Here is a 288,358-nt window from a genome sequence, read left to right on the forward strand (position 1 = left end):
CAAAGAAGTTGAGTGCATGTGCTCACCGTCATATCCAGAGGTTGTCTTTGGGAAACAGACGTATGAGTGCTGCCAGCAATACTGCAGAGCTTGAAGGGGTGGGGGGACAGCCTGTCAGTGCTCAGACCATAAGCCGCACACTGCATCAAATTGGTCTGCATGGCTGTCGTCCCAGAATGATGGCTCTTCTAAAGATGATGCACAAGAAAGACCGCAAAGAGTTTTCTGAAGACAAGCAGACTAAGGACATGGATTACTGGAACCATGTCCTGTTGTCCGATGAGACCAAGATAAACTTATTTGGTTCAGATGGTGTCGAGCGTGTGTGGCGGCAACCAGGTGAGGAGAACAAAGATAAGTGTGTCTTTCCTACAGTCAAGCATGGTGGTGGGAGTGTCATGGTCTGGGCCTGCATGAGTGCTGCCGGCACTGGGGAGCTACAGTTCATTGAGGGAACCATGAATGCCAAGGTGATGGACTGGCCAAGCATGTCTCCAGACCTAAACCCTATTGAGCATCTGTGGGGCATCCTCAAACGGAAGGCGGGGGAGCGCAAGGTCTCTAACATCTACCAGCTCCGTGATGTCGTCATGGAGGAGTGGAAGAGGAATCCAGTGGCAACCGGTAAAGCTCTGCTGAACTCCATGCCCATCAGGGTTAAAGCAGTGCTGGAAAATAATAACACAAAATCTTGACAGTTTGGGCCCAATTTGGACATTTGCACTTAGCGGTGTACTGACTTTTGTTGCCAACGGTTTAGACGTTAATGGCTGTGTGTTGAGTTATTTTGAGGGGACAGCAAATTTACACTGTTATACTGGCTGTACACTTACTACTTTACATTGTAGCAGAGTGTCATTTCTTCAGTGTTGTCACATGAAAAGATACAATAAAATATTTACAAAAATGGGGGGGGGGGTGTACTTTTGTGAGATATTGTGTGTGTATGTATATAAAACACAAGGGTGATCAAATTATCCTGTGTTCTATAGGTCAGTGGTAACAAACGTTAACTCTACACTTGTTATGTGTATAGAACTCCATCTTAGGATGATTGCTGAGCATCATGGGATTTCACATACAGTTGGATAGCTACTTACCTTAGCTGTACAGACTGTATACGATTGATAGGACACTATGCACCATAAGCACTGCAGATTATGGTAGCAGTTATGGTACTAGGGGGTCCAGCAAATCATTTTCAAGTGAACTGACATAAAGTGGAACTCTCCCTAGCCCCCTGGGTCAGCCCCTCTGCAGCTGCTTTGATATTACGGAGAGAGGTATCCATAGGGTTAGGTTGCATGTAGGCTTAAAGTTATGGGGGTTAGGGGGTAACTACATCAGTGTGATGGGAGTTACAATCCACAGTATCCTCAATGCTCACAAAAATGAATTGTACACCATTTTATCACCACACCTTAAAGGGTTACTCCAAGTACCACGAACACCCCAGTGATTTGAACTGGTCATGGTACCTGGAGTCTGCACGTGCAAAGTTTAACCCCTGGATTTCTGAATGTGTAACTCAACGTCTGGCAGCGTCATTGGGGTGTCATTAGCGTTAAAGGCTGACTAATATCAGTTCTGTGCATCCAGGATGTCTCACAGTGGCGTCAGGTCCCCCCCCCACTCCGTGCTACTTTGTACTCTCCTCAGCAAGTCTTTACCCTCTATAGGAAAGGTTACTCTAGGGAACCTTCAGCACTCCACATGTTTTGGACTACATTTCCCATGAAACTTTACCAGCATTATGTCTGGTTACCTACCCCTGCTCTAACCACACCCAGTTTTTTCTTAAAACACAGTTTTTTGGTTACAGTAAGGCGTGCCTGCAACACAGGGTACAATTTGGCACATAAACTATACAAAGACAAAAATAACCCAAAGTGAAACAAATATTTCTTACCCTGGAGAGTGCGGTTATGGATTTGCCTTCCAGTTGGTGCATCAGGTACACCTGAACCCAGGCAGCAGATGTAGTACAAAACAAAAACAAATTATATTTGATGAAAAAATATCCTGTCAATATACTATAATCCAATCCTATCCTATCTCCCACTATAGAGGGGCAAAACGCGTTGATAGTGCCTGATAAGATATCTCAGACTTTGAACCAACACACAAGGTATTGCCTTCCAGCAGCAAGGGGAGTTGGCGTTTTTTCAGGCCAGGAGTGCTGCAATTCGGGCAGACGGTATCTCTTTGCTGACGGACCAGTAACCCCCTGACTGTTTTGCTGGCTAAAGTGCACCCTGTGTTTTATTAGTGGGAACTTGGAAACGCGCACCACTTTTTGTAAGAGTTCCTACAAGGGGAATTTGGGATGGTTTCAATACATTTACTGTGTTACACTAGGTTGCTATTTTTTGTGATTTTTAAGGTGGATACAAAGTAACCTTGAAGTGATACAGAAGTGGATGCAGTTAATGTGTAATTGGATTTCTTACACAGTGTGGTCTATGCTGATACCCCTCAATCTATATCCTACATTGGAACTTTCATTTTTTTAATTTTGTGGTACCCTAGAAAATATTTTCCTAGAGGTATATATTAGTGGGGTAATAGCTGCTTAATCCGAGGAGACATCTGACTGCTATTTTGGGATCAAGAAGGAATTTTTTTCCTAGTTTGTTGCAAAATTGGAAGCGCTTCAGACTAGGTTTTTTGCCTTCTTTTGGATCAACAGCAAAAACATATGAGGATGGCTGAACGTGATGGACGCAAGTCTCTTTTCAGCTATGTAACTATGTAACATCTACTAAGCGCTGACACTTTAGTTTAAAAACGTAGTTTACACTTCCGTGTCGGTGAACAGTAAACCCTTAGTTTACGCAGACTGGTATATCGATGCACAGTTAACCCTTAGTTTACAGAGTCGCCTGTCAATGCACAGTGCAGTCTTGCCTTACAGAAATTACAGCGGTTGTGACAGTTGCACCGAGGACCACCCTAATGTATAGCTCAATTGATAACAGTGTCGCCCATGCTAGTTCCTATTTGCACTTACGGTAAGTTCTAAAGAGTTCAATAAGATTATCAATTGCATTTGTAAATAATCACAAAAAAAAAAAAAAGTACAAGTGTGATGGTGGAAAGTTAAAACTAGTCTCTCTCCATTTTAGTTTGTTGATGACTTAGTGAATAGAAATGACCATTTTGAAGGTTGAGCTTGCACTAAATATTATATTGAAAATAAAAAAAAAAACATGCGTGCCCCCAAATTATATGCACTCTGTCCGCACACCTTAATGTACACATTCAGTACAGCGATGTGCTCAATATACAGATCCTGGTACACCATCGCTCAGCTGTGGCTGCAAATGTTTGAGATTCCCTGTGCCCATACAGTACAATTTAGCCTAATCTTCTTCCGTCTATACCAGCGATTCGGCCATAAATAGCCTTCCTGAGAGCAGCCATGTTTGCTTGTCTTACCAGTGCTGACACAATGTTACTGTATTTATCCTCTCGCCCTGACTCCCACCCCAGCTGTCCCCTCTCTCTTTCTCGCTATACGGAATGCTGTTACCCCCAGAGGGCATTTTGGGATTAATTCCTATGGCTGCTACTGTAGTCAATTCCATCACAAACCAGCCTTTCACAATTAACTCCTGAAATGCCAAACCAGGGAAACTGCATTTCTAGAAGAAACTCGCATGCTAATCACCATCACTGTCATTTTGCAAACAGTCGTTAAATTTTATATTCTTTTCAGACACTGCAGACAAAAAAAAAAAAAAGAAAACGACAAAGTTTCAGGTTTTCAATGAATTTGGGGTTTACTCACTAAGTACTAGAAAGATAAAAATGAAATGGCAAAATTTAAGCCCAAAAAATGTAGTTGCAAAATAAATGATGTGGGACACCAGGGAACTAAATCAGGACGGTGGGATATGAGCCAGAAAGTGAGACAATTGGGAGCCCAGTAACTATGTCATATATAGATATCGAAAATTTCATTAAACCTGGTAGGAACTGGAAGATAAAGAAGATGTACATGGGAGGATAACACCCTTAACCCCTTAAGGACACATGACATGTGTGACATGTCATGATTCCCTTTTATTCCAGAAGTTTGGTCCTTAAGGGGTTAAATGGATTGGGGGGGGGGGGACTAAGGTACACTGGGGAGAGTATAAGTGATGTACCAGAGAAAAGAGCACGGAGACACTAAAATGAGGAAAGGTCTAATGGGTTTAGGAAATCAGTGGTTTTGGAATATACTTCCTATACTACTATTATTGCAGAACAAAGGAGAATCAGTACATGTTCTGAAAATGCCCTGACTACAAAATAAAATCCGAGGTGGGGATCATACCACCAAAGCTGATACCATCGAGCAGTCAGCCTGCTCTACGTTATGTGAGTATATTTTATATATATCATTTTACACTTGTTTTTTACCTTATTGAGAGCACTATTGTTGCCCCCCTACGTTTGTTGTCGCTTGAGCTCCATTTAATCCAAAAGACTGAAGATACCTACAATATATCCCGAAGTGGGGATTGTACCAATACAATCGCTAGATGCTAGAGCTGGCTATAGCTCTGCCAAATGTGAGTGCATTATTATTACCTCACCATAACCACTTTATATGATACATATTGCACTATTAGGTCATTTTTGTCTCCCTCTCTCCGTTTCATATGACTGTATATCGGAGAGACTGATTATGGAACCATTCCCAAGCTTTAAAAACCCACATTTCTTGTTGAAATTATCATAAATACACCATCTGGTGTTAACCTAAAGGTTTTCTTTTATACCACTGGACTTTCTGTTATTGACTATATTCCATTACTCCCTGTGGCGCAGCCCCTATCTATCTTTGTACATTCCTATACTACCACCCTGCACCCCCAAATAAAGAAAAACAAATTAAAACGTACCTTTGTTTCAGCACCCATGCCTAGCTCTCCCTGCAGAATGGTCCTCTTCCGCAGATATCACTCATCTCTCACTAGAGGAGGACTGATGGGAAAACATGAGTTGGACGGAGGTGTCAGACACCAAATTTGCACAGAATTGACATCACCCAGTCTGGAACTCTTGTTCCGTGCTGGCTAATGACACAGACGGAGATAAGAGTTACACCTCTGGTCACAGAAGGGTTAAACACTCTATGTGCGTTTCAATTCAAAATGCTGCGCATACAGACACCATGACCACTTCAAATCACTAAAGTGTAACTCTAATAGAAATGGCTCTGTAACAATTTCTGGGAAAGCTTTGGCGTTTGGAACCTTCTCCCTCACAGATACAACCCAACGAGCTGCAATTAAGACGGTTAATTAAACACAATGGTTGTTAACCTCTGGGTCAGCAGCCAAATTTGGGTCCCAATATTATTTCAGTTGGTCCATAGTGGCTGGAATAGGAAGCTCATATTATTCAGATCCCAAGCAATTGCCCACAATACATTGCTATCTCCAGTGAAATGAAGATTCTTTGATATAGATATGAAGGAGGGCATAATTATAAATGTACAAAAGTTATTGTAAAATTAAATACATCATACTTAAAGAACGGGTCACTGAGCTAATTTTTCAGTTAAAATAAATTGGTGTCTATGCTCATGTAATTTGCATTACTTGGATCCCTAGCAGAAAAAATGGGTTAAGAACCATTGATTTACTGAATGTAAAATGGTTTAGGTTAAAGTGTTTGCAATGCCATATTCAGCTCAAATAATTGCAAATACTGCTCCCTGCTGGCCATGAAGGGGTCAGCATTGGCATTTTAGAGGTGAGGAATGGAGGGACAAATTAAAATGGGATCTAGAAAACCTGTAATACTCGGTACAAGTAGAAATATGTTCGTGATATTAAATAAGTGATAAATAAGGGATGCAGTTTGTTTAGATTAAAACTCTTACCAAGCCTAGCAAGCAGTGAGCTGTATCTGTACGCCACAAAAAAACGTAGTACATGCAAACACCACACTGACTGTTCATAGGGAGATAAACTATAGAAGATTGGAGGAGGGAAACAGGGGGATAATGCCGGCTGAGATTCTGAGAGTGGTAGGCCAATGAAGCTTCAGTGAAAGATTTTGGCCATTCTTGCAGAGACATTTAATAACAGGGGAATAAACTGGCTGAGATGATGGGAGTTCTGTTCCAATGCAGATACTGGACCAGCTGTGGCCTTTTCCAACAGTGACAAACTATGGCAGTAAAGTAGAAGGATATACAATTGTAATCAAAATTATTCAACCCCCACTGAAGAAGGTTTATTGTCAAACTTTACAGGCTGTCAGCTGTTTGCAATGAACAAATTTAACAAACTCAAGTGAAATAGCTCAACACAACAAATGCTTCAAGTGGTTTCCCCAAATTCAGTTGAAAAAAAATGCAGCTTATAATGACTTCTCTAGTCTAGAAAATTATTCAACCCCCTGAATAGAATCCCTCACAACAGCACAAATATGAAAGACAGGTGTTACATAGTTATATAGGCTGGAAAGAGACATGTGTCCATCACGTTCAGAATTACTCATATCTGTTTTTTGTTGTTGATCCAAAAGAAGGCAAAAAAAAAAATAATAATCAAAAAACATAAGTTTGAAGCACTTCCAATTTTATAACAAACAAGGAAAAAAAAGTCCTTCTTGATCCCAGAATGGCATTCAGATTTATCCTTGGATCAAGAATTTATTGCCCTACAGTTTAAAAATTATATCATTGAATATTATGGGTTTGCAAGTATGCATCTAGTTGCTGTTTAATCATCTGTACGAACTCTGACAAAACCACTTCTTCAGGGGGAATTCCATATCCATATTGTTCTTACTGTAAAAAAACAAAACAAAACAAAAACAAACAACACCTTTCCTTTGCCTTAGACGAAATCTTCTTTCTTCCAATCTAAACGCGTGACCTTGTGTCCTATGTAAAGTCCGGTTTGTGAAGAGATTTCCACACAATGGTTTGTGTTGGCCATGGATATATTTGTATAATGTTATATCCCATCTGAGGTGCTGTTTTTCTAAACTAAAGAGGTTTAAATTTGTTAACCTTTCTTCATAGCTGATATGTTCCATTCCTTTTATTAATTTTGTAGCCCGCCTCTGCACTTTTTCTTGTGCCATAATAACATCCTTCTTTAGAACAGGTGCCCAAAATTGCACAGTATATTCAAGATGTGGTCTTACCAGTGATTCATAAAGAGGCAAAATTACCTTTTTTATACATGACAATACATTACTGGCCACAGCCACTGCTGATTGACATTGCACATGTTGCCTTCTTTGTGGTCTATAACAATTCCCAAATCCTGCTCGTATGTTATCCCTAATTCACTGCCATTTAGGGTGTAATTATCTTGTGCATGGTTTATCCCAAAGTGCATAACTTTGCATTTTCAACATTAAATTGCATCTGCCATTTAAGTACTATTTTAAGCCAATGTTCTACCCAAGATCAATCATTTTCATCCAGACCAATTTCTTTGAGTTTAAAACACTCACCTATTGTGTGGATCACATCCACTGCAACACCCTGATCTATACTTCTACTTACTTCTTCGTAGGAGGCAATTAAGTTAGTTTGACATGACCTATGCTTCATAAAACCATGCTGACTTTTTGCTGATAATCATATTCTTCTCAATGAATTCTTGAATGTTATCCCTTAATAACCCTTCAAATAATTTCCCAAGTTAAGCTTACAGGTCTATAATTTCCAGGAAAGGATTTTGAACCCTTTTAAATATAGGAACCACATCTGCCTTCCTTTAATCCTCTGGTACAATTCCTATAAGATTAAAAACAGAGGTTCACTTATTTCCACACTTAGTTCCTTAAGTACTCGTGGATGAATACCGTCAGGGCCTGGAGCTTTGATTATATTAACTTTCTTTAGATGCTGCAGTACCTGGTCTTCAGTCATCCAATTACACTTTTTCGGCAGTTCTACAATTACAAAGCTTTTTGCAGTAATCATTTGCATATCTATAGCCAAATATATACGGAGGAGAAATAGTTATTTAAAATGTCTGCCTTTTCCTGGTGTTTATTAACCAACACCCCTGTCCCAGTTTTTAGTGTACCTACACTTCATTTTGCAGTTTAGAAAATCTAATCGCCTTTTTGCACACATTATTGGCTTCTTAAATCTTTTATAGGATGCCTCTGGTTTGTCCGATTTAAAAGCTTTAAATGCCCTTTTCTTATTTTTAATTTCTTGATTCACTTTCCCACTACACATTGGTTTCAAATTTTTTTTAATATATATTTATTACTCAATGGTACATACTGAGAAATGTACCCTTCTAATATTTGCTTGAAGATATTCCATTTATCTTCAGTGTTATTTTCACTAAAGAGTTGCCACATGTTCATCCTCACCTGGTAGTGTCTCTGGGGATAACTACCTTCCGGGCATTGGTAGAGATGCGGGTCGGCAGCCCTGTGTCTGACTCCTGCGGCATATTGAAAGATGCCGGCCACTGCAAACCCATACCAATTTATAACCCCATGTCTAACCACGGTATTGACAACGTCAACGTGTGTGTGACGTCACGCAAAGGATGCACACGCACGTTCTGGGGTCAGAGGCCAGGTACAGCCAATCGGATTTAAAAGGAGACTTATTTAAATTATTTTCTTGCCTTTCCTTATTACCCCGTCATGGTTTCTCTTAGGGGTTGTCCGAGAGTGTATTCTGGAGCGTTTATTTCTGGTTATTGACTTTGGCTTCGTTTGACTTCCCTGTTTTCTGGTATCTTTGACTTTTGGCTTTCCCTCATCGTTGTGTCTCATTCTGTGTCCCCGACCTCAGAAACTAATCCGACTATTCTCTGGTACGTTAAGTCCGGCCATTCTAAGGCCCGGTAAGACGTTACCTTTGGTACTAGGTGTGATACAGTTCTGCGTGCTGGATCAACTAGTACAAGAGTTAATGCAAGTTATTATGTTGTAAAGCTGCCCTTAACTTATTGAAATTGGCCTTTTTAAAATTATATATTCTAGTATACTCCATGTGCTTTTTTTTTTCTCTTCAAAAGCACACTATATTGTGATCACTATTTCCCAAATGCTTCCCTACTTGAATGTTGGTCAAAAGATCAGCATTGTTTCAACCCAATCCACACAAGCGTCCTTTCTAGTTGGTGCTTGTACCAGTTGTAATATGAATTTAACAAGTTCAAAAACCTAATTCCCTTTGCTAAACTACTTGTCCCTCTATCCCAATTTATGTCTGGGTAATTAAAAGCTCCAATAATTTACGTGTTACCCAGATTTGCAGCTTTCCCAATTTGCTCAAACAGCTGTAGTTCCTCATCAATATTAACATTAGGTGGTTTATAACATATCCCAACCAATAACGGATTTCCCTTCTTTCCCCAAGCAGATATTTACCCTTAAGCTTCCACATTTTTCTCATCACATTCCACTTGCTTTAGATTTGACTTTAAAAGGGATTCCATAGAGCCAGGAAAACAGCACTGTAGAATCCTGCAGTGCCCCCTCCCTCACAACGCTAAAGGGGTTAAACCCCTTCAGTCACTTACCTGAATCCAGCACCGATGTCCCTCAGCTTTGGGTCAGGCTCTGCCCCCGACATCAGCCAAAGGTGGAGACCTAATGCGTCCCTCTCCTCAACGCTTTAAAAACTCCTCCAACCTTCTAGCCATCTTGTCCCCCAGCACTGCAGATCCTCTTCCATTTAGGTGCAATCCATCACGGCTATAAAGGTTGTACACAAGCGTAAAATCGGCCCGGTGGGGTCTCAAGCAGACATAATCAAGGGCTTCATTAGTTGCACGATGTGTGCTTGAGCTGGATCACTTGAAATACCTGGACTAATTTTGAGTCTGGAGAAGTCATAAGTCGCATTTTCAGTTGAATTTGGGGGGGGGGGGAAGAGGGGGGTTGGTAGAAACGAGAGGAGAGAAAAGAGACATGACAACACACACTTCATGAAGTTAAAGAAATTATAACAATGTTGTACATTTCAGTCTTTTCACTGATATTGTAGCATCTATTTTGCTTTTTTTAATATTTGCACAAACCGCAAAAGATAAGATTTTAAAAACTAAATCATTACACCTACAGGGTTAAAACAAACACACCCATGTATCCCAATAAAACAACAGACACAAGATTTCTAGAAAAACAAGGTACAAACGTTTTTATTTTGTTTCTTTACAAAGGCTTATGCCTTGCAGGATTTTTTTAGGTCACTTTCTTAACAAAATATAAAATAGCTTTTTTTTTCCTCAATAAACACAAGAGCTAAAATAAAAAAACAAAAAACAAAAAAAAGAATTGTTTTTTAACCCAGACTCCACAAAGTTTGACATTAAGGGGAGGAGTGCTGAGGAAGGGCTCAAGTCTGAGGATTCTTGACACTGTTCAAAAAAAATGCTGAAAATAGAGCAATATGCAGAGTTTATACTTTCTACATTTCTGTTTAGTGCGGTCTGAATTCAAGGGAGGGTGCCGATTCCATCATACTACAGATATTACATACTTTATGCGCATTACTTGTTATTGCAGCAGTCCATTGCACAACCAGTTAGCGCTGTGACAAATTAAAAAAAAAAAAATTGTAAAAAAAACTAACAAAAATACAGTTTCAAATATATAATTTTTAAAGAACATTTTTTTTTTTTAATTCGGTCACCTCATTGACATTTTAGGAAAAACAAATTGAAGAAAAGGACTGCAAGAATCAAATTCAGATTGAGAAAAATGTCATGTCCAAGTAATGGCCCTCAGAATGCATTACATTTTAATTAACCAGCAAGGAAATGATGAAACAATAAAGACTGAGCAATTGATCAGACGTCAGGCCACTTTACACATCTCTAAACCACGTTTGTGGAGGGGTATTCAATAAAGTGAAAAGTCTAAGAGAATTTCACATTTAAGATCAAAACAGTTGAACTATAAAAATTCTCTAAGCTAGTTTTAGTTTGGCTACTCTGGCCTTAAATTCACTCTGGAGTTTCACTTTAGTAAATAAACTTGTTATTGTGTGTGATGGAGGGAAAGGGGGGAGCAGCAGGTGTAATTTATATAATTTGAGTATTAAAAAAAAAGGTTCTGCATTTTGCAACAATGTATTTTTATTTTATTTTATTTTTTATTTTATTTTTTGCAGTTTTTGTTTTGTGTAGAGAGGGGAGGGGGTAAACATTTAAAAAAAAAAAAATTTTTTTTAAAAAATTCAACCACACAAAACAAAAACCAGTCAATCAGCTGATTCCAAACAGGACTTGCAGCCGCATATGAAAACATAAGCCTTACTACTGGCAAAACAATTCCAAACAGACGGACACTAGAATAATTGACAATTTTAAGTGCTTCAGATTTGAGAGAGAAAAAAAATATATAACAAAAATAGTGGACAATGGTGCACTAACCTACTGGGGCCACACCAGCCCGCAGTTTCTTATATTCTCAACAGCATTTGAAGGCTTTGACATATTTTGCCTATTGTAGCAGTAAACATAAATGCTGTGTAGAGACTATTAAATGTAAGGAGGTTGGAGTCATTGTCTAAGCAGCAAAGATTATTTTTTTCCCAATTTTTCAGTAAATCAGGAATTGTGGAGAATGAACAAGGGCCAAACTGGAAAAAAATATTTTTAGACCCAGCATTAAAAGTAGCTTAAAGTTCTAAATTCACCATAATTCCCATTTTAGTGAATAAACCTTATATAGATCCCTCCCTTTGGTCAGCTGGAACTTACTGGGTAAGTGACATCTTTTTTATTTATTTTGTATTTTTTTTTAAGTTTCATGACAATTTAAAAAAAAATTATTTTAATTTTAATTTTTTTAAGACAACTGGTTTTAACCTATGAAAAGACATTCACTGTCATTAAGTGTGACTAACCTTGTTGACTACCAAGATGGGCTTGCATATGATCACATAGAAACCAGCATTTGCGTAGTGAAGTGTCAGTTCCACAATAAACCTGCCAAAAACTTATACAGGCTTTGAAAGCAGCAGTCCCCCTTACATGGTAAGAAGTCTTAGGAATATCTTTCCAGCTGGAGAGAATGATGGCAATGTAGTCCAGCTGTTTGGACACCCTTCTTGCAAAGCGTTTATTTCTGGGAGAGACCTAAAAAAGCAGTGTTTTCCATTTAAAATATTTTTTTTGTTGAGTTTCTGTTTTAAAAGCATCTATAAAAACCACATCTTCCAATTCCTGCAGTGATTTCATGGTCCTTTTAAAAGGCATACTCCATGCACCAAAACCACTGCAGTCTACTGTAGTGTTTATGGTGCTAGATGTGCCCTGGCGCCATCCCGCGGTAAGATGTCAAACAGTCAAGCCAACCTGCTCTATTGAACAAAGCACGACCATACAGGATCACGGTCACTAAGTGTTAGCTGTGCATTCTCAGCCAATGAGAACTGTCCTGCATCAGCCGTGCTTTGCTCAACAAACCAATCCAAAAACAGATGCAGCAAGGGTGCCCAGCTGTACCCAGGTAAAATGTCAAACCGTGATGGAATGGGGCACTGCAGGCACTATAACCACTATAGCTGGCTGTATAGGTTATAGTGTTTTAAGTGTTCCTTTATAAGGACACTATAGGCACCCAGTCCACTACATCTCATTGAAGTGGTCTGGGTGCAGTTTTTGAGAAACTCCAACGTTTACAATGCAGGACTAAGACTGCCTCTAGTGGCTGTCTACCAGAGAGTCACTAGAGGCGCTTCCTGGAGTTTCACAGAGTTTGACTCTTGTAAAACGACGCTGGATACCCCAACGCTTTGCATGAGGATATTCACCGTGAGCAAAAACTCCATAGGGAACATTAAGGGACATCGACGCTTGAATCGGGTAAGTGAATAAAGGGTTCTTTAACCCATTATGTGCCACAGGTGTGTGTGCGCACTTTAGTTTTCCTTAAATTAACATAGGTCAGGCGCAGTATTTACCAAATTGAAAAAGAATTCTGCTTTACCCTGCAATGAAATCAATTTTTTAGATAGCGCCAACATATGCCGCAGTGATGTACAAGAGCTAAAGCCAGACAAACAAATTCTAATAAGGCATGTGATATACGGGGGACAGTAGGTGAGGAGGGCCCTGCCCAAACAAGCTTACATGTGCACCTATTGCTTAGTTTTGTACAACAAATGGCCAAAAAAAAAAAGGAATGGACTCTGGATTGTTAAGCACTGCTCCCGACCTAGGAAAACGTAACATAACAGAGCTGAGGAAAGGAACAGAGATGTTACAGTAATCTTAAAAGTGAAGGAGAATGACAAACGTCCAAACAAAATCCTTTAAAGCACTCTTTTCTAACGCGTGCTCTACATAGTGTTTATTGAGCCTCGCTGCGACAGTACTGAACCTGTATACTTTGGATTTTGATGCCACCAGCATTTCAGCTACCACCCTTGTTAGATTCAGGCTCATGTGTTGGGAAAGCACAGGGAGACTTACATTTCTATTTGCTAAATAAGCCCATCTATAAACCACGGATTACTTCTAGGAGAAGAACCCCCCCCCCCACACACACAAACTAAACAAGAGATCTATTTATTGGGATCACAGTTCCACTCACCACCATCCATTGCAGAGTGAAAATACACCCCTGGTCCCTCCAGGCTAGCAGTGCCGAGTAAGTTAAGGACTGGCTAGTAGCTTTGGAAATAAAATTTTAAGCTCTGGTTGGGACTAAGCAGCAACAGAAATCCTCTCGCTAAATGTATACCAGTGGTTTACAGTCCAATCCTTGAAGCGACACGGTCACCCCCTCCCCCTCTCCAAAATGAGTATTTTATAAAGATAGCATCTTCCTGAAATACTCCTATTTCACCGAAATGTCAACCCAGTCAAAGGATAGGGACTACTTTGTCCTCTTGTTCAGTGTAGGAAAAATAAGACAGCTACATTTTGTCAAATCTTCTGCCTATGGAGGATCCCGCAGGGATAGACCTCGGTGTTGTAGTCTTGTGAATTCGCAAGGGTCCAATGCTGATGTGGGTTCCTGGCAGCTGAAGAAGACTGGAAGGAAGAGTATGGTGGTGGCAGCAAGGCAAGTACAACTCACCTTCCCCTGCACCACAAGGCAACCAGACACCCAATGGCAAGTCCCTGTCAGGGGTCTTAGCAAATCATGCACAGACCCTAGAAGGTGACCGAGCCGCTTTATAGTTTACTAAGAGACAGAATTCTGTTATCCTCTAGTTGGGAACCACAAGTCTATACTTCGTCTAAAGACCCAAACCAGAAGAGTTGGAGAATGAAGCAAGATTACCAAAAAGCGGTCATCTTATTACAAGTCACAGAACAGGACAATGCAGTCTGATTTCTACACAGTAGTTTCCTAAATGAGAGTACCAAACAATATAAATTTATACACTCATGAACTTCTAAAACGGTATTTAAGGAGCAGCTTAAAATTATGGCCAATCTTTCGCAAAAAACACAGCTGATTTTGATAATGGTGGGCCATTGACAATATTGGCCAATGCAAAGACAAAAAACAAAAAACAAAAAAAAAAAAAAAAACAGAATTCTTCTGCTAAAAGGAGGGTTCATGCTTTTGTTTTAAAAAGGGGAAAAATACTATTCCCTTCAATGCCCTAATCCAAATGCATTACGATACATTGCAAGTCGAATTCTGTTGCCAATAATAAAAAAAAATATATATATAAGATACCAATTTATGATTTATCTTTGGTTTAAAGTTTTGTTTTTTAAGCCTTGACCAGCTGTCTTTGGGCCAATATCAGACAAGAATAAGCCAAATAAAAGGGTCACCACAACCACTACAGAGTGCAGTAGTGGTTATGGTGCATAGACAGACTATGATGTGGCCAGAACACATTTTATATGAAATTCTCACACACACGCGCACACTTGATCTATAAAAATATAGAAATATAAAGTGTGTATAAATTGTGTGGTTTCTTTATAATCTCTACTAGAGCGAACATTTTGAATACTCAATATACCAAAACATTTCTCCAACAAAAAAACGTTTAAGACAAGTGCAGACTGTAACTTTCAAACTCTACCTTATGAAAAAAGGGTCTCTTTACTTTATCCCCACAAACAAAAAAAGGAGGGACTGCTGCTTTAACCCTTTAGAGATCTATTTATGAGCACCTCCTCCACAGTCACTCCTCCCAGAATCCCTTGCGTTTTTGACTTAGACCAGGTCAATCCCTTAGTGCTTTAACCCATTCTTCCGCAATGTATTACAGTATCTTAGAGGTCAGAATTGGAACTGCCCCAATCAACACACTACTGATTTGGGAAGAAGGCTGGAAGACGGGAAGCAAGCCCATGATAATCACCTCACGTAACCTCGCTGCCTCTTCCCCTACAATCCCCACAGTCTCTTGGTTGCGCTCCCTTTTTGGGGTAAGGCAGTGGATGTCAGTGGTCGCCCATCATGTCATCCTTGCTTTGTTCCCCATCGCTTTCATCGCATTCTGTATCGGACGCGGTGTCAGAATCACCACAAGGACGTGGAGCGTTTACAATAACCGCCCTCCGCTGCTCCTCTTCCTGCAGCTGTTTCTCTCGTGTGCCTTCAATATGCTGTATGGCCTGTGGCAGAGGGGACAGAAAAATATATATTAAAAAATAAAATAAAAAAATTTATGCCATCACCATTCCTAGCCAGATTTTGAAATGTAGTTTTCACATCATCACAACTCAAGATTTGGTGAACAAAACCACAAGTGCACAGATTAGAACTCCGGTGAGCTGCTACAATGCCTGGCTGGAGCTCGCTGGGCATTGTGGGAGCTGACAAAAGCACACGCAGCAACCGGCATACACGTAGATTATATCTATACAGATGGTATCAGCGGCATGCAATACAAACGTTCAGAGGAAAGTAAATGGTCATCTACCAGTTTGGCTAGCAGGATCGATATGTTCTGGAAGAGTATGACCGTTATTTTGGCACTACAGACGCGGAGCGCTCCCCATGAAGATTCATTCATTCATTCATTCATTCAATGCATCTCTACTAATAGATGCTGATTGGAGCAGCATGGCATTTTGACGTGCATGCACAATAGCCTCCCAATGTCTTCCTATGGGAAAGTATTGGCCTAATAGAGATTATCAAGATTGGTGATCCCAGCCATGGAGACCGGGCCAGCCACCTTTTATTCCCACTGAGAGGGGGACCGGCCACCTAAACATTCATTCCTGATACTATAGTGTTCCTTTAAATCAGAAACTGCTAGAACTCAGTGTCTGACCATCAATGTTCTGTAAGACGGCTAAATGGTTTGTCTGTGCTCTCTATCAAGACACAGTGGGGGTGCAGAGAGGGAGGGGGTGGGAATTGCAGGAAGTCCCAATATCTTGCAGAAATTCAACCCCCACAATGCTATGCAAAGCTTCGTTATGAAGCAGCAAGAGATGCTCCTCTTTGGCCATCTCTGATACATATAATCAGAGTGGGACAAATGGTCTAGGAGCTATTGCCATGGGAAAATGCAGAAAGCCCCAGCGGGCTATGGTCTTTAACAATTCTACAACACAATTGTAATTCTTGCATAGCCCTCTATACAAAATATATATATATATATTTTTATTTTTTAAAATGCAGTTATCCTTTGGTGTATTTTTTTTCCCCCAGTCCTTCCTCGACCATACAAACTAAATTGAATTAAATATTAGCACGGCGATTATATTCCCCTCACTCTGTGCTACTGACCTGCACAATGGTGTCCAGATTCTGCCGGGACGTGGACACTGAGCTGATTACGGATGAATGCCCCAAAGTCACAACGTTGACGTGATGAGAGGGGGGAGGTGGTGCGGGTACGATGACAGTGGGATGGTGAGTGGGCGCCAGGGGCAGATGTGGTTGCAGGAGCTGCAAGGGCAGGAGAAAAAAAATATATAAATAAAAATAAACAAATAAATTATAAAAAAGGAACAAAACAAAAAAAAATATGTTAATGCATGACTGCAAAACAAAATGAATGTAAACCAAATAGATTACAAAAAAATAAAAATAAAATATATTTAAAATAAACAGGCAGGAAGAAGTTCTCAAAATGGAAATCCTAAATAAAACCAATATATTGAATATAAAAATGGCTACTGATCACAAGGTGCAAAAGCAGATCTAACAGAAGGGAGATGGCATGCAGATCTGATGTAGGGAGTGAAGGATGGGCAAAGAGGACAATGATTATGAGAAGCAGCAGGTTGGTATCTAGTGGTAAGTGCACACTAGGAGGCACGAGGGGAGGAGCAGCCAGTCTGATGAGGGTAGCGTTTCGGCACTCACCTGGGAGTGGAAGTGCTGCTCGCTCCTCTCCAGTGCCTTGTGCTGCTCCCCCTGTGTCTGCCCCCCCTCTTCCTCTTGTTGGATTTGCTGAGCAATCGCCTTTAGCTTCTCAGGGTACATGTGCGCCTCCAGGGCCCGCACCTGTCAGCCAATCAGCAGCATGAAGTCAGATCAACCAATAGGAAGCGGCTACGCATGAGCTAAACCTATGGCACACACTTCCCCAACCTTCCGGCTCAGCTCTATGCGCAGCACATAGGGTGGCTGTCAAGGTGGGATACTGGACCTCTCAATAGGAATTATACAGATTCTCGGGATGCAGATCAGCAGAGGGTTATAAAAATGTAGGCAAGGAGGGAATAGCCTTAGATTTTAATTGCACCGGCCACACACACACAAACTATTAATTCTCCAGGTCTACAGCCTTATTTTCCACTATTATTACTTTCATTTTTTTGTCACTGTACGTGAATTTTTTGTACAATTTTTTACCAAGGTTTGCTGTATAATTGTGAGTTTACGCACCTGTTCCTCCAGCATCATCCTCACAGACCGTTCTTTGTCGAGCTGCTGCCTGAGCTCAATCATTTCCCTCCGCAGATCGTCTGCCTTTTCCTCCTCCCAGATATCCGGCGAGCCGATACCCTCATCTTTATCCTCCGCTCTCCGCCGTTTGGGGGATGAGCCGTTGAATTCCTACCAGAGAGACAGATAGCATACCATAAACACCTGCAGGACCGGCCAGAACGTTAATTCATCCTCAGCTGTAACATTAACCCCTTGACTGCCAGCCAGCCACAGGCCAAACCTCCGGCAGCACTTACCTGGATGAACCTCTTAAGCTGAGTGTTCTGCTGCAGTAACCGAGTCTTCTCCTGCTCCAAAGAGAATATATACTCCGCGGTTTGCTGTAAGATCGCTGCCTATGAGAGGACAAAGGCAAAATTAATAAGGCCGCCAACAAAGGCCACTACAATAAAAATAAATCAATCCATCCTTTATTGTAGTAATAGTCATTTAGCAGAGGCTATTATAGTTTTGATTGGTGGAGGGGAGGAGAAATTAGATGATTGGTCTGCTTTTAAAGTCAAATCAACAATACATTTTATTTAATTTTCTTTCACTAAACCATGAAGAGCTGAGAAGAGAGCAGGGAAGTTAATATTTTAGGCCAAAATGGCCATGATGGATATATTTATTTATTTATTTTTTAGTTGAACTATCATGGTCTAAAAAAAAAAAAACAAAAAAAAACAGGAATCCTCTGGTTATTATTCAATAGTTCTCAGTATAAAGAATATTGGAGAACATTCGTAGCGAAGTCAAAACTGCAAAAAGAAGATTTTAAAGAGATTCTCAGACCTTGACCAAGCCTGTCCCAGCAGCCAAGATGCCGAAAATAAATAAATAAACCCTCGACATTCATCGCACGATCCTCTAAAATACTGGAGGAAAAGTTAAAAATAACAAGGTCCTCCATAAAATAAACAGAATAAGATATTTTTATATCATGTGCCGATGGGAAACATTACGGGGCCAAACAATAAAACTACAGTCACATCAAAAGGGAATTAAAGCAGTGGTACAAACGACAACGCCAAGAGGAAATAAAATAAATAATAAAAAAAACAAAAAAACATTTTCTTCTTTTTGAGACAGGGACATTCAAGGTTGTACATTCCACCACTAGTAATTAATTACTCGTTAAGAATAACTATACATCAAAGTTTTAGATGCTGGAACAATTTACAGGAACGATCGATCCATGGGTTTCTATAGGGATGTTTCAACATTTAGAACTTTGTCAAAGAATCCGTTTTATAGACAGATTCCTAGATGTGCGTTAATGGCTAAATAGTGAGTGCGTGCAAATAGAGTCCAGCTAGTTTGATGTGCGCGAGACTGGCAGAAAGAATACGACTGAGTGCAGTTATAGTTAGAGACTATAGCTAATTAAGGCCTCGATTACATTTTTTTTGGGGGGGGGGGGGTAAGCTTTTCAAATGATTCTATATTTTTGGATAAACTTTAAAAAATATATATATATAAATTATGAAAGATATTTAAAGTTTTCAATATGTTTGACATATATTTATAAATTTATAAAGATATTAAAAAAGAGAAAAAAATAAAATCTAATAATATTAAAACCGTTTATCCAACAATATTAAATTGAGGCTATTAAAGTGTGTGTTCTCTATTCTGACTGGCTTCTAACATTTGGCACAGTCACCGTAAAGTCCTCCTGTTATTCAATAAAACACATATTACAATTACTAGTAGAACATTATAGTGATCTAATTATTACTTTAACATGGTGTTTTAAAACCAGGCAGAAGATTTCAAAAGATTTTTTTGTATTTTACATTCCATCCGCTTGCCAAGGAACCTGTTCTGCTCAGGGCATTTATTATTTACAACTAAATTATTGCTCCCTACTCAAAGCAGCATTTATTAAAACAAAATACAAATTAGCAGCCAATCAGGAAGAAGCTCAGATACACACTGGAAAATATGAGTAACTGTATAATTAGATCTTTTAAACTAGGCCATGTGCTTTATTTTGTATTTTTTTTTTTTTTTTTTTTTAAATCACAAAAAAAATAAAAAATAAACCCTTTATAATGTGATTTCCGCTCACCTTGCTTAATTTTTCCCCATCAGTATGAGGTATAAGGGTTTTCAGAGACTGGAAGCCGGCATTAATACTCTGCATTCGGCGTCGTTCATTGCTGTTGGCGATTTCGCGCCGGATCCTTCGCTCCTGGTCTCGCTGCGTCTCCGGCGTGAGTGGGATGTTGGCCAAGCTGGGGGACATAAATCGCACATTTAGACACGGAATGGACTTGTACAAACATGGGCTAAAGAAATATTCAAACCCCCTAGACACACAAACTTAAAGGGGCACTCTAGGCACTATAAACACTACAGCTCCCTGGAGATGGGGAATTGAGCTTAATAAATCAGCCAACTGATAGTTCCCAGTCCCATGATCATTAGCCAACTGAACACCTTGAGGATCAAACTGTGCCAATTAAGTGCTTCGACAGCACCCCAGATAGTGAGAGATTAACAATATCAAATAATACATGGTCATTAAATAAAGGGAATGTTACGTTAAATAAAAAAATAAAAAATAAGTAATTCAAAGAAATTCTGTATCGTTTGACTCAAACATAAATGAAAAAAGGACATCTCTGATATAAAAGGAGTCACTTCTGCAGCGGTTAACTCATAGTCCTTTATTATTTCAATTTCGTATTTATCTAGCGCCAACATATTCCGCAGCGCGGTACAATTACAAACTCCTTTAGGCTGAATTTTGACGCAGATCATGCACAACCTTGGCATTAACTTGCTGGTAACAAGTCTGTAAATCACAATGGAGAGTGTTGCTTTACGGTGCAGTTATGCGTCATCAGTTAGTCTTTTGTTTTCTGGCTGAAAAAGTCTAAATCACAGACAGGGCAGCATCAATGAACAGGGGATTATGTTGGTTTTAGAATGGATAAAAGCCACTTCCTATTTAGGGAAAAAGACACCATAAAACACAGGTACTCAGACACAGTAAGTGTCACGGCTAGTATCCAGTATATAATTCTCTTTTAAACCTTTGTTCTCCAGGACGAGCAACTCCTCTCGCCCCGTTCACCCTCCCACTTACGAAAATGGGATTTTCTTTCAACAGATTGCCTGTAAGGAGGGGTAGCCAATAGGTTGTCATCCAGTTGTTGCAGAACTACAAACCCCATGATACTCTGCAAGCTTAAAAGGAAGCTTCACAAAAGCCAAGAGCTACCTGTTGGCTATCCCCTATCCCACCATCTTAAAAAAGGTCTTTAAAAACAGCATATTTCGACCAATTTAAAGAGCATCATTAACCCATAAAAATGGAAGATTTTGGAAGTCTAGAAAGAACTGAATGTCTGTTTTTTGGACTATACATGGCAGGAGGGGTTACAAAGGGCGTAGCTCACTTTTTGGCCAGCACACAGAGTGACCCATTCACGCACCTCCGTGTGTGGCCTCTTTTCGGAAGGGTTGGAAGCCGGATCTTAAACCCTCCCCCCCCCCCCCTTGCCTTGCCTTGAGGGCCCAGTAATCACTTCCAGATGACAATACAGGGGGAGAAGGAAGGCAGCTGACCCCCACAGGGGTCTGAGGGGGAACTCCTGCTTCCTGCCCCCACCAGATATTTTCCCCTCATGATAGTTCGGATTAGTCACAGGACGTGATTAACTAGAGGACAGAGCAGGGCAATGGGACACCTGAATGTTCAAAATATGTAGCATTCCAGAATTAACCCTACGAGTGTAAAGTCAAAATATAGAATACAGGGATCTGTTACTTGTAATATTCTTGTTTCAATGAAGTGGCAGTGAAGAGGTTAATGTACCTCTTTCAAAGTAACAATCTGGTCATCTTTTAAAACCCACACCAGGAATTGACTCACGCACAAGTTAGTTCATGCGTTCGGTACTGTGAACACTTGCTATTCACCAAACCCAGATTATAAGCAGAGGGTCAGGAGATGATTGTCACAATCTGTATATTTGCTTAAGTGAACCAGGCAGTAAGTCTCAGGGACCTCGGAAAATAAACTCAGCAGGATGGTTTACTGATAAGTCAACAAAGAACTGCCAATTCAAATTGAGAAGACAACCTCCAGGACCCCGCAAAAAATAAAAGACGCCTAATATCTGCATGTGCCAACACTTATTGGGGTAGGGCTGAAATCTACAGAGAGGACTTAAAGGGACCTGGCAAATTTTTAAATTGTATCAAATAGATTTAAATCACTTGCAACGTTTCACGGATTGAACTTCCTTCCTACCATCATTACTAGGCCATGAATATTGAACCCATTCAGTACAGATAAGAAGGATGTGTATGAATTAGAGAATGAAGTGTGAGCTCTTCTGACTAGTTTAACCTGATAAATTATTGTGTGTCCCCCTAAAAAAAAAAAAAAAATTTAAAAAAAATGTACTAATCATTCTACTATGTTGTGGTAGAGTGGGAGTGCAGGTGGGAGGGATTGACTTTTTTTTTTTTATGTATTCCGCACTTATTGGGCCAAGAACAAAACTTTGTGTAATCCAAATATGATTACCGGTATGTTTATAACACTATCTGCAAGTGTCACTGTAATCCAGCTTTACTTGTATCTTGTAAAAGGGGATACGATCTCGCCAATAATTTGGGGTCTTTAGGCACCCAGTATCATCTAAGATTTAATATAAGCGCTGCAGAATAAGTTGGCAAAAATATAATCAGAATATAAATATAGGAATCAAAGCAGAACACACGTGTAGCTCCAACCCTGTGTAAAAGAAGTGTTGCAGTTATTAGCATAGCGTAACTTCTGATCTCTCACATAGAGAGAGATAGTTGCACTGAAACCAATACGCCGTGTCGGTGGAGAGAAGTTGATGCCAAATCTTGTCTGCTCCTGCCCCCAGGGGCAAATCATTATCCCACACATTTTATTTTAGCTCCAGGACATACTGCACTGCTTACCGGGGAATTAACTTTTGGTTTGATATACGTTCCAGCGAACATACCGATGAGTGTTTCGGATTGGGATTTTCAGAAACCCTGTGTTTCCCACTAAAAACGCTCAGTTTCCACTTTCCTGTACAGTAACTCTTAACTGGCTCATTTAAGGGGCGGCACAACAAGAGAACAGACACCTTACGGAGGATTCTCTGAAGACTCAATTAAAGCGTTATTCTTGCTAAAAACCACTGTTTTGGTTAGTGTAACCCTTCCTGTGTTGCCACCTCAAAAAAAATAAATAAATAAATAAACTCGAAATAGCACTGTTAACTTTTTCCTGCAGCCCAATCCTCCATAACTTATTTCACCAGAGCAAGGATGGCAGAGGTGGGGGACATAGGCAGCACAGAAGGGGGCACGCATTCCAGGCCAATTAATGGCGCAGCCAGAGGTGTAGACACACCTACAGCAGAAGGGATAAGCTTTGTATGTGGGGCGTTACATAGTGAACACTTCATATACTCCAGGCACCATGACTTCTTGAAAATCAGTAAAGTGGTCATGGTTCTTAGTAACACATTAAGCCAGAAGTATCAGAGGTTTTGGAATGCCTAGTCTTCCAAATTGCAATACAGAAATTAGACTTTCTTACACTCTGGTGGCATTTTGAGGAAGCCACATTCTTGTTCTTAAAGGGACACGCCAAGAACCATAACCACTGAGGCACATGTAGTGGTTAGTGCCAGGACTGCCCTGGCGCCCCCCCCAAAGCGTAAGGTTACCTGGTTTCTCACAAGTACCATTCCCCACCTCCACTACTGCTCAGCGAAAACTCCTTTCAAGTGTGTTGGCAGCAGGGCTTAGACAACAGACAGACGCTCCTGAGAACAAGCCTCTGTCTCTCATTAAGCAGCAGTGGAGGTGGGCGAGTAACCCCCTTACAGAGACAATGGTGGGGCAGGGGAGTATGTGGCGGGGCACTCCTGACACCATAACTACTACAGAGCTGTAGTGGTTATGGTGCTTAGAGAGTTCCTTTAAATAAAACAAATAACTTTGATTTACAAGTCTCTGCCATTGCAGACAAAAACGGTCTGAACAAACATGATCGGTGTATTTAAAAAAACTGTTACTGCCTAGGAAAGAGTTATGGTTTTTAACAAATCAATAAACGTTCAGAGTTCTTCCTGCTTGCACACTGTGGGTGATGGGCACAAAATAGCAACAAAGAAACCAAACCAGCCAATGATCTATAAATCTGTCCTAACATACTTTATTATAGAAAAAAAAACTAATTATCCATATAGAATTTACACTCCTCTAAGCATCATAAAAATCAAAAGTCCCGGGATTTCCTTTCGAACACCTGGTCACCTGCTTGCGGCTCACCTCTAACAGAGTAATCAGAGAACACACTGTCAATAGATGGAATGCATGCAGGTATTAGACAAATATTGTGGTGGAGGGTCCATTAAAAAAAACTCAGATTGTCCCCTCAACAGAGACCCAGCCTAGGCAAGTGAGGATTTTAAAAAATTACAGTAACTTTTTTTTTTTTTTTTCGGGTTCTTTCAGAAACTTTAACAAACCACGATATTGCTTACCTTTGTTTTTGTTTTTTAACCCCTTAAGGACCCATGACGGAAATATTCCGTCATGATTCCCTTTTATTCCAGAAGTTGTGTCCTTAAGGGGCTATAATACAGTAAAAAGGGGGGTTTAATCACTAAACAGAGATTGTGGACCCAATCCTGGTAGGATTAAGTTTATTTAGACCATATTGTTTGTATTTTCCTTAGTTTATTATTATTTTTAAGCATCTGCAATATACATCCAAACGTATAAAATAAATGATCCACCCACACTATAACAGTGCCCTGTTAGTCTCCAATAAAAAAATATATATATTTTTCAAAATCATAGGATAAAAATAAAGAAGTAAAACTAAAACCAATTTTGTGGTGGCCAAAAAAAAATAAATCTCTGCTTTCCAGCTGCTGATGTCCCTTCCCCTACACACATTACCACACGGTCAAGATTATTGAAACAGGAATCTCCATAAACTTTTGCAAGTTTACAGTATTCATTTCGGACACTGATTGGTTACGGCCAGATGTGCACTTGCCAGCCAACCTTTGACAAGAGACAGATGGCTGACAGAAACAAAAGTCATAAACTTGAGCAATATGCGATAGAAGCCTGTGGCTCCTTAAGGAGCGTCACAAGGACAAACCCTTTATACATAAAGCACTACAGCTAGCTAAAGTGATTTAAGGGACTGGAGTGTCCCTTTAAGGTATTTCCCTTTCTCCTCCCCCCCATGCCTCCTTGTATTGTCTTTGCGCACAAAAAACAACAACACAAAGGCCCCAAAAGGAAAACTATAATCACCAGAACAATTCAGCTTTATGTAGTTGTTATGGTGCCTAAAGTCTTTACAATGTAAACGCGGCTTTTTCAGGGATAAAATAGTGTTTACATTGTTCCCTGTTAACACCTCTAGGCGCTGTGACTCAGACGGTCACTTCAAGCCCTTCCGTATTTCAGTCCTGTGGTCTTTCCAGGACCTACATTCAGTGTGGACTCTGAACTAAACTTATATAGATGCAGAGATTCAAAACTAGCTCTATAAATCTTGTTGCGCAATTCTTTAAAACCACATATCCCTCTAGACCAGGCTTCCCCAAACTTCGCCCCCCCAGATGTTGCTGAACTACAACTCCCATGATTCTCAGCCTATTTCATTCATAAAATCATGGGAGTTGCAGTTCAGCAACATCTGGAGGGCCGGAGTTTGGGGACGCCTGCTCTAAACTGTAAGCTTGTTTGAGCAGGGTCCTCTTCATCCTATCGTTCCTGTAAGTTTTTGTAATTGTCTCATTTACTGTTAAATAATAATATTGTAAAGTGCTACGGAATATGCTGGTGCTATATAAATACTAATAATATCCAGTGTGTGATCTGTCATCAACTCCCACTGAATTCCACATTTTTGGCCAAAACGAAAACAACTCACAGGGGATGTTTTCTTAAAATATGGCCCAAAATGTGAACTTTACAACTTGAATGTACAATTTTACTCTTTCAAGATCAGAGACAGACAAAAAAAATACTACTTGCATTTGTTGCTATAATAAACTGCCCTGTCCAGCTACATTTAAAATGATTTATTTGTAGCAAGAGAGTTCCCCTAAAGGGGTTTTATAAAAAAAAAAAAAAAAAAAAAAAATCAGAGCGGTCACATCTGAACCGTTTGTATAATTGAATTTGTAATGCCCCGAGGGATATGCATAAAAAGGACTGAGGGGGTAAGGATAGACATCAGAGAAAGGTTACCTATAAGGTGATCATTTGCAGCTACCAAGGGCCCAATTAACCATCCATGTAAAGAATAAAGGAGAGCCCCAAACTGGTAACTTGGGTAGGACCCCAATCCTTCTACACTCGTATGGAGTAACTCTGTGGATTCCCAACCACCACGAATGCACTCACAGCATCACTTACAAATTTCTGCTGCTCTACATAACTTTGTTATCACTTTAGTAAGAATTGAACGAACAAGTAATTGTCACCTTCAGAAAAGTGACAGTGCTCTTTAAAGAAAGGTCTTTCGAGCACTTCCCAATGTTCTAATCATTGCTTCTACAGGGGGCTAGATATGTCAACACAACCAGTCATAGAAAGATCAGAACCTTGTGATACCATAACCCAGAGCATTATATATATTTACTTAATGACAAAACCACACTACGTTAATTGATCCTTGCTTAACAAGGCAAAAAGCCTCAAACAAAGAGTACGTCAGGTATCTTATTCGTAATTTAGTGAGCAATGTGTATAGACAGAGTTGGGTTAAACATGCATACCTCTGCTACATTTGCGCACACGTTATTGGGAGGGAAGGGGTCAATTATTAGTAAATTGGTCCTACTTTTCGCAGACTAGGAGTCTCCTGCATAGTCTCATAGTAAATTTGTGGTCCACCTCAAAACATTCACGTGTGAAAGATCTTTTTGATATTTGTAACAGTTTGTGGGTTTTGCATTCTCTACTATACCCGATGCTGTGATGAAGTAAAATGATTTTACTTTTTGATATATGGTAGCCGATTCAGTTTTTTCCTTCTTCAGTCGAGATCCCAATTGCCTGTCGTAGAATGTTATTTTTTTTTTATTCTTTCCAACATTGTTGATTATTTCACAGTTCATTGCTTAGGCTTAAATAGAGGGCAACTTTTCCTGCAGATTTTATTTTTTGCCATTAATTAGAAGAAATACTTACTAAGCGCAGAATTTTGAAAAATGTAATCTAGAAAAGCACAACTAGAGAATTTTCCCAAACCGTTATTTTACACGTTGAAGTTTTGTATTCAGATTTACTAACTAGCGCTAATATGGGGTTAATTTATATTTTAGTATATCTAATTAAGGTGTTCAATTAAAAAATAAAAAAAGTTTAAGGGGTCAGGATCTGCCTTGCTGAGAGGTCACACATTGCTTGAGCTCCAGGAGGCATGCACAGCTTCAAAAGGGGACTCCTGGATTGACTGCTTTTGTGCTGCCTTCTGGGAGAAATTGCAGCTTTGCAGAAGTGTCAATGTTCGGGCGCCACCCCAATCAAGTCTAGTACAGGGCTCCGATATGGGAGGGAACTGGGAGGAAGGCTCCGATACTCACCATCTAAGATACCTTAGGCACTTTTAACGTATGGGCCTGGGATGGAGCTGTGACCTCTTCTTACCTCTCGGCAATGGGCTACCAAGGGAAGCAACGCCACACACAGCCATCATTCCCACATCCACCAAGGTAGATGGAGACATCGTTCACACAAAGCGATACAACATGGCTCTACTCCTGCCTTGCTCTTAGGCTCCTAGAGGAACGGCTCCGGTTAGCTGGTGTTACAGGACTAATCTGCATAGTGTTCATGTATGTTTTACTGCCTGGGGATTGGCTGCTGGCTTACCCCGAATACACAGCATGGGCCCACAGTTGTGTTTCCCTTTTTAATATTAATATTATATATCTACATCAAGTTAAGGCCTCTTGGAGAGGAATTGGCTAAGTGCCTACTCGGGAGGTCCATCTACTTAGCTTGCTCTATTCTCTCAGTCTATACCAAGTAGCAGATTTTTTTTGATTTTTTGTTTTAATACCCAGTGGAAGTTTCTCTTATGTTTTACGCAAATGACCACTATAGATCTTATTTTGTGTTTATGATTTCAAATATGCAATTCTCCTCCTCCCACAAAACAGCCAGCTAATTGTATATTCACTGGGCCCAATTATCTCTGGGTTGTTTTTTTTCTTCTTTCTTTTCTAATATGGCCCAGTTTCATGCCTCGAGATGTTCAGGCTACATTTTGAGATTTTGTAATACTCCTTTACCACCAAGTGGTTTCTCAACATTATATAATCTGAAAAATTATTCAGATATCTAGACATCCCACATTTCAAGGACAGTCTTCGTATGTAAAAAAAAAAAAAAAAAAAAGTAACTGGTGTCGCAAAAAGTAATATCCTCTCATCCACTACAGACAGTGTGCCAGATCAAACATAATGCAGGGCTGCATTGAGGCAATACACAGAAAAACAGATCAATGCATCCTAAACCATATGATTGCAGGAGTGCCAAAAGCAATTGAAGTATATTATGTGTAAAATCATGCCAATATTACATATTTACAATACATGCCCCTAGTACAGTCTATGAATGTAACCACCACTGCCTTCTCTAAATTAGACTTTCCTATATTAATAAAACATAACTAGCCCCAAAATAAAGAGGCCATGTCTACCCCAAGGCACACACTATAAGCTTTCTATGGACCCAAGAAGCTGCATGCTCAGGTCACATGACCTGCTGCTATGCCATGCTTTGTGTTAGGGGAAAGCATGGCCAGGAGCTGACTACATCTCCCGGCGTCCCCTGCGCCGCCGCACTACATCTCCCGACACGCCTTGGGCTCCGACACTCCTACTCCAGGCGGGCTGCAGAGTCACGGCCAGGCCTGTCTGCGCTGCTGTGCCTCTCACACCCCCCGCTACCGAGAGACAGGCTGCAAGGTCACCGGGGGGCTTCAGGGAGCCCGGCTACGGCTCTCAGCCACCAGCCTCCCCTCTAGACACCTGCTGGCCCACCGGGGTATTGCCCCCTTCTGGGGGATAACAACAAACACAGGCAGGGGGGTGGGGGGAGTGTTACAGCTACACAGTCTGCAACGTGGGAGCAGGGGGTCCCCCATGTTACACACACCCCAACACTAACAATAAACCACTGTCCCTTGACCTTGTACTCCAGGTATTGTTGGGGTCCCTGGCATGCCCTCCCATATTATATCCCAGGGGCACTGCACAATAATAATAATAACCTTGCATGCAGTTGGAAGGGGTGCAGGAACCCCCAGTAATGCAATGGGTGCCCCCATGCAGCCCCTGCAAGGTACAATGCAGGGGAACCCTAGGCATGCACCCCCACGTGATGCCAGGGGTACTGCATCCTAATCATGACCTTGCATGCATGTGGAAGGTGTATGGGACCCCCAGTAATGCAATGCATGTTTCTAATGAACCTTGATTAATAAGCCATGCTGCCCCCTGCAATGGGCAATGCAGGTATCCCCAGCCTGGAATAGAAGCCAAATTATAAAAAAAAAAAAAAAAAAAAAGCACAACATGACCTTGTAAATACAACACCTCCTTCCTTCTAATGCACCAAACACTAATTAGCTAGCAGGAGGGGGTAATTAGCAGGTCTCATCAGGTGCTAGCTGCCTGCTGAAATCCCCATTGCAATTTAAATGGTGTGAAATCAGCTGATCGCATGGGAGGTGTGTTAGGGGGGCTACCAGTGGAGGCAGACTAAAAGCAGCCCCTGTTGATTTTACCCCCTCCTCTTCCCCCTGGGGGGTAGCTGATGAGGTAGTAAGGGTTAATAGTACTGTATTTAACCCCCGGGTAGGCAGATTTCCCTCTCCCCTCCCTCCCCAGTGTTATGCATGCTCCATGATCACAGCTCTGCAGCATGGCCGGAGCACCACGTGGGTCTGTTTGTAACTGACAAACCATCCCCTGCGCCCTTTAAATCAGCCCCCTGCTCACTTCCAACAGCACCCACCTACTGCCCAGACTCTCTACTACCCCTCAACATGCATGTGAAAACAGGGGTACCCACTCCCCCTCGCCAAACACTCACAGCTGATCTCATCCTCCTCCCTCCCTCTACCTTGAGCCTGCAAGGTGATCTAAGGAGAACTGCAGCATGCAAAAAAAAAATAGAGGGGCGAGAAATCTTGCACCCCAAGATGGGTACCTACCTGCACAGCCCCCCAATGACTTCTTTCTCCGTCTTCCTGAAGTGTTGCAAGGAGGGTACTTTCTGCGCGGGCATCATGAAATACTCCATAGCAATCAGCAGGAGGATCTACCTCCACCCCCCAAAATAACGTGCACCCCTCCCACCCCCCTGAATACTACCCCCCTTCTTGCAGCAATCCCTTGCGCAATAAAGAGGGAACCCCGATCAGTCCTATTGATTTAGGGGATAGAGTGTTGCAAGGGGGATCAATGGTGTAGTGTGTAGGATGTCCCAGATGATCAGGGGGGAGGTGTCTGTCTGTCTCCTTGTGCTCAGCCTCTCTATGTGAGTGTGTGTGTTTGCAGCTGATGTCTGTTTCAAGGCGGGAAACAGCTGGTGAGAGATCAGAAACAGCACCCCTCCCCCTCTTGCAACCCCCCCTCTTCTCCACCCCTAGCCAAATCCCAGCCCTTCTTCCGCAGAGTAAGGGATTGCATGTAAACAAAGGACTATTTGCTAAGCTTTGCATGGTCTGCTGCAGTGGTTAAAAGGCAGGCTGGGACACATCTGATCAAGGCACTGGGGATCAGGCACCCTATAGGTATTTTGGGGAGGGTGCCTGTGTGTAAGGGGTGCTGACATATGGGGGGGGCGGCGGAGGGGGGGGACAGAAGCTGTGAATGGAGAGGGAGAGGGCTGATTCGGCTGCATGCTCCACGCTTGGGTGATCAGTCCCATCAGCTGACAGCTTGGCAGAGAGAGGACAGCAGGAAGGAGGGAGAGCTCCTAGCGGAAAGAAGAGAGACCTCAGTCAGCACATGGTCATTTTGTCTGCATCATTCCTAACCCTTCCACTGCTAGACTGGAGATTGCAGAACATCTGCGCTGTCTGTGGAGCATATTTACTAAGATACCGCTGGATCTTATTTCTTTATCTTAGAATTATAACGCAGTAACAATTCTGTAGATTTGTACAGATATAATCTTTAATGATTCCCCAAATGATTATACATAGAAAATCTGCACACAAACACATCAAATCATTGAATAACCGTCAATCCATTAAACATTCTAAAATGGATACATTGAGCGTTCCATCAACGTTCCATCACTGTTAGAGTCTAGGACTCTAGGAGCTGAATGTCAACCTGGGGGGGGGGGGACAGTCCACTCAGCTGCAGTATTAAGGTAGACAGACCATCAGCTCTCAGATATCCTCTGGAATAAATTTGCTTTCCTTCATTAGGATCAAAGACTGAAACCGGCATTTTTATGATGTCTGGGCAGTAGCAGTATTGTCCTGGTTCGTGTGGCCACTGTCAGAATATCTTTTAAATTTATTTTAAACTATAACCACTATACTGTAATGGATCCTCTGAATGACAGCACTGGTACTTGTAGTTTTGTCCGCTTACATAGAGGAAAAAGAGATGTACTACATAGACTCCAGAGATATGACAATCGTTGAAAAGAAAGAACTAAAATGCAATATAGAATCAGACTGTCCCTTATTTGTGAATTTTAGTTGAATTTAGAAAATTCTCCATCCTGCTGTTTTGGCATAATGTTTGTAATTCATTGGTCTAGCAGTCCCAACAATCCACAGTTTAGTGAGCAACCCTAAAAACAATAAATTGTGGTGATTTGAAAAAACTAGTCGCAAACTGAGATTAACCATAATTAAACCGGGGGGTCGGAGCAACGCGGAGGTCGCCATCTACAAACGCTCCAATACACTAGCGCAAAAACAAGCGAAAATAATCGCGCAAACAGACCATCAGCAAAAAAAGTCACAGGAACTAATTCCCGACACCCGGCGGTACCCGCAGATGCCTTTCTTTCAGACATCGGGCACGAAACGCCGCACCAAAGGATCTGGGGCCTACCGCACACGCGACCGGTACCAGACCAGTGAGCTGTCGTTGTGGCTTTGGGCAAGCTCCCAATACTCCGAGGAAGATTTCTACATTTCAGAAGAAATGGGACGGAGATCCCTCAAACAGACCTCGAGCGCCCCCAAACCGCACCGGGACATAGGCAGAATGCTTCAATCCCCCCCTCCTGCACGGACCCGAGCCGCTGAGGTGGTCTCGCCTGAGAGGTCAGAAACAGGGGACTCCACACATAGCATGGCCGCGGCAGGCACTGACGCCGCATACACACAAACCACTACTGAATCACAACCGGCAACTAAGCAGGACATAGAAAAAAGGAAGAAAAAAACCAAAAAGGGATGTCTTATATAAAGACCGCCCAGAGGGTAAATACCCAGTCCAATCTCAACAGTAGTGTAGCTGCCAAAAAATAAAAAAGCCTTTATTGAAATCTATTAAAAACCTGGGTTATCAGTGATGGACAGAATAATATAGGGAGAAATATGTATGGTAGGAACAGGGCTAGTCAAGAGCCTAATAGCCAAAAGGAACCCTCACAAAAAACGGAGAGGGGATAGAAGGAAATATGTACCCCCATACATAACTCAGGTAACAAAGCAGTAGGAGAGAACAGGGAAAGGGAGAAACACACACTCCCAACCAAACAGTAGTGCTATGCTAATACCCTATCTCCTATAAAACACCTTCGTGGGTGTTCTAATCTAAATGCTATCATAACATCTGAAGCCCCAGGTTACACACACATGCTAGAAAAACATAAATGAAAAAGGTGCTCAGAGCAAAGTGCTCAAAGAGTATTAAAAACACAGAAGAACCCAAGCAGGACATACACAACATGCTGGCCGGACTCCAACAGAACCTACAACTGATGTGGCAAGCAGCGGATGTACAAGCGGTGTCGGCCCGCACCCAAGCCGCAGAAAAGGAAGTGAGAGAACTACGCCAAGACCTCACCTCCCTTAAAAACACGGTCACTCAGATGCAAACGGCGCAAGCTACCACCAGCAGACAAATTTCCATACTAGACGACAGGGGCAGGAGAAAAAACATTAAGATCAGGGGAATAGCAGAAGCAGTGCCACTGGACGAACTGCCTCACTTTATAAGGCGCTTAGTGGCCTCACTCCTCCCCAACAAGCAGGCGAAATACTTCACTTTTTTTTTTTTTTTTTTAAATAAATGTTTATTAAGAGTTTTGTTGTTTTTTTACACATAAACATATACAAATATTCATTATGAGTATCATAACAGTGTAAATATTATACAAATTTCAGTATCAATAAATAATACAACGAAGTTATGATATAGCAGATAACAATAATATTAAAAATTGTACAAAACAAACGAAATACTTCACATTTGACGGTGTATACCGCATCGCCAAACCCCAGCAAGCACCAAAGACAGCCCCACGCAACATCATCTTGAGATGCCAATCCTTGACGGATAAAACCGCCCTAATGACAGCCGTCAAAGGGAAATCACCATATGACTTTGAAAGCACCAACTTACCTTTTTCCAGGACTTGAGCAGAGACACTCTCTTGTGGCGCAACAGCTTGCAACCCATCACTGCCACCCTGCAAACAGCAGGCATCACGTACAAATGGGCAACCCCCAGAACACTGTGGGTGACCAAGAATGACCAACACTACAAGATCTCCACTCTGAAAGAAGGCCCAGACTTACTGACCACGCTGGGAATACCCACCGATGCCACAGTACCAACCACTGCCCACCCGGGGACCACGCCCTGACACCCATACGAACTATACTACTAGCTTAACAGTAATGTCATTACCATTGTTTATTTTGTTTGGCTTCATTTGTTTACTGCCATGCTAAGTTACTCACGACCCCAAGGAACCTAGTCCCAACCATTCCGGTGGGCATTAGTTACACAGTCACATAGTAATAGGAAAGTTACTTATAGACCAAAATACGAGCCTCCCCCTCCCTTAATGCCTGAGGTTAAAAGGCCCTGGTATACCAAGGAGCACCTTCACAAAATAGCCGTTGAGCCCGGCAACCGAAATAGACTAAACCTTATAAAGGCACAGACGCATAAGCTCCGTATCATATTATACTTTCACATAGACGAAACACAGACGCCTAGTCCTTCACTCGCTACTAAACCCAACATAACTCAAGCCAAGCACAGGGCCAGGCATTTTATGAGTCCACACCCTGTACCAGGGTCCCAACACTGCTTAAGTGTCCCATTGGGATAACACTAGGCATACCCGCCTCACTCACCACAGGTACAGCAAGACACCTCACTAGAACTACACAGCCCGTGTTCTTAAAAATAAAAAATAAAATTTGTGCAAAATTGAACATGGCCCAACAAATACAACAACTAAACTGTGATTGCACCAGATGCATACGCTGTTGTGGCGTCTTTGACCATGTATGTATTACTGCAAAAGCACCAAAAATAAAGATTTAAAAAAAAAAAACATAATTATACCATGACTACAGTTGAGGAATCCGAAGTTAAGTCACCAACACAAGGTGCACATTTGGAACCCAATACACATGTCGAACAACAGAGATGGTCCAGGCACTGCAAAGATGACGAATGTGGCAGTTTTAATAAAGATCAATGCATATTACAAGCAGCAACGTTTCAACCTCAAAATGAGACCTTTATCAAGCTAACACTACAGTGCATAAATACATTATATAATCACGCTTTTATTTGTGATTTGGAGAAATTCTTTAACGTAATTCATTTTCTATGTTTTGGTTGTTGGCCTAACGTTTGATATACACTGATCAATTCCTAGTTTAGTGAATAACCTTATATTGTTTTATCATAGAGCAAATTAGAGGGGGCATGTTATACTGTAAAAGTGGTCTTTAGTAGGCAGAGTGTAGCGGGCCAAGTACCAATGCTGATACCTAGATCAGTGGTTCTTTATAAATATCTACTTTTTTTAAGTCCACTTTTTATCTCCTTATTTATAGGGATACTACAGGCATCAAAACAACTTTAGATCATGCCACTGCAGTCTATTCGCTAGACACTATTCAATTATCTGCCATTTAGGCGTTAAATCTCTTTTGTTTCTGTATATGTAGCCCTAGCCACACTTCCCCTGGCTGTGACTCACACAGCCTGCATGAAAAAATGGTTTCATTTTCAATTAAATCTTAACTTACGTTGTAAATTGAACTTTAATGATACACGGAAGGCTCCCCCAGGAGATACACATTTCTAAATGGAACATACTGTGACATAAAGGAAGTTTAAACATTAGATGTCTCTTTACAGGAAGTGTTTAGGAAGGCTTTGTAAGTCACATGCAGGGAGGTGTGGCTAGGGCTGCATAAACACAGTGAATTAACTTTTAAATAATAGAGTAATAGGCAGTGAGACTGCAGGGGTATGAGCTATACACCAAAACATTTTAATTAAGCTAAAGTTGTTTTGTTGTTTATAATATCCATTTAAGTTGCTGTGTTAGTTTAGATTAAAGGGGCTCCTTTTATATGGGGGGGGGGGGGGGGGGGAGTTTTTGAAAAGCCATAAAACTTTATTACTGCACTTAAGGAAATCACATTACTGTAGCCCGATCCTCCTACTACGATGATCAATCTAGTCATTTTTGTCCAAAAACGTTGTATCCTGATGCTGGATAATTTAATCTATTGCTGCTAGAAGCCCCGAGTCACTGTCTGTCACCCACTAGAAGGCATTGGCATTACAAAATGTAAACATTACAGCACTGTCTGTGCTTATTCCTTGCTGTTATCTAAATACCACAAAATGATTTCATTATGATGAATAGGGTCATTTACTGACATCCTTACAAATTCAATCCAAATGAAAAATGGGGGGAAATGGCTGAACTAGAATCATTTTCAAACTCATTCATCGAAATCCATCTATTTTTGCCTGCGTTTTTTTTTTTCTCAGTTGGATGTAATTCACATAAATTTGAAGTATAGTGAATAGCCCTGGAAGTGATATTGGTGCTTAGACCGTCCCTTTAACCTTTTTTTGATAGCATTAGCATGATCACCCATTTTTCAAATGTAAAATGAATTCTAGCATTTTTATTTTTTATTTTTGTTTGTGCATGAGATAACATTCCGGTCCTCTACGCCACAACAGCTGCAGCAGATCAATCAACATTAGAAAATAATATGGCATAACAATTACTGTGCACAATTTTTTAGGTAATAGACAAGTGTGAGCAATATGAGTCAGTGTGTGGAATTGCAGAAGGCTAAGTTATTATATGCTTTTGTAGCCTGACTTCGAGTTAGTAAATATAGTGAAGTAAATAGCTTGAAAAGTTGTAACAAGTTAAGGCTAGCTGTGTCATAGTAGAGAGGTATTCAAGAGTTAATAAGACTTTTCTAAAGACCTGACACTGAGTAATAATACAACAAGTCATAGCAACCAGCAGAGGCAATAAACATAATAATAATAATGAAATTGAATGCAATCAACGTATTCAGCCATGTAAAGCGTTGTCGCCCGGTACCAGTCTCTGCGTCCCCCTCCTGCTCTTTCCGTGTGCGGTGTATAGGCATAATGGGATGTGATCTCCGTGTGCTGTTGGACTTACGCACCCTGCGGCTTAAGGGGACTGTCTCTGGTTTGTGCCGTACTCGCTGGGGAAGTCTGGAGCTCTGCGGTCGAGGTGGGTAGAGATGTCCGCGCAGGTGGTCTGGTCGGTAATGCGTTGCCCGCCGCTGTGGCTTCTTGTGCCTTCTCCTGTTGGTAGTTGTGCGGGGGAGGGGGGGTGTTTTTTCTTACCGCTTCTTTTTACAGGATGACCCCCAGAAGCTGCTGGGCTTCCCGCCGGCTTATAGGGTGGCTTTCTGGATCGTTCTGCCTCAGGAGATCGGTGTGGTATCTCTGCAAGACGAGCTTCCAACTTGGCCCAGAAGCTTGCAAAGATCGCGTCCAAGCGCTCCAGCACATGTTCGGCGGCCCCTCCTCGTGCCTCCATGGGCTGATGCAGGCATGTTTGTTGGGGCTTATGCATGGCCGCCATTTTAGGTGATACGGCCTCGTGCAGGCTTTGTGGGGCGGTAATCGCTTAGGGTTGGTATAGGCGCCAGCCAGTGGATACCGGGATGACCCCCGCCGGTCCAGAGGGGGGGGGGAGGGATAGTTTTATTCCAGGGTCCGCTCGATTTGTCCAAGGTGCCTGGGGAGCGTCCGTCTCCCCAAGCTCAGGCTTGTGCAGGCCGCAAGTCACTAGCAGGACGTTCCGGGGTCGGACAGGCACCCAATGGGTATCCACTGGTGCACCGACGGCCCCTCAGTAAGGTGAGTGCGGTCTGGTTGTTGGGCAACCCGGGTATAAATCTCGCTTTGTTTGGGCCTGCTGCAAGAGCTCTTGCAGAGCACGTCTGGCTGTCTTAGCCGTCAGGCTCTGCCCACCTCTAGCATATTTTTTACATGTAATGTTAAAATAAATTTAGCAAAACACCTTAAATATACTCTTCCTGGTGTCAGAGGGGATCATTACTTTATGGCGTGCCTTTTCCAATCACTGAGCATCATGGGATTTGTAGTCTGCAAGCATGTGCAGTGTGAAGATCAGCCACCTGGCCCAGTGCTAGTACCCAGAGCTCTGGTGACAATATCTCACACCTTGACCTTACAAGGCAAGGAAGGCCCCTGGTATCCCGTCACGTAACGTACAGTCATGTTAGATATATATTTTCTGCCATATTTCATCACTGGTGGCTAATTTGTACGTGAATGATGTACTGTTATAGTCTGATAATAAAAATAGTAATAAATGGCCAAACTACCAAATCGCAAAGTATAGTCTGACATTTTCAGTTTGGTAGTTGATCTTCTGCTTTAAATAAATTAACACCACTGTCTAGTTTTTTATTATTATTAAGTTTGCACTCTCTCTTTTCTATTAAAGATGGAAATTTAGCTTAAAAACATTTTGAATGTTTCGATGAACTGTCATTGTAAATTTATTTACAAAGATACAGGTGGAGGACCCAACGGTGAGAAGCAAAAGGAGTTAAGGGGGTAAGGGTAGACATAAAAGGAGGTAAGGGGTAAGGGTAGACATAAAATGATTTGAAGAGAGGGACGTGTCCGATCGAGGAACTGAATGTCAGCACACTGATCCAGCTCCCTCAGACTCGGAAAGCAATCCAGTGCAATCGGAGAAAACAGCACAACATGGGACACCCCAAAAGACAGAACTCTTCCCAGAAGACCCCAGCGGGACACAGGGAACCGTGATGGAGACAGCGGGGATGGCAATATGGCAGAGGCCATGAGGCATACTGAGCCGGACCCTTCTAGCCTGTCACCATCCGAGGGCTCATACACATCCCAAGAGCCCGATATAAGGGACCTACTGAAACTACTACCCTCTAAAGTAGACCTAGCGACTTTGCTAGGCAAACTAGAAACCACGTTCCAAACCAAATTGGATACCCATGGTGCCGACATCCGCCACATGGGACGCAGGGTCACCGAGCTGGAGGAAGAGAGGGACGTGAGCAATTCACAAATGCTACAATTAAACAACTCGCTGGAAAAACAAGCGGAACTGCTCACTGCCCTCCAACGATCAGTAGACGACATTGATAACAGGGGGACGCCGCAACAATCAGCGGGTACGCAGCCTTCCAGAATCTCCAGATGAAGACCTAAATTCTCTACTGGCTGAAGTGTTCAACCTGCTCCTGGGGGACCCCAGTGATACACCAATTGTATTTGTTAGAGTACACAGGTCACTCAGGCCAAAGGGCTCGGCGACACACGCATTTAGAGACATTATATGTCGTTTACACTATTTCACAGTGAAAGACCGAATCATAAAATCACTCAGGGACACTACTCCACCATTACTCTTTCATGGAAATGCAGTCCAAGTTTACCCAGACCTGTCCTGGCTCACACTTCAAGCCAGGAGAACGCTTAAACCGGTGACAGAACTCCTCAGGACCAGACAGATGAAATATAGATGGGGATTCCCATTTGCGTTAATTGTCTCCCACAAAGGCAACACAAAATCCATAACTATGCACCAACATGTGGCACCCTTCCTGAGAGCCTTGGACTTGCCTGACACACAAGTGGTGGATTGGTACACACCACAACCGGCACCGGACATGTCAAGGCTCCCCCCCCGCCCTTCTAGACATAAAAGGAGGTAAGGGTAGACATAAAATGATTTGAGGGGTAAGGATATAGACATAAAAGGGGGTGACAAGTTGTATAGAGGCAAGGGTCAGATAAACCTTTTTTAAAAATTATTTCTAGTAGGCTACCCCTGGCGCTAATTATGCCTCTGGGTACGCTTTTGTTCACTAAACCCTGAATTATGACAAACTGAAATCCAAATATCAAAATTCAGGCTAAAATTGTTGGAGAATTTTTACATTGAATTTCAAATGTTAGGCCCAAAGTAGCCAAATGTGAAAATATTATCCTAGTCAGCAATGATTTCAGTTTGGATCCTGCACACAGTTCATGAATTTTTGAATAACCCTGCCCAGTGTAAGCGTTAAAAAAAATAATTAAAAATAAAGTCTAATTTAAAATTTAGTCTGCACACCCTGCCTAATGTAGAAGACATATTTGTGTTTAAAGATGAACGCTTTGCACTTTTCCCGCTGTGATAAAAGCCACTGTGTCATTGTATTCTTATCAAAATGATAGAAGCCTGTTGGCATAAATCAAAGTGGTCATATCTAAAGTCAATTTGCATAAGTGATCATATCGGCTTGAGCAAGGCAAAGTATGTAAGAAACAAGAACACACTTCATCCGCAAGAACACACTTCATCCATTATACAGAATCCACTTGTTTAAGGGACATGTGATTTAAAGGGCACCTGTCATGAACAGCTGAGACAAACCAGATCTGGAGGCTGCACAACAAATTAGCCAATCAAGCCACACATACACAGATAATCCAGAATTGGTAAATCCATATCATGGCTTCTGGTGTCACGGTGAGGCCCGACGTCAAGGTGGCATTAATGATTATTTGGCTAAGTTTCCAGATGGTGACATTGCCGCTTTCTGTGCGATGGCCTAAGGTTGAAGCGGAATGTTGGTTTTATGGACCCAAAGCTGTCCCTTGCATTGCCCGCCGTCTCCATTGAGGGGGTCCTCATCAGTGCTGTACGGAACCATAAACAATATATCTCCTGGGGAGTGGAGCCATCTCCTGCTTCTGTGTCAAGCTGTTATCTAGTGACTTGACACAAAACAAAGGACCATTAGATGGTATATTGCTATTTCAGAAGTTACACTTGCTCATTAGATGGCATTTTTTGGCTGTACGTGCCCCTTTAACCTTGCCACCTATCTGCTTTCAAGAGTTTAATGTGATCTTTTAAAGAAGCAAATTCGTCAACACTGAATTTTACAAACAGAAAAAAAAAAAATAATGTCGAAAAAGAAAATACCAGTTAAAAATCTTTTGCATGACAATATTAAAAATGTAAGAAGTTATAGCTAAGCTGTAACACAGACACACGTGGAACCTTTGTTGTAATAAAATTATTGTCCACTAATTTCCCTTCTGAATAAATGTGACCGTCAGTAATGCAGTTTTTGATGTTAAAATTTTTTTTTATACAGTGTTAGTAAAAAAAGATAGTTATCGGTTATATTCACAAAGATTTTGGCTTAGGTAGTTATATGTTATATTCACAAGGATTTTGGCTTAGTTATCTGTTATATTCACAAGGATTTTGGCTTCGTTATCTGTTATCTTCATAAAGATTTTAGTGGGTTAGGTCTCATGTAAGCCACCATTTGAGCAAGGTACCATAAATATTTTGCCAGCTGCAAACCTTAGCTCCTAGACAAGGATCATTTGCACAGAATTGCAACATATAACTTGTATCAAACCGTGGTGTGGTTTAAGGACAGGAAGGAGGGCCATACTTGAATCATTTTTTGTCCTATAAGAAAAACGATCATATAATGGAATGTGACTTTGGTGCTGCCAGTTTGGCTCGGACGTTAGGCACTGCTATTTTAGCATGAAGTGATTTCAGCACAATTTGTTTTGTTTTTTTTGCACAATTTGTTTTTGACACACACAATATTTTTTTGACTGTGCCCAATACTAATGGGTGTTATAGGTTAGGTAATCTTCAGCAGTCCGTGCTGAACTGTCTGCGCAGAAGTTCCACGTTACGTTGTTTAATGGGTTTATAATTGTCACATTGTTTCCATTCTTGTGATATTAATAATTTGCTCTAAAATGTGACCTGAAAGTGATGTTACTCTATATATTTCTATCTTTGCCCAGAGCCACAAGAAAAAAGTGCTTTGTTTGGCTTCCCATAAATTGCAGGAGACGTGATGGCTTATTAATGGAAATATTTAATGGTAAACATAGTACCATAGAATGTAAGGTGTCCTTTCAGTAGGCCCTTGTGCAAAATAATAAACTGACACTCAAAAAATGTCCAAAATGAATTCATGGTTAGTAAGTTCTTGTTACGTAGTTATGTCAGAATGATGAAGGTACAGACAATTGTTGCTGCTCAGTTCCAAAAAGGTGGTGTTCAGTCTCAGAGGATAATTGTGTTTCAGGGAGACATCATTGCATCTCATGATTGGGTTCAGTTGCAGAGGAAGTTTCGGTTTTGGGAGACTAATGGATGCAGGATCAAAAGACAATCTCCAACGTTTTGACCATACTGTTATCCTCAAAAGAATGCTCCTGACAAGCTTTTGCCAGTCTGGACCAAGGACACAGCAGATGCCAAGCACAGACACATGGACACCGAACTATGGACAAAGTTATTGAGACTTGGCCTGCTTCATCTGTTTACTATCAATGTAGATCTGATTGCAGCAGGAGGGGAATAGTGGTACCCAATATTTTGATAGCAATATGCAATTTGTGTACCCTCTGTACTATTTTTTGTACATAACACAGGTACGTAAAATGTTGGTTTTACTCAATGATCAGACGTTATAGTTTTCTAACCTTTATGGCGTTTTTCAGTTCAATAGCAATCACATTTGACCATGGGAAGAGTCTAATGAACAATGGACAAGGAGGGACGACACTTTAATTTTAGCTGTGTGAGTGGGGCGTTCTGAGGATTTATAGACTTACTCATAACAAAGTAATTTAGAAGAACAATGTATCGCAGACTGATTTCTAAACACGTTTATTGTAGTTTAAAGCGGCACTGTCGCTGTCTTGGTATTTTGCAAAACAGTGACATCGCCTCTGGGAGTCCGGTGGCTGCATGAAGCAGGCAAATGTGAGTTTAGCTTACCTGAATGTTTCCCTCACGGACACCGCCATCTTCTTCTGCTCCTGGCGCTTCAATTGCAGGAGCTGACGTCACTGATGTACACTCGAGCATGCGAGGTCTATGTAGCATCCCACACGACCATCCATAGATAGAACAAATTTCCTGCAGCCGTCACTGGTTGTGGCTATGGGATTGACCGTCCAGTGTCTAGAGGGGTCTGGCATTCGAAAAATAACCTACTTAGACCCTACTTTGTCTCAATATATATTTTGACTGGGTTGTTATTTCAGTGCTTCTATCTTTATGAAATACTCCATTTGCGGGCGGGGGGGGGGAGGGGGGGTGGATGAGGGCAGTGCCGCTATAAAGGCACATTACTATGAGTAATATTGCTGTGGAGCTCTGTTATACACTTAAACAAACAAACAAACAAACAAACAGTCTCAAGCTCCTAGAAAAGAGGAACATTAGGATAGAAAAGAAGGACAAAGGGCTATGGACCCAAAATAGGGACTGTCCCTCCTAAATAGGGACAGTTGGGAGGTATGCGATTTTTAAAATGGATTTGAAAAAGTTAATTACTCTAAGCTCTGAATCTGCACTTGCATATCATGTAGAATGCATTTAAAAAGGAATGTGATAGACCTGCATTCGGACACAGAGTACTAACTAAATAATGATTGTATATTTCATATGCTCCTGAAATGTCTCCCCCTCCTCCCCCAGGAAATAAACCCCCATCCCTGAAGAGAGAAATAAAATGTAACATTTTGTAAATGTTCTAACCCCATCTTTTAGGCAAAGCACCACCTGGTCTGTTCATGATAGACTGAGAGAGAAGGCTGTAGCAAACATACTGTTATACCGGTAGGTAACCTTTGGAACAGCAGCTGCAACAAACTACAAGTCCCATGATGCTCCTTCAGCATATTGTGTCAAAGGTGGCCCATCCCTAAATCCAGAATACATCCAGAGCACACACTAGTTCCATTAATGGAGAGGAAGCTATAGTTTATTTACACCCACATTGGAACACATATAACTAACTTATTAACAGAAAAGGCCTGGGTGAAGCGCCCTTCTTCCTTGTTTGGCCATAAATGGATTTCCTGAAGATAAATTGACACTTCAGGCAGACACAAGTTTTATGCATTTTATAGCTTTTGGCCTGCATAATGTGCTGTATTATCTGCATGCCACATTCTGAATAGTTTATGACGAAAACTCTGCCTCCTCTATCCCACCATTCTAAAATACTTGCTTCATGCTGTTTCGTACCTGGATGGTCTTTTTTGACGCTCCATCCTAATTTACTGCATCACAGTGTGCATGTCAACAGCGAGTGCAGCAAAGCTTTCTGCTAATTGTAGTTCAGCAACAAAGTAGTATAAGCAGAGAGCTGATAAACAAACTATAAGTCCCGGAAACCCCTACCCTCGGAAGAAATGTAGTTGCTCACTGCACTTTAACCTGTCCAGGGCTGTGTTAAAGGGACACAATAGTCACCAAAACAACTTTAGCTTAATGAAGCAGTTTTGGTGTATAGAACATGCCCCTGCAGCCTCATTGCTCAATCCTCTGCCATTTAGGAGTTAAATCACTTTTTTTATGAACCCTAGTCACACCTCCCTGCATGTGACTTGCACCGCCTTCCTAAACACTTCCTGTAAAGAGGCATCTAAACTTTATCCTTCCTTTATTGCAAGTTCTGTTTAATTTAGATTTTCTTATCCCCCTGCTATGTTAATAGCGTGCTAGACCCTGCAAGAGCCTCTTGTAGGTGATTAAAGTTCAATTTACAGAGCAAGAGAAAAAAATGTTTAAGGGAAATTACATCTGCATTTTTTCATGCAGGCTCTGCCAATCATAGCCAGTGGAGGTGTGGCTAGGGCTGCGTAAAAAGAAACAAAGTGATTTAACTCCTAAATGAGCAGTAAAACCTGAGAAGCATTATCTATACACTAAAACTGCTTCATTAAACTAAAGTTGTTTAGATGACTATAGTGTTCCTTTAAACATGTTCAACGGTTCAGACAAAATAAACCAGTAACATCTTCTGGGAGTGGGAATGGTCAAGGCTGATGATGTATTGTGTTGGGATTTGCACAAAAAACGAAGAATTTATAAGCCAGCAACTTTTTTTTTTTTTTTACTTCTTTATTTTTCTTGTGCATACGTTCACAAACAGGCCTGTAGCGCCACGACAGCGAGTACAAGCTTTACTTTGGCATACATTATCATGGCAGAGTTGTCAGCACATTTAACTTTGTAAAATGTCACGCTTGGAGTTCTAGAGTAGCATTTATATAGATTATTAAGTAACATAAGTAGGTTGTCGTTACGTCGTTAGTGGTTTTACTGACTGCTTAAAGGAACACTATAGTCACCTAAATTACTTTAGCTAAATAAAGCAGTTTTAGTGTATAGATCATTCCCCTGCAATTTCACTGCTCAATTCACTGTCATTTAGGAGTTAAATCACTTGGTTTCTGTTTATGCAGCCCTAGCCACACCTCCCCTGGCTATGATTGACAGAGCCTGCATGAAAAAAAAAACTGGTTTCACTTTCAAACAGATGCAATTTACCTTAAATAATTGTATCTCAATCTCTAAATTGAACTTTAATCACATACAGGAGGCTCTTGCAGGGTCTAGCAAGCTATTAACATAGCAGGGGATAAGAAAATCTTAATTAAACAGAACTTGCAATGAAGAAAGCCTAAATAGGGCTCTCTTTACAGGAAGTGTTTATGGAAGGCTGTGCACGTCACATGCAGGGAGGTGTGACTAGGGTTCATAAACAATGGGATTTAACTCCTAAATGGCAGAGGATTGAGCAGTGAGGCTGCAGGGGCATGTTCTATACACCAAAACTGCTTCATTAAGCTAAAGTTGTTCAGGTGACTATAGTGTCCCTTTAAGCTAACATTCTCTACATACTAGTGACTGCAGTAAATAAGTATGCTTATTTTATCCCGCTAAATACAATATTACCATTCAAGTAGTTGATAACTGCTAGGGATAACGTTTTGCATGCTAGTTATTGAGCTTTTCTTCGGCTGATTACAATATTGAGATAATGAGTAGACATCTTTCTTAGCTGCCTGAGCTTTCTGAGAGTGGTTGCAGGTTATGCTGGGCTAGAGCATGAGTGGCTATATTAAACTCAAAAGCAGCCTTAACACTTATGATTAGACTGAAAAAGAAAATGTCCACCCCAGGTGGGTTCCACGTCGGCCAGGCGAAGGTCTGTGTTTGCCTGTCAGGAGACCGGTCTTTATTCAGTGAGGATGGTTTCTTCGGTGCGATAAGCCGAGATGTCTGCTGCACTAGTATTCCTCTGTTAGCTGATCTGTCAGGTGTTTGTCTTGGGCTGGTGAGAGGTCCCAGGCATCATGTCTGCTGTGAGTGATCAGTCTGTGCGTTTCGGCTCCCTCTCGATGTGCTGCTTGGTATGGTAGGGTAAGCCAGTATACAGTGCCAGTTCCTTTTTTGCTCTGCTCATAGGGTCTTAGCACCCACTCCGCCGGTTCCCACTCTGATTGGTTCGGCGGTCTGTGAGTGTGACCGCAGGAGAGGTGAGTGCGCCCGGCTGTGATCAGGGTCGCTTGCCATGTGGTCTCCGCCATCTTGGAAGCGGCCTGTGCGCCGTGCCTTCTCTGCCTCTGCTCCAAGCATTGTGGTGTTCCGATGGGTCTCAGGGTGGGGACCGGGATCACCGCCACCGGCCCAGAGGGGGGGGAACGGAGCCGGACCCGCCTAACCCCGGGTTGTTGCCTTACCGCTGGTGGGCAGGATAGCCAGGCAGCGGCCGTCCACCTCACTCACCGCCCGAGCGGTCCGCGTCGTGTGACTTAGATCGCCCCTCCGAGGGACTAAAACTGTTCAGCAAGCCTCTCCTCGGGACCAGGGTGGCCTCTTGTACCGGTGCACGGCAGCCAGTTGTCAGGTATGCGTTTAGCCAGGTTTTTTGGGGCTAAAAGTAGAGGGTTTTACAGGAGCTACTCCATTTTGCGTCCATTAAGCCTGGCGGTCCGGCCCCGCCCCCCGCCAGCAACTTTTTGATTATTTTCATTTGTCATGATTGCATATTTTAAATGTGTTATCCATCATTTCTATAAAAAAAAAAATTATTTATTAGAAATTTGTTTTATCCGGTTAATCTGAATTACATTTCTTTTAAGCCATACTCCAACCAATCGATACTTAAGGCTTCCGTGGGACACAGCCCACCTCACTGGTGAAATACCTATTGGAGGAGAGGCATCCTGTATGCCAGGATGAGAGGCTGCCAACAAAGAGACCAAATATGGCGGCCCACGCATCGAACGCCAATGACGCACTCTGGAATTGTTACAAGTAGCTGGAGTGCACTGTTCTCTGGTGTTGCAGGAAGGCTGTTCAGGGGCTCGATATCTGGACACTCACAATATTTGGGACTTATTCAATTATGCATTCCATTGGTATCCATGGTGATTGCTAGAATTTTAGCCCTTTGCCCCAATATCACTCTTTGTATAAAACCCTCCATTGTGCCTAATTATTTTTTGAGAGGAGAATCAACAGGTAATCAAGACTACTGTGCTCTCATGAATAACTAGGAAGATAGCATAGTTAATGTACCTGCTATTGATATTTGCGTTTTCCCTGAAGGCGATGCACTCAACTTTCATCCTTACGAAATTAACAAAATCAGTGTCAAATCTCACCGTCATTCACTGGCTCAGTCCACCTGCTTTACATAACCTTCAAAGTGCTGCCTGTGAGTGATTAAAAGGGACCATATCTCCAGGACCCTCCTGCTAATAGGGGGTCTGCGGAAACGCATATGTTTTAATTTTTTTTTTTAAAGCGACACTATAGTCATCAGAACAACTACACAACTACAGCTTGTTGAATTTGTTCTGGTGAGTATAATCATTCCCTTCAGGGTTTTTGCAGTAAACACTGTCTTTTCAGAGAAAATGCAGTGTTTACATTACAGCCTAGTGATAACTTCACTGGCCACTCCTCAGATGGCTACTAGAGGTGCTTCCTGGGGCAGTGCTGCACAGTGTGACTGACATTTAGTGCCTACACCTTCAGCATGCAGACACTGAACTTTCCTCATAGAGATTCATTGATTCAGTGTATCTCTATGAGGAGATGCTGATTGGCCAGGGCTGTGTTTGACTTGTGCTGGCTCTGCCCCTAATCTGCCTCCTGGTCAGTCTCAGCCAATCCAATGTTTTCCTATAGGAAAGCATTGTGATTGGCTTTGATCAACACTTCTGATTATGTCAGCCAAGCAGACAGATCAGGGGCAAAGCCAGCAGCAGACTGGAATAAAGGTAAGATTTTACTATATTCAGACGGGGCTGGGAGGCTAGATGGTGTTTTTAACACTATAGGGTCAGGAATACATGTTTGTGTTCCTGACCCTATAGTGATCCTTTAACTATTTGCTTGCTAGCTGTTTGACTTGTTAGTGGGATAATATTGTGGGTGGGATTTCTGTACTTTATTTGGTATATGGATATGGATGGATTGCAGGTGAATTTAACTGGTATATGGATTGGAATGAACTGGTACATTTTAGGTGATTGATAATTAACAAATCTTTACGTTGTAAGGAATTAGCAGCAGCTGCTGTTTTTAAAACCAGGCACCAAACTGTACCAACCAAGTGGGATGTGCAAATTCAGTGACACCCGTCGGCTTTCCTGTGATTTGATTACGTATACAAATAGTGGAGAAATCTGGTGATTTTTCACAGAATTTTGCCAATACTGTAGGTGGATATGAGAATCTCAGCATCACTTTGTGGGTGCAGTACCTCTCACAGCCTCACTATAGTGGCGGAGCTAATGTCACCGTGTGAATGTCTCCATAGACATCAACAATACAACAGCTTTCTGATACCTTCAATGGCGTATTCTCTAGAGAATCAGTATTTAATACCATGTCTTGGAAAGGACACTGCCAGTTCATTTGTGATGGCACCACAGAAGTCAATGTGTAGTCTATAAACACACACACACACACACACACACACGGCCTGATGTGCACACACACACTGCCAGACATACAGCTGTGGGACACATACACCGAGGGCCAGTGTAAGGATTTTTTCCGCCCTAGGCAAACAAAAAATTGTCGTCGTCCCCACAGGCAGTGCCCACCATGTGACATCACAATACCCCACCTATATGACCTGCCATATGGGCCAACGCCAGTGCTGCACACAGTGTCTTTTCTCTAAAAAGGTAGTGTTTACATTAAAAAGCCTCAGGGACAGGCTATAGACACCAGAAGCACTACATTAAGCTGTAGTGGTTCTGGTGACTATAGTGTCCCTTTAATGTGAGGTAAATTAGAGATTAGTGCCACTAATAATATACTGGATTGCCTACTTACCACCAGATGAGGACAAGAGGATTATGATGGGCCCAGGCTGCAGTCTGGCTCCACTGGTCTGGTGTTAAAACAGGCTCTCTGGAGGTAGTGCTCACAAATATCAACGAACAGGAAGCAGCTCCATTTGTTGGGGCCCCTTACACAGATCATGGTCTGGGCCCCCAGGGCCTGACTGTGAGTATGCCTACAAGGCCCGCCTGATAAAATATTTTTATAAATAAATAAATAAGCCTTATGCCTAGAAGGCCCTCCCACGAGTTCGCTCACAGGGAGTGGAGTGTATGTGTGTAGGGGATGTGTTATTGTAGAGGATGTAATGTGTGTGCGTTCTTATGGAATGTAGTGTATAGGGATACCAGTTTGTGTAAGGGATGTAGTGTGTGTGTGTATAGGGGATGCAGTGTGTGTGTCTTACACTTCCCCCGTCCCTTAATGATCTTTACCACTTCCCACGTTCCTTACTGGTCTCATCTCCAGTTCTTCCCCTGTCCCTTAGAGGCCTCCCCTCCCCACCTGTCCCTTAGTGATCTCCCCTGCCCTCCTGTCCCTTAGTGATCTCCTCTGCCCTCTTGTCCCTTAGTGATCTCCTCTTCCCTCCTATCCCTTAGTGATCTCCTCTCCCCTCCTGTCCCTTTGTGCTCTCTCCTGCCCCACTATCCCTTAATGCTCTCCCTGACCCTTAGTGCTCTTTCCTGCCCTCCCCGTTCCCATAGTGCTCTCCCTCCCCCCGTCCCTTAGAGTTTCCTCCCTCCCCCATCTTTCCCTTAATGGTCTCTCTCTCTTAATGGTCTTTCCCTTAGTGGTCTCTCCCCCCCATCTTTCCCTTAGTGGTCTCCCCCCCCCATTTTTCCCTTAGTGGTCTCTCCCCCCCCATCTTTCCCTTAGTGGTCTCTCCTCCCCCCCCCATCTTTCCCTTAGTGGTCTCTTGGTCTCTCCTCCCCCATCTTTCCCTCCTACTGGGTCACTCAAATCTGGCCCCCTCGGGCTGTTGTGCCCTAGGCGACTGCCTAAGTCGCCTAAAGGATGCATCGGTCCTGCATACACACTGTCATATATGCCCAAACACATACACACACACACACACTGCCAGCCATACAGCTGTGAGACACATACACAAACTGACAGATACACACGCATGCTGCCAGACAAGCCCACTTGTAGACGTTGATGTTGTTTTAGCTACCTTACTCTTTGAGTATACTTTACATTTTTGTTATTATTATCATCCGATTCTAACTTGTAGTTGCTAGACATATTGTGTACTCATTAAAAAAAAAATCTGCCAATATATTTAGGATATTATTTGTGACATGCATTCCCACGGCCTAGTAATTGTGCCCTGTGTATCTGTGCAGTCTGCGTGGTTGCTGACGTTAGACGAATATTATTCTAGTGAAGACACTATATTCCAAGCAATTAACTATGTTCCCTCATTAGTGGCTTTCTTCTTCTTTTTTTTCGTTCAAATTGGTTTTATTAACAGGTTTTTATAGAACAATACAATATTGGAATAAAATAGAAACGTATTTTCTATTTATAGAAACAGTTATAAAATGGGGTAACAAGAAGGGAAGGGAAAAAAATTAATTAATTAAAAGGGTGAAAAAAGAGGTGGATTCCTGCGGAGAAGGCGTTCGACAGAATCCAATGGCACTATATGTTTGCCCTGTTGAGAAAACTACAGATACCAGACCTATATATAACAGCAGTTAGAGCACTATACCACGACCCAAGGGTGCAGACGGTAATACCAGGAGCACCACCATGCCCTTTCAACCTCACAAATGGCACGCGGCAAGGGTGCCCGCTATTGTTTATAATTGCCCTGGAACCGCTACTGCAATCGATACGATCCCACCCACATATCACGGGGTTGAAGATAGCGATGGAGGAATTTAAGGTCTCTGCCTATGCAGATGACGTACTGCTCACTATTACCAACCCCAGGGAGCTCAATTCCAAAGCTCTTGACCTTACTAGAAACATATAACCAGGTGCCGGGATATAAAATCAATCTAGAAAAATCAGTGGGTATGCCCATAGCAATGACGGAGGCTGACGTTGTAGCGATACAACACACAACCCGCCTGACCATCACCCGACGACCCATAAAGTACCTTGGGGTCAAACTGACAGCCTGCCCCGAGGACCTATACAGAGAAAACCACCTCCGCATTATCACAGCCCTGTTAAAAGACCTGGACACATAGCACGAAAAGCCAATCTCATGGATAGGAAGATTACATAATATCAAAATTAATCTGCTCCCGCGCCTGCTCTTCCTGTTCCAAGCACTCCCAATAAAAGTGACCAAAAACGACCTAAAAACACTACAAACTGCCATTGACGACTTCATTTGGGCCCGGAAAAGACACAGAATCAAAAGACAGACACTCTACATGCCTAAGAGCAGAGGGGGGCTGGGACTTCCCAACCTCTACCTCTATTACCTCTCGGCACAACTCGCCCAGGTGATCGAATGGCACGCCCCTCCAGACACACATAGATGGGCGGATGTGGACACCTTGCTCATGTGCACGGACCTACCACAGTTCTGGATCTGGCTGCCTCGAGCGGACAGACCAGATCTCCGCACTACCAGCCATTCGGAACTCCATCAGAATCTGGGACTTAGCGGCACACAAATACGCCCTTACACACCCAGTATCACCACTGGCCCCCTACCTGCGTAATAAAGCCTTCCCCCCAGGAATGACAGCCAGGGACTTTAGAGACATTGAGGATACAGGTATACAGAGATACTTCCAGCTCTTCTGTACGGGCAGGCTCCTTACATTCGACGAACTAAAGACCCTTGCCCCCTTGACAACGAAGGACTATTTCAGGTACATGCAGCTTAGAGACTTTGCAACAAAACCGCAAATCCGGGCAGCGGCAATGGGAAAACCTACCTTCTTTGAACGACTATGTGTCGCGGAGGGTCCACGTACCGGCCTTATCACCACACTCTATAATCAGTTGAGCGCGCCATCGGGCGACTCCCACACACCCACATACATAGCACAATGAGAAGCAGACCTCTAACAACCGTTAGAGCGCGGGGAATGGCAGGACATTTGGGAGGCGGCAGCGAAGGCCTCCATTTGCGTCCTCCACCAAGAGCACTGCTATAAAACACTGATGCGATGGTACACCACACCGGTCTTTGAGGAGGGGCAAGAGTAACGGGATTAGACAACCCCACAGGCTGAAAACAACACAACATTGTGAACTATACATAACCAAACTGCTTGCGAGGTTCCTACCAACGTTGAAAGGACTCTATCTCGAAACACGCAGAACCTATACAGGGAGTGCAGAATTATTAGGCAAATGAGTATTTTGACCACATCATCCTCTTTATGCATGTTGTCTTACTCCAAGCTGTATAGGCTCGAAAGCCTACTACCAATTAAGCATATTAGGTGATGTGCATCTCTGTAATGAGAAGGGGTGTGGTCTAATTACATCAACACCCTATATCAGGTGTACATAATTATTAGGCAACTTCCTTTCCTTTGGCAAAATGGGTCAAAAGATGGACTTGACAGGCTCAGAAAAGTCAAAAATAGTGAGATATCTTGCAGAGGGATGCAGCACTCTTAAAATAGCAAAGCTTCTGAAGCGTGATCATCGAACAATCAAGCGTTTCATTCAAAATAGTCAACAGGGTCGCAAGAAGCGTGTGGAAAAACCAAGGCGCAAAATAACTGCCCATGAACTGAGAAAAGTCAAGCGTGCAGCTGCCAAGATGCCAGTTGCCACCAGTTTGGCCATATTTCAGAGCTGCAACATCACTGGAGTGCCCAAAAGCACAAGGTGTGCAATACTTAGAGACATGGCCAAGGTAAGAAAGGCTGAAAGACGACCACCACTGAACAAGACACACAAGCTGAAACGTCAAGACTGGGCCAAGAAATATCTCAAGACTGATTTTTCTAAGGTTTTATGGACTGATGAAATGAGAGTGAGTCTTGATGGGCCAGATGGATGGGCCCGTGGCTGGATTGGTAAAGGGCAGAGAGCTCCAGTCCGACTCAGACGCCAGCAAGGTGGAGGTGGAGTACTGGTTTGGGCTGGTATCATCAAAGATGAGCTTGTGGGGCCTTTTCGGGTTGAGGATGGAGTCAAACTCAACTCCCAGTCCTACTGCCAGTTTCTGGAAGAAACCTTCTTCAAGCAGTGGTACAGGAAGAAGTCTGCATCCTTCAAGAAAAACATGATTTTCATGCAGGACAATGCTCCATCACACGCGTCCAAGTACTCCACAGCGTGGCTGGCAAGAAAGGGTATAAAAGAAGAAAATCTAATGACATGGCCTCCTTGTTCACCTGATCTGAACCCCATTGAGAACCTGTGGTCCATCATCAAATGTGAGATTTACAAGGAGGGAAAACAGTACACCTCTCTGAACAGTGTCTGGGAGGCTGTGGTTGCTTCTGCACGCAATGTTGATGGTGAACAGATCAAAACACTGACAGAATCCATGGATGGCAGGCTTTTGAGTGTCCTTGCAAAGAAAGGTGGCTATATTGGTCACTGATTTGTTTTGTTTTTGAATGTCAGAAATGTATATTTGTGAATGTTGAGATGTTATATTGGTTTCACTGGTAAAAATAAATAATTGAAATGGGTATATATTTGTTTTTTGTTAAGTTGCCTAATAATTATGCACAGTAATAGTCACCTGCACACACAGATATCCCCCTAAAATAGCTCAAACTAAAAACAAACTAAAAACTACTTCCAAAAATATTCAGCTTTGATATTAATGAGTTTTTTGGGTTCATTGAGAACATGGTTGTTGTTCAATAATAAAATTAATCCTCAAAAATACAACTTGCCTAATAATTCTGCACTCCCTGTAGAGTGCACCTATCCTAACTGCCAGACACGACCCGGTGAACAGTATCATCAACAGCCTATAACACACTTCGTACTCAACCGACCGGACACATGAAGAAAAAGACCCCAGCAAAGCTTCTATCCAACACCCTCATCGGTATTCTCAAACTATGACCCACTGCACCAATAATTGTAATTGTATGCTTATGTTGCCCCTCACATATTCTTCTTCTGTACAAACACCATGCATGATTGATAAATAAAGAATTAAAAAAAATAAAAAAAGAGATGGATTCCATCCGTATCTATCAAAATTTGAAATGACAGCTGTTTAAAGTCACGATGTATAATACAGAGTACATTGAAGTACATAAAAAGAAAATTCAATAGTTACCATATAAATGGTATTGCGGGGGTGTAAGATTAATTATATCCAATATTTTTTCTTTATATTATCCTCCCAAGTGTCCCAGTGAAACCGTAATATAGCATTTTTAGGGGATGGTTGCCTCATTGCCAATTCATATCTTTTATTTTCCAATACCCAAAGAAGCACTTCCTTTATGGGTGGACGTTTATTCAGTAGTGGCTTTTTCAGAGGCCAACTTGCAGCTTTTCTCTGTGATCAGTAAGGATATATGACTATTGTTTTGGTTTTAAAGGATCACTATAGTGTTCGGAAAACAATCTTGTTTTCCTGACACTATAGCATCCTTAGGACCCCCCGCCCCCCCCCCCCCACCCTCAGGGCCCTCCTCCCTTGGCCCCTTCAGCTACTTACCTTAAACCAGCGCCGGGCTCCCTCGGCGCTGGTGACCTCTCCTCCCCCTCCGACGTCAGCTCCCGAGTGCTTTCCTATGGACGTTCTGTCGCAGAAGTGCCTCTAGTGGCTGTCAGGAAGACAGCCACTAGAGGTTGGATTAACCCACAGTGTAAACATAGCAGTTTCTCTGAAACTGCTTTGTTTACATCTGAAGGGTTTAAAACCTGGGGGACCTGGCACCCAGACCACTTCATTGAGCTGAAGTGGTCTGGGTGACTATAGTGTCCCTTTAAGTGTATTAAAAAACAAATCTTTTTTCATATCACCCATTTAAATTGGCTCTGTCACCTCCCCCGCCGCAAAGGTATGTCTTTGGCCCTGCTGTTTTTTTTTGGTTTTTTTTTAAACAAAACTTATTTTTAACGTTATACATAAGGAACAGTAGGGACTACTTTTACTTTTGTATAAACTCAAGGTGACAACACTAGACATTGGGTAGAGCCTTAGTCAAGGATAATTTGTCATTTGCTGTACTTACCTCCTTCCAGCGTTGTGCCAATTCCAGGAGGTCATTTGGAAACCAAAGAAGAGCAGAATATGGAATTCCCGTCCGTCACCATTTTACAAAGACAAAATGGTGGCCCTGTGAAAGAAATTCCGGCAGGATCAGCACAACTTTTGAAAAGGTAAGTGGGACTGGTCACTGAAATGGTTGTTGGGAGTGAGGGTCGGGTGGGCTACAGTAAGGCATCCCTAGGCTGGAGGCTGGGCACCAAATTACAGTGCCATCTTAAAAACAAAACTGAGCTTTCCTTTACAGAATAATAAATAGATAGAATGGGTACATAATGGGTACATGCATTCTATCTAAAACTAAGAAAAAAACATAGAGACAAAAATACTTAATGTCTACAAAGATTATATAGACAATAGCAGTACATTTCAGACTAGTTTTAGAGATTTAGTTTTTGGGATCTCAATATGTTAAAATTCTTGTATTAATTTGCATCCACTAATCATTTCTTGGGAATTCAAAATGAATTTTGCACTTACGGCCACAATTGAAGCTGACTGAATTTTCCCATATCTGCTATTTTGGCGTAAAATAAAATTCACTTTGAATTCCTGACAATTCATACTTTTGTAAACACCTCTTTTAGTCAGTAATGCTATTGTCTGTACCATGCTCCCTCTCATTAGAGGTCCAAACTATGGGGAAATAAATAATAATATATTTGTGGGAGGGCTAGAAGGCGTAACTGGTTACTAGGTCCTGCAATGTTTCCGTATTGGCACCTCTGGGCCCTGCATTTATGTACTTAGGTCTATCTTCTGTCCGTACTCCCACCTCTGATGATCGCCTTCAAGACTTCTCCAGGGCTGCACCGTTCCTGTGGAACTCGCTTCCCACCTCCGTTAGATGCCCACCCAGTCTCCACTCCTTCACAAAATCATTAAAAACCCACTTCTTCATAAAAGCGTATCAATTAAACTGTTAATAACTCCTGACTGATTCCTCTCTTGCAACAGTCACTAGTCTAATACTATACTTACCTTTTGTGTCACTTTACCCCACTCCGTCTCCCTCATTGAGCAGGGCCCTCAACTCTCTGTTCCTGTGTGTCCAACTTGTCTGGTTACAATATGTCTGTTCGTCCACCCACTGTAAAGCGCTGCGAAATTTGTTTGTCGCTATATAAATAATAACATAATAATAATAATAATGTAGATAAACCAGTCAATTTTTCCTTTGTTGCAACCACCTAAAGGTGTAATAATCTGTCTCCCGCTATCCTAGTCTTACACATATATTTATTGTATATTATAGGCCAGTGGTGGGCAAACTACATCTCCCCTGATGCTTTGCCAGCATTATGACTGTAAGAGCATTGCCAAAGGTTGCCTACCCCTGTTATAGGCCTTTTAAAGTTCTTTGTTTTTTTAAGAAAGCACACATACACACTTTCACCACCAGATGGCAGCATGACATATTCACCCTCATACTTGATACGGCCTTACAGAAGGATGGTGGACACAGCGTATACCAGCAATGTGCTAGCATCACATCTGTGTGTGAAAGCTGAAACTGGGTACATAGATTTAGTACATGTGCACAAATGTGGATTTTTTAAAAAAAAGTTTTTTTTTTTTTTTTAGAAACTGCCAGGGTTATTCTCTGAGGTGTGATTATTACAAAATAGCAAAAGGGGCGAATATTCTCAATGTCAGCTATGCTTTAAATTTGGCTATTTTGGTCCTAAATTGCGCGCTATGTTGTACCGTTGTCACCCAGCTCTGCTACACGAATTTCTTCTCTCTAATTCATGTTTCCATCACGGCTCCATATAATACATATTATTCCAGTAGTTTCTATCAGGGTTGGGTTTATCTTCTGAAAGAGTACCTTTTTTTTGTTGCGAACTCTATAAAAGTTGTTGGAATTCTAAAGTGAGTTTAAAATTACTGAAGTAGAAATACAGCTGACATATTGTGTCCAAATTTTCGCTCAAAATTCTGACAATTCATACTTTAATTAATAACCCTAATAATATGTCAAATCTATTTCATATACTGTATGTGTAAAGAATACAAGCTGTGTAGTGTGTATAATATAGTATATATATATATATACGGTATATAATATAGTGTGTATAATATAGTATATATATATATACGGTATATAATATAGTGTGTATAATATAGTATATATATATATACGGTATATAATATAGTGTGTATAATATAGTGTGTATAATATAGTGTGTATAATGTAGTGTGTATAATATAGTGTGTATAATATAGTGTGTATAATGTAGCGTGTATAATATAGCGTGTATAATATAGTGTGTATAATATAGTATATATATACGGTATATAATATAGTGTGTATAATATAGTATATATATATATATATATATGGTATATAATATAGTGTGTATAATATAGTGTGTATAATATAGTGTGTATAATGTAGCGTGTATAATGTAGCGTGTATAATATAGTGTGTATAATATAGCGTGTATAATATAGTGTGTATAGTATAGTGTGTATAATATAGTGTGTATAAAATAGTATATATATATATATATAATATAGTGTGTATAATATAGCGTGTATAATATAGTGTGTATAATATAGTGTGCATAATATAGTGTGTATAAAATAGTATATATATATATAATATAGTGTGTATAGTGTGTATAATATAGTGTGTATAATGTAGCGTGTATAATGTAGCGTGTATAATATAGTGCGTATAATATGGTGTATATATTATAGTGTGTATAATACAGTGTGTATAATACAATGTTTATTATATAGTGTGTATAATATAGATGTATATTATAGCGTGTATAATATAGCGTATGTAATATAGTATGTATAAAATAGTGTGTATAATTTTGTATATATAATATAGTGTGTATAATATAGATACATAATGATAGATTATTGGTGAAGATACAGTGTTAGATATTTAATGATAGATTATTGGTGAAGATAGAGATAGATGATAAATAATAGATTATTGGTGAAGGTACAGAGATAAATAATAATTAATGATTGATTATTGGTGAAGATACAGAGATAGATAATTCATGATTGATTATTGGTGAAGGTACAGAGATAGATAATGATTGATTATTGGTGAAGATACAGAGATAGATAATTAATGATTGTTTTTTGGTGAAGGTACAGAGATAAATAATAATGATTGATTATTGGTGAAGGTACAGATATAAATAATAATGATTGATTATTGGTAAAGATACAGAGATAGATAATGATTGATTATTGGAGAAGGTACATAGATAGATAATTAATGATAGATTATTGGTGAAGGTACATAGATAGATAATTAATGATAGATTATTGGTGAAGGTACAGAGATAGATAATTAATGATAGATTATTGGTGAAGGTACAGAGATAGATAATTAATGATAGATTATTGGTGAAGGTACAGAGATAGATAATTAATGATAGATTATTGGTGAAGGTACAGAGATAGATAATTAACGATAGATTATTGGTGAAGGTACAGAGGTGCAGTTTAAGTGCAGGTTGCGGTGTTGTGTTATTTTGTAGCATGCTGGGGTTAATGTGTGTGCATGCAGTTTGTGTGTGTGTGTGTTTAATGATAGATGTGTAATGTGTGTGGTATGTGTGTAGGGGTGGAGCTGTGTGGTATGTGTGTAGGGGTGACTGAGAGAGTCTGGCTGTGCTAGATCTTATATTGTTGAAGGCCACTCCTTTCCCCTGTGTACTGGAGGAGAAGGGGAGAGAGGGCTCTGCTGCAGGAGAAGAAGGTCCCCCTCCTGTGGGTTGAATCTGGGAGGGGGTATGGCTATCCACCTCCTCTCCCCTGCAGCCCCTGTCTGGCTGGCCCTGAGCATGCGCAGAAGCTGCAGCCCTGGAGTGGGACTGATGTTGGAGGGTCATTCTCAGACAGTTCTGCAGGGCTGCAATAAATCACCCCTGCACATTTCCACCCCTCCCTCCCTCTGTCTGTCTCCCTCCCTCCCTCTCTCTCTCTCCCCTTCCTTCCTTCCTCCCATCAGCTTGCCACCTCTCACTTTGCAGCCTCTTCTCTCCCTGCTTCCCCAACCCAGACCCCCCCTCTTTTCCCTTATTCTCACCCTAAAACAAAAATTGGGCAGGGGCACCCTCTCACCCTGATAGTAAGGACCTCTTTTATATCTGCAGATTAAGGAGGCTGTGCACCCTTCCCTGTATCCTGTCACCCCCTGCTAATCCCCTAATTCTGCGTTAATGACTAAAGGATCTGTCTAAAAACAGGGCGACCATCCTACAAGCATCTGAAAGGAAGAGGAGACCCCAATATACAGAGCAAAGTCCAGCAGACAGCCATCCTGGTTTATAGATTTTTTTTTATTCTATTTTTCCTGTGTTGAGAGGACATCTACATTTAGCTGTCCAGAAATTAAAGAAAAACAAAAGAAGATTTTCTTTTAGTAGGGTGGTGGAGGGAAGCAAACATTATTATTGGAACATTATTGTTATTAGAAGAAAGGACCCTATAGAATATCAACCTGCAGAAGGTGAGAATGGGGAGGGGGTTATGGGAAATCATTGTTGTATTTAACATATATAACCTAAACCACATGTATTCTTTATTAACTTAATGACATTCTGAATGTCAATAATCTATCTGTCTGTCTGTCTGCCTATCTATCTATTTGTCTGTCTGTCTATCTATCATCTATCTATTTGTCTGTCTGTCTGTCGGTCTGTCTATTTGTCTGTCTGTCTGTCTATCTATCGTATTTATGTTTATGTAACCATGTCTTATCATTAACCTCATCACTGCCAGAGCTCTGCACACCCTCTGTCTCTCTGTATTTAACCCTCAGGTATCCAAATGGTTAAATTGTTCCAGTGTTCTGAGTACAAGGGAGTCTGTCATATCAATGCACTAGGCAGGGGGATGGGAGAAAAGGGGTCTTTCTCTGTAAGCATTGTACCCCTTTAATGTTACATTGTGACATCAATTCTCCTAGGATTCTAAACCTTTTATTTTTATTTTTTTTGACAGGGACCCACATTATGTAAAAGGCATTAGGTTGACAAACCATTCATCCTCTGGAGAATTAGCTCAGTGTCACATTCTTCACGTATTGTATAATTAACAACAAAATACATTTTGTCAAATACCTTAATTAGACTCTTCCTGGTATCAGAAGGCTCTCAGGGCACTAGGGAAGGCAGTGGCCCTATGGGGCCAGTTATTATTGGCAGTTGCCTGGGGCCTGATGAATAAGATGTGACTGCTCTTACCACTGGGGACCCCCCAAAATGACATGGGGAGCTTTTTTGAATACTGAACCCAGGGGTTATGAATAAGACTATAAGGCAAGGGGAACACAATCTGTCATTTTTTTTAGAAAAAGGTTTTGAATGTTCTAATAGGGAGAAATCATTTTTTTTCTTCATTTACCTTTCAAATAATCCTGCCTGTCTGTCTGTCAGTGTTATAAAGCATGCAGAATGCTTAGATATGGATCAATGCCTTTATTATTGTGATTGTGGAGAGTTAACTCTATACTTACTGTCTGGGGTGTGAGCTGTGTGCGTTGTGATAACTTTGCTGTAGCATGACAAATCTGAAATCTGGGTCTGGTGTATTGGGGAGATAAGGTGACACAGTCTGTGTTTTTGTCTTCAGTGTTTGAGTGGGAGGTGACAGATATATGTGTTTCTCATAGGGACATATGTGTTTCTCACGAGGGACAGGTCCAAATATCTGTGTATTAGGAGGAGGTGAGAGGGATGTGTCCCGGTGTCTGTGTATTAGGAGGAGGTGAGAGGGATGTGTCCCGGTGTCTGTGTATTAGGAGGAGGTGAGAGGGATGTGTCCCGGTGTCTGTGTATTAGGAGGAGGTGAGAGGGATGTGTCCTGGTGTCGGTGTGGAGGAGGTAAGAGGGATGTGTCTCGGTGTCTGTGTATTAGGAGGAGGTGAGAGGGATGTGTCCCAGTGTCTGTGTATTAGGAGGAGGTGAGAGGGATGTGTCCCGGTGTCTGTGTATTAGGAGGAGGGTAGAGGGATGTGTCCCGGTGCCTGTGTATTAGGAGGAGGTGTGAGGGATGTGTCCCGGTGTCTGTGTATTAGGAGGAGGTGAGAGGGATGTGTCCCGGTGTCTGTGTATTAGGAGGAGGTGAGAGGGATGTGTCCCGGTGTCTGTGTATTAGGAGGAGGGTAGAGGGATGTGTCCCGGTGCCTGTGTAATAGGAGGAGGTGAGAGGGATGTGTCCCGGTGTCTGTGTATTAGGAGGAGGGTAGAGGGATGTGTGCCGGTGTCTGTGTATTAGGAGAAGGTGAGAGGGATGTGTCTCGGTGTCTGTGTATTAGGAGGAGGTGAGAGGGATGTGTCCCAGTGTCTGTGTATTAGGAGGTGAGAGGGATGTGTCCCGGTGTCTATGTATTAGGAGGATGTGAGAGGGATGTGTCCCGGTGTCTGTGTATTAGGAGGAGGTGAGAGGGATGTGTCCCAGTGTCTGTGTATTAGGAGGTGAGAGGGATGTGTCCCGGTGTCTATGTATTAGGAGGATGTGAGAGGGATGTGTCCCGGTGTCTGTGTATTAGGAGGAAGTGAGAGGAATGTGTCCCAGTGTCTGTGTATTAGGAGGAGGTGAGAGGGATGTGTTCCGGTGTCTGTGTATTAGGAGGTGAGAGGGATGTGTCTCGATGTCTGTGTATTAGGAGGTGAGAGGGATGTGTCTCGGTGTCTGTGTATTAGGTGGAGGTGAGAGGGATGTGTCCCGGTGTCTGTATATTCGGAGGAGGTGAGAGGGATGTGTCTCGGTGTCTGTATATTCGGAGGAGGTGAGAGGGATGTGTCCCGGTGTCTGTGTATTAGGAGGTGAGAGGGATGTGTCTCGGTGTCTGTGTATTAGCTGGAGGTGAGAGGGATGTGTCCCGGTGTCTGTGTATGAGGAGGTGAGAGGAATGTGTCCCAGTGTCTGTGTATTCGGAGGAGGTGAGAGGGATGTGTCCCGGTGTCTGTGTATTCGGAGGAGGTGAGAGGGATGTGTTCCGGTGTCTGTGTAATAGGAGGTGAGAGGGATGTGTCCCTGTGTCTGTGTATTAGGAGGTGAGAGGGATGTGTTCCGGTGTCTGTGTATTAGGAGGAGGTGAGTCCAATGTTTTGCGGTGGCCCAGTGACATACTTCAGATTTTTCCAGGTTGTCAGCTGACTACTTGTAGCTTAAGCTGTGGGACCCTGAGGGTGGGGGGACCTTCAGGGCACTATAGTGTCAGGAAAACCACTTTGTTTTCCTGACACTATAGTGATCCTTTAACTCTAGTTCCAGGCTGGCTGATGACACCCCAATGATGCATACAGAGTTGAAACCCTCAGCAGCCGGAGCAACAGGTGCTTCAGTTCCTCCAGGAGTTTCATTCATGTTTCAAATAAATGTAGCGACTTGTAATCTGGTTCATACATCACTGCACCACTTTCATTATAGCGCGGTTTGTACTGCATATTCAAAGAGATTATAAAGATATCACACTCCCTGTAAGCAATGGTTAGATTAGGATCAGATGGAGGAATTTAGCCACTTCTCGGCCTCTGTGGATAAGGAGAAATTATGTTATGAATTTATTACTGATTCCATGAAACAAAGTTATCTTTGCGTTAACTGTAGGTACTGCTGGAGTGGTTAAAGTGATGATGGTAGTTGAGATCAGTATAACACACACTTACCTCCACAGCACCACTGGGTTCAGCACAACACATATTCCTGCAAAGCATCATATCCTTCCATAGACATAACACTATATGCGTGAGTGCATGCATGTTTGGTTACTCATCCCATAATAACGTGGGTGCACATGCATGTTCAGGTACCCGTGGCACCATCTCATGGCACACCTCTCAAGTGTCCCTCTTTCCTAGAAGCTCCATATTGCTGGTGTGTCTGAGTGTGTAATGAGCTCTACATAATACTCCCAGTAATGTGTCTTTTAACCCATTAATTCTGTTAGGTTATTTTATGCCGTAAGGTTGGTATAGCACCCCGTAATGATTCAGCCGTCCCTGGGGCCCGAACCCCCTCCTTTGCTGGAGATCTCGCAGGGGTACCGTCCCCCTGCAGACAGCAACCTGTCATCGCGATCACTGTTACAGTGTCTCATCCAATCATTTGTAACATTGTCTTTGCCCGTCTCTTTTATTTAATTTGAACTGAGGGTAGAGAGGCAGAGAGAGATCATTTTTAAACTGTTCTAAAAAGTGTTAGAAAATGTGAAAATAAAAAAATAAAATAAAAATGTTTTGTTTTACTTTTGCCAGTGCTGACCACAGCATTAACTATGTGAACAGTCTGATTAGGGTAATTAGTACTGTAGTACTATTAATATTTTTTGGGGGGTAAAAAATTTTTTTTTGACGCTTTTTGTCAGCTGCGGCCGATTTACTTTTTTTTTAACCCCTTCCCTGATCACTGTACTGTACAGTATTAACGCTCTATGGTACTATATCAGTAATTTGATTTTTGGACTGGGTGTTGGTTTTTCTGTTGGTTGAAGTGGGAATTGGTGAATGGATGTTGGTAGTGTGGATTAGGCATGTGGGTGAATTAATTAATGGGTACCCTCAAACTTGACTTCCTTTGTAATTCCCCAATTTACGGCTACACCTGGCTTCACAACAAGGGTAATTGTTTGTGGGCCTGTGAACTATTTTAGCCAATTTATGTTGGACGACATATTTGAGCTGATGGTTGAGCAAACCAACTTGTTTGCCAACCAGAATCTTTCTACGAATCTGGGGTCACATTACAGTAGAAAATACATGTGGGACCCCACTGATGCTGCAGATATTAAAAATCTTGGGGCTCTAACTCTAGTAATGGGTATTGTAAAAAAGCCAAGAATCAGGTCCTAATTGCACCCTATTCCTGGCCACCCCTCCTTTCCCAGAAGTTATGAAGAGGGATCTCTACAAGCAAATGCTGTGATTCCTCCAACGATAATGACCCATTTTTTGACAGGCTCTATGAAATTGGGCCCCTTATCCGACTCCTATTTGACAAATTTTCCCCAAATTATATCCCAGACCAAAACATTTGTATTGGAATCCCAATACATTGGAGTCCTTGTGAAATCTTCAGGTAAACTGCTTTTCAAACAATATAACCCATCGAAGCGATCACGATATGGCATCAAATCCTATAAATTATGTGAAACACTACTGGCTATACATGGGCATTTCGGATTTATCACGGGTAGGATAGCAATCTTGACCAATCAAGATGCCGTGATTCTGAGGGCAAAAATGACGAGATTGTGAAGGATCTGTACCTTTCCTTGTTAAATAAGGGTTATCATCTATAGGCTGATAATTATTATACCAGTATTGATTTAATTAAAAAATTATTTTGTTTGGAAACCCTAGCACGTGGCACAGTGCTTAAAACATGCAGAGGTTTCCCCCAAATCCTGCCAAGCGGCAGAAGCAGAAGATGCTCCTTGTCACCTCTATGCCACCATGCTGGCCCTTGATTTCACAGTTAGGAAAGATGTGTAAATGCTGTCTACAATGCACAATGAAAGTACAGTGCCAGTGTCTGTCAAAGGAGAAACAGAGCAGGCGGAAAAAGTGAAGTGCATTGTATACTATGCAAGTAAATGGGGGGAGTAGACTTGGCTGATTAATGCATACAGTTTTATCAGGTCAGCCGAAAAAGTAGGATCTGGTACAAAAAAATTACGCCAGGTTGCAATTTTCAATTCCTATGTGCTGTCACACTGGATTCTGGAATCAGAAGATGTCCAAAGACTTTGTGGCAAGCACTTTCCTTCCCGAATACCCCACACACCCTGTAAAAAGTCACCCCAGAGAAAGTGTTGTTAAGACAATGAATAGCTAAAGGGACTCTATAGTCACCCAAACAACTTTAGCTTAATGAAGCAGTTTTGGTGTATATAAAATACCCATGCAGTCTCACTGCTCAATTCTCTGCCATTTAGGAGTTAAATCAATTTGTTTATGCAGCCCTAGTCACACCTCTTTGCATGTGACTTACACAGCCTTCCTAAACACTTCCTGTAAATAGTCATCTAATATTTACACTTCCTTTATTGCAAACTCTGTTTAATGTAGACTTTCTAATTTCTTGCTCTGTTAATAGCTTTCTGGACCTTGCATGAGCCTCCTGTATGTAATAAAATATCAATTTACAGAGCAGGAGATAAAATCCTTTAATGTAAGCTACATCTGATTGAGTGAAACCATTTCGTTTTCATGCAGGCTGTGTCAGTCACAGCCAGGGAGGTGTGGCTAGGGCTTGATAAAAAGAACAAAAAGTGATTTAACTCATAAATGACAGATAACTGAGCAGTGAAATTTCAGAGACAAGATCCATACACAAAAACTGCTTAATTAAACTAAAGTTATTTTGGTGACTATAGTGTCCCTTTAAATAACTCTGTATGGGACTTGTTCATTTATTTGATTATTCTGGATTTCTGGCCTCAGCTTGTCCTGATTTCTCTGTTTAGCTGCCTTATTGGCTCCGACTTAAGCCCAGCCATTTTAAAGTAGCTATAACAAACAACTCACAATACTACAATTAGAATACTTGTTAAAATGATATGCCATCATGGGGGCAATTTTCTTTCTCTCAAAGGCGACATAGGCCCAGAAAATCACTTTGTACATTTTTCGATTTGAAAACGGCTAAATATATTTTGTTGTGCAACTTACAGAAAATAACCCTGAAAACTAGTAGATGGAGAGCACTTTTATATTTGTGAGACAATATTAAATAAAAATATTATATGAATAATATGAAAAATGAAATTTATAGTTGTACAGACATATAGCTCATATACTAGGTCAGAGATATAGGCAACCTTCGGCACTCCAGATGTTGTGGACTACATCCCCCATAATGCTCTTACACACACAATGCTGGTAAAGCATCATGGGAGGTGTAGTCCAAAACCTCTGGAGCGCCGAAAGCTGCCCATGCCTGAACTAGGTTTTGTTTTGGTCACAGACTGATTTCTAAACTGCAATAAATGTGTTTAGAAATCAGTCTGTGAATAATATGCATTGTTCTTGTAATAAATTAGATTTAGTTCTGTAAATTGTGGCCATTGACCACACCCCCCACTAACACCCCTAAAATTAAATTGTCCCCTTTTCCATTTGAAATGTTGGGAGTTATGGTTATTGCATTGCCCTGATACACTACATGTAAGATGGATATGTTATGGTATAAATCCTAATTTAGCATAAAAATAGTACATCCCAAAGATAAGCTATTGGTTTATGAAATAATCTTATCAGTGATAATTTCAGGGTTAATTACTAAGCTTACTGAACTGTGCGTTCTTTAGGAATTCGCCAGGAAATTTACCAGTTCTGGCTAAAATATCCAAGCTGGCAAACTTCAACAAGCCAACCGTAGGGAATGAACGTGATGATCTCTTTAAAATCACTTCTTTTAGAGAAAGATTGCCTGTATTTTAATGACTAGAGCAACAATTTTCGTAGCTTTCTGTACCTTTCTAAATATAAACTACATTAGACCCTGGGGTAATCCCTCCCCGCAGATCAGTGAAGAGTTTTCAAAAATATTGTGTTAAATGAAATATAATCCCTTTTCAGTGTGACATGAAGAGATTAGTTAATCCCAGTATTTACTTCGTGGAAAGCTAGTAGGATGTGCAATTTAGTTCTGTAAATCCCCAATGACCAATGACATTACGTGCCTTCTTCCCTGTTTGGCCCCTAAAGATGGCTTCCAGCGTGGATTTTGTGTTTAGCCAACCACTAGTTAATGATTGTGCAATTTTCTTGGATACAGTTATACGTTTGTATAAGAGGTATATGATTCATTGTGTATGTAGTTGCATACACAGATTTTTTTTTTTTTAAACTTCTCAACAATTTCCATTTTAGAGAATAAACCTGTGTGGCTAATTCTTTCCAATTTGGATGTCTGGACCCAAATTATAGTGTTTTGGTTTTCTGGTTCTTACCGTTTAATAGATAGGCCCCAATGTTTGTAGTTTATCCCACCTCGCGCAGGCCATTAGTAGGTCTTCCATTAAACTGGGAGTTTTAGGAGGGGCATGTTTTTCCCTGCTTGTAGAAGCTCGCAAAGCATCATGGGACCTGTAGTTTTACATCAGCTGAGGATTTATCTTTTTGACGCCTAAAGATCGGTCTTGGGCTAGCTTAACCCCTTAAGGACACATGACATGTGTGACATGTCATGATTCCCTTTTATTCCAGAAGTTTGGTCCTTAAGGGGTTAAGGGGTTAAAGGGATACTGTAGTGCCAGGAATCCGAAGTTGTATTCCTGGCACTGCCGATCCCTCTGCCTCCCCCCTCCCTCGCGCCCTCACCTACCCGTTATATAAGGGGTTAGAAACCCTTTATTTACTTACCTTATCCCAGTACCGATGTCCCTCTGAAAACATAAAGCAGTGATTCTTAACCTTTTTATCACAGGATCTGAGAGCATGGGAATTTATATACCAGCTTTGAGAGTATAAGTTCTGGATATTATTGAATTATTGTGTGAGGTACGTGTGCTGTCTATAGGGGTATATGAGGCGTTACATTGGATGAAGCCCTGGACGTTAGGGAATTAATGTAGAGCCATATTCTGTACAGTAAGCAGGAAAGCTCACACTAAGGCGTTTGTGTTTTTTACAACTTTATCACTCGCAAGGCTTTGTTCTTTGCTGCCCTTTGTTTGAGACCATGCGCGCTGTTTACACTGCGAGTTTAATTGGTCTCCACCCAGCCTGACAATAGTGTCTGAATCTTTATCCACCCTGAATCAGGTGAAAGGTATGAATGGACGGTGTATACTGTCTCACTGCTGGAGTGCTATGAAGAGAGGTGGCTTATCTCCTTTTTGACACATGTTGTGTCAGGTATGATGCGATAAAATGGGATTTGCCTAACCCCATGTTATGAGGGGGTTAAGGTTTTAAAGAAAAAGAGTATTTTTTCATTGCATCAAAATCTTGTTGTTCCCTCATTGTCTCCTCAAAACTAGGGACTCTTTATTTGCAGTTGTTAAATTATCCATTAGGATAAGCCTACAGGGCTCCCTCCAAACTGTGCATGTAATGGAATAAATTACAATATTCCTTAGACTATATCACCTTCTACCGTAATACAGCAAGCATCAGGTTAGTGTACACTTAGATTGTACATTGTTGGAGTGTGTGATACATCAGCGAATATGCTACAGTTTGTATCCCTAATCCCAAACCCAACCCATATGTTATCTGTTAAATTAACCCCAGTTCTAAACTCTATCCCGTAACTTCAGCTGTAAGGCCTAAACCCTGTCCAAATCTCTAACTCCTTATCTCATCTGTTACCCCAATCTTATTTCTAAACTCTAACCCTAATCCATTTCCTTAACTATTTATCCCAAATCTAAAATATAACCCTAATCATAACTGTAACCCCCTAGTCTCCATTCTAAATTCTGCCCCTAACCACCTTCTCTAACTGTAATCCCTACTTTAAATTTTAAAATCTTAATTCAAATAGTAAAATCTTACCTTTATTCCAGTCTCAGCACCAGCAGAGTGGAATAAAGATTTTACTATATTTATGAGGGTAAAGGGTACTAGATAGTGTTTTTTTTTTTTTTTTTAATTCTTTATTTATTCCAAGGTAAAACAGTACAGTGAAAACACAATACATCGAAACATTGGAAGATATTGTAACAGTTTGTATGCCATGTCTCCAGTGCATCTTTAAAAACAAAAGAGTGACACTCCTTACACTCCTTACATACTTTTCCTACACCAACATATCTTGGAGTGAGTAGAACAAACAATATAGTGTGGACACACTGTCCTCCCTGGTATATTTTAATTTATAACATAAAGGGAAAATCAGATAAGACGTGAATAAGCTATAAATCACCACATAGACATTTCTTTAGTCGATAGGACATGCCCTATTCTTTCTCAGGTTTTCACATGATTCCAAAAATCCGCCTCTGAATCACCTAAAAATTGCAATCCGTCTGTTTCTGTGCGTACAGGTCCATGTCCCATCGTAATGCATATTAGTTACGTATTGAGTGGTTATATTTCAACATTTGCGGTGAATTCTCACGGTAAAAAAGAAGATAGAAGAAAAAGATAAGAGGGGTAAGTAGGAAGACAGAAAAAGGGAGCACGAGGGGAGGGTGCAGGGAAAAACCGGCCAGCTCATATCCAATTTATCTAATCCCAACCTTGGTAGTATCGTTAGCGTGTACCTCAGGCATTCGCTGCGCTGGCTTCCCAAGGGCCCCAAATTTTTTCGAACTTTTTTGTCGAGCCTCTAACCCTGGCTGTTAGGTCATCCATCAGATAATGATCTCTAATCTTCCGAATTACCATATCAATTTCCGGAGCCTCGCTCCGCAGCCACACCTGTGCCAATGCTCTCCTAGCGGCTAGGTTCACCTTATGCAACAGGGTCTGTTCAGCTTTTGTCCAGTTCTCCATAGATCTAGCCAGCAAGAACACCCACGGGTCCAGCTTAACCTCTCTCTCAAATATGTCTTGTAGGAACTGCGCAATCTGCCGCCAAAAGACCTGCGCTATTGGGCATTCCCACCACATGTGAACGTAAGTGCCCTTGAGGCCACACCCCCGCCAGCATAGGTCCTTAGTAGTTTGGTTCATACGGCTCAACTTAACTGGGGTAACATACCATCGAAACAGCGTCTTGTATGCTGACTGCGCGGCCGCCTCCCACATTTCCTGCCACTCCACTCCTTCCAGTGTCTCCCCCAAGTCCGCCTCCCATTGATCTATATATGTAAGTCCTCCCCATTCTAAAGTGTTATTGCACAACTGTGAGTATAGAAGCGATATCAGTTTGCTCGGGAATTGTTCTTTCGCGCACATTCTTTCAAAGAATGTCATCTGTGCCTCTGCGGCTTTTTTAACCTGAGTGTCTTGGGCGTAAGCTCTAATCTAAAAAAATCAAAGGTTCGCAAAGGTGTTTTGTTGCTCAAATCTTCAAATGTCACCAACGACCCTCCCTCATACAACTGATGTAATCTCTGCGCCCGTTCTATGCCTCTAAAATCCCGGGCCGTCATTCCTGGTAGGAATGCCATGTTAGATAGTGTTTTTTAACACTATAGGGTCAGGTATACATGTTTGAATTTCTGACCCCATACTGTTACTTTAAGGTCAAAATAGCTGAAATGTAGATATTCTCTAAGTCAGCTATATTTTCAGTTTGGTTACTCTGGCCTTAAATTTTTAATTCACTTTGAATTCTTATTCGCTCAACTTCTGAGCAGCATCTACAACCGTTATTAAGGAGGGGCTGGGGAGAAATTTTCACAATTTTTTTTTTCACTTATATTCGTTCATCCTGTATAATAGAATATTTGAGAAATGACTTGCTTTAGACATTATACAATGTCCTTCATCATGCAATTTCACACAGGGTCTGAAATGTTAGGATAAAAACAATAATGCATTTTTTCTGACATACAGTAGATGTGACAGAAAAGGTAAATACAAATGGTTAAATACCTTCCTTATAAGTATTTGCAAGGGCCCTGGGGGCATTACTAGCAGTGCAGCTTACTAAAAATGTCAACAGCATGTAAAAACAATGTCTGCTTGTGAGCATAAGGCCGACATACAGAAAACACAGTTAAAGGGAAACTATAGTGTTAGGAATACAAACATATATCCTAACACTATAGTGCTGGACCACATTTTAGATGTCTGGACCCTTTCAGAATAGAGATAAACGTCTTTTACTTACTTTTTCTCCAGCGTTGTGCTGGTCTTGCTGTGGCTGGCCCCACCTTCATGGCTGAGGTAATCAATCTCAGACATGGAGAAAGGATTGGGAGACTATTGTGTAGCAAAATGCTGCACCGCACCAGTCAGCATCTCCTCATAGACATACATTGAATTAATGCATCTCTATGGCGAGTGTTCAGCTCCTTCATGCAGAGTGTGGAGACACTGAACACAGGTCCTGCATAAAGTGAAAAACATAACCAGGAAGTCACTCAAGTAGCTGTCTGAGTGACAACTAGTAGAGGTGCTACTAGGCAATAATGTAAACACTGTCTTTTCACTGATAAGGCAGTGTTTACATTACTGATCCTGCAGGGACAGGCTGTAGACACCAGAACAACTACTTTAAGCTGTAGTTGTTCTGATGACTATAATACTATAATATCCCTTTAAATAACATATTCCTAAAATAAAGATACTCAAAAATGCTACAACATTCTTTATTCATCTCTGAAAGGCTAATGTAATGCTAATGGGGTAAAATGGCAGAGTCCATTCATTCCCCCATTTCCCTGAGTTTAGGAATGGTATGACTCATTAAAACTCCCTGCACTGCTTGAAAATAGGATTGCGTTTATAATTTCAGCATTATGTTAGTGACTAGTGGCTTCTGGCAGAGAAATACATTTCTCTACAGGCTGGTAATCACAACTAGAGTATAAATGAGGATAAGAAAGTACTTGATACAGTCCCCCCATAAAAGAAAAACATCAAACCAAAAAGAGAAGGATTGCGAAAAACAATAATTTTATCCCTTTAGGTATTCATAGCTCAATTCATAATTTTTTTTTCAAAGTTTTGCTATTATTATTATTTTTCCATAGACTGTCAGGAGGCTATGGATGGGCTACATTTAAGAGACATTACATAAAGTTCTCCATACAATACTTGCAGCTACATACTGAAGGATGGTGGTGGGGTGGTAGTTCCAGAATCTAAGGGGTTGCATTGGAGAGAATGTCGGATTGTGATGGATGATAGATACATGGTGATCATGGACATCTGACGTGGGGGGTGGAAAAAAGATTTTATATGTTTAGGAATCTTTATCAACATCAATTACTGTCAGTAACAGTAACATCAATTACTGTCTGTGTATAATATCATTGGACAGTCAGTGCTCTCTGTATAATACATGGCTGTGTGTATAATATCCCAGGACAGTCAGTGCTCCCTGTATAGTGCTGCTCTCTGTATAATACAGGTCTGTTTGTGTATAATATCCCAAGACAGAGAGCAGCACTATACAGGAACACTGACTATCCCGGGATATTATACACACACAGATCTGTATTATACAGATAACAGCACTATAGTATTATACAGATAGCTGAGCATATACCCCATGTCCCAATCTCTAGACTACTAGTACCTGTCAACAGCAGCTCCTAGACGCGTGTAACAGGGCTAAAGTGTGCGGCAGCTCACACGGATGATTCAGCGGTAAAGCGCACTCACTGGCAGAGCCAAACTGAGAATCCAAAGCAGCCCTGGGAAAAAACATATGTCATTTCTACAAGTCAATATGTATATATTGTACAGTAAGCACACAAGCTCACTGACATGCGCAAATAGGCTTACTGACAGACCAAACTCTCTGACTCACACACAAGCTTACTACAGACAAACTCACTTGTAAAAACACAAGGCTCACTACAAAGAAGTTCAGGGACACGCACAAGCTCACTAAAGACAAGCTCACTGACACACACATGCTCACTAAATAGAAGCTCACTGACACACACAATCAATACCATCTTAACAGCGTTAAGGCCCCCTGGGCAAAGCAGTGCACTGGGGCCCTTCCTACACAACAACTCACAGGAATAAAATTTTTCATTATTGATAGACTGCTGAGTTCATACACACAGTACACTGAATACATACACACACACACACACACACACACACAGATTTCTGAATGCACATAGACTTCTGAATGCACACAGGCGTTGCTGAATGCACACAGGCTGATTTATACACATACACACAGGCTGCTGAGTCCATACACACACACACACACAGACATACAGACAGCTGAGTCCATACACACACAGACACACACATACTGCTGAGTCCATACACACACACAGACACACACACACAGACTGCTGAGTCCATACACACACACAGACTGCTGAATCCACACACACACACAGACATACATACTGCTGAGTCCATATACACACACAGACTTCTGAGTCCATATACACACACACACACACACACACACAGACTGCTGAGTCCATACACACACACACACAGACTGCTGCTGAGTCCATACACACACACACAGACTGCTGCTGAGTCCATACACACACATAGACTGCTGAGTCCATACACACACACACACAGACTGCTGAGTCCATACACACACACACACACAGACTGCTGAGTCCATACACACACACACACACACACACACACACACAGACTGCTGAGTTCATACACACACACACACACACACACACACAGACTGCTGAGTCCATACACACACACACAGACTGCTGAGTCCATACACACAGACTGCTGAGTTCATACACACACAGACTGCTGAGTTCATACACACACAGACTGCTGAGTTCATACACACACAGACTGCTGAGTTCATACACACACAGACTGCTGAGTCCATACACACACAGACTGCTGAGTCCATACACACACAGACTGCTGAGTCCATACACACTCACACACACACACACACACACAGACTGCTGAGTCCATACACACACACACACACACAGACTGCTGAGTCCATACACACACACACACACGCTTCCTCACTAGCAGACAAACACACACACACACGCTTCCTCTCTAGCAGACACACACACACACACACACCTGAGCACATCAAGCCTACCTGTTGCGGGGGCGGGGCTTATGTGTGGGAGGCGGGGCTTCGTTTGGGGGCGGGGCCTATGCCGGGGAGCCTGTCAGTGCTTCCTCCGGCCACAGACAGCCCCCAGCCTCCAGCTGAGCTGCACTGTCCTGCATTCCCTCGGGCTGTCACAGACTGTTACAGCCCGAGGGAATAGAATCTAAACACATGGCCAGCAGGTTGCTGGCATTTGGGGGGGGGGGGGGCCAAAGAGGGGGCTTAGCATGAGGGGGCTTAGCCTGCCCCCCCCCCACCCTAGTGACACCACTGCCTGATCTCAACCACCCTTTAAAGACGTATGATGAACTTTATTTTTTTTGTTTCTAGAAAGCTGTCGCCTGCAACATGATTGAAAAAATGTTAAAAATTAAAACGAAACTATGAAAGTACCCTATCTTGCCTCCCTTTCGTGTTGATAAAGTCTCCTTATCAGCACCTGAGCTCTGATCAGTGTCTGAGTGCTCCCTGGGAGGTCTCCTCTCTGTGCCAGATTGTCATCTAGTAGTTCACTTACCCAGGGGTGCACTTCCCTGCTCCACACTCATGTTTAATGAAGTTATCGCAAGGCATGCCCTATTGTTCTTGAAAACCAGTCTGTCTGCTTTTCATAGGAGAGGGTTATGCACAGCCCCCATTGTTAAAAGGGACACTCCAAACTGGAGTTGACTATTTTGTTTTTAATGTGTTATGATGGTGCAAAAATAGTCAAAATAAACAAATCAATAAACATACGCTGAATGTCCCTTGTTTGCTGCAAATCCACAGGAGTTGCTAATTCTTCAACTTCTGCCCAGAGCTGGAAGTGGCTTAGAGCTGTTAGCCAATCTTGGATTCCTTCTCCACAGTAAAGGAATTTTGTACAGTACACACCATAACGGTTCTTTAGACGAACACCGTATGCTGCAGTTTTGTCGCATCTTATCTGAAATATAACGTTTCCCCTTTAAGGGCTTTTGATGTGTCTTGTTCAGAGTTACGACTCCTTGTGGTTCCCCTATTGTTTCACATCCCTACTGAGTTTATTTGCATAGGGCCTTGTGGATCACTGATTATAGGGTATTCTACACGGTAGGTACAGCAGGACCATCTGCATTATGAATGTGTGTCCTTCGAATCCCTGTGGGTAGGACTTGGCATTTCATTTAGCCAATTCCCATAATGAAAAGTTTATTGACACAGATTCTATATCCCGAGTACCTCCTACCATGGGCTTGTTTGTGGCTACCTGTTCACAGTGTCAGATTGACTAATCACTGCAAGAACATAGCAAGATTAACAATAAGGTGACCCTAGGCAGCCATCTATTGCCAGCGGGCTAGATAGGGACCCCGGAACCATGAATTAAAGAGAAGTAGTCTGGATGCCTATAGTGCCTTTATCTATGGCTATGTAAAGAGTGTATCGCTATAGTGTCCCTTTAACTATGCCTATGTAAAAACACCTACAGTGTCTGTTTAACCATGCCTATGTAAAGAGTATCCCTATAGTCTCCCTTTAACTATGCCTATGTAAAGAGTATAGTGTCCTATAGTGTCCCTTTAACTATGCCTATGTAAAAAGTGTCCCTATAGTGTCCCTTTAATGCCTATGTAAAGAGTGTCCCTATTGTGTCCCTTTTACCATTCCTATGTAAAGAGTGAAGAGGGGTCCCAAACTGATAACCTGCCTACGGCCCCATGGGATCAATCCTTTTCTGGTCTCATGGAATGAGATCTCTGAGAGGGGTGCATGCGAATGCAGTGTGTTTGGTAGTACTGATCAGGACGTGAATATATTGCATGTGCCTGCATGGGGTTTGTATATATAAGATGTAAGTACATAGGGTTTTAGTGTGTTGGATGTGGCTCAATGGATCTGGTGTATATAGAGCGTGCGTATGGGTTTTGTTGCATTGGATGTAGGTACATGGGGCATGGTATATATTTAGGATTTAGTGTAGATCAGATTTGGGTGGTGATACAGGACCGAGTCAAGGGGCGCAGTGATGTTGACTGGAAGGAGTAGGAAAGCCGGGAACATGTCTGAACTTGCTGGGATTTGCGTTCTAACCCCTAGTAATATTGGTTCGCGGTGGGGATGCCTTGCTTACTTATTCACGGCCCAGAACATCTGCATCGACTTTTTGGCTCTCTGCACTGATCTCCCCGTGCTCATTTTAACCCTTTAACTTCTACATCGGACAAGGGTTAGTAATCTTGGTTTTGTAGCAGACTACAACTGAGTTAGCATTCGGGATAATATCTAGCATTAGAAATAAACTGTATTCTTTTTGTTATATGATAGTTTTTAAAACGTGATCTGAGCCTCCGTGAATGCAATAAATGCTTTTAGCAATCAACCACAGCAATGGAAAAGGAATCTCTACAACAACCACAACCTTAATTTTGCGTAACGTTCACTAATGTTGGATCCATTGGTACAGCCATCTAGAACTTGGGGACAGTGAGTTTTTTTCTGTGTGATCCAGGGGATTGGCTTGCAAGGATATATCCCTCTTTGGATAAAATAAAACCTGGTGCAGTGTCCTGTTGTATTTAATATGGCCTGGTTGTGACATTTTACTCCCCTCCCCCCCCCCCCCCCCCCTTCGGTCAGTTAGGGACCTGTGGTCAGCCTAGTATGTAGTGGAATGATTACATTTCTGTCCCCACCTATACGAAGGCCGCAAGTCAGTGGCTTGCTGAGTCTTGGCTTAAAAACAGTACTTAAACAGATAATAACCTTCAGGGATAGATTATTTTTCGATTTTTACGTTGTCTCTGGATTAACGCAGTTTACGGCTCAAACACCGTTTTTCTAGCTACGTGGATCCTTTAATTATAGAAGAGGCACCTCTAGACCGTAACCTCGTTTGAGCAGAGCCCTCATCTACCTATTGTTCCTGTGTCACTGTGTAATTGTCTCATTTATTGTAAATTTGTAAATTTACCCCCCCCCCCCCCCCCCCCGTTTCATAATATTGTAAAGCGCTGCGGAATTAGTTGGCGCTCTATAAATACTAATAATAATGATATGTTTCAAGAATGGGTTTTATTCAACATTTGCAACATTTTAGGCAAAAACTGTTTCTTCAACTCTGATATATTTTTTTTTCATTTTTCAAGTTCCTACAATTCGTTGTTTGTTGAATTAACATCAGTGAGTTATAACGGAATAGAGATCTGCTCTATAATCAACGCTGCTATGTAAAAATGATTTGCATAACGGATACAGAAGTCTATATAATAATTCAGTGCACACACAGGATATTAATGCACAGAATCTCGGCCCGCTTAATTTAGGGCCTACTGGAGCTGAAGCACCTAGCCCACACAATTGCTGACGTGCAGAAACTATCTTTGCACCCAAGGAGGAGAGAATGTTTTGGGTGTTTACTGACTGCTTCGGAATGCATTCACACTTTGCTCCGAAAATCTCTTTTGGCCCTATCTCTCCCCATGTCCATTGCTGACCTCTGTGCCACCATCGGCAATTCCTTCCATGCTGGAGATAGCCAACCTGCTATGGACTATATTTCCCACAATGCTTAGCAAGATAGAGCCTCTGGTATTCTAATTTTCACAGTGGCTGAGTACCATGGGAGTTGTAGTCCATCCATGTAAGCCAGAATAAGCCAGAATGCAGATGGCTGCCAATGCCAGTTCCATTCTTGGTAGGGATTCTTCCTTTAATTCAATTTGTCCTTATCCCTTGTTCTGTGGCTTGATGTCTATTAACTCCTCAGCAGGGCCCCATCCCTCCCTCCACTGGGTCACCGCTGGATAGACATTGTCACCCTGTGCTAGTGACCCTGCAGTAGCCTCTGGAATCAGAGGGGGAGGGGAGCGCCACTTTGTTGTGCGTCTGTTTACGTGTCACAATATTTAATTTTCTGGGTGTTATTTTGTGTTCGTCTGTTTATGTGTTACTGAACAGAGTTAATCCTGCGTTTGGCCTGTTAATGGCAAACCTCCTGTTCACAGTTCCCCAGACGGGATTAACCCCTTCACTGCTGCAGATTCCTGTTGTATATGTGTCTGAGGTTTAAAACAAAAAGCTTGCATTATACGGTCTTTCTGACGATATGAGGATGAGAAATATATAAATGTATATAGCACAGACAGCGATCCATTTTGCCACATGTTTTGTGACATGGATTTAAACAAGTGTTGGAAGATTTGGGAACATATTCCTGCTTCACACCTTCTGTACCATGCCATGCCAGAGACACCATATTGGATTGCGTAGGCCATTGGTGTGAACAGAAATCCCTGTTATGTCTGTGGATCCAACCTGAGATGTTGCATATTTTGTACCATGAAACTTAACCTATTGGAGGTGGTGGTTTTTAAAACGCTAGAACATTAACTACTTTAGACTATGACTTTGGCTGTAGTTATTATGTTGTCTCTCTTGGCACCGTCTTCTCTTTTAAGGTCCGACCATTCCGGGACTGTTTGATATAAACTGGCCTCCTACCATCGCCAACGGACCACCCCAATCTTGGCTATATTCATTGGAATGAACACTTCCACATTATCCAAACAGGATGCCAGTCACTGGCTAAAGAGTGATGGGGTTGGGTTAGCCCAACACTCTCAGCCAATCAATGTCAACCAGGTTGAGCCTAACTGGAGAAGTTAATTGCGCATTATCAGAAGAGGATTTCCATTGGTGTTGGGAAGAGCCCCTCTTTAGTTCAAACACTTCCCAGAAGATTTAAAATTAAAATTGCAGGAACGATGACCAGGGTACTCTCTATGGTGTTTAAAGTGTCCCTCTAAAGTGTGACACGTGGTTTAGGTATTGTAGGTGTTACATCACATCGCTGGGTGTTCTTTTTTTGTGTATTACACCATTCTATGCTAGATCCATCTTCTAAAACTCCCACACAGCTATTTTTAAAATGCTGGGATTAACAAATATCACATCACAAAGAACACAAGTTGTATACATTTTGTGTTGTTCGGTTTCTGATTGGCCGAATCATTACTAAACCTCTTGACCACGTCTGCATGCTTTATATATTGAATTGCAGCCATGTAACTTGCTGTTTGCAGTATAGTATGCGCAGTTATAAAGTATGTGTGCATATGTAGATATATATTATATGTGTGTGTATGCATATATAAATGTATATGTGTGGGTCTGTGTAAGTATATAGTATATATGTGTATGTCGGCATGTAGTATGTATATGTGTGTAGGTATACATTATATGTGTACACTTGTGTGTAGGTATATAATGTGTGTGTAGGTAGATGTGTGTGTGTGTGTGTGTGAATGTAGGTATATAATATGTGTGTAAATATATAATGTGTCCGTGTGTAGGTATATAGTGTGTGAGTGTTGGTATATAGTGTGTGTGTGTGGCTATAATAATGTGTGTGGGTCTGTGTGTGTAGGTATATAATGTGTTTCTGTGTGTAGGTATGTAATGTGTGTGGGCCTGTTTGTGTAGGTGTTTAATGTGTGTGTGTGTGTTTAGGTGCATAATATGTGTGTAGGTATATAATGTGTGTCTGCATGTGTGTGTAGGTATATAATGTGTGTGTGTGTGTGTGTAGGTATATAATGTGTGTTTGGGTTGGTATAGAATGTGTGTGTGTCTGTGTAGGTATATAATGAGTCTGTAGGTATACAATGTGTGTGTTTTAGTGTAGGTATATAATGTGTGTTTGTCTTTGTGTACGTAGGTATATGATGTGGGTGTTTGTGTGTGTGTGTGTGTAGGTATACAATGTGTGTCTTTGTGTAGGTAGGTATATGATGTGTGTGTGTGTGTGTGTGTGTGTGTGTAGGTATACAATGTGTGTGTTTGTGTTGGTAGCAGGGCCCTCACCCCCTCTGTTCCTGTGCGTCCATTTGTCTGGTTACAATTACGTGTCTGTTAGTCCACCCATTGTACAGCGCTATGGAATTTGCTGGCGCTATATAAATAATAAAATAATAATATATAATGTGTGTGTGTAGGTGTATAATGTGTGTGTGCAGGACTATAATATGCATGTTCAGATATATATGTGTGTGTGTGTGTGTGTGTGTGTTTCTGTATCCAATCTCCTCGCCTGTTTCCAGTTTTTACATTCCGGGAACACCCTGTCTTCCTATTTTCTGTTTCTCTTGCTGTTCTTTTCCACTGAATCTTTTATTATTTCCTCCTTTCCCTCTAGCATTCAACCCACAGTTCCCTTGTTTTGTTCTTTATCAATCCCTTATCTTATCAGACTCCCCCAGCCTCACCAGCCTCTCACCCCTCTGCATCCCTCCCCTCCAATACATTGGATCATTCTCTTTTAGAACCTCTGTCTATCTCCCCCCCATCTATTCTCTCTCTCCCCTGCACAGCGCTCCCAGGCCTTCTAACATTCCTCACTGTCTGGTCGTGGCTGGCGTTATGCCCAGGATAGGGGGTGGTGTGGGAGGGGTGGGGGGCACGCCTTTATCCCCACATGGCACTAACTGGGTGACCCTCCCTCTCTCAAAATCTCAAAGGAGGGGGGACGACAGTGTTTTAACATCCCATGGTGGGGACTCCCATGCTCCCCCTTACCCTTCAGGAAACCACACGTGGCAATCAGAATCACCCTTTCACTGCCACAGACATTCAGCCAATTAACCTTTTCACTGCTTGTGGACTTGGCTGTAGTAGAACCCGTGTCTGCAGAGCATTGGCCCGGGTATGGGTGGTAACAGTATAACACTTGCACTGAAAGGGTTAAACAAGCAATGCTATGCAAACCTTTTTTTTGTAACTGTCTCTTTATGCTCTCTACCCAGACCGTCCATCCATCGGTGGGGGCCCCTGGTGCAAACGTTGATCATGCACTCCCTGGACGAACCATTAGATCTCAAACTCAGTATCTCTAAGCTGCGGGCAGCACGAGAGAAACGAGAGCGGAATGGTGGCAGCAACAGGAAACGCTCTGTTCACCATGAACTGATGATCCGGGATGATGGGACCACTGTTATCACACCAGTCTGCTCCTCACCCCCTCCAGGTACCTACATGCCCGGCGTGCCACTTTGATCACTATACATCAGCGTTGTATGCCATTAGACTGTAAGATCGTTTGAGCAGGGCCCTCTTCAACCTATTGTTCCTGTAAGTTTTTGTAATTGTCTCATTTATTGTTTAATCTCCCCCTTTGATAATATTATAAAGTGCTACGGAATATGCTGGCACTATATAAATACCAGTAATAATAATAATATTAATTAGGGGTGCCCTGTCCGACTCCATGCCTGACTTTTTTCAGCATGATATGAGTGGCCACAGAGAGCGATACCCTCAACCCCCAACACAAAGCTGTGGTAGTCCTAGTTACAGTGGGGTCATTGTTTAAAGAGCAATGCTCGGTCCAAGTGGAGCAGTCACCACAAACATCAATAGAATGTTACTTCTGATTGTGTTTTGAACTGTATACCAGAAATACTAGTTCTACAGAACACCGTCATGTCATTAGAATTCTGCAGGACCTTACACTAATAGCAAATATGCAGGTTGTACACAGGTCATATATGTTCGGTCCGGCCATACAGACACTACAGGTAGAGAAGCCCAACTTGTATAGTCTTTGGGTACCACCTACGTTGTGTGCCAACTTTCATCTCTATCTTTTCTTCGCACCTTCGTTCTAATACTGTGATGCCTGATCTGTGGCAGTTCGCCTGCTATGGACCCTTTTTACTATTTGGCTGGCTTAGCTTCTTGGGAACGAGGTGCATAACAGTTGTAGTGTCAAAGGTCAATGGTATCTGCTCTAATGGATTGTTTGGCCTAACCCCAGATTGACCAACCAATAGTTGCTGAATTTTCCTTAATTGGCTAGGCAATCCCATAAGGTATATATGTCCCCCTCTTCACCCCCACTCGTGGTCTTCTTCCATTGCAGTTCTCTGGTTAATAGGCTCTCCATTTTATTCACAACAGGGTTCCTGCCTCGGTTTCGAGAAGAGGACAGTCCACCTTTCTCATCTCCTCCAGTGGTGGACCTCAGTCTTTCCCCACTTTCTGGAATGGACTCCCCAAGCCGTGCATCTCTGTCTCCGGAAAGGGTGGGTGGAGTAGACACTCCTCTGGTGAGAGTCAGCTTTGATGTATTGATCTCAAATTTTAGAGGCAAGACCCGAGGGGGTTATTCAGTAAAAAAAACAGCCATGGTTGAGAGATAGCTGTGAGTGTATTTTATTGAATTTCTGTGGGCCAGTTTTGCTGTTTGTGAGGGAGGGCCTGAGTGCGACAGATGTGTTTGGAAAGCCAATGTGATGATATCACTGGGTGTTAGTGTTGGGCTCATCCCTCGAGGCTTATTACAGCACTGTCATGCATAAAACACGTGGCTGAGAAGGTGTCCTTCTGTTAAATATACATTGTGCTGGTACAACCATCAGCAAACTTATAGATTAAATGATATTCTTACCTGATCATGTTTGCCACCTCCAATATGGCCGCAGGTGGATGTAGATGCTACATGCACAGTCACCAGACACAATGCAGAGATTTATCAAAGCATCAAAAATGAAGCATAATTCTTAAAGTGGGGCAATCACCATGAAAACCAGTAGGCACCAGTAGCTCCTTCACCTTAAATAAAAAATTTAAATATGGAAAGCTAGTTGACGATGTCACTTAACATTGACAAACACTGATCTCAGAAACTGAACATAATATAACAATCCTCAAACATACTAGAAGCAGGGTGCTGCCTAATTGCAATATAAACATCTCTAAATTATAAACCAAGACTGACCAAAAGATAGGCTGGCAAAGGATCATGGGAGTTGTAGTTTAGCATAACTGGGGATCTGCCTATTGTATGTCCCTGTATTAAACCATGTTCCCTAAAAAAGACTGTAATATTCTCTTACTGTTAACAGTGAACCCACTTCCGTTTTAAATCCCTCCCTGACATTAAATCCTGTGTGTATCCCTTACATTGAATGCTCCTGTTCCCCCAGGACGCTCAGTCGCTGCGTTGTGTGGGGGACACCGCTCCAAGTCCCTTCCAGTTCTACTTGCCGCTCAGCTCTGGACTCCAGCTGCCTCCCTCCATGTTCCTATCGCCTCCCAAAGAAAAGCGCCTCTCCCTGGAGTACACCGAACAGAAACAGCTGGTGTGTCAGTGGGCAAAGGTAAGATGCACTTCCTTCCGAATCCATGGCCACTAGACTTACAAAACTCAACCTTCTCATTCTCCCAGCAAGTCCAGATTCCTCTCCTTCAGGCCCTCCATCCCATCTCCGTTCTGCTATATCCTGTCCTTTCTTTCTCAGTCTCCTTTCCATGTGATCTCACACCATACTTATAACAATTTGACACAACAAGAGGACATAGTCTTAAATTAGAGGGGCAAAGGTTTAAAAATAATATCAGGAAGTATTACTTTACTGAGAGGGTAGTGGATGCATGTAATAGCCTTCCAGCTGAAGTGGTAGAGGTTAACACAGTGAAGGAGTTTAAGCATGTGTGGGATAGGCATAAGGCTATCCTAACTATCAGATGAGGCCAGGGACTAATTAAAGTATTTATAAAATTGGGCAGACTAGATGAGCCGAATGCTTCTTATCTGCCGTCACATTCTATGTTTCTATATGGATTATTTTCTCTGACATCCTCTCCGGTCACTTCAGTGTAATTACCGTATATACTCGAGTATAAGACGAGTTTTTCAGCACATTTTTTGTGCTGAAAAACACTCACTCGTCTTATACTCGAGTCAGTTGTCTGTATTATGGCAATTTTCATTGCCATAATACAGACAAGGACCGGGGGCTGTCAGGAAGCTGTAACTTACCTTCACCGCAGCTCCTGTCAGCTCCCTTCTCTCTCCTCCGTCCGTGCAGCTCCCAGGTTAGCTTCCTCTGCAACTCTCGCGAGAGCCGCGGGGTCAGAGCGTTGCCACGGGTTACCGTGGCAACGCTCCGCGCGGCCGCGAGAGTTGCAGAGGAAGCTGACCTGGGAGCTGCACGGACGGAGGAGAGAGAAGGGAGCTGACAGGAGCTGCGGTGAAGGTAAGTTACAGCTACTTGACAGCCCCCCTCCTACAGCCCATCCACTGGACCACCAGGGAGTGAGAGCCCCCCTCCCTGGCCAGCTAACAAGCAGGGAGGGGGGACGAAAAAATAAATTTAAAAAATAATATTAAAAAAATAATAATAATAAAAAAAAATAATAACAACATTAAAAAATATATATATTACAGTAATAATTGAATAATAATAATTAATAAAATGCCCACCCCCACCAATGCTCTGCACTCACACACACACACACACTGCACTCACACACACTGCATTCATACACACACTCATACACACACTGCACTGCATTCATTATATATACACACTGCATTCATAGACACACGGCATACACACTGCATTCATACATACACACATACACACACTGCATTCACACTGCACTCATACACACACTGCACTGCATTCATTATATACACACTGCACTCATATACACACACACTGCACTGCATTCATTATAAACACACTGCATACACACTGCACTCATACACACACACTGCACTCATATACACACTGCACTCATATACACACACACTGCACTCCATTCATTATATACACACTGCATTCATACACACACTGCACTGCATTCATTATATATACACACACACTGCACTCATATACACACTGCACTCATATACACACACTGCACTCCATTCATTATATACACACTGCATTCATACACACACTGCACTAATACATACACACTGCATTCATTACATACACACTGCACTCACACACTGCACTCATATACACACACTGCACTGCACTCATACACACACTGCACTGCATTCATTATACACACACTGCACTCATATACACGCACTGCACTCATATACACGCACTGCACTCCATTCATTATATACACACTGCATACACACACAGCATTCATATACACACTGCATTCATACACACACACACACACACACACTGCATTCATTATAAACACTGTAAATAAATATTCAGTTAATATAACTTTTTTAGGATCTAATTTTATTTAGAAATTTACCAGTAGCTGCTGCATTTTCCACCCTAGTCTTATACTCGAGTCAATAAGTTTTCCCAGTTTTTTGGGGTAAAATTAGGGGCCTCGGCTTATATTCGGGTCGGCTTATACTCGAGTATATACGGTACTTATGTGTTTTACAGGTTTCGTTTGGTCTTTATTTCTTACCTAATTACCCATACTCTGAGCATTACTTCCTTTATTACCCCTACTTCCTCACTAGTATTTCCTGTATTACCCCTACTTCCTCAGTATTACTTCTTGTATTACCCCTACACTCTGTCTGTGTTACTTCCTATATTACTGCTACTCTCTATTATGTCCTCTATAACATTACTCGTTCAGTATTATGTCCTCTGTGTATTATGTCTTCTATAAGTTTAATCTCTCTGTATTATGTCCTACATAATGTTACTCAATCAGTATTATGTCCTATATTTAACATTACTTGTTCAGTATTATGTCCTCTATAACGTTTCTCGTCTAGTCCTATGTCCTCTATAACTTTACCTATTCAGTATTATGTCCTCTCTTGTGTTACTCATTCAGTCCTGTGTCCTCTTTAATGTTAGTTGTTCAATATTATGCCTTCTGTAATGTTACCCGTTCAGTATTATGTCCTCTAAAACGTTACTCGTTCAGTCCTATGTCCTCTATACTGTTGCTAGATCAGTCCTGTGTCCTCTGTAACGTTACTTGTTCAGTATTATGTCGTCTATAACGTCCCTCGTTCAGTATTATGTCCTCTATAATGTTACTGGTTCGGTATTATGTCCTCTATAACGTCACTCGTTCGGTATTATGTCTTCTATAACGTCACTCGTTCGGTATTATGTCTTCTATAACGTCACTCGTTCAGTATTATGTCCTCTATAACGTCACTCGTTCAGTATTATGTCTTTTATAACGTCACTCGTTCAGTATTATGTCCTCTATAACGTCACTTGTTCAGTATTATGTTCTCTGTAACATTACACATTTACTCCTGTGTCCTCTATAGCGTTACTCATTCAGTATTGTGTCTTCTATAACGTTACTCGTTTGGTATCATGTCCTTTATAACATTACTCGTTCAGTTTTATGTCCTCTATAATGTTACTCTTTTGTTATTATGTCCTCCATAACATTACTCGTTCAGTATTATGTCCTCTATAATGCTACTTGTTCAGTATTATGTCCTCTATAACATTACTCGTTCAGTATTATGTCCTCTATAACCTTACTGGTTCAGTCCTGTGTCCTCTATAATGTCACTCGTTCGGTATTATGTCCTCTATAACATTACTAGTTCAATCCCATGTCGTCTATAACGTCACTCGTTCGGTATTATGTCCTCTATAACGTCACTCGTTCAGTCCTGTGCGCTCTATAACATTACTCGTTCAGTATTATGTCCTCTATAACGTTACTGGTTCAGTCCTGTGTCCTCTATAACATTACTCGTTCAGTATTATGTCCTCTATAACGTTACTGGTTCAGTCCTGTGTACTCTATAACATTACTCGTTCAGTATTATGTCCTCTATAACGTTACTGGTTCAGTCCTGTGTCCTCTATAACATTACTCGTTCAGTATTATGTCCTCTATAACTTTACTCGTTCGGTATTATGTCCTTTATAACATAACTCGTTCAGTATTATGTCCTCTGTAACGTTACTCGTTCAGTATAATGTCCTCTATAACATTACTTGTTCAGTATTATGTCCTCTATAACGTTACTCGTTCGGTATTATGTCCTTTATAACATAACTCGTTCAGTATTATTTCCTCTGTAACGTTACTCGTTCGGTATTATGTCCTCTATAACGTTACTTGTTCAGTATTATGTCCTCTATAACATTACTCGTTCAGTATTATGTCCTCTATAACGTTACTCGTTCGGTATTATGTCCTCTATAACATTACTCGTTCAGTATTATGTCCTCTATAACGTTACTCGTTCAGTATTATGTCCTCTATTATGCTATAACTGTCTTCTGATAGATCTACCCTGCCTGCACTCTGTTTCTATCACTTGCCCCAAGTCTGTCTATTACCCTCTAAATCTTCACCCCCATTTGATTTTTTCCATCGATCCCCCTATTCCCCTTCTCTGTGTGTATTACCCCCAAATTTCCCCTATCCTCCCCTTCTCTGTGTGTGTTACCCCCATATTCCCTGTATCCCCATTCTCTGTGTGTGTTACCCCCCTATCCCCATTCTATGTTTGTGTTACCCCCAGATTTCCCCTATCCTCCCCTTCTCTGTGTGTGTTACCCCCAGATTTCCTATATCCTCCCCTTCTCTGTGTGTGTTACCCCCATATCCCCCCTATCCCCATTCTCTGTGTGTGTTACTCCCATATCCCCCCTACCCTCCCCTTCTCTGTGTGTGTTACCCCCAGATTTCCCATATCCTCCCCTTCTCTTTGTGTGTGTTACCCCAATCCAGATCCCCTTTCTGTTAACGTCCTCACTCTGTGGTCTCTGCTCTTGCAGTGTAACCGACTCTTTGAGCTGCTGCAGGAATTGGTCGACCACGTGAATGACTTCCATGTCAAACCGGAGAAGGATTCTGGATACTGCTGCCATTGGGAGGGCTGTGCCCGTCGAGGGCGGGGTTTCAACGCCAGGTAACGTGGCATGAAAATCATTTGAGTGTTTTATACACCATCTGTGAGGCCAGAACAATATGTTAATTTACAATGTTTTATGAATTGTTATAACACAATATAAATTGAATGTAGAATGGAGGGATGAATTAATCCACAGATTGATGGATGGGCTGCAGGCGGACAGATGGGTGGACAGAGATGTAATAGGTGGATTAAATAGATAGGGCAGACAAATAGATAAACAGATCGCTAATATGTGTATGAAAGTGTGGATAGTTAATGGCTGACTATCACAGATACATTAGATAGGTAATAGGTTAAAATGATAGATAAATACAACAGATAGATGTTGGGTGGGTAGACTGGCAGAACATTTTGGAAAATGTAGTCCAACAATATTAGAATTGCAAATCACCAATAAATATTGATCCATCTTTTAGTAGAAGGGAGGTGGGGCTGTTAGAGATTTTGTGGAGAATTAAATGAGTCATCTTTGCAGAATCTGTCCTTTTTTATTGCCAGGTATAAGATGTTAATCCACATCCGAACTCATACCAATGAGAGGCCACATTGCTGTCCCACCTGTCACAAGAGCTTTTCACGGCTGGAGAACTTAAAGATTCACAATCGCTCCCACACAGGTCAGTGCCCACTGCCAGAGACAACATGTCTAACTGAACATGTCATTTAGTTAATGATTTGGATCCTGCAGGGAAAAAGTTGTATTTCACTAATAAAAAAATAAGATTAAATGAACCACCTTGATTAATGGATTTATTTCTCTCCTTCCCTAAATATAGGCTACAGTCTAGAGGGCAGCACTGTTCATGCAGTGCCCATTAGCATGTATAATAAAATCTGTGTCTGAGATCACATGGTTTATCTGGCTGGGAAGAGTCTGTTGGTGTACTCAGTCTGCCTAGCGTTTGGGGAAAAAAGCAATAAAATAATAAATCTTTAGGAAAGGGGAGTTCTTGGATTTAAAAAAATGAAGACAGACACCTGTAAAATTATTTAATTTGTAATTATCTTTATGGGCTCCTAAAATTTACTATTAAGAAATTCCTAAATATAAACCTAACTTGAAGTAGGCTGAGGCCTGCAGCAGAGTAGGCTCGGTATAACAGCATTTTGGAAAATATTCCAGTCTCTCCAATACAGATCTTTCGGTGATAAATTGTGTTCTCACCCACTTGAAGATGATATATGGCATAGTAGTTTAGAAGGTGCTCTTCCACAAAAATATCTTAAATTTACCTAAAAAGATATGTTTAAGAAGATTAATGTCTGATGCAGCTCTGTATCTCCCATAATGCCTAGGAGAAGCTAAATCAAGTTTTTTTTAATTTATTCTTTATTTTTGGTTTGACAGCTGGTACATTTCAGATCGACAAAGGACGATGACTTAAGATAGTTAGCACATTTTCATGCCAGTAATAAAAGACCGGGCATATTGTGTTGTTAAATAAAGGTTTTATATCTCAACTTTGTATTATAGTAAACTTTAGATTAGCAATGCAATAATATCAAAATGTGACCTTTAAAATATATATATATATATATATTTGTTTTTTTTTTACTGCCCGCTCATCCTAATTCCATATCTTATTGTAATGCCAGAATGAAATGGGCCTAGTTCCACTGAGTACGTTTCTATAATTGGTTGAATTGGAGGGTATCGATGTGTGCTTGTGTGAATGATATAAAAACCAACTGTCTCTGTTTTTTTTATCCTAGGGGAAAAACCTTATATGTGCCCGTACGAGGGCTGCAACAAACGTTACTCCAACTCAAGTGACCGCTTCAAGCATACTCGCACCCACTACGTGGACAAGCCCTATTACTGCAAAATGCCAGGATGTCAGAAACGCTACACAGACCCCAGCTCGCTACGGAAACATATTAAGGCCCATGGTCATTTCATCTCACACCAGCAGCGGCAGCTGCTAAAGATTCACCAGCCTCCAAAACTGCCAACATCTGGGGACAGCGGTTATGCCAATGGTGCTCAACTGATCATTCCCAATCCCGCGGCCATTTTTGGCAGCCAGTCCTTGCCTATTCCACTTGCACCAGGGCCATTGGACCTAAGCTCATTGGCATGCAGTGGAGTGGCATCAGCCTTGGCAGGGCTTCATAATCCCATGCTGACATTGGCAGGCTCACCCCTTAACCTGGCTAAAGGCTCTCTCCTTTCCCAAGCATACTCTGCGGCAGGCCTTGGCCTACCTCTAGTCTCCTTGGTAGCAGCAAGCAAAGCGGAGATGGAAAAGCACCCAAAAGGTCAAAAGTCAGATAGCAACGAGAGGACTGAAGGGTCAAAAATAAGGCCTAGTTCAGCAGATGGGCTTTCTTTTCTGCCTGGTGGTGTGTTAGATCTTTCCCCTAGTATGGGTTCAGAGCCTCTTCTGCCAGGATGGGTGGTCATTCCACCGGGCTCTGTGTTACTGAAACCAGCAGTGGTCAACTAAGAAGGCCTTACTATTTCACCTGAGGCCCACTGAACTTTTACAATGGCCCTGCATTGACCATAGAGCAGAGACCTTTTCTCCTGGTCGATGGGCAGATTTGCCCATCACAACACATTTTCCAGGTACATTCCCTGCTGCTCTATTTCCATGGACCTCCTTCTACAGATAACAATTCACGGACCATTTGCAGAGAAAACTTGCTGGTTTCTGCCTTCAGACATACAACTCGCACAACAGGGCTGAATGGATTTTAAGATATTTTTGCTGTTAATGCAGATTTGCTTCTTGCCCTTTGCATTGGGACCAAAGACCGGCAGACGTTGAATGCTAAATTCTCTGAAAAACAAACAAACATTTATTCCATTACGAAAAAAGGAGTAAAAACTCCACAGGAAGAACGTGCAAGGGGAATGTACAATAAACAGCTTTTTGTACCAGGGGCAGGATCGAGCACCTATGTTAGAGTGTGTGTACGAAGGCCTGAAGGTCTCTGAATCCTGGTAATGTTTAGGATCTGCAGTCCATATTGGTTTCCCGAAAATTTACGAGAGAAGGTTTTTTTTTAAAAAAAAAACACCTTCCGAGCAAAGCAATAAATCAGGAGACGTTCGGCTCGAGCGAACTACAATACGACAAGAGGGAGTGGAGCGTGGATGTTGTGGAGTTAATTTGTTTCATCCATTTGCTTTAATTCTTCGCCAAACTTTCTGTCTGTTGCGGAACTGCTTATTAATGTTACTGCTGTCCCTTTAAAACTCTCAGAATTCTTCTTCATAGTCAGTATATACTCATTCTTTTTTTAACCCACTAAAGTTCAAATTGAAACAATATCATTCCTGTATGGAGAAACACATTTTCACACAATTTTCAAGGATGACATAGGTCTCAATTTACTATTTTTGGATAAGCTTTCAAATGTTCACAATCTGTTAGAAAAACATTTTAAATGATTTATCGACAGAAATCACCATTAAAGTCTAGGCCGCAGGGATAGGCAACCTTTGGCACTCCAGATGTTGTGGACTACATCCCCCATAATGCTCTTACACCCATAATGCTGGTAAAGCATCATGGGAGGTGTAGTCCAAAACATCTGGCGGGCCGCAGTTTGAAGACCCCTGGTCTAGGGGAATGTTTGTAGATAAATCATTTGAAAAACAGATTGGGATCATTTGAAAGATTCTCCAAAAACATTAAATCGAGTTCATAGTTGATTGCACTTAATGTATTTCACACAATAGCAGGGGACTATACTTACTTGGAAAATTTAGGCAAGAGATAAAGATTCAAAAAAACCTCTCCAATTTGACTATAGTCACAGTGAAATTTTGCAATATGTTTTTTAGTGAATAAGCCCCTGTAGGGTTTTCTGCAGGTTGGGAAAGCACATTTACCTCTGTTTTTTCTTGGGAAAGGCGTCTGGAAACACAGGAGATGTACCCCATTGTACAGCGCTACGGGAATCTGCTGGCGCTATATAAATAATAAAATAGTAATAATAATAAAAATAATGTTACTAAGGACAGCAGCGATAAAATTTGTGGGTGCTCGTATGTATAAGATTAATGGCTGAGAAAACCCCAAAAGGGCTACTGCATTAGAATAAATAAGTGAAATAATAAGATTAGCAAATGTTTGTAGACTACAAATCACACGAAGCTCAGCTAGCCCATCGGCTTAATGTACTGAAGTCACCATGCTGACACACTAATCCAGTTCAAAAGCGTTTACAGCCATGTCAAAGAAAAAAGACACATTTGTCTGATGACACCTGCCTTGGTAGTGCATCATGGGAATTGTAGTCCGCATATATTTGCCCTCTAGCGCCTGGGTTTGAGACCATGTTTGACTGTGTGTGCAGAGCTTGTGAGTAGAATAATATTGCAGTTTTGCCTGTTTGTTTGCTGTCTATTTACCTCTTAAATAGGCAACACAAACACTGCAACTTTTAGTGGTAGTAGTTAATTTGCTTAAAGGGACACTCTAGTGCCAAATTAAAAAAAAATGCTCATTAGCAGATATACCCCAATAAATCATGAAGGCATTTAATGTATTTTTTAAAATTGGTGGTATATCTAAAAACAGCTTTCAATGGTTGCAGATCTCTTGTCTGCAACCTTTTAACCCCGCCCAGATTTTTTGTGGCTGTCCAATCACAGATTTCCCAATGTAGCTCAATGAGCATTCTTTGTAAGGCAGGTGCTCTGGGCAAGAGTTTAGCCTCATTGAGCTAACTAAACCAGGAAGTAACTTGACCAGTTGTCTGCTTGAGAGTCAAGGGGGTGTAACCAGGTTCATTTATAAAAGTGCCAATTTCTATTGATATCTGCACTTTGCATAAAAAAACCTCACAAAAAACAAACAAACCACACTCTTCAAACATAAAACAAGCTAAACTTCTTTATGGGTTGAGTGTCCCTTTAAAAGGAGTCTCCACAATTACAATTATAATGTAGAAGTGTTAATGTACATTCTTTCATAACAAACCACCCCCTACAGTGTTTGTGATAAAAGTAAACAGAATAAAGGATCTATTTCCTTTTTTCAGTGACGAGGCTCCTTCGATGCTGCTTACCTCTCCTCATTTGAGATCATGGCGGAGGCGTTGGCCTTCTGCATAGTTAGTCCAATCCAATGTTTCTCATAGAGGAGCACTAAGGATCTGATGCAAGGCGAGCGCTGGGCACAGTGAGTCACGCTTCCCATAGGAGAGAATTGAATGGGTGCTTTCCTATGGGGCCTTCCGTGTCAAATGAAAAAGGTCTACTCAGTGCCGCGCCAGCTCCTCTAGTGGCTGCCAGTGTACCCGGTGCAATGCAGACAGTGCAGTTTCTAAAAAACTTCAGTTTTACTTTGCAAGGTTGAAACTAAAGGATCACATCAGCTAGACCACTTCATTGAGAGAACGTGGCCTGTGTGATTTTAGTGTTCCCTTTAATATACCAAAATAGCTATTTCAAGATAAATTGCAGCTCTCGTTTAACAATAGAGGCATATACAAATGATAAATAAGCCGGGCGTTCCATACTGACACACCGTCTTTAGGGAGGGTTATCATGATGGCATGAAATATCTTTGGTCCTTAAGGGGTTAATGGTATTTATACGTACTATCCAATGCAGGTGGAACTATAAGATCAGGGGATTATTCACTAAACAATGAGCTATTACCTGGCAACTAGGTTTTTACAATAACCACTTGCAATCTCTCCACCCAAACATACTGTATCTATTGACTCTACAAAGCTGTCTTTTGCAATCCAGGTGTTACCATATCAGGATTTACTGAATAGTGAGTAAAAGCTTAAAGGGGCACTATAGACAACAGAACAACTATAGCTTATTGAATTTGTTCTGGTGAGTAGAATCATTACCTTCAGGCGTTTTGCAGTAAACACCGTCTTTTCAGAGAAAAGGCAGTGTTTACATTACAGCCTAGGGATAACTCCACTGGCCATTCCTCAGATGGCTACTAGAGGTGCTTCCTGGGGCAGTGTTGCACAGTGTGACAGACATATCGTGTCTCCACCCTCTGAAAGGAGACACGGAGCTTTCCTCATAGAGATGCATTGATTCAGTGCATCTCTATGAGGCAATGCTGATTAGCCAGGGTAGAGTTTGGCTTTTCCCCAACCTAGCCTCTTTGGCAATCTCAGCCAATCCAAAGCTTTCCTATGGGAAAGCATTGTGAATGGCTGAGACCAGCACTTCTAAAGATGTCAGCCAAGGAGGCAGATCATGGGCAGAGCCTGCACCTGCAGACATGAATACAATTTTACTATATTTACAGAGTCAGGGGTGCTACACTGTGATTTTAACACTATAGGATCGGGAATACATGTTTGTGTTTCTGATCCTATAGTGTTTCTTTAAACCATTCAAATGTTATATTGGGAATAGAAATTCCAGTTCATACGTCTTCCTCAAGGAGCGGAGGGTATAATTGCTTTCCCAGACTGATGGAACCCAGTGTGATTTGTAAAGGTGAACATTTCACCATTATAAAAACATTCTAACACACATTATATATACTTGTGATGCTTTTTCATATAAGACTAAATTAGTAAATTATTATATATATATATATACACATATTTATTTTTAATATTTAAAAAACCTTGCTGCTTTTACCTCCAGCAGAGTGGCGTTTTCAAGAAATATCTGTCAATTCTCAGTTGAAGGAGTTTATTGACTGCATTGAATTAAAAATGAGATTGCAGAATAAAGGCTAAAATAATTGATTTGGAACAAATGATACCGCTCAGCTATAGTTACAGCATTTCCCCCCCCCCCCCCTCAATTCGCCGTTTATTAAATAATTCCTATTCTGTTTAATGTGTCAAACTGGGGCTTCCTTCTGGCTGCGGTGAATTGTTTTCAGCCAATAAGATGTTCCCAGAATGCCTCCCCCCAAAAACAAAAAAAAATTGGAGTGAATATGTTGGAGTATGTTGAATAGGGTGTTGCAATATTTAGACCAAACTAGCTGAGCTGGAAAAATGGTGGAGAGTTTTTCATTTTGGCTAATTTGGTCTAAAAACAAATGACTTTTCACTCCCTAAGCGAAGTATTGTATAACGCCATTCCTGTCATTGGGAGAAGGGGCAGCATTTTTTTTCAACCCATTTAATGCAATATTGTTTTCCCCATTATTTGTAATTAATCTCCAACTCTTATAGAGTGTTCCTTACAATGCAAATGTCATTCTCTCCCTGTTCACCAATCAGGTTTCCTCTGCATCTTCAAAACTGCATTTTCTTTCTCTAATATTCTCTGTTCTCTGAATTCCGACGTTTCTCTATGATGATGATTCCAACCAACATTCCAAAACGGACCAAGTTTGTTGCACTCACCGTTTGGATATTATGGCTGTTTTTGTGGGATGACAGATTCTGTTTGGACTAAAAATAACGAGAGCTTTGATTTTCAAAACCAGTAAAATCACAGCTTGATTTTGGGTGACCTGGTAAGTTGGTTCTGTCCAGTGGGCAGTATAGTACTTACCGTATACCTGCACTATCCTCCTAAACCTCAGTATACTTGTGGCTCTCCGGTTGTTGTGGTCTAAGACCTTCATGACAATGTGAGAGCCGTAGTCCACAACAGCTAGCGTGTCAAAGTTTAGCCATCACCGATACGTTATATCTAGCTAAGATTTCCGACCTAGGTACTGTGCGATAACGACCGTCTCCCAATGAAGGTCGCTGCTCGGATTTTCATTGGGGTGTATTGAAACTCCGTGTTTTACCTTTATATGAAGATACGATTCAGTAAAAATGGTGAGTGTGTGTGAAGAGCTGCTTCTCAGGAGCAGACATTGCCTTAAAACCTGCACTTATGTTGGTCCCTTATGGAACTTAGTACGACATGCCGTGACCTACAGAAGCAGCTCCCCTTCCTCCCTCCTGTTTGTTCTCTGGACCCAATACGACAAAGCATTCTGCCGCAACGAATGCTGCTTCCCAACGCTTCTCCGGAGAGCATGCAGAATTATTGCTTTTTTTTTTTCTTTTTCTTTTTTAAACCAATCAAACTCCCCCATATATCACTCATTTACCACGTATGCAAGAAGGAGGCTATCTGCTGGCTCCGATGGCAAAGTGCAAGCTATGTAACAGACGGTGTGAGTGGCTGTGTGTTTGATGAGCTGCTGTAGTTCACAATTGACCTGGTGTATACATTCATGGTCTCCCCGTGTGTGACCATTTCTTACTGCACACGGGAGTAGGCCAATCGCCCCCGGGATAAGAGAATTGTTCACGGGAATAGTGGCAGTTTGGTTTTCTTGTGGGGTGGTCATTTCTCTTTTCCTTTACATTAGGGTCCGCAGTATATTGTGGCGATGGGCCCTGGATAATTAGAAAACCATTAAAGAGTCCAGATCAGTTTTAGGAAGATCTTCAATTTGGGGAATTAAGAGGGTCAAGTGGATTGTTGCTTTACGGAGGGTGATGTTCTACAGGCAACCCATGTGAAGTGCCTTCTGTATCATAACTAAACTCCCCTTGTTCCCCCACCCCAATGCGTTTTAACTCCCACATTGGCGATCGCTACAGACTGTACGTGTGAGTGAGACGGAGAGAAAGCTGTGTGACTGCGTCATGACGAGACCGCCCCTTGAGCGCGGAGATTGTCCTGTGTGCGGCCAAGGGGCCCAGCTGTCAACGAGACGCTTCCCTGAACTGGGAGTGTTTATATGACTGACAAATCCTAATAAAATGAAAATAATAAAAAAAACACATTGGTTTTAAACATGCCTACTTGTTTTTAGCGTTTTTTTTTTTGTTGCACACACTTTCAGGGGATTTTTTTTTTTTTAAATGAAAACAGGAGAGCATTATGTAATCGTTCCAATGCCAAATGTGTGCCCAATGCATTGCTCTGTTAGCCTCTAGCACAAGCCATAAAAATAAATGTACCTCCGTCAGCTGAGGGATAAAGTCCCATCCTTTCTAGGGCACCTCTAACACAGGAGACTATTTTAATGGAATACAATTCCCATTATCCATTGTCAACCAGACGGAAGGCCAAAGTGAGACATTGTGCTACACAGTGACATATTAGTAAGATTTGGGGATAAGATGAGCGTCTGCTCATGGCTTTCTGTGTTGTGGATCTAAACGTGTAAAGATCAGTTAAATATATGGAGAGAGATAATAGTTTTAACATTGTGGCCAGAAACTCCAACACTTGTGTTTTAGTCTAGATTTTGGAATCCCATGCTCAGTACAGTTTTTAGTGAGTTTGTAAAGTAGTTAGCTAGACCACAGTTATTTACTAAAGTGTGTATTGACAAATTCAGTAGGGTAGATCCACCCACTATTGGCTGTTCAGTAGGGTAAATCCACCCACTATTGGCTGTTCAGTAGGGTAGATCCACCCACTATTGGCTGTTCAGTAGGGTAAATCCACCCACTATTGGCTGTTCTCCTGATTGTCAATGCACACGCAGCACTTCAGGTCCCCAATGCTGCTCTATGAGGATCATTGGATTGGACTGTTGTGGAGGAGGCAATGGCATGGTGGGAGGAGGGGATGGATGCAATGCTCTGCTGGAAATGGTAATTAAAATGCATTATTTTATTAAAGTTTACTGGGGGAGGGGGGGGGGGAGGAGAGAGGGGGGAGGAGGATAATACTACAGCTTTATGTTTCCAACCCTTTAGAGTTCCTTTAATAAACAAACCTGCATAAGATGCAGAACTAACCGCGACCTGCATTAACAAGTAATTTTGGCCTAGTATTTAAAATGATTCTATAGTGCTATTAAAACAAACTGTTTCCTGGCACTATAGGCTCTTGCAGTGCCTCCCACCCGTGGGGCTGAAGGGGCCACTGAATCCAGCACCAATGTCCCTCGGAACTGGGTCAGGCTCCGCCCACGCCGGCAGGGGAGACCTAATGCGCGTGCGCAGCAATGGCCTCGCGCGCATTAGATCTCCCCATGGGAAAGCATTCCGGAAGCGCCCCCAGTGGCTGTCTGGTAGACAGCCACAGAGGGCAGACTTAGAGCTGCAATGTAAACATTGCAGTTTTCTGGAAGTGCAATGTTTTACATTGTAGCACTAGGTGCAAAAGGGTCACAGCACCCAAACTACTTCAATTAGCTAAAGTGGCCTGGGTGCCTATAGTGTCCCTTTAACAAGTTAATTCTTGAAAATTCACACTTTATTGAATAACCCTGTCAATCTATATAATAGTCAACCGCGATGCTAAGAACATTTTCTTTGTTAAAACAGAACAATTCAGAATTTAATTACAATGCAAATTCCATAAGGTATTATGTGTTCTCTACTTATAGATGTATTGTTAATAACTACAGTATTCTATCTAAAAACACTCTGAATCCCTTTACCCACATATATAAATTAGGAAAGTGCAAAGTCACTATAAAACTTAGAATACCCATCAAACCATTTTAAGGTTACAGATTATCATACATATGGCTTTGTAACTTGCTAGAATGCTGCTTAGTTATATTACAGTTGTGACGTGGGAAGCAGCTTGACTCCTCTACAGCAGGGGTTCTTTACGCCAAGGCTGTGGCCCAAAACGGGTCATTATAGCATAAACAGGGACATCATAACTGGGACTCAAAACGGGTCATTATAGCATGAACAGGGACATCATAACTGGGGCCCAAAACGGGTCATTATAGCATGAACAGGGACATCATAACTGGGACCCAAAACGGGTCATTATAGCATGAACAGGGACATCATAACTGGGGCCCAAAACGGGTCATTATAGCATAAACAGGGACATCATAACTGGGGCCCAAAACGGGTCATTATAGCATGAACAGGGACATCATAACTGGGGCCCAAAACGGGTCATTATAGCATGAACAGGGACATCATAACTGGGGCCCAAAACGGGTCATTATAGCATGAACAGGGACATCATAACTGGGGCCCAAAACGGGTCATTATAACATGAACAGGGACATCATAACTGGGGCCCAAAACGGGTCATTATAGCATGAACAGGGACATCATAACTGGGACCCAAAACGGGTCATTATAGCATAAACAGGGACATCATAACTGGGGCCCAAAACGGGTCATTATAGCATAAACAGGGACATCATAACTGGGGCCCAAAACGGGTCATTATAGCATGAACAGGGACATCATAACTGGGGCCCAAAACGGGTCATTATAGCATGAACAGGGACATCATAACTGGGGCCCAAAACGGGTCATTATAGCATGAACAGGGACATCATAACTGGGGCCCAAAACGGGTCATTATAACATGAACAGGGACATCATAACTGGGGCCAAAAACGGGTCATTATAGCATGAACAGGGACATCATAACTGGGACCCAAAACGGGTCATTATAGCATGAACAGGGACATCATAACTGGGACCCAAAACGGGTCATTATAGCATGAACAGGGACATCATAACTGAGGCCCAAAACGGGTCATTATAGCATGAACAGGGACATCATAACTGAGGCCCAAAACGGGTCATTATAACATGAACAGGGACATCATAACTGGGGCCCAAAACGGGTCATTATAGCATGAACAGGGACATCATAACTGGGGCCCAAAACGGGTCATCATAGCATAAACAGGGACATCATAACTGGGGCCCAAAACGGGTCATTATAGCATGAACAGGGACATCATAACTGAGGCCCAAAACGGGTCATTATAACATGAACAGGGACATCATAACTGGGGCCCAAAACAGGTCATCATAGCATGAACAGGGACATCATAACTGGGGCCCAAAACGGGTCATCGTAGCATAAACAGGGACATCATAACTGAGGCCCAAAACGGGTCATTATAACATGAACAGGGACATCATAACTGGGGCCCAAAACGGGTCATTATAGCATGAACAGGGACATCATAACTGGGGCCCAAAACAGGTCATCATAGCATGAACAGGGACATCATAACTGGGGCCCAAAACGGGTCATCGTAGCATAAACAGGGACATCATAACTGAGGCCCAAAACGGGTCATTATAACATGAACAGGGACATCATAACTGGGGCCCAAAACGGGTCATTATAGCATGAACAGGGACATCATAACTGAGGCCCAAAACGGGTCATTATAGCATAAACAGGGACATCATAACTGGGGCCCAAAACGGGTCATTATAGCATAAACAGGGACATCATAACTGGGGCCCAAAACGGGTCATTATAGCATGAACAGGGACATCATAACTGGGGCCCAAAACGGGTCATTATAGCATGAACAGGGACATCATAACTGGGGCCCAAAACGGGTCATTATAGCATGAACAGGGACATCATAACTGGGGCCCAAAACGGGTCATTATAACATGAACAGGGACATCATAACTGGGGCCCAAAACGGGTCATTATAGCATGAACAGGGACATCATAACTGGGACCCAAAACGGGTCATTATAGCATGAACAGGGACATCATAACTGGGACCCAAAACGGGTCATTATAGCATGAACAGGGACATCATAACTGAGGCCCAAAACGGGTCATTATAGCATGAACAGGGACATCATAACTGAGGCCCAAAACGGGTCATTATAACATGAACAGGGACATCATAACTGGGGCCCAAAACGGGTCATTATAGCATGAACAGGGACATCATAACTGGGGCCCAAAACGGGTCATCATAGCATAAACAGGGACATCATAACTGGGGCCCAATACGGGTCATTATAGCATGAACAGGGACATCATAACTGAGGCCCAAAACGGGTCATTATAACATGAACAGGGACATCATAACTGGGGCCCAAAACAGGTCATCATAGCATGAACAGGGACATCATAACTGGGGCCCAAAACGGGTCATCGTAGCATAAACAGGGACATCATAACTGGGGCCCAATACGGGTCCTATATGATGTAGGTGGGTCATTATAGCATGGTCACCATGCCAATTCCTTCTACGTGTTATGATTCCCTGCTTCAGAGAGGCCTCTCATTATGACTTGTTGCTTGCTCTATAAGTGACATAACGTACAGCATTTCCTACATATAATGACCGTTACAGAATACTACAATTAATTTAGCAGAAGCAGCAATGCAGGGCCATCAGGTAAGGGCAGTTTGTCTTTATTACAAGGTGCCGTGGTTATAGATTATATATCTGTACGAGCAGTTACCTACACAATCCAGCAGTTTATATTTGCACTTGTTACATGTTACAGGACACTTGATTGGGACAGAGATAGCACTGGCATTACCCAAGATAGGCCGCTCTATACGATCTGCATGGCAGAAATCAGAGCATCTCTAAGGTGCTTAAACAAAACAGAAAACACTGAAATTATTTCATAAACAAAACTAAACCAGATCGCTTTATTAGCACAATTATAAATTACAATTCCATTTGTTGGCAGATTGGCCTCCCGATCCCATTGTCCGTCAAGAGATTATCGGTTATGTAATGTGTCGCTAGCCTCTGGCGTAAACCAGGTGTATTCAAATTGCATTTCTCCAGCGCCCGATTAACTAAAACAACCATCTCTCGTTGTGGTGTAGCTCAGCAGCGGTCAGTGGCTGGCTCAGGATTATAGGGGTTGTCATTCTATGGGCAGAGATGGAGGCTGCACTATACGATTTAGTAAGATGGGGTCAGGGGTCACGTCTGCTTGCTTTCTTCCTGTGCTTGTTCCTTTTGCTGGATGTGTAACTCCTGGTCAAGCCGCTCCTTGGCTCGAACAACCTGGTGACAAATCGGAGAGAAAGTTTTATCCTAAGGGAGTTGTTTTGATGATGTTGTGCATCTTGATATCAGTGAAGCAAAATCACAGGAAACGAAGAATATGTAAGAAACGAGTACAGCCCAGCTGTGACTGATACATAGTAACCATCGCCCGTCTCCAATCAGTACGGACTAGTAACAGGTGGCCACAGCTCGGTAAATCACAAACCTTAGATTGTAAGTAGAAGGATCCTCCAGCTGTCTTGTCATTTACTTTGAAAAGGTGATCGTAATTCTGAAACAGAAAAATCAAGAAAAATGTTGTAGAAACTTTTATTGATTAAAATATTTAAAAAAAAATATATATAAAAAAAAAAATTAAAAAATGACTGGGGAAGAGAACAAGTTAAGCAAGATGAAAAGTTGTTAATGGACACAATAGGTATCACATTTTTTTTTAGCTTAAAGGGTCACTATAAGCTGGAATAAATGTTGAGGTGCTCAGACCTGTCCTCTCTGTGGAGTTAAACTGTATTTTACTCACCCTTTCTCCATTTCCAGCTGGCCCCGCCTCCATAGCGGAGATCATCAATCTTGACGATCTCAGCCAATCCAATGCTTTTCCATAGGAAAGCATTGGGGGGCTATTGCGCAAACACAGCAAAATGCCACGTTGCACCAATCACTATCTCATGCTGCGCACGCATTCAAACAGCCCATATGAAAGCATTACTCAATGCTTTCCTATGGACGCTGGCGTCTTCTCACTGTGATTTTCACAGTGAGAATCGTGGAAGCGCCTCTAGCAGCGGTCAGTGAGACAGCCACTAGAGGCTGGAAAAACCCTCAGTGAAACATAGCAGTTTCTCTGAAACTGCTATGTTTACAGCTGCAGGGCTAAACCTAGAGACCTGGCACCCAGACCACTGCATTGAGCTGAAGTGGTCTGGGTGCCTATAGTGGTTCTTTAATGGTCTCATTTTCTTTAGAAGATTTGATCTCCTACTCTTTAAATTGAACTTTAATCACACTCCGTAGGCTCATGCAGGGTCTAGCAGGCCATCAACAGTGCAGGAGACAAAACATTCTAAATAAAACAGACTGTGCAATAAAGGAAGTTTAAACATTAGATATCTCTTCACTGATAGTGTTTAGCAAAGCTGTGTAGGTCACTTGCAGGGAGGTGTGACACGGTGCCGGAAGTGTTAAAAAAACAAAACAAAACAAAACAAAAACATTCTGTCACTTCACTTTGTTGGCCCTCCTCCGCCTTGCGCTCACATTAGGACTCCGGCGACGCTGGATGTCCTTATGCATGACCAAAAGTCACCTAATGACAAGGAGTTACCCCACTAAGCTAATTATTGCAGTTTAGAAAAAATAATTAGCTTTGCAGGGATAAGGGACCTGAGCTGAAGTGGTCTGGGTGCCTATAGTGTCCCTTTAATTCCTAAATGGCAGAGTATTGAGCAGTGAGACTGCATGATCTATACACCAAAACTGCTTCATTAAGCTAAAGTTGTTCAGGTGACTATAGTGTCCCTTTAATATGACAAAAATATGGTATGAGATGGTAATGCTACAGACTGATGGGCAATGTATTAATGCCATGTCTGTATTCTGGACACAAAACAGAAATAAATAAATAAATAAAAACAACCTACGGACTATATGAAGTAATAAATAAAAGGTGAAAAACAGAAAACCCCACAAAAAAAACAAAAATCAGCAACAGAAATAACAGAATCAGATGTAGGCTGTCAGTATGGAACAGAATGATTAAGGCTGTTGGATGATGCACAAATAGTGCTGCCCAGAAGTAAATTGATGCGCTGCTGGTAGAAATCAATCAGTGTGTCCGGCTGGTGTCAGCAGGATCATCTCGTGATGAAATAATTTCCTTCTGGCATCATATGATATTTACCAACTTGCTGCCAGCACTTTTCCCGTACAGACCAACAGAGCGGCGCACGCACACACACACACACACGTTAACTGCCCAGTAAAATGTGGGTGACCCGGAAAGCCTACGCTCACTCTAGTTATAGAGCAGTGAAACAGACCTGCACACAGACATAGTAATGTCCCCTATTGCTCATTATATAACAAGTCACATCACCAAATATATGAACGTGTTTCAGGACATTTTGGATTCGTTTAGTTTGAAGCAATAAAGGTCTTGTTTCTTTGTGATATTTTACCTTCTGGATCTCCTCGGGATTCAGTTTGGAGATGTTGAGGATCTGTTGGGCTTCCTGGAGGCTAATCCCAGACAGGCTGCTGGCAGCTGCAGACTCCGTACCAGCTCGACCGCCTCTTGCTTGAGCTGCTGCTCTACTCGCTGATAGAGAAATGGATTGGAAACACTAATAAATATAACAATTGGGCCAGCCAATCCTGGGGCTAAGGGTCAGACAAAAACCAATAAAGCAAAATTATTAAAACCCATTAAAGAGACAACAAAGTATCTGTAACACCTACAGCTTATTGTATTTGTTCTGGTAAGTAGAATCATTCCCTTCAGGCTTTTTGCTGTAAACACTGTCTTTTCAGAGAAAATGCAGTGTTTACATTACAGCCTAGGGACACCTCCTCAGATGGCTGCTAGAGTTGCTTCCTGGGGCAGTGCTGCACGGTGTGACTGCCATTCAGTGTCTCCACCCGCTGCATGCAGACAGTAAACTTTCCTAAATGTATTGATTCAATACATTTTTATGAGGAGATGCTGATTGGCCAGGGCTGTATTTGACTTGTGCTGGCTCTGCCCCGATCTGCCTCCCTGACAATCTTAGCCAATCCAATGCTTTCCTATGTGAAATCATTGTGATTGGCTTTATTAAAAGGACCACTTTAGTGCCAGGAAAACATAGTCGTTTTCCTGGCACTAGAGTGCCCTGAGGGTGCCCCCACCCTCAGGGTCCCCCTCCCGCCTGGCTCTGGAAAGGGGAAAAGGGGTAAAACTTACATTTTTCCAGCGCTGGGCGGAGAGCTCTCCTCCTCCTCTCCGCCTCGGTTCCGCCCCGTCGGCTGAATGCGCACGCGCGGCAAGAGCTGCGCGCATTCAGCCGGTCACATAGGAAAGCATTTACAATGCTTTCCTATGGACACTTGCGTGCTCTCACTGTGATTTTCACAGTGAGAATCACGCAAGCGCCTCTAGCAGCTGTCAATGAGACAGCCACTAGAGGCTTTGGGGGAAGGCTTAACCCATTAATAAACATAGCAGTTTCTCTGAAACTGCTATGTTTATAAAAAAATGGGTTAACCCTAGCTGGACCTGGCACCCAGACCACTTCATTAAGCTGAAGTGGTCTGGGTGCCTAGAGTGGTTCTTTAAACACTTTTGATGATGTCAGCCAAGCAGGCAGATCAGGGGCAGACCCAGCAGCAACAGAGTGGAATAAAATAAATATTCTGCTATGTTTAGGGGGGGCAAAGAGGGGCCAGATTGTGTTTTAACACTCCAGGGTCAGGAATACATGCTTGTGTTCCTGACCCTATAGTGTTTCTTTAAAAGTGACACTCCAAGCTCCCACACGTTAGGTGCACTGTGTAATTTAGGTTACAGTTAGTTAAGTACCATATCCATTATAGTAGTGGTTATAGGAGGCTGTTGATGCAATCCCTTGTTTTTTTGTCAAACTGTTTTAAAGTCAACCAGTGGATTGGCCAGACAACCATAGCTTTCATCAACTTGGGATATCATGTGAAGAAGAAGTTTCACCTTCCACATAATACAATCATAGTATTTGTATGCTGGGTCACTGTTAACCCTTCAGAGCTGATAAAATGCCACGCCAATGTCACTTCTGCTGAAAAATTAACTATTAAAGTGATATGATACTTTCCGATCGGTCCATCCAAAGTGACATTTTAAATACCATAAATAGAAATATAGAATATTATATAGTTTATAAATAATGTATGTTTTATCTTCTAAGGAAGAGTACTTACCAGCCAACTCTTGACGCAATGCCCGTGTAAATGCTCTGCCTACAACTTGCGCTCCCATAACCAGGATTTGTGCCAAGTACTTGGCCTACGGAGAGAAAATCAAAAGAAAAGATATAAAATACCAGATCCATCTATTCCCTTATTACGCAAACAGAAATTCCATTTTAATTGTTACCGAATAAAATGATGGGCCAGTGTCACTACTGGCAAAACAAGTATGTGCCAACACACAGCCACCTATGACTGACGAGCGTTAGACTCCAAGAATTATTACAGAGATTGATGAAACAAACATGGCAAACCTTTTGCAATGGAAGTGTATAAACTATATGTTTACAATTCTCTGTTTGCCATAATGCTGGCTGGACATCACAAGAAATTAATCATACAAAACATGCAATGCAAGAGGTTGGCAATCCTTAACACGGCTTCGATGTGCTTCACCGACATATGATGCAATAGGGGGAAACTGTGTGAAGGGGAACACAGTTATTCAATAAACCTCTGTCCCATTAGAAGTCTATTGACCTTTATATAGTGGAGTCTTTTTGTAGCTAATAATAATAATAATAATAATAATAATAGATATTATTATTATTAGCAGCAGTATAGGAGTATTGTAACGCTGAAATACATTACCAAATCATTATAAAACATATCACATGAAGGACACAGGTAAACACAAAAGGTGAACGTCTACCATGGTTTCCGTTGTACACATTACTTATTCATGCTGCTGGACAGTAAATGGAACTTGCTGCCCTGGTATGTAAATTCATTAAAAGCATTTGGGGGTAACAATAACTAATCAATACTGTTCTTTTGGGTTTCCACCTTCATAAATGGACAGATATCCCTGCTGAAGCATATGAATACCCCATACAGCAGGGCAGCACAATGTGAATAACCCATACAGCAGGGCAGCACAATGTGAATAACCCATACAGCAGGGCAGCACAATGTGAATAACCCATACAGCAGGACAGCACAATGTGAATAACCCATACAGCAGGACAGCACAATGTGAATAACCCATACAGCAGGACAGCACAATGTGAATAACCCATACAGCAGGACAGCACAATGTGAATAACCCATACAGCAGGACAGCACAATGTGAATAACCCATACAGCAGGACAGCACAATGTGAATAACCCATACAGCAGGACAGCACAATGTGAATAACCCATACAGCAGGACAGCACAATATGAATAACCCATACAGCAGGACAGCACAATATGAATAACCCATACAGCAGGACAGCACAATATGAATAACCCATACAGCAGGACAGCACATTCTAAATACCCTATACAGCAGGACAGCACAATTGAATATCATATACCGCAGGACAGCACAGAATAAATACCCCATACAGCATGACAGCACAATCTGAATACCCCATACAGTAGGACAGCACAATATGAATAAATTCACGACGTGTGTGATTGAGATAATGCTAATTTCAGTGTTAATAAATGGCAGCCAGCTCTGTGAGGGCAGTAAGTGGGGCTGTGTCACATATAGCTGTGTGTCCCCCCCCATCATACTACATGTGTGTGTCCCCCCATCAAACTACATGTGTGTGTGTCCCCATCATACTACATGTGTCCCCCCATATCATACTACATGTGTGTGTATCCCCATCATACTACATGTGTCCCCCCATATCATACTACATGTGTCCCCCCATATCATACTACATGTGCCCCCCCATATCATACTACATGTGTGTGTGTCCCCATCATACTACATGTACATAGCACACAGTGGTATCAGACCCCCCCCCCCCTTCCTCGCTCTTTGCCCCCCATGGCAGCCTCCACTCACCATCCTGCTCCAGCAAGCCGCTCAGACAGCTCAAGGTTAACAGCGGGGTCAGAGGGGAAAGGGCAACCGGAAGCAGACAGCAGGAGGCGGCCATATTGGTACACCCTCTGATCTCTGTAGGTTGGCACAAACCTCGTGCAGTCGCTAAACATCATCTCATAGAGTGAATGATCCTTTCAGCAGGTTTAAGGTTATCAGGGTCTAGTGGCTTAGTTACAATAAAAACTAGCAGGTTTACTCTGCATGGCCAACCGGATATCCGGCGCCGCCATCTTGGTACACCCCCCCTAGTTACGCCACAGCTTTGTGCCGGTTTAAATATAACATGTGGGAGCGGGTAATATACTGGAAGGGAGCAGGGATTAATGATTGGTTAATACAGTGTTAGCACCCACGGCTGGATAAACGTACATTCCCCAGCTGGTGTAGAACTACATCTCCCGTGATACTCTACCCGGCTCGCAAAGCATCACGGGAGTTGTAGTTTTTAAGCTGGTGATCTCCTTTTTGGCCATTCCAGGTGTAGCTCTGGGATCTGAAACTGAATCCAACCCTCTTCTTCAGGATTGAGAAAGAGCCTCCAATTTAAAGGGTTTATAGAATTATCCCTTTAATGCCCATCTGTGATTGCCACATTTGGCAGGTGTTGTGTGGGTGCTCATTCTGTGTTAGTAAGTGCACCCACAGAGTTATTTTATTTTGGTTGGTTGTGTTTTTCTTTTCATGTGATACTATAGGACAGGGGTAGGCAACCTTCGGCACTCCAGATGCTGTGGACTACATCTCCCAAATGCTCTTACAGACATAATGCTGGCAAAGCATCATGGGAGGTGCAGTCCAAAACATCTGCTGTGCCGAAGATTGCCTATCCCTGCTATAGGAGCTATTCTAGTTAAGCTCCCGCTAGGAGCTTCCTATACATACTATAGGAAAAGAACGTGTGAAAATAGCTTCACAGTGTTCTCATATTTGTACACAATTAATGCACCATAACCACTCTTGCAATTTTTAGTAGTTATGGTGCCAGAAGTCCTCTACAATTTGTCACTTACCTGGCTCCCCGGAGAACCTACCGCTCATAAGATATCACTAATGTGGAACTTCCTACTAACATATTGGTGACAACAATTCTACGCTTCTTTGGATTAGTTCCATTGGCTCCAAGTGTTTTCATACACAACTGTGTGTGTCTGCGTTATGACTGTGAGAGCGGTCAGATTAGCAGTTGTTTAGAGACACCTAGGGCATTATTCACTAAACTCTGAATTCTAGCGAACTGAAACATATCGGCAGCAATAGTTGTACTGGAAAAATAATCTAACTCCTTTATAGTTACAGCTCACCTATTTTAGCCTAGATTTTGCCATACAGTTTTCAATTTACTACAATAAAGAGATTAGTAAATAAAACCCCTATAAAAAATTTATATCAGGGCTGTATTTAAACTCATCCTGTGCTAAACAGACATTTGTACAGGGCAAATAGAATAACCGAGTGATCACCCATTGCCATGTGTACCACAATGGTTTGAAAGGTTTTGAGAGTGTATCCAATGTCTAGCCAGGTTGCTGTAATAAAGTAAGTAAGTAAGTAAGCCCACAGCTGGCCCATTACATTACTGGGTCTGCCCTGTTAAAGATGTATCAATATTGGCAAGCAGGACTTACCCATAATGCCAGTAAGTGGCTTACTGGACATGTAGCAGATTTATTTATTAAAATCTAAATTGTTGGGATTTCAAAGTAAATTTCGAATTCTAAGCCAAAATAGAATAGCTTTCCACGTCACCTCGATTTTAAGTTTGGCCATGACGGCCTAAGATTTGAAATTAACTTTCCGGTTTATTCATTAAAATGTGAACTGCTAAAATTCAAAGTGAATTTTAAAATTTTCGGCCTAAGTAGTTGAGTTGGAAACATAACGGACATAAGGTTGTAGGGGCAGCAAATTAACGTATATAGTTAAAGAGTCCATTGAGACAGAAATAGTTTCACCTTTCCCTTCCCCTTCATGTGCGATGTGTAAGGTAACCAATGTTTCAACCAATTTGCCAGAGACTCACAGTAAATTCTTCTCAGAGATCTGGTTTTTAAATGGCGGGTCACAATTAGGCATCCTTCTGGACTGGTAGACGAGAAAATCAGCTGAATCTCTGTAAGTTTCCTAAGTAAAGATATGTTCCAGGCACCAAAAGAACTTCAGCGGAATAAAGTACTTACAGTGCCAGGAAGTCTTCATTCTGTCGCTGGTCAACTTTCCCTTCTAACTTCCATTTGATTCTGAGGCTCCAATTAGGAAGCTTTGGACAGGGCGCCGCTAATAGGCTGAGGGTGTCACACAAAATGGAGTGAAAAAGATACATGCCTTTTTCGTTCTGTTTTGTGAGTGGGAAGCTTTAGACTCAAACAAACGTTTGGTGGCAAAGCTGACCAGCACTAAACTGAAGACTTTGGGGTTAAACCGGAACAGTTCGGTAATGGTTTAACCCATGAAAGTAAGCCAGCTCCAGGAATCTCCTGGATCCATAACAACTGCATTCTGATGAAGTTGTTATGGTGTACAGAGTATTTCTTTAAGCTATTCACAAGCAGCCAAATTGCAACCAAATTAGCATAATTTGATCCAATTCCTCTGAAAGGGCCCAGGGTACCTGCACCCATAATTCTAAGCCCCCCAAAAGCTACTCAAAATCTACCGTAATCTTGTAACAATACCCTAACCCAAAATCCAACTCTTACCTTAGTTGTGTTTCCAGGTTTTTTTTCATGCAAGTGGGCAATTGGACACCGTTACAGTTAGATTGCAGTTTGTCTGAGCTATTTTCAGACACATATCAATGTAGCACAGTGAGATCCATTTGAAAATAGCAGGAACCCAATTGGCTCAATGTGGTTTCAGAGACTCAAAGTGAAAAGGGAGAATGCAAGACCATATGTTCTACACCAGATTCAGCGTTAGTGTGTAGACTTCATGGTAAACTAAACATGAATGATGTTATGAATAAAAGACAATCAGTAAAATCAATGCTGTTTTAGCAGTTTTATTAGAAGTTATAAGGCGTACCCTGCTCCGCGGGGCACATTTGGCAATGCCATGAAGACTCCCTGCGTTAGTAAGTAACATATGGCTTCTACAATACAAGTAAACATTAGTTGGGAGGTTACTGGCTCCTGATTGCTCTGTATACACTTTACCATTTTCCAGTATTAATGATTTAGTAGCTAGCTTGTGCTTATGACCATAGGACATTAAACAAATTCCATAGTTTCATCATGTCCTACTGGAACCATCTGTGGCTCGTCGCTGGGTATGTATTCTCTTGAATACACAGCCAGCAGGGGGCATGCTGAATTTGTAAACATACCTAAATATAAGGTTGGCTGTGACTACCACCTTCAGAGTGAGATCCAAGGGCAATTGACTGGCAGGGAAAGGCAGAACAGATTGTAGAACATGTCAACTATAAGCAAAGTTCTACTTGCAGAAGGCCTTCAAAGGGCCACAGCACGCGGGACAATCAAGATGCCACCTACAGATAAGGCCACAGAATTCAGAAGGCCTCACCATGGCCCATGATTTAATGTCTAAATACTAATATCGACATCATATAGCTAAGTGCTTTCCTGCCGTGATATGACCGTGGAATGAATCTGTCAAGGGACCGTTCTGTGTCCAAGAGCACATGTTCTGTCGGCAGCCCTGGGGTGGAGGAAAGTGTAGTTACTGACTGGGTAGGAATGCGGGGATAGTGTAAACATCTTAGCCTGAGTTTATTTTCCCTGGGCTTGGAATGTAGCAGAAACTCAGCTTCTGTCCAAAGGATTTCCAGTTCTACAGCGGAGAGCTGAGGGGTGAGGAGGCAGCAGGGGACACAGGAGGTCACGGCTAATCCTGCAAAAGACACAACAGAGACTTGTCAAGAGAACAGAGGCCATTTGTGCGCAGGTCTACCTGTGTGTGCTTCTGTGTGTATACAAGCCTGTGTATATAAAGGTGGCAGTATGAGAACATGCCTGCAGATGGGAAATTATGTGCAAAAGTATCTCGTGAAACCTGGGCCTCATTTTCAAGCTGCCCTTTTATTGAATCTTGTTTGAAATGGTCTTGTGTACTCCCGACTTTCTTTAAAGGGCAATTACAAGGAAAGCAAGTAAACTGGCCTCTGAAAGTGTTTAAGTATGCCAAAAATGCTAAAGACACGGGCTAAGCTTCTTATTTTATTTATCCTGGTATGTCTAATTATTATCTCTCTGTCTGTGATCCTCTGCCACTGATTCCCTGCTGAATTTCGCTCAGGGAATAATATACCAATTGTTATATAAATAATAAAAATATCTGTCCATATGTATAGAATTAAAAAATAAATAGTGTCCCTGTTTGGTCACTATTTCTTAGCACTAATTAGTAGATTATAACAGTGCTAGTTTTTACCTCGACATCAATAAGACGTTATTTCATGTACTTTAATGATATTGTATGTTTTAGATCGCTGGGTGTCCTGCGTTATTTGTCCCATCATTGTATAATTAGCTTTCACTGGATTTGTTTTGTACATTTTGTGTATGTGCGAGGATCAGAAACAGCTTGCAGAGGACCTACCAGGGTGCCACCTAGTGGGAAAGTGCCGCACTGCAGACTGTAATACTTGGCAGAGAAGCTAGTTACACTGTAACACGTATCTGGCAGAGAATATATGGAAAAAGCTCTGACCGCTTACATGCTACTTAAAAGGTCACAGTGTACACTACAATAGCAAGTACTGTGCTCTAGATGTCGATGGATCACAATTCTCATCACTCTCAGCCACACAAGAACCATATGGAAGGTGAATTGGTTCTCCAGTTTTGCACATAAATATTATTAGTACATTTCCTTTTGCAACTGTACAATCATATATGCGAGTTTGCAGAGTTGTAATAGCATAGTCCCTGTAGTTTGAAAGATATCAAAGATTTTATTTTCTCATCCATCACCTTGATGACTTCACTCTCAGTCCCCTTGATGACCTCACTCTCAGTCCCCTTGATGACCTCACTCTCAGTCCCCTTGATGACACCACCCTCAGTCCCCTTGATGACACCACCCTCAGTCCCCTTGATGACACCACCCTCAGTCCCCTTGATGACACCACCCTCAGTCCCCTTGATGACCTCACTCTCAGTCCCCTTGATGACCTCACTCTCAGTCCCCTTGATGACCTCACTCAGTCCCCTTGATGACCTCACTCTCAGTCCCCTTGATGACCTCACTCTCAGTCCCCTTGATGACCTCACTCTCAGTCCCCTTGATGACACCACCCTCAGTCCCCTTGATGACACCACCCTCAGTCCCCTTGATGACACCACCCTCAGTCCCCTTGATGACACCACCCTCAGTCCCCTTGATGACACCACTCTCAGTCCCCTTGATGACACCACTCTCAGTCCCCTTGATGACATCGCTCTCAGTCCCCTTGATGACATCGCTCTCAGTCCCCTTGATGACACCACTCTCAGTCCCCTTGATGACATCGCTCTCAGTCCCCTTGATGACACCACCCTCAGTCCCCTTGATGACACCACCCTCAGTCCCCTTGATGACACCACCCTCAGTCCCCTTGATGACACCACCCTCAGTCCCCTTGATGACACCACCCTCAGTCCCCTTGATGACACCACCCTCAGTCCCCTTGATGACACCACCCTCAGTCCCCTTGATGACACCACCCTCAGTCCCCTTGATGACACCACCCTCAGTCCCCTTGATGACACCACCCTCAGTCCCCTTGATGACACCACCCTCAGTCCCCTTGATGACACCATCAGCGTCCCTAGCAGTGCTTATCAGACAGCTGCCATTCACCAAAACCGACACACACAGGGTTGTTTACTAAAAAGTGAGAATGCAAAGTTAATTCAAATAGAATTTCTAATTTAAGGCGAGAATAGTTGAAATGAAAGCAGCGCGGTCTTTGAGGGTTTTTCCAATTCGGGCTATTTTGACCTTAAAATTTAAATTCTCCCTTTAGTTAATAATCCTGATAGAATTCAGAGGCTCACACTGGAAGCGGGGCAATTAACCAGCAAAATAAAACAAACAAACAAAAATAAAAAAACACTAACATAATTTAAACAAAATGTCAGCCATTATAATTTGGTAACTTGCTTATTTACTTCTTATATAAAGTATATACAGAGATACAACTTAGGCTATATTCAGATGAATTTCTTTCCTAACTTTACCCCGGGTAATTATCCTATGTTTTCCAGAATCTGCATTACTCAGAACAGCTTGTGCTAGTGATCACCTGCCTACGTAGTGTGTTATAGACGTTTACTCACCCATTCATCCTCATCTACACCTTCAAAGGCGTCCTGCGGTAGGGGATCGTCTCGGTTTCCCAGTTTTGCTACCATTGCACTCAGCAGCTAAAGGAAAGGGACAGAATGGATCACAAAATATTCACCAGTGTCAAAAAAATAACATTAGATTGTAAGCTTTGCGGACTCATTTTATTTTTATTTCTTTTACAATTATTACTGGTTTCTTGAAGCTAATCTGTTGCATTTTAGATGAGACTATTCTTGAATCCAACAAACAAAAGCAGCTATGGCTAGTCTTATATTTTTATGTTTGGATATTTTTAATATATTAAGATTGCCAACAAATGACAAAATTGTGCCTAAAATAACAGATTTGGAAAAACAAATTCTCCCCCTCACAGTTTGGCTATGTCAGCCAATATTCTACAATCCAGTTTTGAATTCAGGAATGAGCTCTCACATCCCCAAAAATCATGACTCGAATACATCAGTGAAGGGCAGTCTCTATCAGCTTCTCGTTTTCCATTACTTGTGAAAAAGAATCACTTCTCATTCATTTTTAATGAACAGGATTCAGAGAGTGGATTTGCGTATACATTGCCGTAAATCTCTAACAGGACGTTAAATGGTAGGACCAAGAATAGATCGGCAATTATAGGCCTTTCTTGGGTCTCAATAACATTCAAAGTATCTATTTTGTTGTTTTAATATTTGTAAATTATGTTTTTGCTGCATTTTCTTAATCTGAAATAACCATTTCATGGCAATCAATTTAAACTACTATTATCTAAAATAGCGACAAACCTCCCCCTGTCCAGTCACATGTAAACCGATTGTAAATACACTTCTGCTTGAAATTTCCAAGAACCGTGAAGATGAAAAGGTCAAATGGTTAAAAATACAAGAAAACACTTAAAATATGGCCTTTGTGCCTACTTGCACAGACAGTTGCTCATACTGCGTGCTATCATGGGCACCGCTAGCTTTATGTGGATGTCATGAGACATGTGTGTCAATGTTTGGACTCAGACCTCTTCCTTTTTCTGCTCGTCGGTTTTCTCCTGAAGATAGAAAGATGACGGAAGAGTCTTCTTGACCGGGGCGTCTTTAGGAGCCTGGCTGACTGCGGGGAGAGGTAAAGGGATTTAGTAAGCATTGATATGGAGGCAATACATTTAGATGATAAATCTGATGTATTATTTCAGTGATTGGGTGAAATATTCTTATGATGAGCAGGAGAGGAAGTTCCAGTGATGAGATGCAGTCATGGAGAAGGAAGTAGGGTAGAGACGAAGCAAAGAGATACTCTGCAGGAATGATACTCTGCAGATATGAGGCAAGGGTGATATGAGGCAGGGGTGATAGTCTGCAGGAATGAGGCAGGGGTGATAGTCTGCAGGAATGAGGCAGGGGTGATAGTCTGCAGGAATGAGGCAGGGGTGATAGTCTGCAGGAATGAGGCAGGGGTGATAGTCTGCAGGAATGAGGCAGGGGTGATAGTCTGCAGGAATGAGGCAGGGGTGATAGTCTGCAGGAATGAGGCAGGGGTGATACTCTGCAGGAATGAGGCAGGGGTGATACTCTGCAGGAATGAGGCAGGGGTGATACTCTGCAGGAATGAGGCAGGGGTGATACTCTGCAGGAATGAGGCAGGGGTGATACTCTGCAGGAATGAGGCAGGGGTGATACTCTGCAGGAATGAGGCAGGGGTGATACTCTGCAGGAATGAGGCAGGGGTGATACTCTGCAGGAATGAGGCAGGGGTGATACTCTGCAGGAATGAGGCAGGGGTGATACTCTGCAGGAATGAGGCAGGGGTGATACTCTGCAGGAATGAGGCAGGGGTGATACTCTGCAGGAATAAGGCAGGGGTGATACTCTGCAGGAATAAGGCAGGGGTGATACTCTGCAGGAATAAGGCAGGGGTGATACTCTGCAGGAATGAGGCAGGGGTGATAGTCTGCAGGAATGAGGCAGGGGTGATACTCTGATGGCTATTGGAGGAGAGATACTCTGATGGCTATTGGAGAAGAGATAATCTCATGGTTATTGGAGGAGAGATACTCTGATGGCTATTGGAGGAGAGATACTCTGATGGCTATTGGAGGAGAGATACTCTGATGGCTATTGGAGGAGAGATACTCTGATGGCTATTGGAGGAGAGATACTCTGATGGCTATTGGAGGAGAGATACTCTGATGGCTATTGGAGGAGAGATACTCTGATGGCTATTGGAGGAGAGATACTCTGATGGCTATTGGAGGAGAGATACTCTGATGGCTATTGGAGGAGAGATACTCTGATGGCTATTGGAGGAGAGATACTCTGATGGCTATTGGAGGAGAGATACTCTGATGGCTATTGGAGGAGAGATACTCTGATGGCTATTGGAGGAGAGATACTCTGATGGCTATTGGAGGAGAGATACTCTGATGGCTATTGGAGGAGAGATACTCTGATGGCTATTGGAGGAGAGATACTCTGATGGCTATTGGAGGAGAGATACTCTGATGGCTATTAGAGGAGAGATACTCTGATGGCTATTAGAGGAGAGATACTCTGATGGTTATTGGAGGAGAGATACTCTGATGGCTATTGGAGGAGAGATACTCTGATGGCTATTGGAGGAGAGATACTCTGATGGCTATTGGAGGAGAGATACTCTGATGGCTATTGGAGGAGAGATACTCTGATGGCTATTGGAGGAGAGATACTCTGATGGCTATTGGAGGAGAGATACCCTGATGGCTATTGGAGGAGAGATACTCTGATGGCTATTGGAGGAGAGATACTCTGATGGCTATTGGAGGAGAGATACTCTGATGGCTATTGGAGGAGAGATACTCTGATGGTTATTGGAGGAGAGATACTCTGATGGCTATTGGAGTAGCGATACAATGAAGGCCAGGGGTGGAGAGATACTCTGATGGCTATTGGAGGAGAGATACTCTGATGGTTAGTGGAGAAGAGATACTCTGATGGCTATTGGAGGAGAGATACTCTGATGGCTATTGGAGGAGAGATACTCTGATGGTTAGTGGAGAAGAGATACTCGGACAGGCAGGCCAGATGAGATGTTATAACAAGCGCTGAGCAGGTGATAGGAAGAATGAGAAGATGGAGGAGACGAGGGAAAGTTGTAAAGACACGTACCTGGTATCATGCCTTCAGGACACAAAGTAATAGAACGCTGCTGGCGATCCTTCCCACTGAGCCATTCGTCTGCTGACAGAGCTGGTTCCCAGGACACAACCGATGGGGGGAAAATATCATCTTGGAAAAACTCTTTCTAAAAAGGGAAATCAGACACTTCGTTCCTGTAACGCAGAGCTACAGTGCTTCATTCTTCCTGCACGTTGTCCATCTAACTGTGACGGCAAAGCTGCTCACTTACAATGCGAAGAGTGTCACAAAATGACAAAACCTGAATGAGGAGCAGCTTCTAACTTCAGAATGCAGCAAAGAAAATACAATTCCTACATCTCCCTGCATTACAATGCATTGATCACCAAGAAAGATGCAAAACCCACCTTGACACGTGGTACCCGGAAAGCCATCGGTTCGAGTGAGCTGTTACTGAGCCGAATGCCCCGCAAAACCTCTACATCACGCACAGCACAATCCACCTTCCGCATGAACTGCAAACCCTGAAACATACGGACAATATGCACATACTCTAAGTACAACTCATATAGCTGATGTAGCATTATGTCTCTCACTCAAAGAGAACCCCGTTCAATGAAATATAAAAACATGACGTGTAACTTCCCGCACTTAAATGGCCCTTTGTAGCAGAAGCATTAGTCTGTGACTCGCAGGTGCAATGGAGGTGTTACCACTCGTGTCTTACCTTGTGCGGATCACTAGAGTTGAAGCTGTTACATTCCAGGAAGTAGGGGGGATCTGGCAGCACCTCGTACAGGAACGCTCTGGTGTCACCCTATAATGGGCATATTTCAAAGTGAGAGAGTAAGATACGATGGGATGTCACAAAGATCAAAAACAGCCCAGGATCAGCGTACATAAAAAGGCACGCGTTGACATAGCTGGGGACATAAGGCCGAAGGAGAGTGAGATCACATCCAAAGAGTAAACAGGAATGTTCCCCCTTTGTCTGGAGACAACAGATCAGAAATAAAAAATGTTCCAATAATCAACATATTAACATGGCGGGACAACATCTCAAGTTATTATTATTATAAATTATTAAATTTAATTCTAACAATGGATCATAAGTATATAAAACAATTAAAAGGAAAAAATAATATTAGTGATGTTCTAAGAACTTCCCAATCTATTCTCCTCGTGACAAACAGAGTAAATTTCAGGAAAGGTTTAAATCCTTGGACAGATTGTTTGTCGTTGGTTATGCCTTTAGAAGTCACGAAAGCCTAACTTCAAGATGTCTAGGTGTGATATTCACTGGTGGGAAACATTGAACAGTGCGGGTAAGCAGAGGACAGAGACTGAGGGCAAATTATGAACATCTGCTGCAAGGCAAAGGGACAGCCTAGAACGTACCTGTAAAGCCATGAACAAAGGTCATAAATGGAATAAAATGACCAAAATATAGTGGGCACACAGGGAATAATACCCTTTTGCAATTTGAGTGGTCTCTTATAATATACACAAGGAGTAACTAAAAGTAACTAAAGACATGGACAAAATGAGCACCGCAGAGGACTTTATCAGGAGGACAAAGGAACAGCAAATAGAAAGGGTGGCGATGAGAAGAGGCATAGAAAGACAAACACCAACCTTGCCACTTAGTACCAGGAGGCTGGTGTCGGGGTCATAGTGTGGGATGAGGGTGGAAGGAGACACGTCAATACTTAGAGAGGTGATAGGGCCACGTGACAGTTCCTCTGGCTTATACAGAGACAGCTGGCGCTCGCTTTTGCTGTAAGAAATGGTACTGTGGTCAGTAAGAGGTGCCAGTTTAGACGTGGCTGTGTCTGATGGTTGAAATACAGATTTTACCTGTCAAATCCAGACACCAGCAGGTACTTCCCATTGCAAACCCAGAGAATGCGGGCCCCACGGGCTCCTTCAGGTCCTGGTCCCTCCTATAGCCAGAATCAAAGAAGAAGTAACATGTCTGCATTGTGGGGGAAACATAGGCTATAGGCAGTCACCCTGGCTGTTCCCATAATGCCTTTTAATCTCATCTCACCTGCTGTGGTTTAATGGAAATCCGTGGCTCGTATATCCGAACACGTTGGTCTTTGCTGCAGGTAGCCAGGAATCGACCATCTGGGCTCCAAGCCAGGGAGAAGATCTGGAGAGTAACACAGTAACACTAATTAAACTTTACTGCCTAAACGTTATTGCAATAAATATGTCATAAATAGGTAATACTTTAGTGCACTGGAATAGTCAAAATATGGAGTGGAATAAAAATAAAATAGAGACTCACAAATATACCTATGTTTAAAGGGGTTACAGTCAATAACATATTTTTGTGATTTTCTTTCCATTCCAAACCGTGCAATATTTACTTAAGATATAATAAATAAAAGTATATTTTTAACTAACTCATTCTTATAAATATTATTTGAACTGGTATCTAGTCCTGTCAGTGTAAGTGTGGTTCTTGCATGTGAGCTAAATAAAAAAAATTGAAGCTCTCCCTAAATTAAAAATTGGAGTTCTTTCTCTAAATAAAAAATTGAAGCTCTCCCTAAAAAAAAAAATTGGAGCTCCCTCTAAATTAAAAATTGGAGCTCCCTCTAAATTAAAAATTGGAGCTCTCCCTAAATTAAAAATTGGAGCTCTCCCTAAATTAAAAATTGGAGCTCCCTCTAAATTAAAAATTGGAGCTCTCCCTAAATTAAAAATTGGAGCTCTCCCTAAATTAAAAATTGGAGCTCTCCCTAAATTAAAAATTGGAGCTCTCCCTAAATTAAAAATTGGAGCTCCCTCTAAATTAAAAATTGGAGCTCTCCCTAAATTAAAAATTGGAGCTCTCCCTAAATTAAAAATTGGAGCTCTCCCTAAATTAAAATTTGGAGCTCTCCCTAAATTAAAAATTGGAGCTCTCCCTAAATTAAAAATTGGAGCTCTCCCTAAATTAAAAATGGGAGCTCTCCCTAAATAAAAAATTGGAGCTCTCCCTAAATAAAAAATTGGAGCTCTCCCTAAATAAAAAATTGGAGCTCTCTCTAAATTAAAAATTGGAGCTCTCTCTAAATAAAAAATTGGAGCTCTCTCTAAATTAAAAACTGGAGCTCTCTCTAAATTAAAAACTGGAACTCTCTCTAAATTAAAAACTGGAGCTCTCTCTAAATAAAAAACTGGAACTCTCTCTAAATTAAAAACTGGAGCTCTCTCTAAATTAAAAATTGGAGCTCTCTCTTAAAACCAATTCACTTTAATTAACAGAGCGCAAAGAATGGTCTGTATGTGGTGCTAACACATTATAAAGCTGCTCAGCAAATTGTAAGTTATATCTTAAAGCAATGTTTTTTTATTGAAGTAACCCTTTCAATAAAACACATTTGCTACATTCAAGTTTCATTAACTGAACGATGGCCACTTATCAGTGCGTAATAGCTCAAGGTAATACAATGTCTGGGACATGGCTAATTGCGGTGTCTCTTGCCATGCCCGCAAACATGATAATTTATAATGGAACCTTCAACTTGCTGGTACAATGAGTGAATGGAGGAGCAAATTAAATTGGGTGTTTACAGACACTGTGAAACCTTGAAGTCACTCTAATGCTCCGGTAAAAAAAGAAAAAAATCTGATTTAATTTTCTTTCATCATGGTGAATTTGGTGAAGACAAACTGTCGCTTTTCCTTGGTGATATTTTCTCATTTATCTACCTAGGGAAAGCTGTGACAGAATTTAGTGGGGTGAGCTGGGCAGCAAAGTGAAGTATAAAGCACCCCGGAATCTGCTGTATTTCCTCCACGATGGACGTATTCCCGAGCTGCCCTGTGTGAGCACACTCAGTCATGTGTCGTCTTCCAACCTTTTAGAGTGAATACGTCTCCCTTTACGTTTTTGCCCCTTAGTATCACCTGATCCTCATGCCCCTGCAGCGTCAGGACATTCTTTGCAGTCTTCAGGTTCCAGATTCGCACCATCAGGTCATACGAAGAGGATACAAGCAGGTCGGAGGCGCAGGGGTGGAACCGCACGGTGTAAATCCGCTCATTGTGACCTGTAAGGGAGAGAGACAGAGAGAAGCTGGGTTACTTTACAAATAGTATTATTCACTAAAGTGTGAAAGTCAGGAATTCAAAGGGATTTTTAACATTTATTCCAAAACTGGGTATTTCGGCCTTAACTTCTGAAGATCAGTTTGATTTTCCATCAATTCACACCAGTAAGTAAGCCGGCATGTGTTTGAGAGAGACGCAGGGGAATATTCACTAATTAGTGAGATGTGGCAGGTTAGCAAAAAAAGTTGAACTATATCAGTCAAAATATCAGAGTTAGAGATTTTTTTTTCTTCTTTCTCAATTATTTTGGCTGAAATTGTGTAATGTGGGAGTCAACTCGCCACAACTCCCTGTTTAGTGATTGAGCCTTAGTGTAGTACTGACAATAATCAGATGTTCCACTCCTTCTGCCAAGTTTTAGGAAACCTTTTAACTGAACTGTCTAAACGGTGCCATTCCAGCTACCTACAGCCTTATCTTATCCGATGCTTCAGCGGTTTGTCAGAAGCATGGTTTACTGGGAATCTACAGAGTATTTATTTCTTTGTTCATCAGCCATGCAGCACGGGGCACAGATGGTCTCTTACCAACCAGCACTATCTCAGGTTCTGTGAGAGTCTCAGTTAGCCCCTTCGCTGGGATCTGCCATACACGTATTCTTCCGTCCTCCCCACCTAAAACAAAAAAACAAAAGAAAATTGTTTATGATATTGATCCATTAGAATAATGTCCCAGCCGGTGTCCTTAAAACCATGACGACGAGTCTGAAGCAAAAATTATCATTGGTGGGACATCCAGCTCCTTATCCTGACTCACATAACAACAAAAGAAAACATAATGTATTGTGTGCATTATTTGAAATTCCTGTGACTCAAAATGCCCAGATGGCCCCCAAAGCAATCTGTACCCCTCTGATTTATATCTTGTCATTAAGCATCTATAAATCGTCCCCTGTCCCCATTGCTCTCATTATTTACTATATGAGTTCTGTGTGTTTTGTCTCATACGAAACTGTATAGCTGGTTACACACTACAAGTCCCATGATCCACCAGTCAGCCCATGGCATGGCAGTATTATTTCAAAGGGCACAGTGGCAGGAGCCCTTCTCATAGTAAAACAAAATCGCCTATACCTCGTGTTAGCTAAATGTATAGCTTTAATTTTATTTGTTGTGTGTCCAACAACAAATGGAGAACCGCAGGCTATGTTACCCTCTGTTTACCCCCCATCTCTCTGCCAATTCTTGGTGTGGAGGGACGGGGGAGGATGGCAGTGATAGGTGTACCTGCTACCAGTCTGTGTGGGTTGAAAGGATCCCAGGTGAGGTCCATCACTGGCACTTTATTCTGGATAGTGGGCAGAGTGTCCGGGAGACGGCCGCTCTGAGATAGCTATAGGAAAGATATTGGAAAAACTACAGTTTCAATGACAATCATCACCATTACATCCTATGACTAATTATAGTATTTCCGACAGTTTTAAAACACACATAACGTATGAATCTTTCTGCGGTACTTAAAGACACACTAAAGGCAACAAACAAAAACAGGGATCTATCAAACCTTGTAAACCCTGGGTTACTTAATATAATTACTGCCCGTTCAACTAAATTGGAAACAAAAAATATTCTAGATGTTAGAAATTGACCAGGATAGTTCTACAAGGGGACTTTGCAAATTCCATTTAAGGGACATTAAGCAACAAATCCATACAACCTGCTGTAGTGGTTATGTTGCCTATCGTCTCTAGATTTAATATCAAACCGTTTAACAATATTTTGATATAAATTGGGATTCACCCTGGCACACAGTGACTACCCCACCCCAGTTGCGATAATACGGACTTGACTCTTCCACAAGATCAGTGTCAAATTTGTTCAACCTGGACAACAATGACTGATATTTCCAGGCTCATTCAGGTGATCCCTTAACAGTAACCTTTAATTGTACATGAGGAAGTGGTGGGTTAAAAGTTTCCCCGTCCTTATTCTTACCTCCAACACTGCCACTTGTCCTCCTGGACCAGCCAGAGGGAGGGCCAACCGCTGGTAGTTTAGACAGAATCCGTCGCACTCCCCTGGGGTGCTCTGGCTAACGCCTCGCAGGTTAGTGATATGATTGTTGCGGTGCACGATTACCCCTTCAATGTGCCGTAATCGTGAGCTGGGACCTGTAAGTGTTAGATCATAGGAAATTAGTCAAAGAGAAGTGACCTTTGGAGAAAACATTATGGTTGAATAAAGGGTACCTAAAGCCACACAATGACGAGAATCTATATTAATAATTATATAGAACTATGCATCTTGACGGATATGTCCAAAAGGGTGGGGGAGGATAGACAGGTATTATCACCTGTCACTCAAACTAAAATAAGCGATGGATGATGGGTAAAATGACAAGGGCAAGTCATCAATAATGTTTCTTACCCAGAATATTCTGCAGGGAGCGCTGACTGGTACTGGAAACAATCCCACTGGAGGGGCTAGTGACCGAGCTGGAAGGAGACGAAATGCCACTAGCTTCCTAATAGGAGGAGATAAAAGAAAATCTATGTAATATACGATTAAAGTTCTCCCTTATACACAGTGTACAATGTATAGCCTGTGGACAACACTAAAGAGACAAAATCAATAAAAACAAACAAACACGATTTCAACATGAAAACAAAGTATAAACACATATACATGTTAGATAAATGTCATGTGTGATCGTCGTATCCTTTCTATAAGGTATAGCCTGACCATGGGCTGTGGCAGTGCATATCATTTGACAGCAAAGAAGCAAAGAACAAAGAGTCTGTATTTACAGGGTCAGTGTTCTAAATCAGAATTCCTTGTAACCAATCGGAGATGAGAATGCCAGTGTTTATACCTCCCATTGGCTGCTTGTAGTTTGTCATGTTAAATCTCTGTAATGCTTATAGCACTCCTGCATGTATCCTGCACACTGCATCAAAATACATTGAAGATATTTTTTAATAATAATACAGACATTATTTAGCCAAGGGTGATGTGTTTGGCTTTGAAGGATCTCATGCTGTATTGAGGTTATTATTATTATTCAGCTGAATTTGCCCAGTTTTATTGGAGCAGTGACAGACAGAGCTCACCCTGCGGGGATTCGTTACAAATACACAGATATACTCACACTTGGCTCAGCATCAGGTGACACAATCTCTCGCTCCCGACGAACAGCCTGTTTACCGACACTTGAAGGGCAAGCAGGAGCTGGTTTGCGGGATGGGTCAAGAGAGACTTTTTGGACCTGTAGTATAAAACAAACAAATAAATATGGCATCTAGTATACAACAATAACTATAGTATGTAGTATATAACAATAACTATAGTATACAACAATAACTATAGTATATAGTATATAACAATAACTTTAGTATACAACAATAACTATAGTATATAACAATAACTATAGTATGTAGTATATAACAATAACTATAGTATACAGTATATAACAATAAATATAGTATCTAGTATATAACAATAACGGTGACACCTGGCTGAATGCACACTACACCCATTTACAGGGTTATCACTCAATGCTCTATTACAGAGGAGGGCAGGACTCCCCATAATACATACCCATAATCAGAGAGCAGAGAGGGCAGAGAAACAGAGAAAGCTTTGAGCCAGTTAAGTTTGAAGTGCTCTGAACAAGGTTCAGAGGTCCTAGAAAAGCAGAATGGACAGGGCTCTAGAAGAGTGTAATAAACAGGGCTCTAGAAGAGTGTAATAAACAGGGCTCTAGAAGAGTGTAGTGAACATGGCTCTAGAAGAGTGTAGTGAACAGGGCTCTAGAAGAGTGTAGTGAACAGGGCTCTAGAAGAGTGTAATGAACAGGGCTCTAGAAGAGTGTAATGAACAGGGCTCTAGAAGAGTATAATGAACAGGGCTCTAGAAGAGTATAATAAACAGGGCTCTAGAAGAGTGTAATAAACAGGGCTCTAGAAGAGTGTAATAAACAGGGCTCTAGAAGAGTGTAATAAACAGGGCTCTAGAAGAGTGTAATAAACAGGGCTCTAGAAGAGTGTAATAAACAGGGCTCTAGAAGAGTGTAATAAACAGGGCTCTAGAAGAGTGTAATAAACAGGGCTCTAGAAGAGTGTAATAAACAGGGCTCTAGAAGAGTGTAATAAACAGGGCTCTAGAAGAGTTTAGTGAACAGGGCTCTAGAAGAGTGTAATGAACAGGGCTCTAGAAGAGTGTAACAAACAGGGCTTTTGAAGAGTGTAATGAACAGGGCTCTGGAAGAGTGTAATAAACAGGGCTCTAGAAGAGTGTAATAAACAGGGCTCTAGAAGAGCAAAGTGGGCAGGGCTCTAGAAAAGCAGAATGGGCAGGGCTCTAGAAGAGTGTAATGAACAGGGCTCTAGAAGAGTAATGAACAGGGCTCTAGAAGAGCAAAGTGGGCAGGGCTCTAGAAGAGCAAAGTGGGCAGGGCTCTAGAAGAGCAAAGTGGGCAGGGCTCTAGAAGAGCAAAGTGGGCAGGGCTCTAGAAGAGCAAAGTGGGCAGGGCTCTAGAAGAGCAAAGTGGGCAGGGCTCTAGAAGAGCAAAGTGGGCAGGGCTCTAGAAGAGCAAAGTGGGCAGGGCTCTAGAAGAGCAAAGTGGGCAGGGCTCTAGAAGAGCAAAGTGGGCAGGGCTCTAGAAGAGCAAAGTGGGCAGGGCTCTAGAAGAGCAGGGCTCTGTGTGAGCGTGTAGTATAGAGATTTATAATAACTGATACAGTAACACACAGATGGAGGGTATAACACTTTGTCAGTGGTCACTTACCTGCTTGTTCTCCCCCTCCCACCAGCTCTTAGCTGAAAGAGCCGGCGTGCCACCAGCTGTGTCTGGGAAAAGATCAATCTGAAGTTCTTGTACTGACTGAACAAAGGGGAAAGTATATCAGAGACACACACATACACAGACTGAGAAAACACGTCCCAATCTCAGCGCCCAACAGAGCTGCAAAATATGAGTGAGTACCAAACAAATGCGTGAGTACCAAAATACACGTGAGTACCAAAATACACGTGAGTACCAAAATACACGTGAGTACCAAAATATGAGTGAGTACCAAAATATGAGTGAGTACCAAAATATGAGTGAGTACCAAAATACACGTGACTACCAAACAAATGCGTGAGTACCAAACAAATGCGTGACTACCAAACAAATGCGTGAGTACCAAACAAATGCGTGAGTACCAAACAAATGCGTGAGTACCAAACAAATGCGTGAGTACCAAAATATGCGTGAGTACCAAAATATGCGTGAGTACCACTCGAAGACTAGAGACCAACACTCACAGACGAATATGTTTTACAAGCAGAGCAATGGCAGCAGTGTTCTGCCAAACGTGGACTTGGCGTTATAGGTGTTTGTGGTATGAAATTTGTGGTAGAGAGACAATGATTTATTAAGCGTAAGATGATAAATTATTTTATCGTGGCAAAATCACATAACCTCGTCAGAGCCAGGCAACATGTGCCTCTTCAGCTACTGCTGAACTACATCGCCCACAATCCTCCAAGTATATAAGCATGTTTTAAATGTATGCCACAAACACCATTACTAAAATAAGCGTGATATATTATAATTATATTATATATCATTTTTTTAAATTAGTTTCCACTATAAATATTTGTAAAGTATTATGTGTAAATGCAAAAAAACTATGAGACACATATAGCACGGACTATCCCTTTAACTTCACAGCTACAGACCCCTGGGATGCTTCCATGGTCTGTATTGGGTAGATTTAATCCAGTATATATAGGTTTATCAACTCTAGATAGTACGCAATGTCTCAAAACTACCCCAGTTCATTTTACAGTGACCGAATGCCCCCCACAAACTGCACGGGGTCTCACAGTTATTTCTTGCAATATTGGAATCTGGGAGGTTTAGGTGCTAAGTGACACCTTGGTTGCAGCCTTCGTACTGTCAATTACTGACATTAGTATATAACAACTGTGGGATAAAATGCTTTCACTGCTGCCATGTTATGACTATATTAATATAAGCAATCTGCTAACCAGCATGCACAAGGAACATAGAATTATAAGGCTGTGTAAACATCCGTCTGCTCGTGTCAAACAAGGCTGCGGTAAATCAATTCACTGGTATAGGTGAGTGATGCAGCCCGGTGCAGTGGTACCTTGCGTGGGATGCTGTAACTGATGGGAATAATGAACCTGTCAGTCAGCTGGAGGAGGCGAAGAAGTTCACAGCTCATCACATCCAGGCACAGCTTGGGAACCAAGGCTAGACCACGAGACTGCTGCTCTGTGACACACTGCGAGACTGGGAGAAAGAGAGAGACACCTCATTACACTGGGAGACTGGGAGAAAGAGAGAGACACCTCATTACACTGCGAGACTGGGAGAAAGAGAGAGAGACCTCATTACACTGGGAGACTGGGAGGAAGAGAGAGAGACCTCATTACACTGTGAGACTGGGAGAAAGAGAGAGAGACCTCATTACACTGCAAGACTGGGAGAAAGAGAGAGACACCTCATTACACTGCAAGACTGGGAGAAAGAGAGAGAGACCTCATTACACTGGGAGACTAGGAGAAAGAGAGAGACACCTCATTACACTGGGAGACTGGGAGAAAGAGAGAGAGAGACACCTCATTACACTGCAAGACTGGGAGAGACAGAAAGAGACACCTTATTACACTGCGAGATTGGGAGAGACCGAGAGACACCTCATTACACTGTGAGACTGGGAGAGACAGAGAGAGACCTCATTACACTGCGAGACTGGGAGAAAGAGAGAGACACCTCATTACACTGCAAGACTGGGAGAAAGAGAGAGAGACCTCATTACATTGCAAGACTGGGAGAAAGAGAGAGACACCTCATTACACTGCAAGACTGGGAGAGACAGAAAGAGACACCTTATTACACTGTGAGACTGGGAGAGACCGAGAGACACCTCATTACACTGTGAGACTGGGAGAGACAGAGAGAGACCTCATTACACTGCAAGACTGGGAGAAAGAGAGAGACACCTCATTACACTGAGAGACTGGGAGAAAGAGAGAGAGACCTCATTACACTGCAAGACTGGGAGAAAGAGAGAGACACCTCATTACACTGCAAGACTGGGAGAGACAGAAAGAGACACCTTATTACACTGCGAGATTGGGAGAGACTGAGAGACACCTCATTACACTGCGAGATTGGGAGAGACCAAGAGACACCTCATTACACTGTGAGTCTGGGAAAGACAGAGAGAGACACCTCATTGCACTGCGACACTGGGAGAAAGAGAGAGACACCTCATTACACTGCGAGACTGGGAGAAACAGAGAGACACCTCATTACACTGCGAGACTGGGAGAGACAGAAAGAGACACATTATTACACTGCGAGATTGGGAGAGACCGAGAGACACCTCATTACACTGTGAGACTGGGAGAGACAGAGAGAGACCTCATTACACTGCGAGACTGGGAGAAAGAGAGAGAGACCTCATTACACTGCAAGACTGGGAGAAAGAGAGAGACACCTCACACTGCGAGACTGGGAGAAAGAGAGAGACACCTCATTACACTGCGAGATTGGGAGAGACAGAGAGAGACCTCATTACACTGCGAGACTGGGAGAGACAGAGAGAGACCTCATTACACTGCGAGACTGGGAGAGACAGAAAGAGATACATTATTACACTGCGAGACTGGGAGAGACCTCATTACACTGCGAGACTGGGAGAGACAGAGAGAGACCTCATTACACTGTGAGACAGAGAGAGACCTCATTACACTGTGAGAAAGAGAGAGACCTCATTACACTGCGAGACTGGGAGAAACCGAGAGAGACCTCATTACACTGTGAGAAAGAGAGAGACCTCATTACACTGCGAGACTGGGAGAAACAGAGAGAGACCTCATTACAGTGTGAGACAGAGAGAAATAGAGAGAGACCTCATTACACTGTGAGACTGGGAGAGCAGTGTATAATATAATAATAAACGGTACCATACATTGAGCAGTGTATAATATAATAATAAACGGTACCATAAACTGAGCAGTGTATAATATAATAATATATGATACCATAAACTGAGCAGTGTATAATATAATAATATATGATACCATAAATTGAGCAGTGTATAATATAATAATATATGATACTATAAACTGAGCAGTGTATAATATAATAATATAAGATACCATAAATTGAGCAGTGTATAATATAATATAAGATACCATAAATTGAGCAGTGTATAATATAATAATATATGATACCATAAACTGAGCAGTGTATAATATAATAATATATGATACCATAAATTGAGCAGTGTATAATATAATAATATATGATACTATAAACTGAGCAGTGTATAATATAATAATATATGATACCATAAACTGAGCAGTGTATAATATAATAATATATGATACTATAAACTGAGCAGTGTATAATATAATAATATATGATACCATAAACTGAGCAGTGTATAATATAATAATATATGATACCATACATTGAGCAGTGTATAATATAATAATATATGATACCATAAACTGAGCAGTGTATAATATAATAATATAAGATACCATAAATTGAGGCATCGAAGTTGAAGATTTTGTGTACGGACTCCACAGCCCTGTTAATGATGACACCATGTAAGCATGTGTGCCCATAGACTGACTTATTGAGGTTTTACAGGGACTTACTCTGTGCGATAGACGGTGTTTCTGTGTTGACCTCCAAGCAATACACTGTCCCTTCACCCTGCATAAAATAAAACAAAAATAAAATATAAACTCATTTAATACACAAACATTGCAATTACCATCATCATCATCGGCCTTCAGAGGATCTGCATGTTCCTTCCACATCCACAGGTCAGTGATGAATATACACTAATGGCAAAACACCCATATCACGGCATCAAACACCTGGACTGCTCTTTAACAATGATACTAATAATCCCTTCCTAAATTAACAATATCACAACGTGGGAACACTATGATACCAGCACGACAAAAAGCTAGCCTACATCAATAGCTATGGTTCGAGTTATTAAAACGACAGAAAGACAAAGAGACAGAGAGGTTGAAAGAGAGCTTGGAATTAAAGTATAGATATCGTTGCAGATTTTTGTCAATCATAAGGGCAATGTAAAGTTAAATTTCCGCCATTAAGAACCAAAAGGTATTAAATTCCCAACCCCCCGCACCCCCAAAAAACCTGCTGACTTAAAGGGACACTATAGTGTCAGGAATACAAATCTCCTTGCCTCTCTAAATATAGTAAAATCTTTCCTTTATTCCAGTCTGCTGCTGGCTCTGCTCCTGATCTGCCTGCTTGGCTGACATCATCAGAAGTGATTCTCTGAGCCAATCACAATGCTTTCCCATATAATTGGCTGAGACTGTCAAGGAAGCAGATCAGGGGCAGAGCCAGCAAAAGTCAAACACAGCCCTGGCCAATCAGCATCTCCTCATAGAGATGCATTGAATCAATGCATCTATGATGAAAGTTCAGTGTCTGCATGCAGAGGGTGGATACACTGAATGTCAGTCATACTGTGCAGCACTGCCCCAGGAAGCACCTCTAGCAGCCATCTGAGGAGTGGCCGGTGAAGTTATCACTAGGCTGTAAGGTAAACACTGCATTTTCTCTGAAAAGACAGTGTTTACTGCAAAGAGACTGAAGGAAATTATTATACTCACCAGAACAAATATAATAAGCTGTAGTTGTTCTGGTAACTATAGTGTCCTTTTAATAATAATAAATATACTTTAATATATATATATTATTTAAGCAGGTTGCTTCTGATAGTGTGCTGATTATCTGGAGGAGCAGAGGATTCTGGGTAATCTTGACCTAAAAGGAGATAATTGTACCTGTGCAGCGAGAATTAGCAGCCCCGTGTCCACATCGTACAGTGGGATCAGCAGTCTGTGGAGAGAAGAGATCCCTAGTTACTCACTACAGAAATGTTTACAGGGAGATCATCATCAATTTACAGAGAATATTATGTAACAAAGAGGGTGCCGAGTCACTATTACAAGAATTCACAGTCTAAAGCAGTTATTGGTGGCGTAGCTTGCTATGTCATATGTTTATAATCCTCAGCTATATTCAAGGCTGCATGGGCATCAAGGGAATTGTAGTTGACACACATCTTTAGCCAGCATTTGATACAAATGTGAAACAAATTATAAACTCTCGTTTATTTAGTAAAGTGTGAATTGTTGGGATTTTCTAAATTTAGATAAAAAACAGCAGAAATTGAACAATTCTTCAACATTAACTGTGTTTCACGTTCAACTATTTTAGCATAAAATTTAAATAGTAAAATATACTATTTCATCCAAAGCTGTGACCGCTCATTCTAGTAATGTGGTATGGTATGGGATAGTGTGTGTTTTTTTTTTTGTTGAAATTCTTTATTTTTGAAGTGCATGTAGATAAAGCAGTTACAAATGCGTTCGTCATGCCCCAAGAGCATAGATTCACGCTTTAACAATGAACAACAAAGTAACAGGACATGGCGTGGCAGTATAATGCACTTTTTTTTTTTGATTGCTATATAAACCAATTTTGGATACATGTTGTTGTAAATAATGTAATAAACATGCAAAAAACTTCGTGGTATGTCGGTTAGTTAAGTAACGTTAATGAAAATGTGGTAGTACTGCTCAATTTTGAACGATAATCAGGCAATAAGGTTTCATATACAGTGTGTATGCAGTTATGCACTCTATTAAAAGTAGAGACAAGTGTGAAACAAGTTAAACAATATTAACGTCGCTAGATGGGCAATATTAAAAAACAAGATGGACGTCGCTAGATGGGCAATATTAAAAAACAATATTAACGTCGCTTGGTAGTGCTGTAAATTAAAGTAAACATGCAAGAGAGTAAATCGGTTAAAATTCAGCGCTAAACCACGTTAGGCAATGATTAACTAAGGTAGCATAACCTAGTAGTGCATTAGTAAGCATACGTGGGTCACATATGCAGAAATGAAAGACAATTTATAAAAGAAAAGGACATAAATCTCAAAATACGGTGCATGGCGTTTAAGGCAAGAGCAGCTGCTCAGACCGTTAGGTGGGGAAGTCCAGCCCGGTGCCAGTCCTTTCAAGGTAGCTTAACCGATTCCGTCAGGAGGCAAGGTAGCTGTGTCGCTGGGATTGGTAGCACATAGTGTGGTTAGAGAGAAAACAAACACATTTTAACAGATCAATCTTTCAGCGAGTCATAGGGTACAACGACAGTTCTCAGGCTAGACTGCTATGTCAGGAGGACTGACTACTAACAATATGAGGCATGTTAGGAGGGGAAAGTTCATCTTACAGTCTGGTGTCATCTGATGCCGGCGCTTAAGTGCCCGTGGAGACTGTTGGGGAGCAGTGGAGATCCGCCTGGTTAACGCCAGCCGGTATTTACAGTTCGTCTATAGACGTTGGTTCCTGGGGTAGAGTCTCTTTCCGGTTGTCGGTGTGTTCAGGTGGTATTAAACTTTGTCCAGGAACTATTACTAACTTGGTGTGGGTATTCTTCTTTCATTCCGGTGTGGTTGCCGGTTCGCCTGGGTGCTCAGGTGTCGTTTGCTGTGTTGGAGGCCAATTGTTGTCCCCTGGGTGCAAACGTTTGCGCTGTAGCAGGATTCCATTGATGGGATGCCTGTGCTGCCCCGTTCTGTCCATTTGTGGTCAGGGAGTCCGGCGGGAGACCCAGTGTCTCTAGCAACCCTGCGGCTTCCTTGAGGTCTTTGACTTCTAGTGTGGCATTATCCTTTAGTACCTGTAGTTTGTGCGCCGTTTGCCAGCGGTATGTTATCCTTTGTTGTCGAAGTAGGGCAGTAAATGGTGCCAAGGTTCTTCTCCACGCCAGGGTGTAGCCTGTTAGGTCTGCAAAGAAGGTGAGAGGCATACTTTCGAAGACATAGGGCGTGTGGTTTCTGACAGCTGTCATTATCGCAAGTCTGTCTCTTCCGGACATGAAACAAACCACAAGGTCCCTGGGGGCCCCTTTTGGTGCTTTGGGCGATTTAGGAGTTCGGAAGAAGTCTTTCAGGCCTACCGCTCTGCCTTGTCTCAGGGGCAGTAGCTCTGTAAATAGTCGCCGCAGGAGGTGAGGCAACTCATCGGCCGGTACGTCTTCTTTGATGCCCCTTATTTTCAGGTTATTTTTGCGCCTTGTGTCTTCCATCGTGGCCAGGCGCTGGTCAAATGATTTGTGCTGTTGCTGTAGTTTGTCTATCTCCTGTTGTAGTGAGGAGATTTGTTTAGAGTGTTCCCCGGTGGTTCCTTCCAGGGTGCCCAACCTGCCCGACAGGCCTCTTATGTCTTCGCGGATCTTGGCTGTGTCCGCTAGTATGGTATTCTGGAGGGTCGTTAGCAGTGTTGTGAGGACTTCGGTGGTGACCGGAGGGGAGTCGGGTGCCTTGGGAACCGTTTTAGTGTGCTGTGCTGCTGCCATTTCTTCTTCCTCCCCTTCCAGGTAGAAGTCGTCTGATGTATCTGAGAAGTTCTCGTGGTAGGCGGCCATCTTGGGCCTAACCGCGCTGTTAGCTCGGCGCAGGAGGTCGCCAATATTCTGATTCAAACTCGGTTTGTCAGGCTTTAGTTTTTTTGCCTTTCGCCCCATTCTTGTTCTCGGTCAGGGGGCACCTCTGGGGTAGATGTTGGGGGTTTTTGTTACCCAAATGTGGTATAATTTCCTTTTGATGGCCGGGAGCTCTCATGAAGTGCGTCTGCACGGCTCTGTTGCTTGGCTCCGCCCCCAGTGTGTGTTTTTTAATGACAATAAGTTTGCATCTGTGACAGACTTCTTAAATAAAATTATAGTTTTTTGGGGGGCAGTATTGATTGCAACTCAAACACGTGGCGTTTTACTGCAAACCAATCGGTAGACTCCCAACCTGTTACAGGACTTCAACTCCCATGATGCCTTGCCAGTCTTACGTCCGGAGTTCTACTACAACCGTTCTCTGTCAGTATTCAGTTTATATACTGTAAGATGAAAATGCTACACTGTCTAATGTAGGTCCATGTAGTTCCAGTATACGGACACTAGAGGGCAGCTGAACTACATCAGATGCCCACACACATGCTAAAGGTGTTTTGGATGAGTTCTGTTAAGCCAGTCAGTCTGCCAACGCACTGCCCTATATTCAAGGTCACGCACGGAAATTATGAAGCAGTTATTGTTCCAGTGGGGCTAATGATGCATAGGAATTCTGCCCCAGGCAACACACAAATCAGGCAGCGCATATGGTTTGTCAAAGTGGGACTCCAGAGATTGGTGATTACAGGAGCCTCACACAGAGCAGGAGAGGTAGAGCCACAGGCTCAGTATGGTGGTACCCGGGATATATGGAGCAGTCCGAGAGATGCTGAGATAAAGACACCCCAATACAGGTAAAACAGGTCTGTAACACTACATGAGCGATGGAGAGCTAAATCATGACCTGTCCAATCTGTTCTCACACATTTCTTCTTGTTTTTCTTAAATGCGGAACGTACCCAAAAAATAACATGAATCAAGCTTAGCGTGGAAAGATCACCGTATTCGGTATATTTTATGAAAAACATTCATAATCTTTGCAAACTGCTAAGATGACAAAGTACGCACCAGTGGGATTTATTCACTAAACCTAGAATTGTGGAGATTTTAAAAAGAGAAAGGCTGTTTTAAAACCCAAGAACTTTTTTTTTAATGATTTAGCAATAATTTACAATTTGTCCAATCCCCGTCATACAAAGGTTTACAATCTAAAGTGTGAATTGTCAAGAAAATTTCCCAATACAGCTATGTCTTCAGCCATTTTACCTAATATTTTAAATAAACAGAGACATAGAATGTGGCAGCAGATAAGAAACATTCGGCCCATCTAGTCTGCCCAATTTTTTTAAATACAATTATTAGTCTCTTAAATCTAGGATAGCCTTATTCCAATCCCACAAATGCTTAAACACCCTCACTGTGTTAACCTACCACTTCAGCTTGAAGGCTATTCCATGCATCCACTACCCTCTCAGTAAAGTAATACTTCCTGATATTATTTTTAAACCTTTGCCCCTCTAATTTAAGACTATGTCCTCTTGTTATGGTAGTTTTTTCCTTCTTTTTAATATACTATCCTCCTTTACTGTCAATTACCGACAATTGACACTTTAGCGAAGGGCTCTGTGCTCATCCGGAGATATTGGGACATTCTGTTGGATGATAGGATACTATATGCATCTCTGAATCAGTGCGGAGGTTAGTCCTGTCCCAGACTGCTTCCTGCTGGGCCTCTCTCTCCCCGTCTTACGTCATAGTTTGCAGACCTCTCTCACACTAGCCCACTCTCCCAGATCCCCATCCTTTACCTCTGCTCACCGCCCCCTCCCCCCTTCTCTCCTTGGCCCCCCCACGGCTGGGAAACCATTCCCCAGAATAACAGGGCCCGTGGGAAGTCAATGGAGCTACCATTCACCCCCATTATATGTACGCACACACAGGGACTACAAACAAATATATAAATGGCAATAATTAGATCTTCATGGGGATATCCCTTAACGCTTTAAATACTGTCACCAGATGGGAAAAGTTAGAATATGGAACATGGGCAGGGTGGGATCTCACAGTTAATAATAATTTATATGACACGTAAAATGACTTCTTTGCAAAGTGTCAGATTGGGTATTTTAGAGAAAACAGGATTGTAGATCTTTAAATGGGCACCAATGCCAACTTGGCAGCAATTTTCCAGGTGTAAGAGATGGAAGGGCTGGTGCTGGCTGCTCCCCGCATCCTGATTTCAGAGGGGCTGTCCCAATTTGTGACAACAATCTCCTTATCCCTGGTTATTCATCAGATTAAGGCTTTGCAGAGCTGTAAAATTGGTCAACAAACAAAATGGCGACAAGTATCCCTCGGGAGACCACGTCAATAGAAAGTCAAGCTTTGGTTGGGAACAAACATCCAGACCTATTTCGGAGCTTATTCACTGAAATGTCATAAAACTACTAAGAGTATAATAAGTGTATAATACACTAATAGTGACATTATGGATTATAATAGCACATTACAACAGTGGATTAAACCTACATTGTCCTGCTTACTGTACAGACAGGAGAATTGATACTATGCTACATATGCCATTATACTATATAGCATGCTATATCTATCTGTAATCATATGTGTTCATATACACAGCGTGCCATATGGGCTATTATAGGTATACAGCGTGCTATATGTGTTATTATTATAGGTATACAGCGTGCTATATGTGTTGTTATTATTATAGGTATACAGTGTGCTATATGTGTTATTATTATAGGTATACAGTGTGCTATATGTGTTGTTATTATTATAGGTATACAGCGTGCTATATGTGTTGTTATTATTATAGGTATACAGCGTGCTATATGTGTTATTATAGGTATACAGCGTGCTATATGTGTTATTATTATTATAGGTATACAGCGTGCTATATGTGTTATTATTATAGGTATACAGCGTGCTATATGTGTTATTATTATAGGTATACAGTGTGCTATATGTGTTATTATTATAGGTATACAGCGTGCTATATGTGTTGTTATTATTATAGGTATACAGTGTGCTATATGTGTTATTATTATAGATATACAGCGTGCTATATGTGTTGTTATTATTATAGGTATACAGTGTGCTATATGTGTTATTATTATAGGTATACAGCGTGCTATATGTGTTATTATTATAGTTATACAGTGTGCTATATGTGTTATTATAGGTATACAGCGTGCTATATGTGTTATTATTATAGGTATACAGCGTGCTATATGTGTTATTATTATAGGTATACAGCGTGCTATATGTGTTGTTATTATTATAGGTATACAGCGTGCTATATGTGTTGTTATTATTATAGGTATACAGCGTGCTATATGTGTTATTATTATAGGTATACAGTGTGCTATATGTGTTATTATTATAGGTATACAGCGTGCTATATGTGTTATTATTATAGGTATACAGCGTGCTATATGTGTTGTTATTATTATAGGTATACAGCGTGCTATATGTGTTGTTATTATTATAGGTATACAGCGTGCTATATGTGTTATTATTATAGGTATACAGCGTGCTATATGTGTTATTATTATAGGTATACAGCGTGCTATATGTGTTATTATTATAGGTATACAGCGTGCTATATGTGTTGTTATTATTATAGGTATACAGCGTGCTATATGTGTTATTCTAGGTATACAGCGTGCTATAGGTGTTATTATAGGTATACAGTGTGCTATATGTGTTATTATTATTATAGTATACAGTGTGCTATATGTGTTATAATATAAATTAAATACAAAATCCGGTAAAGTGGGTTAATACATAGAAATCTAGTGACCGGAAAGCAGAGATTTGAGAAACTGTTAGTGAATTTGAGAAGGATTTTATTAAAGGATCATGATAAGTGCGATTATTGACCACGTTCACGTTGTGCAAAGACTTTTTCTTTGCTGCTTTATTTATTTATTTTAACGGTTTAATTTTGCAGATAAATAGCCTGGTGTAGGGCCGCCTCCTTTGTCTGTCAATCATCCAGCCGGAATAGTCTCTTCCTGTCTAGCAATAACAGTTTTGCCCAAATGTTGTGCCTGGTGTTAGCACACACAAACATGCTAACCCCAAATGGCTTGAACATAATACCCAAGGTGCGTGAGTTATTCAAACAGAGTCAAAACTCCTCATGCTCCGCTCTGAGCTAATACACTTTCTAACTTCCTCATAAGTTAAAAAAAAAATGGATCTAGTTGTTTTGACCTTTACATTTCCTAGGTGCACAGGTCAGAGACAAAAACAAGACACTCTGTTCGGAATGTCTGTCCCATCAAACTGAGTGTAAGAAGTTTCCTGCTATCAGGCGCAGTGATATTCTGGCTGAAGTTGGTGAGAGTTAAATTATACATCTGCTGTAACTGGCTAGTAAAGCAATCTTGGAATGAAACTCCAAATAACCTCATCCAGTGGATGCTTGGGGTTGGTGAGATTTTAGTCCATAATAGTTTAAATAGAAAGTCACCATTTTAATGGAAGCATAACAATACTTAAAATGACATTTTAACTAATCCAGCCTCAAATAGCTTTTTTTTGTTTGTTTCTTTTACGTGCGAATCCTTACATCCTTTTTTGATATTTTCCTTTTCCTTTTTAGAATTTTCCCCTACTAACTTTCTAGGGTCATCTGAAAAATTACTTTTTTTTTATATCCCATTCTGGGCATTGTTTTAACATGAAAGCTTTGTTGTAAAACATTCTACTTCCAGGAGTAGAAGATACCTAGAAATGCCTTACAGCAGGGGTGCCCAAAAGGTAGATCCCACAGATGTTGTGGAACTACAACTCCCATGATGCTTTGCATGACTTTAGAATGACAAAGCATCACGTAAACCGTAGTCTTAAAACACCTGGGGATCTACCTTTTGGGTACCCCTGTCTTACAGAATAACAAAACATGTTTAAAAACCAGAAGATATGGTCCTTGAAGAACAAACAGACATGTACTATCGAGAAAAGAGACAAGGGAAAGACCAATGGAAAACTGATTCATTTAAAATTGAGGGGGGAAAGTTCTAAATCTAGATCAGTGTTGCCCAAAAGGTAGATCCCCAGATGTTTTCAAACTACAGCTTCAATGATGCTTTGCCATTCTAAAGGCAAGCAAAGAATCATGGGAGTTGTAGTTCTTCTGGGGATCTACCTTTTGGGCATGCAAAATGCTCTAAATTAAGTTTTATTGCCTTTTAGTTGTGACATTTTTTGCCTTGCCTTTGCTGGCCCAAAATTGATCGGCTGCATCTTATCTGCAGTTAGAATCTGATCCTTATCATGGTCACAGCAGTTACATTGATGTAATAAAACAAATATTTCTCATTAAAAGAATAGCCACTGCGCAATTCACGTTACTATGGCAACGCGACTCACGGCGGTATGAAGATTAAGTGCTGTGATGTTCTGTTTGTATTTTTAACTGTTTGGTAAATAAAGATGGGAATGTATACATGAAACGGCGGAGGTTCATTTGTCTTGCGTTTTAGACGGCAAAGCATGGGGAGGCGAGCGGCCATCTTTTTTTTTTTTTTTTTTTGAGTGACCCCTTTTGGTCTAGTTAGAAACTCTCTCACACATCTCGCTTTCTCTCCTGTCAAACATTCACCGAAAGATTTATCTCAAGAATAGTGAAGCAGGGGAGGGGGGGGAGCGTGAGAGAGAGGAGGAGAGAAGACCGGAAAAAGAGTGTGGATGTGTGTGTGAGAGGCTGGGGGGACACCGTGAGAGAAGAAAGAGAGAAAAGAGAGAGAGAGAGAGACCAGAAAGAATGAGAGAACGTGAAAGTCAAAATATAAAGGAGAGAGAAAGAGGGAAGGAAACAGAGAGGCAGAACAAAAAAGAGGGAAAGATTGAAAGAGAGAATATAAGGGGAAACATTAGGGAAAGTGAGAGATGAATATAAAAAGGAACTTGAAAGAAATAGAGAGAGAGAAGAAATAAAAGGATGGGGAAAGCAGCCATTATCAAGCTGTCATAGCTCTTTTTATTTTTACAACAGAGTTTATAGCTTAATAGGCGATACAAAGCACTGCCAAGGACCGGGCCATATATTGTTTTTGTCATTTATAAAGCGACAATATATTCCGCTTTAATATGGTATCTCGTTTGTTTTCCTGGTTTTGATTTATAGGTACGAACATATTCCCTTTATATAATAAATACCACCTGATATTTTCAGGAGGCTCCTCTCTATACGGGACACTTCACAGAACCTATCCTTTTTCTATAGGTGACTGAATGCTCCATCTATCCACTGCTATAGGTGACTAATTACTCAGACTATCTATTAGGCATAGCCCGTCTCGCTTACTATGGGTGATTGAATCATTGCTCTCTGCCCTGCTATAGGTGACTGAATGCTCCATCTATCCACTGCTATAGGTGACTAATTACTCAGACTATCTATTAGGCATAGCCCGTCTCTCTTACTATGGGTGATTGAATCATTGCTCTCTGCCCTGCTATAGGTGACTGAATGCTCCATCTATCCACTGCTATAGGTGACTAATTACTCAGACTATCTATTAGGCATAGCCCGTCTCTCTTACTATGGGTGATTGAATCATTGCTCTCTGCCCTGCTATAGGTGACTGAATGCTCCATCTATCCACTGCTATAGGTGACTAATTACTCAGACTATTAGGCATAGCCCGTCTCTCTTACTATAGGTGATTGAATCATTGCTCTCTGCCCTGCTATAGGTGACTGAATGCTCCATCTATCCACTGCTATAGGTGACTAATTACTCAGACTATCTATTAGGCATAGCCCGTCTCGCTTACTATTGGCGATTGAATCATTGCTCTCTGCCCTGCTATAGGTGACTGAATGCTCCATCTATCCACTGCTATAGGTGACTAATTACTCAGACTATCTATTAGGCATAGCCCGTCTCGCTTACTATTGGCGATTGAATCATTGCTCTCTGCCCTGCTATAGGTGACTGAATGCTCCATCTATCCACTGCTATAGGTGACTAATTACTCAGACTATCTATTAGGCATAGCCCGTCTCTCTTACTATAGGTGATTGAATCATTGCTCTCTGCCCTGCTATAGGTGACTGAATGCTCCATCTATCCACTGCTATAGGTGACTAATTACTCAGACTATCTATTAGGCATAGCCCGTCTCTCTTACTATGGGTGATTGAATCATTGCTCTCTGCCCTGCTATAGGTGACTGAATGCTCCATCTATCCACTGCTATAGGTGACTAATTACTCAGACTATCTATTAGGCATAGCCCGTCTCTCTTACTATAGGTGATTGAATCATTACTCTCTGCCCTGCTATAGGTGACTGAATGCTCCATCTATCCACTGCTATAGGTGACTAATTACTCAGACTATCTATTAGGCATAGCCCGTCTCTCTTACTATAGGTGATTGAATCATTGCTCTCTGCCCTGCTATAGGTGACTGAATGCTCCATCTATCCACTGCTATAGGTGACTAATTACTCAGACTATTAGGCATAGCCCGTCTCTCTTACTATAGGTGATTGAATCATTGCTCTCTGCCCTGCTATAGGTGACTGAATGCTCCATCTATCCACTGCTATAGGTGACTAATTACTCAGACTATCTATTAGGCATAGCCCGTCTCGCTTACTATTGGCGATTGAATCATTGCTCTCTGCCCTGCTATAGGTGACTGAATGCTCCATCTATCCACTGCTATAGGTGACTAATTACTCAGACTATCTATTAGGCATAGCCCGTCTCGCTTACTATTGGCGATTGAATCATTGCTCTCTGCCCTGCTATAGGTGACTGAATGCTCCATCTATCCACTGCTATAGGTGACTAATTACTCAGACTATCTATTAGGCATAGCCCGTCTCTCTTACTATGGGTGATTGAATCATTGCTCTCTGCCCTGCTATAGGTGACTGAATGCTCCATCTATCCACTGCTATAGGTGACTAATTACTCAGACTATCTATTAGGCATAGCCCGTCTCTCTTACTATAGGTGATTGAATCATTACTCTCTGCCCTGCTATAGGTGACTGAATGCTCCATCTATCCACTGCTATAGGTGACTAATTACTCAGACTATCTATTAGGCATAGCCCGTCTCTCTTACTATAGGTGATTGAATCATTGCTCTCTGCCCTGCTATAGGTAACTGAATGCTCACTCCCTCCTCTTACTATAGGTGAATGAATATCCAATCATTTCTCTGCTATAGGGGACTCCATGCTCAATCATTTCTCTGCTATAGGGGGCTGCATGCTGAATTTCTCCTCTTACTATAGGTGAATGAATGTTCAATCAATCATTCTCTGCTATAGGGGACTGCATGCTAAATCTTTCCAGGTACTACAGGTGACAAAATGCTCAATCTCTCCTATGATATAGGCAAATAAATGTTCAATTACTCATTTGCTATAGGTGAATGAATGCCCAATCTCTCCTCTGCTATAGAGGACTGCATGCTCAATCTCTCCTGTACTATAGGTGACCAAACGCTCATTCTCTCCTATGATATAGGTGAATGAATGTTCAATCTCTCCTCTGCGATAGATGAATGAATGTTCATTCTCTCCTCTGCTATAGATGAATGAATGGATGCTCAGTCTCTCCTATGCTATAGGTGAATTATGTTCATTCTCTCCTTTGCTATAGGTGAATAAATGCTTAATCTCTCCATAGGTGAATGAATGATCAGTCTCTCCTTTGCTATAGGTGAATGAATGCTTAATCTCTCCTATGACATAGGTGAATGAATGCTCAATCTCTCCTATGACATAGGTGAATGAATGCTCAATCTCTCCTATGACATAGGTGAATGGATGCTCAATCTCTCCTTTGCTATAGGTGAATGGATGCTCAGTCTCTCCTTTGCTATAGGGAAATAAATACTCACGCTCTCCTTTGCTATAGGCGAATGGATGCCCAATCTCTCCTTTGCTATAGATGAATGGATGCTCAGTCTCTCCTATGCTATAGGTGAATGATGTTCACGCTCTCCTTTGCTATAGGTGAATAAATGCTTAATCTCTCCATAGGTGAATGAATGCTCAGTCTCTCCTTTGCTATAGGTGAATACATGCTTAATCTCTCCTTTGCTATAGGTGAATTAATGCTTAATCACTCCTATGACATAGGTGAATGAATGCTCAATCTCTCCTATGACATAGGTGAATGGATGCTCAATCTCTCCTTTGCTATAGGTGAATGGATGCTCAGTCTCTCCTTTGCTATAGGTAAATAAATGCTCAATCTCTCCTTTGCTATAGGCGAATGGATGCTCAATCTCTCCTTTGCTATAGATGAATGGATGCTCAGTCTCTCCTATGCTATAGGTGAATGATGTTCACTCTCTCCTTTGCTATAGGTGAATGAATGCTTAATCTCTCCTTTGCTATAGGTGAATGAATGCTCAATCTCTCCTTTGCTATAGGTGAATGGATGCTCAATCTCTCCTTTGCTATAAGTGAATAAATGCTCAGTCTCTCCCTTGCTATAGGTGAATGAATGCTCAATCTCTCCTATGACATAGGTGAATGAATGCTCATTCTCCCCTTTGCTATAGGTGAGTAAATGCTCAATCTCTTCTTTGCTATAAGTGAATGCATGTTCATTTTCTCCTATGCTTAAGTTGAATCAATGCGCAAGCTCTCCTATGCAATAGGTGAATTAAGGCTCAATCTCTTCTCTTTCTATAGGTGACTGAACGTTCACTCTCTCCCGTGCTATAGGCCTTCTTCTGCTAAAGGTGTCTGATCACTCAGTCCCCACTCTGTCCATCTGCAGCCAATCTAATCAGCATTCTTTATGTTTGTCTTGTATGGATAATAATTCTTCACTTATTCACTTCCACTATTATTTATTTATTTATTTTGGCAATCCTTATTTTCAATTAAATAAGGAAACAGACGGTCACATACCGTGTTTCCCCAAAAATAAGACAGAATGCTCCTAATATAAGCCCTACCCCGAAAATAAGCCCTAGTCGTTCGCTAATCTACGTTCGGGGAATTTTCCCCAAACATAGATTTGCAGGATTCCATTAGCAAGTGAGCTTATCTATGTTCGGAAAAGTTTCCCCAAACATAGATTTGCAGGATTCCATGTCCTAGTGAACTGGTCTATGTTCGGGGAATTCCCCCGGACATAGACCTGATTTCTAGAACACGTTTTTCCCCGAAATAAGACATCCCCAGAAAATAAGCCCTAGTGCATTTTTCGGGGAGAGGGGAATTAATATAAGACCTGGTCTTATTTTCATGCACATTAACAGATTATACCATACTGTGTCCTACAGAGTGAAGCACAGAGGTTGTGTTTTAGGACACGAGTAGACTATTACAGAAGATCATAATTGGTGTAACGCATAAACCCCTCGCATTGCAATCCCCTCATCTACCATTATAACTCAATCATTGATAAAGCCAGACCATATCAAATAGCACTGATAGGAATCTGATCACCTAAATGATTTGTACACTTTTTTTTATTGTGTTATGACCTGTTGCCAATTTAACATTTGTGAAATTTATATCATTGCAAACAATCTCGCCTTTCCTGTTTTGTTTCCATAAATATATTTTTCTGTGTAGGTGCTGTAACCCCGGGCATAAGGCTTTACGTACACCTCCTGACAGGGTAGAAAGACTTGTAAGAGACTTGCATCTGGTTCTATTCAGCGACTAAGCCAGGAAAATAAAGCACAAAACAAACTTTCCTTCATCCTCAAAAGGACAAAGTCAAAAGCAACGTTGAAATGGATCGTTTGAAATTCTCAGGCATTCAGTCACTGAGCATCATATAGACTGTAGGTCTTTATTGTATGCTTGGGCAGAGACATTGCACAGTGTAAGATTTAAATAGGCCAGTAATTACTTACCATTGGGATATGGGATGGCTATGAATGATAGGACAAGATATGCTATGAATGCCAAAGATCATCATTGAAAAAGACTGTTTAGGAGAATACAATAATCTAAAGATGAAATGTAATTAAATCAGAAACGAGATCTAATTGGAAGCCCGTTTGAGCTGGGTACCGCTCGTTCCTGTTTTATTGTTTATTTAGTGGATTGTCACAGTATCTTGGTATACCCATTGCACAGGCCTACGGAATATGTTGGAGATCTCTCTCGATAACAGTAAGCATAAGGAAATACCTTTCCCGAAAATTACTGCAACTGCGATTGAATCTGTGGTTCGTTAATTGATCAGAAGGAAGAAGGAACAAACAAACAGTCCTACTCCTTGAACAAACTTAGATTTTCTCGATAGATTATATCTGCATGCCTATCTAGCGCAAGGGTGGCCAAAAGCTTAAGTTTCCCTTAAGGCTGTCAATGCATCATCGTAGGAGCTGAAGTTCTACAAAATCTGAGGATCTACCTACGAGCCATCCCTGATCTAAAGCATTTCTGATCTCTGACGCAATTAGTGATTACCATCTCTGCTGGAAGGCTACTCTGTGTGTTTACACGCTGCCAAAGGGCAAGACAAGTTTAAGTGCAATTTTGGTAAAATCGCTAATTATTTAGAGAATGGTACTCCCGTGGAGAACTGAACAAGTGTGTAAATTGTGCCGGTTTTTCCTCTTTGCCCTACAGACATTAGCTATCCCTCAAACTCTGACATCTACAATCGCTCTACATATCGTCTCTGTACAGACAGGAGACAGAACAGCCTTTCTTGTGATGAGCAATCATGGTGCTTACACCCCCCCCTCCCCCCCCCCCCCCACACACACACCTGTTGATGTGTCAGCATACTGACACACGCGTGCTGCACCTGCTGTCCCCGGCACACATAACAGGTTTGGCCGGTCCCGAAAATGTCACTTAGAAACTTGGCAAGATGCAGCATGCACCAGAGAGGCTCCGAAACTCTGCTAAACTTTCTGTTCAGAAGCTGTGCTCCTGCGCTGCGATCAGCCGAGTGACAGTGAGTGACATCACTCTACCGGTGGGATTCCAGTTCATACCTGGCACCTTTAACAGCAGGCACAGCATCGTGACACACTCAACTCATCCGGGTGTAATAGTCTAGATGGATAGGCTGGTAACATCAAGGAAATATAAACTAGGAGTAGGCTGATAATTACAATTTATATAGCGCCAACATATTCCACAGCGCTGTACAATAGGTAAACAAGACAAACATTTAATTCCAACAAAGCGTATGACATACGGGGAGAGTAGGTGAAGAGAGTCCTGCCCGAACAAGCTTACTCTTAAAGGAAAAACACTCAAAATCAGGGGTCTGTCCGTTCATGGAGGGAACATCTTTAAAATTAATATTTTGGCCAAAGAGAGCAAGTGCATAACAAGTAAAATCGCTAGTTCTATTATAATTATTTTTAAAACTGTGAAAGAGTATATTTCACAACAACCTTAATATAGTTTTTACTGCTTTTTCCAAAATTGGGTTCATCATACTCATTAATCTTCTTGCAAATGTCCATAAGAAATGGTTTAGTCTAGTAGCTATGACATTGTTCAACATCTAAATAAGGTGTTTTAAAAACTAAATGGCCAAACAAGGTAGCATAATTGTCCATGTTTGAGCAACCAAAACATTGCATCATTGTCCGCATGGCTCACTAAAGCAGCAACAAGGCATTGCCCATTCATGACTGACCAAAGCAGCATCACAAAAATGTCCCCTCATGGCCCAACAAGGTAACATCATGGTATTGTCCACTCATGGGCAACCAAAATATTGCAGCATTGTCTGCTCATGGCTGACCAAAGCAGCATCAAGACATTGTCCATTGGTGATTGACCAAAGCAACAGCATGGCATTGTCAATGCATGGCTAGCCATAGCAACATCACGGCATTATCCACTCTTGTCTGGCCAAAGCAGCATCAGGTCATTATCAACTCACTGCTGGTCAAAGCAACTTTACATGACTGTCCACTCATTGCTGGCCAAAGCAACTTTACGGCATTGGCCACTCAAGGCTGGCCAAAAAAACATCACGGGATTGTCCGTTCATGTCTGGTCAAAGCAACGTCACAGGACTGTCCACTCATGTTTGACAAAAGCAGTATAATGGATATAACTTACATAGCATCTTTTTTTAAAGCCCTATGAGATACTGCGACCTTCTTACTCAGTATTGTGGCATTGATCATTGGTGGCCGCCCACCACAACATCATTGGATGGTCTACTCATGCCTTTCTTAACACATGGTTAGCAAATGCAAATCGATGGCTTTATTTTCTAATATCCGGCCAACATGGAATCATGACAAGTAACACTGCTCATTCACGGAAGGAAAAATAAACATTGTGGCACTGTCCACTCTTGGGGCAAACAAATCAGCATCCCAACATTAGTCACTCATAGTCGACCAACGGGGCATTACGTGATTGTGTCATTTTCCAGTATAACAACCTCTCCCTCCGACTCACCCCCTATTTATAGGCTTAAACATCATAAACAGCATCACTAACTAAGGAAAGGAAAACGTAGGATATATTGAAGCTATAAAACAAAGCATTTGTCGCACCCAGTCCTTGAGGTGTCAATCTCCACCCATTACTAAATGTTTTGGGGTTAGTACAGCGCACTATGCAGAGTTTATACGATGTAATTATCTGTGTCCGAGCACTGTAACTATTTCTGCTACTGATCACTAAGCACAATTCACTTCTAGAAATTCTCAGTTTAATTGCAGAGATATAAAAAGGAGCATTTCATTAATTTCTACAAATGTCAAAGGACTGCCACTTCATTTCTCGAGTTTCCATTTCAAAATATTTTTTTATTTGTTTGTATTTTTTTTTTGTAGCTGTATTCCCTATACTATCGTACCGCCTATCACATCAGTCTGTATACACAATTCAAATTTATTCACAGAGATGTCTCTATACGCATACATGGCCAATATCTAGATACAAAAAAAGACCACAGAGTATTCTAGACTCCCGGTGTACTTTGCTCTAATCACCCTGTGGCTTCCAAGAGGTGTACACGCTGCACAGAATGAAATCTAATAATCACCTGCTATAAATCACAGACGCTGCACCAGTTAGGGAGGGAAGCTAATCCAGAAGACAGGAGGAGGGGTAGAGGGTGATGTGTAACAAGTGCAATGTCAAGGTTGATATACTAGACTGAATTAAATACTTTTAGAGACTGCGTTTATTTGACATTCATCCAATGAATTATTCAGACAGATAAAAGTTTCCTGTAGTATCCTATAAGGTTCTAGTACCTTCCTATCACAGGCACCTAAGGGTTCTGGTACTTTGCTATACTGGGTCATGAAGAGTTCCAGTACTCCCCTACACTTGGTTACTCAGGGTTCTGGAATCATCCTACACTGGGTAACGTAGGGTTCCAGAACTCTCCTATATTAAATAACTCATGGTTCTGGGATTCTCCTAACTGGGTAATGCATGTTTCTTGAACTCTCCTATATTGAGTAACTCAGGGTTCCAGAAGTCTCCTATACTGGGTAACTCAGGGTTCCAGAACTCTGCTATACTGGGTAACACAGGGTTCCAAAACTCTTCTATAATGGGTACCTCAGGGTTCCGGGATTCTCCTAACTGGGTAATGCATGTTTCTTGAACTCTCCTATATTCTGTAGCCCGGGGTTCCAGAACTCTCCTATACTGGGTAACTCAGGGTTCCAGAACTCTCCTATACTGGGTACCTCAGGGTTCCAGAACTCTCCTGTACTGGGTACCTCAGGGTTCCAGAACTCTCCTGTACTGGGTACCTCAGGGTTCCAGAACTCTCCTGTACTGGGTACCTCAGGGTTCCAGAACTCTCCTGTACTGGGTACCTCAGGGTTCCAGAACTCTCCTGTACTGGGTACCTCAGGGTTCCAGAACTCTCCTGTACTGAGTACCTCAGGGTTCCAGAACTCTCCTGTACTGAGTACCTCAGGGTTCCAGAACTCTCCTGTACTGGGTACGTCAGGGTTCCAGAACTCTCCTATACAGGGTAACACAGGATTCCAGAACTATCCTATAATGGGTAACCCAGGGTTCCAGAACTCTCCTGTACTGGGTACCCCAGGGTTCCAGAAATCTCCTATACTAGGTAACTCAGGGTTCCAGAACTATCCTATAATGGGTAACCCAGGGTTCCAGAACTCTCCTATACTAAGGAACTCAGAATTACAGAACTCTCCTATAATGGGTAACTCAGGGTTTCAAAGCTCTCCTATACTGGGTACCTCAGGGTTCCAGAACTCTCCTATAATAGGTAACTCAGGGTTCCAGAACTCTCCTATACTAAGTAACTCAGGGTTCCGGAACTCTTCTATACTGGGTAAGTCAGGGTTCCGGAACTCTCCTATACTGGGTAACTCAGGGTTCCAGAACTCTCCTATACTAAGTAACTCAGGGTTCCAGAACTATCCTATACTAGGTAAGTCAGAATTACAGAACCATCCTATACTAGGTAACTCAGGGTTCCAGAACTCTCCTATACTAAGTAACTCAGGGTTCCAGAACTCTCCTATACTAAGTAACTCATGGTTCCGGAACTCTCCTATACTAGGTAACTCAGAATTACAGAACTATCCTATACTAGGTAACTCAGGGTTCCAGAACTCTCCTATATTAAGTAACTCAGGGTTCTGGAACTCTTCTACCCTGGGTAACCCAGTTCCAAAACTGTCCTACTTTGGTTAAATAAATTGAGAATTCAAAAGGAATGTCAAATTTAGGGCCACAGTAGCCAAACTGAAAGCATAGTTGACTTCGAGGATGTTGCCAGTTCGGCTATTTTGATCTTAAATTTGAAGTTCACTTTGGATTCTGATTTTAGTTATTAACCCTGTAAGGACTGTGATACTCTCTTATATTAGGGAAATAAAGTTTTCAGTTAAAGGTCCCGGTACAATCAATATATTAATACACTCATATAAAGCTCAGACCGATTAAAAGCAACTGGGATATCTGCTCTGCTTCACAAATTGGAAAAGTTCTGCTTTTATGCTATATTAGATTGTAAGCTCACATCCCAGCTCGCGAGGCATGGTGTTTTAAAGTGCTGTAAATATTACATACTAGTCTAATTTCAATGACCCTCTTTCTTTCAGTACTGATATGCTAAATGTTATAATCTCTGCCTGTTGGTAATTCATCAGTTGTACATCGCCACAGAATTTGTTGGCACTATACACATAATAATATTTTCCTCTCTTCTGTAACCACTCTGCTGGAATGCTCCCCAATGCATCAAACACTTTTTTATGTAAAACCAAATTATTTATTTTAAATTGTCTACCCACTATCCTTAAGCTGGACGTTGGAATTAAGTCCCTTACCCCGATGTCATATTAATTCCATTGTCCCTGCATGGATGAACGTTTATATTTGGTTTATGCTGGCAGTGATAAAAAATTCCCACCTTCATCCCTAATTTTTAAGCACGTTCTATATTCCTAGCCATCCTCGCTTCATAAAACAAAAGGCTCCCTCTTGCACGTTATTACATTCCTTAAAGTTTTTGTCCACCCAAGAAGCAGCATGGTAATACACTGATTCAGTACAGCTTTAGGAGGAGCGGATTAAGCAGCTAGGTATGTGGTCAGTCAGTTTAAGGTGAAGGTGGAGGGGGAACAGACCAAGGGGGGTTAATCCAGGCCAATAGCTTGATTGCAAGCACTGAAGGGAAGCTTAGCCCAGCCTCTGTCCTAGTCAACGCCTCCACTAGCCCCAGGCAAATAGCATAGGGAACAGTTTAAACTATCACTTCCCCAGACAGACAGAGGGAGCGAGACTTGGAGTAAAAGGGAAAAGGCTCTGATTCCAAGCAAGGTGTGAGAACCATCAGTAAACACAGTGTAACGAGAACAGGAAAGGGGATAAAGCATCAAAACAGCAACAAAGACGGAACAGACACAGAACAGACAGACGAGACGGAAAGAGAAAAAGGTGCAGTTTTGGGGATGAAGGAAAAGTGGATTTGACAGAAGAGGTTCAGCTTTATATTCCGTTTGGACATCATCTGATTGCCTGTGATTCCCTGCATCTCCTGCACTCACGGTAAGAAACATGCCTGACATTATTCTCCTGCCTGATCAGGCTTTATATAAACCTGAAAAGCTTCTATGTCTTGATCCAAGAACGATAGGATTAGCTACTTCATCCCCTCGCTTTACATCCGGACTAATACCACTGAGCTGTGTTTATTCTCCATCACCAACAGGCTAATCTGAGCCACAAACAACAAGCACACTCTGAAATTAAATGCACAACAAACAAAAAATGAAATTAAAACACACACACACACACAGCGAGCACACACTCACATTAACAAAACGTACACACAACATTCACAAACTTAGAAATGTGTACACACTCAGAAATGAGATACACACTTACATATTTAAAAACGAACACACAGCATGCTCTCACTCACACACTCCAAGAAATGAACACACACAGTCTGGGACAAAACAGCACACACTCGCAAATAAACACACAGAGACAAGCACCCACTTGAGAAAAGGACAAAGTCAAACAACTCTCTCACACACAAACGCAGCCACATAGCGGTGTACATATAGAAAGGAACAGACACACAACAATTACAGTGATACAAATTACTCAACATAAGCTAACACACTCACAACAGTAGCTTATACAAAATCATTCTCATACACATTCACAGAAAATTCCAACAGACAGAAAGGAACACACATAGTTTCACAAGAATCCCACATGCACAGAAATGTACACAGGAGAAAACAACAACCCTTAATACAACGCAATGAACAATGTCAAACAACCGTCCCATATACACAATTATTTGGCTAAGGATTGTTGGAGTTTCCCTTCAGTTGCAGATTAATTTTAAGCCCCATACATCACTGTACAACGAATGCTCTTTGCCATAACACAGATATTTAGATATGTACTAAAGCTTTATATGTGAATACACACATTTGGTTCTATAAAATTGTACAGCGCTGCGGCATATATGGGCGCTTTATAAACGCCAATAAGCATAATAAAAAAAAGACCTACTAATTTGACTTTCGCCGATTGTAACAGGAGAAAATTATCATGATAATTTATACAGTTAATTCTCTCCTACATAAAAAGACTGCAAATGACCAATGGACATCAGCAGATATTTACGTCACAGAATTCTATGAGGCCAAAGTCAAAAGTCACAGTAGTTAGTATTCGAAAGTATTAGACATATTCTCTCCTCCTTCAGTAAAAGCATAAAAAGAAGGTAACAGTAAAACATGCCCCCAAATAACATTACTCTCAGGGTAAATTTAAGGTTAAAGTAGCCAAACTGGAAAAATTCTCTAAGCCAACTGTGCATTCGATTCGTCTATTATGGCCTTAAATTTCAAATCCATTTTGAATTCTCACTATAGTGAATAAACCTGTTGGTCTTATTCACTAAACCAGAAATTGTGCAAATTTGACTAATTTTAGGCCGAAATAGCTCGACAGGAAACAATTATCCACATTGGCTGCGTTTCCACCTCAGCTACATAAACATTTGCCAACGACGAGCAGTTCCCATGAATGTGTAATTTTCCACAATTGAAGATTTAGTGAATAAACACAAACAGTGTATATCTTCTCAAACGAAGCCAGCAGGGAGCAAAGTCCGCTACATTTCAAAACTGTCATTACACACAATTAGGGTTTGAGAAGAAAATAAACAGAGCACCAATTACGTTTGCGCAGGCACACACTATTCTCACCATCAGAATCAAGAGACACGTAGGGCAGAGCTAGATGGAACTGAACCAATGGAAAACCCAGAAACAAACAGCCTGGCACCTAGATCCCAATAACACAAAGGGGTTTATTCACTAAACATCAATTTGAACTGGAATATCTAAAAATTTTGACCAAAACGGCAGATTTAGAAGAAAATTCTCTAAAAAGGCTTCAAGTAACAGTTTGGCCAATTTGCCAGAATTTTGCAGCTCACTACAATTAACTATTTACAGGGTTATTCACAAAAATCACAGTGAATTTCAAATTTAAGGCCAAAGTAGTTCAACTGGAAGCATAGCTGAATTAGAGAATGTTTCAGGTTCAACTATTTTAACCTTAAAGTTGAAATTCACTTTGAATTCCCACTTCAGTGAATAGTGCTCTTAGTGAATTGATTGCAATGGCAAAAGCTGTTGATAACACAGTATTGTTCGCTAAACCGGGAAATGTAGAACATGGACAGGGGAATTAAAAAATAGCTCTACAGTTAGACATCTCCAGTGCAGCTGAATTTGCAATAACCGGATCAATTCTCTACGGCCCCTGGGTATTATCTGGATCACAGAGGGTTAACAAAACTACTTTTATGTCCAAACGTTGCATATGAAGGAAGACTTGCTGCTGGCAAAGCACAAACACACACAGACTAAAGAACACAGTGAGACACACATTCTGCTCCCACACACACACACACACACACACACACAGCTAAAAGGCAAGGGAGCAGACCTCTTGGAAAAGAGCTGGACACAATCAATGCTTTAAGTCCTAGCAATCTGTAAAGGACACAAAAAGTGGTTTAACCCTTTAAGGACCAAACTTCTGGAATAAAAGGGAATCATGACGTGTCACACACGTCATGTGTCCTTAAGGGGTTAAAGTGTTCGTCTGTCTCTGTTCTTATCGTACAAGATAAACTTTTCATTCTACCAGCTCACAGCCTCGGGCTTTACTCTATTCTAGCAGACTGGCTGTGCATTGTGGGTAATGTAGTTTAGAAACAGGTCAGATTAGCCATCAATAATGGCTTTCTGAATTGGAAGCACAGGTTTGACAGTGAACACCGTTACATTCCCTGCTTTTCATCCAGGTGCCTCTCTGACCCCCTTAGGTGCCCCTGGCTAGCCTCCATTCCAACTTCCCCTTTTTCTTCTTTCTTTTGAAGAAGATCTGCTGGAGAGTCTTTCTTCCCCCAGACTCTCCAGCAGATCTTCCTATACTTCCAACTATACTACCAGCTAGTGCAGATTGCAACTCCCAGTAACCAGCCTCAGCCAAATCCTTCTTGCTGATGGCCCACCCTGGAGCAGGGGTCTTTGTTGTTGTTGTTGTTGTTGTTGTTGTTGCTGCTGTTAAACATCCCTTTAACAGAGAGGAAACATTATGTTCTGGAGCAGTTGTGGACTGCAATTCCCATCAGGCTCAGTGAGCTGGGGAGAGAGCTTAGTGTCTTTCTGATTCTGATCAAGGCTGCATTCAGATCAAATCCTCAGATTGATCAGCGTTTAAGTACATTATAGGAAACTCAACAAGGGGCCTTGACGTAGCGTGGGGAAGATTCAAAGTAGCTAAAACCAAAAGCACATCAAGTTTCAATATTTATAAACCGATACTATTCCTAATAACTTATTTCCATCATATTCCTATTAACCATATGTATCACAATCCCCTTCTTTTTATTTTTGCCACTCATTTCGTGACCACTTGCATCTAAGCTTCGATACATTGTTCTGACCCCTGGTTAATTCAGAAATTCTTTGACAGTCTGTGTCTGTTTTACCATTTGGAACCTGACAATACCAGAGCAACAGTGTAGGTCAAAAATGTCCGTTTGCCGCTCTGTATGTTTCAAACAGTACGCTTGAAGATCATAAACACAACTATCTGTCTGAGTATGAGAAGTCCATGGACGTTCCAAAGCTGAAGCAGAGAGACAGGAACGTACAGGACCGTACAGTGATTATTGTCAAGTCAGGCAGACAGTAAGTTGGAGCAGATCAAACAGTAAAGAAGCAAGGAATTTGGACAGCTTAACAGAGAGACAAAGGCCAAAATAACACCGCTCAGACACACGCCTGACCATATCGCTCGAACATACACGGCACACGGTGTGCATCTAGAGAGGTTTTTATGAATGAAGCCTCTATTCTAGAGTGAAGGGGTAGTGTTTGGGGATCTACTGGTGAAAGGGCCATGTCCGAACGTTTATTTTACTCTTAACCTGATGGTTTTTAAAACATAAATGGAAGGGGAGAGACGGGTCAGAGACAGTGTAGGTTTAGGCAGTACAGCACTAGCTGGGATAACGCACACAGTCAGTACAGTACTAGCAGGATAACACACACAGACAGTACATCACTAGCAGGGATAACGCACAAAGACAGTACTAGCAGGATAACGCACACAGTCAGTACAGCACTAGCAGGGATAACGCACACAGTCAGTACAGTACTAGCAGGATAACACACACAGACAGTACATCACTAGCAGGGATAACGCACAAAGACAGTACTAGCAGGATAACGCACACAGTCAGTACATCACTAGCAGGGATAACGCACACAGTCAGTACAGTACTAGCAGGATAACATACACAGACAGTACATCACTAGCAGGGATAACGCACAAAGACAGTACTAGCAGGATAACGCACACAGTCAGTACAGCACTAGCAGGTATAACGCACACAGTCAGTACAGTACTAGCAGGGATAACGCACACAGACAGTACTAGCAGGATAACACACACAGTCAGTGCAGTACTAGCAGGATAACACACACAGTCAGTGCAGTACTAGCAGGATAACACACACACCGTCAGTACAGTACTAGCAGGATTACACACACAGACAGTACATCACTAGCAGGGATAACGCACAAAGACAGTACTAGCAGGATAACGCACACAGTCAGTACAGCACTAGCAGGTATAACGCACACAGTCAGTACAGTACTAGCAGGGATAACGCACACAGACAGTACTAGCAGGATAACACACACAGTCAGTGCAGTACTAGCAGGATAACACACACAGTCAGTACAGCACTAGCAGGTATAACGCACACAGTCAGTACAGTACTAGCAGGGATAACGCACACAGACAGTACTAGCAGGATAACACACACAGTCAGTGCAGTACTAGCAGGATAACACACACAGTCAGTACAGTACTAGCAGGATAACACACACAGACAGTACATCACTAGCAGGGATAACGCACAAAGACAGTACTAGCAGGATAACGCACACAGTCAGTACAGCACTAGCAGGTATAACGCACACAGTCAGTACAGTACTAGCAGGTATAACGCACATAGTCAGTACAGTACTAGCAGGGATAACGCACACAGACAGTACTAGCAGGATAACACACACAGTCAGTGCAGTACTAGCAGGATAACACACACAGTCAGTGCAGTACTAGCAGGATAACGCACACAGTCAGTACAGCACTAGCAGGGATAACACACACACAGTCAGTACAGCACTAGCAGGGATAACACACACACAGTCAGTACAGTACTAGCAGGATAACGCACACAGTCAGTGCAGTACTAGCAGGATAACACACACAGTCAGTACAGCAGTAGCAGGGATAACACACACACAGTCAGTACAGTACTAGCAGGATAACGCACACAGTCAGTGCAGTACTAGCTGGGATAACGCACACAGTCAGTACAGTACTAGCAGGATAACACACAGTCAGTACAGTACTAGCAGGATAACACACACAGACAGTACTAGCAGGATAACACACACAGTCAGTACAGCAGTAGCAGGGATAACACACACACAGTCAGTACAGTACTAGCAGGATAACGCACACAGTCAGTGCAGTACTAGCTGGGATAACACACACAGTCAGTACAGTACTAGCAGGATAACACACAGTCAGTACAGTACTAGCAGGATAACGCACACAGACAGTACTAGCAGGATAACACACACAGTCAGTACAGCAGTAGCAGGGATAACACACACACAGTCAGTACAGTACTAGCAGGATAACGCACACAGTCAGTACAGTACTAGCAGGATAACACACAGTCAGTACAGTACTAGCAGGATAACGCACACAGACAGTACTAGCAGGATAACACACACAGTCAGTACAGCAGTAGCAGGGATAACACACACACAGTCAGTACAGTACTAGCAGGATAACACACACAGTCAGTACAGCAGTAGCAGGGATAACACACACACAGTCAGTACAGTACTAGCAGGATAACACACAGTCAGTACAGTACTAGCAGGATAACGCACACAGACAGTACTAGCAGGATAACACACACAGTCAGCTAGCACAGCAGGGGTCAGACAGGCAGTGTTCCCTCTCCTTAGAGCACACGGTTTATTTTTGTGAGGGGAGGGTACTATAATGCAGCTGCCAAATCTGAATCTCATCCCAGTCTCTGCGGCTGAACCACGGGGAGTGGTCACAATTAAAAGTTGGGTGTGGCAGGCAGTGTGTGAAGAGATGCCCAGAATTGATTTTGGGTGAGTAGAGAAACCTCACCCTGTGTAGACATAAAAACGGACGGGTAACTGCTGACACTACAGCCATCATGGAATGCAACTCCCCAACTCCAATGCTGCATGTCACTGTCTTGGCTGTACAGACATAATGGGAGTAGTATTCCTTAGCTGGAGGTCCACATAATGATGAATATTCCTGTCAGGGAAACTACAAGTCCCATCCTCCTCAGCCAGCACCTATGCAGACTGTAAGGGAGAAGACTGTAAGAGTTGGAGTCCAACCTATTAGTTCACAACTTGGTCTTTCTGCATGGAAAGCAGAGAGGTCAAAGAGAGCAAACAAAATCTCCAACTGGAAATGCTTGCCAGCCATTGCTTAAGATCCAGTCGGCTCAGTATTCTGAGAGTTGAAGTCATCTGCATGTTATGGTCTACAAATACCAAAGCCAGGGCCTCATTTTAAACAGGGAGTAATTTGCCTAATTTGATGAATAAGCTCCTTAAAATAACATGGTAAGCGGACAGGGTTCTCTGGCAAAGGAATGCGATCGCTGCTTAGTAAAATCTCCCCAGAGGAGAATGTGGGACATGCAGGTAGACACACACACACACACACACATAAATAAACAAAAACAGACACACACACATAGATAAACAAAAACAGACATACACACAGAGACAAAGATTTACACACGCACAAACAAAAATAAACATATACATGCAGATTATCAAAAACGGAGATATACACAAACAAACAAAAACAGACATACACATAGATACAAAAATAAACCCAGACAGCTATAAGGACAGACAGGTACACGGACAAAATAATACATGGACATACAGATATATAAGAGATATGCAAACCACATTTGGAAAGACCTAAACAACCAACATACAGATAAACAGTATAAACACACAAGGCTATTCAGTACATCAGGATTTGTTGACAAAGGACATGGAAATGGCAAAATAATCCAATTCAGCTGTATTTCAAGATATTATTGTCTAAAATGTGTGCCGATCTCCCGGTTTAGTAAATAAACCCCAAATGATAGTAATAAACAAACTCAGACAAAGACACATGCAGTCACACAATATATTGAGTCCACGTCATAGATAATGCCAAACAATCCTTAGTGCTCTATCTGATTGAAATTTTTTTTTATTACCATAACTCATCTACCTCAGCCAGGATGATATAAATGTTACCGAGCAATCAGATCGCCAGCACTGGGACAAACTAGGAATACAGAAGAATTTGAAAGCTGATAAGAGCAGCGGTGCATTTGATTGTGCATCCCCCAAATTCTCAAATTTTCTAATACTGTAAACGAGGAGTGGCTAAAACTGAAAATCCCATGATGCTTGGCTGGCCCTCTAGGCTTGCAAAGCAGCATGGGAGCTGTAGTTTGACCACAGCCATACAGAAATATTTTTGTGGCCCACCTCAAAAAAGAAAATCAACGTTAGCCTTCAGACCAAGCATATTTGTTTAAAAGCAAAATATAAGCCAAACTTTACAGCAAGCCGAGTGATTCAGAACTATAAGTAAAGGCGTAAGGGGAATTTAGCAATAACAAAAAGTTGCTTTAAATAGGACACACTTAGTAATGAGAATTGTGAAATGATCTAGGCTGCTACAGTAACTATAAAGTGACTTCATTTTAAACCGCTCCCCAATCTTGTCCCAGCTGCACAAAACAATTAGCAAGTCAGCCGGCCTGGACTCTAACTCTCATCATTCCAAGCCAGAGTGTCTAGTTTGTAATGGCCTGTTTTAATGGGGATGGTAGGATTGGACTTTCGTGGATAATGCGTGCTCAAAGGCAGTCTTACCAAGACATGGGAGAACCGTCTTCCCGAATTGTTAACCTATATGAAATGCTGCTGTTATCCCAACCAATTCACCAAAGCACAGCCATTAAATTAATAATAAATACTAATAATATTGGGTCATTTCGAGGTACATTTCCTCATTATATTTATATATATATATATATATATATATATATACACACAGAGTAGCGGATGCAAAGGCCATCAGCGTCTAAAGCCATAGTGGGTGACTTGGTAACATCAGCTGTGACATTCATAGAATTTATCAACAGACCCGGAAACTATACATGATGTCACCAGCAGGGGTGGTGGGTTCCAAATACTGTAAGTCAGTAAATTAAACAAATATGAAACATCTGGTGTGTTTCAAGTGACACATTTTGGCAACAAAGCCACTTCCATTATTAAATTTAAATTCTTGTTATTACTATGTGAGGCCCAATTGCCTACCTTCTCTGCTGGGAAGCTATGGAGGAAATCCAAACTAATTGTCTTTTAAATGCTTCTTCAGATTTACTCTCAGAGCAGTCGCCCCCCTTCTCCCCCCACCTTGTCCCAGTTACAAATCTTTTGTTCTGGCGTTTCTATATCTGTATAGTAAACTTCCTGGTCTGCAGTTTGTTGAATTTTTCTTTAAGTCTTGTTGCTTCCCTTCACTAGAGTAGATAGGATGCAGACACTATTGTGTGACATTTGTACGCAGTTACCCATAGTCCTCAGCTGGTGACGTCAACAGGGACAGTTTGCCAGAAATTCTAAATAAATGACACTCTCCCGTATAAAATAATATGTCTAATTCTGCAATACTGGACACGTTTATATCAGAGGTATATCAAGTAGTGCAAGAACTATAATGGTTTTAGCAACAGAATGATATCTAAACTCTGGCAGGGAATCAAGAGGTGTGACCCCAACCACCACCCATTTGATGGTGTTTTTCAGCATAATTTAAACATTTAAAGATGTTGCAACTGCTAAATAATCAAAAAAATACCAAAATATTGTACTTGCAGAACTGCAAGAAATGTATAGATCCAAATTGAAAGAGGGTTTTTAAATCGTAGTCTTTACTTTTTATGCGATATCATGATGTCGCACCATAAGCAAATGACTTAATTACTATATTTATTCATTTTTAAAAGCTGCCATTCACAATCAAAATGTACTTTTCTCGTTACCTTTACATCAGCATTTAATTTTGGTAGAAAAAAAATGTATATAATATAGAGTATGCGGTCACTCCTATGGGTTAGAAAACATAAACAACTAAGAGCAAAGGACATTTTTATAAGCTTTATCCCAGTCCAAGATGGATGAGAAAGGTCATATTGTAATAGAGTTGACATCCTCGCTGTAAACACAGTTAAGAAGACAGCATTCCGTTAAACTGACGTACAAGAAAGCAGAATTATTCCCATGCGTCAATCCCCAATCATTCTAAGCAACAGATATTCAAATCTTGTCCTCCTCCACACATCGTATTATTAAAAAAAAAAAAAAAAAACAACAAAAGAACACATTAGACTGCTGTGTTTTCCAAGCCAAAATACACAATCACAAATGTTGCTAAAAGGTAGATCTACCTGTCTGGAGTCTGCACTAGGAATCTGACAATGGGAGATTGCATCAGAGCCACGGCTGTGTTCTGGAAGCAGTTCTGGAGTGCCAATAATAGGCTTTGTATTGCCATTTGAGAAGTTCTTGTTTTATTATGAACATAAGACAGGTTTATGCAATATTTAGCCCACGGCAATATCGAACCAATGGCTTGATTGTGAGTAAGAGGAAGCTATAGCTGCAAATGCATATTTGTCTCCGATGAAAGGGTCTTTTGTATGTTACAAATTCTAATTAAGTATACGTGCCACGATCTTGCGCTACACGGTATGGAAATATTTTTCCACGTATTTAGGAATTCCTTCTTCAATATGAGATAAACATGTAAAAGATACAAAGGAGACAGATACAATTAGGGTTTCTAGAACAGGGATAGGTAACTTTTGGCACTCCATATTTTGAGGACTACATCCCCTTTAACGCATGCAGTGAATCACGACTGACTACCCCTTTTGTAGATCCATCATGTTTTCCTGAACAGATCACTTGCACATACTGAAGGGAGGTACATGAATTGTTCTGCCCTATAGTTTGCAGAATTCATGTGCTGCTAGGAAGGAATACATTCATTATTGGGACACTGTAGGCACAATAACCATCACAGGCAATGTTATTCACTTAATTGAGAATTCAAAGCGAATTTCAAATTTAAGGCCAAACTAACCCAACTAAAGCATGCCTTACTTGGGGAATCCTTCCTGTTTGGCTGCCTTGGCCTTTAAGATGACATTTACTTTGAATTTGCAATGTTTCTCACTACTAGGGGATTACCCTGTGAGCGCTAAAGTGCTTATGGTACAGAATTCCCATGTAAGAGTCAAGAGAGTCTAATGGTATTTATCTGTAGGATAGCACCACACTCATTGATTTTCCTTGTGCAGCTTATGAATACAACATACTACAGGGCAGAATTTTCATGTACTGCCCATCAGCTTAAAGAATTGACATATGTCTACCAAAACACAGTCGATCTGGTAGCCCTACTAGCAGGTAAAGGACTGAAGACACACACTGAGCAAGACTAGCTAAAGAGGGTCTTCTGTCTGAGCTCTGCAAAGTTGAACTATTGTGAAATGCTCTGCAGAGTGCGGCCGAACGAAGCTCAGCAAGTTGAGAAATGCTTTTCGTGCTTGTAATGTCCTTTAGCGAGAATGGATATTACGCAATACTCTGCAGATGCTGAGCGTTTTTGTGTAATGTGCAATAGCTTTACAGATTGAAACGTTTTAGTGGGTAGTGCTCAAAGGTGACAATGAGCTGCACTCATCATCTGCTACTCAGGAGATTCCACTGGAAGGATGGGTTAAATCGGATTTTTCTTTTTCGCTACCCAAGGAGTGTTTACTGGGTTCACCAGGGCCCTGTATCACTTCTACAGGCCAGTGAGTGTCACATGAAAAATGCTCCCAATAGATTGTAGAATTCATACGCTACAAGAAGGAACTAATTTGCAGCATTTGAATGCTATATACATGATGACAATGTGACAAGTCACGTGTGTGAAACCATCGAACATCGAGCAATGCTCTTACTTTTAGGGATGGTATTTAAAAGGGGCAATGTGGACTGATCAAAAGAGAATTAGATAGAAACAGTAAAGTGCAATTTCTTACAGGCCCCTGGCTAATGATGGGTAAATGTGAGATAATTTGCAAGTTACTAACTAATGAGGGGAAATCTGAGACAGCCAGTAGGTCAGTAGATAATGAGGGGGTAAAACCAAGATCATTTGCAGGTCACTAGATAATGAGGGGTAAAAATTAGATCATCTGCAGGTCACTAGATAAGGAGGGGTAAATATATCATGCTGTAGACTCAGGAATGGAAAGTTGTTAAAGTGAGCTATGCCTCTCTCACATTGGGATGATCTGTCCCTTATGTCACTGCCCCAGAGTTTATTTTCCTTATCTGGGGACACAGGGCATGGTTCAACGACCTCTCTAGTCCATCATGTTAACACATTCTCTTCCTACCCAACCTTTTACTCAGAACAGCAGCTGAGAAGTAGGGGTACAGTAGTTTTGTGGCATACAGCCAAGCTTGCTGCAGTTGTTTGTTGTTGTTCTGCTCTGTGATTCCTGCTCATTTGTGGCCGGTTACTATCCCTGGCTCTGTGTAATACCTGGCTGTGTGCGATATAAGGCTGTGCGCAATGCAAGACTGTGTGTGATGTCAGGCTGTGTGCAATCCATGGCTTTGTCTGATATCAGGCTGTTTCAATGACTGTCTGTCTGCGATGTCACGCTGTACAATGCCAGACTGTGTGCGATGGCTTACTGTGTGAGATGTCAGGCTGTGTGTGTGATCCCTGGCTGCTGTGTGCAATCCCTGGCTGTGTGCGATGGCTTGCTGTGTAAGATTTCAGGCTGTGTGCGATGGGTGGCTGTGTGCCATACCTGGCTGTGTGTGATGGGTGGCTGTGTGCTAGGTCTGGCTGTGTGCGATCACTGGTTGTGTGCAATCCCTGGCTGTGTGTGAAGTGTGGCTGTGTGCTATCACTAGCTGTGTGCGATGTCAAGCTGTGTGCGACGGGTGGCTGTGTGCGACGGGTGGCTGTGTGCGAACCGGTGGCTGTGTGCGAACCGGTGGCTGTGTGCGAACCGGTGGCTGTGTGCGACGGGTGGCTGTGTGCGACGGGTGGCTGTGTGCGACGGGTGGCTGTGTGCGACGGGTGGCTGTGTGCATGCCAGTTACAGCCTTAGGAGAGTATAAAGGGTGGGCTGCAGGTCTTTCAGATGAATATGATTTAAAACACTAATGCAATAAGAAGGCTATGAGGTTTATTGGCCACAGAAAGTCCTCATGGGGGCCACACAAGCTCCAGAGCGGACTCAAAATGGTCAACTGCAATATTCTGCTGGTTTGAAAGAGTTTATTTACTAAACGTAGAGTTGTCAGCTAATTAGAAAAATTGTGAAGTATAAGATCCAAAATACTTTTTTTTTTTTTTTTTTTTTAAATGGCTGTAAATTCTGTTTACTGAACGGTGCTGTAACAGAAAACTATTTAAATACAGTGATCATTTCATGGTCACATATCTAGGCTGCAGCTAGGACTGTCAGATCTACAATCTTTTTCTGGGCACACATCACTACTTCAGGCTGATGGGCAGCATATGAAAAGTGATCCCTTTAGTACACAGCATGCATATGCTGTGGGAGGGACATATATTAACTAATCAAAGAAGGTCTTTTGGGATTCCTTCTCGATTCCCTGATTATATTCCAGCAGCACCTGAATGCTACATACGGGAGGGCAGCTCTTTTCAATGTATCGCTTATTACAGTAAAGATGTTTAGCAAAAAAAAATAGTCTTTTTGCTCCAATGGGCACGATTTACCCCTTAGAGAGCAAAAAGTGCCACCAGCTTGGTTTAATTAAAATATGACTGATTCTGTGAATCGCTGTGTGTGGAGGCAGGAAAGTAAAGAGTTTCCTATCACTGGCATTAATATAGCGTCGCCTTATTCCGCAGCACTTCACAATGTTCATTTATTACTGGCATTTTTAAAGCGCTACCTTGTAAAAGACGCAATTTAACAACACATTTCGAAAGGAACAATAGTTTGCCGAGGACCCTGCAGGAATGGGCTTATAATCTAAAGGAGATGAGGTATAAAAGCACTGTGTATTGCAGGGAGGGTCTCGCTGTATAGACCAGAAGGTACAGCATGTATTGGCCTGCAAGGTTTAGCAGCTGCAGATGGTCCATGTCTCCCCAGGGCAGGAAGGAGACTATATGGCTGTACAGCTTATCTGCACAGGACCCCATTAGGGCATTCCTTCTGGCTGGACAGACATTTACTTTTCTGTAAAGCGGGGATCTCTAAACTCTGGCCATCCAGATGTTGCTGAACTATAACTCCCATTATACCCTGGCTATCTATTTAATGCAAAGATTCATGGGAGTTGTAGTTCAGCAACATATAGAGGGCCAGCATTTGGAGAACCCTGCTCTAAAGGGTAGTGAAGTCAATCAATACACTTGCTGAATATATCCACTAAAAGGGACATAGGGGCTGTCTGGGCCTCATGGGAATAATATTCCACCACAAGAAAGGTGTTATTACCTGTATAACCCAAAACCCCGGATTATTGCCATCCTAATACAAAATAGGCTATTCTCTACCTCAGCAGACAGGACAGGACCCCTATTCTGATCATACTCCACAGACCCACCAGACGTGCACCCTCTAAACGGAATTAGCAGCCGCCCCAAATCATCTACATGTTCCACAATCTGCAATATCTATCCTGTGTATGGTTACCTCTGCCCCCCTCCCAGACACACATTCCTCAGAATATTACCTGCCTCTTACTGACCCCATCATTAACCCTGTCTGTACAGGCTCAGAAACGCACAGATACAATGCCCTTTACATCTCTGGATGGAGTTATAAACAGAGACAGAGAATAATTCTTCATTATTCCGTCTATCTATATCTCTCTCTGCATCACTCTTTCGATCTATTGTATGATTCTCTGGATATCCACCACTGTGTTCTATGGACAATTTTAAGTCATGCATTACTGTACACATCCACCTTTCATAGTATTGTAAAGCACTACGGAATATGCTGGCGCTATATAAATACCAGTAATAATAATAATAGCGATGATGGTACAGTGAAAACATAGCCTTAATAACATTAAAAATTAATATTTTAAAGGAGCAGTCAAGCAAAAATGTTTTACCCCTGGAGTCGGTGAAGCAAATCCTGATTTGGTTCACTGCTCGGAGACTTTGAGCTCTGATCAGGGTTTGTATTTGAATATATTGTTGCAGAATTTTTCTTTGACGTCACCAGTTCAGAGAATGAACAAACTGTTAGACGAAAAAAGAAAGAAAAAATAGACTGCATGTGAGTGAGGTACCAACACACCACATACACCATAGAAAGTGCCTTATTACCGGTTTCTACCAGACTGGCAGAATGTTACGCTGGCGAGGGCTACCGTGGTACAGGTTGACGTGGCATCTCAAAAATGCAGCCCGGTACACTGAAAAAAATCCCAGAGATTTAAAATGTTGCGCCAATTCATGCCCATGTTTCAAAATAAATAAATAATGGATTGTCCATTTACACAAAAGCAATTATTCAGGAGAATTATTATTATAATGCTGCAATCCTACCTCAAATCTAGTGAATTATATTTACCCAGTGGGCAGTTTAAGGAATTTAAACAGAGTTTTATTTAATAAATAGTGAGTTGCGGTGAGTGTAAGTGATACAGTTTAAAGGGATAATCCTAACACAATAACCACTGCAGCGTATTCATTGTAGTGGTTATAGTTCACAGGAGATGTTGGGTGCAGTCTGTTTTTCTTGTCAAAATATTTTCAAGCAGCTTGACAAAGGATGGGGAGTCTCCCTGGACAATCAAAGCAGTTTCATTTCCTTATTGCTTGCCCAAATTATTTGTTAAAGAGGAGTCAGCAGTTCTGAATCACAGTAAGCAGTGACTAACACAGGATTGTGCAGTGGTTATGGTGCCAAAAGTGTCCCTTTAACCCCTTAAGGACACATGACATGTCTGACATGTCATGATTCCCTTTTATTCCAGAAGTTTGGTCCTTAAGGGGTTAAGCAAATATAATTCAGGCAAGTTGCATATTTTTCAAATTTTGACTCTGGTATAATTTTAGCATCACTTTTGCAAATAGGACGGCCGTTCATCAAAGCAAACTGTTTAGCGAACTAGCCCCTAAAGTTAATGCCATAATTATAACAGACTTGGCAATTCACAGCCCGGCACAGCCAGGGTTAAAGTGGATCTCTTCTTGTAGATAACTCTTGGGTACAAGGATTTTGATACAGACGAAGACTGGAATAAAATGATATTTTTGTGGTGGGGTGGGGGTGATGTGTGCCTGGTTTTGCAGCTGGGTGACCTACCTGGCCCATGCCTTCTTAGTTTTTATGAAACTAGAAGACAGGAAAAGGGAGGAGGGGGGAGATCTGCATACCAGAGAGACTCTGTTTATACATAGAGGGCATGGCCTAACAGGCACAAGGCTTCCTTAAGCTAGAGGTGAAAGGTCAATACACAGAAATGATAAAGACTGACGTTCAAATTAACCGCCTCACCGCCGGCTACCTAACTGTTCGCTCATGCAGATAAAGCATTTCAGTACAATGCCCCTGGCGTTTGGCACTAAAAGTGTTAAATGGCGTTGCTCAAATCCTGACGGCAAGCAGATTTAAAGGGTGCCCTCACTGTGTACAGATGGGTTAGAGAGAATTATCTAAAAACAGGCTTTATCCAAACTATGTTCCGCCAAGGATTTTACCAGTTTGTGCCAGGGGACAATGGACTTTAGAACCACGGCTGAGCAAAGCTCTTACCTGTCCCCTTGTGGGTTATTGAAACAGTAAGGATGATAGGAGAACAGTATATAATCTGATGATCCAGGATAAATATCAGACTGATCCCATTGTACAGCGCTGCAGAGTTTGTTGGCGCTTTATAAGTAATAATAATAATAATGAAGGTTAAAGGAGCCCAGATTAGCAAAAAGTGTGCAGCCAATAGAAGACTGACTCTTGATCTTCATGATCTCCTATTGGCTGCACGGGACTTTTACAATACACTACAGTGTTCTACAGCACTTCCGACATATAGTCAATATTGCATCAATGCATCATTTGTACAAAAAAGAAAAATGTTTTTTATTTTTTTTTAAATACTGTTATCTTATGTTCTTGTGTTTTGTGTTTCTTTGCAGTGGCTGAAATCATGCAGTGTCTTTTGGGATGGACTATTCTGCTGATGGTTGCACATATCACTATTGTTGAAGGTTGTCCGGGAGGTTGTCAGTGCAATCAACCAAAGACTGTTTTTTGTCTTAACCGCAAGAATTCCAACTTCCCCAGCCGGATACCCCATAACACTGTAAGCCTGTATCTCTTCGAGAATGGAATCAGCTCAGTAGAAGAGGGTAGTTTTTCTGGCCTGTTGGATCTGCAGCTTCTAGATTTGTCACACAACATGCTGTCGAGTCTACCTGGTGGAGTATTCAGGAGTTTGGGCAATCTCAGTAACCTAGACCTTTCATCCAACAAGCTGAAGGAGATTGCTGCAGACACATTTCAAGGGCTGGGCCGCCTGGAAAGGCTCTACCTCAATGAAAACAGCATTCATAGCATCCACCCGGATGCTTTTAAGGGCCTTGAGAGTTTGTTGGAACTTAAGTTGAAGGGTAATCAGTTGGTGGCGCCTCCAGCATTCTCCCTGCCTCAGCTCCTGCTACTTGATCTAAGCAACAATCTGATCCAATCTATCCAACCAGGGGTTTTCAATGCAGCCAACATTGAGACTCTTCACTTGGCTGGTCTTGGGTTGAAGGAGTTACCGGACGATCTGCTTACTAGCCTCAGAAATCTCCATGAACTAGACCTGTCTGAAAATCAACTGGACAAGGTTCCCCAGGGTCTTCGAGGTCTAACAAAGCTTAATCTAGCTGGCAATACAGGCATTTCACAGCTGCAAATTGATGATTTTGCAGACTTACCAGGACTACAGACCTTGGATTTAAGCGGTCTGAACCTTCGTACTCTGCCAAAGGGAATATTCCACTCATGTCCTCGCCTCCGTGTACTAACTCTAGCTCAAAATCCCTTTAATTGCGTGTGTTTACTGGGTTGGTTAGCAGAATGGATAAAGGTGACTAAAATTGAACTAAAACGTTCACAAGAAACTCGCTGTCATTTTCCTCCAAAGAATGCTGGCAAAATTTTGAACCAGTTACGGGATTCTGAGTATGGCTGTCCAATTCCAACAACAATCCTTGTGCCAACCACCATGGCACCTAGCACCACAACTGAAGTGCCAAAGTCTACAAAGCCTTTACTTAAAGATCTACCAACTACTTTACTCACCACTACCACTTATCCCCATCACCAGACTGAAGTAGAGCCCACGCCATCAGTCACTGCTCAAGACCTGCAGTGTCCACCAAACACTTGCTTAAATGATGGCATTTGCAGCCTTTACCCCAATGGGGAAGTGGCATGTGAGTGCCTCCCTGGATTCTATGGTGTGTATTGTGAGATGGCTATGATCACCCCACCTGTTTTTACCGAACCTTCCGTACAGCTAAAAATTCTGCACGTAACTGGCACCTCCATTCAAGTGGATCTTCAAGGTTACAGTAAAAGCAAACAGTACATTAAAGGAATTAAACTAACACTTCGAAACTTCTCTGGTGCAGACCGGAGACCTCAGGAGTACAGGCTGCCCCCTACCCTTTCTGAATACACAGTTAGAGCCCTTACACCTAACAGCACATACTGGCTGTGTCTAGGACCTCTTGGAGACGGTAGTAATGAACAAGAAGTGTGCACAGAGGCTCATACTACAGGAGAATCTCCACAGTATATTGCCCATGTCAACCAGACAGAAGATAGCAACCTGACTCTTGTTTTAGTGCCTGCCGTGGCTGCTGGCATTCTGTTATGTGTGGCTGTGGCAAGTGCAGTATGCTATGCCAGGAGACGGAGGGGTAAGGAACACACGTGTGAGGAGGGTGGACCTCTCGAGATGGAAGGTGTGAAAAAGAGTCTGGAAGGCAAGGGGGAGCTTAAAAAACTGTCTGAGAGTCCAGTTGGGCCCGAGAGAAAATGCTTAGAGTCAGATGAGTTACTTGTGGATCCTACAAGACTTGGGAATAATAATGAGACATCTGTGGGTAGGTTACCTCACTCATACTTCTAAGCGAGGTACTGATGCTTTGAGTGACACCAACCTTTTCACGGATCATGAACTCTACCACGAACGAGCAGAGATCCACAAAAATACCGACTTTCCCTCCACATAAAAGACTGGACACATTGTGAGACCTACCGAGAAGACAGCCGTGCTGTTTGTGAGTTGGGCAGCCATATATAAAAAGGAGGGGTCAGTTCTTACCATCTACAAAGTCTAGTAATTCTGGGTGGAATACAACTGAATAAGTGATACCCAGAGACTGAACGGTACTGATTTGGAGATGGTAGATAACACTGCCATAAGGAGATGTTTTGTTACTTTCTATGCTTTACGGACTTCTAAAGGGTTGCAGAGACATTGTGTTTGCAGGAACACAGTTAAAGAATAACGGTTCAAAGAATCCATGCTCTGACATGACAAGTGAAATAAATGTGCATTTAGAGAAAAAAAACTAGATCACATAAACTATGCATAAACATAAACTAAAGAGACGTGTTTACTGCTATGTGCGAAAGACACCCCCAGATTTGACTTGGGAGATTTCCTAATCTCTTGCAGACCAGGGAATATTTTGAAGAATGATAAGGCCACAATATATGTGAATATAAAGAAATTATCGTCAAGGGTGGTCTAGTCTTGAAAAATGAAATGTTCTAAATTTGGTTTGGTGGGGTCCGAGGCCCCATTTGCTGGACAAAGTGGGGCCGATGTATAATGATCGGTATCGAGGGCCAGCCACCATTTAATAAATATAAATCCTTCTTATACATTTTCCGGCTGTGTGTTATCCTTGAGTTTATGTTAGAAGAGTGATGGGTTGCAGTCTGATTTGTGCTTGGTAGGTACCCAATACAACCACATAGACATGTGATAACACATACAATCACACACACACACACACACACACACACACACACATCAGGAACACCAAAAACACTTAATTTAAAAAGTCTATAATTGATTTATAATATTATAACAGACTATAAAATAAGTATTTCGATTGCCCCATGTCTCCTGTTTGAAGCATGCAGTTATTCAACAAGTTCTGAGTTTTCGCAAATTAAATCCACATTGCAAACATGAGGCAACAATAGCCAAGTTGTGTGCATGACTGCCTTGGATATTTTTTCCAGATCACTTATTTGTGCCTTTATTTTGCCATTCATATTCAGTTTGTGAAATTTACCTATATGGTATACCTTTCTTCAAGAAAGTCTTGAAAAAGAATGTTTCATTGGTATGAGAGAATCACAGTGGTTCTTAAAGCTACATTTGCAGTAATATGCTAGTGTGTATACACATGTATCACAGAGCTCCACAGCAATAAATTCACAGTAATGTGTAGTGTACAGGAGTATTTCACAGAGCTCCATGGCAATTAAACTCACAGTACTGTGCAGAGTATATAATGATGAATCCGGTCCTTGAATACTTTGTGCTAATGTGTGTGTTCAACTGATTTAGCATTGTAGGAGTTGGCATGTCTTCCTGATGTTTGAAAAAGGCATGAAAAGCTACTGGATCGCAAGGGGTTAATGGTCTTTAGGTAACTTTCTTACACAGACGTGCAGACACTTGGAAGACTCTGTGGACCAGTCACGAGTTCTCACGTCTGCCAAAAATCTCACTTTCATATTTTCCTACCTCTCAAGTGAGGGGAAAAACTGAGATATCTGCTCATCTGTTGGAGTAATCAGATCGAATGGAAAAGGAGGGCTATTGGGGACCCCAAAGGGGAACCGAGGTTTCTGCTTAGTCATTTACCATGTCAGAGTACGGCAGAGAGACATTGGTCTGCAAACTCTCCACGCTGAAACCTCTTCTTCTTAAACCACTGAGCTGTGATGGCTAACCACCACTGTCTTAGAGGACCAGACCAGTGAATCGGGCTGTGCAGTGGGTGGAGGAGACAATCTACAGATCCCCAAACTTCCATCTATTATAAGAAGCAGATCATCACGTTTGAATAGATTGTCCCTAGCCTATCAACACTGGGGGGAAATTTTAACAAACTGCATGAGTTGTAATACTAGAGCAATCACCAACGGAATATTGCGGATTCCATTGGTTTCCATGGTGACTGCTCTAGTTTTAAAACTTTGTACAATATTTCAGATTACCTCCCGACAATTTTTAAGCTCTTCTATGGAAGGGCCACGTGTGATGTCTTGGGATATCATCAATAGAGGGCAGGACAGTCGTTCTCAAGTAGGCAGTAGAGAACGTGAGAAGAAAGCTTTATGAAAAGAATTCATATCCTAATAAAATCTGAAATGATATATTCTGAATGGGAATAATGTCAGTTCAAAGGGTGTTTATTATATGAAGCTTCTTTTATGTTTCAGTGCTGAAGAACACGCCTGAGACAGTATCTAAGCAGGCGGTGCATTGGAACACAGCAATTCCGATGCCTACACCAAAATCGAAGCCATAAAGAAGCACAAATTAAATCTCCACTGTTCTAGAGAACGCAGATTAATTTCAGCATGATTGCCTGGACTAAATATATACAGGCAGAGTTCTGGTGTGTGTTTGTGTATGGGGGAGATCTGCACAGGGGGGAGGGGGGAATCTGGAAGTGATTATAAGGACTGGGCAGGAGGTCCTGAGTTAATCTGTGGCAAGCGTGCGGGGAGCAAGCTGGAGGGAGGGGGGCAGGTGTGTGCATCCTGGGGGGATGTTTTATATTACAAGGGAAGAAAGGTTTCTCTGTGAGGGAGAGAGATATTATCCGAATATTAAGTGGGGGATGGAGGCAGCAGACAGAAAAAAAAACACACACACAAAAAAAAAAGTGAAAAAGAAAAATAGATGGAGAATGGATCTGAGGTGAAAGAGAGAAATGATTTGCAAAATGGAATGAAGAAGAACACCGGGTTAGGATGTACAATTGCTCAGTTGAGGACCGTTTCAGACAAGATTTGAACGGATGGCAAGTGACAGCTTTTTACCAGAGAAGTACCCCCAACAACCAACAAAAAGACACAATATTAACATATACTATTACATAGGATTCATGTAAAATGACGGTGTCCTATGATGCCATTGGAAGTGCCCGATGACTGTGAGACTGAGATACAGTGATCAAATATGTACTTCAAGCACAAGAACAACGTCAGTGTTTTGAAGTAGTTGTGGTACTGGAGTCTACACAAACTGAGACAAAGTACTTTGCTGCAGGACTTTGGTCATCAGCCAGCCCAGAACCAGAGATCCAGCCTGGCTAATGTTAAATCAGTATATGAAGAGTCTGTCATCAGCAAGACGAGCAATGGAAGCGCCAACCCCCCATCCCTTCCTAAACTGCCCAAGCCCTCCTTCTGTGACATCACTACCCCTACAGTGAGGAGCAGGAAGCCAGGAGAAGTTTTTCTTTATTTAAATCATGGGGAAGGCATATCTGCAGGGATTACTACAACCAAATCCAGTTTTAATATAACAATATATTGTTGGTTGGCGTAACCCTTTAAGGAATATATATATATATATACACACACACACACACTCACGACACTCACATATATATGTACACACCGGTATATAGATGTCAGCACAGCGATAGGAACAGGATGCCATTAAAGCAGAGACGTCAGCACTGTGTCCCATAAACTGTGGGTATAGGAACTCTACTTCCTGATCAAAAGGGACACTAAGCACCATAACTACTGCAACCTATTGGAAGTTCCGGCGAGAGTGTGGATTCTGACCTCCCTGTTTTCTGTAAAGAAATAAATAAACTTCACTCTCCTACCATTTAAAGCTTGGCCCCTCTGCTGCTACCGAGATAAAGTTTCCTTCTCCATTATCTGTAAAAATTCATCCAAATATGAAGGACAATGACAAGCTGTGATTGCAGAGTAAATCCGCCTCACAGTCTGATGCTCTTATTTAAATATATGAGAAAGTAAAACACGGCAATAAAACTCCAGTGGTTATGGTGCTTACAGTGTCCCTTTAAGAATGACCAGAGGTACGGTCCACAGCATCATAACCTGAGGTGTATTCCACGGATACTTTGATAACACATAAAACATATAGTGCCTATGGAGAGACCAGTGCAAAGGAATGAGTTAATGGCTGAAAACGAAGGGACAATCAGTACATAGAGTTAGTTAGTAAATTAAACATTATACCGTCTCCGGCCAGATAATCACAGGCAATCTAACTTTGGTTGAAGAGAAAATACTTCCTTTGAAAACAAAAATATCCACAAAAATTTTTTTATTTATTTTTTAAATCAGCTCATTTTAGAGAAGCTGTCCGTGCTTTCTCAGGAATCCAAACAAACAAGCTCTAGAAATAAAGTCACAGAATGTTGAGATGGTAATCTATTCTCATTTAACTGTGTTCACGTGCTGTTACTTATTTGTAAGTCATCAAATATCCGAGAGGGAATGAGGGGGGACAACGGTCACTGTGGCAGGAAGTACAGCCAATAGCTACACACTAATGATGGCACACCAGTAAGAGGACTGGGGTTTAAAGGTGCTATGTGAGTGTTTGTAGATAAGGTTTAGAAATGATTGCCTGATCAAATATTGTTTTATTGTTTCAGTGATGAGGATTAATTATATGCAAACGTAAATTAAAAAATAAATAATTGTCAGCATTAATGTTTGTCTACAAATTGGCCATTGACGGTTTTCCCAATTACTAGCACTGCCTGAATTTGTCACTTTTGTCAACAACTTTTTGTCCTACCCTTTTACGCTGGGTCCATGTGCCGTGGTACAAATCATGTGGGAAACATGGAATCTTGTCTCGAGGGGTTGAATTGGGGGGAAAGGGGACTGACTGCTAACTCACTAGGGAAAGGATCACTTTAAGCACAATAAGTGCTATTTAGAGTACAAGGGAGTTGCAAGTGCCTTGCATGGTATAAGGGAGTAAGAGAGTGCCAACATGGTATGGAGGAGTAAGAGAGTGCCAGCATGGTATAGGGGAGTAAGAGAGTGCCAGCATGGTATAAGGGAGTAAGAGAGTGCCAACATGGTATGGGGGAGTAAGAGAGTGCCAACATGGTATGGGGGAGTAAGAGAGTGCCAGCATGGTATAGGGGAGTAAGAGAGTTCCAGCATGGTATAAGGGAGTAAGAGAGTGCCAACATGGTATGGGGGAGTAAGAGAGTGCCAGCATGGTATAGGGGAGTAAGAGAGTGCCAACATGGTATAAGGGAGTAAGAGAGTGCCAGCATGGTATGGGGGAGTAAGAGAGTGCCAGCATGGTATAGGGGAGTAAGAGAGTGCCAACATGGTATAAGGGAGTAAGAGAGTGCCAACATGGTATAGGGGAGTAAGAGAGTGCCAACATGGTATAGGGGAGTAAGAGAGTGCCAACATGGTATAGGGGAGTAAGAGAGTGCCAGCATGGTATAAGGGAGTAAGAGAGTGCCAACATGGTATGGGGGAGTAAGAGTGTGCCAGCATGGTATAGGGGAGTAAGAGAGTGCCAGCATGGTATAAGGGAGTAAGAGAGTGCACTGCATGGTATAAGGGAGTAAGAGAGTGCACTGCATGGTATAAGGGAGTAAGAGAGTGCCTGCATGGTATAAGGGAGTAAGAGAGTGCCTGCATGGTATAAGGGAGTAAGAGAGTGCCAGCATGGTATGGGGGGAGTAAGAGAGTGCCTCCATGGTATAGGGGAGTAAGAGAGTGCCAGCATGGTATAAGGGAGTAAGAGAGTGCCAACATGGTATAAGGGAGTAAGAGAGTGCCAGCATGGTATAAGGGAGTAAGAGTGCCAACATGGTATAGGGGAGTAAGAGAGTGCCAACATGGTATGGGGGAGTAAGAGAGTGCCAGCATGGTATAAGGGAGTAAGAGAGTGCCAGCATGGTATAGGGGAGTAAGGGAGTGCCAGCATGGTATGGGGGAGTAAGAGAGTGCCAGCATGGTATGGGGGAGTAAGAGAGTGCCAGCATGGTATAAGGGAGTCAGAGAGTGCCAACATGGTATAGGGGAGTAAGAGAGTGCCAACATGGTATAAGGGAGTAAGAGAGTGCACTGCATGGTATAAGGGAGTAAGAGAGTGCCTGCATGGTAATGGGGAGTAAGAGAGTGCCCCACATGGTATGGGGGAGTAAGAGAGTGCCAACATGGTATGGGGGAGTAAGAGAGTGCACTGCATGGTATGGGGGAGTAAGAGAGTGCCAGCATGGTAATGGGGAGTGGTGAGTAAGAGAGTGCACTGCATGGTATAAGGGAGTAAGAGAGTGCCAGCATTGTAATGTGGAGTAAGAAAGTGCACTGCATGGTATAGGGGAGTAAGAGAGTGCCAGCATGGTATAAGGGAGTAAGAGAGTGCTAACATGGTATGGGGGAGTAAGAGAGTGCCAGCATGGTATAGGGGAATAAGAGAGTGCACTGCATGGTATAAGGGAGTAAGAGAGTGCCCCACATGGTATGGGGGAGTAAGAGAGTGCACTGCATGGTATGGGGGAGTAAGAGAGTGCCAGCATGGTAATGGGGAGTAAGAGAGTGCACTGCATGGTATAAGGGAGTAAGAGAGTGCCAGCATTGTAATGGGGAGTAAGAGAGTGCACTGCATGGTATAAGGGAGTAAGAGAGCCAGCATGGTAATGGGGAGTAAGAGAGTGCCAACATGGTATGGGGGAGTAAGAGAGTGCCAGCATGGTATGGGGGAGTAAGAGAGTGCCAGCATGGTATAGGGGAATAAGAGAGTGCCTCACATGATCTATGGGAGTACGAGAGTGCACACAGTAAAGAGTGAACGCCCTATAATACAGAGTTAAAGGTGTAGGTAGTACAGTGAGTGGAGTACATCATATTGAGTGCCTGAGTGGAACTCAGAGTAGATTGGAGCAAGCCCTCAGAATGAGGCCTTTGTTTGGCTCTCAGACGCCGGCCCCTGGATTCCTGCTGTGTAAATATTTTCACTCTGGACGCGTCTCTCTTCCAATCCCTCAGACCTGCGCCAACTTTTAGCCTCAAATTAAAAACCAGACTCTGGGCTGAACGGCATGCTGGGATATTGTACCCGGCACAAAGCTCTCTTATGTCTTGTTATTAACTCTCTGCGGCCTGGGACATTGCCAAGGACCAGCAGTGTCCCTCTTAATCACCAACATGCCAGGGAGCAACACTCCATTAACCTCTCGTCTGCCAGAGACCTCCATAGACCTCGATTTATCACTCACCTTCCAGAAACCTGCATAAATCTGCTTAATTCACCACTAACCTACCAGAGACCGACAGAGAGCAGCTCCATTAACCTCTCAGTGACCAAAAATCTACATAGCACTGCTAGGAAATACTGGCAGAGCACTGTCCCATTAACCATAAATCTGCTGGATATCGCTATATATACTACCATCTTAACCCTAACCATGCCATATAGTTAGTTACATTACACACAATAACATCTCCCCTATCATCTCGGGGGCAGGCAGGACCTTGCACTGTTAACCACTTGCCTGCCAGGGGTAGCAACAGTTTACTTGTTAACAATCTAAACATACACATAGAGCACTGTATTACCCCATTGCATCTCAGATGCTGAACGTCACATTAACCTCTTAGAGCCATGGGCCCTGGTGATCAAAAGTGAGGACCCTAATAATGTTTTAATTACTGCTATGAGAACCAAGGGCATCAGCAACAGTTTCAGTGCTTGGGACGTGCCCAGTGCATTTAGACTAACAAGATGGCTTCGCTTCTGCAACCAGTGAGCCAAAGATTTCAACTCTCCTCTGGCTACAGCAGGGTTAACCTGTTCCCATTAGGTAATGCTTCAAAAGTTCACTGCATCTACTCCAGTAACCAGACCAACCTCAGCATCTGGGAGCCATTTCTAAACTGACATTAAAATCTGCCAGAAGTCAGCTTGCAGAGACAAGGAGGGGGCGGAGGTGAGGTAAGCCGAGAGAATTAATTTATTTCTGGTATAATTATAGGCTAGGTCTGGCCCCGCTGGGACAGCTATCAAGGGCAGGGTTTAACCCTTGGAGGGCAAGAGGTGTGCGGTGCAGCAAGGAGGAAAAACTTGGCCAAAAGTCTGACTCTCAGAAAAATGAACCCTTTTAGAGAATCTGGGATGAAACACCCAGTGGGTGTAAACAATAATAAAGAGGGGCTTAATTAGCTCACAAGTGCCAGCACACAGGGAGTACCCTGAAACACTAAATCATGGTCCTCTCTCTATAAAACTCCCATCAAACAGAAGACAGACAATGTTGCTTTTTAACAATTCTGGTAAAATGTTTCCAGACCAGAAGGTGTTACAATATTACCAAATGGTGTCGAAAATGAGACTACCGCACAGGTCTGGCAATGGCCTGTTTATTTAATCGTTGCTGTGGTAATCGCCCTCTATCTCAGCCCCTGTGTTAAATAAACGTCCTCCAGGAGACAGAGTGAAGGGGAGGGAGAGAAGCTGGGGGTCTGGATAAAGAATTGGATAAAAGGTAGTGAGAGAAATGGACAGAGAGAGAAAAGGGAGCGACAGAGAGAGGGGAAAACAAATGTTAATTATATATATATATATATAGTTAGTTAAATGAAGTAGATTATCTATTATTTACATAAAAGAATTTCCTTTCCCTGTCTCAGGGCATCTTCACTTCACTTTCAAATAAATTATCTATTACAGGACCCTCACCCTATAACTGTACCTATCACTGCTCTATTACAGGACCCCTCACCCTATAACTGTACCTATCACTGCTCTATTACAGGACCCTCACCCTATAACTGTACCTACCACTGCTCTATTACAGGACCCCTCACCCTATAACTGTACCTATCACTGCTCTATTACAGGACCCTCACCCTATAACTGTACCTACCACTGCTCTATTACAGGACCCCTCACCCTATAACTGTACCTATCACTGCTCTATTACAGGATCCCTCACCCTATAACTGTACCTATCACTGCTCTATTACAGGACCCCTCACCCTATAACTGTACCTATCACTGCTCTATTACAGGACCCCTCACCCTGTAACTGTACCTATCACTGCTCTATTACAGGACCCTCATCCTATAACTGTACCTATAACTGCTCTATTACAGGACCCCTCACCCTATAACTGTACCTATCACTGCTCTATTACAGGACCCCTCACTCTATAACTGTACCTATCACTGCTCTATTACAGGACCCCTCACCCTATAACTGTACCTATCACTGCTCTATTACAGGACCCCTCACCCTATAACTGTACCTATCACTGCTCTATTACAGGACCCCTCACCCTATAACTGTACCTATCATTGCTCTATTACAGGACCCTCACCATATAACTGTACCTATCACTGCTCTATTACAGGACCCTCATCCTATAACTGTACCTATCACTGCTCTATTACAGGACCCCTCACCCTATAACTGTACCTATCACTGCTCTATTACAGGACCCTCACCCTATAACTGTACCTATCACTGCTCTATTACAGGACCCCTCTCCCTATAACTGTACCTATCACTGCTCTATTACAGGACCCTCACCCTGTAACTGTACCTATCACTGCTCTATTACAGGACCCCTCACCCTATAACTGTACCTATCATTGCTCTATTACAGGACCCCTCACCCTATAACTGTACCTATCACTGCTCTATTACAGGACCCTCATCCTATAACTGTACCTATAACTGCTCTATTACAGGACCCTCACCCTATAACTGTACCAATCACTGCTCTATTACAGGACCCCTCACCCTATAACTGTACCTATAACTGCTCTATTACAGGACCCCTCACCCTATAACTGTACCTATCACTGCTCTATTACAAGACCCCTCACCCTATAACTGTACCAATCACTGCTCTATTACAGGACCCCTCATCCTATAACTGTACCTATCACTGCTCTATTACAGGACCCTCACCCTATAACTGTACCTATCACTGCTCTATTACAGGACCCCTCACCCTATAACTGTACCTATCACTGCTCTATTACAGGACCCTCACCCTATAACTGTACCTATCACTGCTCGATTACAGGACCCCTCACTCTATAACTGTACCTATCACTGCTCTATTACTGGGCCCCTCACCCTATAACTGTACCTATCACTGCTCTATTACTGGGCCCCTCACCCTATAACTGTACCTATCACTGCTCTATTACAGGACCCTCACCCTATAACTGTAGCTATCACTGCTCTATTACAGAACCCCTCACCCTATAACTGTACTTATCACTGCTCTATTACAGGACCCCTCACCCTGTAACTGTACCTATCACTGCTCTATTACAGGACCCTCACCCTATAACTGTACCTATCACTGCTCTATTACAGGACCCTCACCCTATAACTGTACCTATCACTGCTCTATTACAGGACCCTCATCCTATAACCGTACCTATCACTGCTCTATTACAGGACCCTCACCCTATAACTGTACCTATCACTGCTCTATTACAGGACCCCTCACCCTATAACTGTACCTATCACTGCTCTATTACAGGACCCCTCACCCTATAACTGTACCTATCATTGCTCTATTACAGGACCCCTCACCCTATAACTGTACCTATCACTGCTCTATTACAGGACCCCTCACCCTGTAACTGTACCTATCACTGCTCTATTACAGGACCCTCGCCCTATAACTGTACCTATCACTGCTCTATTACAGGACCCCTCACCCTATAACTGTACCTATCACTGCTCTATTACAGGACCCCTCACCCTATAACTGTACCTATCACTGCTCTATTACAGGACCCCTCACCCTATAACTGTACCTATCACTGCTCTATTACAGGACCCTCACCCTATAACTGTACCTATCACTGCTCTATTACAGGACCCTCACCCTATAACTGTACCTATCACTGCTCTATTACAGGACCCCTCACCCTATAACTGTACCTATCACTGCTCTATTACAGGACCCTCACCCTATAACTGTACCTATCACTGCTCTATTACAGGACCCTCGCCCTATAACTGTACCTATCACTGCTCTATTACAGGAACCCTCACCCTATAACTGTACCTATCACTGCTCTATTACAGGACCCCTCACCCTATAACTGTACCTATCACTGCTCTATTACAGGACCCCTCACCCTATAACTGTACCTATCACTGCTCTATTACAGGACCCTCACCCTATAACTGTACCTATCACTGCTCTATTACAGGACCCTCACCCTATAACTGTACCTATCACTGCTCTATTACAGGACCCTCACCCTATAACTGTAGCTATCACTGCTCTATTACAGAACCCCTCACCCTATAACTGTACCTATCACTGCTCTATTACAGGACCCCTCACCCTGTAACTGTACCTATCACTGCTCTATTACAGGACCCCTCACCCTATAACTGTACCTATCACTGCTCTATTACAGGACCCCTCACCCTGTAACTGTACCTATCACTGCTCTATTACAGGACCCCTCACCCTATAACTGTACCTATCACTGCTCTATTACAGGACCCCTCACCCTGTAACTGTACCTATCACTGCTCTATTACAGGACCCTCACCCTATAACTGTACCTATCACTGCTCTATTACAGGACCCTCACCCTATAACTGTAGCTATCACTGCTCTATTACAGAACCCCTCACCCTATAACTGTACCTATCATTGCTCTATTACAGGACCCTCACCCTATAACTGTACCTATCATTGCTCTATTACAGGACCCTCACCCTATAACTGTACCTATCACTGCTCTATTACAGGACCCTCACCCTATAACTGTACCTATCACTGCTCTATTACAGGACCCCTCACCCTATAACAGTACCCTCACTCTATAACTGTACCTATCACTGCTCTATTACAGGACCCTCACCCTATAACTGTACCTATCACTGCTCTATTACAGGACCCTCACCCTATAACTGTACCTATCACTGCTCTATTACAGGACCCTCACCCTGTAACTGTACCTATCACTGCTCTATTACAGGACCCCTCACCCTATAACTGTACCTATCGCTGCTCTATTACAGGACCCCTCTCCCTATAACTGTACCTATAACTGCTCTATTACATGATCCTAAATTGTTCTTAAATGCTGGATATTATATACAATGTCTGGGTAGAAATAAATAAGGATATAACATTATATTGGTCAGTCTCTGATTGCAAAACCCCCTTCCTGTGTGGTCAGAAAAAAAATACACAAAATAAACAATAAAGAAAATGAAGCCTGGGGGCATTTGACCTATAACCTCAAAATAAGCTACATACCATATTAAATAACCACCCTTGCCACCCCAGGCAAAATGGACTCATAACAGTAAAATTGGAAACACATTCCCCTGAATTATTGGCCTTGTTGTGGCAAGTTGCCTTCAGTAAAGTGAAATAAACTGGTGGTAACATACTACTCAGAATTCCTGACCCACTTTCTATTAAAACTTTACTGTGTTGAAAAAAATAAACATAACATGATATTGCTTTATTCCTAATAAAATGTAAGTTTTACACAGGGCTATCTCTGTTTCTCAAGAGATGTTTCAATAACACTTTACAATAATTACGTTTTAATAGTTTTATTTATTCTGTTGACATTGTGGTGAAATTAACAAATATGGCCGCTGACACAACAACAACATGGGCAGCTTCCTCCCAGAATCCCATGGGTAGCGTTCTGCAATGTCTAGCAGATAGCCGCTTGGGAATGAGTGGAGAGCACACATTCTCTCACATCTTCTGAGGAAGTGACCTCAGGACGTGTAACCGTGCTTGAAAAAGTACATTACGTCTTCATTCATCCCTTTTCTGATTTTCGCACTATACTGAAGTGACCATTCTTAGAACAGAAATATTAAGTGATTTATAAAGCTTACACAGCTCTATATTCTGCATTTAATGATGGATGAGTGTTTATTAAGGATTTTTAGCACGTGTAATGATCCAAGCCCCATACTCATTATGGAACAATTTGCCAAATTCTGCTACTACCATTTCTGTGAAACACACCTCTGGTAACTGTCGGACAGACAACCACTAGGGACACTTCCTCAAGACATCAGAACTGAGTTATCGGAAACACGCCGGCTACACCTAGAAGACTGACCGAGCTCTGGATACGTTTTATGGGATTTTTATTTATTTATTTATTTAATAAACACACTTTGAAATGGGGAGGGGGGGGAGGGGGGCACAAAGTAATCTAAACACTAATAGGAAGACTCTAATGTTAAACAGATATTTAATTTTAAATGGCACAGTGTTCTATCAAAAGGATATTCACTAAAGATGAGTGATTGTGAATTGAAAGTCTATATACATTTTATATTTTCTCTGTCCTAAGATTTGAATTTTACTTTGAAATCCTGTCAATTCACAATTCAGTTTGGAAACCTGAAATTTAGGTGAATGAATATACGATAAAGTTCAAACTACTACTACATTGTAAATGCATTATTACTAATACCATAGAAACTGCAGAACCATTTTAAAAATGCCAGCAGACCAGTTTTTTATGACCTATAGCGTAGTAGTTTGGATTATTTTTTTAAGAAGATTATCTTAAGGAAAGAAAAAAAATCTGGTTTAAAAAAAATGGAACATAGAAAATATGATTTTTTTTTTATTTTTTATTTTTTTTAAAGAGACCCTGAAGCAATCTCGTTTTACTTTTTAAATTTAATCTACACATTATTCAATCGCAGTCCTAGAAAACGCGTTGGTCAACAGATATAATAAATATAATCTAGTCCACAGATGGTTCTATGCTGGATGCAAAACACTGACACAAAGTACTTTGTAAAAACCCTGCTTTTTTGTTTTGGCATTTTCGGGTGTTTTTGGGTGTTAACAATTATAGCATTTGATGCTCTAAGGTTTAATAATGCATTTGCAGATTTTGTACCGTGTGTCAAGGCAATAATATGTCCAGCCTTTACTGAAATGGCTGTTTCTCTATTTTTAAATCCTTGTGTGTTTTCTTGCCAGTTTAGTTTTTTAGTTTTTTTTGTGAGATCTCTTTTTAGTTTAGTTTTACTTTTACTAGTGCAGAAGTAAGGAAATAATCGGTCTATGTCCAATTATTATTATTATTATTTTTTTTTAAATTTAAAGCATCAATTAAACAAATTATGATTAGATCACTAACATAATAGCTGGTGCAATGGCTTTAAAAGTAAAACTTATTTATTTTTTTAAATAAAAGAATACTTGCATCTAATTCTCATCAAAAATGGTGCAGAGGTACTCGAGAGCACCACACAACACAAAAATGCATTCTGGGACAGCATTAAACCTTCAAGTTGTGCATGGTCTTAGCGCATAAGTGATGCTCAGACCAAAGACGGCTATAAGATGGCTGCCCCCAAAGAAAAGAAAATTCACTAAAATGTTATAAACATATATGTATTCATTACAAAATAATATACCACAAGACTAGATTACAAGCAACCTTTTATTTTCAGTAATAATAATAAAAAAAATTATGACAGCTTCCTTTTAGTGGCTTTCAAGTCCACTAGAATTCAGACTGAGCTCATACATATTGTCCGAATATCCAGAATACAAAGAACAATCTATAATTTCCATTAGGTCTTTACTTTTCTGGTTTTTCTGTGTATGCAGTTAATTTGATGGCTTTGCCATGCTTGCAGTTTAGCACATAGAATACTACCTTGTAATTTATTCTATATTTATAGTTCAAATAACAGCTTAAGGCAAGTTTTAGATACTGGGTTAACTTTAATTGTATGTTCCAGATATTGCTATGCAGCACAGACAGGAAATCTCTGGCAATTCTACTAAAGAACTGTAATACCTATGGACTTGTGGGCAAATCATTTCCTCAACGTACTAATCCAGTAGCATTCAGTGCCCGTTCCTCCCCAGACCCCAAGATTCCAGGTGAAACCATAGGCTACCAGAAATTATTTTGATTGTATTTGGGCATACTGTGCGAGTAGTGATTATTCAATTAAACAAAGTATAAAAAAAAGATTATATATTCTTGACTCTGAATCAAAAAGTCCACAGCAGAAGATAAAATCATAGGGTTGACACAGGCCAATGAAGAAGTCATTTCAGGGCCAATCAAGAAGTAACTTGGGTGGAAAGGGGGCCTAAAGTTTTTCAGAGTGGTCAGGGAAGTGGCAAAATGAGTCACCAGTCCACACTACTCCCCCACTTGATGCACAGGATGTCCACCACTCTGCAGTCAGACGTAGACCCTTTTTGGAAAAAATCAGGACGTACTTTACTTCCCAATATTTTAGAACGTCCATGTGTCAAACCATGAGAGCCACATGTTCATGGCTATGTAATTCTTTATACCTGTTGTATAATATAAGGCTGTGATATCACTTGTGAGTGCACAGTATATCAAGTAGTCTATGGTTATCTCGGAAACGCAAAAGGGACTAGTAAGCAGTTGTGAGCTGGGAAACTTCTTAAACAAATGAACCCAGCCCTTCCGTTTGCTATAACTGGACTGCATAACACTATCCTATAAGGAGTAGGTTACGCCTCTAGATTCACCAATGCCATACCATGAGATACAGTACACAACTAATTACAACAAAGTAAAGGTTTTTGGGGAAAGCCTACCCTGATGAAGCATCCAGAGAGAAGGATGTCGCTGGCCGACTGAAGTTGCGTAAGTCCCAAAGAAGCGCCTCTCGCTCTCTGACCTACGGAAAGCAGAGGGTTATGGAAAAGACAATGTGACAGCAGCATTAGTGCCAGGAATTGAACGAAACGATAAAGGAGAGTGGAGTCTAGATAATAAAACGGGGCAAAATAATCATACAAAAAAACACACAGCAGGATTCGAGACAGAAATTAATCTTAACAGCTTGCTAAGCAACTTAATTCTTCCTAATTGGATAAAGCAGCCCAAAACATGAATGTCGTGTGACTCACGCCAACTGTTATACGGCCGTGATTGCTTGATCCTTAGAATGTATAATATGTTTAACCTTAGATTAGACTTTGACTGCCATGGAAGGACTGGGTTTCAGAGCTTCTAGCATTTTAAATGGTTTATCTGGATTGTACATACTCACACGACATTACAGAGTAAAGAACCAGTCGGCAAATCAAATATTGACTAAGTAGCCAATGAAGATTGGAAATATGTCTTCAATATAGAATTCTACTCTGGCATGCCAACATTCCAAGGGACTGTCGTCAAGAAATCATAAAAGTATTATACGATATGCCTAGATCTTGCTGATAAAAATAGTTACTTATAGACTAAGCTGTTTGTAGAGGATTGTTTTATTGTTTGTTTTTTTTGATACAGCATATATTATTATCTGTAACCAGTCCTACTTAAGAGAAATCAATAGCAATTTGTGTGCATATCTAATAATCTGCCCAATTTTGCAGTGCAATAGAGCAGTGGTTTCCAACCCAGTCCTCAAGTACCGCCTACCAGTCCAGGATTTAGGGATTACCCTGTTGTGTCTAAAGTGTTTTTTTTTCTTTTTCTAAACATACCTTAGACACAACTTGGTAATTCCTACGTCCTAGACTGTTAGGGGGTACTTGAGGGCTGGGTTGGAAACCACTGCAATAGAGGACACTGAAAGTGGGGGGAGGAGGGGGGCAGAGAACATACCTGATTGAACCCAGATGTTAAAAGGTGATTGTTGGAGTTCGTCCACAGAACCCGAGAGTCTCTGTTATTGTCATGACCTTGTGCATCCTAAAATAAAAAGTAGTTAACATCACAGTTAGATCACCAGAGCTCAGTGTGATCCACAGTATGAATAACATTTCTACAAGTGCATGATCTGTTAACCAACCCTCGGAACGTCACCTCCGTAGGATAAAATAGAACCCTAAGAGTAAAGATCTGGGTAGTAATATGAAACATTTGAAACCACGATTGTTGCCGGTCAATTTTCTCACAATCAGGGCTCAAAATATCCACTCGCCACTGGAGAGTACAAATTCAGCCCCAGCGAGTGGAAATTCACCCATGATGAGTGTTACATGGAAATTCACCCATGATGAGTGTTGCAGTGATGAGTAACATTTAGACCTGTCTAATACCGTAGGTCTTGGAATTTTAACCTCTGCCATGATGCAAAGCAATGCCTTGAATTATAGGATCAAACAATAAGCCTTCAGTGACACACACTAGTATCCCATAACCTGAAACTAATTTAACAGTAGTTATTTCAATAAATCTTCCCATAGATCGGCTGGGCCTTATCTGTGTCAGGGGCAAAATTCAGCTGAATAAAGAGAAAAACTAACTTTTTTTTTTAGAGTTTTAAGTTTCAGTTCTAATAAGAAAATTAAGTTTATAACCAACAAAAAAAATCAGGAAGGAGGTGGTCGTGGAATAAAACCATTGAAGATATATATAACCACACACTAAACCAAAGGTGTATATAACAGATTTCACAAAACAAACGATCAAAGTCTGCAGCTATGTGTAATCCAGGTGAGGAGCTCTGGACTGCAGAGTAACAGACACTTGATTATTTGGAGTCATTTCAGCCAAGCCAATGTGTAGGGTAACGTATGTGTAGCTAGTGGATTTTGGCTGTATCCCGAGCAAGCCAGTCACAGATCAGGCATGACATCACATTATAAAGAAAAAGTGAGGCCCGTCGTCCCAAGACAGGAAATCTGAAGGTTTCAGAAAATCCTCAAATAGACAATAACTTGACAAATGAGCTTCCAAGAGATCACTACTGAGTGAAGATGGTCCAGAATAATCCTACCTGATCCTTAATCAGGCATCAGATACCTACTGAATAAGTTCTCACCGCTAAAGTCACAAAATATAGAGCATAAAGGAGACCATCTCAGAAACTGGTCGACTACATCTAAACAAAGTTACTCTGGACCCAGGGAAGATTTGGGAAATCTGCAGAAGCTCCGGTAGGCTGATTCTCGAGGGAGCCGTAGACCAGAGCGGATGGGAAGATCGGAGGTTACGTCTTCCTGTGTTATTGTGGGCCAAAGCTGACAATACCGGTGAGATACTTTCCCATTGCAGGTTTTGGAGTCTAAGCTTGACCCTATCAAACCCCGATCCTTGTATATGGGTTTTTGTTTTAAAAAGAAATGCTTTTGCAGCCACGTTATGCATGAAGTGTGTATGTCCATAAATATTTACACATAAGTGTAAGCTGCAGGTGACAACACATAAATATTGCAAGAAGCATGAGGTTGTGTATATATTCCTTCATCTGTGTGTGATTGTCGCCTGGGAACCAAAATAAACAGTTTGTAGAGTGTGTTTACTGAGCTGGAGTGTAAGAGCAGCATCCAGACCATATGGTACGGTCTTAAAGGTGTGGTGTATTCTGCCATTTTACAGTTTAAGAGATTTCTGATAATGAAGGTTACATAGCCGGCAGCTTGGCAGTCAGTCTGAAAAGGAAGGTTACATAGCCGGCAGCTTGGCACCCAGTCTGATAATGAAGGTTACATAGCTGGCAGCTTGGCACCCAGTCTGATAATGAAGGTTACATAGCTGGCAGCTTGGCACCCAGTCTGATAATGAAGATTACATAGCTGGCAGCTTGGCACCCAGTCTCATGATGAAGGTTAGATAGCCGGCAGCTTGGCACCCAGTCTGATAATGAAGGTTAGATAGCCGGCAGCTTGGCACCCAGTCTGATAATGAAGGTTAGATAGCCGGCAGCTTGGCACCCAGTCTGATAATGAAGGTTACATAGCCGGCAGCTTGGCAGTCATGTCTGAAAAGGAAGGTTATATAGCCGGCAGCTTGGCACCCAGTCTGATAATGAAGGTTACATAGCTGGCAGCTTGGCACCCAGTCTGATAATGAAGGTTACAAAGCCGGCAGCTTGGCACCCAGTCTGATAATGAAGGTTACATAGCTGCCAGCTTGGCACCCAGTCTGATAATGAAGGTTACATAGCTGGCAGCTTGGCACCCAGTCTGATAATGAAGGTTACATAGCCGGCAGCTTGGCACCCAGTCTGATAATGAAGGTTACTTAGCCGGCAGCTTGGCACCCAGTCTGATAATGAAGGTTACATAGCCGGCAGCTTGGCACCCAGTCTGATAATGAAGGTTACATAGCCGGCAGCTTGGCACCCAGTCTGATAATGAAGGTTACATAGCTGGCAGCTTGGCACCCAGTCTGATAATGAAGGTTACATAGCTGGCAGCTTGGCAGTCAGTCTGATAATGAAGGTTACATAGCCGGCAGCTTGGCACCCAGTCTGATAATGAAGGTTACATAGCTGCCAGCTTAGCACCCAGTCTGATAATGAAGGTTACTTAGCCGGCAGCTTGGCACCCAGTCTAATAATGAAGGTTACATGGCTGGCAGCTTGGCACAAAGTCTGAGAATGAAGGTTACCAAGCCGTCAGTTTAAAACCCAGTCTAATAGTTATGGTTATGTAGCAGCCAAAGTCACCTAAGCAGCAGTTAAATGGATACGGAGGTGCCAGGAATACAAAGCTGTATTCCTGGCACTACCGATCCCTCTGCCTTCCCCCTCCCTCGTGCCCCCTCCAACCCAGTAAATAAAGGGTTAAAAACCTTATCCCAACTCTGATGTCCCTTGGTGCTGGGTCAAAGCTCCAACCCCTCCTCCGTCCCACGACGAGCGGGGTCTAATGCGCATGCGTATTCTGCACACGTATTAGACTTCCCCATAGGAAGGCACTGAATCAATGCTTTCCTATGGGGGGAAAGCTGACGCTGGAGGTCCTCATGCAGAGCGAGAGGACGTCCAGCGACAGATAATGGACCAGACTTAGAGCTGCAATGGAAACACTGCATTTCTCTGGAACTGTTTTACATTGCAGCACAAAAGGGACGCAGCACCCAGACCACTTCAATTAGCTTTAGTGGTCTGGGTGCCTACAGTGTCCCTTTAAGCACACAACACGGGACAAAAGGATTACACATCCCAACACTACAATGAAAGATATATACACACGAGAAACTTCATTGGAAGTCCCTGCAGGAATAATCCAGCTCCCTGCCCACTAAAGAAGGGGTTAGTCACTGCCAGCAAAGAAACCGTTAATATTCACTAGAGTGTAAATTGTCAGGAATTCAAAGTGAATTGCAAATTTTAGGCCAAAATATCTTAATTGAAAACACAGCTGCCTTAACCCCTTAAGGACACATGACATGTGTGACATGTCATGATTCCCTTTTATTCCAGAAGTTTGGTCCTTAAGGGGTTAAAGAGGTTCAGCTTAAAATGTGAAATCCCTTTTAATTTGTGACAATTCGCTCTATAGTGAAAAATCCTGATTGCAATAACTTCCTAACCCAGAACCCTTTGTGGCAGACTTACACAGACTCACTGCTACCGATGCAGTTATTTGACCACGATTTGTGTATGTACGGCATAGTGAGGCATGTAGGAGATCCGTGTAACAGAGAGTTTCTAAGTCACATTATGTATGTGCACGATGGACAATCACTACTACGGCTAAGTTTTGAATGAGATGCTATTTTTAGGTTTCACCTCTGTACAGCCCTAAGTTCCCACGACCCCAAATCCTCCAATCCCACACATTTCCTGGAGCCTAAGGGGATTGAAAAAATACTCTAGCCAAACACATACTATAATTATATCTATAGACACATACTGTACTTACACACACACACACAGCAGTGCCTTCGTCAAGACAATTGGATTGTATGAAAATTATGGAAAAACATCGCTTGATACAATTTCTCCCCGATACTCGTGTTTATATTAGACGCAGTTACCGCACAAGATCCACTCTGTGAAATACTAATACAAATTTTAAAAAACTTGCTGACATTAAAAAATTGTGGCAATAGATAATTTGTACAGAGCTATTCTGCTATGTTAGGCAATGGCACAATATCAAACCACGTGAATTAATTATTATTGGTATTTATTTATCTCCAAAATATTCTGCAGCATGTTACAATTCGCTGTTTTCAGTCCTGCAAAGTGATCCTGCAGTTACACAAGCATTTAATGAAAGGTTGGTAATCCCTGTATGAACAGTCAAAATGAAAACGGCAGATAAACTACTTTCCATTATAAAGCTGACCTCTCTGTTGACGTTGTCATGGCAACAAGACCCTGTATCACTGCCTTACCATGGACGGGGACACACACCAGTCAAACATCAAACCTTGGGAATTACCAACGGTGACACAGCTGTGACTGTCACAGACCCCCATTCAATAAATACCCCTCCTCGTAATACTAATAATCAAATATAGGAGGTTAGCATTCCTGCAGCTGCCATATGCATCAAGTGCCTTGTTACTAAATGAAATGGCCCTTGGGAACGGCTTCTACCACCTTATAGTGATCGGGAATTTGACCCTTTGGATTCCTGAAATTATTCAGAAAATTACAAGGATCTAACATTAAAGATTTCACTGGAATCAGAGCAAGATGACGTGTTTAGCTGTACAGGAAGTGGTAGCATGTGCTATGTATAGAGAATAGATCTAGTTTTTTAAATGTATAGACTTCTGTCCGGTCAGGATGGAGAGAAAGAAGTTGTGGCGACTCTTAAGCAAAAATAGGGCTAACATTGACGCAAATAGGGCAGACTGAGCAACTGTTCAGGGTTTCTTTTCCAACCTTCAAAGAAAATCTATGGGCAACATTGGTAAAGGATCTCAAGTGCATTGCACAACTCGTCTTTCCATTGCATTATGCGGTGTGTAGCTCTGCCCCCTGCGCATTCCTCTGCCCTGCCTGTGTGTTACTCTTTGCAGTGCATTGCTTTGAATATCCTCGGTGTTAAATTGCGCTGTGTTTCACTCTGTCCCTCCTGTGTGTTGTGTTATGTCATTAATTGCTCTGCCATCCTTTTCAGAGCTGGTCCATGGGTCAAACGTTATTTTATACATTAGACTGCTCCATAGGTCTGTTGTTTCTATATTTATGTAGAAAAAGTCTTATTTGTGGGTAGATTGGTACTTGATCACAGTTTGAGTCTGCTCCATGGGTTGGAGCATTGCAAATGTGCATTTGGATGTAAAAGGGATGTGTCCTGGTGTCTGTGTATTAGGAGGAGGTGAGAGGGATGTGTCCCGGTGTCTGTGTATTAGGAGGAGAGAGGGATGTGTCCCGTTGTCTGTGTATTAGGAGGAGGTGAGAGGGATGTGTCTCGGTGTCTGTGTGTTAGGAGGAGGTGAGAGGGATGTGTCCGGTGTCTGTGTATTAGGAGGAGGTGAGAGGGATGTGTCCCGGTGTCAGTGTATTAGGAGGAGGTGAGAGGGATGTGTCTCGGTGTCTGTGTGTTAGGAGGAGGTGAGAGGGATGTGTCCGGTGTCTGTGTATTAGGAGGAGGTGAGAGGGATGTGTCCCGGTGTCAGTGTATTAGGAGGAGGTGAGAGGGATGTGTCCCGGTGTCTGTGTATTAGGAGGAGGTGAGAGGGATGTGTCCCGGTGTCTGTGTATTAGGAGGAGGTGAGAGGGATGTGTCCCGGTGTCTGTGTGTTAGGAGGAGGTGAGAGGGATGTGTCCCGGTGTCTGTGTGTTAGGAGGAGGTGAGAGGGATGTGTCCCGGTGTCTGTGTGTTAGGAGGAGGTGAGAGGGATGTGTCCCGGTGTCTGTGTGTTAGGAGGAGGTGAGAGGGATGTGTCCCGGTGTCTGTGTATTAGGAAGAGGTGAGAGGGATGTGTCCTGGTGTCTGTGTATTAGGAGGAGAGAGGGATGTGTCCCGTTGTCTGTGTTTTAGGAGGAGAGAGGGATTTGTCCCGATGTCTGTGTATTATGGGATGAGATATACAAGTGTTGTTATCTCTGTATTAGGAGGGATGAGATAAACAAGGCTAGATGTCTCTGTATTAGGAGGGGATGGGGTATATGTTACACAATGTCTCTGTATTAGAAGGGGATGGGATATATGTTACTCAATGTCTCTGTATTACGAGGGGATGAGGTATATGATACTCAATGTCTCTGTATTAGGAGGGGATGAGGTATATGATACTCAATGTCTCTGTATTAGGAGGGGATGGGATATATGATACTCAATGTCTCTGTATTAGGAGGGGATGAGGTATATGTTACTCAATGTCTCTGTTAGGAGGGGATGGGATATATGTTACTCAATGTCTCTGTATTAGGAGGGGATGGGATATATGTTACTCAATGTCTCTGTATTAGGAGGGGATGGGATATATGTTACTCAATGTCTCTGTATTAGGAGGGGATGAGGTATATGATACTCAATGTCTCTGTATTAGGAGGGGATGGGATATATGTTACTCAATGTCTCTGTATTAGGAGGGGATGGGATATATGTTACTCAATGTCTCTGTATTAGGAGGGGATGAGGTATATGATACTCAATGTCTCTGTATTAGGAGGGGATGAGGTATATGTTACTCAATGTCTCTGTATTAGGAGGGGATGAGGTATATGTTACTCAATGTCTCTGTATTAGGAGGGGATGAGGTATATGTTACTCAATGTCTCTGTATTAGGAGGGGATGAGGTATATGATACTCAATGTCTCTGTATTAGGAGGGGATGAGGTATATGTTACTCAATGTATCTGTATTAGGATGGGGTGGGATGTGTGGGCTTTATTTGTTGTATTATGAGGTGGTGAGAGCTTGTGATGTTTCTGCATGTGGAGGCGTTCGTGGGGGAGGAGAGGCTTTTCTCATGAGAAGTTCAGTCGAGTGGCTAATAAAAGCCATGTGCCGATACATTTTTATGCCAAGGAGAAAATTATAGCGCAATTAAATCCTTCCCTACAAGACAGTTCTACAGACCATCACCCCAGCCCACTTCTGCAGAACATCACACCTGCAACATCAAAATATAAATCCTTTCAAAGCATATAGAGAGCAGGTTTGCAAAGAGAGAGAGGAAAAGAAGGGAAGGATGGAGAATAAGAGAAGGCAAGGGAGATGGGTAAGAGAGAGAAAGAAGGGAAGGAATAGGAGGAAGAGAAAGGGACGGGAAGGGCGGAGGGGAAAAGAGAGAGACGGCATGGAAGAGAGAGAGAGAGAGAGAGAGAGAGAGAAGGGATGTGTGTGGGGAGAGAGAAGGGACGAGGAAGGAATTAGAGAAGGGATGGTTGGGAGGAGAAAAGTGACTGGGAGCGACGTGAGCAGGCAGGAGAAGAAGTGACGGGCGAGGGGGAGAGAGAAGGGACTGGTGGGAGTGAGAGAGAAGAGACTGGGAAGGGCGAGTAGGGACGGAGAGGGGGAGTAAGAAGGGATGGGAAGGGAGGAGAGAAGGGAAGAGCAAGAGGGAGAGAAGGACGGGCGAGGAGGGAGAGAAGGACGGGCGATGGGGGGAGAGAAGGACGGGCGATGGGGGGAGAGAAGGACGGGCGATGGGGGGAGAGAAGGACGGGCGATGGGGGGAGAGAAGGACGGGCGATGGGGGGAGAGAAGGACGGGCGATGGGGGGAGAGAAGGACGGGCGATGGGGGGGAGAGAAGGACGGGCGATGGGGGGGAGAGAAGGACGGGCGATGGGGGGGAGAGAAGGACGGGCGATGGGGGGAGAGAAGGACGGGCGATGGGGGGAGAGAAGGACGGGCGATGGGGGGAGAGAAGGACGGGCGATGGGGGGAGAGAAGGACGGGCGATGGGGGGAGAGAAGGGCGGGCGATGGGGGGAGAGAAGGACGGGCGACGGGGGAGAGAAGGATGGACAAAGGACGGGCGATGGGGGGAGAGAAGGACGGGCGATGGGGGGAGAGAAGGGCGGGCGATGGGGGGAGAGAAGGACGGGCGACGGGGGAGAGAAGGATGGACAAAGGACGGGCGAGGGGGGAGAGAAGGACGGGCGAGGGGGGAGAGAAGGACGGGCGAGGGGGGAGAAAATGGACAGTTGTGGAGGAGAGAGAAGCGATAAGCGCAGAAGAGGGAGAAGGGACAGGCAGGAGGAAACAGGAGGGATGGTGAAGGGGCAGAAAAAAAGGGAAGTGTGCAGGGGTTGAAGAGCCAGGTTGAAGAAATACAGAATGTACAGAGGAGAAGAGAAAATAGATTGATAACTGATTAGAGTCATCAGGCACAATAGCGTAAAAAGCCTGATACACGAGGTTAGGCAAATAACAAGATAAAATAGAAACAAGATTGGGGAGCAGGATGGGAAGATTGGTTGGTAGCAAGGCTGTGACTGGGAGTCCACAGAGAACTAGACAGGGTGCAATGAAAGAAATGAAAAGAGAGAAGAAAAAAAAAAAAGTTTTAAAAGTTCAAATACAGTTCTTCCAGCCCAGATCGGATTTAGTGACTATATTAAATGTGTATGGTAAAACCATACATCTCGCTGTCCCATCCAGGTCCTACCACTTCTAATAAATACTTTAACATGATGGTTCGAGCTGCCGTATAACTTATGACCCCCTCAGCCGTCTCCCACCCCAGGGCCTGCAAGCCAATCTCCTTTTCATTTTCCAGACCTGCAGAACATTTCATCAAGAAAATGAAAAAAAGAGGGGAAAAAATGAAATTTAATTTATTTGGACAGGGAGGAGGTGGGGGGGGAGGAGGGGGGGCAGGAATTCTGTGATACTAAAGGAAAGAATGTCTTCTCCTCCCTCCTCATCCAGCCCTAGTGCTGAAGGATGCTGGACCGCCCTGCAACATCTGGAAGAGTTTTCTGTAGCCAAATCACCCACACACACACAGGGAGGAGGCTAACGCAAGTCATCTTGCAACATGTGGCACAGCAAAGTGTGCCAGCAAACACAGGAACACAGAAAAATCCTGCTCCCCCCACGTAAAGATCCCTCAGACAGACAGGGGGGTGGGGGGGGGCAGGTGCTATTTTCTAGAGAAATCCTAGGTGTTAGGATAAATGGTAACACATTGAGGGCCGTGCATACAGAGAGAAATTCAGGGGCAAACGTTTAAAAGTGGAGCATAATCTGTCAGAACATTCCACCCATTACCGTGGCAACTGCCCAACTTTTAGAACTCTGCCCCAGAATCACTCTTTATGCAGAAGCGTCATCTAATCTGTGATCTAAGAAGAATAGGCGACGGCCGTGGGCTGCAGCTCTTAATGGCTTATAGAGAATGATGTGAACTACAGCCCCATGTTAATGATGTGCTAAATCAGGGCTGGTCCTCAGATCCGTGCCAGACACACGCTGTATTTAGAGGGTTAATTTCTAGTAGAAAAATATACTAATCAGCTGTTAATTCAGTTAAAAGTCAGCAGTGTGCGCTAGACATGCTTTTAAATCTCTGGGGGGACAATACACTAAAACAATGAAATAAACAAACAAAAAATGACGTCCGGTGTTGGAAAGGAGATTCACTGAATTAAGGCAGGAAATAGATATTTCACCAACACTTCAAGGCTTACTGAGCATTATGGGAGTTATGGTCGATTCCCAGCACGGCTCCAAAGACTGGATTTACTCACAAATGATGGATTACTGACAAGTTGGGAAATATTTGCAGAATTTATTCCAAGTTGACTTAATTCTGTGTCAATTTGCCTCGTACTAATGCAACACTCCTTGCAACAAAACACTACACCACGCTGTAGTAGTTATAGTGCTTGGTGAGTTCCTTTAATAGGTTCTGTCTTTACGTGGCAGGTGAGCTTACACTTTGATGGCCATTGGAGTGATACTAAAACCCTCCAGGTATGGGTAGGGATTTGGGATAGTGCGGAGGTAACTTTTTTTTTTTTCATTGCATGTATTGGGGCTGATGTGTACTATATAGTCATTGCTGCCGCCCAGATGTAGTGGGAGTTTGAGTGCAGAGAATAATTTGGAATGTTTGTAGAGAGCTTAGAATGTCCGTGTAAAAGATGTTTAAAACCGGCTCCGAAAAAATAAAATATTAGCACTTGTCTTCGCATACAAAACCTTAAATCTCTCCCCAGGTCCACTTCAAGAGTAATACAATAGTATCTAAACCTTGTCTGCATTAAAACCAAAACTTACAAATGTAAGGGTAGCACCACCACTACTTAGCATAATTTCAAGGGTGGAGAAGCACAGTAAACTCTGAGAGTACTCAGCACCGAAAGTGGTTTAGAACTGCAGTGACTTGTAAAAATCAATGTAGATCTCCGACAGTTCTGAGAGCTGTCAATCAGGCAGCCAACGGCCCGATGTCAATGTTGTCCAGCTTGTGTGTGCTGCGTGAACATGTCACCCGCCCATAGTGAACCAAGCTCTCTCTCTGTCTTAGGGAGAGAGAGCCTGGCAGCTCTGCCAATCAGTCCATATAAACAATAACCGGGCTGTGTGTAAACTGATTGCGGCTGCGGTGTGGCGACAATCAGCTTACAGAACAATCCCACCCATTCGGTATGTATATCCGCTCTCCCACAATGCACAGGGATCAATCCCAGTATTCTCTGCGGTTACATCACACGACACAAGTAGGTTATGCCGCTAAGTTAGTAGAATATCGGTATAAACCAGAATCTTAGAATTACATTTTCTTTTCGCGTTAATGCCCGTATCATTTTATATTATATTTGCTAATTCAGCAAATTACCCTATGAAGGATTATTATGGAAACCTGTCATAGTCAAGAAATAATAATTAGATTTTTTTTTTTTATCTACGGGATGTATTCAAGTATTACCAGACAAAGCTTCCAGTTTAAAGGCTGTTAGGAGATAGAAGTCTTGTATATTCCTAATTTCTGCTGTAGAAATGAACTTAGCTTAACCCCCTCAGTATTTAGATAAGGATCTAAACGTTTGTTATAACCACTATGGATTATGTCCCCCGCCCCACTTCTATAGGTAGAGTTTACTTAGACGGAAAAGATTAAAGAATGAAAACTCATCCGAAAAAGCTTTGGAATCTCCATAGTAACAAGACTTTACACAGTAATATTGTCTAATTCATCTCTCCTAGTGAATGACCTTTTAACGTCAGCTGTTGCACTCCAAGAATGTCAAATGGCCCGCTAGACATCATGGGAAGTGTATGCCATTAAAGGCGGCTTAAAGCTGTATCGAGACACAGTCCGAAAAGGAATCAAACCTTTATCATCCAATAGGCAAGTTAAAAACTAAACTTTTATTGGACACTATTTCAAAAAAATAATTAAAGAGATAATATTAATGTAAACAAAAACGTAATAGTAAGATAATAGTAATCTGGGGGTGTTTCTTACACTCTTTGGTTTTCAGGTACCTTATAATTGTAGAAATGTTCCACTTCCCGTAGATACAGCAGTTAATATTACTGCACCAGGCAGACAAGCAATAGATCAGGGTTTATTACAGAGAATACGTCGAAATAGTTTCATTATGGGTCTTAGTTCAGGTCAAGTTTTTTTACATAACTATGAATGCTTTTCATAAATAAATGTCAGTTGTATTCTATTGTCTTTATTATTTATTTATAAAATATTTTACCAGGAAAGATACATTGAGATTTCTCTCTTTTTCAAGTATTGTCCTGGGTAGTGTTAAAAAATATATGTTTTTATTTACATAGTTACATAGTTACATAGTTAGATAGCTGAAAAGAGACTTGCGTCCATCAAGTTCAGCCTTCCTCACACCTGTTTTTTGCTGTTGATCCAAAAGAAAAAAAAAAACAAGAAAAAAAAACAAAAAAAAAAAAAAAACCCAGTTTGAAGCACAATTTTGCAACAAGCTAGGACAAAAAATTCCTTCTTGACCCCAGAATGGCAGTCAGATTTATCCTTGAATCAAGCAGTTATTACCCTACATTGAAAGATTATATCCTTGAATATTCTGTCTTTGCAAGTATGCATCTAGTAGCTGTTTGAACATCTGTATGGACTCTGATAAAACCACTTCTTCAGGCAGAGAATTCCACATCCTGATTGTTCTTACAGTAAAAAAACCTTTCCTTTGCCTTAGACGAAATCTTCTTTCTTCCAGTCTAAACGCATGGCCTCGTGTCCTATGTAAAGTCCGGTTTGTGAATAGATTTCCACACAATGGTTTGTATTGGCCCCGAATATATTTGTATTATGTTATCATATCCCCTCTCAGGCGACGTTTTTCTAAACTAAATAGGTTTAAATTTGTTAACCTTTCTTCATAGCTGATATGTTCCATTCCTTTTATTAATTTTGTAGCCCGCCTCTGCACTTTTTCTAGTGCCATGATATCCTTCTTTAGAACAGGTGCCCAAAATTGCACAGCATATTCAATATGTGGTCTTACCAGTGATTTATAGAGAGGCAGTGATTTAACATTTGCAATGATGAATGTTTGTTGGGGTTCTGGTACAAGCGGTTCTGGGGCTTCCTCCCATTTCATAGCAGAGTTCGTTGTTAATTACGAATTAAAGAGATACGCAAAACTAAGCACCATAACCACCGCAGCTTACGGTACAGTTTATTGCAGTGGTTACAGAGCATTGAAACTGTGTGGACGAGGGATCCTCGTCAAAGGTACAACATTGTAATGAGGAAACTAATTATTTACATATATGCCTGCGTTAATTTGTCTGTGCCCAAAAAGCCTGCAAGGATTTGGCATAGCCAAAAAGTCCTACCAGACTTATAACAGCAAAAAACACAAAACGTGGGATTTCACCCCTAGCCTCCTAACACCGTAAGTACTACAATAAACTGTGCCGGTTATGGAGCTTAGAAAGTTGCTTTAAGGATAAACCTCACTATAAAACCACGGCGATAATTCTACCCTACACAGGTATAGTAATGCTAGAAACTGAAATCTTGCGCCACCTAGTGGTTGGAAAAGGAAATGACAGTATTAAAATTGATACACACTTACTGTAAGATATTTCTAAAACTCGGGGTGAGAGTCGGTGGACAGAAACCCTACTATTTTATCTACAGGTATGATATAATATAATCTACCTGCACTGGGGTGAATTTGCTGGCACTAAGCTAATAGATGGATGATAGACATTGGGGCTACATTTTTATATTCTTCCTGAAAGCTCTGCATAGTCTTGAGAGTTATACATCTCTCTCCTATGACATATAGATATAGAAAGGGCCGTGGTTGCAGAACTGTGATCTATAAAAACTGATTAATTCCAGATTACGCTAAGCTCTCCTTGCATTGCTGAGATTCACTATGGAACACAAGCTTGTTACTGTATGGAAACGATATCAGCTGCCCTCGGTTCACTAGCAACAAGATGCTCCTTATGGCTCTATTGCACCAAGGGTTAAACATAAACCACATACTATCTTAGATACACCATATATTCCATCTTAGATACACCATATATTCCATCTTAGATACACCATATATTCCATCTTAGATACACCATATATTCCATCTTAGATACACCATACATTCCATCTTAGATACACCATATATTCCATCTTAGATACACCATATATTCCATCTTAGATACACCATATATTCCATCTTAGATACACCATATATTCCATCTTAGATACACCATATATTCCATCTTAGATACACCATACATTCCATCTTAGATACACCATATATTCCATCTTAGATACACCATATATTCCATCTTAGATACACCATATATTCCATCTTAGATACACCATACATTCCATCTTAGATACACCATATATTCCATCTTAGATACACCATACATTCCATCTTAGATACACCATATATTCCATCTTAGATACACCATATATTCCATCTTAGATAGACCATATTTCATTTTAGATACACCACATCCCACCATCCATCATCTTAGATACACCACATCCCACCTTACATACACCACATCCCACCTTACATACACCACATCCCACCTTACATACACCACATCCCACTATCCCACATTCCATCATCTTAGATACACTACATCCCCCCTTAGATACACTACATCCCACCTTATATACGCCACATCCCACCATACATACACCACATCCCACATTACATACACCACATCCCACATTCCATCATCTTACATACACCACATCCCACCATCCCACATTCCATCATCTTACATACACCACATCCCACCTTACATACACCACATCCCACCTTACATACACCACATCCCACCTTACATACACCACATCCCACCTTACATACACCACATCCCACCTTACATACACCACATCCCACCTTACATACACCACATCCCACCTTACATACACCACATCCCACCTTACATACACCACATCCCACCTTACATACACCACATCCCACCTTACATACACCACACTCCACCTTAGATAGACCACACTCCACCTTAGATAGACCACACTCCACCTTAGATAGACCACACTCCACCTTAGATAGACCACACTCCACCTTAGATAGACCACACTCCACCTTAGATAGACCACACTCCACCTTAGATAGACCACACTCCACCTTAGATAGACCACACTCCACCTTAGATAGACCACACTCCACCTTAGATAGACCACACTCCACCTTAGATAGACCACACTCCACCTTAGATAGACCACACTCCACCTTAGATAGACCACACTCCACCTTAGATAGACCACACTCCACCTTAGATAGACCACACTCCACCTTAGATAGACCACACTCCACCTTAGATAGACCACACTCCACCTTAGATAGACCACACTCCACCTTAGATAGACCACACTCCACCTTAGATAGACCACACTCCACCTTAGATAGACCACACTCCACCTTAGATAGACCACACTCCACCTTAGATAGACCACACTCCACCTTAGATAGACCACACTCCACCTTAGATAGACCACACTCCACCTTAGATAGACCACACTCCACCTTAGATAGACCACACTCCACCTTAGATAGACCACACTCCACCTTAGATAGACCACACTCCATCTTAGATAGACCACACTCCATCTTAGATAGACCACACTCCATCTTAGATAGACCACACTCCATCTTAGATAGACCACACTCCATCTTAGGGTCACCCCATTTCATTTAGATACACTATATTCTATCTTAGATTATTATTATTATTATTTAAATAGCGCTGTAAAATGGGTTGACTAACAAACATGTAATTGTAACCAGACGAGTTGGACGCACAGGAACAGAGGGGTTGAGTGCCCTGCTCAATGAGCTTACATTCTAGATGCAACACATTCCATTTAGATATCCACCAGTTCAGATGAGTTTGTATATATGAAGTCGGCTTTCAATCAAAATAAAACATTCATAGATTGTAAGCTCATTTGAGCAGAGCCTTCTTCACCTCGTCTATATAATACTCCGTACGCCAATTACTTGTTGTCAAATAATGCCATTCTAATTGGCACAATATAAATAATATTATTAGTCCTTCCGCAGGAAAGTCATACTTTCCAGAATTCTACATCACTTAGGTGCGCTAAAAAAATATATTTTTGTCTTTATGCAGAATAATAATAATAATAATAATAATAATAAGTGTCCATATTCCATCCTACGCACATACTTTGTAAGCAGAATCTGCCTTAGGACAAAACAGGAAGTGAGAAATGCAACAAATCACCATGCGCAATGTGTAATGCTTTAACCTCTAAGGTCAAGGAAATGCTTACACCTATATTTAGGAGTTCTGTTTCATGTCAAAGTAACATTGCAATTGCTGACATTTTCCTTGTGTTTTTTGCCTCCTACAATGGTCCAGTATGAGAATGTGTCGTAACATGTAATGGGTAATTCAAGTGAAGACAAGCTCCAACACATCGTGGCCCATTTATGTCGCCTTGCATACCGTTACCTGCCACATCCTGTCCCACATTGTCATTCTGAGTAAATACCTGGACGGCTCCTTTGCTCTTCCTGACATCAAAGACCCTCAGCCTCTTGTCCTGACAGCAGAGAGAGCAGAATGTAAGGAAAGAGACAATGGAACAGATGTATAAATAAAACCAGCATTCCTCTTTAGAATTCGTTTTGCTTCAATGCTTGCGACTTGTCAGGCTTTCAAAAGACTTCCAAGACACAAGATAGCACCAGTGTATCCCAATTTGCCTTTGTTTCCATGGGAAAACGCAGAGCATCGCAACATAGCAATTATCATTAAATAAACATCATCATCAACCGGGTTATTCACTGAAGTGAGAATTGTCTGGAGTTCAAAGTGGATTTAAAATTCAAGGCCAAAATAGCTACGCAGAACACAGAGCTGATCTGGATCTGATCAGTTTTTTTAATTGGGCAATTTTGGCTAAAATGTTGAAATTCGGTCTGAATTCCCTTTGCAATTGTCACCTTTAACTTTTTGTTTGCTTCCTTGTACATCCAGAAGGTTAGATGTTCATATTGCTCAACTTAAAGGGACACTATAGTCACCCAGACCACTTCAGCTCAATGAAGTGGTCTGGGTGCCAGGTCCCTCAGGTTTTAACCCTTCAGATGTAAACATAGCAGTTTCAGAGAAACGGCTATGTTTACATTAGGGGTTAATCCAACCTCTAGAGGCTGTCTTCCTGACAGCCGCTAGAGGCGCATCTGCAACGCTGGATGCGAAATTCGCATCCAACGTGCAGAACGTCCATATGACAGCATTGAGAAATGCTTTCCTATGGACTGTTTTAATGCGCGCGGCACTGGCCACGCATACGCATTCCGCTCCACTCGGGAGCTGACGTCGGCAGGGGAGGAGAGGTCACCAGCGCCGAGGGAGCCCGGCGCTGGATTAAGGTAAGCTGCTGAAGGGGTTTTATCCCCTTCAGCGCCACGGGAGGGTGACCCTGAGGGTGGGGGGTTCCTAAGGATGACATAGTGTCAGGAAAACCGCTTTGTTTTCCTGACACTATAGTGATCCTTTAATGGTACTCTTTTCTTTGACCTTGTAAGGAAGAAAGGCTAAAATGCACTGCTGTGACTATCTACCTGGAGACCTACGCACAGAGCTATATGTTTAAATTTAAAATCGTGTTATTAGTGGATCGTTTGTGTCTGTGATATAACATTCCTTTTATTTTGCAATTTTTGGAAGAAATCTCAATGTATTCCCTATGGATATACACTAAATATACTAAAACTACACACAAACCAGGGGCTGTGGAAAACTGATAAAAAAAAGTATGGCAAAAAATAACTATTTAAACAAAAATTATCCAAATAAGTTAAATTTCTAGTGCAATTTTTTTGGGGGCCTATCACCTGCAGTTTTCCAGTCAGTTTGCCAAAAAAATCCAGGTTTAGTAAATAAACACTTTTCCCAATAACGAAAATAATAACTCCATGGATTAGCTGGCAGGAATGTCTTAAAAAACTAAAAATGTACCGGTATGTATGTAACTGAAACAAAAAAAATTATGTTTTCTTAAACGGCAACAGTCACGTCCCAGGATGTTTAATATTACATTTACTTTTCACTACATTTAATAAATATGTGTTTGTGAGGTGTGAAATATAAAATTAAAAAGGTTACTGCAGGCACCATGACCCATTCACTGACTTTAAGTGGTTATGTTGCCTGGAGTTTGTATGTCCAGCGTTTCACAATAAAACACAGCACATAGAGACGTACAGCCCTCTGCTTATAAAAGGTGTAACTCCACCTCTGGCAGCGTCACTAGTGCGTCAAGCAAGCGTCTAGAAAGGGTTTTAGGCTGGCTAATGTCAAATCTGTGCATAAGTTTCCTCTCTGACATTTCTTTGGGTGTTAAGTCTGGAGCAGGATCATACAGCCGTAGATCTTGGCCTCAGCACTGGATTGCAAGTACATTTTAACCCTTTAAATGTAGAAATCCACATGTCTTTATTCAGCAACTGGGCGTCTCCATCTTAGCTCGCTGTCAATCATTGTTATAAGCCATGTCCTGTGCACATGGCACTCAGGTAGAGAGAACATACAGGAGAGGTGGAAAATCAACGTTTCTATTTCTCTGCTTCATTTGCAATGTGTGCCCTGCTTCGTCTGAACTGATTTATGATGTTATCTGCCAACCCTCTAATATACATTTAAAAGAAAGCAGAACACCTTTAAAAAAAAGCGGTTAAACACATTTTAAGTGATTTTTTTCAATGTTTTATTTAATAGTTTAAACTCCAGAGAAGTGACCGTTTGCTCTTTAATTATTTATTTTGTGAATGATGATAATAAGACACACCGTGAAAGTTAAAATTTTAGAATATTAAAATGTATTAATAATAAAAAAATATATTTTATCCCTCCATGGGTCGTGCATTTTTCTCTGCTGTTAAGGAATGTACTAAAAAAAAATGACATGGCACTTATTGTCATTTTTCAGGGATTTTCAGGGATTTTTAAAAAATGTGTATTTCTGGTTTGTTTTAATAAATTGCATGCGATACTTTTTAAATGAAAACAATTTAGTTAGTATCTTATTTATTATGCCGCAATGCAGATATTTTGCGTGATCACGTGTCTTTGCTTTTAGTTCTATTTTTTTATTTCTTTTTTCTTTGTTGTGCCACAAATGACTGAAAACGGCATTTCTCAGAGTTAATGTTTTGTCAGATCAGAAAACGAGCATTCTAAATGCAGTGTGTAAACAGCACCACCTGCTGGACAAGACAATATTCTTTTTTATTCTAAGGAGGATGCTTAAAGGAACACTCTAGGCCAGTGGTAGGCAACCTTTTAGTAGCACTGTGCCAAAACAAGTCCCTTGGTGTGCCGGTCCTATTTTTTTTTAAATTGAGGGGTGTATGTTGGCGTATTCTGCTTGTGTTATTTATGGGTGATGCAGTTGCTTTGTAACATTGTATTTGTGCGTATGTGGGCTGTTATATTGTATAGGTTCATGAGTTGTTTGTGGCATTGTGTATGATACCTGTGAATCTGGGCTTTCAATGGGGGCTGATTGTAGAATTCTGAGTGTGGATGACATGTCACATTGTGTGCTTGTTGGTGTGTGTATGTGTGGGGCTGCTTGTGGTATTGCACATGAGCCTGTCGGTGGAATTGTGTGTGTGTATGTGGTTTGTCAGTGGTGTTGTGTTTGTGGGGACTGTGTGTGTGTTTGTGTGTAGGCTGTTCGTATTATTTGTATGGGGGGGGGGGCATCTTCTGCAGCTCTGTGTATATCTAGCAGTGTGGGTGGCTTCCCTGGAGTCCAGTGGGGTTGTGCTAACCAGGTACAGGTCAAGGGCAAAAGCTGCCATAGCTGTAGGCTGCTCTACCCTAGTGTGGATTCTCGTTCCCGATCTGAGGTCACTTTCTCTATGTGCAGTAATGTCGGAAATCCTTTACCACCTGCAATCACTGCTCGGTTTGCACTAGCAGATATCTGAAGTCTTAATGGGACTTCTGATAGGCTAGAGCCATAGGTTGCTGACCCCTATTCTAGGCACTTTAGCAACTTAATCTTATTGAAGTTGTTATAGTGTTAGCAGTCATCCCCCCAAGACCAAAGTATTCAAATATACCACTTTATACAGCAGAATGGAAGGTAACCTGGACAAACAGAATTAAAGGGATCAAAAATAAAATTCAAAATTTAGGGACTTAAAAGGACATTATGGTCACGAGAACAACTACAGCGTAATTTAGTTGTTCTGGTGAGTATAGCCAGTCCCTGGCTGCAGGCTCTTTAATGTAAACACTGCCTTTCAGGGAAAAGGCAGTATTTACATTGATGCCTAGTAACACCTCCAGTGGCAATCACTCAGAAAGCCACTAGAGGTGCTTCCTGACGTTTAGCATCTCCACGCTTTGCTTGGAGACGTTGAACTTTCTCCATAGAGATGCATTGATTCAATGCATCTCTATGAGGAGACGCTGATTCTCCAGGGTAAAGCATTGTGATTGGCTGTAATCATCAATTCTGATGATGTCAGGCAAGGCGTATGAGGGCCTTAATAGTGATATTAGAACTATAGTGTCAGGAATACGTGTTAGTGTCCCTTTAAAGGCATTATAACCATTTCATCTAATTGAATTGGTTAGAGTGCCAGAGTCCCCTGACACTGTCCCTCCATTAGGAGTTAAACCATTTTTGAGGAGTTAAACAGTAAAGAAGGGTCCATGGAGATATGGTTAAAGTGGTGATTACACACTTCCTTCTAGCTGTTCCAATTCATACCAGCAGTGGGCGCTAGGAAAGGCTGAAAAGCAGCTATTTGACAAACTCAATCAATCATTGCCTCCCATTGCTCAGGCTAATGCTTCCACATCAGTCCAAGCACGGAGGGACTGGATAGCTGTGGACACTCGTTTAGCATTAACACATTAAGAACAGTTTAACTCTGAATGTACGGACAGCGCCAGAGGGCCCCAGACACTTTAACCCCTTCAATGAGAAGAAGCAGCTACAATACAATTTAAATTTTCTGAATACAGGACATTGTTGGAGCATTAATTGAATGATACAGTAATGAACTACCCTTAACGGGTGAGTGTGTTTAATAAGAAGCTGAGCAGCAATGTAACATTTGTTTCTATTAGTGTGATGCTGTCAGGATTGTACATTTTTTAACAAACAAACTAAGTTTTAATTGACTTTGTTAATACTGTATGCCAGGCTATTTTGTACCGCTAATACACAGAAAAAGTGCCCTCGTCCTGCGACGAGCTGGGGAGCTGTAAGTGCCCACGTTACAGTATGGCACTATGGAAAAATTACCCAAACACATGCACTCAAGTGGCACTTTCTAAGCCGATACCCATAGCATCACGGGGCAATAATGTAAGCCCATACCTGGTGCAAGTGCTGTGCAGGTAAAAGAGTGTTATATCTCCCTAGACTGCAATCCTTGCCCCAGTATAGTAGACCTTTAATCTGTCCCCCCCCCCAAACAATTTCATCAAGGAATCTCTGCTCAGCTGCAGAACACGCTTTGCGCTCACCTTGCAGGATGTACCCAATAGGACACCGTCCTGACTCCAACATACTCCCTGCACTAGGTCTCCATGAGCATCCAGGGCTGAAATAGGAAGAGGAAAGAAAAGAGAAATGAATTGGAGTTGACATATATAGAAAATATAAGGGGGTTTCTCTGTGGCAGTTCTGTTAGCTATTTAATATCACCTCTGGGACAGCTCAGTAGTAAACTGAAACCCGAATGATAAACTTTAGGCCACAATAGCTGATTTCGAAATATTATCCACTACAGTCATAGTTTGGCTGTTATCGGCTGCATTTCGCCATTCGGATTTAAATTTGCTACTGGTCAGATTGGTATATAGATATCAACTTGTTACCTGTTAGGTTTGCCTCCTTGGAGATATCCCAGATGTTCACTGTCTTCCCTGCGGCGGATACTAAGAGGGCATCTGCTGAGGGGTGAAACTGCAGGGCCCGCACTGGACCTCCGCTTCCTGCCAGGTGACCGGTGGCAGAGCCTGCATCACCTGGCTCAGAGACATTCCATATCTTAATCTGTAATACAGAAAGTTATTACGTAATCCTCGGCACTGATCTATACGGTTTAAAACAAGTAGCTTTCTCTTTGATGATCTCAGATTTTTTTACAAATTTACACCCTGAAGCCAAACAGTTGTGTTTTAAAAGAAAATGTATACATATTTTTTATATAAAGTGTTACAATCTGTTTTTTGGGGTTCTTCCTTACTTTTTTTTTCTATCAACTTAATCCACTTTCTTAACACCCACAATAGTGCTATTATATTGACCATCAGACTACACTGCACCTCTGTGAGTATCTCATGAATTTCTACAACTTCCAGGTTTAGAGGAGAGGGACGGGACGCTGCTATACTGTGATAGATACTTACAGTTTGGTCATTCGATCCAGTGATCAGCAGATTGTCATTAAATGGAGAGAAAGCAAAATCAGACACTAGATCTAAGATGTAAAAAAAAAGAGAGAGATGGGAGATCTGGTATAAAGGAAAGTTCAATCAAGGAGATATACCCTAGCTAGAATGGCTAACCATGGGTCTATAAAAAAAAAAACGGCAATCTATTATTTTGGTAGAAAACGTGTTGCTAATCTGACAACTCTGAAGCATTCCCAAGCTGAGAAATAAAGCATCTACGCTAAGCTTCCTTTAGCACAATGAACAAAACAAAAGTTCTTTAGCTCTCCTTGTTTAAAGGAACACTATAGTCACCTAAATTACTTTAGCTAAATAAAGCAGTTTTAGTGTATAGATCATTCCCCTGCAATTTCACTGCTCATATCACTGTCATTTAGGAGTTAAATCACTTTGTTTCTGTTTATACAGCCCTAGCCACACCTCCCCTGGCTATGATTGACAGAGCCTGCATGGAAAAAAAAAAACTGGTTTCACTTTCAAACAGATGTAATTTACCTTAAATAATTGTATCTCAATGTCTAAATTGAACTTTAATCACATACAGTAGGCTCTTGCAGGGTCTAGCAAGCTATTAACATAGCAGGGGATAATAAAATATTTATTAAACAGAACTTGCAATAAAGAAAGCCTAAATAGGGCTCTCTTTACAGGAAGTGTTTATGGAAGGCTGTGCAAGTCACATGCAGGGAGGTGTGACTAGGGTTCATAAACAAAGGGATTTAACTCCTAAATGGCAGAGGATTGAGCAGTGAGGCTGCAGGGGCATGTTCTATACACCAAAACTGCTTCATTAAGCTAAAGTTGTTCAGGTGACTATAGTGTCCCTTTAAATTGAGGGCTTGACATTTCTTTTCCAATAAGCAAAAAAAAAAGAATACAGAACACAAAAAGTTGAAAGTAACCTTTGAGTTCAAGGTTTTTATTGTGATTTTTTGTTGGTTTTTTTTACCAAGTTGACATTTTCTGACTTAATGTTGTTATCAAACTACGTTGTTTTTATACAAAATAAAATGGCTACATTTCAACTAAATACAGCTGAGACCAATGTTTTTTTTTTTTTCTCTAAATCGGCTATTTTTGGCCTACTTTTTGCAATTTGATTTACAATTCACAACAATTCAGTAGTTTAGCGAATAAACCTCTTATATTTAGGCTCCAGATGTCTTATTTTTATATACAAGAAAAGGGTTAAATAGAGAGAATTCTGTGTAAATTATTCATTTATTACAGGGTTACTCAATAGACTGTACAGGGATTTAATGAGGTAGTCCAATTTTTAGGCCAAATTAGCTGATTCAGGGAAATTTTCCAAATCAGTTATGTTTTCAGCTCAGATCTTTTGATTTTATATGTGCAGTACCCCAGTGAATTCTCACAAATCTACCGTTTAGTAATTAACCCAATTAGACAAAAGTAGAATGGTATTTTTAAACCAATTTTCCATTGTTCCTATGGCTTGTGAAGCGCTAAATAACGCCAACTGAGAAGTAGCGTGGGCAGACTCCAAAATTAAACCCAGTGGGTGACTCTGGGGGAGTACGGCCTGTGGATTTGAATGCCAAGAAGGTACATAGGCACAACATGTCAGCAATTCACTGCTATTAACGCTGTACATTTCTGCTGACAATATATATACAACCCCTGAATTTATAGGTAGTTTAGTCTCTGGCAGTCACAAACAGACCCAGATTGTAGTTAGATACCCAGCTATCCAGAGGTTAATCAAAAAAACAAAAGCAAACTAATAATGGCTACTATCCAGACAGCATTTTATTGGAATCCGTGAAGTTACAAAATGTCCAATCTTTATTGATCCATATCAAAATTGTACAACCGAGCTCTAGGAACAACCATTTCTGATGCCTTTCACACCAAGAGTGTGGCTTGATCATACACAATATTAGAAAAATAAACCGTCCGTATTTGAAGGCAATAAATTAATTTCACATCCAAAGCATGGACCAAATCATTCTAATGTATGAAATTAATGATGAAAACAAAATGTAAACATGCTTTTCTTATGTTTTAGCTTGATTGCAATAATAGCAGACATACGTAGAATATGATTTGAGAGAGAGAGAGAGAGAGAGAGAGAGAGAGAGAGAGAGATTTTTTACTATTCTAGCACCAAGGTCATATAAATATTTCCTGATACATGTATACATCGTTGAAGTTATTCACTAAGCAAGTAGGGTAAATGTAAGTAATAATGTTGTTTAAAATAAAATATGACGTATATTATAGCTTCTTTGTGTATTCCATGGTCATGGAAAAACATATTTATAAATACCTCTATTCAGTGCATCTCCTAGGTTACACACGCTCCATGGAGACGGTGAGATTTATGTACTCATCAGACAGAATCACTGCTTATCTGCCAGGACTATGAAGATAGCGGAGAATTCTGGCATCTTGTGTAAGCTCTGGGCCATTTCAAAAATGTACTCTGCTGTTTTGTATGCATAGACTTGGATGATGGATGGTAAGCATTACTGATGTAACAGGGCTTAAAAGGACCACTAACGTCACCCACACCATGTAACATGTAATCTCAACAAACTAGTCTGGGTGCAGTGGTCCTACAGTTTTAACTCTTAAAAGGAAGACTATAATGTTAGAAATATAAAAGTGTATTCCTAACGCAATTGTGTACCACTAGACCCCCCTCCCCTCCCCATTCCCCCTCTTGTGCAACCATCCTGGCACTGCAAGGCTTAAAAACCTTTTTAACACTTACCCAGTTCTAACATTGATCTCCCTCTGGGGGGAGCCTAATGCACACGCATGCCGAGCACCGCGAGCACCTTAATCCCTCCCCGTAGGAAAGCACTGCTTCATTGCTTTCCTATGGGGATCTTACTTACGTTGCATGTCCTCAAGCAGGAAGTGCCTCTAGTTGCTGTCTGGTAGGCAGCCACTAGAGGCTGTCTTAGTCCTCCAATGTAAACATTACAGTTTCTGAGGTTTCTCTAAAACTGCAATGTTTTACGTTGCAGGACTAAGGGGGACAGAGACATTGCACCCAGGCCACGTCAATGAGATAAAGTGGCATGGGTGCCTATAGTGTCCCTTTAAGAGAAAATAAAAATTGTTTTGCTGAAATTAAAATGTGTACCTTCTAGTGTTAAAACACACAATGCCTCTTCAATGACTTTGCGAGAGGTAAGTGGAAAAAAATGTTTTACACAGCAAAGGTGGGGGGGGACAAGGACACTATAGCATTTGGAATACAGATTTGTATTCCTAACGCTGTAGTGCTCCTTTAGCTATGTTCCCCTCATGGAGCAATGGTTAAATAGGATTTGCATTAAAAAAGGGATAGACATGTACCTATTACAAAATAATACCCACAGAAGCCTGAGTACACACAATCTTTGTTTTAACTAATAACCATAATGATGACAGTTTTTCTTTGAGACAAAATAGCAAAATGGAAAAAAAATGCCAAATTATTTTAATTCAGCTACTTTGACCTAAAACTATAATTTCTATTAAGATCACAATGGCTAGCATAGTGGATAAACTCAAATTAAACATGTATTAGTCCCTGAGAAGGAATTAGCTATTCAGCGAGCGAGAACACAGACTATATAACAGGACACAAAACAAACCTGAATGACAGTGCAGGTGTGAAACCGTCCTCTTCTCACCAGTCACGACCTCCAGAGGGGTGAGTCCCAAGACCCCTGCAAGGTACACCAAGAGAAGACACAATGTAATATGTGTGAGAATATAGATTTCCTTATATCACTTCTTTTTGGAAACTTAAGAACGGAGAATGAAAAATATAATGAAAGGTAAAAACTGAAAAGTCAAAAAGGAAAACACTTATAGGGGACCAGAGTAAGAACTAAAAGGATGTAACAAGATGGGAACAGAAGAAAGAGAGATACGTAGATGAAGAAGAGAGAAGAAATGTGAGGGCAAGCAGGAGATGAGCTGAAAGATTAGACTTGTCCAGATCGAGAACCCATAGATAAATCTATACATTTAGTGCAAGAAACGCCAATCCAGATCCGTTTCAAATAACCAGTCAGGTCTTCTAGCTGAGACTCGGCATAGGCCGGCCAGGAATACTGAATAAAACTATATAATTGACATCTATCGGGGAATTTACTCACACTGCAATTTATTCCGTAATTATATTAATAACAAGCATTTTATGCCATCATATCTGAGTGCCATGCTCCCTTTAAGACAGAAATCCACCAACAGTTTGAAAAAGAAAAAAAGATTTATCTTGTTGAGTAGTTTAAAATATAATAAGTGTGGTATTTTAAAGTGACACTGCAGGCACCCAGACCACTTCAGCTAATTGAAGTGGTCTGGGTGCCGTGACCCTTTTGCACTTAGTGCTGCAATGCAAAACTTGGCAGTTCCCGGAGAAACGGCAATGTTTACACTGCAGCTCTCAGTCTGCCCTTTAGTGGCTGTCTACCAGACTTGGCTTCTGGAATCCAAACCGACCTTTAATCGGTTATCTGACGCTGGAGGTCCTCACAGACCTCCAGCGTCAGATTTTCCCCATAGGAAAGCATTGAATAATGCTGTCCTATGGAAAGGTCTAATGCGTGCGCGCGGCCATTGCCTCGCATGTGCATTAGGTCTCCCCCGCCGGGTGACGTCGGCAGGGGAGGAGCGTGGGAGGAGCCTGACCCAGCGCCGAGGAACATCGGCGCTGGATTCAGTTAAGTGGTTGAAGGGGTTTTACCCCTTCAGCGACATGGGATGGGGGGCGGCACTCCAGGATTCTCTAGTGCCAGGAAAACAGGTTCATTTTCCTGGCACTGGAGAGTCCCTTTAAGTAAATTTAAAAATGTTTTACAGGTACTCCTCACAAGTGAAATTACCCGAACATAGACGAACGAACCAGAGCAGGGAACCCCTCTAATCTATGTTCAGGCAAATTTCCCCGAGCATAGATTAGAGGGATTCCCTGCTCTGATGCGCATGTCTGTATTCAGGGACAATTTCTGAACAGGAAGCAAGGAATCCCTCTAATCTATGCTCGGGGAAATTTCCTCGAACGTAGATTAGAGGGATTACCTGCAAAACGAGGACCACCTGTAGTTTTGTATGCAGCTTGACAATTAATCCTGTCTGTGTAGGTGAACTTTGCAAGCAACAAATGGTCTCAGATACTCCAGACTCTGTTTAGGCTATGTGTAAAGTTCTAGAGGTTGATCAGTTACCAAGGAAACTAATGGAATATCCCCGATGATCGCTCCATATTTTAAACTTTACTCCAGAATTGTACTTCTTTTCTCTAAACACTTTAATATTCATCACCCTTTGAGCTTTCTGTTTTTTTGACAACATGGTATATAGAAAATATAAGTAAAAGAAGCCTAAAGAGGATACTATCATTCTAGCTCTTGGACACTGTGTGAATTAAAGGTCCTCAGGGGCAAGTTTCATTTTCTACATAATGGATATAAATTCATGTTCTCCCTGACAGATAACTTAACTCAGCATGCCTTTATTACATGTCACTCCAGTTCTCTGTGTATTAGGGATCCTAGGGGGCGGTACATGTAGTAGAAATCCTGCTTCTCTGAGGCCTAACTTAATGCTACCTCAGTTATATAATAGCACGGCTCTCCGATACAGTGGCAAAGATCCTCGGGGGCGGTACTCTTCCCCTAAGTCTATACAAGCAAGAAATCCTCCTGCATTCTCTGGCACCCAACTTACCCTCAATATCTGCATTAAATGGGAGATGATGCTATGGCCTCAGTTTAATATTTTTGGTTAAAGGACCACTATAGGCACCCAGACCACTTCAGCTCAATGAAGTGGTCTGGGTGCCAGGTCCATCTAGGGTTAACCCTGCCTGCTGTAAACAGCTGTTTCAGAGAAACTGCTATGTTTAAATATGGGTTAATCCAACCTCTAGTGGCTGTCTCATTGACAGCTGCTAGAGGCGCTTCCGCGCTTCTCACTGTGACTTTCACAGTGAGAAGACGCCAGCGTCCATAGGAAAGCATTGAGCATACTTTCCTATGGAGTGACTGAATGAGCACGCGGCTCTTGCCGCGCATGCGCATTCGGCGGAAGAGGGAGGAGAGTCCCCAGCGCCGAGGGAGCCTGGTGCTGGAGAAAGGTAAGTCTTTAACCCCTTCCTCCACCTAGAGCCCGGCGGGAGGGGGGCCATGAGGGTGAGGGGGGACCTATTAACACTATAGTGCCAGGAAAACGAGTTTGTTTTCCTGGCACTATAGTGGTCCTTTAAGCTTTTCAAATGATCATAAACTGTTAGAAAAACCTTTCAAATTACATATCAACAAAATATTCCTAAAGACTTTAATGGTGACATCTTTTTTTCTCATTGATTGTGGTCATTTGAAATTTTTATCCCAAAAAATTAAATCAAGGACAATGGCATAGATCCTCAGGGGAGATTCTGTTTAAAAGCTTATACACTCCGCAGTAGCTAACTTACCCAAACTGTCTGTATTATATGCAATCAGACGTTGTCCACATTTAATATTGTTGACATTTGAAGATGATGAGGCCACACCGATGTCTGCAATCCAGTCCTAAAAGAACAATGTATGATAGAAAAACATTGCAAGCCACTGTCAAAATATTCCAAAATCATTCTCAATTGTGGCCAGCATCTGCATGAGAGCAGGGCCTGCAGTATCCTGAACTGTAGACAACCGAGCACATGGCAATATGTCACTTTAAACAAAGATAGTGCTGCTGTGCTGAGTGCATTTAGTTTTTTGTGTTTTATTAATTCGATGCAGAGTTATTTTCCAAAGAGAGTTTCAAATTCCAGGCCAGAGTAGTTGAACTGGAAATAAAGCAGACTTAGAGAATATTTATAATTTGGCTATTTCGACTTTTTCTGAAAAGCAGTGTTTACATTGAAACGCCTGCAGGGACAGACAATATACACCAGAAACACTGCATTACACTGTAATGTTTCCGATGACTATAGTGTCCCTTTAAAGGGAAACTCCAGTGCCAGGAAAACAATCCGTTTTCCTGGCACTGGAGGAGGGTTCCTCTCCCTCCCACCCCCCAATCCCCGGTTACTGAAGGGGTGAAAACCCCTTCAGTCACTTACCTGAGGCAGCGGCGATGTCCCTCGTCACTGTCTCCTCCTCCGCGACGCTCCTCCTGTCCATTGCGTTGGCCGGTGGGCGAGACTGATCCCGCCCACCGGCCGAGGAGACCTAATGCGCATGCACATTAAGTCTCCCCATAGGAAAGCATTGAAAAATAATTTCAATGCTTTCCTATGGGGTTTTGAGCGACGCTGGAGGTCCTCACACAGCGTGAGGACGTCCAGCGACGCTCTAGCACAGGTTTCCTGTGCTATGGACCAGGAAGTGACCTCTAGTGGCTGTCTAGTAGACAGCCACTAGAGGTGGAGTTAACCCTGCAAGGTAATTATTGCAGTTTATGAAAAACTGCAATAATTACACTTGCAGGGTTAAGAGTAGTGGGAGTTGGCACCCAGACCACTCCAATGAGCAGAAGTGGTCTGGGTGCCTGGAGTGTCCCTTTAAGGATTGTATTTCTGTCGTTGAAAATAAAACTTTGTTAGTTTAAAAAAAAAAAAGCACTGGCTCCTCAATTATTTATCCTGCTCCTAGATTCCCAGCAAACTTGTCAAGCCCTGCTGTAAAGTGAGATCTAATGTTTACACTTTCTTTATCACACAGTCTGTTTAATTTATATTTTCTTATCTCCTGAATAGCCTGATAGACCCTGCAGGAGCCCCCTGTGTGAGATTAAAGTTTAATTCAGAACAAGCAATAAAAAGTTCAAAAGTAAGTTAACATCTGAAAATTAAACTCTTTTTTTTTATGAAGGCTTCGAGAGTCACAGCCAAAGGAGGTGTGGCTGGGTCTGCACGGACAGAAACAAAAGACAATTTAACACCTAAGTGCTAGAGAATGCCTTCAGGGGCATTATGTATACACTAAAACTGCTTCGTTAAGCTAAAGTTGTCTTTATGACTATAGTATCTCTTTAAATTTGCAAATCCCTAGTCAAATATCCACAATATCCTTGCTAGTGTCTAATCCCTCGGTCCTTACACCTCTCACTGGTTTCATGAAGTGGTTACATTTTCTGCTCAGAAACCTGATCTTTGAAATATAGCAATGCCTTTAAGGCGGTTTTCGAGTCACACCTCTGCCATGACAAGCATATTATTATGCGAGGTTTGCCAGATCAGCAGATGACTTAGGGAGACCTATAAAAAAAATGCATGCTTTTGGGGCATATTTTCATTTTAAAACAGCCCTAAAGAATGTAATTTTATAAGCTTCTCCATTCTAAACAAGATCTAGCAATTATCTCCAGCAGTAATGCCCAAGAGAAACATCCCCGGTTGTTCCAATCTAGATACACAAACTCCCATGAAGCTTTGCAAGCCTAATGGGGGCACCTGCTTTATGGCAAGCTCTTGCATAGCCTTGCACGCACTGTTATTTAGGACTTCCTAGATTTTCACCAGCATTGATTAAATGACAGTATGATTAGCTGTGAAACAAGTTTCTCTAGCAGTAATCAGAGTGTCTGTCTATAATGCTACCCTGAGCCTGCATGGTTTGCAAAGTACAGTGCTACTGAACAGCAGCCATACTGGAGGCAGGCTCTGGAATATGTCCAGACATAGTGAGAAAAAATAAAAAAACTACCTTCCTATATAGAGCAGATGCCCAGTTTCAGCCAGGTAAGTATACTCTATGTGGGCATTAGAAGTACACTCAATATCGTGGACAATGTTATATGCATTTAAGTTTGCTAACAAATGTGTTCACTGTAATGTTTATTTGACGTTATACACTGATTTTATGGCTATGGCCGTGATTTAATATTGTTGTTAAAGATTTACAAATATATTTAATATTTTTGGATAAACTTCAAATGATGTAATATTATGAAAAAAAAAAAATTAAAGTTTGTAACATTTTTACATTTTTGAAATATTGATGATCAGTTGTATATGTGACTTTTTTATATATATTCATATTTTGAATAAAAATTATTTTAAGAATGAATCCAAAAATATTAAAAATCACATACAAATCTTATTAAATATTATTAAACCAAGGCCTAGGTCAAGTGGATTAACCCCTTAAGGACACATGACGTGTGTGACATGTCATGATTCCCTTTTATTCCAGAAGTTTGGTCCTTAAAGGGACTCTCCAGGCAGAGTCTTTTACTCACCTGGTTCCAGCGCCGGGAGCCTCGTGAAGCCGCGCCCCCTATTTCGTCAAAATGACGAAATAGGCGGGCACGAGCAGGGAGCAATCAGACGTTTCCATTTGGAAGCGTCATTGCTCCCTTGTGCGCATGCACGGCTTCGCCACACATGCGCACATACTTCATGGGACGGCATTCATGCCGCCCTCTGAAGTCTTGAGCACACTACCGCGCATGTGCGCAGCCGCGAGCTGTGCTGACTGACAGCTCAGCTCGTGGTCTTTGCCCGCCCCCTCTCCTCTCTGACAGGCTATAGAGAGAAGGCGCGCACACAGTGCCTTCTCTCTCCTGCACACGTCAGACGTATCTTAATACGTCTGACGTGTACAGGGCCTTTTTAGGGCCCTACATGATAGGAAGTCCCTCTGGTGGCCGTCTGAGTGACGGCCACTGGAGGTATTCCTATCAATCAATGTAAACACTGTATTTTCTTTGAAAATACAGTGTTTACTTAAGATTGCCTACAGGGAGCTATAGATCTCACCTGAACAAATACATTAAGCTGTAGTTGTTCAGGTGACCATAGTGTTCCTTTAAGGGGTTAAAGGACAAGGGATACCACATATTTTCTTGTACTTCATAATCCGCTGGCTCCTTGCTTCTCATTGGACGAAGTACACAACTGTAAAGGTTTTTTTTTCTAAAATAACTCTAAGGGTTCAAATATATTTGTCTTAGTGCATTTAGAGCATCTTTTATTGTTTAACCCCTTAAGGACACATGACATGTCATGATTCCCTTTTATTCCAGAAGTTTGGTCCTTAAGGGGATAAATGTGTGTAACGTGTGTCCTCGCTGTGTCGCTCAGGTGTCCCCGCTGTGCCCTGACACTGATGCCTAGAACTCTTGCAAGGCACAGCACTATACAGAATAGGAAGCGTTGGAGGAAACGAGGATCTTGTGACATCTCAAAACAAACATGAGGCCGGAAAACCATCAGCCTGGGGACATGTTCAAATACCGACTCCTCTGCCTCTTTGTAAGGGTGCCAGTACTTCTAAGCTGGCATCAACAAGCAGCACCTACTGACCGCTTTTGATCACACTACCCACATTCTATACCGTGTCATATTAAACAGTAAAAAGTCATCTAAGGGGGGCACGTAGCCCCTGTAACTAGGAACACATTCAGTAGATGAAACCAGCAGAGAAGCCCTGATTTAAAATACTGACACATTAGCAATGTCTCCCCTTTATACTGAGTGGAACTGTTTACCAATAAATAGTTAAAAGGTCTAACCAATGCCTTTCCCAACCCTCAGGCACACAAACAGCTCCAGCTTTCTGGGCCAAATGAATCAATGTTTCTGGAGGACTGGCTGTGTACACCCCATTTAGTCCAAAGGTTGAAACAGGGCAGAGTCAATGAAACCAACATTCTATACATTTTCTATGGCAGAAATCTACATTCTACACACTATAGTTACCATATATGTTGGTTTTTTTCATACTGCTGCACCCATTATCTACCTGCTGTTAGACACATTATTAACCCCTTCATCTATTATTAGAACCAGGAAAATTAAGTTATTTTACCCCTCCTTGTTAATATGTAATCCCTGTAAATGTGGAGCCCCCCAGCCCTGAGGGTGCCTGGACTACCTACCATGTAATGTACCTACCCTGCTCTACACCTCCCATCATCCATTAACCCTCTCCTATGCCTGCATGTCACGTGCGTGGAAATATTAGCCCCCCAGCACTCCAAGCAAAGTTTTCCCCCCACCTACCCAAACGAATGCAAGTGTCAGCCTCCACCCCCTCACCCTATTTACCTGCTTTTTGGGGATCTTGGGGATGCAGTTCTTAAATTTAGATGCCTTGAAGCGGTTCATGATGCTGACAGTCTTTAACCCTTTCCTAGCTGTCTGTCAGCTCCTGATCTGCTGCCTGTCTGTCTGTCTCTTCTCTATCACTCTGCTTTACTTGCTGTCTCTCTTCCTCTCTCTTCCTTCCTCTCTCTCTCTGTCTCTCCCCTGAGTCCCCTCCCAGCCCCTGAGACAGCATCCAAGCGATGCCAGACATAGGTCATCTACTGCTCCTCCCTGTTCCAGCCCTGCACAATCCAATCTTCTATCATCGACTAGTAATGCCTATTTTTACTAAAATTAGACAATATGAACAATATCATCACTGTTACAATTAATATTACCCGGCATATGTGTCAAAGCTTGCAATAAGCAGGAACTGAGTCTCATATTTGTATTCATTACTTTTATCATTACAAAAATAGTAATGAAGTTGAAACACTAGCCATATTAGTCCAGTGATACAATTGTAAAATAATATAACTTGGAGATAAAGGTAGGGTCTCCCTTGCTGTTCCAACATTCTGTTTGCCTAATAAAATAATAAAAGATATTACAAGACACTACCATTAACTGTTATTGAAAAATACAACTTTCTAATTGCAAGTAGGTTTATAAAAAAACCCAGACATAATTTGGCTGTCAGATACACCATGTCTTCCTGAACATGTGAATTATTTGTGCTGATGGTCAGTACAGGAAAAATGCTGTCTGTACTAATTCATATGTTTCCAGAGGGAAATCATTTGTATGAATTACTGAAGAGATTCCAAAGGAACCCCTATAAATGGACAGCCGCCCTACTCGCTGTATTGATAGGATGCCTAGAAATCCCTGGACCATTCTCGCAATTCAATACCAAAATGTTGGGCAAAGATTGGGCAAAACTGACATCGATAATGCAGAATTATTAATGTCTCTGGGTGACTTGAAGGAAATTGTTTTATATTTTACATCTCTAAATAGTGCCAGAGGATCGTAGGCAATATAACCACTACAGCGAGTTGTTGTGGTTATGTTGATAAGTGTCCCTTTAATAACTGATCGACAGCGAGTTGTTATGGTTATGTTGATAAGTGTCCCTTTAATAACTGATCGACAGCGAGTTGTTGTGGTTATATTGATAAGTGTCCCTTTAATAACTGATCTACAGCAAGTTGTTGTGGTTATGTTGATAAGTGTCCCTTTAAAAACTGATCTACAGCGAGTTGTAGTTATGTTGATAAGTGTCCCTTTAATAACTGATCTACAGCGAGTTGTTGTGGTTATGTTGATAAGTGTCCCTTTAATAACTGATCTACAGCGAGTTGTTGTGGTTATGTTGATAAGTGCCCCTTTAATAACTTATCTACAACGAGTTGTTGTGGTTATGTTGATAAGTGTCCCTTTAATAATTGATCTACAGCGAGTTGTTGTGGTTATGTTGATAAGTGTCCCTTTAATAATTGATCTACAGCGAGTTGTTGTGGTTATGTTGATAAGTGCCCCTTTAATAACTGATCTACAGCGAGTTGTTGTGGTTATGTTGATAAGTGTCCCTTTAATAACTGATCGACAGCGAGTTGTTGTGGTTATGTTGATAAGTGCCCCTTTAATAACTGATCTACAGCGAGCTGTTGTGGTTATGTTGATAAGTGCCCCTTTAATAACTGATCTACAGCGAGCTGTTGTGGTTATGTTGATAAGTGTCCCTTTAATAACTGATAACCATAACTACCATCGTCAATTCTTCCTTATTCGCCTTACTGGATTCAAACAGCCAGGGTTACTCTATAACAGAGGTGCCCAAAAGGTAAATCCCCAGATGTTTTCGAACTACAGCTTCCATGGTGCTTTGCCATTCTAAAAAGCATTCTAAAGACATGCAAAGCATCATGGAATTTGTAGTTCCACAACATTTGGGGAAATACCTTTTGGGCACCCATGCTCTATAAATTAAAAAAATTGGTAAATTAAACCCAAATGACAAAATTGAGTTTAAAAATATTTGATTTGGAAAAATTATCCGACTCAGATTTAGTCATAGATTTGCTATTTTAGCTTGGATTTTACCTTTTGGTTTTAATTTGCTCAATTCTGAGTTTAGTTAATTCTGCATTTAGTGAGTAAATAATATTGAACTACACAAGTTAAAATCTATTTACCCAGTCAGATGTAGCTAGGGCTGCCAGTTGACACATTCATCATGTTTTCCAGGATACGCGTACAGGGTTGTTTGTTTAAAGTGAGAATTGTTGGGAAGTCAAAGTGAATTTCAAATTTAACGCCAAAATTGCAAAACTGGTAAACTTCTCCAAGTCAGCTATGCCTTTAGTTTTGAGGTCTAAAAAAGGTGATTTTGAACTCCCAACAATACTCACATTAGTAAATAACCTGATAATGTATCATGCTGATGACAAGCACGTAAAAAGTGTTGCCCTTCTGTATATAGGAATAATACACTGCAGTATTCATTGTTATGATACCGGAGAAACTGACGGAAGCCAAGCACAGAGAGATGGACACAGGTTTCTTCAGGAAGGAAGAGATTCTTTATTGGATCACCGATCGGGACTCAGAGGGACTAGCGTCACCAAAATACAGCAAATTCTGAGCCCCGGACAATAGTGCAGGCTCCTTATATAGGCATATAACTCCTCCCATATTAAGCTCCACCCGCACATTCTCTTAACCAATCAACACAAATAAGAATTAACTTCCTGTTTGACCGCATGGCTTGTCCAGCACAATGGAGGAGGGGAATACTATATCCTGTATTCTTGCACATGCTCCGTACACTACTGATCGTATCTTGCCTCGTGCAACCAACTGATCGATACGTCAGCATATGCACGTACACATGCCACGTGGTAATCTCGGCCTACTAAATTTATTTTTACCGAGATTCCACCACATTCCCCCCTTTGATGCCTCTTGATATTTTACAATTACTTGAGGCATCACATAACCTTAGTTTTGCTTACACCGCAAGTTACCTTGAACCAGACCAGACTTATCTTATGATGTGAATCTTTTAACACTCATCTTCCTGCATTGGTTCTCCTTGATCTAGAGCCTTATACTTATATATCGCCATTATCTGTGCAGCAGCCTTCCTCTCTGCTATACTTCCTATCAGGCTTTGCACAGACCTAACTACTAAGGGTATAAGACACGGTAGGAGTAGACACAACAGTAAAATCAGTAGGACTCCACCTACCACTGCCTTAAGCCCTCCAAACCACTCATACCAGCTACCAAACCAACTACTTGGATTGTACCCTTTCCATACCTGAGTAGGCACATGCGCTAGTTTAACCATATGGCTAGTAAGCTCAGCTATTGCTTGCCCTTCGTCATCTATTTGAAGACAGCAATTGCTTAGGTTAAACTTCCCACATACACCTCCCTCTACTGCCAAAAGGTAATCCAAGGCTAATCTATTTTGGTAGACTGCCGTCCTCATCCTGGTGTTATGCTTCGCTAGAAGATTGAGCGCTTGTGACGTCTCGTTGGTGATAATCTCAACCACCGCCTGTAATCTTATAATGCGGTTGAGCATATAAATAGGGGTTCTATAACCAAAGGTACCATCTTCTGCCCACGTGGCTGGCCCATAATAATCTATGATACGCTGGGGAGGCCATTCATTATCTCCCCAGGCGCCTATCTCTATGGGTCCCCTTTTCTTCCTATGATTCACATCATACACTTTAACACCTAAAGTCTCACCTGTTTCAATCGGTAACAAGAAGAAGGATGGTTTGAGCATACCCAACACACATGCCCCTTCCCAGTCCTGTGGCAACTCCGAATAGGCTTTCTTACCACAGATCCAGTACAAATTTGCTGGGGCTCTCCAGGTAGATGTGATGGATAAATCAAACCACACATCCTTTAAACTGGCATATCTGGCAAACGGGTTAGATGGTTCTGAGACATTTGAAGCCGACCACCAAGTTGTATTCTTTGTATCATCATCATAAGCTTTTTGCCCTAGACAAGTTAATTCTCCTACAGAAGTATTATACATTATTCCTTTCCTTGCTATGCAAACATAACCTATGATGGAGGTCTTTAATCTCCACTCAGATTTACCTCTAACACTCAAATGATAATCGGCTTGTGTAGATATTAGTTGGTCAACTGCCTCAGAACCGGACATTACCTCCTTTGCTTCCCAAGGCCATTGGTCTCCCATGTTAGTACCTCCACACACATAGCAGTTGGTAACATTAAGACTACCGGCAATACTTTCAGCTAGGTCAATGAACAGGTTTTTAGCGTTATGGGGGATCTTATTATCTATACTCATCTCTTCATAAAAGGAATGGTATACTTGATGAGTCTGGGAGGATACCGTATCAGTCTCTATTCCTATAAACAATAATGTCCCAGGATCTAAACCCGTCCCGTATATCTGAAACCCAAATAAATTTCCATACTTATCTAGGAACTTGTCGGGGTTAGTAATAAGTATAGGGACTGGGTTGCATTCCATAGACTTACAATAAGGGCTAGTCGGCAACTTAGTCACTATCATGTCTTTATCTACTGTCTGTCCCCAAGTCGCCCACCCCACACAAGACCAATATGGGCAAAAGTTATAGTCTTTATTTGGGCATCTAGGATTTACATACTTATTTTTACTACTGGGACAAATATATTTATCATTAGACCCATACGTCCTCTCCCATATAAGATCCCCACATACATTCCACGGCTTTCTACCACTTGATATCGCTTTACACGCATCAAATAGCAGAACACCCGAAGAATATCCGGATTCTAACACCGTCTTATTAATTAGGGTCCCCCGAGGATCTCCATTCCTGAGAGTCAACCAAATTGTACGAGGTTGATACTCTGGACTGAAGCACTTAGGTTCTCCTACTCCTAAATGGCACACACTATAGTCTATATTTAGGTATCTACATCTTGATACCTCTCCTTTACATTCGTATTGTGAATGCCAAATTAGGGTTTGGGAAATATGGTTACCTGTTCTCGTAGTCTTAATGCATACCTCACAGCTAGGAGTGTCGGTACCTCTACCTTCCTGAATATAAAAACACATATAAATAAACACAATCAAAAGCACATCTTTCGCCGTCATCCTCAGTCTTCGTCCGTGCGATGGAACCTCAGCTTCCAGGATGTGAGGGCTGCAGGGAATGGAGTTCTGCTCGTCTTCACAGGTGTCCCTTCGAGACTTTCCTGGCTTATACACTATGTGTTGGTAAGCGGACAGGCTTTATTATGGCCTTCTCACTCACACCTGTAACAATAAAATTTGTAATCCACAATAATTCCTCGTTACTCCGACTGAGTAGTGCGTTTCAACCGGATCTTGCAGGGATTCTCTGGATCTGCTGTAACTTGCCAAGAATCGACTGCTGCTGGTTTAACCCTGGAGTGATGTATCCACGGAGTTACTTCGGCTACTTTTATCGCTGTAGGGGTAGACAAAAGAACAACATAAGGACCTCTCCACTTGGGCCCTAACGGTACATTATTCCACTCTTTAATCCACACTTGGTCTCCTGGATGATAACTATGAACAGGGGGATAAATATTCACAGGTAATCTATCTTGTACCCATTTCTGTACCTCCTCCATAGTCTTACCCAACTCTACAACCTGCTGCCGGGTAATTCCTTCTCCCAACTGACTCAAATCCCCCCTTAAGTTACCAAGTACGGGAGGTGGTCGCCCATACATGATTTCAAAAGGAGAGAGGCCCATCCTTCTGGTAGGGGTACTGCGGATTCGCAATAGAGCTATGGGTAAGAGAACGTTCCACTTAAGTTGGGTTTCCTGACACATTTTAGCCAACTGGTTCTTAATAGTTCTATTCATTCTCTCTACCTTACCAGAACTCTGGGGTCTATATGCAGTATGAAGCCTCCACTTTATACCAAGCATATGAGTCAGTTGTTGTAGGCACTGGTGAACAAAAGCTGGACCATTGTCCGATCCTATAGAACAGGGTAGTCCATATCGGGGTATTATTTCTCGTAGCAGGAATCTTACAACTTCTCCTGCTTTCTCTGTACGAGTAGGACATGCTTCTACCCAGCCTGAATAGGTGCACACAATTACCAACAGGTAACGATGTCCACCCGATTTAGGCATCACTGTAAAGTCTATTTGTAGATCGGACATGGGGAGTCCCCCCATAAACTGGACTCCTGGTGGCTTTACTGGTCCTTGTCTTGCATTATTCTTAGCACACGTTACACATCTGCGTACAATGGCCTGAGTCAAGTTGGACAATCTTGGTATGTAGAAATGTTTCCTGAGAGATTCTTCAGTACTGTCTCTCCCAGAATGTGTCCCGTTGTGATAATTTTGGACAATTTCTACCGCTAGTGATGCTGGTATAACTATTCTTCCATCTTCTAGCTGATACCACTTGTTCTCCAAATACTTTCCCGGTTCAGTCTTTAACCACTCCTCTTCTTGAGCTGTATAAACTGGAGTCCATTGGGACAGTGGAGTTGGTATAAGAGCAGCTATATGCCCCACATACTCCTGTCTTCCTGATTCAGCAGCACGCTTAGCTGCACTATCTGCCATCCGATTTCCCTTGGTTACATCACCATCTCCTCTCAGATGCGCTCGACAATGTATGATACCGACTTCTTTCGGCTCCCACACTGCTTCCAATAGTTGTAGGATTTCGGCTGCGTATTTGATTTCTTTGCCTTCTGAATTCAGTAGTCCTCTTTCTTTATACAAAGCTCCGTGGGCATGAGTGGTTAAAAACGCATACTTAGAGTCCGTATAGATATTCACTCTTAAACCTTCAGCCAATTGTAACGCTCGTGTTAGTGCTATTAATTCTGCCTTTTGTGCTGATGTTCCTTTCGCCAGTGGCCGAGCTTCTATCACCTTGTCTATTGTTGTTACTGCATATCCTGCATAGCGGATCCCTTCTTTCACATAACTACTGCCGTCGGTATAATATTGAACATCGGGGTTCTGGATGGGAAAATCACGAAGATCTGGTCTACTTGAAAATACTTCATCCATTACTTCCAAACAATCATGTTGACTTTCAGTAGGTTGTGGCAAAAGGGTAGCTGGATTTAAGGTGTTTACAGTCTCTAAATGCACTCTTGGGTTTTCACACAACATTGCTTGATACTTGGTCATACGGCTGTTACTAAACCAATGATTTCCTTTGTAATCCAACAACGTCTGTACTGCATGTGGGACTCGTACATAAAGTTCTTGACCCAGAGTGAGTTTATCGGCTTCAGCTACTAGCAGGGCGGCTGCAGCTACGGCTCTTAGACAAGGTGGAAGTCCGCTGGCCACTGCATCCAAATGCTTAGACATATAGGCAACAGGTCTTTGCCATGATCCCAAGTACTGTGTCAATACTCCCACAGCCATTCTTCTTTGCTCATGTACATATAAGTAGAATGGTCGTGTGTGATCAGGTAGACCTAATGCTGGGGCACTCATCAAAGCCTTCTTCACATCTTCAAATGCCGTTTGCTGTTCTTGGGTCCATAAGAAGGGGTCGTGCTCTGTACCTTTGATAGCTGCGTACAGAGGTTTTGCCAGTATCGCATAGCTGGGAATCCATATCCTACAGAAGCCTGCTGCCCCCAAGAATTCTCGCACTTGTCTTCTATTCTTGGGTATTGGTATTTGGCAGACAGCTTCTTTTCTCTCTGGCCCCATAATCCTTTGACCTTCAGAGATATGGAATCCCAGATACTTGACAGTTGGCAAACACAACTGAGCCTTCTTCCTGGACACCTTGTATCCTGCCTTCCAGAGAATATGTAATAGATTGTGCGTTGCTTGCTGACATTTTTCTTTTGTAACTGCTGCTATCAACAAGTCATCTACATATTGTAACAATACACATTCTCCTGGGATAGACTCGAAATCCAGTAGATCTTGACTTAGAGCTGAACCAAATAGGGTAGGTGAATTTTTAAACCCTTGGGGCAGTCTTGTCCAAGTCATTTGGCGTTTTGAGCCCGTTACAGCGTTCTCCCATTGGAAAGCGAAAATACATTGACTTTCTGCGGCAATTCGGAGGCAAAAGAAGGCATCTTTGAGATCTAAGACTGTGAAGTAAGTAGCCCCGCCCGGAATTAAAGCAAGCAGGTTATATGGATTGGGTACAACTGGATGTATACTAACAACCGCATCATTGACTGCTCTCAAGTCCTGCACAGGTCGATACTCATCTGTACCGGGCTTTTGAACAGGCAGCAATGGGGTGTTCCAGGGGGAAGTACAGAATTTTAGGATACCATACCGTATGAACTTATCCAGATAGGATTGGATGTTCTTCTTAGCCTTCTGTGGGATGTGGTATTGTCTTAGGCTTACTGGATAAACCCCAAGTTTCAGTTCAATTTTTATAGGTGGAATATTGCGGGCCAGTCCTGGTGGGTTGTTCTCTGCCCAAACTCCTGGTATGTTAAACAATGTCTCATCACTCCTAGGGTTTTGGCTAGTCAACACTGTATAAAGTCGCCACTCTTCTTCCTTTGGTACGGATAAAGTCATAATACCTGAAGGTCCATTAAACTTTAAGGATGTTGTTCCATTTGGTAGGAACGTAATCTGCGCTTGTAATTTTGATAGCATATCACGTCCCAGCAATTGGACTGGACATTCAGGCATATAAAGGAATTGGTGTTTTACTACGTGGCCTCCCAATGTACAGAGTCGACTTTTAAGAACCGGTTTTTCAGCACTTCTTCCAGTTGCTCCTATCACAGTAATAGTCCTTCCAGATGGAGGAGCAACTAGATTAGTCACCACTGAATGTTCAGCACCAGTGTCGATCATGAACGCACTCCTTTTTCCCCCTATTGATACATCGACCATAGGCTCCGCTCGACCAAGGGGGATGGAGCCCGGTCGGTATCAATAGTCCTCCATGACCGTGTCAGCCAATCCTACCTTCTCTATCGCGGGACCTTTGCGCTGCTGGAATATACCTGTCTTCCCTAACACTTCCTCTGTTTCCATTACTCCCTCTATAACCATTACTCCCTCCGGGGCCTCCTCTACCTCTCGCTCTGCCTCTAAAGTTTCCGTAGCCTGCCCTGGGTTGGTCTCTCTCGTACTGCTCTCTTTGCGGACATTCGTTCCTCCAATGCCCTTCTTCCTTGCAATACGCGCATTGATCCCTACTCAAAGGCTCTCTACTCCATCTATTATTGCCTCTATCTGGGCCCCGTTTATCTACGCCTGCGATCGCTACCGCTAGCATATCAGCCTTTTTACGCATCTTGCGCTCTTCCTCTTTCTTACTTTCTGTATCCCTGTTCATATAGACCTTATTTGCTACCTCCATTAGTTGGGTGATGGACATACCTGCAAACCCTTCTAACTTTTGTAGCTTGCGCTTAATATCTCCGTATGCTTGGCTGACAAAGGCGGAGTTAACCATTCGGGAATTGTCTGCGTCTTCCGGATTAAAGGGGGTATACAAGCGGTATGCCTCCAATAATCGGTCATAAAAGACACTGGGCGCTTCATCGCTTTTCTGGATCACCTCAACTGTCTTCGACATGTTAATGGCTTTCTTTCCTCCTGCTTTCATGCCAGCAATTATAGCGTCTCTATAGGCTCTGAGTTGAACCATATCAGCACCATTTACGTTCCAATCAGGATCAGTGTTGGGATAATGTGTTGCGGCCCATGCTGCTGGATTAGCTTGGTTCAAAACACGGGCTCTATCCTCTAGTGCTTTTATGGCTGCTTGATTTATTCTTGTCCTTTCCTCATTGTTAAATAAAGTCATTAGTAACTGCTGGCAATCAGCCCATGTCGGATTATGCGTCTGTACTATTGAGGTGAACAGATCAGTCATAGCTTGTGGTTTCTCAGTATACGAGGAATTATGGGTCTTCCAGTTTAAAAGATCGGTTGTGGTAAATGGGACATATACGAAAACTGGGTCAGCGTGCAGGGGAGGGCTGGCAGCCTTAGGCCTGGGGGGGCAAATCCAGTCAAGTGGCCCATTGCACCAAGAGGAGAGTAAAAACACCAGTCACCTAAACAGACACTCAGTGACAGGCACACACACACTTGCTGATTTGGCAAACACTAAAAAACACACACTCACTGACAGGCACACAGACCACACACAGAAAGACACACTGTTACAGGCATACTGGCTCACACACACACAGACATACTGGCGCGCGCACACACACAGACATACTGACACACACAAACAGACATACTGACACACACAGACATACTCATACACACACATACACTCAAACTTTACACTTTTAAAACTAGTAGACAGGGGCTGAGTAAAGAGACAGGGCTGTAGTGAGGGGACAGGGGCTGTAGTGGAGGGTATAAGCTGTAATTGGGGGTTTACGAAATGTAGGGGGGGGATAGAGGCTGAAGTAGGTTGATGGCTACAATTTGGGAAAGGGGCTGTGGTTTGGGTGATATGGGTTGCAATTGGGGGAGAGGAGCTGTGGTGAGGATGTTATGGGGCTGTAGTGGGGGGCATGGGGCTGAGGAAGGGGGCAGGAGCTGAGAGGGGGAAAGGAGCAGGGAAAGGATGGGATAGGGACTGAGAGGGGTGGGCAGGGGCTGCGGAAGGGGCATAGGGGCTGAGGAAGGGGATAGGGGCTAAATAAGGGTATATGGGCTGAGGAAAGGGACAGGGCTGAGGAAAGGGACAGGGGCTGGGCAAAAGAGGACAGGTGCTGAGGAAGGGGGACAGGAGCTGAGGAAGGGGACAGGGGCTGAGGAAGGGGGCAGGGGCTGAGGAAGGGGGCAGGGGCTGAAGAAAGGTAATGGGACAGAGTCTGAGCAAGGAGACAAGGGCTGAGGAGGGGACAGGGGCTGAGGATGGAGGACAGGTGCTGACTACGGGGACAGGGGCTGAGGATGGGGGACAGGGGCTGAGGAGGGGGGACAGGGCTGAGGAGGGGGGACAGGGCTGAGGAGGGGGGACAGGGGCTGAATAAGGGGACAGGGGCTAAGGTAGGGGACAGGGGCTGACTAAGGGCATAGGGCTGAGGAGGGGGGACAGGGGCTGACTAAGGGGACAGGGCTGAGGAGGGGGGACAGGGGCTTACTAAGGGGACAGGACTGAGGAAGAGTGACAGGGGCTGAGGAAGGGGACAGGAGCTGAGGAGGGGACATAGCCTGACTAAGAGGACAGGGCTGAGGAAGGATGACAGGGAATGACTGAGGGGACAAGGCTGATGAGGGGGGACAGGGGCTGAGGAGGGGAATAAAAAAAAACTAAAGTGTATTTCCACGCTCCTTGAGTCTTACCATAGGCCAGGGAGGGGTGGGCAGGAGCAGGAGCAGCAACCAGCATACAGCAGCCAGCAGTCAGTGAAGTCGGCCGGCCTCTCCTGATGATGTAAGGAGGAGGGGGCGTGACTTCCTTTGCTCTTCTCCCAGACTCCCCAGCGGTCCTGGAAGAAGAGCAGTGAAAGTCATGCCCCCTACTCCTGACTTCATCAGGAGAGGCCAGCCAACTCCACTGACTGCAGGGAGAGAGGTAAGTTGAAAAATGTGAGTCCTCAGCCAGAGGCAGGGGATTCTGATTTTTCAAATTTTTGCTGGATGCGGACGGCCCTGGGTTTAGAGCGGCCTGGGGGGCAATTTCCTCCCTGCCCCCCTTCCCAGCCCACCCCTGTCAGCGTGTGCCATTTGACCTGCGGCATCGATATAAGCTGACCCGGGATTCAGACGAAGAGGCATCTGATAGTGCTTTAATTGTTGGGCACCAGTCAACTGTCGGGTTTGGATGGGGCTACGTAGAGAGGCGTCAGTCATGGGTTCCGGTCGGGGAGAGATAGGGTATGGGGATGTGGGAGGTTGGTTTTGGGAAAAGGTCGTAAATAAAACACTTCGAGCCGAGCTAGATGAAGCTTGACCGGAAGTCTGAAGTGGCGCCAAATCAGGATATTCGTTTCTAATGGGGGTGGGTTCTGGTTCCGGAAGGGGAGATTTAGTACGAGGGGGGGTGGATCCTGTACTGGAGGAGGAAGCGGAAGTGGATGGGGGTAATGAGGGGAGGGCTGCAGGACTTCCTGCGTTTGCGTCACTTCCTCTTAACGGAAAGTAAGGGGGCGGCAAAGGGATCTCGGACTCAGGGGGCGTGTCCAAAATGGGCCTAACACCAGTCCTAGTGGACGAACAAGTCCTAGCTACCATGAGGCGACACTGCTCCTCGTGGCATGTCTGGAGCCATTTTGGCGAGTCATTTACGGCCTGTCTCCAACAGTCAATATAAGGAAACTGGCCGTAAAGTTCAGGCCTACCTGATACAGCCACGTGTAAGCGCTGTACCAGAGTTAGATCCAAACTGCCACGTGGCGGCCATGCCGCAACCAAAGTAGGCCACTCCCTAGTACACAAAGTGACCAAACGTACAGGAGACATTTTAACCCCAAAATCACAAGTTTTGAATCCCTTTTTACAATTCTTCACCATACAACCTAAGGGATCCGGAATCGTTGACTGCGACGCACCCATACTTAACAATGGAACGTCGTCGACAACGAATACTATACACGCGTACTATTCAACAGTCACACCCGTTTCCTCTGGCAACAGCACCACGTGGTACGGTTACCAAGTGAAACGTACACAATAACAATAAACACTCAGGGAATTCCCGTACACACACAGCTGTTACACCAGTCACTATATAATCAATATTATGCCCTTTGGCGTAACTATACAGTCACCCACGCTATAATTCTCTATATACGAATTACCCGTCTATAACACACCCCAGTAACATCGTCTTTTACAATTAGCGGTTACAGTACGGTTAGCATAGGTCAAAGCACAAGTTAAGGTCACAATACAATTATTAGTGGTTATGGTGTTAAACATGCAATGGACAACAATGATTAGTACTTATATACAGTGTCAGTAAATATACAGGGTTATGGTACCGTGCACTATAATACAGCAACACACTATTAACACTCTCGCTAGACGGCTGAGCTCGCGCTATCTAACAAGATATACACTTTACTAAACAATCGTTAACACATTTACAATTCCCAACTAAACTATTGGCCAGTACCTTGAATGGACTACCTAAAACTATATACACCCGTTTTGGTTAGCCACACTGCCCAATCACCACATATATAGCGAGCTAGAGAACCGAATTTACACAGGCGCCTCTTAGTCGCACTATCAAAAGTCTAGTGGGTTCCAAATTTACACGCCTTCCCACTTAGCCCAGATAGGATGAGAACTAGCGAACCGAATTTACACAGGCGCCGCTTAGTCTCCCGGTCCCTCCGACCTAGCGAACGTAATATACACCCTAGAACGCTAGTCTAGACAAGACACCGGTGTCCGGCTAGGGCTATTTACACCAGGACCCCGCCTGACTAACCAAATCAAACGGTCTGACTAAAGAGCGTTCGATCGAGCGGTGCGCCTTCGCTCCTTCCCTCCGACAGAGGGGGCAGATACACAGATTCAAACCCCTTTGGGCCTACCGCACAATCGGTATACCCCTAGTGGGTCCTGCCGTCTAAAACAGCAGTTGTCTTACCTCCTCGTTCCTGAACCTGAGTTCACACTCATCGACGGGGACACCCCAGCACTTCTCACGTAGAGGCCGATGATCTCCTGGACAACAGACCAGTGGCGCCGAGACGAAGGGAGGTCCACGCAGAAGTTCAGGGGTGCAGCCGTAGAGAACGTGGGCAAAGATAGACCGTCTCACGCCTCTGCCTCTCAGCTACCGTTGAACGATGAGTTTCCCGGCCAATGCACCAAATGATACCGGAGAAACTGACGGAAGCCAAGCACAGAGAGATGGACACAGGTTTCTTCAGGAAGGAAGAGATTCTTTATTGGATCACCGATCGGGACTCAGAGGGACTAGCGTCACCAAAATACAGCAAATTCTGAGCCCCGGACAATAGTGCAGGCTCCTTATATAGGCATATAACTCCTCCCATATTAAGCTCCACCCGCACATTCTCTTAACCAATCAACACAAATAAGAATTAACTTCCTGTTTGACCGCATGGCTTGTCCAGCACAATGGAGGAGGGGAATACTATATCCTGTATTCTTGCACATGCTCCGTACACTACTGATCGTATCTTGCCTCGTGCAACCAACTGATCGATACGTCAGCATATGCACGTACACATGCCACGTGGTAATCTCGGCCTACTAAATTTATTTTTACCGAGATTCCACCACAGTTACATAGTGATATTGGCCCCCCCAAAAAAGACTCATCATTCAGGTTCACCCCTTATCGATCCTAAAGAAGTATTGTTTGGTAGTTGTCAAATGTGTCCAAGTCACATTTATTTGTTTGTCTGTGTTTGTACCCAATTACCCATTACACATATATTGGTTTTGATTTTTTTCTTCCATGTGTATCATTTTTTTTTTTTTTTTACAATAAACTAGTATTTGCTAAACCAGTTTCTGCTTATTTTCCTGGGATCGTCAGTGAGTGTGGTAAATTCTCTTTGCTCTAATTATTTACCCAATTATTTATTATTTATGTTAACTTACTTTAGAAGTTTTTTTTTAATTTTTTTTATTCTTTATTTTTGTTGTGCAGGAGTGTACAAACAGTTGTCATGCCACAACAGCAGTTGACATCGGAATACTTAGTTTACATATGAGATGGCATTCAGTTAATACTTGCACAGATTTTGGGAATACAATGCTTGACAAAAAAAAAAACGTTGCAAGAGCAATTTTATATATTAAGCGAGCTAGCAACTAGTAAACATACAGTGAGCTATAAACTTATAGTAACATGTGCGTGGTCTGTACGTCAGGGCACATTTTTAACGGAATGTAGTGGTCGGGGAATACAAGTTTAAACATTAGGTTTGTTCGTGTCTATCTCTCAGGGGTGGCTAATTATTAACCTGTCAGGTCTGTTGCGTGTGGTCGGTGGGAGATGTGCCCGAGGGATAAGGCTTTTCGCCTGGGTAGGGTCTCACTAGGTGTATCTGCCGTTATTCATTAGAGTCAGGCGGGGGGGGGGGACTATTGTGTCGGGTTAGTGGCCGTGCGGTCGGCGGTTTGAAGGGTTTGTCGGCTTGCTAGTGGAGTGAAGGCCAGTGTTGGCTAATGAGGCTAAGCAATTTAGTGAGCTATGTCATAGGGAATCATCCTGGGTGGCAAACAGGTACATGGTATTTATATACAATACGCTCCGAGATGGCTGCGTCTCAAGTGGCGGCTGGGGCATGTAAGTCCTGCCTGGGTTGGCGTGGGACAAATGCGGTCACCCTCCCCGGGTCCCAGCCATGTGGTGTTCCTTGGGTTCTTGGAATCTCCGTGGGTTTCAGCGATTCTTGGGGCAGTCCCAGGGTCGGCATCAGGGTCTGTGCTTCCTGCAGGTCGTGTACGGTGTGTCTGGCTTCTCCCTGCAGGACCAAGAGTGTGCGGGGTCGGCTCCAGCGGTACTGTATACTGATTCGTTGTAGCATTGAGGTGAATGGCTTCAGTGTTCTCCGCCATGCCAGGGTGCCCCCGGACAGGTCAGCGAAGAAGGTGAGTGACATTGCTTCAAATTGATACGGCGTGCAATTCCTTGATCGCCGCCAGCACCGCTGCTCGGTCCGTCCGTTGCTGGAAGCTGATTATGAGGTCTCTAGACGCTGTGGCTGGGGCATTGGCCGGCTTAGGGACTCGAAATAGTCCAGCCAGGCAGATTGTCTTGGCTTGTCGATGTGTCAGCAGCTCTACCAGGAGCCGACGTACGAAGTGCGGCAGTTCTGCCTCTGGGGTATCTTCAGAGACACCTCTTATTTTTAGGTTGTTGGCGCGGCGTGCGTCTTCCATGGATGCGAATCGTCGGTCTTGCGCCTCGGATTGGCGTTGCAGCCCCCGCACCTCTCGTTGCAGGGAGGTTATTAGTTTTGTGTGTTGGTCTGAGGCTACCTCCAGTGATTTAGTGCGACCCGTCAGGCCTTGGATTTTGGTGCGGATGGTGGCCATGTCTGATTGTAAGGTCTTTTGGAGGTCTGCCAATAGGACCTTGAGGATTGCGGTCGTTACCGGTGCCGTGTCTGGAGATGGAGGGTTTGGCTTTGCCGTTGTTCCAGCCGGTAGGGTGAGAGCTTCTTCCTCCAGGGAGAAGTCATCTGAGAGTTCGGAGAAGTCCTCAGGGTAGTCGGCCATCTTGGGCCTAGCCGTCCCATGTGCTTGTCGCAGGAGGTCTCCGATGTCCATGCCTTGGCGCGGCTTATCTGATTTTTGTTTTTTAGTCTTGCGACCCATGGTGCTTCTCTATTTGCGGTAATGCTTGTCTGGCCCGGTATTCTGGGCTTTTGCTCCAAAATTAGGCAGTTTGGAGTCCAAACTCTCTGGAGCTTTAGTCTCATGCGACCGCTTGGTTCAGTTGCTTGGCTCCGCCCCAACTTTAGAAGTTTTTAAACTTTTAAAATGATTTTTTCCCCAAAAAAATATGAAATATATATATATGTCACATATAAGAAAAATATCAAAATTGAATATTTTGAATTGAAACATATTTTGAGGTGCTTCCCTCATTAAAACGTGTTAACTTTCTTTGGCATCATAAGTAGCCTGTCTTTATATATTTATTTAGATATTTAGATATTTTACTGTAGCATTGTTGATCCCTTAGTGGTGTTATGGTACTTTTTGAAAGTAAACCAAATGTTCAAATGTCTATCTGTTCCTGTCCAAATCAATAAAATTAAATTGCGTATATACGCTGAAGTAATTAAGTCTGACACACGAGGTTCAGGTTAAAATAACTTCGAGAAAGTTTATTGGCAAGTGAAGAAAAAGCGGGCGCGCAGGCCCTTTTAAGAGGCATTTTGCGTCATCATTGATTATTAGAATATCAGCAAATAAACACCATCAATTGGATTAATTGTTAAGTGTCGGTGTTAGTGTCTTACCTATTGGTTTAAAAATAAAAAGGTTAGTCCCGTGCCCACCCATCAGAGGTGGGATTATTCTGGACACGGGTGGGGATAAGGGGGTCCTAAACGTCATTTTACACGGTCAATGATATCAGGCTTCATGTCCAGGTGCAAGGTCTCTTATGAATAGAACATTTCATTACTACTGTGTTCTGTGGCCTTCAAACTATACTATCTTACAAATTCTAAGGAGTAGCCGGCAAGTCTTAAGGAGTAACCAGCACCTCCTGGTATTTGTCCTTGCAGGAAAACACAGTCTTTGTCTACTGTACTAATTGGGTTGAGAAGTTCAGTCACGTAATGTAGTTTTAAAATGAACAAGTTAAGTCATGAGGACAAAATGGAGGATTTGAAGAAGTCAGGTTAGGGGGACAAAATGGAGGAGGAAGTCACAGTATAAGGTTAAAATGGAGTTAGTACAATAATTCAATACAAGTACAATAGTAATTTTTAATAATTCCACATCAGTCCCCCCTATGAAATGTTAGATTCTAAGAGATAAAAACTTTATTATGTTAATATCAGAAGACGTGTTAACCCAAAGGCACAGAAACCCCATGGCCGCTAGCTAGGTGTTAATGCAAAGTGCAAGTCTGTCCCTAGATCTGACCCTGATAGGCTAACTCATCCGTCAGTATGGCTCTCGAACACTTCACACCCATGGGTATCCCATGGCAGCTAATCCACCACTTCTCCAACACGGGGCCTTTACCATTCACTGACAGATGCTGTCCCTAAGCTAGTCCCTTCCTAGAATTCCTGCACTTTATCAACAAAGGGGAATGTTTGCAGCGGCAGACAGGGTGAATTGATGTCTTGGGATTCTTGGTCATCAACTTCGAGATGGGTGAAAGTGGGTGCCGCTTGGTCAACAGTCTTCATGAGGGATTTTCTCAGACATGGGAGGACACAACAAAAGAGAAGAGCAAAAATAAAAAGAAAAATTAGTATAGCCATACCAATCTGCATTAAAGCCTTTTGCCATCCTGTCATCCAACCAAACCATCTTTCCCAAGGATCTTTTATCCCAGAATTCCTTTTTAACTCTTCAGACAGATCATTTAATTTTTCTATGGCTAATGTAACTTTACCATTAGGGCCTGTGTTTTCTGGGATGTAGGTACAACATGTCATGGTGTCGGGCAAAATTTTACAAACCCCTCCTTTTTCGGCTAAGATCATATCTAGGGCCATTCTATTCTGGAAAGTCATTTGGGATGTGGCCTGCAACTGTTCGGCCAACCCCTGGAGGGCGTCTCTGGTGTAATTAACAAAACGCTGTTGGTTATAATAAATGTAATTTATCCAATTTAAATTCTTGTTTGCGGTAACTATGGTAAAAATTGACTCAAATCCTGCAGCAACCTCATCTCTTGCTTTAAACTCATTGGGTACCCCCCTAGGCACCCCAATGGCATCAATGTAAATGTGAGGGTCAAAACTTCCTTTTACTGGGGCTTCACGTTTAACCTTAGTGTGGCTGGGCCCATGGGTGTTGAGGTGTGTGTCAGAGATAATGTGTATAGGCATAATGGCTTTAGTCAACGTACACTCCCCCCACCACGCCGTGTCCATTCTGGATCTTAACTGTAAATCCCCACACAACCAGTAAATATCTCCTAATGACCTAGTGTGATGCTGCAGTAAACGTACAGGGACAGTTCTGTATGTAGCACAATAACCTTTGGAAAAGTTACCTACAAATTTACCAATACCATCGTACATGGCATAGCAAGTGTAATTACCTTTATATACGGTAATACCATCAGGGGGTTTGACATCCTGGGTTAGGAGAGGATACTCCTTTGTCCATGCAATACATATGGACCTGTTAAAATTATAGTGATAGGCAAAAAGGCTTAAAACACATTCTTCTATATCTACGGGTAGGATTAAAGGTACGGTACCCAGGTGAGGCCGGGCACCGCCACACACATAACATGCAGTTCTATTATGCTTATTAGCATTATATTTCATCCATTCTAACCATAAATTTACATCATTAAAACCTGTTTCAGCGGCCATGGTATCTTCAAAAGTGGGGTTAGCAATGGCCATCATGTCTTGAAAGGTCTGGATATGAGGTTTTAATGGGTTAGGGACCATATGGGTGGCCCCTTGCCACTCAGAAGAGTTGCACATATCTTTGAGATAGAAATGCCCTAACTTTTTATAGGAACCCTTTTTCCAATACATTCCCATCACATACTGGTCTGCATCTGTTGGGCTTGGATGCTCAATGTTAAGGATTAGTTTCATTGGTGTACTCCCCCCGGGCTTTCTCAAAGTCATTCTCTGGAGGAGGGATCTACCATGATCATCTACTTTAGATACGGCACTTTTTGGTTTGTAACCCCAGGCAGGCCCGGCATTCCATCCCGCCGCCCCCCAATGGTCACAATTGTGCCCCCATTGCCTGTCAACTACACAAACATATGGGTCTTTCGAATGAGGGATATCTCTATAGATGCTCTGGATTTGTGGTGTGGGAAATGGGCATTCTACAATATCACAGTAGTCAAAGGTATAGGTAGCCACCTGGGTGCACGATGAATTATACCAGAAAGTGTACCCACTAGTGTCTTTGGTAATGGCTACTTGCTGGGCCTTCATAAGGCTAATTAAGGAGGAGATGTACCAGAGATACATGTTTGTGCGATATTCGCTTCCTCTGGGGCAGGAGATTTCTTGCAGTGGGAAGCGTGGACCCAATTTGGCCTACCGGCCAATTTGACGGAGGTTGCGGTAATCAGGAGAACTTGGAATGGACCGTCAAATCTTGGTTCTAGGGTATTTTTCCGCACAAACTTCTTGACCAGGACCCAATCTCCGGGAAGTAGGTTATGGGAACCTGTATCCAATTCGGGATCTGGAATTGAAGAGAAAACTTGGGCATGTATTTTGTTTAGGACACTTGCAAGTTCAGTTACATAGTCTACTAAAACATCTGATTGGAGTTGCAACTGCTGCGGATAATAACAACCTAGCCTGGGTGCTGTCCCAAATAGAACCTCATATGGGGACAGTGAATGCTTCCCTCTAGGTGTGTGCCTAACACTAAATAAAGCTATTGGTAGGCTTTCTGGCCAGGGCATCTTTGTTTCTTGTGACATTTTTAACATTCTGGTTTTTAGAGTGCCATTCATGCGCTCCACTTTACCACTACTTTGTGGGTGGTAAGGGGTATGGAAGGCTAGAGTCACCCCCAGGGCAGTCCAAATTTCTTTAGTCACAGTTGCTGTAAAGGCTGGGCCTTGATCACTCTCAATGACTTCTGGGAGTCCGAATCTACATACAATATCTGTAAGTAGGCGTCTTGCGGTTGTTTTTGCAGTGATATTGGCCACTGGGTAGGCTTCTGGCCAGCCTGAGAACATGTCCACTATTACTAGTGCATATTCATGGGGCCCACTCTTGGGCATTTGGATGTGGTCAATTTGAATCCGCTGGAAGGGGTACATGGGCTTTGCCAGGTGTTTCGCAGGTACTTTAACTGGTCTTCCTGGATTGCATTTTGCACAAATGACACAGGCCTTGCAGAAGCTATTGATCAATGTTGTGATTCCAGGTGCTTCATAATACTTCTGTATGAGGGCGGCCATCAATTCTTTTGACAGGTGTGCAGGCCCATGTGCCCATTGGACAACTGCTGGATACAAATTTCTGGGAAGACAAAATTTGAAGTTGTTGTAATATATTCCGTCCTTTTGGACAGCTCCTTTCTTTTTCCATTTCTGGATTTCTTCAGGAGTGACTGCAGCTTGCTGTTCTTGTAAAATTCGCAAATCAGTAGGAAGAGTTTGCAGAGCAAAAATAGGGACTTCTTCTTGTTCTTGTCTGGACACTTCTTCATCCACTTCCTGCAGATCCCTGGCCGCTAACTTAGCAGCCTGATCAGCCAAATGGTTGCCCTTTGCTTCATCTGTATCCAATTTCCCATGGGCCTTAACTTTCAAAACGGCCACTTCTTCGGGAAGTAGGAGGGCATCCATTAGCTCCTTAATTGCAGTGCTGTGTTTGACTGGTGTACCGGCGGTGGTAAGAAATCCTCTTGTCTTCCAGATTAGGCCGAAGTCATGTGCCACACCCAGAGCATATCTTGAATCTGTATAGATGTTGGCACGTTTTCCTTCGGAAATTTTGCATGCTGAAGTCAGAGCCTGTAATTCAGCTTCTTGTGCAGACATTGCTGGCGGTAAGGATGATGATTTGATGACTTCGTCTGTTGTGGTTACGGCATATCCTGTGTGGTATGTTCCTCCTTCATCGGCATATCTTGATCCATCCACAAACAGGGTAAAATCCGGATCTGGTAATGGATTCTCATGCACAGTTGGTAAGTGCACTGTTTCCATTTTCATCTGTTCAAAACAGTCATGAGGTGTTTCTGGGTCATAATCATTCTTTATGACCAGGTCTCGAAATTCCTTTTCCAGGAAATGGCGTGGCCATGCTTCCAGAAGGTCAGTTGTTGGGTATTTGGCAATACCATTTTCCTGTAGCTGTTCTTCATTCATGGTGGCCCATAGTTTTGCCATGGGCCCAAGATCATTCCATGACCTTGTCTTCAACTTGGTAACAGGAATATGTGGGATAGCGGTATCCCAATGGCGGTAGAGGTAGTTAAGTTGTTGAGGTAGCTGGACCAAGACCATGCTATTACCTTCAGAGTCACAATAAAAGTCTTGTGCAGTGAGCTTTACATCGGTCCAGTGGTAAAGCTCATCTTCATAGCAAGGTTCGGGAGTAATATTTGGCTTGTACCACATGGTACAGAAGGCGTAATCCGGGCCTTCACAAAGAGGTGTCTCATCTTCATGAAATGACAAATGTGGATGCATGACTTTCTTGATACATCCACAGAGCAGGTAGATGTAGGTTTCATCTGTGATAAATCCATAATAGATACCCCCCTCAGGGAGTGGAAGAAGAGTGGACGGATTAAGCACTTGACATCTTTGGATGGAAATGTTGTCAGGCAAAAGAAGATGACACTGTAGGCGCAGGTGTCTGGCTGGAGACACGTGCTTGAGCTGGACTTGGTTGATAATAGCAGAAATGTCATGAGGGGCCAAAACAACCAGAGGGTGGCCAAGGACCAGGTCTGAGGTTCTTTCAATGAGCTCTCTTGCGGCAAAAACAGCCCTGAGACAGGAAGGAGTCCCTCTGGCCACAATGTCTAGTTGACATGAGAAATATCCAATAGGCCTCTGGCGGCCTCTTAAGTCGTTCGTTTGGGTGAGAACTCCTGTTGCGTGGCCTTGTCTTTCAGAGACAAATAATTTAAAGGGTTTGGAGTAGTCAGGTAGGCCCAAGGCAGGAGCAGAAGCAATGGCACGTTTTAAAGCATCGAAATTGGCCAGGGCTTCATTGGTCAGACAGAACGGGTCAGACTTAAGAGCATCATAGAGAGGTTGCATAAGCAGAGAGGCTTCTGGGATCCATGCTCTGCAGTAGGAAATGAGGCCTAGGAAGGCATGAAGAGACTTTGAAGTCCTTGGAGGTGGAATGTCCAGAACAGCCCTTACCCGATCCCGAGTAAGATGTCTGGTACCTTGAGATAGGCAATGTCCAAGGAAGATCACCGAAGATTGACAGAATTGTAGCTTGATGAGTGAAGCTTTGCATCCCTGTTCTGCCAAATAGGAAAGAAGGCTGATTGAACACCTTTCAGTAGTGGGAGAATCATCTCCACACAGCAGTAGATCATCCACATACTGAAGCAGGACAACTTCTGGGTGCTCAGTTTGCCATGGGTCAAGGATGGTACCCATGGCCTTTGCAAATTGACTTGGAGAATTTTGTGCCCCTTGGGGCATGACAGTCCAGGTATACTGTTGCATCTCATGGGTGAAGGCAAACAGGTATTGGCAGGATGGGTCCAGTGGAACACTGAAAAAGGCATTGGCCAGGTCAATAACTGTGAAGAATTTGGCAGATGGTGGGACTCCGGAGAGCAGAGTATGGGGATTTGGTACAAGAGGGGTGTCCAGGACGGTAGCTTCATTGACAGCACGGAGATCCTGAACCATCCTGTACTTCTCTGGCTCACCCTTTGGAGTTTTCTTTTTCACAGGAAACAATGGGGTGTTGCATTCAGATTTACATTTCACCAGGGCACCCTTCTCCAAGAGTGCCTTGATGTGGACAGAAATAGCAGCAGACTGGGCTGGTTTCAACGGATATTGTGGTTTTCTTGGTAACTTAGCTCCTGGAATAAGCTTTACCACCACAGGGGGAACATTTAGGTGACCTATGTCCTCTGGGCCTGAGGACCATAACTTGGCGGGCACCTGTGTTTTTAATTCCTCTGGGAAATTGGACCTTAATTCTGCCGCTTCCTCACGGGGCTTATCTAAATGCAGCATCAGAGGCAAGGAGCACAAGGCTGAGGTGTCTGGTTCAGATAGGGGTGTAGTCATTTCTATTTGCCCATCTGGGGTGAAGGTGATGGATGCCTGCAGGCGGGAGAGAACATCAGCACCTAACAGGTTAATTGGGCAAGTGGAGGATACCACAAAACGAGCAAGCAGGCTAGAGCCAACTCGTAGTGGAGTTGTTAAAGGGCTGTGTCTTGGCTGACCATCCACTCCAACACAAGAGACATCAATATTGGACAGGAAAGATGGGTCTGGCAGGTCTTGTTCTCTTAGAACGCTACGGGCTGCACCTGTGTCAACAAGAAATGTGGTAGGGTGGCCTTCAATAGGCAGAGTTACTGTAGCAAGTGGCCCCCCCTTATCCCCTGTAGACACTGCCATAACAGGGGTTAATGACACAGGCTTGCCAGTTTCCTAGTCATCTGGTTCCTCAATTATTGGAACCTCCTTCTCAGCCTTAGGGGCCGGGGCAGGCCTGTGTGGCTTTCTTGGCTCTCTCTTGGGTTCCGGGCAATCACTTTTAAAATGCCCTTTGACCTTGCAATTAAAACAAACACCTTCCTCTGGTCTGGTACCCTTGGGAATAGGGGTAGTGCGTGCCACCATGAGGGGAGCAGAATTTGGCCTTCTAAGGGTCTGGGCAGACTCTAGGCCCCTAGCAACTAGGAGTAAAGTATCTAGGGGAACAACCTTATATTCGGGGCGTGCAGCAATGATTCCCTTGCGTATTGGGTCTTTAACACCTTGGACAAACGCACCGGACAACATTTGTGAATGAATCTTGTCAGTGAGATCAAACCCCAAATCTGTGAACATTTGGTACAGTCTTGCATGAAACCTTTCCACTGATTCTCCTTTTTCTTGAATAACATCAGTAAGGCCAGCAGCCTGATCCGCAAGTTTGTCCTTAGCCCATTCTCTTAGTTGAGTGCAAAAAGTTACTCCAGAGGGGTAATCAACATCACTGCTGAGTAGATCAGTACTGAGGTGTCGGGCCATGCTCGGCCAATATGCATCCCCTGCTTTAATAGCACAAATACTCAGTAGATCACGCCATGCGGCGGAATAAGTCTTTTGAATTTGAACTACCCCTCTGTAGAAGGGCATGGGCTGTTTTTCTGGGTCGGGGAGTGATTTCATTAGAGCACTAGCTTGAGTGGGATTGAAAGCAACATATTTAGGAGGGGCCTGTTCTCCCCGACCCTTGTGGCCAAAGGGGTCATCGATAGAACGATGAGTTGGGGCTCCCGCGGCAAGCTCCGATGAGACATGGGACACCCTGTCCATCTCGTCATCATCGAATTCTATGATATTGGCTCTTTTGCGTGGTGCAGGGCCTGAATGAGGTGAAAGGATCGGTGGTTGGGAACGAGCCCCAGATGCAGGGGTGGCTAGCGAGTCATAACCTGGGGATAGGTAGTCACCGGGAATTACCGGCATCAGGGCCGAACTGGGGGCCGCCATATTGGTGGCCGGAGAAGGTACTACATTAGGGTTAAGGGAAGAAGTGGCGGCCATGTTGGAAGAGGGCACATCCGGGGCAGACTGTGCCGGACTGGGCATGACCGGAACCTGGGGAGTGGCTTGGGGAGTGGGGAGTGGATATCCGGGATAGGGCAGGGCCATGGGATATGGGAAGGGGTAGGGCCAGGCTGGGGAGGGGAAGGAGGTGGGGTATTGAGCTGGGGTGGAGATGGGAGGGAACGGAGAGGGATTGGTAGGGGTGGGTGTAGAGGGAGGAGCCGGGGCAAGGGCGGAGGAGGTGGTTAGTTGGGCGGAGGAAGAGGGGAGGGGATCATTAACGGAGAGAGAGTGTAGGGAAGGAATGGCAGGTGAAATTTTAGGGGGAGGTGCAGCAGGTAACGTAGGGATGGATGAGGATGATGGGAATGCTAGAGACGGGGAGGGGGAAAAGAAAGATCCATCAGAATTCAGGACCGGGCAGACAGGGGAGGTGACGGGATGGGTGTTAGGAGGATTGGGAGTGGGGAACATAGTCAGCTGGCTATCACCTACTGCTGATTGAACCTTGGGGATAGACGTCCCCTGGGCGCCACTTTGGGGCGCTGGCTGAGGGTAAACTCCAGTAACACAGTTATTATGATACACAAACAATTTCACACCTTTGTGATTTATCTCTTCCTCAACCCAACCTTCTAGCTGAATAGCCTTCGCTACTCTGTACCATGCTTCAGCAGTCTTTAATAAACCATTATCTGTAAGCTTGCCTTTCTTTTCTGTCAGTAACCTACGCCAACTTTCTGGTTGCAATCTTCCACATGTCGGTACAGCAATTCTACATACTTTCGCAATCTTTTCAACACCTCTAACCATGTCCTCACCTTCTCTGTCTTCAACTAAATCACATGCTAACCAGCCCTTACTGGGCTTGCTTAAATCCTGTCCCATAATCCCTTTACCCCTATACCAGCGTCCTAGATATAGGGAGAGAGAAGGAAAACGGAACAAGAACGTCTACAATGCTCGACTGCCACCCGAGAACCGTAGGACTTTCTCAGGTACGTCTTCCCAAAACGTAGACCAGTCACTGAATCCGCCTACCCGGGGTGGTAGACACGGATTGGAGCGAGGTGAGAAGTGTGTGACCAATCACTTCTCTTTCAAGAGAAATGGGAGTGGATAGTATAATAATATAGGAAGTTTAGAAAAGATGAAAGGCAAGGAAAAAAATCCTTAGAGACAGACACAGGAGTTCATGAGACTCCTAATTAGACAAACAAGACAACAATACAATTGAAATACAGTGCATGCATCACAGTTCAAATGAAATCAACAGTAATCCCTTTCCTTTACTCGTGTGCTTACTCCAAAGTCACCTCCCTCAACCCCGTAGTGTCTCCGCTCGGAGAACGACTTTCGTAAGTCTCACTACCAGCGGCCACGGAAACCAACTGACACCGGTCCGAGTTCCGTCAGCCTCTCTCTACTCTGCAGCCCACAAGAATGTGGCCACGTCTATCCTCACTCCCGTAGTGCCCCTATAAAACCCACTTTATAAGTCTCACTACCACGTGATGCGGAAAGCAAGCAATGCCTACTTGAATCCCCCCCAGGAAACAGAGTCCCCCTCACAAATAAAACAGAAAACTGGAACTCCACAAGCCCCAGCACTCAGGGTTGTGGTTACCAAAGAAAACCGGACTCCCCCCCAGCCGAAGCTGTGGGTTACCAAAACCGGACTCCCCTCAGCCAAAGCTGTGGGTTACCAAAACCGGACTCCCCTCAGCCAAAGCTGTGGGTTACCAAAACCGGACTCCCCTCAGCCAAAGCTGTGGGTTACCAAAACCGGACTCCCCTCAGCCGAAGCTGTGGGTTACCAAAACCGGACTCCCCTCAGCCAAAGCTGTGGGTTACCAAAACCGGACTCCCCTCAGCCAAAGCTGTGGGTTACCAAAACCGGACTCCCCTCAGCCGAAGCTGTGGGTTACCAAAACCGGACTCCCCTCAGCTGAAGCTGTGGGTTACCAAAACCGGACTCCCCTCAGCCGAAGCTGTGGGTTACCAAAACCGGACTCCCCTCAGCCGAAGCTGTGGGTTACCAAAACCGGACTCCCCTCAGCCGAAGCTGTGGGTTACCAAAACCGGACTCCCCTCAGCCAAAGCTGTGGGTTACCAAAACCGGACTCCCCTCAGCCAAAGCTGTGGGTTACCAAAACCGGACTCCCCTCAGCCGAAGCTGTGGGTTACCAAAACCGGACTCCCCTCAGCCGAAGCTGTGGGTTACCAAAACGCTAGCTAGACTGTAAAACAGGCAACAGAAGACCCCTAGGAACACATCCACAGGTCCACCCCCCCTTTATCCCAAAAAGGGGCAAAATACGAACAGATAAGCAGACAAACCGAAGACCTAGGCAAATCCCCTCAGGTCCACCCCCCTTTATCCCAAAAAGGGGAAAACAAGCAAGACAGAACCCCAGGCAAATCCCCTGCAGGTCCACCCCCCCTTTATCTCAAAATGGGGAAACAGGCAAACAATTCAAACACAATTCAAACACACCCAGGCAACAGATAGACTAAAATGCAGGTAAACAAGTGAGTAACGGGACACCGGGCAAGATATTACCTGTCTTTGATGTCCTCCCGGGAAGCAGTCACAGACACGTGGACGGGTCAATCAAAGGGGCCGGAACATACCGGTGGCTCTGCAGAAGTCTCTACCGTGTACCTGGAGGTGATCAGTCTCCCTTCCTTCCCCCAGATTCCTCCGTCCACCCTTGTCTTCCTTAGGACGGCTCACCGGCCGGACATAGCCCGATGCCCCACGTTGGGCGCCAAGTTGTTATGGTACTTTTTGAAAGTAAACCAAATGTTCAAATGTCTATCTGTTCCTGTCCAAATCAATAAAATTAAATTGCGTATATACACTGAAGTAATTAAGTCTGACACACGAGGTTCAGGTTAAAATAACTTCGAGAAAGTTTATTGGCAAGTGAAGAAAAAGCGGGCGCGCAGGCCCTTTTAAGAGGCATTTTGCGTCATCATTGATTATTAGAATATCAGCAAATAAACACCATCAATTGGATTAATTGTTAAGTGTCGGTGTTAGTGTCTTACCTATTGGTTTAAAAATAAAAAGGTTAGTCCCGTGCCCACCCATCAGAGGTGGGATTATTCTGGACACGGGTGGGGATAAGGGGGTCCTAAACGTCATTTTACACGGTCAATGATATCAGGCTTCATGTCCAGGTGCAAGGTCTCTTATGAATAGAACATTTCATTACTACTGTGTTCTGTGGCCTTCAAACTATACTATCTTACAAATTCTAAGGAGTAGCCGGCAAGTCTTAAGGAGTAACCAGCACCTCCTGGTATTTGTCCTTGCAGGAAAACACAGTCTTTGTCTACTGTACTAATTGGGTTGAGAAGTTCAGTCACGTAATGTAGTTTTAAAATGAACAAGTTAAGTCATGAGGACAAAATGGAGGATTTGAAGAAGTCAGGTTAGGGGGACAAAATGGAGGAGGAAGTCACAGTATAAGGTTAAAATGGAGTTAGTACAATAATTCAATACAAGTACAATAGTAATTTTTAATAATTCCACATCAGTGGGGCCACCTTTGGTGTTTGCCTGGAAGGGGTGATTTTTTAAAATACTTTATTAATAAGCAATGGATCACAGGTTACAGTGAGTAAATGTTTAATTAAGTTATCAATCAGCAAACAGCCTTGAAAGACTATTATGAAGGCTCCCTGAGCTTACCATCCCCTTCTCATTTCCAATTGCTTATAACCCAGTGTGTCCAAAAAACACATCTGGAACTCTTGTGACTGAAGGGGGCAGCAAGGTTCCCATGACTGTGCCTTTAAGGGACCTTAGCTATGCAACGTATAAAGTTACTGAAAATAATTTGCCCACCATCAAAATGGCCGCCACCAGCTACCACTTGAGACTGTTGCCTTCTCAGCTGTTTAGAACTCACAACAAAAAAAAACCACAACTGCTTACAACACTGGATATAAATAAAGTTTTACACACTGAATTCCATAATGGTCTCCTGTACACCAGCCATTTTGTCGGCTACACTGGCCATAAGAAGCTATGTATTTTTAGGTCTCTGGGAAAATGGCGGTGTTCTATCAAACGTGCGAGCTAAGGTGGAGACATTTTTTTTTTGTGCGGGTCACGTGAGGCCCCAGGAAAGTTCCCGAGTGAAGCACTGTATTTCCGGTGTCCTAATGACTTTCCTTGCCGGTGTCGGCGCATGCGCAGTCCGTGGCTAAGCTCGGGCAAGATGGCGGCTCGCTGCTCCTCGCGTTGGTTGTCGCTCGCCGTGTCTGGAGCCAGGGGACAGCTGCTCTCAGGGGCTCAGCGATGGCACCGGGCTGAGGGGGCGCTGTGGGTGGCCCTGCGAGGAGCTGACCGGGCCCATGCACTGGGTGAGTGGGTGGCAGATCACTGACCCCCTGCACCATGCATGGCATGCAGTGCTTATGGTGTGTGATTGCAGCCAGTGTCATGGCTGAGCTTTATCTGGAAACCCTCTCACCATGGCAGGGCTGGGGGGGCCGAAAGGTTGGTCCTTAGAAACACTCTGCCAACTTTTCAGGCTGAGAGAGAGCCTGATATGCAGGTTACCTACAGCCCAACAACTGCTGGGGGAGGGCAACGTTTACACTGCTCTGATTATTTGTTGTTAAGCCTTTGAAAGTCATATTGAAAATACAGCAGGTCATGTTATAAATGAACATACAAAATTAACCCCCTACTACTCCTGGGTGGCAGCAATGACTATAATACACATCAGCCCCAATATATACAGCAGTGTATGTAGACTGTAAGCTCGTTTAAGTAGGGGCCCCCTTCTACCTATTGTTCCTGTAAGTTTTTTTTTGTTTTTTTTTTGTAATTGTCTCATTTATTGTTAAATCGCCCACTTTGATAATATTGTAAAGCGCTACGGAATATGCTGGCGCTATATAAATACCAGTAATGATTATAATAGAAACCTTGTTAGAGATTTTACCTTTGAACAGAAAGCTGCAAGGTGATATGTTAGTATAGGACTCGCCTAAGAGGTTTTACCTTGACATGACAGGTAAACCTGCAATTGAATGGCCACAGGAGTGATACTAAAAGAACCTCCAGTTATTTAAATGTGACTAGGGATTTGGCATAGGGCTCATATGTTAAATGAGAGGCTAGACCAGGCTTCCCCAAACTCCTGCCCTCCAGATGTTGCTGAACTACAGCTCCCAATATTCTCAGCCAATCTATTTCATTCATAGAATCACGGGAGTTGTAGTTCAGCAACATCTGGAGGGCCAGAGTTTGGTGAAGCCTGGGCTAGACTGTGGGCCTCTTAAAAAAAAAATTAAAAAAAAATGTAAAAGCTTCACTTTGAGGGGAAAAAGATCAGTTGCATTATACAATTTCCAATTGGTAGATATGAAGTTTGGTGAGCATACTGTACATAGGGAGTCTCTGGTATTACAGGTTGTTATACTCGATTTACTGGGGCGGATAAAAGATGAACCTTTCCTATAGCAATGGCAGCAGGTAAACTTTACTACAAAGGGAGAAATTGGTAGATTGAAGGGGAGAAAAAAAAAACATATGGTTTATCCAATTTTATTTGCTTTAATAAAGAAACGATAATCAATGAAAAATGAATGCGATGTTTCCCCAAGTTATTGCACATGTTCTAGAATATGCACGTTTTGCTAATTGTTTCCTGAGTTCCATAAACGTTCAGAAGTCAGTGATCTTTTAATTAATACGTGCCGTGATCCGAAATACATCTTTTAAGAGAGACTATGTTTGTTGTCAATAATGTAAAGCACTGTGGAATCTGTTGGCGTTATATAAATGGCAATAATAATAATAATGGAGTGTCCAGAACATTGCAAAGTTTTACAGGGATTGATACAATCATCCTTACTAAAAGTGCATCAATTGCTTTGATTGCATATCTAACAATAATGCCGATATGTTAGCATATTATCTTTGTTTACAAAGCTAGTTATTGCTATGGAGGAAATTAAAGGGACACTCCAGGCACGCAGACCACTTCTGCCCATTGGAGTGGTCTGGGTGCCAACTCCCACTACCCTTAACCCTGCAAGTGTAATTATTGCAGTTTTCATAAACTGCAATAATTACCTTGCAGGGTTAACTCCTCCTGTAGTGGCTGTCTACTAGACAGCCACTAGAGGGCACTTCCTGCTTCATAGCACAGGTTTTCTGTGCTAGAGCGTCGCTGGACGTCCTCATGCTGTGTGAGGACCTCCAGCGTCGCTCAATTCCCCATAGGAAAGCATTTTCAATGCTTTCCTATGGAGAGCTCTAATGCGCATGCGCGGCATTGCCGCACATGCGCATTAGGTTTCCTCAGCCGGTGGGTGGGATCAGTCTCCCCCGCCGCTCCTCCCCTTCTTTACGTCAGCCGGCGGGGGGAGACTGTTTTCACCCCTCCAGCAACCGGGGATGGGTGGGGGGAGAGGGGACCTGCAGTACCAGGAAAACTTAGTGTTTTCCTGGCACTGGAGAGTCTTTTTAACCCCTTAAGGACACATGACATGTGTGACATGTCATGATTCCCTTTTATTCCAGAAGTTTGGTCCTTAAGGGGTTAAGTGATTTTTTATTTATTTATTTTTTATTATTTTTTTGAAATGTCATCAGTTAGATTATCTCTTATTTCAAGTGCTAAATAATTTCAGCTAACCGATGCCATTATATGCATTTAAGACATCTTGTGCTTCTGCTTCCAATTTGTAGGCACCTCCCAATTCCATACCAGTTCATTCTCTTACAACAAAGCTGATTTTTACCAGATTCTGGGAGTCCCTAGGAATGCCAGCCAAAAGGACATAAAGAAGGCTTATTACCAGGTAAAACATCCCATATTTGCTGTTTCTGCACTGCTGCAAATACTTGTTTATATAAGTTTGTGTGACACTATGAATCGGGTTAATAGTTAATGGCACTATGACTGTTAAAGTTATCACGAAACCAGTTCCTTTTCCTTTTAACATTCTGAGCTGTGATTTTAGTCTAGTTCTCATGAGCACAATGCTCTTTTTCTGCTGTGGCAGTATGAAGCAGGGTTTCTAAAGCAGTCAATCAAGCTCTGGTTGGACACAAAAAAAAAAAAAAAAAAACAGAGCAAATTTCACACAGGGTTATTTGAAATTCAAGGCCCAAATTTGCTGAACTGGGAACATTTTCCATGTCAGCTATGCTTTTAGTTTGGAAAAATTGGTCTAAATCTGCTTTAAATTCCTGACAATTCTCATGTTCGTGCCTAACCCAGACAGTCTTAAAATAAAAATGATCAAATAGTAGTGAAATAGTTACCCAGTTAAAAGCAAGCTCACCGAATATTGCAATGTCAGCACTAATAAATATATATACTTCTAACCGTCAAATATCATGTAAATCCCACAGAATGGTAAAAGTTAAATTGTTTACTTGGTATCCATGAAACCACAAGACTCCAAACTACCTTGATTGCATCAGCAATGTCATTTAAGGTTCCACAAGCAACGTAGATAAATAGGAGAATAGTACATAGAGAGATACTGTACATTTGTATAGCTTGATATTGTGTCTATCTGAACGTTTAACATTCTGTGTTGTGTAACTGCCATCATTCTATTGGAGTCTTATGGCATTAATTATTGGAATTATGATTAACGGCTAGAGAATCTGTGTATATTGGGGGTTAATCCATATCTTCTCATCATATGACCTATTATGTCATCGCTCCCCGAGTTGTGGTCCACACTTCTTTTGATGTGTCTGTTTACATTATTGATTTTTGTATTCTTATCTACATGTAAAATACATGTATTGAAGTCTTCCAATGCAAACAGCCTCCAGCACAGTGGAACTTTTACCCCTAATTAGAAAGGGAGTTGAGTAGGACAACCAAGCTTGGGCTAACGTCAAATCCTTACCTGCTGAAAAACTGATTTCAATGATGTATATTAATTTTATAAGGCGCTATGGAAACCTATCCTTTCTTTCTGCACACACTTATTGGTAAACATTGCTGGCGTTATAATCCTGCCCCTTCAGTTTTAAGCTTCTTTGTGCATCGACAGGAGACCTGTTTTCCCCTTACCCTGTGCAAGTCGCTTTCAAGCTCTGATTGTCCTTTAATTTGTCCTCCTTAAACTTTGGTGGCTCACGCTAATAATTGGCTTAACAAACCCCAAGACCCAGTTGCTTAATGGGCGATATGCAGTATTCCTTTATTGGTGTCTCATACAAACAGGATGGTTCTTAGGCATCAATGGGGCTGGTGTATCCTATAAAGTTGTGCTGAATCAATTCTGATGAAAGAACTGGAGATTGCAGGAGTGCATACCTCAGTCTTCAGTGCAGGGAGACTCTCTGCCCATTCATTACTAGAGAAATCAATGTCCTAGCCTCAGCTAGCATACTACATGCAGGAAGTATTTCTCTGATCACGCTTTGTAAGGATTGGATCCCCCAGTGGGTGATAATGGATTGTACAGGAACAGTTTCACTGCTGTGTTTTGTGCTAGATTTATTTTCTAACAAACTTCTCTTTTCTTACCCTGCAGCTAGCCAAAAAATACCATCCAGACACCAACAAGGAAGACCCTCAGGCTAAGGAGAAATTCTCACAATTAGCAGAAGCGTATGAGGTAAACAAATATCACGCTAATATCTTTATGGAAGGGAATAACTTTTCAGCTGCACAGTTAGTGTTAGAGGACGAGATAAGTTCCTTACTGGGTAACCTCAGATATCCCTCTAAACATGATTTCTTACAGTACTGATCGCTTTCCTAACAGCTGAATGGGATAATCTCAGCTCCATAAATACTACAGCTTATTCAAGCAGTTGTGTTGCTAGGAGGCTAATGGGCCAGTGCCTCCATTTTTGTAGAACTATTTTTTAAATTCTTTATTTTGATCGTGCAGTGGTTTGACAAGCAGAGTTATCGGTATAGAGTACAAGTGTTTCACATGAGATATCTTAGTAGCATATAAAAAATAAAAAATAAAACTGCACTTTTTTTTTTGAAAAGGTAGCATACAAGTAGGAACATATTATGTCAGACAATGAGAGGGAAACAAGTACATTAGAATTCAAGCATATAGGCTGACAATAATTACAACGCGGGAAAAACTGTTTGTAGCATGCTAAAGAAATATATTAATGATGCTTCTGAAGGTTAGTAGCCGCTAGGTACTTTTCGGCCGATTGAAGCCGGGATTGGAGTGATGTGGGGTATAGCCATTGTGTGTGCTAATCCGACGTGGTGACTATCTATGCATTCTCACCGAAAATGTTACCAATGCGGGCTAGCTCAGTGCCCCTAACCTAGGGGGGCTACGGGGGGGGGGTGGTGCTGACGCCCTTTAACGGCTGGGCCCTTGGTCAAACCCTTGTAAGGGTGTTTGTATAGTCGTTAGGCCTTGGGATTTTGTTTGTTCCTCCTGTTCCCCCTCCATGGTCATGTAGGTTAAGTGCCTCTATGTGCGGGGGGGGGGTGCCTCTTAGCAGGAGGGGTACATTAGTCTAACAAATGTAAAAAGAAAAAAGAAAAAACATAAGAAAAACATGTGAACGTAAACATGAAGCGTTTACAGCTCGGGCAGTGTGGGCCAGTCCAGAGAGTGTTCGTCTAAAGTTCCAACAGAGTCTATACGGTGTGTGTAGCTGGGACCTGCCAACATGGCCTAGTAACAGCTCTCAGTACGGCGTCTCACGGGTCTGGTGTCGGTGCGGCTCTGGAACGCGGCATGAAGGGTGTCGCTGTGGTCGGGTCCCGGGTGTCTGTAGATAGTCCAGGGGTTGTGGTCTTATCAGGCAGTCCCAGGGTTCAGAGGAACGATGCAGCTTCTCCCATGGCTTGCAAGAGATGCGTGGTCCCCGCTCATGTGACCTGAATACAGTTGTCTGCTCCCCACCGGTATGATATGCCTGCGGCTCGTAGTTGAGCGGTGACGGGGCTGCAGGATTTTCTCCACAGCAGCGTCGCCTTGGATAGATCCTGGAAGAACAGCAGTGCTGAATTCTCAAAGGTAAGTGGCGTCTTGTCCCTCACGGCTTGCATGACCTGAATCTTTTCCTGGATGTTGCGGCATCTCAGGATGACATCCCGGATCAGGTTAGGTTTTGTGTGGGTCGTCGAGGGGAGACGGTATACCGGTCATTTTGCGGGCTGCTGCTGGAGGTAATATGGTTGCGAGGAGGTGTCTTGTGTAGTGGGGCAGCTCCTCTGTGGATACTGTGGTCAGGACTCCCCTGATTTTTATGTTAAGCCGGCGGTGTCGGTCCTCCATAATTGCGAGCCTGCCCATCAGGATTCTTTGGGTCTGTTGCAGCTGGAGGACCGTGTCCTGCACCGCGTGGATCTTGTCGTGTGCTTCCGTTACCCCATCTTCCATCGCTCCCACCTTCTCTCTGACCTCTTTGAGTTCGGTTTTCAGTTTAGCTGAGTCCGCCTCAAGCAGTTTATGTATATCTGCAAGAAGAATTTTCAGGTCGCCCTTAGTGGACGGAGCGGTGTCGTCTGAGGCATCTGCGTTTGGTATCATTGGTGCCCGGGAGGCTGGCAACACTTCTGACTCTCGGCCTCGTGGCTCGGTTTCGGCCTCATTTTGTGGTTCCTCCGAGGGTGCGTGGGTCTGGTGTTGTGTCGGCCGTTGGAACAAGGACCCGATATCCCTGGTGTCGGAACCTGCAGTCGGTTTCTGTGACTGTCGGCCCATAGCTGTGTCGTGTGTCGGCTCTGCCTCCTCCGGGTGGCCTGCGTAGCTGCTCCTCAGGAGTGCCTCAAGGTCCGAGGTTGTCAGCGGGCGGTAGGCCTCAATTCGGCGGCGCCGCTTCTGTTGCTTTTGTGGCTGGAAAAAAGGCATCAGCCGGTTCAGCCCCGCTTGCTTGTTCAGGTTCTTCGGGTTACAAAGTCGGATCGGCAGTAATTTGGGCGATATCGGGCAGATTAAGGATCACTCAGGGAGAGCTCTGGAATATGGCGTCCGTTCAGGTTTGAGTTCAAGCTCCGCCCCCCTTTGTAGAACCATTTTAAAGCAGTTTTCCCAAAGTCCAGACCCTATACCGCTGATGAAATAATGAGGAAATATTACTTCCTCACTATCCGACTGAACTATTTGCCCACTTTAACAGGGTTTGGCTAATCAATAGATTGACACACTCCCGGTAGTGGTTATAGTACTTTGATGTCATGTGTATATAACCTCATTGGAAGGGGTGGCAGATGGTGAATTGTATCTGTCTAAGATTATTTAAAGGGGGGGAATGGATGGGTGCTTGGGATGAAGGGTTGTCCGCCTTGAGGCAGGCCTGCTATAATAGCAGTGTGGTTACACATAGATGTTTGGAGCTGGTAGGTTGCATGGGTTTTTATAAAGATTGATTCTGTGGGTAAAGTTCTAAATGTAGTGCGATCAACAGGAAAATTCAATTGGTTCCCACATATACTACATTGACCCACAATTATTTGTACAAAACCACATGGTGTTTGCAAAGTGATATCTAGGTCCACATTGTACTCGCATAGTGCTCAGTCAGTTTTCTTTTAGTTTGTTGTTTTAGTTGATACTTGTATGTTATGGGAAGGACGTGTGTTACTTTCATTTGTTCATACACTTTTCTTCAGGTTTTAAGTGACGAAGTTAAACGCAAGCAGTATGACACCTATGGTACTGCTGACTTTGCTGCTGGGGCAGGTGGAGGGGGACAACATTTTTGGAAAGGCGGTCCCAGTGTGGATCCAGAAGAACTCTTTCGTAAGATCTTTGGAGAGTTTTCTGGTGGGTCACCTTTTGGAGACTTCAATTCAATATTTGAGCAGCCGCAGGAGGTGAGACGTTTATTTTCAAGATTTTAATTTCACTACTGTAACATAATGAACACGGATTCCTGATTCCTACTGTAATATGAAATCCTTACTGTCATGATATTTGCTGTTGAGTGACAATGCTAAACTCTGCAGCAATTAAATGCTTAAACAGGGTGCCCTCTACCTAGTTGGAGAATCAGTACTGTCAGTATGGCTCAAACAAGATAAAAGGTTTAGCAGTTACTTGGTTTTGATTTAAAAGATGATTAATAAAACCGTGATTGATGTCATCTAAAACAGGAAATGTTTAAACATAGTGTGTACTTTATTCTAACCCTTTTTTAAGTTTAATCAAAATGTGTGATCTGTTATATACTCAACTGATTCCCAAAATGTACCCACTTCTGTTAGTAATTATTAGCTACAAGCATGACCGAGAATTTACAAACTTTTTTTCAATTCACAGTACATCATGGATCTAACATTCATTCAAGCAGCAAAGGGAGTGAACAAGGACATCTCTGTAAATATCACAGACACGTGTCAGAGGTGTGACGGTAAAGGCAACGAACCAGGAACTAAATTGCAGCATTGTCACTACTGCAATGGCACTGGCATGGTAAGGAGATTGTGAGCGCATTGCCTGTCTATAGTAGATTGTTTGCAGTGCGTCTCAGGCCTCAGAGCCACCGTTCTCATTCCCCGTTATCTTTCTGCAGGAGACTATTAACACAGGCCCGTTCGTTATGCGGTCGACATGCCGGCGCTGTGGTGGGAGGGGATCCGTGATGACTAACCCTTGCCTGTCTTGTAGAGGAACCGGTCAAACCAAGCAGAGGAAGTCTATAACGGTTCCTGTCCCTGCAGGTTGGTGCTCTGATCTAATATCACATTGTTTAACCAGAAAGGATACATTTCTTATATTTCTTTTTGTATAACTTGTTTGTATTAATCAACAAACACAAATATCTGAACAATCTAGAGAAACATGAAATAATTTCAAGTACATACAAGGTGGGAAAATAGTTGCATAAATCGTGTAAATATGACATTAATTTAACCGGCAGATAAGTGTAGGAAATAAGGCAAAGAAAGAAACAAGACGCTGTGTCTTCTAAAAGTTCTAAAAAGGGTTTGGGACCACAGGGCAGACAGTGCTGGGTAAGAACATTCGCTAGTTTTGTGGTTGTATTGTCCAGCTGTATGTTGTTCATGGCCGGGGCACATGCTAGAGTCTGCTGCAGCAGGGAGCGGTCTCACCCGTCCGCTGTGTGCATTATGTGCCCTGTCCTCCGTTTTGTTTCTTCCTGTTTTAACAGTCTGAGATTAATCAGAACTCTAGTTATATTCAATGTGACTCGTGCCGGCTCTGATTTTGAACAGATACCTGTTTGTAATGACAATCTTAAAGAAGCAGCTCGGTCTCAAAAATGTTGGACACATGCATACAAATATCTCTCAGGTCAAAGTACATTGTGTCCTAATTAAGTTATATCTGGCATCGTAGACTTTTAATGTATTTTTCTTTCTTACAGGTGTGGAAGATGGGCAGACAGTGCGAATGCCAGTGGGAAAGAAAGAAATATTTATAACTTTTCGAGTAAGTAGGAATTTCTTATTTATCTTGTGCCCAAACATTGCTCCAGTGCCCCCAGGTAGTACATTGTATAAATTGTCTTAGCTTCATTTACGCTCTCAGAATGTGCTTATTGCATTACTGGACTCTGTACAGCAGAGGGCAGTAGGGGTTCGTTCAAGATTTGCTCAATCTGCTTCACTTAAAACCAAGTGCAGGTTACAGGGTCTTGCATCACTCACTTTGAGCTGTGCATCTCCTCTCTCAATAAACACGGTATAAAATCAAAGGTGATCTAGTTATCTATTGGACAAAGTGGTACTGCACCTAGCCACAGCTCACTTTTCTGAGTGTTTTTTTTTTTTAACATTTTATTACTGCTCTGTGGATATTAAATTTCCTTACCACCTGCAAAAACCAGGCTGGCTTCTACATGTTTGTTTGTGGCTCCTAAATTGCTAAACCATTTATCAACTTAATTAGACATTCGAGAGACATGAAATATAACGCTACGTATATTCTGTTCCTACAGAATGTTGTATTTTTTTCATAATATTATTAAATATTGTGTCCTTTTAAGTGTTTTAAAAGAATCTGTTAAAAGTCGTGTAAATTCAGCATTTAGTGTGTGTATATGTTCGGATGTGTGCATGAGTATATATTTATAGCTATCTCAAAATGGCCTTTCCTAGCTCTGATGTTTTGTGGAAGAATTCTACCATTAAACTCACATCTTGTTGCAGGTTCAGAAAAGCCCCATCTTTAGACGAGACGGGGCAGATATCCACTCAGACCTGTTTGTGTCAATCGCTCAAGCAGTCTTGGGAGGCACGGCCCGTGCGCAAGGACTTTACGACCCAATCAATGTTGCTGTAAGTTTGACATTTAGCATTTTCTTGTTTGTTTTTTTGCCTGAGTCACAAAAAATGGATATTATAAATCCTGATCGATAAAATAGGCAGTGCCACACAGAATAGGTGATTAAAATGTTACTATACTAACAGGCAATGTTTTAGCTTTTAACCAGCTCATGCACAAACCTACATAGAATAGCACCAGGGTTTCTGTATCTGGAGATTTGTTTGCCAGTTGTTGACGCCTCTTTTTATTTTCTACACCTCGCTACTCCTTCAGATACCAGCTGGCACACAAGCAGATCAGAGGATTCGAATAGGCGGCAAAGGAATTCCAAGAATGAATAGCTATGGTTATGGAGATCACTACATCCACATAAAGATCCGTATCCCAAAGTAAGTGAAATTGCATTCAGAAAAAAATACTGTCCTCTGCTGTTTAGGAACCATTCCATTTTCTGCTTTGTTTTAGTTTGGTTCGGCTTTTTTTGTTTGTTAATCCTTGTTCTGCTCTATGTTCTCAGGCAGTTAACTGACCGTCAGCGGGTACTAATGGCAAGCTTTGCTGAGGATGAAACAGAAGTGGAGGGCACAGTGAATGGGATCACAAATACATCAACAGGTAAGTTATTGTAACATTCCATCCTAAGTCCAGATACAAAACCAATATAACTTTATTGATGTTTGTGTTTAAGCTGGTATGGCCTCTCAAATAACTTGATCTAAATCGGTTCTATTTTTTGAAATTTCCCAGTTTAAAATGTTGCAGCAGTTAACCTGTGCCCCTCTGATTTAGTACCAGAACGTAATCATCTCCAGACCTCTAAAGCCCAAGACTTTGACTATACCCATGATTGAAGGGAAGGTTCCCCTGTCTGTGTGCACCGACCTGTCTGTTTTTTGTTCACTGCTACCCTATGGACCTCCCTTATTAGGCTTTATACTATAGTTCTTTTTAGCTTCTTTTCTTTAGCTTTCTTTTCTTTGACATAGCTTTTTGGAGTCTCTGCCTCAACTTCTGTTTATTCTATGTTTTCACCGTAGCCTGTTCCTCTTATAGGAAATGGTAACACTAGTTTCAGTTACATGTTTATCTGTTAGACGGCTCTAAACACGTTTTTCCTACGCTCTTTGTTTTGTGCACATATTCGGCATATTTTTTTGTATCTGTATTCACGTCAAAGAACTGGATATTTTAGACTATGCGAGGACGTGTTTCAGTAGTAAAAGCCCCTAATGCCTGTCTGCTGTTTTGTGCCCAATAGGCAGAGCCCAGCACAGACCTGCAGCTGGGGAAGAGAGTCCTGAGGCTGAGCAGGCAGGGCAGAACAAGGAGGGATTCCTAAGCAAACTAAAGAGAATGTTTAGCTCCTGAAATCCTGGTGAGGTAGGAACAGACTGGTTTTTATCTGTAACCCTCTGAGCAAGCGGTCCCTCCAGCTTGCTAGTAAACTGAAAAGCAGGAATTAAAAAGTTACAATCAGTAGTAGTTTTAAAGGACCATCTCCTTTTGGTTTTAATTTTATAAAGCAGCAAGATATTTTATGTTTTGAAGAATGCAAATCTGGTGGGTACTCTTTACAAGTTGATCTTGGGTGTCTCCTTACTGCCTAGCCTTAGAACATGGATACTCTTCCACAGCTGCAAGTATGTGCCCTTATTGCCATTTAAACCTCTTGTGTGGCCTCTCTGATGAGTCTAAGCCAGGGCTACTCAGCCTATATCTCAAGTGTTTTTTATCACATTCGTCTCTAAAAAGATCCCTCTGTATACAGAGCAGATTTGGAGAAGAGTGTTAAATGTGAAATAATTGTCAGGGACATACGGGTGGTTTCCATAACAGTGGTACCTCGTTTAGAACCTTGACCTCAGAATTACTTTTTAGTTCTGTATTTTTGTGACAGCGCTGGCAGGGATAGTACAGGCTATGTTAACTGAAGACTGATACATTGTTTTAATGTGCTTGTGTTGATGGGTTTATTTAAGTCGGTGGTTCCCAAAACCGGCCTCAAGGCACACCAATGGCCCAGGATTTAGTCATTTTTTTTATTTATTTTCCAGTGGGAATAATAATGACACATCCTGTACATTTAGCTTGCCTTGAGGAACTGGCATGGTAACCATTGGTCAATGCCACATTTTATATTTATGAATGCATCTGTGTCTTTCAGGAAAGAGATCAACCAGCAACTAGGCTAGAAGCAAAACTAGAGCAATTCCTTTGAACTATTAAGTTGTACGTATCTAGTGATCCTGTGATCTTCAACACGCCAAGCAGGATCCGCCAGTTCCATGTCCATATATTAACACAGCAGACACCATGATATTCATAACAGCCAGGTTTTGGGCTCTAAAATTGAAGTACTGCCCATGTTATTCTATTATTGTCCCTTATGATCCTTATGTATGTTTGTTTTGTTCCGTTTTTTTTTTTGTTTTTTTTTTTTAAATGTGCATATGTCATGCTTGAATGGTTCGATATGTTTAGGGAAACATGTATATGATTATTCTAGTCCCACTCTTAAAGCTATGTCAGGTAAGCATTAGGCTTGTTTATATATTGTGCTAGGAAACTGGTAACAAATATGTTTAACATACGTACTTACTTCTACTTGCCTAACCTTGCTTCCTTTTCAACAAATCGGACCACTGTTTGTGTGTGCAATTCTGTTACCTTTCATAAATCTTAGTACATCATATGACATTGATGGAAACAGATGCAAGAGCAACTACTATGGCAGACATATTTGATATTAATATCTTCTATCCAATAGGCTCTGCACTAACCCTAGAAATAGTTTTATATATTTGCTAGCACTTTTTCCAGTACATTGTACAGACAAATTACATTTCTTGCAGCGTATCAGCCTATCGTACTTTAAGTGAAAATAACTTTGCCTTTTTAAACGTAGAGTACCATCTAATATTTTATACCATAAATTATGGTAGAGTACAATAAAATAATTTAAAATTCCTGTTAATTTCAAAACAATTCAAACAGCTGTTGCTACAGCTAAGCAAGTGTTTCGTGGCTGCTTTTCCTGCAGTGGATTTCAGAGGTTAACGTCTCCTATTGGATTTCCTGTCACAATCCTTTTTTCGGAGGATCACGATGGTATTCAACATGGTGCTCTGCTGTCAAAAGGCTGTACTGACTGGGCAAGTTTAGGAAAAGGTCAGATGCCACCAAAATATAGAAATCCTTACTGCATCAATGTGAATTCTAAAACTATACCACCTGTTTTGGAGGTGGAGAGGTGTTTTTTTTGTTTTGAAAGGTGATTTTCCATTTTTCTTTCAAACGTTATCTTTTTTTAGTATTAGGATTTGAAGCATTACAAGAGGTGTGCAATACGTATGCATTGAAAAAGTTAAATTTAAAGGAATAAAAGGTTTAAAAACATGTTTAAAAATAAGAATATGTAATTGGGATACCCAACATGTAGATCACCTGTTGTAGCACGTCCGTTCCCATAATACTTTGCAAGCCTAAAGCTAGTTGTAGTTGAACAGTTAGTGGACCTGTCTTGTCTGGTCATCCCTGATACGTACATGAAGCAAATTCTGCTTATCAAACCTCTTTTAGAAGCAGTATTGGGATATTGATCTTCTCTGCCTTCTGCAGGGATTTTGTGAGACAACGTTGAGAAATACAGAGATCATCATAGTTATGAAGTAAACAACTGAGTTGCAGTTAATTTATCATTGTGAATTTCTGTATTCGACTTCACCACAGCTTTCCTGATCTAGCAAATGTTCCAGCCATTCGGACACTGGTGGCATCTTCTGTTGATATCGATCTCCAATGTTCAGTTACACTAGTTTCACTTTAAATCTTAGCCATTATATCAATCAGAAGGGGTTTTAATGGCAGTACTGGGTCTTCAAGCAACCCGATTAATAGTGAGTTAAGCTGAGTAACACAGGGTTTTATGCTGCCTATAATTTAAGGTGAAACCTTGGGATTATAAATTACTGGATCCTAATTGCCCCACAGCTCAACTGGAACTCTACAGACTGCTTCTAGAAAAAGGGGAAAAAGCCTCTTAAAGCTTGAGTGCTTCTCCTTCCCGCACTACATAGCTGTTCACAAATGAAAACCGAGTATTGACACTTATTGTGTAGAATTCTGTATACATTCTTTAATTGCATCCTAGCTTCAGCTTTCTTGATTCCCCTGACCTTTGCCATTCAAACATTGAAGGACTCAGCAAATTATTAAATGTCTAAACTTCAATATAATAAATTACTAAACTACTATCTTACATACGCCACCTTAGAAAGAGTTATAAATAAGCTTTAAAATGTAAAAGGAGGCCTCTTTTGGGTTGGAGATTCATGACGCAGATTTAAGATTAGATTATGTTAAATAAGAGAATTGTTAACTCTTGTAATTAAATAGCATTTTTCCCGTAGCACTCAATGGGAGAGTTGGTATTCTGTTATAGAAAGTACTGCTTTCTCATATAACCATATCTATTCATTGCTTGGACCCAGTAGTGCTCAATCCAAGAGCACCCAAATTATGTTAAGTGCCTGTTAATCATAATTCAAACCAAATTAAAGACCGATAACCTATAGGAGGACTGTGTAATGCACTTTAGAGCAGAATGGCCAATCGGTAGACCCACAACTAGTTTAGAATTGAATCTCCCATGATGCTTTCAGCCACCTCTGCCTAGAAAGCCACTAAAATGTAATAATTTAAAGTTGCCCTTGTTCGCTTTGTCATCTGATGATTTTTAGCTCTCTACAATTAATAGTAGAATTGGAATAAATATCAGACATCTTGAGGGTATGTTTTGCTAGATTGCTAAAATATTAATTTGTCACCAGAGTATTTGATTTTTTTAATTGTACAATTTTTTGTCTGCCTCAGTTCTAGAAAGCCTCAACGCTGACCATTTTAGGATTTAGCCAACATATAATTAACTTTGTGTATCACTAAGCAGTGTGTTGGTTATAACCCTGTCATCGCAGCGTGGTTCTAAGGAAGGGCATATGTAATGCTGTTGTAGATTGTGAAAAATAAAATGCTGCTTTATGGACTGTTTCGAAATCCAATTAAAAACATTCACCATTCTCCCTGTCTTTGGTGTGTTCTTAGAGTATTTCTTTGTATATATTGTCTTTTTTACTTGAAGTGGAGGGCTGCCATTCACAAATATAGTAAAACAAACTGGTAATTTGTTCTACCTATACGTTAAGCTACTGCAATCACCAGCAAACACATAGATTAGAAAACATTTTTAAAATACACACTTTTCGAATGTCTTGTTTGGTTTATTCAATAATCTGCATTTGCAGATTAAGCAAACAATATCATGTGCGTGGCTTTAACTAATGGAGCTGTATGTTGGCAAATTACTTCATTTTGAATTGAAATCTCAAGGGTTTGCGTGTACTGAATGTACAAAGCTTTATAAAACAAGCAACATGGTTGCATCCTTTCAAACTGGACAACAGTGGTATCTAGAGGTTATAATTCACAAAAGAAAGTTAGATTCAAAGCTAGCATACACAAGGCTAATTCTAGTAGCCTCCTGCAGATCTAGACCCATTGCTCTGACTTCTTGACAGCCTGGCATGTTTGATTCCGTGCTAGCCCAGGTCAAGTCATCAATCTAGTATCCTAGACAGCAACTTTGCCTGGCACTAAAGCCACTGCACTTGGCAGCTGATCAGTTTGTCTCATTAGTCCAGGCTCTTGGTCATGTTTTGTGAATGTGGCATCATAGACAGGCCATCAACCCAGCTTCAGACAGACCTCCTCAATCTGCACCCATGAGAGAATCACAGAAGATCAAGGTATTCCTGTACAAGTCTCTTTATTTTACATTGGTGTAGCCAGAATATGTGTGGAAATGGTGTTTACTAATCTGGGCAATCTTCAAATGACTTCATTCAGGATTCATATAAGAGGATGTGAAGATGAAGCATCATTTGATGTTGTTGAACTTGGAGATGGAGAAGCCAGGGACCCTATTGATAGGCATTGTGATGCAGATCCTATTCATGCCACCCCTGTGTCTGACCACTGGTTTTCGTCCTTTGGTTAATACTCTTCAATTGACTCCAAAATCATCCCCTTGACAGCCCATCTGTCTGGCCCTGGACTGCTATAGTCAATCAGGCCATTTACCTATTCTTATTATTACTGGTATTTATATAGCGCCAACATATTCCGTAGCACTTTGCAAGATTATCAGAGGGGGCGCTTTAACAATAAATGAGACCATTACAAAACCTTACAGAAATAATATGTTGAAAAGGGATCCTGCTCAAACGAGCTTACAGTTTATAGGAGGTGGTGCGTAAAATCCAACAGGACAGGAGGTAGCACTCAAACAAGGTGGAGTAAAGCAGAGCTGGAGCAGGAAAAAGAGTGATGCCCTTTAGGACAGAGCAAGGGACAGGTATGTGAGGTATAGGTTAGTCTGGGAGGCCATGAGCTTTCCTTAAGAGATGAGGTTTGAGGCCCTTTTTACACGATTGAAGACTTGATGGTGGTAGGCTGGCTATTCCAAAGGAAAGGAGCAACCCGCGAGAAGTCCTGCAAGCTGTCTGGGTGCTAGCAGTGAACAGGAGAAGGTCATGGGCAGAGCGGAGAGACCAAGAAGGGGCATACCTGTGGATCAGTGAAGAGATATAGGAGGGGCTAGAATTGGTCAGTGCTTTATAGGTGTTAATTAGTCCCTTCAATTGACTCATATAGGATACAGGAAGCCAATGTAAGGACTGACAGAGGGGTGAGGTGTGAGAGGAGCGACTAGAGAGGAAAATCAGTCTGGCAGCAGCGTTCATTACAGACTGTAGAGGGGCAATAGGGCTTTTTGGAAGACCAATTAGAAGAGGGTTACAATAATCCATGCGAGAGTTTAATAGAGCATGGGCAAGCTCCTTGGTAGCATCTTGCGTAAGACGGGCGGATGCGGGCCATGTTGTTAAGATGAAATCTACAGGATTTGGTAACAGACTGGATGTGAGGCCAGAATAAAATATAGCACCAAGACAGCAAGCTTGCAAGGATGGGCTGATGTGGATACCACCAACTTGAAGAGAGAGGAGTATCATTATTGGTAGACAAGGAGCTCAGTTTTAGAGAGATTGAGTTTCAGAAAGCGGGAGGACATCCAGTCAGAGATGGAAGAAAGGCAAGCAGTGACACGTTGCAGGACGGCAGGGGAGAGGTCCGGGGAGGAGAGATATATCTGGGTGTCATCAGCGTACAGGTGGTAGTGGAATCCAAAAGAGGTAATACGTTTGCCAAGAGAGGCAGTATAAAGAGAAAATAGAAGGACAGAGCCTTGGGGGACTCCAACAGAGACAGGACGAGGGGAGGAGGTATCATTGGAAAAGGAGACACTGAATATGACAATATGTCCACAAGAGTTATTACTCATAGACAGTAAGTCAATCTAGCCCTATATGCAGCCCACTGAAGAGGTCTGATAAGACAGACAAAAAGAGGAATTGGGGGCACACCTGGAACATGCTTTTCCAAGCAGTAGTGCTGCCATAAAATATATACAAAAATCCAAATTAGGTAAATGTGTAAACACAAGAAAATTAAAATTTTAATTTTACAACGCTACTTAAAATCGCCAATCTTAAACAAATATGGGGATTCAGTTACACTATGGCCATATTGTGTTAAGCCCACCACTATGCCACAGTAATCACTAAGATGGGTGATTTTAAGAAGCCGTGTATAATGTAAAACTGTATTTTTCTTGTGTCACTGTTATGATTGGTCCGGTCCCAGGTGTGGACCGGCCAGATTGAGGATTCAAACTAATCACTAAAAACTGGAGACAGGAAGTGGACCACACATGTGATGTCAGGGAGTCATATCTTTTGTCTATCTGAATTATTTAGCCCCTACCCCACCATGCCAAAAAAAAATGCAAAAACACTGCTAGGTGACTTGTTGTATATAACCTGCCTTTTAAACACTTGTAATTAACACTAGATGTCACTGTTGTCTTTTTTATTTTTTATTTTAATTGTGTTCTGTTTAGAATCAGCCACTAGAGAGCGCTCTTTGAAATAATCACATTGGCATACATCCCAACTGTCCAAGATCCAGCAAAAAAGTCCTGATTTTGGTCTCCTGTCCTGACATCCCAACACTGATAGTGCTCATAGATACAGGGGGGGGGGAAACACTTATACAACATTCTGTGAAAATGCAGATGTCTGAACTTGTGGCTGGCAACTAATATGCCACTGAGGAGTTTATTGACGACATTGAGCTGTGGTATATTTAAAACAGTTATGCAAAATCTGTCAGTAAGAAATTACAGCCATACTCCTAGTAATGGAGGGACTCAGCCCTTCATCCTTCCGAGGTCGATAAAATGAGTACCATCAATTGGGTAATAATATCTATTACTATTCCGCTGCCGATTTGGTTAATTCCAAGAGCGTGCTATATGAATACTACTTATTATAATTATAGAATGTCCCATAGGAATAACATCTTATTGAAGTGGTTATGGAGCCAGGACCTTATGTGTCAAAGCAGAGCACCTGGCACAGTCCTGTCAGTCAGAGAGCCAGAAAAAGAAATGATCACCTTCTGAGATTTTAAAAGATTATTTAACAAATATGTGTCTTTGAGATCTGAAAAATAAAATAAAATGTAGAAAAATCGCTGTATTTAGCTCTGTCCTAGAACTGAATGCCTCTAAGTGTCAATATTTTGCATTTCTTTGGTGTATTTTTATTAAAAACCATTCCACGTTTATGGCGTTATGATGCCCAGAATCCATCGGTGCCTTATTACTGTTTTAGTTTAAAACATTTTTGGAATGATTTAACATTTAAGTGCAGGAAATATTCTTTTGGCCAGCAGTGATAGGCTCAGAGTATCTGGCCGCTCGAAGATAGTGCTTTAGAAAAGTGCGTACGTTGGGGCATCACATGAAGGACAGCTTATTGAAGCCCGTGAAGTATCTGGAGTATAGAACACGTTACAACGTTTCGGCTATAAAAGCCTTCAATAAAGATGAAGTCATTTTGCACATCACCTTGTGAAGGCTGTTTTTCATACTTTGCATAGTTAGTGCTTTTTCATACTGTGTGTGTGTGTGTGTGTGTGCGGCAGTGTGTGTGTACTATGCCTGTTTGTGTTATTGTGTGTGTGTATATATATATATATATATATATATATATATATATATATATATATAGCAATGTTTATACCTGTCATAAGTAAAAGACGTTTCTCTCGCCACTCTCCCAGAGCTTGTCAGAGAAAAATACCGGCCTTTGCAGTACCGGCACCAGACAACCTCAAATACTGGCTGTGCCGAATAAACAACGGCCAGGTTGCAACTCTAGAAATTTGGAATAAAACTGTGTATTGTGTTCTGGTCACCGGCTAGGCGACCAAGCCTCCGCTGCAAGGGTTGAATAGTTGAGTTTACTCACCTTTCCTCTCTTGCTGCACTGGTCTGCCTGTTTGACTGAGATCATCGAGAGCGATAATCTCAGCCATTGGAAAGCATTGGGAGACTATTCCTATTGTACAGCGCTACGGAATTTGCTGGCGCTATAAAATGAATAAAATAATAATAATGCACACGCACAGCAAATCGCAGAGCTCCACCAATCAGACAGGCGGTCTCTCTGAGACCCTCTTATAGAAATAGCGGAGCTTTATTACACCATGTCATGGAAGCCACTAGAGGAAGGTTAACCCTGCAATAAAAACATTGCTGTTCCTGCCGAGGACAAGGCGCCCAGAGATCAATATCTCAATAACGTAACTGGAGTGCACCGAAAAAATTTCAAATACACCAAGGAAAGGTGAAAGTGTATTTAGTGTATTTTATTATTTGCCGTTTCGTTCAGGTGTGATTAAGTGGCACAATGAGCAAAATAACTGACTCCAAATACTAAAATACACCTTTACCACCACATTCTAGGTAAGATAAATACTATATGAGTTAGTTATTTTGCTAAAATCGCACCTAAACGGAACGGCAAATAATAAAATACGCTATAATACACATTTACCCAGAGTAATGTGTATTAGAGTAATTTAGAAGGCTTATTATTATTATTATTATTATTATGTTATTATTTATATAAGGCTTAGCCCACATACATATGTAACACAAATTACGTGTATATTTATTTTATTTTTGTGTGTTGGAGGCGTGTCATATCTATAAATATACCTATACATATGTAATGGAGTGTTGTTGTAATACTTTATAATTTATTGAGAGGTATAATAATGAGTTATAATAATAATAATTTATTGAGAAGTATAATATAATAATGATAATTTATTGAGAGGTATAATAATGAGTTATAATAATAATTTATTGAGAGGTATAATAATTAGGTATAATAATAATTTATTGAGAGGTATAATATAATAATACTAATAATAATTTATTTGGAGGTATAATATAATAATAATAATAATAATTTATTTGGAGGTATAATAATAATAATTTATTTGGAGGTATAATAATAATAATAATAATTTCCGTGTAATTCCCCTCCCCGGCCGCCAGGGGTCGCTCTTTCTATGTTTACTGTTACTGAGCGAACCCCTGCCAGGACTCAGAACTTGTCTGTCTGTAACCCGACTCAGAGGGAGAAAGAAAAAAAAAAAAAGTTCCCCCAAGATGGCGGCTGTGACATTACTGAGGAGCTCGGCTGCTCCCGCCCGGCTGCTAGCAGGTGCGTGACTGACTTCCCGCCCTGAGCCTCCCACCCCGCCACACTCCGCGCGCTCACACTTCCCCCGCGACACTGGCGCGAGGCAATGGGCCGCCCTACCCCCCCTCCTCCTACCCAGTCCGCCACAACTCTATGGTGCTCCCGCGCGCCTCTGCCCTGCTCTCAATGTCATGTCCTACCCCCCAACCCAACACAGCCAACATGGCTCCAACATGGGGGACCTGGCTGGCTCCAACATGGGGGGATAGAGAGAGAGAGAGGGACTAATAAAGTTACATTACATTATACAGTCACTGCTTTCTCTCTATACAGTATAATACTTGGTGTGTTTATATAAAGTATTTTACATTTAAACCAGTACCTGTCCAGGCTAAACGTATCCTATCTCCAGAGAATTAAAATGTATTTTATATATTAAAATATCACCAAATTAGAGCCCGTCACTGTAGGGCGCATACGGTGCAATTAGGAAAATCGTTAATTAAAACGTTTTTCCAATCCTGATAACTGGTGTTGTGGTCATGGTGCCGGGGGTACCCTGGCCCGGTAATGAGGCAACACAATGTTTCCTGTAGGTCCATTGACGTGGTGCCTGTTTTTTGCAGAGCCACAGAAATCGCCGCCATCGCCATTTTTTGGCAGGTGACTCTCAGCCGATGACTATCTGTGCAAAAAAAGTTCCACAGAATAGACATTAGCCAGCCCCAAACTCTGATGACACCCTAATTATGCATAATCATAGTGATACGCCAGACATACAGACTCCAGGCACCATCATCACTGAAGTGACCATAGTGCTTAGAGTATTCCTTTAATCAGCTGCTTGCACTACTGCAGCATATGGTTGCTACATACTACATGGCTGAGCTTTTCATGTACTGCCCATTGGTCTCTAGAAGCAGTGCAAGAGCTGGAAAAGATAGCAGGCAAAGCACACCAGGAGACATGTTAATTAAAGGGACACTGTCGGCACTATAACCATTTTCATCATACTACAGCCACTTCAATGAGATTAGTTAGAGCACCTACAATGTCCTTTTAAGGTTTCCAGATTGTCTGTGTTTATCCCACACATGAAATTTATTATTATTATTGCCATTTATATAGCGCCAACAGATTCCGTAGCGCTTTACAATATTATAGGAGGGGGATTTAACTATAAATAGGACAATTACAAGAAAACTTACAGGAACGATAGGTTGAAGAGAACCCTGCTCAAACAAGCTTACAGTTTATATATGCACTTATTTATATACCGTAGTTGTTTTTCTATTGAAACATGCTGTCCAATGGAGTTTCCAGTGGTATCATATCCAAGGTTAATTTATTACAGCAGTATGACGGAATGTATGTACGGTATATAAAATCAGTCTTTGGCACAGCACCTGACAACTTGCTTATGCTGGTGCAGTCTCATGGTGTTACATTGGCAGAAAGGGGAATACTCAGGGGACTTCATTGATAAAGATGCTTTGGTTGCAGCATAAAAGACCGTGAACACTTCACTCTGACTGGGACATTTTTATTTATATATATATATAGAGAGAGAGAGAAAGAGAGAGAATATTTTTTCCTCTTTGTTGTTGTGATGTTTAAAAATAAATGCATTTTTTATCACTTTATTGCAGTAACATTTCCCACCATCCTGTATCTAGCGGTATCTGCAAGAAATTTCTAATTGTTTTCAAATTTGTAATTTACCCAGGTACACTTCATGCCCGCACCACAAGTATAGGGGCATGGCAGCATTGTTGCAGCCGACGAAACTTTAGTAACAACAAAATTCTTGTGGAGTTGGATGAAGCAACAGGTGAGACTATATGGGGGGTGGGAACGATGACTTAAATGGACACTAAAAGCATCCAGAAGGTCTGGATGCCAGTCCCCCCCCCCTACTTTTAACTGCAAGTGAAAACATTGCTGTTCTGCAGGCGCGCTAGTCTCCCAATGCTTTTCCATGGAAAAAGCGTTTGATTGGCAGAGATCATCAAGCTTGATGATCTCAACCATTGAGGCCGGACGGCTGCGCGGAGGCAAGGTAAATTAAACTTTTTTTCTGGGGGGGGGAGGGGACTGGGCGAAGTAGGGCACCATAGCATTAGGATTACTAGTGTTAGCGTTAGTGTTCCTTTAACTAAAGCAAAAATTGTAATAGAAAAAAAAATAATAAAATTTTAGCAACATCTTTACTTTGTCCGTTCACGAAAACCTCCCATTTATTGAGTAAACCCATTTTGTATTTACACTGTGGATTAGGTAGCATTCATTCTTAAAATAAATATCCAGAATATCCAGTATGAGTGCAGTCGACTGGTCTAAGACAATAATTATTTAAGGCCCAGTTTGAGAGGCTAGCTATTAGTGATTTAATGATCGTACCAGCGAAGGTTAATAATAGCTGACATTGCTTAACAACCAGATAGTTCAGCTGGTTTCATAATCTCTCTCAGAATATAATAAGGCTTTTATGTTGCAGAATCTGCATTTACACAGTATTTGTTGACCGAACAAACAACCAAGAGTGAGAGAGATTATTTTTAACAAGGAAATTCCTCACGTGGAAAGCTATGATCAGTGCTTTTTTTTTTTTTTCTGACGATAATTACTAGCACTAATTAGAAGATCCTTGTTTATAGTAATCACGTTTTATTAAACAAGTTTAACACATTTATTAGTATGTCCCAAACTCCCTCAAAAAAAGTACTGGCTAGATCCATTAACAGTATCTCAGATCAAGGGTGAAAAGGGTGTTCATTAGATACATAGAAATATATGCACACAAAATGTATTGAAAAATGTTTATGCAATTGTACACATTTCTCCTTTAAAAAAAATTAAAAAGAAAATTTTTATGGGGGGGTGTGGCTTGATGGCCGACCGAGCCAGACGCATGTGGTCAGTGCTCCTCAGGGAAATCTAAATTTTAAGCCATATACTGGACATTACCATTATAAGTTTGGCACTAATCCTGCTAAATTGGCAGAGGAATGCTCTGTGGAACTTTTGTGCCGACATTTGCCTGTGTTTGGTGGATATAGCCCGTGCTAGGCTTCTCAGTGGCCTTCGACCATACTGGAGGCGGGGAAGGCGCATGATCCTCTGCCTTGTCTGGAAGACAGCTTGCTTAAGAGCCCTGTTCAACTTGTTTATACACACAAATTGAGCAGTATATTGATGCCATGTATCGTTTTGTCTTTTTTTCTGTCATTGTCTATGAAGTACTTATTGACGCTGTTGTGGCATTCATTGCTTGCTTGTAACCTCTTACACAACAAAAAAATAAAGAATTCTAAAAAAATATTTAGAATTTTAGTAAAACTGTTTTGTGAGATTTATGATTATTGGTAAATTGAAAACGAAATAGTGACTTGCAGACTTAGCAACTTATTTCATTCTGTTACACAAGTTTTGCAGTTTGGTTTACAATTTGCAACAAAGCAGAATGTTTATTTCCCATACTACGCTAGTGAGAACGTTTTCTCATGGATAACTCTTATCAGGTGCATTCTTTAAAAAAGACCCTTTTCTGCTCCAGTGATGCAGGCAGTCCCCCCCCCCCCCCCCCCCCCCCCCACACACACACACACACACACACAGTCCCCCCCAAAATTAAAAAGTCTGTTTTCTAATGGGGACAATTAGCCTTGTATACTAAACTGTGAATTTACCAGAAAGTGTAAAATTGCAGGACAAACTAGAAGAAATCACTAACTCTGCTGCGATTTTCGATTCAGTTCATCACATTTCACATGTTTAGTAAATAAACCCCTAATTATTTTAATAACAAAGCTATATCCCAGTAGAGACTCATTGGATGCTATAACGTATGACCCACAGTGAAGGACTTGTTCATCTTATTTGTGTGTACACGTATATATTTGTCCTCTTCTTTCTTTCTTTTTTTCCTCTCTAGTTCACACAGACACTAAATCTAAAGATCCGTGTTTAAACATTTAGCAACTTGCTTTACGTCCTAGGCCCATAGTCCTGTATGCTTTCCATTGACAGCATGTAATGTATGACTACATGCCGCACTGCGGCAGGCCTATATCAGGTTTCTGACTAAGGTGATGTGCCCTAGTGATCAAAGGCAGCATCCTACGCTCCCCTGATCTGCTCTCATGCTGATAAGGCCTGCGTACGCTATAATATTGCTTTGTATTCTTTTTTTTATTCTCTCTCTCTTTTCTCAGGGGTGGCAGTTGTAAAAATGAAAAGCCCTCCAGTCAACAGCATGAGTTTGGAGTTTCTAACAGAATTTTCCATAACCTTAGAAAAACTGGAGATGGACCGCGGCTGTCGAGGAGTTATCCTGACCTCTGTATGTGTAACAACTGTTACTTTGCCCTGTGCTCTAACAATTTGTAATACGCAAGTAATAAGAAAACAAAAGGAGTAATAAATTAATAAAATAATATTCTGTGGACATTCAGTATGCTTAGTGATATTGTAACTGGAATATACAGGAACATTTTCAGTATCACTGAGCTGTCGTTCAGTATCTGTGCTCGAGTACGAAATACAAATGAAAAACTAAGTGTGTTTGTTTTTTTTTAGGGTTTTTGTTTTGTTTTGTTTTGTTTTTTAACTCCAAACACAATAGTTCTGTGTTCTGTTGCTTTTTTTTTCTTTTTTAAATTCACTTACTAAATCATTTTTGTTCCATCCATTGTTTAGGTTGTTCCCAAAATTTTTTCTGCGGGTCTTGACATCACTGAAATGTGCGGTAAAAGTGCAGAGCACTGTGCCGCTTTCTGGAGAGCTCTGCAAGAATTCTGGATAAAACTGTACGGATCCAACATGATGACAGTAGCAGCCATTAATGCAAGTAATCCTCTCTGGTACTAGCAAAGCATGTTGGGATTGCAGTCAGGACACCGGTACTAATTTTGAGCCAATGCTCCTTGTAAATCTAAATTCTGGAAATTCTCAGAAATGTTTAAATTATAATGAACAATCACGAAGAGCGTTTTTTTACATGATATTAACAAATAAGAAGTTTTATGTTCCCCATTCCCTTTTCTCTCTCTTTCTTATAATTAATTTTACTTTATTTTAAAGATAATTATTATTCTCTGTCTCTCAGGGTTCCAGTCCTGCTGGAGGCTGCCTCATGGCAATGTGTTGTGACTATCGAATCATGGCAGACAGCCCAAAGTTTGCAATCGGCTTGAACGAGACGCAGCTTGGTATAGTCGCACCATTTTGGTAGGGCATAAAACAAATTGTTTTAGTACTAATTGCGCTACAAGAATATTTATACTCTGGTTATTTATTTTCTTTAAATCATAACAGGTGTGGTACAGCTGGGGACTGCAAAGCAGTGCATCTAAATTTGTGAACTTCATGCAAAACAAAAATTGAAATCACTGTGAAAATTCATATGAATTTGGTGTTAAATGTGACCAATTATTTGCAGAGCAGTTTAATGGGGGCTTGACATCCACACACCTTTTTAGCCTCATCCAACATGCTTAGAAAAATGCATAATTAATTACTTCTTAAATGATCACCTCAAGTACCATAATGGCTGTCATTTGTTGAAATTGTTATGGTTGCAGCAAGCTATATCTGAAAACGTTGCATTTTAAATCCATACGATTTAACACATCTCCACCTCTATCCACCAGAGGCATCGTATCCAAACCCTCTGTCCTTGAACGCAGACTTTGGGCATGGTCAAGCTGTTAACTTCTTTCTCGTTCATTTGCACGAGCTATGCTGATGTAATTAATCTTCTCCTGCTACTGACAGGTTCAAAGATGTTATGTCAAACGTAATTGGTAATCGCATGACCGAGCAATCTCTCCAGCTGGGACAGATGTTTCCTGCCCCAGAGGCGCTGAAGATAGGTCTTGTGGATCAGTTGGTACCAGAAGATAAAGTAGAGAGTGCCGCAGCTGCCGTTGTGACTCAATGGCTTAAGGTTCCAGGTAATTATTGTAGAAAGGTCTAGAATGAAAACGGTTACCTGTATTCTATGTTGGGGATTTGCAGCCCTAAAGACAATCACTTATCTCATATTTATTTCTGTACAAAGTAATGAAGTTTAACTCCACCATTTTAGTTATAGGCAAGCTGGTCTAACTTGGATAATTAGTTTAATGAACTCTAAGTGACCTTCAAGTGTTGGGGAGGAGGGCTTTTTTTTTTTTTTTTAAGTTTTATTCTATTCTATTTTGTTTTCTTGGTCATGTTGACCTTAATGCTCTGATTATTAATACCCCCTCTATAAAGGAGCCTTTTTTTTCTGTCTCTCCTGTTTCTCTGAAAAGATCTTCACCTAGGGCGTATTATTGTGGTTGTCGGTATCTGTTTGTCTGTGCCTCACTTTCTCTCTCTTTAAAGCCTTATAATATACACCAGCGTTTCCAAACGTTTAGCAATATTACAGACTGTAATGTGTGAAACATTATGCTTCATTCACAGACCATGCCAGGCAGCTCACAAAGTCTATGATGCGGAAGCAGTACGTAGAGAAGCTGGTGAGCCAAAGGGAAGCCGATATCAACAACTTTGTTAGCTTTATCACAAGGGACTCTATCCAGAAATCTCTGCAGGCATACATGGACAGACTGAAACAGAAAAAGCAGTAATCTGCAAAAGGCAGGCAGCACTGTAGAAAACCCAAATTGTCCATTGCAAAATAAAAACGTATGATGTGAGCAAGAACAGAATCCTCAACCTTTTACCACTGTGGCTTTTTCTGCATCAGTTCCTGCTGTTAAAAAATTGGATCTTTTGTCTTCCATATGCTAACCTCCTACTTTAAATTTCTAATTCTATTTAGACAAATGACCTGGAGCCTTAAAGATATGTACTATAGGTTGCTCCTAGCGCGACCTGTTTTCTATGTTTGATCTTTGAGTACACAGGTATCGTCAAACACACACTTATGTCATTAATAACAATGAACTTAATAATTTGTGATGAATAAATATATTGTACATTTACAGTTTTTATGTTATCAGTTATTCGCTAAACACGTCGCTGAGTGTTTGGTTTTATTTCATACTTAATTACTGAAAGCTTACAGCAACTGTTCAGAATGTGTCCATTTCACTGGCAACCTTGATCAAGCTCTGGATTTACTCCTAATATGCCAAATGTGGAAATTTAAACAACAAACACAGCCTATTGAAAACGTCTGTCTCCATGAACAGTTCTCATAAAGTTTAAAAATAGTACATATCTAACTTTCTGTGTGTTTTGAAGGTGGATTGTGCATGAACACGCATTATCTAGCTCAAAGGGTGGATTATGTATTACCCGCCTGGAATTAAATGATCCAATCACTGCATTGTCATTGTAAAAGCCCTGCTTGAATGTTTATTTAATTGCAACGTTGGTTCTCCACTCTTAAGTGGGCTTTTTTTGATAACACAACTTGAACATATTTTTACTTTTGTCTGCACTGCTTTTCAGGCAGAGTGCCTGCGAGGAGAAGATGCATCTTCCCTCCTCCTCCGTAGCTTCTTTATTTTTTTTTATTTTATTTTTTTAAAAGAAACCCTCCCACCCTCCCCTCGCTGGCCCAGAGCACGCGTATGAGATCTGAGCCTGCAAATAGATCCAATCACAGGCTTCCCTATGAGAAGCCAATTTATTGGACTGCGCACGGGCACAGCGACGTCAGGTGGGGGAGCGTAAAAGCAGCACTGGGAGCATTGCATGGCGCTGGATTTCAGGTAAGTAAAATCTTTTATTACAGGTTTTACAGCGCAGTGCCAATAGTGCATATTACACCAGAGAGGTCCCCTCTCTCAAATGTGTTATAGTAACCCTTTAAGGCCAGAGTAGCCAAACTGGAGGCATAGCTGACTTACTATAGTGAATAACCCTGTAAGTGATTCTGGGTTATATATACTAAACATATATATATACTAAACATAGCAAATAACTATAGTTGTTGCACTTGTATACAAAGTTCAAGGTAAGGGACACAGTAATATGCTTTTCGACATAAGAAGCCACATTTTATTTTAACAATGATCAAACATTCTGACCCAGCATATCACATATAGGCTAAACCTAAATTAATACAGCCGTTTCAAAATGATATATTGTGAACATTTATGGGATGAACTCTTAACTCTATACACATATTTTACTATACATTTGCACATGTTGCTAAAATTGTTTATAGTGAAAGATAAATTTACATCATGGCCATTTATTAAATATAAATATTTTGCATAAAATGTAATATCATTCGGATTATTACCACCTGTTTACATCTAGATACTGGTACGGCAACAGAGGAGGCTTTACCTCTTTAAACCCGTAAGGACGAGGGGGCGGAACCTGACCACCAAGCTGATCAGACACATGCAGCTTGAGCTCCTACACTAAATGCTGGAATTAACCTTAATAAGCCTGAAACTGGAACACATCTGCACAAATTTCGACATATTCATGGTCAGGGGATCCCGGGCAAGCAATATTAACCCTTTCTGGACCATTCTCAGCAACGCGAGCCCAGGGATCCTGCTGCGGCCTACCGGGCCCAGGCTGGATGAGAGGCGGCCGATCTCGTTGCGGCCTGGCCCCACACGTGGCCCGCTACACTCACGCACCCCCCACCCGGACTGGCGGGGGTCATCCCAGTCCCCTCGGAGCTGACAAACCGGGCACGCATATACTTACTCTATTTTTATATAGTTTTATTTTATTTTCAATTTGCCTATAATATTCCTACTGAGAATAGGACAACAAAGCATAAAGATAAAAAAACATGATTTCCTTTTTAAAAATTAAAAGAAATTGCAGGGGATATAGGGATGGAGTACGTATAATCATATATTCTAAAAAAAAAAAAAGATATAAAAAGTAATTTCATGTTTCACTTTTTGGAATTAAAGGGGGAAATGGCACATTTAAAGAGATGAGCAGCTTTGTAATGTAGTGTCTGCATCCAATTTAAAATGTAGAATTTAAAAGATCAAGATCTAGCCATGTGTATCCGTAAGTGATTGGTTCTTTCAGCAGAGATGTGTGCTCACTACAGGAGGTTTGGCTTGCCATGTTGTGGTAAGTGACTGAGTTTAAGATTAGAGCGATAAAAGTACTGGGAGGCATATTGCGATTCGTCTAAAATTTACCATGAGAGTGCTCATGTGGCAGAGCCGGTTTAAGAGACATTGATCAATATCTGTCAGGAATGTATTTATGTTAATCCACAGACCAATGAAATTTAAATTAGGGAATGAAGGTGTGTTGAAGTTTAGGTCGGATAATTTTAAGGACCTCTAATTCGGATGATTTAAAAGAGAATTATCTGAAATTAATTTCAAAATTTTCCACTATAAAAATCTGGAGAAAAAAAAATTACAGTTCTGATATTTGGATTTGAATGGATTGCCTCTAAGAATGGTAAAAATCATACGACAAATGATTTTGGGAAGCCTGTGATGGTTCTATTGATGGTGATTGCTACTCTTGTTAGAATTTAATTTTCAGAAAATCCTGGTGCTAAGAAATATATTCAATCCATTACAGCACTTTTTCACCAAAATCTACATTTGTCAGTGTTGCAAGTTTAAAAACAACAACAACAATTTCATCCTATCAAAAAGTATCCTCATTGATAGAGAGTAGAAGTCCAGTCTTTATATTATCAAGGGTACAATCAGTATCGTCCCTTGCTGATTTGATTGAGGGAGCCAAGGAACATAGAAATAAAAATAAGATTTTTCAAACCATGCATCATTAGTCTATGTCCATCTTAACGCCAGGGTTGTCATTTTGCCCTTAATGCCTTTGAGGTCACAGAAAGACCGGACCAAGGTTCCATCTAATTTCTGAAACACATTCATAGTATCTAACAACTTTTAAATGATAAATAATCTATATTATGTACACTTTGTGTATTTATAAGGGTGTATATAAAAATGTAGTGGTGGTGTGTGTAGGTGTTTAGTATATTCACATATAAGGAAGATGAGTACTGTATATGAATTTTCGGATACGAAGACTGATAGCTGCATGCAAGGTATATTCCTGACATCACACGGGGCAAATGCAGCTGAAATCACCATGTTGGGAGGGTACATTCTGTCCTTCTTCTTGTCGAATTTGGAAATCCTACCTCAAGCACACTTCAGATCCACCTCCACAGGGAAATGATCACTCAAAGCTAAAGCCTGCAAATATATAGATTTTGTTTGTGTTCACGTAGAATCATTATACATCAATGGGCAGTCAAAGCAAAAATAACTTTAGCTTAATAAAGTGGTTATGGTGTCGCTGCAGCCTCATTGCTCAATTCTCTGCCATTTAGGAGTAAAATCACTTTTATGTAGCTCTAGTCACACTTCCCCTGGCTGAGACTCAAACAGCCTCCCTGCACACTTCCTGAAAACGAGTGTTCATGGCACTGTGTTTAATTTAGAATTTTACATCTCCTTCTCTGTTAATTGCTTGCATTAGCTGCTTGTGTGTGATTGCATTTTCTTTTATACCTGGTACAGAAAAAGTGAGTCTAGCACGCAGAGTAAACCCTATTTTTAAAATATCTTATGTTCCACTAAGCCATTTAAAAAATATTAATATTATTGTTAAATAGTTATTTTAGGGGCAGGGCCAAGCACCTAAGATGGCAGGACGTGCTTTCTAGTTGCTCCTGCTACCTCGAATTTACCTTGAGGATAATCCGCGTTCATCCTGCCACATGACACTCAATTAAGTCTGCTAAATAATCTTAGTGCCAGCAGCCACACATATTGACAGCCTGAAGCGCCTGAGAGCGTTAGATACTCACACATACAGCCTCCTGAGAGTGAGGGCCTGTTGACTGGGAGAGACGGCCACTCTCCTGACTCAAGGCCTACATCTCACCACAAGCCGATTATAACCCCGTTAGCTCCCCCCCCTTTTGGACCGGTGGGGGTTATCCCGGTCCCCACTGGATGTCCATCGGCAAACGACCTGGTGTGAGGTGCTTAAAGGGACACTCCAGGCACCCAGACCACTTCTGCCCATTGGAGTGGTCTGGTGCCAACTCCCACTACCCTTAACCCTGCAAATGTAATTAGTGCAGTTTTTTATAAACTGCAATAATTACCTTGCAGGGTTACGTCCTCCCCTAGTGCCTGTCTACTATGTGCTATAGCGTCGCTGGACATCCTCACGCTGTGTGAGGACCTCCAGCGTCGCTAAAATCCCCATAGGAAAGCATTGAAAAGCATTTTTAATGCTTTACTATGAAGAGGTCTAATGTGCATGCGCCTCCAGCAGCCGTCACATACCTGTGCCTCAGCTAATACATGGAAGATCTCCCACAAGCTGCATACAGCCTTAGGTCCCCGCTCAGCAAGGTCTGTGGCGTGCAAGGAGACGAGCCTGAAGATCTGTCCCTCGGGCTGGACACAGCCGGCTCAATGTGGCATCAAAAGAGGAGACCATCGTTGTTTGGGGCCGGAGGGTTTTTTCTTTGTTTTCATTTGGGTTTTAATCGTTCGCAGTGTGATAGGCTAAGTTTATATAAATTTAATTATCTTATCAGATTTTAGCCCTGCATGCCTGGCTACAGATAGGATCTGTCTTCACTAATTTGGTTGGTGTACCATACATGAGCATTAGCATCGAGCTGCCCGCCACACCCAGTGCTAGTTACACTTAGCATACACTGAACAATTCTGGCTTATAGCAAGTTAACTTCTCTCACTGCATAGTCGGTTAGAATTGTGCTTTCTGTACCGCTTCATTTTTATAAATATATTCTGCTTATTCTCCTCTCATCTAAACAAAAAAAATGTAAATGATATGCATGCCGCAACAACGTCTTACTATGTAACTTTTATATGCTAGACTCTGCTATCGTGGCATTGTCGGCCTGTGTGTTATTTTGTTATGCACAACAAAAATAAAGAATTTTAAAAAATAAAAATAGTTATTTTATTTATTTTGTATTCAGTGCTAAAGTTACTTTTCCTGATCCAGGTCTACATTTTTTTTAAATATTATAAGTGTCCCGTAAAGAAAAGCTGTACATCAACATAGTTAATAGACATTTTTACACATATAGCTATATACTCACTTCCTCTGTTGTCATTTTGTGCTTTTTCTGAAAGTTGTATACTTTGGCGGAGTTCGGAACTATTGCCTCCTGTAAGTCAGAGCCACTAACTACGATCCTGAAAAAGAAATGTAATATTCAGAATAACTATGCAGAGCTAAATTATACTACTATTACATTTGAACACATCTGTCACCTTTTTCTTAATGTTTGTTTCTGTTTTCTGAATGTAGGGGCTATTGAATATCTTGAGAACCAGAATTCTCATTTTCTGGGTACTCAATGCCATTAACACACAGTCTATTTCATCTTCTACATTAGAACGCTCCAATAAACTTCACTATTTAGAGGTCCTCGCTACCAAAAACTTAAAGTGGATTGCACCAGAGGTAGTTCTTCCATTGAAGTGACCCATGTTTTTATAGCAAAATGAATTACACTACCTCTGAGATAATGCCCCGTGAAGACTGAAAATGTACTTGTCACGGGGGGGACACTACTTTACATTAAATTAAAGAGGAAAATATTTCATTTTTGACTTGAGCTAGTAGAATTAATGAGATAACCACTCTCTCCTCTCCTGTCAATCAATTCACAGTGTAGACATCTATACATTTACTAACTGATGGACAGACATGAACAGGAGGTCTTTTTACTGAGAAGTTCTCCTGCTCTATATCACAACAGCTACAGCATATAGAGGGTAGCTTAGTTGAGGAATTTTGGAGTGGAGGGACAGGTATTGTTTAATTTTGATCCCAATGTTCTGGTTCTGAATTTGTCTGCATGTTAGCTCTTTATAGAACGCTATATCATAGCTCTCTTCAGCATCTCTATCCTCACTAAGAATGAGCCCCCTCATAGCAGCTGGCCTTTACCTGTCGTATGCACAGTCTGACGCTCCCACAGTCGTATCCACTGAGTCCTCGATGAGCCAGGAGAAGACATCTTCATTACGGAGACGGATATTAGACCAATCAGACGAGGACACGTAGCTGCAGGCGGCATTAAAATCTCCTAGGAAAATTATGTTCTGCAAAGGATTAAAGTAATTCAATTATAACCCTTTACATTCACTTGTAAAAAAAATAATTAATAATTTTATATATATATATATATATATATATATATATATATATATATATATATAGGCAATTGAAATGGTTGGCTGCACTCACGGATTTTTCTTAAAACGTAACTTTTATTTAATTATATAAGAGCAGATCAACGTTTCAGTCCCTCTTGTGGACTTTCATCAGGATCATCCACAAGAGGGACTGAAACGCTGATCTGCTCTTATATAATTAAATAAAAGTTAAGTTTTAAGAAAAATCCGTGAGTGCAGCCAACCATTTCAATTGCCTGGATACTGGAGCCCTGGTGATGCACCCGGTTATACAACAGTGAAGCCTGAGTACAAGGTATGATAACTTTTTATATATATATATATATATATATATATATATATATACATTCCAACAGAGTTGTGGTGGGGGGAAAAGTGTGGATGAAAACCCCTTAGACATAAAGAAAGTGGATAGTTAATACATTGCTACACACCAATAACACAAATACACACACCAATCAAGCCAGAAGACTTGCTTTCCCGACAGAAATCTCACTTTAACAGTGCTCTCACTACTGTAAGGGATTCTGGGTAGGAGTCCATGTATAAAGTGGAATTGAGGCAACAATGTGGTTCTTTGTTGAGCTTATTTGAATAAACTTACCCAGTATGAATTGACTGGTGTGTGTATTTATGTTTAGCAATGTATTAACTATATATAATATAAGTGTAAGTGTGTACAGGCACATAATAGGTAGAGCATTTTAAAAAGTTTATATTAGTAATGCAAAACAAAAAATAAAAAAAAACAGAGAGAGTCTTTCAATGTTCTAAAGGAATGGATTGTTGGTGACTTCTTAAGCAGCATCCAGCAGACATTATTATAACTAACTCTCCAGTTTCACTTGGGTGCTGACTGCATCTAACAGGGTTAATCGTTAAAGTGAGAATTTTGATCTCCCTGCCCGCTGAGCGAAGGCCCCCTCAAAGTTCCAGGTCCCTGTCTGAGCCAAAGCATCACAGAGATGCTGTTCTACCCCTGGTCTTCCCTGCTCTATAACTTGTAAATACATGTGGCCTGAGTAATGTGTTTTTGAGAAAGGAAAACATCATAAAATCCTTCACATTAAGTTTTACATTTTATGTCAGCACAACCGGAGCTAACGATCTACTACCGGTCCTACAAACATCATAATCTCTGTGCTCTCACCCAAGAAACATGTCCACAAATCTACAAGACGTTTCCCTGTTGTAATGTCAAAACTTACATCTGTCTCCCATTTGTTCTGCACGTCTTCGTAGACATCGAATAACGCGTCTATCTCACGCACGGCGTCTTTAGGGGCAGCATGTAATGGGACTAACACAAAACTTCCGATAGCTATAGGAAAAAGACACAGACACCACAGCTTAATGTTGGGTAAATGTAGACACGACTTCAAATAATAGCCATCTCTCTCTCGCTGCAGAACTTCAACTAACATTGTCCACTGTGCAATTTGATGGTTGCGTCAAGTTACAAAACAAGAATATGATTTTACAAAGCAAAAGCTATTTAATATTCCATATGAGCCTTACAGAACTTTGGGAAGATAGCTACGTAAGGTAAAATTGTCCCACTCTCAGCAATGGCTATTTGATGTTAAATAAAAAGGTAAAAAATAAAATAGAAAGAAAACAAAATAACACATTTGTTATGAAGCATTTTACAATCTTTGTGTTCGGCTTTTTATTCCGGTGTAACGCTGCAATAAATACAAGTGAGAAGTCATTGGATATTTGTATCAATCATACACATTTATAGTAAAACATTTATATTAAAGTGGTGCACACGTCTAGATTTACCTCTTTTATCTCTCAACTAGTCTGTTTTATTAGAATATTGTAATTCATAGGTGTCTTACTAATCTGAATGAATGTAGAGAAAAGAGAAATTGTTTAATAGTATGTTGTGCCAGTTTGTTATTTCACACAAGTATAAAGAGTCTTTTCCCAAGAAAAGACCACCAATTTTGGACCAATAATGGATATGCCTTTCTAAGTTCCGAACTGGCCTTGACCTATATCTTTACATTGATGGACACCTTATAGGCAGGACTGATCCTATAGGGGTGCACAGGGTAAAGGCCCTCTACGTTACGACATATAATGATGAGGCAGCCATAAGAGTTTCTTAAAAGACAGTTTTTTGGGTTGGACTAACCCTTTAAACAATCTTACATTCTAAGTAGATTGGTATATTTACCCAAGAGGTAAAGGTAGGATCTATTTCATGTAATGGGAAACGAGGGCCGGCAGTAGGTAGTTAGAAGAATTGTGGGTTAGTGAGGTGCGGGGAGGGAAAGAAGTTAACAGTTTCATTGATTGAAATATAATCAGCTGCTGGCATCCTAGTCACTGGGCTATGTGTGAATCGGTATAAATAATGCACACAGTACACAGCAGAGGATGAGATGACTTCAGACTAATAAGACATACTTAGCTTCTTCCGGTATGTGTCACCTTGCAGTCTAACTGTAAGGAAGCAAGTTAAATCCTATGTCTCTCACCTGTTCCCGGGGCGTTGAACATGACCACAAATGGCTCCCTGCTAAAGGTGTCCTCTCCGGTGTACATGTTGTGATCATGGAAGTGATAAGAGTCTTCCACAGAAACTTTGTCATTCCTAGAATTGAAATATAGATTAGAGGTTTGGACACATCATGCAAATAGAGCAGGGCCGGTGCAAGGATTTTTGCCGCCCTAGGCAAAAGAATAATTTGCCCCCACTATATGACATCACAATGACCCACCCATATGAACATGAAGCAGCTCCATTTTTTTGGGCCCCTTACACAGCTCAAGGTCTGGGCCCCCAGGTGGCCCACCCATAAATCCACCTACATGTTCCACCCATGAGTTCGCTCACAGGGAGTGGAGTGTGTAGCGGATGTGTTATTGTAGCGGATCTAATGTGTGTGCTTATGGAATGTAGTATATAGGGATACCAGTTTGTGTAGGTGATGCAGTGTGTGTGTGTGTGTAGTGGAAGCAGTGTGTTTTTGTGTAAGGGATAGAAAGCAGTGTGTGTTTGTGTGTAAGGGATGTATTGTGTGTTTCTGGTTGTGTTTAAGGGATGCATTGTGTGAATCTGTGTGTGTATGTGTAAGGGATGCAGTGTGTGTGTCTGTCAGGGGTGCATTGAGCGTGTGTGTAAGAGATGCATTGTGTTTCTGTGTGTGTGTAAGAGAAGCTATGTGTGTTTGTGTGTATGTGTGTGTGTAAGGGATGCATTGTGCGCTTATGTGTATGTGTGCAAGAGATGCATTGTCTTTGTGTATAAGGGCTGCATTGTGTGTATGTGTGTAATTGATGCAGTGTATGTTTCTCTGTGTGTAAGGGAAGCATGGTGTGTTTCTGTGTGTGTAGGGATGCATTGTGTGTTTCTGTGTATGTATAGGGAAGCATTGTGTGTGTAGTGTGAAAGAGAGAGTTTGTGGGGTAGGATAGGGGTCCTACCAGACCCTTAATGCTTCGCTTTCCCCCCTTCCTCAGCCTCTCTCCCCTCTTGTCCCTTACTGCTCTCCCCTCCTGTCACTTAGAGGTCTCCCCTCCTGTCACTTAGAGCTCTTCCCTCCTGTCCCTTAGTGCTCTCCCCTGCCCCACTGTCCCTTAGTGCTCTCCCTTCCTGTCCCTTGGTGCTCTCCCCTCCCATCCCTTAGAGCTCCCTCCCCCCTGTCCCCCCTGTCCCTTGGTGCTCTCTCCTACCCCCTGTCCTATAAAGCTCTCCCGTGTGTCCAATAGAGCTCTCTCCTGCACCTTAGTGTTCTCTCCTCCCCTGTCCCTCAGTGGTCTCTACTCTCCTCCCCCCCCTTTCCATTAGTGATCTCTCTTCTCTCCCTCCCCATTAGTGGTCTCTGCTCTCCTCTGGTCTCTCTACCCCTCTTTACATTAGTTGTCTCTCCTCTCCCTACCCTTTGCATTAGTGGTCTCTCCTCTCCCCCTCCTCCTCCCCTGGTGGTCTCTCCTCTCCTAAGGGGAACTTAGGGACTGCCTAAGACGCCTATAGGAAGCACCGGCCTTGAGATAGAGCTTGTGTGTAATTAAAAGGATATTCCACTGCTTAAATAAAAAATAAACATCACTGTTTAGTAGATATAACCCCAATGAAAACATGCATGGATTTAATTAGGTATATTTATGTTGTGAGTATATTCTAAAAATATTTTGCAAAAGCTGCAGATCTCTGCAAGCCGTCCCGTACTATCCCCGCCCAGACTTTCTGTGGCTGTGCAATCAGAGACTTCCCAATGCAGGGCAGGTGGTCTGAGCAATTGCTGACTCTTGAGTTTACTTCCACTGAGTTAACTAAACTAGGAAGTGATAGGACCTGCTGTCTGATTGACCACCAGGTGAATGTAACAAGGATAATTTATATTTGAATCTGCATTTTTTTATAAAAGAAAATCACAGGGTGAATTCAAAGTGCATTTCAAATTTAAGGCCAGGTGAACCGGAAGCATAGCTGCCAATCAGGTTTAAGCATTTGTGTAAAGCTTGGCCTCCTCGTATTTTATTGGCCAGTGTTAACACCTTAGAGGAAGCTGTCTCTTGTTTCTTACCTGTAAACAAATAGGTATCGCTCTGTATAGGTGTCTCGTCCTAAGGTGTCACTGACCACGTGCGAATATACATCTCCAGATCCCAGGCTGCGCCCACCAAAAGAGAGAGATATTATTAGATTTTATTAAAACATAACATCAAGTCTTGATTTTTTTAAAGACACTGAAGAAAGTATTATGTTCGTTTTGATATCTCACGTAGAACCAAAACCACCATTTCTTTAGTATTTTCTCCTGCTTTCCTTCAACAAGCTTCCCTATATCCAGTTCTGTGTCTAAAGAAATACCAACATTCTACTTCCGTCTGTTCGGAATCCTGAATTTCCCCATCTTTTTCTGTCTTTTCAAAAATCTCACAAACCATTTCAACTGTAACACTTGCTCACTGGGTCAAATGGTCTTTGGATTTGGCCGGGATTGACATTTCTGTCTTTGGTTATTATTATTATTATTATTATTTTATTACTTATAGAGCACAATCAGATCGGTTTACTTTTTGCTTGTGAAGCAGTGGCCTAAATTTTTTTTTTTTTACATCAGGAGGAAATTGGAAGATATTATGAAATTTGCTGATTGGTCTAACTAACGAATCTACTTTTAAATATTTTTTATCTTAAGCCAATTCAACACATTTCTTCCTTTAAACGAGCATAATATGAGCCTCCACGTCTTGTGATAAAATTAATTGATTTTACTAATAAATGATGTAAAGTCCTGATTTTATTAAAAACATGGAGGCGAGTATTATCCCACCGTATTTTTCTTCCCTCCCTTTTGTTTATATTTACATTATTATTTCTTATAGGTATTTATTGTATGTATTATACATGTTTCATGATTATTATCTATAGTAATTTTTGAAGTCTAGTATATATCTAGTTAATTTCATAATTTAGTCAATATCTTTACCTCAACGGTTGATATAATTTTGCTAATTTTATTTTATTGTGTCCATAATGTAATTCTGCTTGGACATATGAAAATGTAGATAATTTTCATCTAGCTTCATTGTGTCCAATTTCTGTTTTCCTCATATTCTGAGTTACTTATTATTCTTAATTCGAGTTATTCATCGTTTGTTAGATTATTTTACCACTGTTTGATTAGTAACCTGTTTCGGTTGCAAAGAAAGAGGACTTTGGAACGTTGTCTACGATATCTACAAACTGCTTTGTAAACTGATTGGCTAACCGTTGTATGCCAGTTGATGCAAATTTTAAATCTTTTTCCGTTCATTTATTAATTCTCTTTGCAGCTTTAATTAAGTAACGAAAGAAAAATGCATAATGTGAGCCTCCGTGTCTTGTAATAAAATTGGTTAAAGCTTTCACAAAAGCACAATACCAAGTAGCATAATCAGTGTAGTATAAAACAAATATTAACATCCCTCAATAAATATTAACATCTAATGCTCTATAATTTTACTGTTTGAAGGAGATGACGGGGAGTGTCTACTTCCTCATTTTTTTTATAAACCTGTATTACGCAATTTTAATTTGCTTTATGTGATATGCAAAAATGTTTTAAAGCATGTTTTCATTGACTAACTGATTTCTAATTTCTTGTTCCCCCATTTATAATCATGTCGCTACTATAAAACCCTCTGTATTTTTGTCCTTTATTCGGTCTCTTGCGTCTAATCTCTTTTATTCTTATTATACTGCCAGTCCATAGTTATCTGGTTTTTGTACGATGGAATGCTGGAATCAGTGTGATATCGCTCAACATGACAGAACTTCCTCATTATTTAGACTAAATATATCCAACGTGGACAGCAATCGATAGTCTAAGAGCATTAGTGCTCAGGTTGCACGGACTCTCATACTGAAGTGTAGTGTTTATGGTAATACCTAATTACATTATAAGTCCATGTATAATAGTATCCCATTTAATATTATGAGCATCTCATGTGAAAGAATGTCTGATAATTCTGTTCTGTTACTGCAAATTGGGTCAAGGTTCTATGAAGCAGGTGATTGACAAGAATGTCTCCCGGAAGAATTTCTGTATATAGGACACAGCAGCATGACATTCTCCATGAGTGATGTTTGACGTGTGGATCTTGTCGATGTATTTCATTATCACTGACTGGTAGTCGGATTGATCTCGATATAGTCGACTCCATGGTAGCTGGGGGAGCTAATTATTATTATTATTTCAAATCTTTACTTACCCATTGAGCTCATCCATGAGTGTTATGACTGCACTTAGATCAGTGTCCCTGACTTCCTGAATTAAGACGATATCATAACGAGGCAATATCTGTAAGTACAATGTGAGAGTTAATGCCCTCTTTGATCTGCTTTTCCTCAAATTGATGTTCCCACAATTATCCCAGAGTCCCCAGTTTGATATGCAAATGAGCACAGACAGGCATTGTGTTTTAGTCTGCATGTCTGCAGAGACAATGGACACTGGACAGTATTTTAAACACCAATTTTCTTTTTAAAAAACAAAGCATGGGCTATGAACCCAAGTGATCAGTGACCAGAAGCAACCATGGACTGAGGTTTCAGGATTGCGGGTCTCACCAGCATGGCGCTGGTTCTGGTCAGGAAATTGAAGTCGCTCTAAGAACATGCGACTAGGTACCAAAAAGATTATGGTGAGACCAAACACGATAACACTCCCCACAGTGGAAACACAAAAAGGACTGCTTCATCACCTGCCTATCTCAAGATGGACTTTATGAAGTCCTTTTTGGGCACAGAAATCATGACTATCCACAACAAGCCCAAAGTCCCCAGCTTGACATGCATAAATAATTGATTTACCTTTAGCATTATTGGAGCTACTGCCGAATTCTTCATTTTTGAGTCTCCAAAAGACTGGATGTTAAATGCTCCAATCTTCAAAGCTGGAACCGCTTTCAGGGAGAGAGCCAGCGACACCATAAAGACTAACCACAACATCTCTGTAACAAAACGCACAGGTCAGACATTTGACCTTTCAAATCAGTATCATTAGGCATGAAACTATTTTTAATGAAAACCATATTTCTCTTTTAGGTTTTCTGAATTTCTGTTGAGATTTTACTTCATAACAATAGGCTTTTTTCTTTATTTTTTTTCTTTTTAAATTTGTAATGTCAAGACTTAAGTTATATAAAAAATTTATTCTAGCTAATTGTACACTGATCAGCCACAACATTAAAACCTTTCCTAATATCGTGTAGGTCCCCTCGTGCTCTCAAAACAGCTCTGATGCGTTGGAGGCATGGACTTCACGAGAATTCTAAATGTGTCCTGTAGTATCTGGCAAAGACATTAGCAGCACATCCTTTAAGTCCTGCAGGTTGTGATGTGAGGCTTGTTTGGATCTGATTTGTTGTTCTAGAACATCTCACAGATGCTCAATCGGATTGAGATCTAGGAAATTAGGAGGCCAAGGCAACACTTTGAACTCTTTGTCTTGTTCCTCAAACAATTCCTGAACAAGTTTTGCAATGTGGCAAAGTGCATTATCCTGCTGAAAGAGGCCACCACTACCATCAGGGAACACCATTGCCATGAATGGGTGTACATGGTCTGCAACAAGCTCTAGGTAGGTAGTACGTGTCAGAATAACATCCACATGAATGCCAGGACCCAAGGTTTCCCGACAGAACATAACAGCATAACACTGCCTCCGCCTGCCTGCCATCTTCCCATAGTGC

General features: G+C 42.0%; 9 protein-coding genes across 12 annotated transcripts in view; 4 read left to right on the forward strand and 5 right to left on the reverse strand.

The window, feature by feature from the left end:
- Positions 1–14,473: 14,473 nt before the first annotated feature.
- TFAP4 (transcription factor AP-4) lies at positions 14,474–30,398 on the reverse strand. Of its 2 annotated transcripts, XM_063430562.1 has the most exons (7): positions 30,059–30,398; positions 19,886–20,051; positions 18,069–18,167; positions 17,770–17,940; positions 17,245–17,385; positions 16,663–16,824; positions 14,474–15,536 (listed from the first exon to the last, which is right to left on the reverse strand). In XM_063430562.1, the coding sequence occupies exons 1-7, from the start codon at positions 30,145–30,147 to the stop codon at positions 15,363–15,365; spliced, it is 1,002 nt and encodes a 333-aa protein (XP_063286632.1). In that variant the 5' UTR covers positions 30,148–30,398; the 3' UTR covers positions 14,474–15,362. The 2 variants fall into 2 exon arrangements, with proteins under 2 accessions (XP_063286632.1, XP_063286633.1); XM_063430563.1 differs by lacking the exon at positions 17,245–17,385.
- Positions 30,399–58,484: 28,086 nt separating this feature from the next.
- GLIS2 (GLIS family zinc finger 2) lies at positions 58,485–95,722 on the forward strand. Of its 2 annotated transcripts, none has more exons than XM_063430566.1 (7): positions 58,485–59,231; positions 80,143–80,363; positions 81,296–81,444; positions 82,324–82,497; positions 86,881–87,014; positions 87,519–87,637; positions 88,734–95,722. In XM_063430566.1, the coding sequence occupies exons 2-7, from the start codon at positions 80,186–80,188 to the stop codon at positions 89,465–89,467; spliced, it is 1,488 nt and encodes a 495-aa protein (XP_063286636.1). In that variant the 5' UTR covers positions 58,485–59,231; positions 80,143–80,185; the 3' UTR covers positions 89,468–95,722. The 2 variants fall into 2 exon arrangements, with proteins under 2 accessions (XP_063286636.1, XP_063286637.1); XM_063430567.1 differs by having other exon boundaries at positions 58,486–59,231; positions 81,296–81,420.
- A 4,306-nt stretch (positions 95,723–100,028) lies between these two features.
- PAM16 (presequence translocase associated motor 16) lies at positions 100,029–106,496 on the reverse strand. Its single transcript, XM_063430568.1, has 5 exons — positions 106,423–106,496; positions 104,591–104,675; positions 102,838–102,977; positions 100,866–100,931; positions 100,029–100,657 (listed from the first exon to the last, which is right to left on the reverse strand). Exons 1-5 carry the CDS (start codon positions 106,423–106,425, stop codon positions 100,574–100,576), a joined length of 378 nt encoding a protein of 125 aa, XP_063286638.1. The 5' UTR covers positions 106,426–106,496; the 3' UTR covers positions 100,029–100,573.
- Positions 106,497–109,921: 3,425 nt separating this feature from the next.
- CORO7 (coronin 7) lies at positions 109,922–217,478 on the reverse strand. Its single transcript, XM_063430564.1, has 28 exons — positions 217,263–217,478; positions 212,700–212,796; positions 209,869–209,943; positions 206,213–206,283; positions 205,679–205,856; positions 205,325–205,401; positions 200,319–200,369; positions 184,319–184,405; positions 183,304–183,386; positions 129,758–129,812; positions 128,582–128,639; positions 126,052–126,197; positions 124,680–124,775; positions 123,042–123,158; positions 122,321–122,417; positions 121,889–122,064; positions 121,181–121,286; positions 120,482–120,568; positions 119,751–119,893; positions 117,898–118,002; positions 117,705–117,790; positions 117,483–117,624; positions 116,575–116,664; positions 116,255–116,371; positions 115,878–116,013; positions 113,756–113,847; positions 112,743–112,829; positions 109,922–110,313 (listed from the first exon to the last, which is right to left on the reverse strand). The coding sequence occupies exons 1-28, from the start codon at positions 217,320–217,322 to the stop codon at positions 110,308–110,310; spliced, it is 2,721 nt and encodes a 906-aa protein (XP_063286634.1). The 5' UTR covers positions 217,323–217,478; the 3' UTR covers positions 109,922–110,307.
- Positions 149,012–168,557, forward strand: VASN (vasorin). The gene is made up of 2 exons (XM_063430565.1): positions 149,012–149,438; positions 165,807–168,557. Exon 2 carries the CDS (start codon positions 165,818–165,820, stop codon positions 167,792–167,794), a length of 1,977 nt encoding a protein of 658 aa, XP_063286635.1. The 5' UTR covers positions 149,012–149,438; positions 165,807–165,817; the 3' UTR covers positions 167,795–168,557.
- A 6,426-nt stretch (positions 217,479–223,904) lies between the features above and the next one.
- On the reverse strand, positions 223,905–232,813 carry LOC134571339 (uncharacterized; the record flags this gene model as incomplete). The annotated part of the gene is made up of 3 exons (XM_063429542.1): positions 232,538–232,813; positions 226,732–227,241; positions 223,905–225,932 (listed from the first exon to the last, which is right to left on the reverse strand). Coding segments are annotated over exons 1-3 (2,814 nt in total), but the record flags the coding sequence as incomplete, so codon positions are not given.
- A 13,502-nt stretch (positions 232,814–246,315) lies between these two features.
- Positions 246,316–261,402, forward strand: DNAJA3 (DnaJ heat shock protein family (Hsp40) member A3). 2 transcript variants are annotated; one of them, XM_063430569.1, is made up of 12 exons: positions 246,316–246,483; positions 248,825–248,937; positions 250,639–250,722; positions 253,707–253,910; positions 254,356–254,508; positions 254,609–254,756; positions 255,425–255,489; positions 256,209–256,337; positions 256,600–256,715; positions 256,844–256,941; positions 257,585–257,706; positions 258,491–261,402. In XM_063430569.1, exons 1-11 carry the CDS (start codon positions 246,339–246,341, stop codon positions 257,692–257,694), a joined length of 1,365 nt encoding a protein of 454 aa, XP_063286639.1. In that variant the 5' UTR covers positions 246,316–246,338; the 3' UTR covers positions 257,695–257,706; positions 258,491–261,402. The 2 variants fall into 2 exon arrangements, with proteins under 2 accessions (XP_063286639.1, XP_063286640.1); XM_063430570.1 differs by lacking the exon at positions 257,585–257,706.
- A 5,479-nt stretch (positions 261,403–266,881) lies between these two features.
- ECI1 (enoyl-CoA delta isomerase 1) lies at positions 266,882–273,975 on the forward strand. The gene is made up of 7 exons (XM_063430571.1): positions 266,882–267,020; positions 268,726–268,830; positions 271,214–271,341; positions 271,698–271,844; positions 272,107–272,228; positions 272,775–272,953; positions 273,450–273,975. The coding sequence occupies exons 1-7, from the start codon at positions 266,966–266,968 to the stop codon at positions 273,614–273,616; spliced, it is 903 nt and encodes a 300-aa protein (XP_063286641.1). The 5' UTR covers positions 266,882–266,965; the 3' UTR covers positions 273,617–273,975.
- A 2,331-nt stretch (positions 273,976–276,306) lies between these two features.
- LOC134570961 (deoxyribonuclease-1-like) overlaps positions 276,307–288,358 on the reverse strand; it is a 19,117-nt gene continuing 7,065 nt past the window's right edge. Inside the window, exons 2-9 of the mRNA XM_063428985.1 lie at positions 287,478–287,615; positions 286,877–286,965; positions 284,704–284,790; positions 282,652–282,767; positions 281,371–281,483; positions 279,915–280,069; positions 279,058–279,154; positions 276,307–277,162 (exon numbers count right to left, since the gene is read on the reverse strand). Coding sequence (XP_063285055.1) covers positions 277,109–277,162; positions 279,058–279,154; positions 279,915–280,069; positions 281,371–281,483; positions 282,652–282,767; positions 284,704–284,790; positions 286,877–286,965; positions 287,478–287,615 — 849 coding nt within the window. The 3' untranslated portion in view covers positions 276,307–277,108. The remainder of the gene's footprint in view (positions 277,163–279,057; positions 279,155–279,914; positions 280,070–281,370; positions 281,484–282,651; positions 282,768–284,703; positions 284,791–286,876; positions 286,966–287,477; positions 287,616–288,358) is intronic.

This window comes from Pelobates fuscus, chromosome 8 (genome assembly GCF_036172605.1).
Source record: "Pelobates fuscus isolate aPelFus1 chromosome 8, aPelFus1.pri, whole genome shotgun sequence".
NCBI lineage: Eukaryota > Metazoa > Chordata > Amphibia > Anura > Pelobatidae > Pelobates > Pelobates fuscus.

Coding starts and splice junctions, on each gene's coding strand:
- ECI1 (XM_063430571.1), top strand. CDS start 266,966: ATGGCGGCTGTGACATTACTGAGGAGCTCGGCTGCTCCCGCCCGGCTG. Junction 271,342..271,697: donor GAGGAGTTATCCTGACCTCT/GTATGTGTAACA, acceptor TCCATTGTTTAG/GTTGTTCCCAAAATTTTTTC. Junction 271,845..272,106: donor TGACAGTAGCAGCCATTAAT/GCAAGTAATCCT, acceptor TCTGTCTCTCAG/GGTTCCAGTCCTGCTGGAGG.
- GLIS2 (XM_063430566.1), top strand. CDS start 80,186: ATGCACTCCCTGGACGAACCATTAGATCTCAAACTCAGTATCTCTAAG. Junction 82,498..86,880: donor TGGTGTGTCAGTGGGCAAAG/GTAAGATGCACT, acceptor CTGCTCTTGCAG/TGTAACCGACTCTTTGAGCT. Junction 87,638..88,733: donor TCACAATCGCTCCCACACAG/GTCAGTGCCCAC, acceptor TTTTTATCCTAG/GGGAAAAACCTTATATGTGC.
- DNAJA3 (XM_063430569.1), top strand. CDS start 246,339: ATGGCGGCTCGCTGCTCCTCGCGTTGGTTGTCGCTCGCCGTGTCTGGA. Junction 250,723..253,706: donor AATTAGCAGAAGCGTATGAG/GTAAACAAATAT, acceptor ACTTTTCTTCAG/GTTTTAAGTGACGAAGTTAA. Junction 254,757..255,424: donor AACGGTTCCTGTCCCTGCAG/GTTGGTGCTCTG, acceptor TCTTTCTTACAG/GTGTGGAAGATGGGCAGACA.
- PAM16 (XM_063430568.1), bottom strand. Junction 102,978..104,590: donor ATTGCGTCAAGAGTTGGCTG/GTAAGTACTCTT, acceptor TTTCTCTATCAG/CGAGTAGAGCAGCAGCTCAA. Junction 100,932..102,837: donor ATCCCGAGGAGATCCAGAAG/GTAAAATATCAC, acceptor TTTCTGTTTCAG/AATTACGATCACCTTTTCAA.
- VASN (XM_063430565.1), top strand. CDS start 165,818: ATGCAGTGTCTTTTGGGATGGACTATTCTGCTGATGGTTGCACATATC.
- CORO7 (XM_063430564.1), bottom strand. CDS start 217,322: ATGAACCGCTTCAAGGCATCTAAATTTAAGAACTGCATCCCCAAGATC. Junction 123,159..124,679: donor GGGAGGGGGAGAACAAGCAG/GTAAGTGACCAC, acceptor TTTATACTACAG/GTCCAAAAAGTCTCTCTTGA. Junction 116,014..116,254: donor TCCGGGTACCACGTGTCAAG/GTGGGTTTTGCA, acceptor TTCCCTTTTTAG/AAAGAGTTTTTCCAAGATGA.
- TFAP4 (XM_063430562.1), bottom strand. CDS start 30,147: ATGGAGTATTTCATGATGCCCGCGCAGAAAGTACCCTCCTTGCAACAC. Junction 18,168..19,885: donor ATGGGGAAAAATTAAGCAAG/GTGAGCGGAAAT, acceptor GTCCTCTCATAG/GCAGCGATCTTACAGCAAAC. Junction 17,386..17,769: donor GGATGATGCTGGAGGAACAG/GTGCGTAAACTC, acceptor ATTGGCTGACAG/GTGCGGGCCCTGGAGGCGCA.